Genomic DNA, 288,358 nt, shown 5'->3' with positions numbered 1-288,358 from the left:
ATGGATTAAATCTACACTGGCAACAAAATACAGCAAGCAATATCGCCCAACTTCAGAGAGGAAAAGCATAGACAAACGCATATGGTGCCAGAACACGGAAGTAACATAAAGGGTGTATGTTGCTAAGCACGCCTGTGGTAACGAACCGAGCGACGGGGTATGGGGAGACGCCATTTGCTACAGGGAAGGAGGGAACATTTTACTGCCCAGGAAGATACCGTTAGCAGACATAGGGGGTGAAGAAGCTCCAGGATGGAGTCCAGGCAAGTTGGGGGGATGCTTTGCCAAATCACCTGGGCCTTGGTCAGGACTTTGGCAAGAGGCAGAAATGATCCAGTTGGGCTAGAGCAGTCCACCTGCTGAGAGACCTTGGTCAAGTCACTTCAGGATGTTTGGACGTTTCACCTCCCTCCCCCCCCCCCATTTCAGCAGACAACATAGCACTCTCGGACCTATTTGCATGGTATTTTGATGCGAATGACCTCTTTGTTTTTAAGGGTCTTTGTGAAACACTAGGTGCCAGGCACTGTACTCAGCTCTGGGGTAGCTACGATCCCTGTCTAGCTTTGCTCCCAGTCTTAATCCCCATTTCATAGATGAGATGACTGAAGCACAGAGAAGCGGAGTGACTTGCCCAAGGTCAGGCAGCAGATCAGCGGCGGAGTCAGGATTAGCACCCAGATCCTTCTGACTGCCGGGGCCGTGCCCTATCCACTATGCCATGCTGCTTATTTGGAGAACTAGCGGCTGAGCGGCTTGAATAGTACATGTAGCATTAGGGAATTCCTCCGTGTCAAATGTCTAGAGGAAGCCACGTGGAGGTCCAGATGAGGGAGAGAAGACTCAGCAGACGAAGATCTGTAGTTCTAGTTTGGGAATAATTAAACTATAAAATGTTGAATAAAGCATTCTGGGAAGAAGCACGGCCTAGCTAAAAGAACACGGGCCTGGGAAGTTGCACAGCTAAATCAAAAAACAGCTCAACAGAGGCCTTGGGTTCTAATCCCACCTCCACCGCTGGCAGTTGTGTGACATCGAGCAGATCATTAACTTCTCTGAGCCGCAGTTCCCTTATGTGCAAAATGGGGATTCGAACCCATTCTCCCTCCTGCTTTGACTGTGAGCCCCCTGAGAACCTGATTATCTTGCATTTATCCCGGTGCTTAGTGTAGTATTTGGCACATAGTAAGCGCTTAAGAAATATCGTTATTATTTCTTTTCTCCTCCCACAGTGGTACTCTCCCAAGGCCATAAGGCAGGACCGTGAACTAGTAGTTGGCCGTTGGCAAGACATGAGTGAGGGTGTGTCTACAGGAGTCAAGCTGAGAGTTGGTCAAGTACCCAATGGAAGAAGAGATAGGGGATGTCAATGAGTAAATAAAACATCCAGTTCGTTCTGAATTATCCTGATGATTTCTTCAACTTTCCCCATGCCGCACTCATAGAAACCTCATCCAATTCCCCCTCTTCCCTTCTTGGAGCCAGTGGTAATTAGTTCAGTTGGGTAATTATACTCTACACAGTAGATTTTGCACTGTGTCAGTCATCGTGAAAGACAGCTTCTCCTGTCTTGGACGTTCTTAGCCTCATGAGGAGGTTCCTGTGATTAAGCACCTTATTTTTGCTTTTTAATTCATTTGTGGTTTTTGTTAAGTAATTTCCATGACTTAGTACAGTGCTTAGTACAGTGTCTGGCAGATAGTAAATACCTAACAAATACCATGAAAAAAAAAATATAGCAATGGGGGCCCTCGGAGGCCAAGTCTTTGACCCTTAACTTGGGCGTGGATTTCTTAGCCGTGTGGACCGGTGGCCTTGGATTTTAGTGGGGCTTTGAGAGGGGGGAACCGAGACAGCGGGTTGCCTGTTGGTTAAACTCAGATTTATTTTTAGTAGTTTAGGCCGAAAAGTTCTTCCATCGCCCATCAGCCACTCAGGAGAGGAGGGGTCTGTGTGGCCGATAGAATTGGCGAAATTTAAGACACACGTCTTAAGCTCAGTTCATAAAGGCCCTCATTTCCAATAACCAAAGTAGCTGTGACAGTGATGTATGGTTTTTTTTATGAGACCTGAAAACTGATGGATATGTGATCTTATAAATGCTTAGACAAACTAATGCACATAATTATATTTTCCATTTGAAGTCTATTGCTAGGCATTCTAATACAATATCATTAGTCGAAATGGCCACAATGATACAGCTTGGGCAGTTTGTCACGGTAATTACAGAGTGATTATTTTTGACTGGAATAAAGATTTCAGTTTTAGTACGGTGGAAAGCATCATCACAAATTAGAAACCATCTGAGAAAACAATGATAAAAAAAAACTTTAGAACGTTACATAGGGATTGTAGTATACTCCTAAAATCATTTCTTATTAAAAAATAAAGTGCACACATATTTGGCTAAATACATTATTTTTTCTTCTCCAAGATTTAAAATATGGCCTTGCCTAAAGAGTAACACTTATCTCATTAACAGTTTCCTCTGCATAAAAATTTTAATGTTCGATAAAATTCGAGCATGCTAAGTGAGGCTTGTGTCAAAATTAACATAGCCACTAAAGAAGCCTCTCTTTTTTTCTTCTTTGCTTTTTCAGCCAACGCGAAAACAAAGCGTTTGTCTCCGCTATTTTCAGAATGGCTGATTAAAGTAGACAGTGTCCTAACATCCGTATTGAAAACGATATTAATCAATTGATTAATCGTGAGGCATTAATCAAAATCTTCCTTAAGTGTTTTAGTTTTGGAGTTGCTCTAGGATTTCCTATCAGATTCCTTTTAAGGTGTCCATTATAAAGATTAAATTTGGGTGGGAAATATCGAGAGGTTGAAGTCCATGTAGCTTTCGAATGAGAGGTCACGGACTCTGCTCATTAGTGCTACTTTTAATGGGATAAGAAGTAAAAGTTTTTAATATGTGACCGCGTCGATTCATCAGACCTGCCGTTGACTCTTTCCGGTAAGATAGTGAGTATTTAGAGTCTGCCACAAAGTCAATAGGTTGTGTATAGTCTACAGTGGTTTATGCTAAACCAAGGCTAATACTTTCTACTCAAGGAATTTAAGTCTGGCACCCTCTAATCGGACGTAAGGACTCTGCAACTGGCCTTCGAAATACGAGGCCGTCGTCACCAGTTAGCAGAACAACTTCTGTTAGGGAGATATTTAAGGACTCCTTGCGGCCCTAAAACCACCCATTATAAGGGCGAACCATTTGGCAAGTGGGCAAATTATTGCCGTGCTGAGTGAGATTCAATTGGACAATTCAGAGCAGTTTCAAGCCACCGATCAACGGAGAAGTTCAAGATTTGTGCTTTGTTTTTCGCTGCTTCTTACTCTTCTGAACACTCCATTGTCTAGTGTTCGTCGAGTAAAAAATACGTTGCTAAGTCGAAGACATCAGTAACGACGCAAATGGAAGTGGGTGAATATACTTTGAGACATGATTCTTCATTTTAGCAACTTGACTGCCTGAGATATCTACCCGTTCTTCAGTGCACTTTTCTCTCGTTAAGAATTTCCTTAACGCGGATGTTTTCCCACCTAGAGACGACTGAATTTCTTACCTTGCGGTAACGATTCTTAGCGCCGATTAAGACAGTGATGTTGTGTGCTTGAAGAGGGTCTCCACTGTAGGTTTTTATTTTGTGGCATTTGTTAAAGGAAGCACTGATTAAGAGAGTGCTGTTGTGTGCGTAAAGATGGTCTAGACTGTAGGTGGTGGTGGTTACTATTATTGGAGAAGTAAAATCACCAGCCCAAGGTCTCACGGCAGGCAAGTGGAAGAACCGTGATCGGACCCAGGCCGGCTGACTCCCAGGCCTGTGCTCACTTAGTGTAAGCACCTGGGGGCAGGGAACTTTTCTACCACCTTGGCTGCACTGTACCCTCCCAAGCGCTTAGTACGGTGCTCTGCCCACAGAAAGCGCTCAATAAATACCATCGACTGATCCAAGATAGGAAAAATCAGGAAAGACATGGAGGTCCGGCCAAAGATTTGGTTTTTTCTGAGAACGTTCTTTCATTAAATCGTATGTATTGAGTGCTTACATTGTGTGGAACGCTTAAGAGAAGTGGCCCATATGAGGATCGAACCCCTGACCTTTGCGTTACGAGCACTGCGCTCTAACCAACTGAACTAACTGGCCTGTTCTCAACAGGATGATTGGATTAAGCCAATTGGTGCCTCGGAGTGCTAAGTAATCGCGGGGACGATTATGATGACTGAAGTTTGGATAATTCCTGCCAATAGCGTACTACTAGTTTGTTCTAAAGTGTGAGAGAGAGGGGTTCAAACAGGGATCGGTGAATTGAAATTCGGTGCGGGGTAGCAAACTCCTTCAGCTGCTCTAGAAGGAGCCAACCCGATGCTAGTCTTTCCTGGGTTGATGTCCTTCACCAGTGACACCACCAAGAAGGAAAAAGCATAGGATGGTAGCCCTCCACTCATCCTTTCTCTCTCAACCTTAGAAGACCCTGCGCCTAAGGGCAAATCACAATGGGAAATAATGCATTTCTTTATTCCTAATTTAAATTGCCAGATTCTAAAGAAAACCAGCTCTCTCACTGTCCGTGAAAGTCTAATTTTTTTGCGTTTCACCGATCTGTATTTGGGCCTTTTTTTTCCCTTTTCCCATGGGGACCCCCTATTCTTCCGGGCTAAAGACGTTTGGTAAGAGTGTATGATTTATTCGATGGAGCAAAATCAATGACCAAATGAATAAATTCTAAGCCACTCCTTCGTTCTCTGTTACCCTCCGAACCTTGGTGGAAGAAACATCATAGCATAAATCTGACTGTGTGACAGGATCCTATTATCACGGGCCAGCCCGTGTGTTGAATTTGGGACTGTCGTCATTGCGAGAAGATATTCAGCTACGAATGTTCGAATCCTCTACCGAATTGATTAATACTCAAAGTTATTCAGGTACACAGGGAATGCTATAAACCTTTATTTGGGTAATTTGTTGCCAATAATTACATGAAAAAGAAAGAGGCCTTAAAATAATCAGCAATAGATTTTATTGCAGCTCCCGCTATAAATCGTTTCCTATCTGAGTTATATTTTCATTTTCCCGGTTGATGTGAAGCTCGGTTGCCTTCAGGAGGGAAGACAATTCAATCTGCATAATTTCCATTAGTTCTTCATTGGACAAATGCAGCTGATATTCTCTACTAGGTTAGTTTGTGGCTAATCATCTTTATACTTAGCAGCAGGTGTTGCTGCTCTAGTGAGGAAAAAAAAAAATAGAGTGTGTTGGAGAAATTATGGATACAATTTAGCGAGAAAAACTCCCAAGTCGTTTCCTTAGCTCCCGGTTTGGCTCCGGGAGAGGACAGAGGGAGGAACTGGATGTTAACGAGTTTCCTTTTCTATTATCTGGGTCACCTGGCCAAAGCTACTGACACCTAATCCTGTCCAAAAAAAGCTCCTTACGTTTTGATAACTAGGTGGCTTAATGTCAGGGAACGTGGCTGTTTAAAAACTAAGAAAAGCTCCTCGAGTCTGTATTGCTTTGGAAAGGAATAAGAAAGGGCAGGGTTATAAGCAGGGGAACTATAGGATAGCAATACTTTTCTGGTAGGCTGGGATCTAGATTTATCAACTGGAACCTTCTTTCTTCTTCTTAATAGTATTTGGGAAGCACTTACTACGTGCCAGACACTACTGAGCGCTGGGGTAGACGCAAACTAATCAGGCTGGAGACAGGCCATGGCCCACATGGGGCTCACACTCCCGATCCCCATTTTACCGATGAGGCAACGTAGGCGCGGAGAAGTTAAGACTTGCCCTGACGAGTGGCGGAGTTGAGATTAGAACCCTGGTCCTTTTGACTCCCAGCTTTATGTGGGGGATGATGAAATGGGGTGTGGAAGAGCCATTTCTCCATTCCTGCTTCAGATTTGAGGGGCAAAGGGAAGCCATGTAGATACTGAGAACGGGAGCGAACGTGGAGGTTGCCGGTTGTGATGTCGAGCCATGGGGCCTAGTGACATGAGCACGGGCCTGGGAGTCAGAAGGACCGAGTTCTAATGCCAAATCTATCACTTTTCTGCTGTGGACTTTGGGGAAGTCGCTTCGCTTTCACTCATTTGGATTTATGGACTGCTTACTCTGTGCAAAGCCCTGTACTGAGGAGAGTACAAAGAGAAGTAGTGTGGCTTAGTGCAAAGAGCCCGGGCTTGGGAGTCACAGGTCGTGGGTTCTAACCCCGGCTTGGCCACTCATCAGCTGTGCGCGGTGCTAATAACACGAAGGTCGGGGGTTATCGGGTCGTCCCACGTGAGGCTCACAGTCCTAATCCCCATTTTACAGATGAGGTAACTGAGTCGCAGAGAAGTTGAGTGACTTGCCCAAAGTCTCACCCCCTGACAAGTGGCGGAGCGGGAATTAGAACCCGTGACATCATTGTTTGCTTTCCGAAACCTGTTTTGGGGGGGTATTTATTAAGAGCTTAAAATGTGTCGGGTATTGTACTGAGTACAGTCCAACCTGAGAGATGCCCAAGTTAATAATAATAATAATAATGTTGGTATTTGTTAAGCGCTTACTATGTGCCGAGCACTGTTCTTCCACAGTCAACCCTAACTCAGTAGTCATTCAATCGTATTTATCGAGCACTGACTATGTGGAGGCCTTCCCAGACGGAGCCCCACTTTTCCTCTGCTCCTCCTCTCCCCCCATCGCCCCTACTCCCTCTCTCTGCTCTACCCCCTTCCCCGCCCCACAGCACTTGTGTGTATAGTTACATATTTATTATTCTATTTATTTTATTAATGACATGTCTATAATTGTATTCATCTATTTTGATGCCACTGATGCCTGTCTACTTGTTTTCTTTTGCTGTCTGTCTCCCCCCTTTCAGACTATGAGCCCACTGGGTAGAGATTGTCTCTATCTGTTGTTGAATTGTACTTTCCAAGTGCTTAGTACAGTGCTCTGCACACGGTAAGTGCTCTGTAAATATGATTGAATGAATGAATGAATATTCAGTGCTTGGGAGAGTACAATCCAGTAATAAACATACACATTCCCTGCCCAGGAGCATTATCGACAACTGCCCTTCAAATGAATTTAAACGTTTTTGATATTCACGTACGACAATTAAAACCATTTCCTCCTAAAATATAATAGGTTTCAGTAAGGATTGGATTTTAATGATCCATCTTAAGAATGAGGAGTCCTGTCTAATTCTCATCTGTGTATTTTTTTCCCCAGGGGGTTAATATAATAACAATATTGGTATTTGTTAAGCGCTTACTATGTGCAGAGCACTGTTCTAAGCGCTGGGGGAGATGCAGGGTCATCGGGTTGCCCCACGTGAGGCTCACAGTCGTCATCCCCATTTTCCAGATGAGGCAACTGAGGCAGAGAGAAGTGAAGTGACTTGCCCACATTCACAGAGCTGACAAGTGGCAGAGCCCGGTTTCGAACCCATGACCTCTGACTCCCAAGCCCGGGCTCTTTCCACTGAGCCACGCTGCTTCTCGTGCTTTGCAAACAGTTGGTGCTTAATAAATATTATTCCTCCTCATACTACCACTCTGAAGGCAGTATGGCCTAGCGGAAGAGACCATAGTTCTACCCCCAGCTCTGACACTGACCTAATAATGTTGGTATTTGTTCAGCGCTTACTATGTGCCGAGCACTGTTCTAAGCGCTGGGGTAGACATAGGGGAATCAGGTGGTCCCACGTGGGGCTCACAGTCTTAATCCCCATTTTACAGATGAGGGAACTGAGGCACAGAGAAGTGAAGTGACTCGCCCACAGTCACACAGCCGACAAGTGGCAGAGCTGGGATTCGAACTCATGAGCCCTGACTTCAAAGCCCGTGCTCTTTCCACTGAGCCACGCTGCTTCTCATAAGCACCTGCTGTGGGACCTTGGACAAGTCATTTAACTGGGTCCCAATTTCTGCATCCGTCAAACCGGTGCTTTCCCTATCAAATTGGAAACCTTGTGTGGGAAGGGGACTGTGACTAATTAGATGGGGTTTTTTTATAGTTCTCCGCAAATTGTTTTCTTTTTTGCTCTCTGAACTGTTTTTTGTACAGTGCTTGTCATAAAGTACTTAATCGCTACAATAATAATAATAGTAATAATGATAATATTCACCTCTCTACCTCAACTTACTCTCTCCCACGAACAATTTAGGGGAGAACTTTTGTGTCGGTTAGCTTTTCTTTGCCTGGTGCTTATTATTGACACCTCAATAAACCAATCAATCAGTGAATGTTACTTATTGATCACATATTGTGTGCAGAACACTCTACTATGAGCTTGGGAGAATATGATACGATGAAGTTATAATAATCCCACTGCTATTACTAATAATAATGATTATTTATTAGACCCTCTTGAATTAAGCTCCGGAGAAAGCACACGATAACCAGATCGGACACAGTCCTCGTCCCACATGAGGCTCACGGTCCAAGAACAGGTAGCGGATCCCCGTTTTACAGAGGAGACACAGATATGTTAAATGACCTTTCCCAGGTCACGTAGCAGGAAAGTGTCAGAGGGAGGATTAGAACCCAGGTCCTTCAACACCCACCAGGCCTGTGCTCTTTCCACTAGGCCACACCGCTTCTCTGTAATAAAGAATGAGCCTCTTGAGAGGCCGTGAAAGTTTCTTGGGATTCATTCAGCCCCTTGCGCATGTGTTCTTCTCACTCTTGCAGGTAGACGTTATCCCTGCCCCAAAAGATCTTACGTGCACAAAACTGTGAGCCCGTCACTGGGCAGGGATTGTCTCTATCCGTTGCCGAATTGTACATTCCAAGCGCTTAGGACTGTGCTCTGCACATAGTAAGCGCTCAATAAATACTATTGAATGACTGAACGAATGGGGAGAAAATCAGAGTGCTTTAAGGGTTAGAGACCCAAGCGCATAGGCAACGCAGAAGAAAGGGCAAATAGGGGAAGTACAAACAATTATAATATCATACAATAATTATAGTGATAATAATTCTTAAGGGTTACTATGTGCCAAGCACTTTACTAAGTCCTGGACTGTACACAAGGCAGTCAGATCGGACACAGTCCCTGTCCTACCTGAGGTTCGTATTCTAAGACGGAGGCGGCACGAGCACTCGATTCCCAGTTTACAGATAAGGAAACCGAGGCACTGAGAAGTTAAGTGACCTGCGCCCAAGTCATACACCGGGCAGGTGGTGGAGTCGGGATTTAGAACCCAGGTTCCCCGACACCCAGGCTGGGGCTCTTTCCATCGGAGCACGCTGCTTTTCAATCGAAGAGAAATTCTCTCATTTCCCTCCTTCCCGGAGTTCACAGGTGACCTTTGGTCATGTGTCAGTCGGTGAATCTTCCTCAGTTCCAGTTGTCTACGATTCCTGAATCCTTTGAGACTTCACTAGTTAATTACGGCCAAATGAATTTTTAATTTTCTCCAAGATTACATGGAGAAAATCCTCGTTCTTGAGCAGTTTGTATGAGAATTTGGCACTAGAGGGAGCTAAGTAATTGCATCATTTATAGATTTAGGAGGGGGAAAAAAAAGAACATTCCTTTCAAAACTTGCATTTTTTTTCAGAACCTGCTGATTTTACAAATATGGCAGCTATGCCTCAGCAAATTATAAGCAATAATGAATTAGTTAATTTTCTTTAGTGTAAACTGCTATGCTAAGATTATTAAATTACTGTATTTCTACTTAGGGAAAGTAGCTACCAGTCAGTAAATTAGGGTTTCTAGCACTCTTTGGGGATAGAGATTATTACTATTATCATTGTTTATCATTATTTTGGTCTTAACAGAATTAAAATGTTCCAAGATACCATCTTAAAATACAAGTGTTGGCTCCCAAATTTATAATTTGATAAGAAAATGGTCCCCCGGTATAGGATCTCTGAACAAGCCAAATGAAAGATTTTTTTTGCCAGAATGGAATATTTTCGGTTACTTGCTAGGTTTGATTACTTTGAAGGAGTGATTCGGTTTAGGGGTAAAACTCGTCTCTGGAAGCACAAAGTTACAGTATCCTCTCTTACCCGTGAGGTTGTAAACTCCTGGAGGACAGGAGTCTATTAACTCTGAGGGGTGCTTAGTTCAGTCTCGATACATAGTAAATACCCAAGAAATACAACCGCCTCTACTCTATAAGCTCGTTGCGGGCAGGGAATGTGTCTACCAACTCTGTCACGTCGGACTCTCCCAAGTACCCAGTACGGTGCTCTGAACGCAGTAACGTCCAGACGGTAAGTATGATCGATCGAGTGATCGATCATCTCTAAATTTGAGCGATGCCTGATTCACCCATATGCCTCGTCCCAGGTTTTGAAAATGGGAATTTTGCGGAGGAGTTTTTCACAGCCCACGCAGCACACCCTCCGAAGACAGCTTGCCAAAATTCAATTTAGGGAAGCCGGATTTAGAAAAATGCAAGTCCCTCACTAAGGTTGCCATGACAGGCTTATGTATCCACGAGTATATCTGGCTTCAGTAAGGGCCACGTGAAAAAGTTGGGTCTCTTGGCCAGTCTGCTGACTTTGGGGAAAAAAAGATATTTTGGGCTTTGGTGTCAGATAAAATCCCGTTCCCATAGATTTCATCCCAGTTAGAAGAATTGCCCTGACATAGTAAAACAGAAAACATATCTCCGAGGGTGAATAAACTCAAATGGAAACCCATTTTAGTTTGTTGTTAGTTATTTATTGGGTTTGAACTAATGTGCCCTCAGCAGAGTTTCTGGGCTTAAGATCCATGTTGAGAAGAATTCAAATCTGAACTCTCCAGCTACCGCCCCGAGCCTAACAGTTCCAAAATTTGGTGGGAATGGCTTTCGGAAACTGGCGGGACAGTCGCCTACTGAAGAGGGGGGGATTTAGATGAAGAGCGTGGTGACATGTCAGTAATTTGGGGTCTGAAAGGCTCTGCTCTCTTCCTTGGATCTTGCAGGCTGGATGTTTCAACTTAATCGGATTCTTCCATGTCTGTTCCTTCTGTTTGCCTGTGGTAAAACTCCCTCCAGGAATCTGGGAACTGGGTGCTGCCTGAGGACCATATCTGGAGTGGGGGCAAAGTGGCAAAGGGAACAGGACCTCGAGAGGAAGGGCCTGAGAAGACAGGGAAGCAAGATGGAGAGAAGGTGGGGGGGGGGCGGGGAGAGAGAGAGAGAAAAACATAAGGAAAGAGAAAACCAGAGTGAAAGAGGGGAGGAAAGACCCAGAAGGAGGGACAGGGAAAGAGAGGGAGAGAGAAAGGAGTAGAAGAGAGAAACAGAAATAGAAGAAAGAAAAGAGAAATACACAGAAAGAGAAATAGAAAAAGAGAGGGAGTGAAAGGGAGAGGAAGAAGTGGGAGAAAGGGAGAAAGGACGGAAGGGAGAAAGAGGGAAATTGAAAGAAAAATAGGAGGGAAGGGGAAAATGGGAAGGGAGAAAGGGGGGGGGAAGAGGGTAGGAGAAGGAAAGGGAGAAAGAGAGGAGGAGTGTGAAAGGGAGAAAGAGAAAAGGGAAAGAGGGAAGGGAGAAAGAGCAAAAGAAAAATAGAAAGGGGAACGAGACTGACAGAAAAAAGACAGAATGGAAAAATGGGGAAAGAAACAGACAAAAAGGAATGGAAAGAGAAGGAAATAGAAATAGTAGAAAAGAAAGAGAGAGAGAGAGAAAGAGAGGGAACAGAGGGAAAAAAAGAAATAGAGACAGAGAGAGTGGGAAAGGGAGAAAGCAAAAGAAAAGGGGGAGAAAAAGAAAGAAGCAGAGAATTTGGGAAAAGGGAAAAAGGGGGAGAGAGAAACAGAGGAAAAAGAAAGAGAAACAGAGAGGGAGAAAGAAAAACACAAATAGAGAGGGGGTAAAATAAAAACAGAGAGAGGGAAAGATAGTGAGAAACAGAGAAGGGGGGAAGAGACAGAGAGAAAGAGAGAGGGGGAAAAGAGAAAGAGAGCAAGAGGGAAAGGGAAAACAGTGAAAAACTTTTTTTGTACTTCCCAAGTGCTTATTATAGTGCATTTCACCCAGCTGGCATTCAATACATGGTGCAAACAAAACCGGTTCTGACAAACAAACGGAAACCCGAGAAGGCCAGGGAATGTGGGAGGCTGGAGATGGTCCTCTCTGGAAGGTTCTTGGGGGGGCAGAGCTTAGCACCCTCACACTCACTAAACAATCCCTTCAGCAGGGCGTACATCAGTTTTGTCCAATTTTCTTGAAGTTTGCTCTTAGTTGCAGGGTATTTACGCATTCTGCAAAAGTTTCCATAGCAACAGTAGCCTTTTCTGTATACGAACCGCTGTCCTGAGGGGTTGAAGGACATTAGGATAAAGCAGAAAAGCCCTCGAGAAGCATACTCCCAAATGAGGACAGCCAGCCCAAATGGCCGAGTACCCAACAGCCCGCTCTGAGTCAGGGACTGCGTCCAAACTCGTTGTCTCGGATCTACTCTAATTCTCGGTACGGTGCCGGGTGCGTGATAAGCAGCATGGCCTAGTAGAAGAGCATGGGCTTGGAAGCCGAAGGACGAGGGTTCTGATCCCGGCTCTGTCGTACGTCTGCTGTGAGACCTTGGACGAGTCACTTCACTTCCCTTTGCCTCAGTTACCTCGTTGGCAAAATGGGGTTTAAGACTCTGAGCCCCATTTGAGGCCGGGACCGTGTCCAACCTGATTACCTTGTATCTAGCCCAGCACTTAGAACAGTGCTTGACACATAGTACGTGCTTAACAAATACCGTAATAATAACTATTATTATTATTATAATCACTTAGCAAATACTATCCTCTCCAAGAGGTCTTCCTCCACTAAGTCCTCATTTTCTCTTCTCCCACTCCCTTCTGAGTCCCTCTGGTACTTGGATTTTCACACTTTATTCACCCCTCCCTCAGCCTCACAGCACTTAAATACTTATCTGTAATTTATTTTGTTAATATTGATGTTTGCTTCCCTGCTAGACTGTAAGCAAATTCACTGTGGACAGGAAACATGTCTTGCAACGTGTTATATTCTGCTCTTCCAAGCATTTAGTACACTGCTCTGCAGACAGTAAGTTCTGAATAAATATTATTGAATAATTGCCTCTGCTATAATATAAATCCCAGGTGGCTAGAAAACCCAGGCTTATTCTCCTCTTTTTATACTATCGTCTGTCCAGAACTCTACATTTACATCAACATCTGGGATGTGATTTAGGCCCTGGGGTTTTGGGCCCCTCAAGTTCAATCCGTGCTCATCCCCTAACCGGCTGTGTGACCTTTGGAAAACAGATCAATTCCACTAGGTTTAGCTCCCTTATAATAACAATAATAATGTTGGTATTTGTTAAGCGCTTACTATGTACAGAGCACTCTTCTAAGCACTGGGGTAGATACAGGGTCATCAGGTCGTCCCACGTGAGGCTCACAGTCTTCATCCCCCTTTGACAGATGAGAGAACTGAGGCCCAGAGAAGTGAAGTGACTTGCCCAGAGTCACACACACAGCTGACATGTGGCAGAGCCGGGATTTGAACCCATGACTTCCGACTCCCAAGCCCGGGCTCTTTCCACTGAGCCCTGCTGCTTCTCTCTCTGAGAAGAGGATGATCAAATCCGCGATGAGATGCTTATGCGAGAAACATGAGATTTGTGTGTTACGGAATTCATGGCCCGTCTCAAGGACCGCTTTCAAAATTTCTTATTAACCAAGGAGAGGTCTGACTTGCCGGGTACAGAAATAGTATTGCCTTAGTGGAAAGAGCCTGGGAGTCAGATGACTGGTTCTGCTACCCGTGGACTGGGTGATCTTGGGTAAATCATTTAATTTCTCTGGGCCTCAGTTCCCTCAACTGCAAAATGGGAATTCACTATCTATTCTCCTTCTTACTCGGACTGTGAATCCCGTGTGGGACCTGATTATCTTGTATCGACATTAGCTCCGAGTACAGTGCTTGGCCCATAGTAAGGGCTTAACATAATAATAATCATTATTATTGTACTTCTTAAGCCCCCACTATGGGCCAAGCACCGTTCTAAGCACTGAGGTAGATCCAAGTTAATCAGGTTGTACGCAGTCCCTGTCCCACATGGGGCTCACAGTCTCGATCCTCACATTACAGATGAGCTAACTGAGGGCCAGAGAAGTTAAGTGACTTGCCCAAGATCACACAGCCGACGTGGCATTTCCGGAATTAGAACCCTGGTCCTAAAGGCTCCCAGATCAGTGCTCTATCCATGCTGCTTCTCCTAACCACGCTGCTTCTACTTAACAAATACCACGGTTGTTTTTTAAAATTAGAATTATTAAATACCTTACTAGACTTGATTGAGAAACGTTTCTGTGTAAGCCCAGCAATGGGCAGGGATCGTCTCTATCTGTTGCCGAATTGTACATTCCAAGCGCTTAGTACAGAGCTCTGCACATAGTAAGCGCTCAATAAATACTAGTGAATGAATAATATTCTGAGCTCTGCCATTCGGACCAATGGTCCCCTTAGCTTAGGATTTGGCCTCTCCAAGGGACAACAGGGCTTGGAGGAAGAGTGAGAAAATAAAATAAATGGTGGTATTTGTTAAGCGCTTACTACGTGCAAAACACTGTTCTAAGCACTGGGGGATACAAGGTGATCAGGTTGTCCCTCGTGGGGCTCGCAGTTTTAATCCCCATTTTGCAGATGAGGTCACTGAGGCACAGATAAGTTAAGTGACTTGCCCAAAGTCACACCGCTGGCAAGCGGCAGAGCTGGGATTCGAACCCATGAACTCTGGCTCCCAAGCCCGGACTCTTTCCGCTGTGCCACGCTGCTTCTCGTAGAGTAGAGAAGAGTAGAGAAGTAGAGTAGCCTAGTGGGTAGAGCACGGGCCTGGCAATCAGAAGGACCTGACGTTCCCTGCCCACGGTGAGCTTACGGTCTAGCGGAGGAGACAAGCCTTAAAATGAATTGCAGATATGTACCGAAGTGCCGTGGAGCTGAGGGTGAAATGAATAAAGGGTACAAATTCGAGTACAAGGGCGATGCAGAAGGTAGAGGGAGTAGGCAAAATGAGGGCTTATTAGAGAAGAACTCTTGGAGGGGGCTTCAAAAATGAGGAGGGTGGTGGTCTGTTGGTCAGGAAGGAGGAGGAGGAGGGAGGTCCAGGCTACGGGCAGGATACGGACAAGGGGTTGGCGTTGAGAGACAAGATCAACATACAGTGAGGAGCACTGTTAAAGGAGCAAAGCGAGCATACCGGGTCGTAGTAGGAAATCAGGGAGGTAAGATAGGAGGAGTCAAGCTGATTGAATGCTTTTAGGTCCACGGTGGGAGTTTCTGTTTGAATCGTAAGGAGGTTCGTAAGGAGTGCTTAAAAATGGCCTGACGCGTTTGTTTTTTTAGAAAAGAGATCTGGACGGCAGAGTGAAGTGTGGACTAGAGTTGGGAGAGACAGGAGGCAGGGAGGTCAGCAAGGAGGCGGATGCAATGATCAAGGCAGCGGGGGATAAGTGCTCGGCTCAGAGCAGTAGCGATTTGGATGGAGAGGGAAGGATGGATTTTAGCGGTGTGAAAGTGGAACTGAGAGGATCTGGTGACATATCGAATCCGTCGGTGGAATGAGCGATGTGAGTTAAGGATCACGCCGAGGGTACGGGAGGGTGAGACAGGGAGGATGGTGGTGCTCTCTCAGGTTGGAAACTCAGGAGGCGGACAGGGTTTGGGTGGGAAGATGAGGAGTTCTGTTTTGGAGATGTTCAATTTGAGGTATCGGTGGAACATCCCAGGAGAGATGACCCGAAGGCAGGAGGAAATAGGAGACTGCAGGGAAGGGGGAAGATCAATGCCGGAGATGTGAATTTGGGAATCATCCCCATAGAGGCGATAGTAGAAGTCAGAGAATTGGATGAGTTCTCCACGGAAGTGGGTATAAATGGAAAATAGATGGAGACCCAATACCGGGCTCTGAGGGTCTCCCACAGCTAGAGGCCGGGAGGCAGAGGAGGAGCCGGCAAGAGAGCCTGAAATGGAGTGACCAGAGTGACGGGAAGAGAACCAAGTAGAGGACAGTGTCAATGAAGCCAAGGCTAGCCGACATTTCCATGAAGCCAAGGCTAGACAATATTTCCAGAAGAGAGTGGTCCACAGTGTTGAAGTCAGCTGAGAGACCAAGGAGAATGAACATTCCCTCCTTGACTACCGCGTGAGCCTTCCTCCTCACCTCTCTGCCTCCCGTCTCTCCCCATTCCAGTCCGTACTTGACACTATTTTCCCGATCATTTTCTGAAAAAAAGTTTGGTTTATGTCTCCCCATTCCTCACCCTCCAGGGGTGACCCATCCTCCTCCACATCAAACAGAAACTCCTTATTGCTGGCTTGAAAGCCCTCAATCGGCTTCGTCCCTCACCTGGACGATTCTCTACGACACTCAGCAGGCGTGTTTTTCTCCTCTACAGCCAACCTACTTTCTGTATCTCAATCTCATCAATCCCTTTACCTGAGCCTTACACCCAACCACCCTCTGATCTGAACCTCCTTCCCTCTTCATAGCTGACAGACCACTACTCTCCCCACCTTAAAAGCCTTATTAAAATCACAGTTCCTCCAAGAGATCTTCCCAATTAAGGCCTTACTCCCCCATCCGCTCTACACCTATATCTCTGTATCTCTAATAATAATAATAACAATCGTAATTTTTAAAAACAACAAAGAAGGTATCTGTTACGTGCTTATTACGGAACAAGCACTACACTAAGCGTAGATACAAGATATTAAGGTCGATCATATCTCCTGTGCTAAAAGGGGATCGCAGTCTAAATAGGAAGGAGTAGGATTTAATTCCCATTTTTACAGATGAGGAACCTGAGATAGAAGTTAAGTGACTTGTTTGAGGTCACACAGCAGATATGTGACAAAGCCAGGACTAGAACCCAAGTTCAATGACTTCCAGGCCCGTTTTCTGCACGATTTAAGCACTCGATATCCATCCTACCCTCAGCCCCACAGAAAGTAATTACATTCCTGTAATTTATGTTATTGTCTGACTCTGTCTAGACTGTAAGGTCCTTGTGGGTTAAGGAATGTGCCTGCCAACTGTTAACTGTCCTCTCCCAGACACTCTGCACATAGTAAGGGCTCAATAAATACCAATTATTGATCGATTGGCACATAATAAGCATCAAACACTATTCTAAGCCCTAAGAGAGTGAGAGGAATACATCCAGAACATATCCAGTGTCTCCAAGAATTCATTCACGTTGTCAAGCAGCAGTAGTTCTTAACTATTTTCATCTCAATAATGATAATAATAATAATAATAATGATGATACTGGTGTTAAGTGCTTACTGTAAGCCAAGCATCCTACTAGGCTCTGGGGTAATAATAATAATAATAATGACGTTGGTATTTGTTAAGCGCCTTACTATGTGCCGAGCACTGTTCTAAGCGCTGGGGTAGACACAGGGGAATCAGGTTGTCCCACGTGGGGCTCACAGTCTTCATCCCCATTTGACAGATGAGGGAACTGAGGCACAGAGAAGTTAAGTGACTCGCCCACAGTCACACAGCCGACAAGTGGCAGAGCTGGGATTCGAACTCATGAGCCCTGACTCCAAAGCCCGGGCTCTTTCCACTGAGCCACGCTGCTTCTCAGGTACATGTTAATCAGGTTGGATCCACTCCGTTGTACCTGTAGCTCAAGTCTGAGGAGGGAGATTGAATATCCAGTCCCAGTTTTCCTCATGTGCAACAACGCATCCCTAGGCAGATGAGGAAACTAAGGCCCAGAGAAGTTAGGTGACTTGCCCAAGGTCACTCAGCAGGCAAGCGGCAGAGCGGGGATTAGAGTCCAGGTGCTCTCACACCCAGACCCATGCTCTTTCCACTAGGCCACGCTGGGATTGTAGTCTTCCCATGGCTTTACCCAGGAGAGGGAAGGCTGGAAGGGAAGAAGTGATAATGGAATGGGAAGTGATAAAAGTGGGACTGGACCCTCTGAGCAAATGACAGATCAAACAGCTTGTCAGAGTGGCCTATTTCCAGTCTTCTAACCCCTTCCTCGGTCCCGCGGGGTGCCCCAGACCTCACTTGAGCACCCCCGATTTAAGAGAGGGTTCAGTGGGTTTCTATCTTTCCCGTTGGGAAGCGTCCTTCGTAAATGGGGCTTCTCAGGTTTGATATACCTAATCGGCATCGTGGCTGTTAAGAAGAGAGAGAGATTTCCTGAAGGTCAGCAAACTCTCTGAAACACTTGGGGGCAGGAAACGTAGAGCGGGGTCAAACATCACTGTTCCCTAAAGCTCAGACTCCAAACCTGGTTCCTGATAAAGGCAGTGTGGCCCGATGGAAAGAGCACACACCTGGGAATCAGAGGATCCGAGTTCCAATTCCGCCTCTTGTCTGCTGTGTGACCTTGGGTAAGTCACTCAGCTTCTTCGTGCCTCAGTTCCTTCATCTGCAAAATGGGGATTCAGTGCACGTTCTTTCTCCCACTTGGGCCGTGAGTCCCTTGTGGAACTTGATTGTCTCGTATCTACCCCAGAGTTCAGTACAGTGCCTGGCACATAATAAGTGCTTAATATATACCACAAATATTGTTATGCTATTATATAATTGGCCCTCGGTCTGTCTCACCCTTCATATGAGACAGACCACCCTCCCCACACCTTCAGCCCCTTATGAACATCATATCTCCTACAAGACGCCTTCCCCGATGAAGTCCTCTCTTCCCCTGCTCCCTCCCCTTTCTACCTCGCCTCTACACTTGCCGAATTGTACTTTCCAAATGCTGAGTATAGTGTTCTGCACACAGTGAGAGCTCAATAAATCCTACTGAAGGAATGAACGTACCCTTCAGACAATTGATATTCACCCCGCCGTCAACTCCACACCACTTATGTACATATTGGTAATTGATTTCTTTATTTGAATGTCTGCCTACCCCTCTGGCCTGAGGTACGTATAGGCACGGAACATATCTACTAAGTCTATCGCGCTGTACTCTCCCAAGTGTTTTGCAGCACTAAGTAAATACCATCGATTGATTTCCTAAGTAAAACAAATGTGACCGAGGGCAGTGGGGATTGGCAAATTTTAGCTCTCCTCTAGCTTTACCCTGAATAAAAATAGTTACTGTGGCTACCGGTGAGTGGTTACTAGGTACCCGGCTCTGTACTGAGCACTGGGGTAGATGCACGTTAATTGATTCAGACACAGTCCCTGTCCACGCATGGCTCACAGCCTGAGGAAACAAGGAAACAGATGAGGAAACGAGGGGTAGAGAGACAGTTGCCGAGTTTAGTTCAGCATGACACACTCCTGTGAAGAAAGGAGTGGTTCTCTTCGAGTAAAAGCTTCGCAGGGGATGACAGACAAGGAGGCAAAATAGAAAACAGCATAGTGGCTAGAAAACGGGTCTGTGAGTCAGAAGGTTATGGGTTCTAGTCCCCGCTCCACTACTTGTCTGCTGTGTTGACCCTGGGCAAGTCACTTCAATTTCTGGACTTCAGTTACCCCATCTGTAAAATGGCGATTGAGACTGTGAACCCCACATGGGACAGGGACTGTGTCCACCCCAATTTGCTTGTATCCACCCCAGCGCTTAGTTACAGTGCCTGGCACGTAGTAAGCGCTTAACAAAGACCTCAATTATTATTAGAAAACAACATCAGGCATTGCAAGCATTGAACCATCTCACAAAACAAGGGATAATTGTTTTGTGCGCCGAGTTCGGCTGAGACTGTGTGGCCATCGCTGTCTTTTCCAGCCACACATCCCACACAGCCACACCCGCACTTCTTGGCACGATCCTCCACTCTTCTCTCCCATTCAACCCTCGTATTCATTTTATCACTAAATCCTGTCGGCTCCACCTTCACATCGTCGCTAAAACGCGCCCTTTCCCCTCCATCCAGACTGTTGCCACGTGAATGCAAACACTTATCCTACCCCGCTTCGATGACCGAATCAGCCTCCTAGCTGATCTCCCTGCCTCCCGTCTCTCCCCGTTCCGGTCCAAAGCGCACTCCGCTGCCTGGATCATTTTTCTCAAAAAACGTTCAGTCCCTGTCTCCCCGCCCTCCTCAGGAATTTCCAGTGGGTGCCCATCCACCTCCGCATCAAGCAGAAACTCCTTGGCAACGACTTTAAAGCATTCAGTCACTTTGCCCCGGCCTACGTCATCTCACTACTATCCTACTACAGCCCAGCCCGCACACTTCTCTCCTCTAATGCCCACCTATTCACTGTATCTCGATCCTGCCTCCGACCCTTCAGCCACAGCCCGTCTCTGGAGCGGAACCACCCCCTCCACCCCACGTCTGACGGACAATTACTGTTACCCCCACTTCGAAGCCTTAATGAAGGCCCATCTCTTCCAAGTGGCCTTCCCTAATTCCACTTTTCATTCATTCAATAGTATTTATTGAGCGCTTACTATGTGCAGAGCACTGGACTAAGCGCTTGGAATGGACAGTTCGGCAACAGATAGAGACAATCCCTGCCCATCGACGACCTCACAGTCTAATGGGGGGAGACAGATAAAAAACAAGACAACTTAATCACCATAAAAATGATCAAGGGGATGTCTTCTCCCACTCCCTTCTGCGTCGCCCTGAAGTGCTCTCTTTATTCACCCCCCTCCCATCCCCACAGCACTTAATGTACACATCTATAGTTGATTTATATTAATCTCAGTCTCCCCTCTAGACTCTAAGCTCGTCATGGGCAGGGAATGCATCTGTTATATGGTTCTATTTATTGTACGTCCCCAAGTGGTCTCCACACAGTGAGCACTCGGTACGTAAGATTGATTGAAATTCATTGTCATTTGTGTCTTCCTCAAATGTGCAGGGCAGCTATTCATTTCGCACCCCCAAGCGAGTAAGCGACGGCCCCTCCCATCTCTGTCTCGACTGTATCCACTTCCTTAATGAGACCTGCTTATTTTATGATGTTCATCTCTCTTCTCGTGTAGCTCAGAAGCCTCCCAAGTCAGGAGGACAAGGACCTTATTGGGGAATCGGGCGGTAAAGAGAAATAACAGCATTCCCCTGAGCTATACGCTTTCTAGGCAAGCTGTTCCCGGCTCTGAAAAGTTTTGCAGGAAGTGAATTAATGTAATAGTTTTTACAGTCTGTAAAGTATAAAATAGACTCAGATTAAGCTAGCAGACTTGTTATTTGACAGTTTATAAAATATTTTAGTATCTTTTTGGCAGTAGCAGTTTGAATGTTGGCAAATGTACACATTGCTTGCCGTTTCAAAACCTTGTAATGAGTATTTTCCACTGTAATAGCAGAGAGTTGAAATTTGGATAAACCACTTAGACTTGTGAACTCTGACATGCATGGTAACTATGTCTTTGTAAAAGAATTTTGTCAAGTATTGGAGCTCTTACTAATAGCACATCCATCTTTCTGTACACCATAAATCTTAAGAAAATTTCTATTACTTTGCAATTTGTCTGGCTTATGCTATTTATTAGCCATTTTATTCTGCTGCTTTAAGAAGTAATGTGATGTTCATTTTATTGCTGGTTCAATAAATTGTTAATTATAATGCAGTGATTGCTGCTGACGTGATTTAAAAGGCACATTAGCGCTATAGCATTAAGTTTTAACTATTTTACCCTCCAAGTCCCTGTTTATACAACAGTAAAAGGAAAATAGCTTTAGACTAATTTAAAAAATTAAGGTACTTGTAGCTATTGATCACGTGACACACACTAGTAACTTTTTTTTTTTTTTTCCCAGAGAAAAGGTTACACTTCAGACTGAGAACAGAGAAAGAATGGGTCAGCAATATGCACCGTGACCCTAGAGAGGAGAGTCCTTGAGCCGAGAGCGGGTTCAATTCCGAAGCAAAAAGTAACTCAATTAGTGCGTCTTCCTTGCCCGGTTTGGAGGTCAGCGTGAAGAGGAGGCTGGCTGTTGGATCGGGTTACAGTGCCAACATCCAGGCCCCGTGACTTCTCCAAACCGACCTTCAGAAGAGGGAACAGCGACGAGTTTTGTGGTGGGATACTCTCAGCAAGGTTCTTCGGGATCGAGGATAGGGAAAAAATTGATGTAGACCGGGGGGTGGGGGGGGGTGGGTGTTTTTTGGCTGGAATCCGGCAGCCCCATACAAGATGGACACCCTCAAACGACACCCTCACAAAGTTAAGAGACCGCGAGAAGACGCTTAAGACGGTTTAGAGGAATGTAGGCCGAGAAACTAAAAATATTCCTCAGAAACTAGGCCCCCACCCACAGCCAGGCCTGGATTTCTGGAGTTGGCCAGTGTCCACCTCCAGGCGACGTCTCTCCACAATATGGTGGTCAGCATGGAGGGGTTGGGGCAGGTGAGACGGGAGGCAACACCGGCCAAATAATACTTCATTTCATTCGCGCTATCACTGACCAAAGGGCAAGATTATTGCACCACTGGCTTTAAGAGGGAGATTGTAAGCTCACTGTGGACAGGAAGGTGTCGACCAACTCTGTTACACTGTACTCTCCCAAGAATTTAGTACACTGGTCTGGGCCCAGTATTTAGTGCTCAATAAATTCAATCGATTTTTGGGTTAGCGCAGTCGAACTCTAGATCAGATGTCCAGATGGCATATGGAATATGGAGGGTCGACAGATCAGTCAGGCAAAGGTCCTCACATCACAGGCGGGCCGTGAGAGGAAACGGGACGGCAGCCATAGTGGTAGAAAAAATATGCTATGTATTGAGTGCCTTCTGAACGCAATGCCCTTTACCAAAATTATAACCGAAGCAGAGGAGCCACAGTGGGATAGAACATGTTCAGTCATATATATCTCCAAGTGCTAAGGATGGGTGAAAATAAATGAATACGTGAGTGCAAGAAGAGGCTGAAGGGTTGATAAGATTCAGGCTACTAGATACTCTAGGCTGAGCTGAAATGGAGAAATCTTAAAAATACTCAGCTATAGGTACCTCCAAATATCTTGGTGCCACGATGGAGACAGAGTCTGGAGGAGAAATATGGTCTGAAAGGAAGGGCAGAGGAATGAGAACCAGGAGACTTGGGTTCTGTCCTGGTTCCACCACTTGCCTGTTTTGTGATCTTGGGAAGGCACTTCATCATATTTATTGAGTGCTTATTGGGGGCAGGGCACCGTATTAAGCATCATTATCATTGCCATCAATCATTTATTGAGCTCTGATGGTGTGCAGAGCACTGTACTAAGCACTTACGAGAGTACAGGCGTATTAGTAGACAAGTTTCCTGCCCACAAAGAGCTTACAATCTAGATCGGGTAGCATCGTACTGATATAAGTAAATTTCAGATACGTACTTTAGTGCTGCGGGACTGAGGGTGGAGTGGATATCAAGCGCTTAAAGGGTACAGAGTCAGGTAAATAGGTGACGCAGAAGGGAGGAGGAGGAGGAAAATGAGAGCTTAATAGGGAAAGGCCTCTTGGAAGAGATGTGATTTTAGGAAGGCTACTCGAAGGTCACAAGACTAACTCATCGTCCGGGGAAGAAGGGATTCTCCTTCCTGATTTTGGGTTACGACGAAGCTTTTGTAATTGTGACAAGACAGATTCTTCTGAGTGGTAAGAGTGAGCAAGAGAGAAGGACTCTCTTTTTCTCGATGTTTACGATTTTGAGACAGGTCTTTTCTTGCCCAGTGAATTGTGCGATTCTGCGTCTCACTAATAAAAACGAATAGGTTCTGTTAGGATAGACATCTATATGTTTAGAAGCTTAGTGGAACCTCTGAAATATATAAAACAGCTCTGGAAATCCCTCAAGAAAGGGCTCTCTTGTGAAATTCCTGACCCGCCCATTTCCTATCCCCTTCCGTGCGCAAAGCACTTGGGAAGGGGACAATAGACATGTCTGCTCCACTAAAACAATTCAGATAAAGAGGAAAAAAAGGGTGTGTGCCCCGTGTGGGACCTGGACCGTGTCCGATCTGACGATCCCCTTTCTACTCTAGTGCTTAGTACGGTGGCTGGCGCATAGAAGACTCCCCGGGAGAGGTGGGATTATGTGTCAGAATAGAATACCCTGCTTCTCACGGGGGATCAGCAGCTGAGCCTCCCATAGGGTCAGTGTTTTTGAGGGGGTGGCATTCTGGGTCTGGTCCCTTGGAGGACAAACGTACCTTCTCAAAACGAGTAATAAAAAAAAGTAATGATAACGATGGCATTTTTAAGCAGCTACTATGTACAAGGCACTGCGTTAAGCACCTTGGGTTGGACAGAGTCCCCGTCCCACGTGGGGCTCACAGTCTCCACCTCCATTTTATAAGGGAAGTAACCGAGGCCCAGAGAAGTGAAGTGACTTGCCCAAGATCACCCAGCAGGCAAGTGGCACAGCAGGAATTAGAACCCATGACCTTCTGACTCCCGAGCCCATGGTTTATCAGCGTGGCTCAGTGGAAAGCAGCTCAGTGGAAGCAGCGTGGCTCAGTGGAAAGAGCCCGGGCTTTGGAGTCAGAGGTCATGAGTTCGAACCCCGGCTCGGCCACTGGTCAGCTGTGTGACTTTGGGCAAATCACTTCACTTCTCGGTGTCTCAGTTCCCTCATCTGTAAAATGAGGATTAAGACTGTGAGCCCCACGTGGGACAACCTGATTCCCCTGTGTCTACCCCAGCGCTTAGAACAGTGCTCGGCACATAGTAAGCGCTTAACAGATACCAACATTATTATTATTATTATTATTATCCGCTATGCCATGCTGTTTCTCAAGGATTAAGGTGGACGTGAAACTGTTGAGTTTGTAAGCAATCCTCTCTCAGCTCCTGCATCCCTAGAGGGCCGGGAGGGGACCCAGATGCTCAGATGCTTCTCTCCCCGCTGTCTCATCTCCATATCCTCTCCCTGGTCCTTCTGGATCTGCGGGTTGTGAGGTCACTGCCATGATATACCGGTCCTCAGTTTCCCCACGGATCCATGGACATCTCACTCAAGCAGTGCCTCCCTCTGCCCCAGGGAGGTGATGTAGATAGAAGGGAAGATTCTCCCAAAGAGACTCATCCTACAATTCCAGATCCGGGACAGGCAAGTGGCAAACATGGAGATGACAATGATAATAATAGTGAGGACGGTATTTGTTAAGTGCTTACTATGTGTCAAGCACTGTTAATAATGTTGGTATTTGTTAAGCGCTTACTAGGTGCCAAGCACTGTTCTAAGCACCGGGGTAGACACAGGGGAATCAGGATGTCCCACGTGGGGCTCACAGTCTTAATCCCCATTTTACAGATGAGGGAACTGAGGCACAGAGAAGTTAAGTGACTTGCCCACAGTCACACAGCTGACAAGTGGCAGAGCTGGGATTCAAACTCATGACCTCTGACTCCAAAGCCCGTGCTCTTTCCACTGAGCCACGCTGCTTCTCTAAGCACTGTTCTAAGTGCTGGGGTCGATCTAATCCCCAGATCCCCATAGATCTAATCTAAGCCCTGGTGTAAAGCTAATCAGGTTGGAGCCAGTCCCTGTTCCAAGGGGGGCCCACAGTCTTAATCCCCATTTTACAGATGAGGTAACTGAGGCACAGAGAAGTCACGTGACTTTCCCGCGGTCACCCAGCAGACCAGCGGCAGAGCCGGGATTAGAACCCAGGTCTTTTTGACTCCCAGGTCTGTGCTCTATCCATTAGGCCGTGGAGACCTAACCAGAGAGGTCCGGGAAATGGATAGAAGAGCCCAGACAGCACTAGAAATGAAAAAATACCTTATGCCTTAGAAGCTTATTCAATACTCATTCTGGATGAAGCGGAGGCAGAAATAGTTTATTGAAATGTATATGAATATAAATTGTATATTAGTTAGAAGGCGACTCCAAGTGATTTATGTGGGGGACACCAAGGGAGCCTTTGATTTTCGGGTCCAAATTTGGTTATTTACCTTCTTGAGAGAGAAGCCAACATCCCCTCCTTGGTGTCCCCAGGATGACATATGCCTCTGTCTGGTCCTAAATCTGAAAATTGATTTCATCTGTTTTCGTTTTTTTCCCCTTTATTAAAACAGCTTAGAAGAGAACTTTTGATTTTTGACCCATCTTCAGAGCCAATAACTAATTATGTTTTTTCCTGAAATTACTATGCAAGGAAGCAGACGGCCCCCAAGAACAGAAATACCGATCTCGATGGTAAAAATTGACACTAGAAATTCTCGGAAACAAGATTTATTTGGAAATGAGTCTCCCAGCCTCTGGGGTTCGAAGCCCCATTGAGGAAAAGAAATTTACCCTTTCTTCATTTGCATGATAAAGAACGGCAGGTGATTATCCTATCAGCTATCGATGGGTAACCTTTGGATATTTGATATTCACCCCCTCTGAACCCTACAACACTTATGTATATATCTTCGAATTATATATTATAAATTACTTATTAATTCATATTATTGTCTGTCTCCCCCTCTAGATTGTCAGCTCGTTATAGGCAGTTATAGGTTATAGAAAGCGTCTGCTAATTCTGTTGTATTCTCCCAAGTCTTTAGGACAGTGCTCTGCACATAGTAAGGGCTCAACAAATACTATTGATTGATTGATTAATTGAGATATGGCTCTAATTGCACCATATATATATGTATATATATATATATATATGTATACGTATACATATAGGGAAGCAGCCTGGCCTAGTGGATAAGCACGAGCCTGGGAGTCAGAGGACGTGGTGTTCTAATCCCAGGTCCACCAGTTGTTTGCTGGGTGACCTTGAGTAATAATAATAATAATAATGTTGGTATTTGTTAAGCGCTTACTATGTGCAGAGCACTGTTCTAAGCGCTGGGGCAGATACAGGATAATCAGGTTGTCCCACGTGAGGCTCACAGTTAATCCCCATTTTACAGGTGAGGTCACTGAGGCACAGAGAAGTTAAGTGACTTGCCCACAGTCACACAGCTGACAAGTGGCAGATCCAGGAGTCGAACCCATGACCTCTGACTCCCAAGCCAGGGCTCTTTCCACTGAGCCCGCTTTGCCTCGGTTTCCTCACCTGTAAAATGCGGAAAAGAATATCGGATCACCCTCCTACTTAGACTGTGAGCTCTCTGCAAGGCAGGGATTGTGTCCAACCCGATTAACTCGTGTCTATCTCAGCACCTAGAACAGTACTTGATATATAGTAAACTCCGAACAAATCCCTTCAAGACCAAATACCATGTTTATTTACAGAAATATATGCAGAACGTGGAATCTTCCATCCTGATGAGAACAGTTGACTGAAACTGTAAGCTCACTGTGGGCGGGGAACCTGTCTACCAACTCTTTTACACTGCACTCTCTCAAGCACTTAGAACAGTGCTCTGCACACAGTAAGCACTCAATAAATTCGATTGAATGAATGAATGATAGATAATAATAATAATTGTTAGTATATTAAAGCGGAGCAGATTTCAGATGGAAAGAAGGGAGGCGTTCCTCACTACAGGAACGCGCAACAGCAGAATAGGCCACGGGGAGGGTTGAGGATTCTCTCTCCTTGGGGACTCTCAAACACCAGAATCGTCCCGGATGCCTAATCATCCACCTGTCCGGAGGCAGGGGGTTGGACGAGATGACCTCCCGAGGCTTCTTCCAGCATCGGGTTCCGCGACTCTACAAATGATTCACTTCGCATGGATCCAGGAAACTACACAAAACTAGACTAAACTTAAAAGGAGAAAATTGCTTTGGAAAAAAATGGAAAGACATTCACGCTCCTTTTCAAAAACAGACAAAGTATTTATTTTTTCCACAGCGCAAATAGGTCAGATCACAATTCACAGTGAGTTAATTGTTTACTGTTTACAGCTGTCCACTCGTTAAAAAATCCCAAACAACTGAAACGATACGAAAAAACAATCCACCAGAGTTTATATTGAGGTAATCTGTTTTTCATTTTCAGGCAATGTTAATCCTTATTCTCTGGTGGGTTGAGGTTTCTGGTCTGTGCATAGAAATGGCAAAAACAGAGGGAGCAAAACACTTTTCACTTCGGTGACCACCCGAATTTAACAAGTCTAATTGCCTCTTATGACAGAAATAGTTTGGGAGAAATGGCACTTTCTGTTCTCGTGGAACATCTTGAAAATTCACAAGTTGGTAAAAACAAGTTATTTCTGAGAAATCACCTCCTCACTCCTCTTTCCTTCTCCCTCTCTCCCTGTCCCTTTCTCTTCTCCTCTAGCTGGACCTTTCCCTCTCCTTCCCCACTCCCAGACCCCATTTTTTACAGTATTAATCAATCCATCAGCGCTATTTACTGAGCTCTTACTATGTTCCGAGCGCTGTACGAAGTGGTTGGGAGAGTACAATGCGGTGGAATTAGCGGATGTGTTCCCTGCCTATAACGAGCTTACAGTTAAATGTTCCTCTGGGTCAGGCACTGTTCAAAGTCTTGGAAGAGATACAAGTGAATCAGGTTGATACAGTCGCTCTCCCACACGGGACTCACAGTCTAAATAGGAGGGAGAACAGGTATTGATTAGTTTTCGCCTTGGTTCACAAGGAGTTTAAGTACGCCATCTCCCCTCACTGGGGTGCTTTCTTCTTGATGTAGGGATGGCTTCATATGGCAAATTGTCGCCATATGGGGAGCCTACAAAGGACCCACCAAAGATAATAATACTAATGTTGGTATTTGTTAAGCGCTTACTATGTGCGGAGCACTGTTCTAAGCGCTGGGGGAGATACAGGGTCATCGGGTTGTCCCAAAGATGGTAACCCTGGGGGTCCCTCTCCAAGATGGCCCCCACAGACCTTCTCTCACAAGGGTTGAGCCACTGCCCTTCCCCAAGATGGTAGGGAGGAGGTCAGCCAGCTGAATCCCCTCTTCGCTCTTCCATAAACGGTCGGTGGACTTGGTCAGTCTCGGTCTGCGCTCCTGCTGCTTGACGCAGATCAGTCGGTGGTATTTTTTGAGTGCCCACTGTGTGTGAAGCACTGTATTAAACGCCGGGATGGTAGAGAAGCAGCGTGGCTCAGTGGAAAGAGCACGGGTTTAGGAGTCAGAGGTCACGGGTTCTAATCCCGGCTCTGCCACCTGTCAGCTGTGTGACTTTGGGTGAGTCACTTGACTTCTCGGTGCCTCAGTTACCTCATCTGTAAAATGAGGATGAAGACTGTGAGCCTCAAGTGGGACAACCTGATTACCCTGTATCTCCCCCGGCGCTTAGAACAGTGCTTGGCACATAGCAAGTGCTTAACAAATACCAACATTATTATTATTATTATTACAAAAGAAGTATAAGACAGATTCCCTGCCTTCAAGGAGTTTACAGTCCAGTAGGGGAGACGGACAACAGTGATTTACAAATAGCGCGCAAAGGAGGTTGTGACAAGACGGGGTTCAAATGCATCAAGAGAAAAGAACAGAAGAAGTAACGGAAGGTGCTCATGACAGTCCGAATACAGATATACACAGGCAGAAAAGTACGGAGGTTACGAACTAAATAAAATAGATACAGTTGCAAGGGGAGAGAGTACTGAATCCCCTTCCTCTCTTCAAGAGCCCAGCTCAATGAGATACGCGTCTTGTACAGACTTTTCGGTCATGAGGAGAGACACGTATTTCTCACCGACAATTCCTTAAATTTATATGACTCATTTTTGTTTGGAAACCTCAAGATCGATAGAATGTTTCACACTTTATGGGTGGAGAGATGGAGGGGTAGGGAAGTTAAGAACAAGATAAGAGAGCGTGAAGAATAAAATGCAGTATTCAACTTGTAACCCTGGGCACGTCAACCGCACATTTCAAAAAAAAAAAAAAAGAAAGAAATCACCCAGTTTCACCCAGTTCACCCAGTTATGCATGAGGAGAAGGAAAAAACAGATTAGGACAATAGAGTCCCCAAACCTATCTCTACTCTCTCCGTGTAATCTAATATTAAAATTCTATATATTCTCAAGAAATATTGAAGCAACTGTAGAAATTTCTACAGCCACCTATTAGTGAAAAATGAAGAGAAGAATACAATGTAATGTGCTTAATAATTTACACATTTCAAATTAGGGTCTGCTGACAGAAAATCCTAATGGAATCATATAAATGATGGTTTCATTTATTTTAAATTAAAGTATTTGTAGATATGCCCACATATGTTTTGACTTTTTATTGACAGTGCGTTTTGGTCTAATTCATTTACATGAGAAATATTTACCATTCCTTATGATAAATTAGCCCTGGATGGGGGTTTGGCAGAGGTGTACATTTTAAAGGACCGTGACCCTTCAAGAAAAATTAGACCTTATTGAAGTTTTGAGAACGGGATTTTCAGTGGCATTAGGAATCACTGATCCGGAAAGGGAGTTTCAGCTTTATTTAGTTCCTCTGACCACTGCAGGTCAAAGAGTTTTGACCCTAGTTCAGGATGATTCACAGTTACCTTTTCTCCAAATGAAGTGTACTCTTATTCTTCTGACAGAAGCGAAACAGCACGTTCTAGTAGAGAGAGCACAGATGGAGAGTCAGAGGATCGGATTCGAATTCTAGCCTGCTGTGTGACCTTGGTCAAGTCACTTAATTTCGTCAATCCTCAGGTGTAAAATGGGGATTCAATACCTGTTTTCCCTTCCACTTAGATTTTGAGTTCCAGGTAGGACAGGGACTGTGTTTAATCATCTTTTACCTACCCCAGGACTTAAGACAGTGCTTGGCACACAGTAAGCACCTGTACCGTTTACTGTATCGTCTTGTCCCAAATGTTTAGTACGGTGCTTTGCACACAGTAGGTGTTCAATAAATACGGTTGAATGAAAGAATGAAAGAAAGCACTTAGATAATGCTACAGTTATTTATGGCACCAGGATTGCAGGGAAGATGAGGTGGAAATGGGGAGAGGGCGGAGAGAATAAAGAAAAATAAATAAAAAATGCTTACCTGGGCACTGGATCTTGATGCATATTTGGTATAAGTGTGAGAGGGTGTGGGATGTCTCAGTTTCCCCGAATTCTTCGTTCTTCAAAATTCAGGTTGGCTCAGGACAGAAAACAGCCTTGAGAACCCATTAAGTTCTAAATGGAAATGGAACGCTAAGATCACATCCAAGCATTTCCAGATGACTCCATCTCCCTCAGTACATGGAGCAATCCACCGGTCAATCAATCGGTGATTTTTGTTTTGTTTTGTTCTGTTTTGCTCTGTCGTCTGTCTCCCCCGATTAGACTGTGAGCCCATCACTGGGCAGGGATGGTCTCTATCTGTTGCTGTATTATATATTCCAGGCGCTTAGTACAGTGCTCTGCACATAGTAAGTGCTCAATAAATGCTATTGAATATTTACTGAGCACTTAGTATGTGCAGAGTATCCTACTGAGTATTTGGGAGAGTACAATACTACAGAATTAGCAGACACCTTCCCTGCCCATAATGTTCTTGCAACTTTTACATCCCTCCTCAAAACTGTAATAGGTGAAGGACTCAAGAACATGGACATAAACCAGATGGAGACAGAAAAATGAGATGGAACAACATACGTACAAAAAAGTCATTTTTTCCGGTGCATTTTTTGCACGGTTGAAAAGGGGGGAGTTCAGGGGACTAGGACACCTTAGGCTTAGATTTGATTTCGCTCAATGCCTACGTTCAAGTGGCTTCCATTTTGTGAATCGCATAATAATCCATGAAACCCAAGCTAATTAGTTAATCAGTATACATTACGGAGATCAGTCGGGTCACGTTTCAGTGGCATTTGAATCCTCCCTTCTAACCCTTGCTTCTCTTCCCTACTCTTAGGACAGCGCTCTGCAGAGAGTAAGAACTCAATAAATAACACTGATTGACTACTCAAACAGTTGACCACTAGTATTTGCTGAACACCTATTAAAGTGCAAAGGATTGGACTAAGTACTTGAGAGAATGCATTAGAAATAAAAGACACAGTCCCTACTCCTCAAGGAGTATACAGTCTAGCAGTGGGAAAGGGACACAAATAATCACCGACAGGAGACAGAGAATAGAAAGATGGTTAGGTGGATAAGTGTTTAAGGTACGCAAGTCTACATGTCCAGAAGTCACGTAATTGCTAGAGCATAAGTTCCTCCAAGGGAGAACTCATGTCTGTGGATTCTATTGTACTCTCCCACGCACTGAGAAGCAGGGTGGCTCAGTGGAAAGAGCCCGGGCTTGGGAGTCAGAGGTCTTGGGTTCGAATCCAGGCTCTGCCACTTAGCTGTGGGACTGTGGGCAAGTCACTTCACTTCTCTGGGCCTCAGTGACCTCATCTGTCAAATGGGGAGGAAGACTGTGAGTCTCACGTGGGACAACCTGATTACCCTGTATCTACCCCGGTGCTTAGAACGGGGCTCGGCACGTAGTAAGCGCTTAACAAATACCAACATTGTTATTATTATTATTACTTAGTACAGTGTTCTGGACCCAACTGTGCTCATTACAACTAGATAGAGATTGATGGATTGGATGCATTAGGGTTGGTTGTGAGTGGAGGTGGAGGATAAGTTCTGAGTTGACAGGACATGATTCAGGGAGAAGAAAAATTAATCAGGGATGATTCCTGGCTTTTCCTTGCCCCCTCTGAACCTTCTAGCAATCACAGAAGAAAACCCAGCACCATCTCTGGGGGGGATTTCCAATAATCAGTGGTATTTTTACTGGAAAGTTTCACCCCGCCATGAAGCGCTCCAAACAAATAACTGGAATAAGTTCCCTCTGGTTGAACGAAAAGACAATGATAGTTCACTGGATGAGGTTTTCAACGGAGCACGGGGACGTTTTTATCTCACGCATGGTTGCAATCATGCCAATATCATCATCATCTTAATGTCTGATCTCCAGCGCCTTAGTGCTTCATCAATATATATCATTGCCATTAGCACTTAGCTGCCAGGGAAGTACAAATCATTTCAGGAGAGAGGTTGGTGGAGAGGGGACAGAGCGATGCAGATATTGAAGAAGCCAAGATGTTAGGAAGAAATACAGTAAGAGAAATGTACGGGATGTGGGGAGAGAGATGTGCTATCATGGCAACCCAAGAGAGAGACAAACCAGAAGCAATCGTCTGCTGCAGATTTTAGGAAATCATGCATGTTTATTGAGAACCCACTGTGTGCAGAGCATTGTACTGAGCAGTAAGTATTCATTCATTCATTCATTCAACAGCATTTATTGAGCGCTTACTATGTGCAGAGCACTGTACTAAGAGCTTGGAATGTACAATTCGGTAAGTACGACAATAAACAGTGCCATTCCCTGATGATGGTAGGATCTTAGACTTGTTTAAGCCTTTTTGTTCTTCTAAAATGTTTTCACGTCAGTTATTTCGTCCTCACAACGTCCTTGCGATGGAGGGGCAGATTACTCCCCACTGTACAGGAGAAGAGTCTGAGGCCCAGAGAGGTTAAGTAACTGACCCCAGGTCACCAAGCAATCCAGTGGCAGAGCTGGGGTGAGAGAGAACTGGGTCTTCCGCCTTCATGTCCCACGTACTTTCCTTGAGGCACATTGCCCCTAATTGGAGATGAGTCAGTCCGAAGAATAAATGAAATCATTCCTAATAAAAACCTAGAATCCATCTGCCGCTGTATCTGCAGGGGCACAGAAATGGTTTTGCGCGAAAGGTTTCAAAAATGAATAGTACAAGAACGGATTGCTCTACGTTTGCTAGGCCGGAAGATCCTTGAGGGCAGAGATCGTGCCTTCTGATTCTACCGGACTCTGCTAAGCTTTTTGTGTGGTGTTTTGCAAACAGTAGGCGCTCAAAAACATTCAATTTTATAGCGGACACATCTCCTGCCCACGAGGAGCTTTCAGTCTCGAGATTGCAACTGCTCAAAGAAAAATATTGTTTGATCCGTTGACTGAATGAATACATTGTGTTTTTGACCCACAGTCATGTGGGATGGACGAGACTGGACAGACCCCGTATTTTGGGGTTTTTTAATGGTATTTATTAAGCACCCACTATGTTCTAGGCACTGTAATAAATGCTGGGATAGATCCAAGCTCATCAGTTTGGACACGGTCCATGTCCAACATGAGGCTCACAGTCTTAATTCCCATTTTACAGATGAGATAACTGAGGCACGGAGAAGTCAAATGGCTTGCCAAGGTCACACAACAGACAAGCGACAACTGAATTAGAATCCAGTTCCTTTTTTCTGCCAGGCCTGTGTTCTATCCACTATGCCTTGCTACTTCTCTGCCATGTTAGGCAGAGGTCTTCTTTCCAAAGTGTCCCCAGGTCTGGACAATAAAACCTGAAAATCTAAGATCGATTCAAACATCTCAGAGTCCAGTGTTGTGCGCAGAGATTGTGAGACTGAAATTGCACTGAAAGGCCTATTTAACATTATCAGGGATTACCTCGTTCCGAAAAAAAAAGTCCACGTTAATGGAGCCACACTTGGGGAATCGCGAGCTTGATGTTTATCTTCGTTTTTAGCCTTGACTGCCTCCTTGACTACTCTATTCCAGGCCAGCGCTGGAGAAATACGGATGATAGTGATGATGACGACGATGATGATAAAGGTGATAATAGAGATGAAGTTGAAATCGATAGGCCTGCGGATGAAAAGGGCCGTGAAGATGACTGTGGGGTTGGTATTGAGGAGGACGACGGCGGCGGGCGGCGAAGTGGATGTCCTAGGGGAAAGGGTGTGGGCCTAGGAGTCAGAGGACCTGGGTTCTAATGCTCGCTCTACCAATCGCTTGCTGGGTACCATTGGGTAAGCCACTTCACTTCTCTGAGCCTCAGTTTCCTCATCTGTAAAATGGGGATTAAATACCGGTTCTCCCTCCTACTTAGACGGTGAGCCCCATATAGGACGGGGACTGTTTTCATCCTGATTAACTCGTGTCTATGCTTAGACTGGTACCTGACACGTAGTAAGTACTTAAATTATTATTATATATAATATTAATGTAATATATATATAATATTATATATAATATTATTATTACTCCGTGACAGTAATCAGGATGAGGATGAGCAGGACATTGCCATCGGGAATGATGTGGTTGATGGTGACGGTGACAAGATCGCTGGAGTTGGCTCATGAGCTGTGCTTAGTGGTAATGATAACAACTGTGGTATTTGTTAAGCACTGACTCCGTGCCAGACACTGTGCTAAGTGTTGGCGTAAATACAAGATTATCGGATCGGACACGGTACCTGTCCCCCACAGGGCTCCCACTTTCAATCCCCATTTTCCAGATGAGGTAACTAAGGCCCAGAGGAGTTAAGTGACTCGCCTGAGGTCGCACAGCAAAGTGGTGGAGCAAGGATGAGAACTCAGGTCCTTCTGACTCCCAGGCCTGGACTCTTTCCGCTGGGCCACACGGCTTAGTACCACGTTCTGCACGGAGTAGGTGCTCCCTGTTACCATTGATTGGTCTCCCACCCCAGCACTCTGCAATCCCCCAACCGCTCTCCCCCTCGCCGGTCCCCATCCTATGGCCACGCATTTATTGCCTTATACCTTCCCCTCCCGCCCTCCCCTCTGCCACCCCTCACGTACCTATTCGACTCTGCAGGGTCACTTTCGCCTCCTCCTCCTCCTCCTCCTCCATCTTCTTTGTCTTCCTCCTCCTCCTCTTAATGCTCTCTTTTATGGCATCTGTTAAGCGCTTACTATGTCTGCGCTGTACTAAGCACTAGGACAGATACAAGCTTAGCGGGCTGGACCCAGTCCCTGTCCCACAGGGAGCTCACAGTCGTGATCCCCATTTAACAGAGGTAGCTGAGGCGCAGAGAAGTTCAGTGACTCACCCAAGGTCACGCAGCAGACAAGCGGCAGAGCCAGAATTAAAATCTAGATTCTTCCAACTCCCGGGCCCCTGCTCTATCCATCAAGCCATGCTACTCTTCCTTTTTCTCCTTCCCCTTTGTCCTCCTCCTCTTTCATCATCTTTATCTCTCCTCCTCCTCATTTCCTTTTCCTTCTCCTCTTCCTCCTTCATCTTCTTCATCTTCCTTCTCTTCACCCTCCTTTCCTTTTAGTTCCCCTCTCCATCCTCCTTCATCTTCTGCTTCTCTCTTCTTCCGCTTCTCCTCTTCCTCGCCTTTGTCCTCGTTTTCCTTCATTTCCTCCTCTTCCTACGTCACGTGATTCTTCGCTTCAGGCAGCGTTGAGTCAGTTCGTCGCTGCTTGAATCCCCACTTCCACTTCTCCTCAAGAGTTCCCCGGCAAGTGGGGGCATGAGGAAGGGAATGAGGGAGGGAGGAAGCGGAAGGAGGGAAGATAAAGGAAGGAAAGGAGGAAAGGGAGGGGAAAAGGGGTGTTTTGTTGTTTTTTCGGTTTCGTTCTTGGTATCTCTTAAGTGCTTCCTTTGTGCCAGACACTGTACTAAGCGCTGGAATAAGTAGAAGCTAACTGTGGGCAGGGAACGTGTCTGTTTATGGTTCTGTTGTGCTCTCCCAAGTGTACACTGCTCTATGCAAAGTAAGTGCTCAATAAATACGATTTACTGACTGTCCGGTCGGACCCAATCCGCGTCCCACATGGGACTCGGGGTCTTCCTTCCCATTTTGCAGATGAGGTAACTGAGGCCCAGAGAAGTGATGTGACTTGCCCTAGGTCACACAGCGGACAAGTGGCAGAGCTGGGGTTAGAACATAGTTCGCTCTGATTCCCGGGCCCGTGTTCTTTCCACGAGGCCTCGCTGGGGTCGGTCCTCTCCGTTCGTAAGCCCCTCCCCAGTGGAGCGGGTTAACCACGCTAATTTGGCCCCGTGAGTGTCTTTTGAGGCTGCATAACGTCGACGGGGCCGAACCGCCCTAAGTGGTTCCGCTATCCCCCGAAAGAGCTCGCTCGGCTCCCGGGGGGCCCAGACCCCTTCCAGAGGGCGATGTGCTGCGTGAGAGAATCGAGCCGCGTGTGATATGCCGTTTCCTTTCCCGCCTCTCCCAACAGGATGAGACCGTGTAAATCAATAGTGGTGGACAAAGAGACTCAAGGAAATGAGATGGATTGAGCTGGCATCAACTCAAAGTACCTAATCATTTACTTGTGAGTCCCCTTAGAATGCTAAAGGATCCGCAGCGTTGAGGAAAATGTCCCTTAGAAATTAACCGTAAATCAGCCGTAGGCTGGGGCTCCCGCTCTGCCCTCAGATGGGAGCTGTGATTAGCCAGGAGAGGGAATTCTCCAAGAGAGTTCAGAGACGGAGCACGGCCTCATGGAAAGAGAACTGGCCTGGGGGTCAGAGGACCTGAGTTCTAATTCCCGCTCTGCCAGTTCTTTGCCGGGGGACCTCGGGCACGTCGCTTAATAATAGCGTTGGTATTTGTTGAGCGTTTACTATGTGCAGAGCACTGTTCCAAGCGCTGGGGGAGATGCAGGGTCATCAGGTCGTCCCACATGAAGCTCACCGTCTTCATCCCCCTTTTACAGATGAGGGAACTGAGGCCCGGAGAAGTGACGTGACTAGCCCGCGCTCACAGCTGCCAAGTGGCAGAGCTGGGATTCGAACCCGCGACCTCTGACCCCCGAGCCCGGGCTCCTCCCGCTAAGCCACGCTGCTTCCAACTTGACTTCTCCGTGCCTCAGTCACCTCATCCGGAAAATCGGGATTCAGACCGTGAATCCCGTGTGGGACGGCGACCGTGTCCGATCCGATCGCCCTGCATCCCAGCCTTCGATACGGCGCTTGGCGTCCGGGTCAGCGGTTAGCAGATATTTAGCAGCGCGATTAATCATTACGGCGAAACGCGATCGGCTTCTTTTCCTAACTCTCTACTGCGGGAATCCACAGAGTCATCACCACCTTAAATAACCATCGGTGCAGCTCGGAGGATTATGTCAGGTGATGGGTAATTGTCAGGAAGGATGAAGTCTTCCCCGATAAAGAGATGTTTTCATGTAAATCATCCTTCCAGGAGGTGGTGGATATTTCTAAAGTTAACAAATGGCCCTGAAATAAGACTGTCAATAAGAGACAGGAAAAACAAACACAGAAAATCCCACGCGGTCCTAGGAGAATCGTCGGCGAATTAAATGCTTTTCAAGCTCCTCCTGAAGTTGTCAGCAGCTCTTTTGAAAAGTCGCTGCCTGTGTCTCATTGTCGCGGAGACGTCGCTGGTGGTAAACGATTCATAAACTCCAAGCAGCTGTCAGTTTCACGTAGCGATTCGGGGGGTCTGCCCCCCTCCTGGAACCGGGGCGATGCATCCTCACCGATGGGCTCTCGCCGCTCGGGGACGGCCTGCCGCTTTCCGGAAGAGAGGTGATGATGATGCGTAGTGGACAGAGCCCCTGCCCGGGGGTCGGAGGGTCCTGGGTTCCGACCCCGGCTCCGCCACCTGTCTGCCGTGTGACCTCGGGCAAGTCGCTTCAATTCTCTGGGCCTCCGTTTCCTCATCTGCAAAATGAGGATCGAGGCTGGGAGCCCCACGTGGGACGGGGACCGTGTCTAACTCCATTTGGTTGGATCCACCCCAGCGCTTAGTACAGCGCCTGGCACAAAGTGAGCGCTTGACAGACACCATAATTATTATCACTGTAGCGCCTGGCGCACAGCGAGCACCGAAGAAATACCACAATTATAATTGTACGTGGCACCTAGTTTAATGTAAGATGAGAGAATCGCATGAATGGGTTCGTCTTGGATGAGAGCAGATTGGCACAAACCAGGTAGGTGAATCCCAGAAAAGCAGTCACCCGGGAGTTAGGGGCCCTGGATTCCAATCATGGCTCCACCACTTGTCTGCTGTGTGACTTTGGGCAAGTCACTTAACATCTCTGGGCCTTTATCTTTAAAACAGGGATTAAGACCGTGAGCTCAATGTGGGACATAGACGGCGTCCAACCTGATGATCCTGTATCTATCCCAGTGTTTAGTAGAGAAGCAGCGTGGCTCAGTGGTAAGAGCCCGGACTTGGGAGTCAGGGGTCATGGGTTCGAATCCTGGCTCTGCCACGTGTCGGCTGTGTGACTGTGGGCAGGTCACTTAGCTTCTCTGTGCCTCAGTTACCTCATCTGGAAAACGGGGATGAAGACCGTGAGCCTCACGTGGGACAACTTGATTACCCTGTATCTCCCCCAGCGCTTAGAACAGTGGTCTGCACATGGTAAGCGCTTAACAAATAACAACATTATCATTATTATTATTATTATTATAGTGTTTGGCACATAGTAAGTGCTTAACAAATACTATATATATAATTTGGGAAAATTTTTCAACACTATAGAGTATGCTCCTGATCTCTTTACATATACATATATGGAATATATGGAATATATATATATATGGAATATGGAATATATATATATATATGGAGAGAGAGAGAGAGAGAGAGAGAGATCAGGAGCATAATCTATAGTGTTGAAAATTTTTCCCAAATCAAGAGACTTTAGACAAAAGATTCAGGAAAATTTAGCCAATGGGTTCTGCTGTATGCATTTAAGATTTCAGACGGACCCTGTATTTGGGATAAACTTGACAATCAGTTCTGGTCTGCCGTTTTCCTTATCACCCCGCCGATAGCCGTCTTAATGGAAGGAGGTGCTTTAATATCGGAGTCGCGAGACAACATGAGAGAACAATAGGAGTTACTCTCAAATTAGGAAGAAATCAAATGTTCGCTTAAATTTCCCAATGGTCGTTACAAAATTCTCCCGTTCTGTTCTTACTCACTCTGTGGTTAAATGAAAAAGCGGTAATGGATATAATTTGTCATTCTGCCTCAGAAAAAAAAAAAAACCACTGAGTCTTTTGTTCCTCCTCGAGAATGAAAGGGAGTGTTTTGGGGTGTCCCAGCGTCAAACAAGAGACCTGCATCAACCTGCTGTTTATCATCTTCACCCTCCATTAATCAATAGTCTTTAGTGAGCCCCTACTTTGTGCAGAGCACTGTACTCAGTGGTTGGGAGAATATAATAGCGCAGAAACCTTCTGTCCAAATATGGAGATGTTTCCCTTTGCAAACCACAGATGAACAAGAGGACTGAAATATGCCCCAATAGAGTGTACCCTTTCCCGATCGAAGGAGAGACTTTTTCTCCGTCTGATTCCCGATACCTTTTCCGTTCCCTCTGTATAGCCTCAGTTCGGAAAGTTTGATCATTCAGTCGTTCACTCATTCAGTCGTATTTGTGGAGTGCTTACTCTGTGCAAATCACCGTGCTAAGCGCTCGGGAGAGTAAAATACGGCAACAAACAGACACGTTCCCCGACCATTAACTACGTATGAATGAATAGTAGATAAACTCACTCGATGTGCCGCTCTACATTTGTTTTCCATTATATGATTCTTTTCTATTTAGACAAAAAGAATCCCTTAGTCTAACTTGATGCCGTGAGCTTCGCCCACATTACTCACATGGAATTTACTATTGGTATTAATAATGTCGGTATTTGTTAAGCGCTTACTATGTGCAGAGCACTATTCTAAGCGCTGGGGTAGATACGGGGTAATCAGGTCATCCCAGGTGAGGCTCACAGTCTTCATCCCCATTTTCCAGATGAGGGAAGTGAGGCACAGAGAAGTGAAGTGACTCGCCCACAGTCGCAAAGCTGACAAGTGGCAGAGCCGGGATTCGAACCAGTGACCTCTGACTCCCGCGCCCGGGCTCCTTCCACTGAGCCACGCTGCTTCTCTATTAAAAGAAGGGTGCTGTCAAGCAGAGTACCCCAGTGGAAACAGCCCGAGCCCGGGAATCAGAAGACCTGGGTTCTAATCCCAGCTCCGCCAGCTGCCTGCTGTGTGACCTCGGGCGAGTCACTTGTCTGTGCCTCACTTATCATCTCCGGAAAATGGGGATTAAGACTGTGAGCCCCACCTGGGATATAAACTGTGTCCAACCTGATCAGCTTGTGCTTACTACAGTGCCGGGCATATAGCGCTTAACAAATATCACTGGAAAAGCATGTTTCCCCATACTGACCTATGATTTAATTTAGCGTCTCTCCTGGTGGGCCGTAAGCCTCTTGAGGTGCTCTCCCATGAGCTTAGTACCGTGTTCTTCGGAGAAGAAGCTTTCTATAAATATGGAGGCCGATTTCCTTGGCCTTTTCCTTCATCTAGTCAGTCCCCTGACCTGTGTGGCCTTGGTTTTGGCTGCCTTTATGCTGGGGAGTCTAACTGGCAGCATCCAACCTCCCTCTGACCCAGATGCCACTACCTGGTTTTTGTCGACTGATTGACTTTAATGGCATAGGTTAAGCGCTTTCTCCGTGCCGGGGCTAGATCCGAACTCTTCAAGTTGGACACGGTCCGTGCCATACACGGGGCTCACAGCGTCGCTCCCCATTTTACAGATGAGGTAACCGAGGCCCAGAGAAGTGAGATGACCTGCCCAGGATCGCACAGCAGACGGGTGGTGGAGCGGGGGTTAGAATCCAGGTCCTTCTGACTCCCTGTTGCGTGGTTCGGAAGTGGTGTCCGCGATCGCAGTGATGTAGGCTCTGGAAGCTAGTGGGGGTTGGAGGAGATGTGGCGTCTCCTTGTAGGAACGCTCTGGTTGGGGTGGGCTCGGACAGATTTCCTCAGTATAATAATAATAACGACGTTGGGATTTGTCAAACGCTTAATATGGTGGGTGGAGCGTCAGTGCGTTCTGTGGCCCGCTCAGCGCAATGCAGGCGACCTCACCTGGGTTAGAGGGTCCGGTATCTGCGAGGACTCTCGGTGTTCTTCGTGTTGTGCCTCTCCCAAATCGATAGAATTTCTCTGATACTGAAGCTAAAGACGAGCCCGTCTTCTGCAGAGGACATTCACTCATTCATTCAATAGTATTTATCGAGCGCTTACTGTGTGCAGAGCACTGAACTGAGCGCTTGGAATGGACAGTTCGGCAACAGACAGAGACAATCCCTGCCCACTGTCGGGCTCACAGTCTAAACGGTGGAGACGGACAAAAACAATAGCAATAGATAGAATCGAGGGTACGTATATCTCATTAACAAAATAAATAGGGTAATGAAAAATATATACAGATGAGAGGACGAGCACAGTGCCGAGGGGAGGGGAAGGGAGAGGGGGAGGGGCAGAGGGAAAGGGGGGGAGAAGGGGGCTCAGCTGAGGGGAGGTGAAGGGGGGCAGAGGGGGAGCAGAGGGACAAGGGAAGCTCAGTCTGGGAAGGCCTCTTGGAGGAGGTGAGTTCAGCAGCTTGGCTCAGTGGAAAGAGCCCGGGCTTGGGAGTCAGAGGTCATGGGTTCGAATGCCGGCTCTGCCCCTTGTCAGCGGTGTGACTGTGGGCAAGTCACTTCACTTCTCTGGGCCTCAGTGACCTCATCTGGTAAATGGGGTTGAAGATTGTGAGCCTCACGTGGACCGACCTGATTCCCCCGTATCTCCCCCAGCGCCTCGAACAGAGCTCGGCACATAGTGAGCGCTTAACAGATACCAGCGTTATTATTATTGTTATGTCGCTCGCCCAAGGCCACACAGCAGACGCGTGGCAGAATTGGGATTAGCACTCAAGGCCGTGTCACCTTGGGCGAGTCAGTTCCCTCATCTGGGAAATAGTATTAAGACTACGAGACGGGGACCGTCTCCAGCTCGATTATCTCATACCTTATCCCGGAGCTTAGGACGGGGCCCTGGCACACAGTGAATACTTAACACGTACTGTAATTATCATTATTATTTTGGACAAAGGGTTCCATTTTATGCAAAATTTTCAATACCTAGAGGCAGCGGATTGAAAAAAAAATGAATTCAGAGCATTCCTTCTTTGTACAGCAAAAGCCTTGATCACTTTTCAAAGGCCACTTCCTCCCACGAAACTTTCTCCACACGTATCATTTAGCCGTTGAATTCAGGAAGATCCGTTCTTCGAATCTTTGAAAGAAAATCTCATCTCGCCGGCAAATCATTTCCAGCTGCAGTCTGCGTTTCCTGAAGATCTCAAAAGGAAATCATCGGGCCGATTCTTCTGTGAGTCCTAGTTTTCTCCCTGACGGCTCAGAAGAGACTCCAAGGAAAACGTTTGAAATCCATGTGCAGGTTGTTGGACATTGTTCAGGCTACCAGGGGAGGTGGAGTGGTAGCCAAGAGGGACTAAGGGAGGAACGGGATACTTTCTGTGGCATTCTATCCTGAAAACTCAATGTGGCCTAGTGGAAAGAGCGTAGCCCTGGGAGTCGGGGGAACTGGGTTCTAATCCTGCCCCCGTCACCTGTCTGCTGTGTGACTTTGGGCAGGTCACTTGACTTCTCGGTGCCTCAGTGACCTCATCTGTAAAATGGGGGGTGAAGACTGTGAGCCTCAAGTGGGACAACCTGATGACCCTGTATCTCCCTCAGCGCTTAGAACAGTGCTTGTTACATAGTAAGCGCTTAATAATAATGATAATGATAATGATGATAATAATGTGGGTATTTGTTAAGCGCTCACTAGGTGCCGAGCATAAGCGCTTAATAATAATGATAATAATAATGTGGGTATCTGTTAAGCGCTCACTATGTGCCGAGCACTGTTCTAAGCGCTGGGGTAGACACAGGGGAGTCAGATTGTCCCACGTGGGGCTCGCAGTCTTCATCCCCATTTTACAGATGAGGTAACTGAGGCACCGAGAAGTGAAGTGACTTGCCCGAAGTCACCCAGCAGACAAGTGGCCGAGCCGGGATTCGAACCCATGACCTCTGACTCCAAAGCCCGTGCTCTCTCCACTGAGCCACGCTGCTTAACGAATGCCAACGTTATTATTATCATTGTCCGCTGCGTTTCCTTGGGCCGGTCACTTAATTTCTCTATGCCTCAGTTACTTCATCTGTAAAATGGAGATTAAGACTGGGAACCCCAAGTGGGCCATGGACCGTGTCCAACTTTATCATCCTGTGTCTACTCCAGGATTTAGTAAAGTGGCTGGCACGTAGTGAGTGCTTAAGAAATTCCGTTAAGAAAACAAAAAAACAGCAGCAAAAAACCAAACAAAAAATGCTCCAGCTCCCAAGATTCAGGATAGACTATATTGTTCCCCTCTGGGAATTGGAATCCTGGAGAAGGAAGGGGAGCAGAGCGTCCGAGTTAGCGGTAGGCTCTGACTCCTCCCTACGTGGCTGGAGATCGCTCAGGCTTCCACTGACCGAACCCGATTCTTCTCGGAAGGTGAAATTCTTTAGAATAAATGAATACTATCGAAGCTATGAACGTCAACCGTGACGAATCCCCGAAAACAAAGCAAATCACCTGTCTGGCATCCCTGATTTTGGAAAAGATCGTTTTTTCTTTCCCTCTGGCGTTTCTTAAGCACTTACTATGTGACCAGTGCCGTTTTAAGTGCTGGGGTAGATACGAGTCAATCAGATCTGACGCATTCCCTGACCCGAACTGGGTTCATAGTCTACAGTTGAGGACACGGTTCCCCATTTTACAGTTGAGGAAACTGAGGCACAGTGAAGTCAAGTGACCTGCTAAGGTCACACTGCAAGAAATCTGGCAGAGTCGATATATAAGATTAAAGACAACTCCGACCTCGTTCTCCCTGTCTTGGACGGTGAGCCCCGTGTGGGACGTGGACTGTATTTTCTTTCCTGTGTCTGCCCCAACGCTTAGTTCCGTGCCTCGGAACAACAATGAAACAACACCGACACAACAGCAATAACATCAGCAACCGAAGCAGCAGCTCTTGGCTGGGCCTGGTTCCAACCTGGACCGTTTCCAAGGAAATGGGGTTTTAGATGACTTGAACAGAAAGCCCTAAAGCCATCTCCTAGACTGGAAACTCGTTATAGGTGGGGAACACGGCTACCAACTCTGGCGTACTTTCCCAGACGCGTGGTACGCTGCGCTGCGCACAACGAGCATTCAATAAATGTGACTGATTGATCGATAAGCAGCGTGGCTCAGCGGAAGGAGCCCGGCCTTGGGAGTCAGAGGTCGTGGGTTCTTCGGGCAAGTCACTTAACTTCTCGGTGCCTCAGTTACTCATCTGGGGAATGGGGATTCGGACTGTGAGCCTCACGTGAGACAACCTGATGACCCTGTATCTACCCCAGCCCTTAGAACAGTGCTCGGCACATAGTAAGCGCTTAACAAATCCCAACGTTATTATTATTATTGGGTGGGATGGAAACTGTGTCCAACCTGATGAGCTCCTGTCTTCCCGAGGGCTTAGAACAGCGCTTGACGCATAGTAAGTGCTTAACAGATACCATGAAAGGGAAGAACGAACCCAATTTTAATTTGTGAGAATTGCTTCAGACGTGGCTGCATCACAGCAAAACATGGAATAATAAATAGTACTGGGGATTCCATGTCAGAAATCTCCTGCTTTTCAGCTGCCTGGTTTTATCACTTTTTAATGATTCGTCACGTGCTGTAGAAGACCATGCAATTAATCTTATGTGGGCTCACTAAATTAGCCTGTAAATAATGTAACAAATCATTAAATAGAAAAGCAAACTCAAAGCATTTAAAAATAAATCTATCATATTGCATTAAAAACCCTAAAGTGTGAATGACAGCAAAATAACTAGAAGATGACAGGGGGGCGATCTGAACCTTTCCGAGTCCCAGGCTCGATGAGAACAGATACTAGCATCAGCCCAAGAGGGCTCTGGACAAAATGGCAGCAGTGAGGATTCGCCCAACGCTTTCGACTGCGCAGAGCTCGGCCCCTCTTGGGAATGGAGGATAAAGAGGGGAAAGGGGGGAGAGGGATGAGCTGCCTTGTGGGTGCAGCGCAAAGAAAATCATCCCACGAACGTTGCCATTACCGGGTAGGGTTGCGTTTCCGGTGGGGACAACGGGAATCTTGGAGGAAATACAGGTTGGTCGAGCCCGTGAATATCCATCCTCAAGGTTAGCGACGGACCAGCTTTGACAGGTTGAAGGCCGGGACTCCGTCTTGTTGAACCATCTGCTCGAGGCGGGCGCATCCCGAAAACCTCAGTCCTTTCCCGTTATCAGACCGCTGGGACACTCCCGGTCGCAACTGCTGACAAGCGGAGAGATACCCTAGGCGGGCAGGTACCATCGGGTTATTCGCGGCCACAGTCGCCGTCTTTGGGGGTCCAGATAAGGAAGTGGCATTGGCCCGCCTGCTGAGGTAATGAGGAGAACCAGGCGGGGCCGGGCGACGACCCCGAGTGGAAGATGGCACCACCGTCCTTCCCGCCTCACAACACCCTGACGTCAACCCTGACTCCTTTCTCTCATTCAACCCTCGTGTTCAATCGCTCACTCGATCCTGTCGGTTCAACCCGCACCACGTTGCTAAAATCCACCCTTCCGTCTCCATCCAAACGTTAATCCAGGTACTTAGCTTACCCTGCCTTGATTACTGGATCGGCCTCCTCGTCGACCACCTTGTATCCTGTCTCTCCCCTCTCCAATCCATACTTCATTCTGCAGTCTGGATTAGTTTTCGACAAAAACGTTCGAGTCACGTTTCCCCTCTCCTCAAGAACCTCCTGCGGCGGTCCATTCACTTCTGCGCTAAACAGAAACTCCTGGCCGTCAGCTTAAAAGCACTCAATCGCCATTCCCCCTCCTGCCTCACTTTGCTTCTCTTCTACTTCAACCCGGCCCAGGCGCTCCGCTCTTCTAATGCCAACCTTCTCACTTTACGTCCATCTCATCTATGTCGCTGCCGACCTCTCACCTCTGGCCTGGAACGGCCTCCCTCTTCGTATCTGACAATTATTCTCCCCCCATTCAAAACCTTATTGAAGACCCATCTCCTCCAAGAGGCCTCCCCCGATTAAGCCTTCCTTTCCTCTTTTCCCACTCCCTTCTGCGCTGACTCGACTTGCTCCCTTTATTCATCCCCCCTCCCAGCCCGCAGCGCTCATCGGTACCTTTATTTTAATATCCGTCTCCCCCTCTAGACTGTAATCCCGTTGTGGGCAGGGAATGCGTCTATTATATTGTTCTACTGCGCTCTCCCTTGGTACAAGTGCTCTGCACTCAGCAGGCGCTCAATAAATACGATGGACTGAGTTGGGTTCAAATCCCGACTTTGCAACCGACATGCTGTATGCCCTTAAATTGCTCACTTGGATGCTTTGAGCTTCAGTTTCCGAATCTGGAAATAATAATCACCTCTCCCTAGCTCTTAGACTGGAGTCCTCTATGGACCGGACACGAGATCTGATCTGATAATATCGTATTTTTCCTCAGATTTGGCACCTAGTAAGGTAATGTCGTTATTATCAGTATGACGATTGTTTGCTCCCATCGTTCTGAATTTGGGGGTTCAGAAAGGTGCTAATTGACCTACTACGGCAATTCTGTCTTTATCAGAGGCACCTCCTTTGGGATAGGGACTGTGTCCGATTGGACTGTTTTATCTCGGCTCCGGATTTAAGAGGGAGTTTGGCCCAAAAGAAACGCTTAATAAATACTGTCATTATTACATCGATTCCCATTTGGTTGGCGAGAATCTGATGCATTGAAGCTGGACAGACTACCTAAATCTGAATGAGCCAAGGTTTAGAAATCTGCGCACATAATGTATGAAAACGATTTAATCTTTTCACTCTAACAATTTCGGTTGTTAATGTAAATGCGTGTAAATTTGACATTAGCACTAATTAACACAACTTTATTTGCTGAGAAAGCAGCCGTTCACTTGGTTGAACTAATCACTAGTGTGCTTAAACTGTGCTTTGGAGATATTTCCGTATCCGTGATGTGGTCTCAATCCTTCAATCTCTCTGAAATAAAAAAAAAAAAAAATCAAATCAAATCAAACATTCCTCCGGATTTCAGTGGGGATTCCACTCTACCAACAGTTGACGTGGGCATTAAAAATCCATTCTCCACGCGGAAGAGCCGGCACTTTATGAATTTCAAGTAGTTTCTTTTCCACTGAGAGTTAACGATGGGATGGCGTAGTGGGTAGAGCACGGGCCTGCCTGGGAGTCAGAAGGCCATTGGTTCTAATCCCAGCTCCACCACTTGTCTGCTGCGTGACCTCGGGCAGGTCACTTCACGTCTCTGTGCCTCGGTTCCCTCATCCGTAAAATGGGGATCGAGACTGTGAGCCCCATGTGGGACGGGGACTGGGTCCAACCCCATTTGCTTGTATCCACCCCAGCGCTTAGTGTACCGCCTGGCACATAGTAAGTGCTTCAAAATACCGTTATTATTATCATTATTACTATCATTTATTAAGCGTTAACAGCTCGTCAGGTGCTGGGCCTTGCACTAGGGTAGGGACAAGGATGTTCCGACGCAGTGCTTGGCCCCCAGGAAGCTCAGGAGATAAGAGGAGGGGAGAGCAGGGATTTTTATATTCATTAAACAGAAGAGAGGTTCAGTGACCTGTCTAAGGTCTCACAGCAGCTCCCAGGCCGAGCTGGGCCTGGCACTCGACTCTCCTATCCCTCGCCCCGTGCCCTTTCCACTAGATTAAAAGCTTCTTGTCCTTCACAGCTTCCAACCTTGAGGAGAGTTTGATGATTTGGGAGTGTGTCTTTTACCAGTCCACCCATAGAACCTCAAGATGAATTTACTCCAGGTTTCCTCAGAGAGAGCTTTTCGGTCCCTCTCTGAAACCTTGCAAGAAACAGTTAAACTCTCCAATCCCAAGAGGTTGAGCACTCCTACAAACAACACTCAAAGGAGGGGGAAAAGAGGAAAATTAACGGTTTTCGGCTAATGACTCATATTAGGCCTCTTTGGTGGTCTAAAGCAATGGATTGCATCTTTTTTTATTCCTTCCATCTGCCTGTCACAGGACCTCCTGGGTGATTGCTAGTTTTGTTGTTAAAAATGTCACCCCTTTTTTTTTTTCAAAATCTTTAAAAGTAAACACAGGAAAAGTGGTATATACCTGTCATTTAGATCAAATAAAACAAAGGTCGATGGAAATACATTTCTAGTTTGGAGAGGCTCCCTGCTGATTTTGTTTATCAGAAAATGGCAAGTTTTTGTTCCTAATGGACTGAAATTTAAATAAAATCTGACCCTGGAAATAAAAGCAGCCATTATGACAAAATAAAATTACACACTTTGGAGGAGAAATTGAATTAGAATGCTGGTTTTCTTTGGTTAAATTCTTTTACATAAGGAAATGAGCAAGTGAGAGAGGGGAGCTGATGGACAAAGTCAGTTTTTTTTTAAAAAAAAAAAATCAATGGTTTGTTCTCATTTATTATAAAACAAAAGTCTGCATCAGGCTCGGCCGAGTACCGCCTGTTGGATGGGAGTCGGTGAGATTCTTTTGGGCTCAAGTTTTCCCTTGGTTTGGGGAACTCCAAGGCGTCCCGCTTTCCATCTCGGTTCCGTATTAACCTCCCGGTTGGCTCCGTCCTATCCTCCGACCTCTTCGGTCTCTTCTCTTTTGCCTCTGTAATCGACTTCTAAAATTTCATCCTTCTTGCCTCTCCTCAAAATCCCCAGTGGGTACCCGTATCTGCCCACGTCAAGCAAAAATTCTTGATGGCCGTTGGCCTGATGGTGTTTTTAAGGATTTCCACTTCCTCTACCGTCTAAACGTAGCCACCCTCCTCACCCTCCGTTCCTCACTCTCCGCTCCTCCGAAATGAACCTTCGTGTTGCCTCTGCTCTCACCCTTTGCCCCTTGTTCGTGACTTCTTCCTCGAATGGAATTCCTTCCCCTTCATATCCACCGGACTGCAGTTTTCCTAATCTTCCAAATCCACTTGAAATCCTTCCACCACCGGGAGACTTTCTCTGATTCATTCTCTCCTCCCCCGGTCTTATCTTTACACTTAGATTTACTGCCTTTCTTCACCCCTCCCTCAGCCCCGCGGCACTTACGTCTATATCCGTAATTCATTTATTTATATGAATATCTGTCTCTCCTTAGACAGTAAGCTTGTTACGGGCAGGGGATGTGTCTCCCGACTCTGTTACGTTGTACTCTCCCAAGCTTCTGGTACAGTGCTTTGCACATATAAAGCGCTCAATATTTATGTGCATTTCTGATATTTACATATATATGCGGTACTACATGCAAATGCTGCTCATATATATATATATATCTCAATATTATTTACATTTATCCGTCTTTCCAATTTCTTTTCCCTCCCAGTCGGAGCTACGCCGAGTCTCCCGTTCTCCCCCGTTAGGAAGCAAGCTTCTATAATACGGGGACCTTGTCTTTAATATCTAATTAACTCTCCCAAGCACAGAACAGAATGTCCTGCATTCAGTATATGCTCACTCCGGCGTAATTGCGATTCACCTCAGAAGGGGTCCTGGACAAAAGTGGTGTCTAGCGCGGTGCTTGACACCCAGTTGGTGCCCAGTACAGCGTTCTGGGGAATCATAGGTGGCCGGTCCAGTTCTCTGCCCGCAGCTGATGCTCAATAATCCTGGTCAGTGAATGTGCTCATTCGGGCGCCTAGAAGCCCGGGCTTCGGAGTCAGAGGGCAAGGGTTCGAATCCCGGCTCTGCCGCTTGTCAGCTGTGTGACTGTGGGCGAGTCACTTCGCTTCTCTGTGCCTCAGTTACCTCATCTGTCAAATGGGGATTAACTATGAGCCTCGCGTGGGACAACCTGATGACCCCGCCTCTCCCCCGGCGCTCGGAACGGTGCTCTGCACATAGTAAGCGCTTAACAAATACCAACACTGTCATTAAGATATGAGTTGGTCGTGCCTCCGTCTCCAGAGAGAGTCGGGAAAATTGTTCTTCGCTTGTGTGCACAAAAGAGCCATCACAACCAAGGTGTCTAGTGCTCGATCCACACTGGAAGTGATGATGACGATTGTGCTATTTGTTAAGCGCTCCCTACGTGCTACACACCCCGCTGAGCATCGGCATCGAGAGAAGATAATCAGGTCGGCCAGCGGGTAGGAGATCGGCGAACCGGACTTTCCGCCACCCCGCCGGACTGACGAGCGCCCCGGGCTCTGCAAAATTTGGAGCCGCGCAGAATCATTTCTGAGCCTTCCCCCTGCTGGAGCCGGACCCACGGCGTTGGAGCCCACCCCAGCCGAGCCTCCCCCGCCTCCCCGGCCTGTCGTTCTGCCCTGCCGTGCGGGGAACTGGGTGATTTAGGACAGAGGGAACCGGGGCGGGGGACGGCCGTCTCCCAGGCCTCGCCGTGGCCTGGCAGAGGGAGGACGAGGCTGACCGAGGTGGCCCCGAGCTGCGGAAGTGGGCGGAAAATCCAGGAAACCTATTACACTCCATTGTTTCCTGCTGGAAGGAAACCGCGCAATTGTGGGAGAGCGGGGAACACTGACCGGAAGCATTCCGAGGGTCACGGGGGGCAGAGAGGGGGAGAGATGTGCTCCCCGAGCGGGCAGAGAGGGTGATCCTGGAACTAGGGGAATGTAAGACAGCATTCCTGGAATTGCTTCAATTTTCCAAGTTGACGGATGCTCACAGGAGCAAGAAGGGCCGATGGGGAGCAGCGCGGCTCGGTGGAAAGAGCGCGGGCTTGGGAGTCAGAGGTCATGGGTTCTAATCCCAACTCCGCCACTTGTCAGCTGGGTGACTTGGGGCAAGTACTTCACTGCTCTGTGCCTCAGTTCCCTCATCTGGAAGATGGGGATTAAGACTGTGAGCTCCACGTGGGACAACCTGCTTACCTTGCATCCACCCCAGCGCTTAATACAGTGCCTGACACAAAGTCAGTGCTTAACCAATACCACAGTTATTATTATTATTATTATTATTATTGACATGGGTGAGGTGTCCCTCAAGGGGATTTCACACTTACTCTTCAGCTCCGGCCACTAGAATCCAGCTCCTCTTTTGGGTTTTTCCTTTCCTATTTCCGACGATTCCATCAGTCAATTAATCTGTCGCATTTACTGAGCGCTTCCTGTGTGCCGAGCACCGTACTAAGTCCTTGGGAGAGTTCAGTATACAGAGTTGGCACACGTGTTCCCTGCCCACAGAGAGCTTAGAGTCTGGAGGGAGCAGGGAATCGTCCCCTAATCCAGTGCCCCGAACACAGCCAGCATTCAAGAAATGAAATGAATCCATCGATCGATTCTGTGTGGGGGCCAAATCCTCACCCATTTTCTTGCTGAGGAATGGAGGAAGAATCGTTCGGCTGGAATTCCGTTCCCTGATTTGGTGAGTGACTCTTCATCGTGGGTTCGAATCCCGGCTCCGCCGCTTGGCGGCTGGGTGACTGTGGGCAAGTCCTTCACTTCTCGGTGCCTCAGTTACCTCCTCTGGAAAATGGGGATGAAGACTGGGAGCCTCACGTGGGACAACCCGATGACCCTGTATCTCCCCCAGCGCTTAGAACGGTGCTCTGCACATAGTAAGCGCTTAACAGATACCAACATTATTACCCTCAGGTCAATCTACCTGGCCTCTCGTAGGTCTATTTTAAATTCTGTATTCGTAGTCTCTACTGGAATATCTTTGCCGGGCAATCAATCGATGATATTTAGCGAATGCTTTCCACGTGCGGAGTGCACTGTTCTAAGCACTGGGGTAGATACCCGGTAATCAGGTTGTCCCACGTGAGGCTCACGGTCTTCATCCCCATTTTCCAGATGAGGTAACTGAGGCCCAGAGAAATTCAGTGACTCGCCCACAGTCCCACAGCTGACGAGCGGCAGAGCCGGGATTCAAACCCATGACACCTGACTCCCAAGGCCGGGCTCTTTCCACTGCGCCACGCTGCTACTCTTAGTATCCTCATGACAGCAGTGACTTGGGGTTTTTCTGGACCGACTTTACGGTACAATTAGAAAGGAATTTCATTCTACGTCCCAGATGGAGTATTGTACCACTCCAGGTCAAAAAGTACCATTTGAGATCCTGGCTGCGTTAGCTAGATTCTGTGTGGCTTTTTCATTTTCCGGGTTTTTCATTTTCCCAACACGCAAGTAGCTCTCATGCCCTCCGGCTTCACCGGACACGCAGAATGGTCGAGGGGAAGGGATACGGGTCCGGGTTTCAGAAAACTCAACCTCTCCGGCTGTCGTACCCGCCTCTCCCGATGTCGGGACGTAGGAGAGATAAATAAGATGACGGATGTGAAGAAAAGTGCTTTGGAAAAATAACAAGCTCTCAACAGACTGAGGGAATTATTATTGTTATTATTATCATTACTATCATTACAAGGCAACCGCTCGCTGCAAGACCCCGGGATTCGTCGGCGAACGCGTGAGGGTCGCCTTTCATCGCGCTAATTCTTTCCTCCATCTCTTTGCCCCTGATTGCGGAGGAAACTTCCTGGAACGAAGCCGTCGTCGCAGAAACGAGACCTCGACTCGCCTCGAGTGCTTTGGCAAAAATAATCCCGAGCTCGCCGTTTGAGCGAACTGTGCCAAACCCACACGGCTTTAATTACATCGTTCCACTGGCCTGGTGTTCACTCCTCCTCCCTCCTCCTCCCTCTGCCCCTTCCCCCTCACCCCCACCCACCATCCTTTGTGTGCGCCGCGAAACTACGTTGTTATAATGAGCCTTGTATGTTTACTTTGCGTGGCATGGATTTGGTTGCCAAGAAGATGTACATTTTTATGAGCGGTAGCCTTCCGACGGAGATAATATTTATAGAAAGGTCCGGCGTGTTTGCCTTTGGAAAGATAAATAGAATGAATAATATCCAAACACGATAATCAACATGTCATCTTGCAAGTACCTTGGTATTTAATCTGAATGCTTTCGCTGTACTCGTTCTTTAAAGGGCAAAGGACAGGCATCGCTACCAACGACCCAGGGGACGGCGTTTTCACGGTCCTTTCGATACGAACGCTCTTCTTTTGTAGGAGACGGAGGTTGGGAGGGAGCCTGGGGGGGGGGGGGCACGTCACCCCACGATGAAATACGGCGAATGTCGTGCGCCGTGTTTCTCGACCTCTGGTGAGGAGGTGCCGTAGGTCCAGAAAGCCCGTCTTAACGCCCGTCCTGAGGAAGAGGGGCGGGATGCGTTGGGGGACTGACCTCAGTTTCATAAGGTCCACCACCCTCCGATTAAGGGCCGCGTCCCGTTCTTCCCGTTGGAGAAGCAGCGGGGCCCAGTGGATAGAGCGCGGACCTGGGAGTCGGAAGGTCTATGGGTTCTGATCCCGACTCTGCCACTTGTCTGCTGTGTGACTTTGGGTGAGTCACTTCACTTTTCTACGCCTCAGTTACCTCGTCCCTAAAATGGGGATCGAGGCTGGGAGCTCCACGAGGGGCAGGGACTGTGACACAAACTGATTTACTCGTATCCACACCGGGGCTTGGCGCGGTGTCCGGCACACAGTAAGTGCTTAACAAATACCACGGTTATTATTGTTCTATTTGGAAAGTGAATTTCGATGGCTACTTCCTTCTTTAATGTGGGACGTTATTATTATTGTTATTTTTGTTAGTAGTAGTTGTGTGGTATTTGTAAGTGTTTACTATGTGCAGGGCACCGTACTGAGCACTGGGGTTGATACAAACTGCTTCAGCTTGGAGCCAGTCCACGTCCCACGTGGGGTTTACAGTCTTAATCCCCATTTTACAGATGAGGTCACTGAGCCCCAGCGAAGAGAAACGATTTGTCCGAAGTCACTCACGTCGAAAAGTGCTGGAGTTGGGATAAAAGTCCAGATCCTTCCGACTCCCGGGACCACGCTCTATCCAGTAGGCCCTGTGACTTCTTAGGCATTTATTAGGCATTTACTACTTGCTCAGCATTGTACTGAGCGATGGGGAAGATAGCAGATAATCACATCGGACACAGGGCGTCCTCTACAACGCAGGGCCCACGGACCGAATAGCGTAGGGAGAACAGTGGCATTATTCCCCACTCACAGATGGGGAGGCCGGGATCCAGAGAGGTCAAGTACCAAGGGCGCATAGCAGACCGGAAGCAGGGCTGGGATGGAAAGATCCTCACCCTGCCACATCCTGGTTCTCTGTTCTTTCGGTCAGGTCACGCCGACCCACCGAACAGAAAACGAGGAGCCAAATGGGTAGTGTCCACTCTGAATCGTTTGTGTCTACGAATGGGGCCTTCATTTCATTCTGGTGGACGTAGGCTTTTTTTTTAACGGTATTTGTTAAGCACTTACACCGTGCACCGGTCTAAGCGTTGGGGTAGATGCAAAGCAGTCAGGTCGGACACACTCCCTGTCCCACACGGGGCTCACCGTCTTCCTCCCCATTTTACAGATGAGGTGATTGAGGCACAGAGAAGCCTCCTCCTCAATGGTCCTACGCTCCTCAAACCTGACCCACCCTAAGGGTGACTTAAAATGGTAACCAAGTGTCTATTTTCTTGACCGGTAAACTGAGGTCCGAAGGACGCCGGCTCAGGGGAAGCATCGTAGAAGCAGCGTGGCCTAGTGGATAGAGCACGGGCCTGGGAGGCAGAAGGTCACGGGTTCTAGTGCTGGCTCGGCCACCTGTCGGGGACGTGACCTTGGGGAAGTCGCTTACCTTCTCGGTGCCTCAGTTACCTCATCTGTAAAAGGGGGATTAAGATTGGAAGCCCCACGTTGGGCAGGGGCCGTGCCTGACCCGGTTAGCTTGTATCTATCCTAGTGCTTAATACCATGCCTGGCACATAGTAAGTGTTTAACAAATATTGTAAAAACAAAGCAAAGCGAACAAAAAAAAGAATCGGGGGGCAGTCAGTCTTTGGTCCCCTGCCCCGGGATCTGAGTCGAACCATCTCCCCATCAACTTTGAAGGTCGTTTTCAGAATCTATCCCGGCTGCAGGTGTAAACCCCGAATCCGTAGAAGGGGAGAGAGAGACAGACACAGAGAGAGGGAGGCGTGGAAGAGGGGAGGAAGCAAGAAGAAGGAGACGGAGAGGGAAGGAAAGGAGGGAAATAACGAAGGACGTGAAGAGAAAGCGATACCTCCTCAGAGAAGAAAAGACCTTTCCCATCTGAAGGAATTGAGCCATCGCAGCCTGGGTCTTTGCGAGGACTGTGGCCTAGCGGGAAGGACCCGGGGCTGGGAATCGAGCGACTTGTATTCCGGTCCCCGTTCTGCCACTTGCCTACTGTGTGATCTTGGAAATTCCTTCTTTCGATCGTATTTACTGAGCGTTTGCCGTGGGCAGAGCACTGTACTAGGCGCCTGAAGAGTACAATTCGTCAACAGATAGAGACAATCCCTACCCAACAGCGGGCTCCCGGTCCAGAAGGCACTTCCGTGTGCCTCCTTATCCGTATGTGTAAATCGGGGATAAAATATGTTTCCCTCCTGCTTCTGAGCTCCTTGAGGGTGATGCTCAGTCTACTTACTCTATTATCCTCTCCCAAGCGTTTAGAACAGTGATCCGCATTCAGGAAGCGCTCAGGGAATGCCACTGTTTCATTAGACGGGGAGACACGTTGGAAAGGGACAGTGCCCCGTCTGATTACACTGGATCTACCCCAGCACGTAACATGGTGGCCAGAAAATAGTAAGCACTTGAATATTTCAATTATTATTATTTATAGCAAAGAGTGTTCAATCCACTCTCTGCCACAAAGCAGCAAGCCCTGCCCTTTGGCGGCGTGAGGAGTTGTTAACCGGGCTGCTTCTTCCGTAGCTCTACGAAACCTAGGGATCTTAAATAGATTTATCGACTCACTCCATCCTGCTCCGAACGCGCCTCTCCCGTACGGTGGTCACTGTGTGCCACAACGATAAAAATCAGTAAAAGGCGAATGGGAGGAAAATCACAGAGGATGCCATACTAAAATATCAGCGGCCTGCTGGGAAAAGCTTTCTATAATATTTTTTTTAACATCAATACGCTTTCGGACGGGATTGTTATAATTAGCAGAAACAGTCGTGCGAGGATTTCTGTCTATTCAAAAAGCCCTCTGTGGTTTTTCCATACCGGTTTTTGACATTCGGCGTCTAAGTGGGTGATGATATTTCTTTTAAGCGAGGGGGGATGGTGACTTGGGAATTAGGGGAGTTGGTGCGGGCCAAGGAAACGGGGCAGGTAGAATGGTTTTATTTCTGAAATGGATAATTGCTCTGTTGCCCCTCCCGGCTCACCCTGATGCTCTTTATTTATGATCTTTATTTAATAATAATGTCGGTATTTACTAATGTCCAGCTTCCTGGTTCTTGAAGATTAAAAGTACTTTCCTTAGAAAAGGGATGAGACATGATTCTCTTCCTTCCTCTCTATTCGCTGTCCTCACAGTTCTCTTTCCCTCTCTCCTTCATTCTTTCTCTCTTCTTCCTCATCCCTCTCTCCTCCCCTCTCTCGCCACTTATCTCCCCCTTTCTCCTTCCCTTCCTTTCACCAGTCAGTGAATCAGTGGTACCTATTCCTCCCTCTTCTCTTTCCACCCTTTCTCCTTCTCATCTGTCTCTCTCCCTCCTTCTTTCCCTCTGTCTACTTCTATCTCCCTCACCCTTCTTTCCTACCTTCTCTCTCCTACAACAACTCCATCCCGCCCTCCCCAAATCCTCCCCCCACCCATCTCTTTCTCGCCTTTTCTTTCTCCTTCTATTTTCTACTCACTTGCTTTCCTCTCGTTTCTCTCTCCCCCCTTCTCTCACCTTACCTCACTCGATTGTCCTCTCTTCCTCTCTCTCCCTCTCTCTCTCTCTCTTTTTCCTTTTTCTCCCTCATCTCTATTCTTTCTCTAGTTCCCTCTCCTCCTTTCTTGGTCTTTCTTTCTCCCACCTTATGTCTCTTCCTTTCTTTCTCTCTCTTCTCTCTCATTTCCTCTTATCTCCATCTCTCTCTCTCTCTCTCCCTCTTATCTCTATTCTTTCTCTAGTTCCCTCTCCTCCTTTCTTGGTCTTTCTTTCTCCCACCTTATGTCTCTTCCTTTCTCTGTCTTCTCTCTCATTTCCTCTCTTATCTCCATCTCTCTCTCTCTCCCTCCTATCTCTATTCTTTCTCTAGTTCCCTCTCCTCCTCTCTTGGTCTTTCTCCCTCCATAGGTCTCTTGCTTTCTTTCTCTCTCTTCTCTCTCATTTCCTCTCATCTCCATCTCTCTCTCCCTCTTATCTCTATTCTTTCTCTATTTCCCTCTCCTCGTCTCTTGGTCTTTCTCCCTCCTTATGACTTTTCCTTTCTTTCTCTCTCATTTCCTCTCTTATCTCCATCTCTCTCTCCCTCATCTCTCTTCTTTCTCCATTTCCCTCTCCTCCTTCCTTGGTCTTTCTCTCTCCTTATGCCTCTTCCTTTCTCTCTCTCTCTTCTCTCTCATTTCCTCTCTTAGCTCCATCTCTCTCTCTCTCCCTCCTTTCCCCTCCCCCCTTCCCTCCCCTCCCTCCTGCGCTAAAATGAACCCCATTTGAAGCTATTTGCATCCCGGAGAAACCTACAACTGAGTGTTCTGCTCAGAGGTGTAATGACTAGCTGTCACAACACGCTGGAGGAGGCCCCATAACAGAATGATGTCCTTGTCAATCCCTTCCCAGGAAATGCGGTGGCAACCTGTAATTCCGCCCCAGTATTAACATCCTGCCTGGGTTTTGTTAAATGGCACTTTCTAGGAAGTAGATCTGGTGAACTTGTGTTTAATAATGTTTTTAAGAGGAATATTTGATGGAAGTTTCAGAAAGCATCGCATGGGGTTAACAGCGATTTGTCATTTGTTTCTAATTAAAGGACCTAATCTCTTATCACTGGAGCAGTCAATTTATTTTTTTTTTTTTGCTTCGAAAGGCACAGATGTGAATGGAAACATATTAATGAGATGTCATACTACATAGTCATTTAGTGTTTTGTTTAACTTAAACATAGCAGAAAATGTTCATCTAAGTAGACACACGTAATGACATCCTGGTAGAATGATAATTTCCTACATTTGCATAATCTTCAACCACGTTTTTTGCCCCAGGAAACTCCCAGGAGCTAATTTCATCTTCCAAATCCTCCCTGCGTTCGTCGCTAGGTAAATGGGTACGAGGTGAGCTGAGCTACTGGCCTGGTTGTTTGTCTCCTTTGTTCCCGAGAAAAGATCGCGTCTTCTCCTTGACGGTTGGGTGCTTGAGGGAGGGAAGGGGGGATAGAGTATCTTCCCCTCTTCTCCGGGAAGGGGCTAAACTTTGGAAAATGAAAGTGCACCGGCAACGCTTGACCTCAAGTATCTGGGTATTGCAGTGAAAATTTTGGTAGGTTGGTGGTGGAAAGCAGAAGATATGCACTTAATCAGGCCAGATGCTTGGATCATTGAAGTGGGTGGTCCCATGATTAGAAGAAGCAGTGCGGCCTAGTGGATAAAGCACGGGCCTCGGGTTCTAATCCCGGACCTACCACTTGTCTGCCGCGTCATCTTGGGCAAGTCACTTCACTTGTCTGTGCTTCGGTCACCTCATCTGAAAATTGAGGATTAAGACAGTGAGTGGGGATTAAGACTGTGAGCCCCGTAAGGAACGCGGATTGTGTCTAATCGGATTCATCTGCATCTACTTCGGTGCTTAGAAGAGTGTCTGGCACATGCTCTGTGACCTTGGGCAAACCACTTAACTTCTCTGTGCCTCAGTTACCTCATCTATAAAACGGGGATTAAGATGGTGAGCCCCATGTGGTACAGCCTGATTACCTTGTATCTACCTAGCGCTTAGAGCAGTGCTTGGCACATAGTAAGCGCTTAACAGATACCATAATCATTATTATAGTAAGCACTTAACACATACTTTTCTTTTAAAAAAAAGAAACAATTCTGTGGAAAAGGGTGAGGGCTTTGACACCTGAGGCCTGGTTTTTAATCCCCGTTCTGCCCCCGGTCTAATCGATTAATGATATTTATTGAGCACTTACTACGTGCAGGGTGCCATATTAAGTGTTTGGCCAAGTACAGTACCACGGGGCAAGTGAGCGATGCTCACCGTCAGCATCATTTGGGGGGAGTCCAACGAATACATCTATCAGTGTTTACTGCAAACCCACCTTGGCCGGTCTGTGAGTCGGAAGGATCTGGGTTCCAGCACCGCCCCCGCCACTTGTCCGCTGGGTGACCTTGGGCAAGTCACTTAACTTCTGGGAGCCTCAGTTCCTTCACCTGTGGAACGGAGATTGAGCACGGGAACCCCGTGAGGGACAGGAACTGTGCCCAACCCGATTACCCAGTATCTACCCCGGCGCTGAGTGCAGTTCCAGGCGCATAGTAGTCGTTTAACAAATGCCAATATTATTCTCGTTAGCAGTATTATTTGTTAAATAATGACCGCTGATAATGAGAGAAGCGGAGTAGCCTAGAGAAGCGGCACGGCCCAGTGGGAAGAGCACAAGCCCGGAACTCAGCGCGCCTAGATTCTAATCTCTGCTCCACCGCTGTTTGCCGTATGACCATGGGCAAGTCACTTCACTTCCCTGCGCCTCGGTCTGGGTGAAGGGCAGGGTCGTGTCGACCAACCCTAATGTATGCCCCTGACCACTTACCATAGTTCTCTACAGGCAATAAGTAGGGAAGCAACGTGGCTCAGCGGAAAGAGCCCGGGCTTGGGAGTCAGAGGTCATGGGTTCGAATGCCGGCTCCGCCGCTTGTCAGCTGGGTGACTGTGGGCAACTTCTCTGTGCCTCAGTTACCTCATCTGGAAAATGGGGACGAAGACTGTGAGCCTCATGTGGGACAACCTGATTACCCTCTAGCTACCCCGGTGCTTAGAACAGCGCTCTGCACACGGTAAGCGCTTAACAAATACCGACATAAATATCATTACGAATAAGTACTCGGGAACGCCATCAATCAATTAAAATGGGATTCAAATACCTTTCTCCCTCCCTCTCAGATTGTGAAAGCCAAGATCTGCTTATCCTGTACCTACGGTGTAAGCCCTCTGTGGCCAGGGACTCTTTATGGCTGAATTGTACTTTCCAAGCGATTAGTACAGCGCTCTGCACACAGAAAGCTCTCAATAAATACCGTTGAACGAATGGATTCTCACCATTTCTACACAGTTGGTGTCTGCTTGTCTTTCCCATTAGCTTAGGATCCCCCGAGGGCAGGTACGTCGTGTTTTACGTCGACTTTACTCTCCTGAGTATGTAGTGTGCTCAGTTCTACTTTAACCTAGGCTGATGGGCCCCCGACATCAATCGACCAGTCAGTCGGTGGAATTTATTGAGCACCGTCTTTGGGCCCAGCCCCGTACTGGGCACTGGGGAGAAAGCCACACCGTGGGTTTCGATCGCGCCTCCGGTCCGCGCGGTAAGCGAGATCGGAGGCGAAATCGGGGAGAGGGGCGAATAAGGCAACGAGAACAGATCTCCTTCAGTAGTCCCGTCCTTCTCACCCACCGGGGGATCCCTCTCCCGTCACATCCGGAGAAACCCCGCTAGAACGGAGTAAGGCCCACTAGACACCCCACAGGAAACAGCCCATCATCCGTTCCCCAGGAGGCTGGCTCCGGAACCTGCAAAATGGCAGCAATAAAGTGGGGTGGGGGTGGGGGGGGGAGTCAGGATAAGGACTCCGGGATGAAGTCCTTCCAGAAGAGCCCGCTGGAGGCTAATATAAGCAGTCACGAGGCAGCCCCCCCAGGGAAAGGCCTGTATGGAGAATGCCATAATAACGGCAGGGTGTCCACAGAGGTTATGTGGCCGTTAGCTACATTGGAGAAATCAATTACAGAGGCCACGGGGACGTCGTAGGCTGGAATGAAAGCCCCGGTCGCTTGATATTTCGAGAGACGCGGGCCCGGGGAGATTTCAAGTCGGGCAGTCGGGGACAGTTCCCCGAGAAGGAAAACCAGTTTAACGGAGAGATAGATGATCTCCCCTCCCGATTTCCGGGGGCTCTGGCGGAGGGTTAAAAGCCCCCCGCTGAAGCCGAATGGGGCTAGAAACCAAAGGCTGGTTTAATAATAATAAAAAAAAAACCACTCTCATCAGAATTTGAAGAGATTTCTCCAGATTGAATGGGGGGGAGGGGGGGAAGAAAGGGAGGGTCTGACCAGGAGTTGAGGGGGAAGGGGGCCAGGCAACAAAATATCCCGGACGGCCGCGTTTTCGACTGGTCCCTACCGGTTCCGTACCGAGCAGGGAGTCCTAGTGGAAAGAGCTCCGATCTGGGGGTCAGGGGATGTGGGTTCCTATCCCGGGTCTGCCACCTGTCTGCGGTGTGACCTCGGGCCAGTCACTTAACTTCTCTGTGCCTCAGTTACCTCACCTGGAAAATGGGGATCAAGACTGTGAGCCCCATGTGGGACAGGGACTGTGTCCAATCTGATTAACTTTTATCCACCCCGGGGCTTAGAACAGTGCCTGGCACGTAGTACTTAACAATTACCACAATTATTATCATTATTTTTATTATCATTATTATTTCCAGTGCCCGGGCTCCCTCGGCCATAGCTTCAGACATCTACAGTCGGACCTGTGCTCCGGGAGCCCCGGACCGGAAATACAGCAATCGATCAATGATATTTATCGAGCACTTACTTTGGGCAGAGCACTGCACTAAAGCTTTCGGGAGAGTACAATAGTGTTGAGAGATATATCCCCTACCCTCAAGGAACTTACAATCTAGCGGGGCACCGTACTGACAGAATACGCCAGTCTCGAGCTTCGGGTTTGTTGAGTGACTTATGTTCAGTAAGAATAAAAATGATGGTATTTGTTAAGCGCTTACTATGTGCAGAGCACTGTTCTAAATGTTAGGGTGGATACCAACAAGCAAATAAGGTTAGACACAGTCCCTGTCTCACGTGGAGCGCACAGTCTCAATCCCCATTTTACAGATGAGGTAACTGAGGCACCGAGAATCGTCATCATCATAATAATGTTGGTATCTGTTAAGCGCTTACTAAGTGCAGAGCACTGTTCTAAGCACTGGGGGAGATACAGGGTCATCAGGTTGTCCCATGTGAGGCTCACCGTCTTCAACCCCATTTTACAGATGAGGTAACTGAGGCACAGAGAAGTTCGGGGACTCGCCCACAGTCCCACAGCTGACAAGCGGCAGAGCGGGGAGTCGAACCCATGACCTCTGACTTCCAAGCCCGGGCTCTTTCCACTGAGCCACGCTGTTTCTAAGACATAGTTCCCTGACTGGAAAAGGGAAGTGACTTACCTAAGGTCACACAGCAGACAAATGGCAGAGCCTGGATTAGAACTTAGAACCCGGGTCCTTGCGACTTCCAGGCCCACGCCCTATCCACTAGGCCGCACCGCCTCTGCTCGTTACCGATTCGAACCTCACCAGATCCCTGTCAGAGATAGGGAGGTGTGACGGGCCCCATGTTACGGAGGAGCAAACCGAGGCCCAGACTGAAAAAGTGACTTGTCCTGGGTCCCACAGCAGGCCGATGGCGGAGCCAGAACTAGAATCCGGGTTTCCTGACGGTCAGTTCCCTCAGTCAGACAATCAATAACTGGCATTTCTTGAGCACTTACTGTGTGCGGAGCACGGTACCCTGAGCTTGGGAGAGTTTGTTGGTATAAGAGTAGGTAGACGCGTTTCCTACCCACGAGAGTTTATAGTTTAGAGAGATAATAATAATAATAATGTTGGTATTTATTAAGCGCTTACTATGTGCCGAGCACTGTTCTAAGCGCTGGGGTAGACACAGGGGAATCAGGTTGTCCCACGTGGGGCTCACGGTCTTAATCCCCATTTTACAGATGAGGGAACTGAGGCACAGGGAAGTGAAGTGACTCGCCCACAGTCACACAGCCGACAAGTGGCAGAGCTGGGATTCGAACTCATGAGCCCTGACTCCAAAGCCCGTGCTCTTTCCGTAGAGAGGGAGACAGACATTCATAACTAAATGAGGCCTACGTTTCCCCCAGTTACACCGTATACAGCGTGGTCGACTGTGTCGCCGCTGTTGAATTCAGACCGTTCCATTTGCTCTCTGAATAAGAACAGAACTGAAACGGAGAGAGGGGGTAATCTTTGCCCCTTCAAGCTGAAATACTGAGCTGGGATGCAGTCTTCTGACATCCGTCGTTCTTTCCAAGCGAAATAATCTTTTTCGCTTGCCCCCACCCACCGAACCATCTCTTCTCAACGGAAGAGTTTTCGTTTTGGTGTCCTGTTCGACTTCTTCCCTTCTACCTCCTCTTTCCTCCCTGTTCCCTCCTCTGCTCTCTCTTCTCCTCCTTATCACTTCCCTCCTCCCCTTCCTTCTCTTCAGAACGAAAAATAAAAATGGCCAGTGACTGGAAATCAGGCGCAGATATACAGGAAATGTAATTTGGCAATAAATGCTGTTTTGAAGTACACTGCATGGTTTGTGGATAAATATTTCTTTAATGCATGTAATTACTGGATCAGCAGAATAAATGTGGTCATGTCCTTGTAATTAATATATTGTCAAAAGTTCATTTAAGAATAATAATTTTACTGGGAAAATGCTGTCTATGTAGTTCCTGCAATAATTTGTTAAATTAAGTGCAATAAATATAAAATTACTGTTAGGGATATATTTATTTTAAAGTTCTTCACAGCACCAGGGTGTCAACTACGGCTCTGAAGAAACCGTGTGAAATTAAAAATGCTAAAGAAGGTGAATGAACGCTTAAGGACTCTTCTCTTTTAAAGAGTCCTTTCAGGGGCTTTTCTTCTCCGAGTTACCGCCGTGAGCTTTGGATAGCAGATGGAGAGTAGGGGCTCAGACAAGCCATCCTACATTCTTGTGTCTGCCGTGGATCCCTCTTCGACTCGTGAGACATCTCTCTCGGGCTCGAAGCTGAATCTCTCATCTCTGAGACCGTAGTTGGGTAGGGATTGTCTCTATCTGTGGCCGAATGTACTTTCCAAGTGCTTAAAGCCGTGTTCTGCACACTGTGAGCGCTCAAAAAATACAGTAGAATGAATGAATAAATGAAAGAGGGATGAGATGTGGTGCTAATGGCTTCTATTTGTTGAGCACTTTGATTTCCCAAAGCTCTATGGCCTCGATCTCCTTTGGTCCTTAGAACATCCCTGGGAACTAGGGAGAGCAAGTACCTTCTCCCGTTTGGACAAATGGGGAAACTGAGGCCCAGAGAGCTGCAGTGACTTACCCAGGGTCGTACAAGAGGTCACCGGTAAAGTAACGTGGTCTCCTGAATTTCAGTCCTACTCTCTTTCCCCGAGGCCACACTGCCTTAGGGGCGAAACTCGAAGACAATCGGAGCTCTGTCCAAGCTCTGTTAAAAGACGCGGATCGTCTGACTTCCCCACAGGCTTGTTTCTCAAATACCTGGGAACTCACACAGAAAAGAATGATTAATAATAATGATAATAATGATGATGTTGATATTTGTTAAGCGCTTACTATGTGCCGAGCACTGTTCTATGCGCTGGGGGAGATACAGGTAGATACATCAGCTTGCAGCACGTGAAGCGCACCGTCTTAATCCCCATTTTCCAGATGAGGTCCCTGAAGCACCGAGAAGTGAAGTGACTTGCCCAAAGTCACACAGCTGACAGGGGGCGGAGCCGGGATTAGAACCCACGACCTCTGACTCCCGAGCCCGGGCTCTGTCCACCGAGCCACGCTGCTTCTCTGAGAAATTGGCACCTGAAAGGCCAATCAAACAGTGGTATCTATTGAGCACTTACTGTGTGCAGAGCACTGTGTCGAGTTCTTGGGAGAGTCCAATAAGACAGAGTTGGTATTAATAACGTTGGTATTTGTTAAGCGCTTACTAGGTGCAGAGCACTGTTCTAAGCGCTGGGGTAGACACAGGGGAATCAGGTTGTCCCACGTGGGGCTCACAGTCTTAATCCCCATTTTACAGATGAGGTCACTGAGGCGCAGAGAAGTGAGGTGACTCGCCCACCGTCACACAGCTGACGAGAGGCCGAGCGGGGATTCGAACCCATGACCTCTGACTCCAAAGCCCATGCTCTTTCCACCGAGTTCCCTGCCCGATAGGAACTATGGACTAACGGCCTTTGCCCTCAGTTGGAATGTGAGCTCCTTAAGGGCAGAGGATATAATCTTTTCCATACTACTTTTCCCAGCGGTTCATACGGTCACACAGTAAATACCATTTCCGTTGTTTACGTGGGACCAGTGGAGGGATGGACACCTGGAGAATTCCCTTTCCGACTTAATCTCGGAGGCTTGGGAACGAACCAGGCCACAGAGCGGCGTGGCCTAGCGGATGGAGCACGGGCCCGGGAGTAGGAAGCACCCGGGTTCTATCAGGACTCTGCCACTTGTCTGCTGTGTGACCGTGGCAAGTCACTACGCTTGTCTGTGCTTCATTTTCCTCATCCGTAAAATAATAACGTCGGTATTTGTTAAGCGCTCACTATGTGCAGAGCGCTGTTCTGAGCGCTGGGGTCGATACGGGGTGATCGGGTCGTCCCACGGGAGGCTCACGGTTAATCCCCATTTTACAGATGAGGTAACTGAGGCCCAGAGAAGTGAAGTGACTCGCCCACAGTCACACAGCTGACAAGCGGCAGAGCCGGGAATCGAACCCGTGACCTCTGACTCCAAAGCCCAGGCTCTTTCCGCTGAGCCAAGCTGCTTCCCCCAGTGGGAATTAGGGATTACGAGTGGGAGCCCCACGTGGGGCGGGGACTGTGTCCAAGCCGACCATCTTGCGTCTACCCCAGTGCTCAGTTCAGTGACTGGCACATAGTAGGAGCTTAACAAAACCGAAACTGAAACGGCTTAGCCGCGTGGCAAGAGCCCGGGCCCGGGAGTCAGAAGGACCTGTGTTCTAATCCTGGCTCTGCCACTCGTCCGCTGCGTGACCTTGGCCAAGTCACTTCACTTCTCCGTGCCTCAGTTCCCTCATCTGTGAAATGGATATCAAGACCGTGAATCCCATGTGGGACAGGGACTACGTCCAACCTGATCTGCTTGTCTTCACCCCAGCGCTTAGTAGGGACACTGGAACGTAGTAAGCGCACAACAGATACCATAATTATTATTAGAAACAAAAAAACCTCTAAGGATTTAGTTTTCCAAATCTGCCAAGGCAGAGATTCATGGGATTTTCTTGCCATCCGCCCATCCCAGTTCCACCCCTTTCCGGGATCCCACTCCCACGGGAAGAGCCGTTGTTCTCCGCGGCCGTTACGTCGGACCGGCCGACTGCCCGGTCCTGAGCTGTCCCGCCCTTCCGTCGGCCGTTTCCACCTCGGCCCTCCGGAGCTGGGCTGCGGCGACGGCGAGCCGTCAGGTTATTTAATGATCTACTCCCATCTCCACAATGACGAGGCGATATGGGCCAGATAATTAGAGATGAATTGAACACCATTAATCAAGGGGCTTTTTGTCCTCCCGTGTGCCGTCAAGAGACAAAAATGTTCTTTCACCGGCAGTCCCAGCCCAGCCTTTCGCCGTCCGACAACCACACGGCCGAGGGGGCGAAAAATCAGTTCTTCCCCGTCATCCCCCAATAACTAGGAGAGAGAACTTGCTTTTAGACAAGGTGGAGGACTAGGGGAGCTGAGAGGAGAGATCAGTGGGAGATAGGGGCAATTGTGTGTGGGAAATTTTTCCAGGGTGGCTACTCATTCAGTTTTATACTGGCCCGCAAGTCTGGTGTTCAGCTGCTTGTTCTATGGCATTTTCTACGTTTCCAGCGCTGTTCTAAGCGCTGGGGTAGATAGAGGTTGATCGGGCTGGACACAGTCGCCATACCACAAGGGGCTCACGGTCTCCGTAAGAGGGAGAATAGGTATTTAATTTCCATTTTACAATTGAGGAAACTGAGGCACAGAGAAGTGAAGTGACTAGCCCAAAGTCACACGGCAACGATTGGCAAAGCTGGGATTAGGACCCGGATCCTCGGACCCCCCGGCAGGTTGTCTTTCTACTAGGCCACGCCGCTTCTCCTTGCTGGTCAGTGCCCCGTCTGGTGCGGATAAGATGGCAGATGTTAAGAGAAGCAGCGTGGCTCAGTGGAAAGGGCCCGGGCTTGGGAGTCCGAGGTCACGGGTTCGAATCCCGGCTCTGCCGCTCGTCAGCTGTGTGACTGTGGGCGAGTCACTTCGCTTCTCTGGGCCTCAGTTACCTCATCTGTCAAATGGGGATTCACTGTGAGCCTCATGTGGGACGACCTGATTACCCCCTATGTCCCCCAGCGCTTGGAACAGTGCTCGGCACATAGTGAGCACTTAAATACCAACATTGTTATTATTAGGTTAGAAGGACCAGAAAAGGAAAGGCAGAGGTGAGTGTTTGGGGGGCTGGTCTCCCCTGGAGAGGCACTGTAAATTCGGGTGACCTTAGATGTTTATGATGTCATTAGATGACTCGGCCCGCCCCGTGTGACATCAGGAGCCAGACTGCTTCTTTCCCCATCGTGTACTGGGTGATCTCCCCGTCGACCACAGGGAGAACGGTGAGCATCGGGACTCCAGGAACAGGCCTTCGAATTGCTACCCCAGAGCAAAATGTGGTAACCAGTAGCATCTGCTTTGCGTGGAGCACGGTACCATATGCTTGGATGAGTGCAGTCGAGTCAATAGACAAAATTCCTGCCCTCGAGGAACCTACCTTCTAGTAGGGAAGACCGACAAAAATAAATCACAGATAGGGGAACCAACAGATTATAGATGTGGACATAAACGCCGCGGGGCCGAGGGTGAGCGTATCCGAACGCTTAAGTTGGTTCAGAGATACCAGAGTTGAATTACGGGTGGGGGAGAGGGTAATGATGATGATAATAATTGCGGTATTTATTAAGCGCTTTCGATACGTCAGGCTAAACTGGGGTGGGGTGGATACCGGCGAATCGGGTTGGACACAGTCCCTTTGCCGTTCACGGTCTCAATCCCCATTGAGGTGACCGAGGTAACTGAGGCCCAGAGGTAACTGAGGCCCAGAGAAGTGAAGCGACTTGCCCGAGGTCACAGAGCAGACAGGCGGCAGAGTCGGGATTAGAACCCATGACCTGCTGACTCCTAGGCCCGGGCTCCGCCTACTACACCGTGCTGTTTCTTAAATGAGAGATTAATTGAGTTCAATCCGTCATATTTACCGAGTACTTACTTGTGTGTAGAGCACTTGGGAGAGTAAGAGAAAACAATAAACAGTCACATTCCCTCCCCATAACAAACTTACAGTCTAGGGAGGGAGACAGACATTAATATCGGTAAATAAATTTCAGATACGCGCATAAGTGCATTCATTCATTCAGTCGCATTCATTGAGCAGTTACGGTGCGCGGCGCGTGTATTGAGAGCTTGGGAGAGTACAATATAACAGTAATGTGGGGGCGTGATAGGGAATGAATAAAAGGAGCAAAGCAGGGTGACGCAGAAGGGAGTGGGAAAAGAGGAAAGGAGGGTTTAGTCAGAGAAGGCCTCTTGGTGGAAATGTGATTTCAAGAAGGATTTGAAATGATCGGTGGGCTGTGAAGCAGGAGAGAATTCCAGGCAGGAGGGAGGGGGTGAGTAAGAGATCGGAAGCAAGAATCTGTCTTTGTCTTCACAGAGGTTGTCCTCACAGTAAAGGCAAACCCACTGGCATTTCTTGAGCCAGGACTCTCGCTTCTCTGGCAAAGCTTCAGAATAATAATAGTTATAATGACAACATGATAATATTGATAACAAAGGATACTACTACTACTAATATTCGTGGTATTTGTGAAGCTCTTGCTAGGAGTCAAGGACTGAACTAAACACTGGGGTAGATACGAGCTAATCAAGGTCCACCTGGGGCTCGCAGTCTAAGCAGGAGGGAGAACAGCTAAAAATTTCCGTTTTACGGATGAGGGAACTGAGTCACAGAGTAGTTAAGAGACTTCTGCAAGGTCACTGAGCAGCAAGCGGCAGAGTGGGATTAGGACCCAGGTCCTCCGACTCCCACGTCTATGCTCTTTCCACGAGGCTACGCTGCTTCTCGTGTGTTTTCTTTCCTGCAACCTACCTGTCAGAACTAACCATTAAAAGGGACTTAAAAGTGAATACACATGGGGAAAATGTTTAGAGGGCATTTTTTCTTTCCCCTAAACTTAGAAAACTGTGATTTTCCTGTGGTCCTTTCTTCTCGGGATAAGTCACCATCCATAACTCCTTAAAGTTGCGATACTGCTCCAGCTCCTGGGAGAATGCACTCCCGGGGCAGAGAGGCAGGAGCGACGGTAAGGAGAGGGACGCACTGTCCTGGAGACAGATGTTCTCGACGCCCTGCCAGATGTTTTCGAATCTACCCCCCGCTTGTGCCATTTGGGTTTCCCCCCTTGTGTCCCCGGGGGACAGAAATGCTTCCGTGGGAGCATTTTTCAAACGGAAAAGCTTGTGTTTTGCCTGACAACTAGGAGGGGGAAACTCCAGTTCCCATTTGGCGGGTGACAACAGAAAGGAAGGAAGACATTCACTCATTCAAGCGGAGGAGATGTGTCGTGGCTGTGGGAGGGCAGAGTCGAGACCTTCTGGAGCAGCGAGAGGGATGAATAAAGGAACCAGGAGAGCCAAGTTGTGGGAATGCAGCTTTTCTAGCCCCACTGGCATCAACTCTAAACAATAAGCTTGGTGAGGGCAAGGGATGTGGCGGTTTGTTATATTATACGCTCCTAAACGCCTAGTACGGTGCGCTGCACACAGTAAGCGCTCAATCGTTCGGATTAAATGAACTCTCAGCCTGGCAGGTCCGCTGCTCCTAACTTCAAAATCCCTGGGTCGACTCTCTCTTTCTCTCTCGCCCTTCTGCTGCTTTGGGGTGGTCTGGGAGCAACTGGATGGCTGTGAATTGATCAGTAATTTCAGAAACACGGGAAGGAGTTTTTGCTTCTCTCCGTAGCTTCAGTACCCTAGATGCCTTGGTTGACTTATTCATTCGTTCATTCGAGGTTGTTTCCGAGCACCTCCGGATGCAGACCGCTTCCTACCTGAAAATGAGGAAGGGTCCATGTCCTCGGAGTTGCTTAAATCTAATGGGTGTGAGAGGATTAACATGACTTTACAAAACATGAGGAAATCAAATGTGTAAGTGAAGGAGGTAGAGAATCGAAGAGCAGGTTGGCCTCGTGGAAAGAGCACGGGCCTGGAAGTCAGAAGACGTGGGTTCTTATTCTGGCTCCGCTACATGTCTGCCGTGTGAATCACTTACGTGGCTCAGTGGGAAGAGCCTGGGCTTCGGAGTCAGAGGTCATGGGTTCGACTCCCGGCTCTGCCACTTGTCAGCTGTGCGACTGGGCAAGTCACTTCACTTCCCTGGGCCTCAGTGACCTCATCTGTAAAATGGGGATTAACTGTGAACCTCATGTGGGACAACCTGACTACCCTGTATCTCCCCCAGCGCTTAGAACAGTGCTCTGCACCTAGTAAGTGCTTGACAAATACCAACATTATTATTATTCTCTGACCCTCAGTAACCTCATCTGTAAAATGGGATTAAGACTACGAGCCCCATGTGGGCCAGGTACTGTGACCTGTTGCCTTTGCATCTACCCCAGCACTTAAAACAGCGCTTGGCACATAGTAAGCGCTTAACAAATAACACGATTATCGTCATTTTTATTATTGCTATATGCAGAGCACTGTACTAAGCACTTGGGAGAGTACAATAGAACAGAATTAGCAGGCAGGACAAAACATTTTTCAACGTTCAGGTATCTCGAACATCTCCCCAGAATTTACAAAGGATGAACCCATGCCAGGGTGAAAGTGCAGTGGCCTGAATACTCAAAGGATTTAGCAGAGTGTTGAAGGAAGAAAAGGATGCGGTTTGAAGAAGAGGAGAAGTGATAGCATTCGAGGCAGGGGAATTAAAAGAGAAATAGATTGTAGGGTGAGAGACAAGACCAAGGGGCGGGGACCACATCAGACTGCATTATCACCTAAACTACTCTCCAACACAAAAGGAGACAATTTACCCCCTGGCTTTACAGGAGACTACACTGTTTTTGATCCTGTCTAGCAACTGAAAAGCCAAAAGGCGCGTTTGTCGTAGGTCTTGGTGTTCCTAGAAGCCGGGACACCCTTTCTGAATCTTGTTGCCACCTTCTCTCCGTCTCCCGAAGCCCCCCGAATCCATTTTCCATCAACTTGTCTGCCTCACCGGACCGTTTGCTGCCCAGGCAGCAGAGTCTGGGGACAGGATTCGCCTCACTTTAGCTCACGAGCTCCGGTAGCTAAAGGAAGGAAAGCCCTCCAATTTTCCTTGGGAGTTTTTGCCACTTGAAACCGCAAGGAAGGGCTTCGGACGAGAAGCAGTTGTGTTCTTGCTCACGTTGTCTCTTTCTCCCCTCTCGAAATACAAAATCGAAGCCCCCTCAAACCAACCAGACCGTGAACACGGATGGCGTGAAGAAAAATCGTACACACTCCGTGGCGCGGTCTGTCCCCGCGGGGCCACGTCAAAGACCCAGATGAAACACCGGGACATATGAACGGCGAGAAATAAATGATCAGAATTAGGCTTTAAATCACTTTTATTTCTAGTGTTCAAACATCATAAAGTGTTGTTGGTAGTAAACCAATTGTTATGCAACTTAATGAACTAATTAGGAAAATCAGTGCAATAATAGTATTGATGCGAACTGATCTGAATATAAAAAAGTAGAATACCAAAAGCTTGCCAGTCCTTTTCCCTTTGGGAAAGATCATCTCATAGTTTCTTTCACACCCCTTATTTGGAAGATTTATCTTGGGTATGTACCCCCTAAGTGTATCGAACCACATCAACCGGTCCCTTGGGCCAGGAGTTATAAGTTAGATATTTGCCAGGGCTCCACGTGTCTATTTATCTAGGGATCGCCCATGTCCTTCCTAGTTGATCCCCTGCGGAACTCAGCCCGATTCTGAGCGGGTCCGATTTCCCAATCCGGTTCCGTACTTCATTTGACAGATGTCTGGCTCAGAGCCGACGGTGTAAAATATCAAATCCACTTGGATCGGGAACGGTGGTATGGCTGAACCGATCGTTTCCAGACGTGGCGGAAGACGTTCGAGAATCGAGTCGGCCTCGGTAAGGGAAAAAACGGCTCGTGGGTGCCTCGCTTCCGACCGGTCCAAGCACGGAATCGTCTGAAGACGAAACCGGAAACTCGGTCGGATCCCGCGGTGACCGTCGGTCCTCGTTCGAGGCTATTTCTGAAAAAAGGTTGGGCACGTCGACCGTGGCTACAACCTCCCCTATGTTGACGGCCGGTAATCGTTTTGTTTTTTCCACAATCTCGCATCTCGGTGATGAGATATTTATCCATTTGATTCCTTCTATTTATTGTAAAGAACTACGGAGGGCTAACTGTATGGGGGGAAACGGGTGTCAAAAGGAAATTTATTAGATCTTCAAGGCGCTGCTTTGCACGCTAAAATACAATTTGGATGATTGTGAAGCAGCCTTGTTTATTTTTCCAGTCAAAAAGTCACTGTCAGAAGTATGTTTGGAAAGAAAAAAAATGGCCTTAAAACAAATGTACCCCATAGAATATCTAAGTTGTTAAAAAAACCAAGAGCAGCATGTTAAAAATGAACATTTCCAATACAATTTGTCACCCATGCATAAATCTTGCTGACATTTTCAGTCACTTTAATAGCCTGCCCATTTTATAAATCAGTATGAACTTGCACAGTTGCAAAAAGTGTGTATTTTGAACATCTCATTTGCATACTTTCCCAAAAGCCAATGAGGCAAAAGAAACAGTACTGGTGATCATAATAAGTGTTTGGGAAAAGGCAGAAAGATCACTAATGGTTTGCCTTTAGGGATTTCTGTACTCCATAGGGGACGAAAATGAGAAATATTTTTCAAACAGCAGGGGTAAAGGTTTTAAAACTAGAAACACATGGAGTGATAAAGATGTTAGTGCCACAGGGCGCCTAGCAGGAAAAATTTACAATGTAAAAACTGTAATTTCAGCATTAAGAAGTAATAATCGTGTTTCATCATTGTTATTAAAGCATGACCCTTAAAGTCACATAAATTAGATATAAGTTTCAAGAGAAGTTTATTAATCTTCAGTGGAAAATATTAGGAAAGTTTATTATCAGATAAGATTTTCAGCGAGAGACACATTCCTCAGACCCTTTTATTCCACAGAAGTCGGCATCTTGAAAGGGTAAATAAAACTTTTAGTCTCTTCTGGCCCGCGTTTGGAGGTCTTTCCCGAAGAGATGGCTCTCGCTCTTGTAGCCTGAGTAATTACTTTAAACGTTTGAGATGGAGACGGGACCATCCCACCGGAAGAATTAGGAGACGGAAACTGCCACTTGATTTCACGAACGATACGTCCGTGGAAACCTTCGTCGTAACGTAACCTAACAGGTCAAGAAGCAGAAGCTTCACGGCACGCTTTACTGAGTAGTCAGAGGTCAACGATGGGTGTCTTGTACAGTGTCTTACTACACGGGGTGGACGCCCGCTCCAAATCAACAGGAAGTAAAGATGGCCACGGACGAACTGATCGGAGCGAAACCATCGAGCTTGCCGTATCGCGAGGAATACCGCCTACGCCACGGTGAAAGTCTCTCGGGTGTCCCATTGGAGCTTCTGATCTCATCGGTAAATGGCTTTCATCCAATCTCAAGTAGAGGCGATGAGAAAGTAAAAAAAAATAAATATCGGCCAGAGGTAAGGTAGGTCGACTTCCCTGAAATTGGATCACTTGACTGCAATTGGAAAGAAAAGCATCTCTGAGATGTAGGGAGAGGTAGGCAATAGTCCCGCTTTGGCAGTGAGGAAACTGAGGCCCAGAGAGATGGCACAGCAGACCAGTGGCAGCCTTCTACCTGCATCAACTGACTTCCAGGCCCCTACGCTTCCAGGCTCCACCACTTTCTTGGATTTGGAGGTGTCTTTTTCTTATGCTCAAAGTTCCCTTTGAAGTTACTCGGAATATTAGGCTGTGGGATGATTCTCTCACTAGGACAATTGGAGAGAGAGCTGGGTGTTGGACGTGAACACCTCCTTAATCCCTAGTGCTTAGCACAGTGCTCTATTCACAGTAAGTACCACAGATAGATTGATTCAAATCACTGTATTTAAAAGCTCAGTTTTTCCAAGGCCATCTTCCCTTTCAAAGCAAGTGATTTCCTTCCACAGCATCAGGTTTTCAGGATTTCATTCATTCAGTAGTATTTATTGAGCGCTTACTATGTGCAGAGCACTGGACTAAGCGCTTGGAAAAGGGATCTGAGAATAGCCACCACCACTCCAGGGAAAAATCAGGCGTTCGTCTGGTGGCCATTGTGTGTCCTTCAAGGTGATTCACTTTGGTTATTTTGGTTTCTTTCCACTCATTTAACACATGGGTCGCCGTGGGCAGGGAATGTCGGCCAACTCCGTTGTATCGTACTCTCTCAAGAGCTCAGTACAGTGATCTTCACTTAGTAAGCGCTCAGTAAATACCTTTGACGCCGCCGACGTTGAACGGGATAAATTTCAGCTTCCACTGGCTTCCCCACAGGATTAGACCATTCTTATTGGAAACTAGGACACTGGGACACTTCCCCCAAACTTGCACCCCAACTTCTGCCTTTCGGAATCCAAAGGTCAAGGAGGGAGAGGGATCTTGTGGAGTTAAAGTCATCCCCCATTTTGGTTTAGGGTTAGGGGGTGGATGCCTTGGACGATTAAACTACAAGTCCCAGAATGTGGTGGGTTTTATTCTGAGCCTGCTTTTTAAAATGACATTTTTTAAGTGCTTACTATATATCAGATACTGTACTAAGCGCTGCTGTAGATACAAGCTAATCAAGTTGGCCACAGTTCCTGTCCCACATCGGACTCAATGTCTTAACCCCCATTTTACCGACGAGGGAACTGAGGCACAGAGAATGAATGAATGATGGTATTTGTTAAGCACTTAGCATGTGTCAAGCGCTGTTCTAAGTTCTGGTGTGGATACAAGCTAATCAGGGCGGACACAGTCCCAAGCCACACAATCCTAATCCCCATTGTGCGGATGAGCGTCCTTCTCTGAGGTACAGAGAAGTGAAGTGATTTGCCCAAGGTCACACAGCAGACAGGTGGTAGACTCAAGGATTAGAAGCAGCGTGGCTCTGGGGAAAGAGCCCCGGCTTGGGAGTCAGAGGTCGAGGGTTTGAATCCCGGCTCTGCCGCGTGCCAGCTTTGTGAGTTTGGGCAAGTCACTTCACTTCTCTGTGCCTCAGTTACCTCATCCGGAAAATGAGGATTAAAACTGTGAGTCCCACGTGGGACAACCTGATCACCCTGTATCCCCCAGCGCTTAGAACAGTGCTTGGCACCTAGTAAGCGCTTAACAAATACCGTCATTATTATTATTATTATTAACTCAGGTCCTCTGACCCTGTTTCAGCTTGGCCAGGGATACCCAATCCCAGTGAGGGCGAATGGGCGGGACCAGTACCCCCTCGGGATGAGCCAGGACGTAACCCACTCTGGGAGCATCTGTCGAATTCTCTAAAATTGTCCTGGACACCTGCAAGGACCTTGGACTGTCTCCCGATACAGGACACCCCTGCTCAGCCTCCCCGAACAGCTTTTCCGAGGAGGAATTTCCCCGGCGAGCTGTTGGCTGAGATCTAGAATGTCCTTTTGAGTAAAGCAAGGCAAAAGGCAGCCACAGAAGACTTAAATCCCACAGGAAAAGTCGCAGCGCTCTTAGCAGAAGCATTTCTCCTTTCCACGATCCTATTCAAGATCGCAATCACATTTGTTAGCTCACCACCGTCTCGCGGTTAAGAAAGTTGTACAATCTTCTCCAGGACATTAGGATAACCAACAAAACGTGTAATGACTTTGTTGCTTTGAGAGAATAACAAAGCTAGAACCTGTCCATTTCTAATTAGCTGGTGGTATGGGATTTTGGATATTTAAGAAGGTGCATCCGGGCAGGAAGGTTTGCGTGGGATTGATATACGTTTCGGGGGCCCCTGAAGAACAGAGAGAGAAATCCCTGGGACTCGAAGAGCAACAGAGGAGGAGAAGTCACAATTTCCTGGTATGACCCTGTCTTCCTTTGCCTCGTTATCCCAGTTCTGCCGTAATAACACGTGCCTCATCTTTGAATTACGGGCGATCACGTAGGTCCAGTGTTCATAGACGAGGCATTCATTCATTCAGCCGTATTTCTTGAGCGCTTGCTGTGTGCAGAGCGCTGTACTAAACGCTTGGGAGAGTATGATAGAGCAGACTCGGCATAGACGCTCCCTTCCTGGGGAACTGATCTCTGACCTCCCCCGACCTAACCAGTTACACTGGGCTTCCCTTGCCTTCAGGTCAAACATGCAGCATAAGGGAATGATATAAATTCATGTTTTTATAGAAGCCTGTCTGAGTTTGCCCACGTCTAAAATGCTCCTCCGCTGGGAGTCCTGGCTCCCTATTTGCTCTCCCCGGCTTCAAAGCCTTATTCATAAAACCAAAGGTATTTGTTAAGCACTTACTGTGTGCCAAGCACTGTACTAAGCGCTAGGGTAGCACGGCTCAGTGGAAAGAGCCCGGGCTTGGGAGTCAGAGGTCATGGGCTCTGATCCCGGCCCCGCCACTCGTCAGCTGTGTCACTTCGGGCAAGTCGCTTCACTTCTCTGTGCCTCGGTGCCCGCATCTCTAAAATGGGGATCAAGACTGTGAGCCCCACGTGGGACAAGCTGATCGCCTTGTATCCCCCTCCCAGCACTTAGAACAGCGCTTCGCACATAGTAAGTGCTTAACAGATGCCATTATGATTATTATTATTTCGAGGTAATCAGGTTGTCCCAGGTGGGCCTCACAGCCTTGATCCCCATTTTACGGACGAGGCAGCTGAGGCACATAGAAGTGAAGCGACTTGCCCAAGGTCACACAGCAGACAAGCGGCAGAGGCGGCATTAGAACCCACGCCCTCTGACTCCCAAGCCTGAGCTCTCGCTGCTAGGCCATGCTGTTTCTCGCACAGTGCTCGATACATACCAAGCGATTAACAGATACCATAATTATTATTAACATTACCTACCGCAGGACTTAGTACAGTGACCGGTACGGAGCAAGTGCTCAACAAATGCCGTCTAAACAAAACAAACTTAAGCCTTTCTGAGCCCTTATTTCTAACGTGGCTTTGGGACTGAGCATTCTACGGCTCTCTCTGAAGGCAGGCTTTCCCAAGCACTTAGCACGGTGCTCTGCACACGGTAAGTGCTTAGTAATAAAAATGATGGCATTTGTTAAGCGCTTACTCTGTGCCAAGCACTGTTCTAAACACCGGGGTAGATACAAGGTAATCGGGTTATCCCAAGTGGGGCTCACAGTCTTAATCCCCCTTTTACAGATGAGGGAACTGAGGCACAGAGAAGTGAAGTGACCTGCCCAGGGTCACACGGTAGACAAGCGGCAGAGGCAGGATTAGAACCCACAACTTCTGAGTCCCAAGACCGTGTAGGGGAAGCAGCGTGGCTCAGTGGAAAGAGCCTGGGCTTTGGAGTCCGAGGTCGTGGGTTCGACTCCCGGCTCTGCCACTCGTCAGCTGTGTGACTGTGGGCGAGTCGCTTCACTGCTCTGTGCCTCAGTTACCGCATCAGGAAAAGGGGGATTAACTGTGAGCCTCACGTGGGACCACCTGACGACCCCGTATCCACCCCGGCGCTTAGAACCGTGCTCGGCCCATAGTAAGCGCTTAACAAATACCAACGTTATTGTTGCTCTTTGAACGGATGAATACTCTGCAGATGACCCAGGGCCAGAAAGTTAGCTCGACTAGGTGACTCCACAGGAGAAAAGAGGTTGGGAGGGAAGGAGTTAAGATAGAGTGAGGGTGAGTCACAGGACACAGGGGTTGTAAAGCTTCTAGAGCCTGGAGGTCTTGCAAACACCTGAGACGGCGGGGAGGCAAAGACCATGAAAGCGGCTGCATCCGAGCCCCCTGGCAGGTAAGAGCTTCAGCTGATGTTTCTTTCCTCCATTCTGCCATCCTCTTTCCCTAAAATTCCCTAAAACTTGAGTAGTTCGCCCAGGGTTCTTCAGGCTTAAGTCAGCCTCTCAGTCAATTTAAAAAAATTCTGTCCAGAGCACTGTACTGAGCACTTGGGAGAGTCCAGTAGAGTCGGCGGGTGTGATCTCTGCCCACAAGGCGCTTATAGGCTACCGTAAGCAGTGTGGCCTAATAGGGGGTGCTGTGTGACCTTGGGCAAGTCGATTAACATCTCTGTGCCTCATCTGTAAAACGGGGATTAAGACTGTGAACTCCACGTGAGACAAGAGAAGCAGCCTGGCTCAGTGGAAAGTGGCTTCGGAGTCAGAGGTCATGAGTTCGAATCCCTGCTCTGCCCCTTGTCGGCTGTGTGACGGTGGGCCAGTCACTTCACTTCTCGGTGCCTCAGTTCCCTCATCTGTAAAATGGGGATTAAGACTGTGAGCCCCGCGTGGGACAACCTCATTCCCCTGTGTCTACCCCAGCGCTTAGAACGGTGCCCTGCACATAGCAAGCACTTAACAACTACCAACACTGTTATTATTTTTACAATCTGATTACTTTCTAACTACCCTAAGGCTAGTACAGTGCTTGGCATACAGTGAGTGCTTAATAAACGCCTTTATTAATAAGGTTTTGAAGCCCGCGGGGGCAAGTCCCAGCAGAGGAGCTTTTTAGATGTGGGAAGACTCAGGCTTCTACAAAAGCGTGAATTTATGTCATTCTCTTATGCCACGTGCCTGAGTTTAAGCCCCCTGCAACTGCTTAGGTTGAGGGAAGTCAGAGGTCTGGAAGTCAGAAGGACCTGGGTTTTAATCCCAGCTCCTCCACTTATTTGCTGTGGGACCTGGGGCAAGTCACTAAACTTCCCTGTGCCTCAGTGACCTCATTTATAAAATGGGGGCCACAGTCTGTGACCAACCTGATTCTCTTATAACTCCTGCAGGGCACAGTAAGCGCCTAAATACCCTAAAAGGGGGGTGGGGAGGGAAGAAAAGCCCTAATGAGTACTTGGGAAAGTATAATAAAGTAGTCAGGATCCCTGCCTGCAAGGAATTTACAGTCTAGCAGGGGAGACGTGCTTAAATAAACTGCAGATAGAGGGAGAAATAGGGTGTCTTAGATATGTACATAAACCTTACAGGGTTTGCAAAGGAAGTTCAAGTGCTTAATTGATGCGGAAGGGGTGGCTGTTGATGGATGTCAGGTGAGGAGGTGAGAAATTAATTGGGAAATGCTTCTTGGAAGAGGTGTGATTTCAGAAAGGTCTTTGCTCCTTGATTTTCTAACTGCCTTTTTTTTCTGGAAGGGGATTCTACAGACTAGACGCTTTGCGGCGGGGTTGTCTGAAAAGGTCTATATCCGGGCAACACCATTCCACATTGGGCACAGGAAAATAATGCTGAAGAATTAGGTTGTTCAGATCTGTCTTCAGAAGACTATTCTCTGTTCATGTCACAGGGCTCTCAGAGATTAGAAGCAACAATCCCCCATAGCCCTTTGAGAGCCTATGTGTTAGAGAATCAAGAAAATTGAAGGATTGTTAGATTTGGCTCCTCCTCTCTGCTTTCATTTGACCGGTGGGAAAACAAGGTGCCGCAATTAAGAATATCAGGGCGATAGTAGGGTCGGGGAGAAGAAAGTGGAGTCTAGGAACTGGAGATCTGGGTTCTGATCTCAGCTCCCCTGCTTCACCGTGTAATTTAAGGAAAGCCACACAAGCCTCTCCGGGCCCACTTCCAAATCTGTGAAATAGGGAAGATTTTCCTGCACTTCCTACTTAGAAGGAAGGTGTGAGAATCAAAATGACTGTTGATGGGTCAGCACTTTAAAATCATTATTCCTGGTTTTCTCCGTATTTTCCCTCCCTACTGCCTCACTCATTCTAAAGGTTCCACCCTCCAAAAAACGTAATAGCAGTAATAATAATTCCGGTATTTGTTAAGCTCCTACTATGCACCAAGCACTGATATAAATGCTGGGGTAGATACAGGATAATCGGGGTGGACAGAGTCCCCGTCCCATATAGGACTCACAGTCTTAATCCCCATTTTGCAGATGTGGCAACTGAGGCCCAGGGAAGTTAAGTGACTTGTCCAAGGTCACACAGCAGATGAGTGGAGGAGCTGGGATAGAATCCATGACCTTCTGAGTCTCAGGCCAGTGCTCTAGACACTAGGCCATGCTGCTTCTCAGGTCCTTAGTCCTTGGGTACTCAGATACTCTCCCCATCTCCATAGCACATACATATATACATATACATATATATATACATGCATATGTATCCATATACATACGTATATATGTATATCCTTAAAATCTGTTGCTTCCTTTACCTGCAATTCATTTTAATCTCCGTCTCCCCTGCTAGACAGTGAGCACCTTGAGATCAAGGATTGTAGTCTCCCAAGCACTTAGGACAGTTCTCTGCACAAACTAAGAGCTCAGTAAGTACCGGCGACCGATAGGAATGAAAATGCTCTCTTCACATTCAGGATATTTTCTCATTTTCACGCACAATCACACTAAAAAGAACGCAAGTGAAAATATCTTAAGCTTCGAAGGAGTAAATTGTGGCAAGAGCTGCCTGGATAGGTTTATTTATTTTATATTTGAAAGGAGTGTTTTTGTTTTTCTTTTTCTCTTCTGCCAATAGACTCATTCTGCCTGCTGCTCTGATTTGCCTGAACAATTTAAAGAAAGACTTGTGAAGCTGAGGGGGCAGCGTGGCTTAGTGGAAAGAGCAGGGGCTCGGGAGTCGGAGGACGCGTGTTCTAATCCTGGCTTCGCCACTGGTCTGCCGTGTGACCTTGGGCCAGCCACTTAACTTCCCTGTGGCTCGGTCACCTCATCTTTAAAATGGGGATTAAGATGGCGAGCTCCACGTAGAAATCTGATTATCTTGGAACTTCCCCAGGGCTCAGAACAGTGCTTGGCACTTATTAAGGGCTTAACAAATACCATTCTTATTATTATTACGAATCGCTCCTCAAGTCAACTTTCCATGGGTGTTTCCTTGATTTTCTCCAGCCAATCTGGAAGCTTTCTTTCGGGTATTTCAGCCAGGTTTTCTAGGCTACCACCCCATGGGCTCCTTGATTCTCCAGTCCGTGAGACAGAGTGAGGGCAGATGAGAGGAAGATTTAGGTAGTCCAACGAAAACAGCACAGGGCTGGGAATCAGGGGACCAGGATTCCAGTCCTTGCTCTGCCACTGGCCTGCTGGGTGATATTGGCCTAGAAACTTAACCTCTCTGGTCCTCAGTTCCCTCATCTATAGAATGGGGTAGGATAAATTCTCTTCTGTCGTGAGCCTTGAGTGGGACAGGGACAGTGTCCGGCCTGCTAATCCTGTATCCAGAGCCAAGTTGAAAGCTTGGCTATTTTTAATTATCATTATTACTATTAGAAGGGAGAAAAAAAGGGCAGAGGGAACTGTGTTTCTCTGAAAATAAACTGAGGTATTTTTTAAAAAAATTCTCTTCCAATTTCACCAGAAATATCAAATCGAATCTTTGAATTTGTTTTTCCTGGTGCTAAATAATAATATTAAGAGCTGTGGTGTACTATTGTTATCAGCCAAGCACTGTGCTAAGTTCAGAAATAGAAACAAAATAGTCAGGTCAAATATAGTCCCTTTCCCATATAGGGCTCAGAGTTTAAGGAGGAGGGAGAAACTGTATTTAACCCCCATTTTACAGATGAGCTGAGGTAACTAAAGCACAGGACGCTTAAATGACTTGTCCAAGGTCATTCAGCAGGCAAATGGCAGATCCCGGATTAGAACTCGGGTCCTCTGACTCCTAGACCCGTGTCCTTTCCACTATTCCCCACTGTGATTATGAGACCAAGCTACAAGGAAAGTTTTTATTTTATTTTTATACCCTCTTGTTTTAATGAAATGAAGTACACCCTCGGTTAAAGGAGAAAGACTGTCACACAGACATTTAGCTCTTGTAATTCAGTGTAAATAATCCCCGAGCATCAGCCCCTCTTAGGCCGGGACCCAGACGCGATTCTAGATCGGACCAGGAATTGTAGATGGGGGAGAAATTTGTCAGTTTTGTCTCCTATCATATAATGTGATGGCTTTTTTGGAGAACGCTTTCTATCCACCATTCCCTCGCTTTCCTGGCCTTCCACCACTTTCTCTCAACCCCCCCAAACACACACTCATCCAGTTTAGACACAGAGAACAACTATGCAGAGCTGAAGTCATGCCATCTCTTCCAATTTGACTGAATAAATCAGTAAAGATGGTATTTCATAACGAGATATATTTTAAAAGCCACAAATCCCAAGTACACCCAAGTCCTCAACTTCTGAAGGCAGTTGGTATGTAAACAGTGAAAGTCTGAGGAGAAAAGGATATTGGTTGAAATGTTCTCTTTAGCTCAAAATGTGGCTCATTAGTACTGCTTTTTGTCAGGCAGACATTTTCTTAAACGGATTTTTCAGGGGTACGTGGATTTTTGTCTGAATTTCTACCAGGTGATCATTTCATTTAAGTACTGAATTGATTTTAGTAATAATAATAATAATGTTGGTATTTGTTAAGTGCTTACTACGTGCCGAGCACTGTTCTAAGCGCTGGGGGAGATACAACGTGATCAGGTTGTCCCAGGTGGGGCTCACGGTCTTAATCCCCATTTTACAGATGAGATAATAATAGTAATAATGTTGGTATTTGTTAAGCGCTTACTATGTGCAGAGCACTGTTCTAAGCGCTGCGGTAGATACAGGGTAATCAGGTCGTCCCACGTGAGGCTCACAGTTAATCCCCATTTTACAGATGAGGTAATTGAGGCACAGAGAAGTTCAGTGACTTGCCCACAGTCACACAGCTGGCAAATGGCAGAGCCGGGATTTGAACCCTTGTCCTCTGACTCCCAAGCCCACGCTCTTTCCACTGGGCCACACTAACTGAGGCACCGAGAAGTTAAGTGACTTGCCCACACAGTTACACAGCTGACAAGTAGGAGTATCCTACTAAACTAGTGAACTAGTGGAAAGAGCACGGGGCTGGGAATCAGAGGACCTGGGTTCTAATCCAGCCTATTCTACTTGCCTGCTCTGCGACATTGGGAAAGGCACTTTAGCTTCTCTGTGCCTCAGTTGCCTTATCTGTAAAATGGGGTTTCAATACCTGTTCCCCCTCTCCCCTCTGACTGTGAACAAGAACTGTGGCCCAAACCAGGCCAGAATTAGCCCTGAACAGGTACCAAAATGATCATTATTAGAATTGTTAGAAAAATAGTATTACAGAAAGCTCGTTAGTAGAAGTAGAGGGAGAAGAGCTGTGGCAGTCGAAGTTATAATAGCTAGTTGTATTAATAGATGTTGTTATATTAAAGTAGTGATAGTAGTCAGAGAAGCAGTGTGGCCTAGTGGAAAGAGCAGGGGCCTAGGAGTCAGAGGACCTGGGTTCTAATCCTATCTCCGTCACTTGCCTGTTAGGCGAACGTACACAGGTAACTTCACTTCTCTGTGCCTCAGTTTCCTCATCTGCCAAATGGGGATTCAGTATCTCCCCTCTTAGATTATGAGCCCCATAATGGGCCCTGATCATCTTCTATCTGCCCCAGTGATTAGCACTGTTGTTATTATTATTATCATCACTATTACACAGTAGCGTGGATCTTTGAGAGAGAATCGCCTGCTCACTTTGTCCATGAAAATAGAGAACTCCTTTCCATCCTCCTATTTGGGTGAGCACTGGACAGGCACCGATGATTAACAATTGAAACGGTCTCTTAACTTCAGCATCTACATCCTGAATTTAATGGGCTGTTGGAGTCCTATTTGGTGGTGCTTGTGGTCTGGGTTGATTCTGTGGATTGAAAAAAACCGATAAGGTGTTTCATCGTGCTCAAATTATCCACGGGGAAGACAGACAGCTCAAAATTATGTACAAATAGGGGCAGCAGGAGGAAGCACAAGAAAAAACCAGGAAGAGAGAGCAGAATGTAGAACTGAATATAGAAGTGTGCTGAGGGAGCGTATCCTTACAAAACTGTTCAGGCTGCCCGTTGGAGAGTTGGGAAATCATCATCTTGGAAGAGGTGGGATTTCAGGAAGGTTTTGAAGATGTGCGGAGCTGGGTCGGTGAGATTTGAAAGGGGAAGAGGTTCCGGGCAGGGGGAAGGTGTGAACGGAGTCTTGGGGGTGGGAGGGTGGAGAGAGAGGCCCGATTAGTTGGTGAGACTAGGAGAAATTCATGGCCAATCATGGAAATCAAGGGAATTTATTGAGCGCTTACTGTGTGCAGGACACGGTCCTGGGCACTTTGGAAAGCGTGAGATGAAAAAGCTGTTAGATGCAATCCCTGTCCACAAGGAGCTTATAGTTCTCAAACTCATATAGAATCACTGCCAACTCCAGGGGGTAGCTCAAAACAACTGACACAAATTGCGTTGGACACCATCCCTGACCCATGTGGGGCTCACAGTCTCAATCCCCATTTAATGGATGAGGTAACTGAGGCCCAGAGAGGTGAAGTGACTGGCCCAAGGTCACACAACAGACAAGTGTGGAGACGGGATGAGAAACTATGACCTTCTGATTCCCGGGCCCATACCGGAACCATTATGCCATGTACCTACTTAACCCCACTTGACAGAGAAAGACCTGAGGCTCGAAGGGAAGACACGAATTGCCCAGGTTCACACAGCAGGCCGGTAGAAGAAGCCAGATCTCCTCTAGGGTGGATTTCAGCATGATTTGCAGAAGAATTTTCCAGGGTGTTCAAGTAAAAGCAGTTTAAGAGCACAGGGCCGGGAGTTGCCCGGGGAAAGACATGCAGCTATTCTTCCGTAGCAAAGTAGGACCTTCTCCATGGGTCTTTCCAGTCAGTCGGTCAATCGTATTTATTGAGCGCTTACTGCATGTAGAGCGCTGTACTAGACGTTTGGGAGAGTACGATAGAACAGAAAAGTTCCTGCCCGCAATGAGCTTACGGTCTAAAGAGAGCTACTGGGTTGTCTTCGGTTTCGTGGGAAAGCCCAGGTGATTTCACCCCTTTACTGAGTCCCGTACCATCCAGTCGCTCACAGGAACGAGTGTCGGCTTCCCTCGGAAACGTTCTCCTAGAGCTGAGAGAATGAGGAGAGAGACGTAAGGCTATTATCACCGACTTAGAAAAACGTTCCGGGAGACTTGGGCCACCGTCTGGGAAATTTGCCCATTTTGTAGAGGTTTCAAAGTTGTCTTCCTAAGTCGGGTCTAGTTAGACTTCCCGAGTCCCACTTGCCATTTCTGCTACCCTTTGAAGGACCCCAACAAGGGGACCACTGGGGGAAAGAGCAAGAAGACTGAGACGATCAGAGAATGCCCTGCAATGCCAGGATAAAGAGACAGTTGAGCTGAGGTTATATCAGTCCTGAGACTTTCTCCAGCAGCCACTCTATCCAGTAAGACCAGACCGTTAAACATGAGTGCTTGAATTATTCCACAAGGTGCATTTCAGAAAGAGTTTTTGAAAAATACTGAAGATGCATTAAGATAATTGCAAAGGTCTAATTAGTCTTTCTCCTAAAAATGGCATGTCTACTAGGGTTTTAATAGATGAAGGATTTTAAAGGGGTGAGAGAGAAACCGTTATAGTAATCATAGAAGGAAAAAGTGCTGAAGGTATCATGAAGCCTCATAATTAAACTGAAGCTTACAGCTCAATTAAATTTGAGCATCGTTATGCATAAAACATCAGTGAACACCAAGAGTCCAATAAAAAGAAGCACTCTCAATGTTAACAGCCAAAAGGTAGGAGACGATGAAGATTGAGCCAAGTGGTTCAGATACAGTTAAGGGAGATTTGAATAATGTTGAAAGTTGAAGTACGATTCTGACGCTCTCGACGGAGCAGACGGATGCGGGCTTAACGCCGTGCTACTGTCCATCACCTGAAATGACACCAGATGCGTAGATAGTATAGGATTGTGAAGCTGTCATTTCATGTCTGAGCTCGGGAAAAACAGGCTAAACTGTAGCTTTGAGAAGATGATTTGTTTTGGCGGGGGGGCGTTATCTGGCAAATGAGCAATGGATAGCCCGGAAATGTGAAAATCACCCCGATCCATGGAATTTTGCCTTTTCCATTATCGTTTCGGGAGTGGCTTTTCATATGGAAACTAAATTCTCCGAGGATTTTTCCTCCGCACGGATATCCTACGTGCGTCCATCCCCAGAGAAAGGGTCACCGAATATGATACACGGCCGCCAACTGTGGTCGTTTTTGGATGTGTATTTATGGCTATCTCCTTTACCAGGTTAAGGCCTATCTTCTCCCTGTCTTTTAAGATGTTCTTATCAATCAATGAAATGAATTTATCGAGTGCCTGCCCTGTACGGACAACAATCCGAAGGGTGGGGAAGACTGCCCTAGTATTTCTGTTCACAGTTAATGATGTTGGTATTTGTTAAGTGCTTACTATGTGCAGAGCACTGTTCTAAGCGCTGGGGTAGATACAGGGTAATCAGGTTGTCCCACGTGAGGCTCACAGTCTTCATCCCCATTTTACAGATGAGGTAAATGAGGCACAGAGAAGTTCAGTGACTTGCCCACAGTCACGCAGCTGACAAGTGTTGGCATTGAATGCTCAAGTTTCCACATGCATCTCCTCTAGACTTTAAGGTCTTTCTGGGCAGGGAGCGTGTCTACCAACTCTGTTGTATTATACCCCCCAAGGGCTTAGTACAGAGCTCTGCGTGCAGCCGGTGCTCACTAAATGCCATCGATCGATCGGTGGACCTCAGCTCCTGTCCCAGTAGACTCCGTCCTTATCGATCAATCAGTGGTATCTGTTGAGCCCTTACTGTGTACAGTACTAAATCCTTCAAGTGCGTGTGACCCTCTAGGCTGTGAGCTCGTTGCGGGCAGGGAATGTCTATTTATGTTATATTCTCCCAAGTGCTCAATACAGTCCTCTGTACCCAGTAAGCGCTCGATAAATACTGCTGAATGAATGAATACGGCTTACATGACCTATATATAGGACGGTAGGCATCACATCTGTGGCTCCAAAGTCTGGGGGCATCTGCATATTTTTGCAAGAGAATTTTGCTTATGTTTGTGGGCTTCTGGAAGAATCTGACCGAAATCAAAAGGTTTCTCCAAGGAAATCCAATCGCGGCATATTCGATGAATGCGGTCCCCGGTGAAATCGGGAGGCGGGTGGGTATGAAACTGAAGCTGTGGTACCAAATTCGGGCTTTCTCTCTGAAGAAGCCCCCGACTCTCCGCGCTTGCCCGACCCCTGAATAGAACGGCTGAAGAAAAAATGAATTCTACCATTCCCTTCAGTGAGTGTCTTCTGGGTCTTCTCTCCCCAGCTTACCCCATTCATCTTGCGTCAGTTTCTCTCCTCCCCACACAGCCTGGCTTCCACTGGTGCTATTCATCCGCCTGCATTTGGGATCATTCTTCTTGATTCTCTTCCCCTTGTGGGCTTCCCACACCACTTCAGAAAGACAGATGTCTCTCCTGTTATGCCTCAGCTCCTTCTGTTCCGAGCTTCTGTGCTAATTTCATCCCAAAAAGGACGCCGGGAAGAGTTCGATAGCAGAGACACTTCTGTTTTATATTGGGTTTGGTTAGAGGTCGATTGGTGGAGCAAAGGACAGGGGAAAGTTCGCTATCCCCTGGACAGAACTGTCCTGTGGGCGATTGGCCATTTCATGTTCTGTGCAGCACTAATCTGTGGTAGACGGCACCCGGCACCCCGAGTGCTTAGTACAATCCTCTGCACCCAGTAAGCACTCAGTAGATATGATCGATTGACCTGACTAAATCATCCAATTTCCCCCTCCCTGCATTGAACTGGTCGTTCTCGATCAGAATCCTTTCCATCTGGATCTGGGATTAAAGATTTGAAGCCTCTAATAATATCCCAAACTCAATGCAGAGGAGAAGGAATTGAACAACCCAGAAAACGTAAACTTCCTGCCGTCGGATTTGACCATCAGTTTAAGTTCAGAAGACGGTGTCAGGAAACGGCTTTGGGATTCACTTCGATGACCAGAGAAGGCCTGTCGGAATAACCATGTAAAAGCTTCCTCTAGAATTTTACATTTGTCGTCACACCGGTTTTGACATTGCCCTGCCTGTGAAGATACTTCTGGGGACATAGCTGTTCTATTTTGATCACTTCATAGTGTCTGTGCAAACACCCAGACAACACCCTCTCCTCGTTTTCGTAGAAAATCTTCCTGCTAGGTAGGCGTGGCTAAGGAGAGCATTGCAGGATTGACAGTCCCTTCTTCATCAGGTAGGCACCGAGATTCCATCCTGCTGCACTGTTAAGGAGAAGACGGCTTATGACAAGGCCTTGGATTGCCATTCGGCTCTGTGACGATACTCGGAGGGACCCGGTTTTGCTGGGTGGGCCGTGGAAGGAGAAGGGATGTCAGCCGGAGAGCTAAAGCGGCTCCTACAAGGGGGCACGGGGGAATCTGGGACGGGCAAGCCAGAGCGGGAGAATCGATTACTTGTAAGACCCGATACAGGTCAGTCTCAAACAATGCAATATAGCGGGGGGCTGCTGGAAGACACCTGCAGCAGGAAGACTTGCGTGGCACGCAGCAGTCAGGAGAGAGACCGCTCTCCTTAAACAAAAAGGTTTTGCAAAGATAAGATTGCCAAACTCAAAAACAGGGTTGGAGCCACGAACAGTGTGGCCTACTGGAAAAAGTATGGGCCTGGAGGTCAGGCAACCTGGATTCTAATCTCAGCCCTGTCGTTCACCTCCTGTTTGACCTTGGGTAAGTCACTTCTCTGTGCCTCAGTTCCCCCATTTGTAAAATGAGGATTAGATGCCTGTCCTCCCTCCTGCTTAGGCTGTGAGGCCCATGTGGGATGGACTGTTGGACCTGATTAATTTATATTTACCCCATGCATAGAATAGTGTTCAGTACATAAGAAGTGCTTAACAAATGCCATAATAATAAGAATGGGACAAACCAAGTACCTCAGCGAGGACCTCTGCTTGGTCGTCCACGGAGAGGGTCTTTTCAGACACAACTGCACACATAACAACAATAATAATGTGGTATTTGACACTTAGTCTGTACTAAGCATTGAGCACGTACAAGATAATCAGGCCAGACACAGTCCCTGTCCACAAGGAGCTCACAGATTAAGGAGGCATAATAATAATAATAGTTGTGGTGTTTTTTAAGCGTTTAAGCTTAAGCCAGGCACTGTATTAAGCAATGGGGTAGAAATTGGGTAGGGAACAGTGCCTGTTCCATATAAGGTCCCCAATGTCAATTCCCATTTTTACAGATGAGGAAACTGAGGACCGGGGAAGTTAAGTGACTTGTCCAAGGTCCCACAGCAGACAAGTGGCAGAGCTGGGATTAAAATCCAGGTTTTTCTGACTCGCAGGCCTATACTCTAGCCACTAGACCACACTGTTTCTTTGAAGGACCACAGCTATTTAGTCTCCATTTTAGAGTTGGAAAACTGAGGCACGGGGAAGTGACTTGTCCGAGGTCACAGAGCAGACAAGTGACGATGGGATTGGAACTCGGGTCCTCCGACTCCCAGGCCCATGTTCTTTCCTTTAGGCCATGTTGCTCTTCAGTGTTTGGCTCTCATAGTTGGTTGCTTTTTCTCATAAAATGAATAACTCTGTCTGAGGCTTTGCATCATTGAATCAAAAGGGAGAAAACATCAACAAGGTGGACAGAAGTAAAGATTGATGGTGGACATTGTTTTTAAAGCATATTCCTTATCTCGATCATTTTAGCACTTCACTCCTATCTGCTTTCTGACCATGGCATATATGTGTTTGGAATCAAATGTCTAAATCTCTGCTTTCCCATGGCTGGGGCTTGAGTTCAAGATCATTAAAGTTCCAAGTTTGCACTGGGATCCTATGGTTTACTTCTTCATATCCAAAAGTGGCGTGGGAAGCCCAAGAGACGGCAGGTCAACCGACATCCTGGAAAAGAGAGATATTTCGCTACTCTGAAACTCCTTTGTTTTCGTCCTTAAGAACCGTAAAACGCAGTTTTCGGGAGAACAGAAATGATGGAATATACCCAAGTAAAGCACAGTCATGAAAAATCTTCAAATTATTCTTTGTGGCTAAGGGGCAGAGTGCAAGGAGTCTGTTAATGTAGGAAACAGCGTGAAATAGTGCTTATTTGATTAAAGTGGGAGTCGAGTTAAAATATATGTAGGATGCTGTTTTCATTGCTTTGCAACTAAAAGCAATATTGTTCTACACTCAGGTATTTCATGCTCCATCTATTTCCAGTGCTGAAACTTCTGACAGGCCTAAATAAGATTTGCTTCTTGGATCAATGTTTTTCTTAAGTTTACCTATGTTTTTCCAAGCTTACCTTTCTGAGTCTACTCTCAACAGCCTGTCGTAGTCTCATTTCCCCCATATTCTCAGAGTCAAACCGTCCTCCTCTCCGCTCAAAATGCACAGGATTCAGAAAGAATTCTTTAAGTAGGCACGCTAGTGCCGGTACAGATAATTGACTGGGTTAATTGTAACTGAAAATCAAGTGGAAACGTAGGGGAGGTGTGTTTAACATTTATGTTGTTCCCAGTTGCATAGGTCAGCTGGATTTTTCCCTTGGCTGTACAGCTCCTGACATTATTCCCAAATGATTTGGTTCAAAGTAAGGAGATCATAATTGTAGACTTAAAAGCTAGGAATTATTCTGTGAGTGGCCTGGCAATTTTCTGTGCTCCTGGCAAGGCTTCTTTACCTCCATAGAAATGTGAGGCATGCTACTAAAATATCCAACACTGAATATTCAACCGAAGTACTAGTGAAAATAAGATTGTGTCCTCTTCAAATCTAGGCCCGGGGTTTCATATAGAGAACGCGATGTTGCCCTCCCCCTCCCCCCCCCCCCCAAGATCATACCGTGGAAACTGGGCCCAGGGTGGTTTGCGTGGCTTTTCTGACCGACTCCCCGGACCCATCGTCCTCTTAGATTTTTTCCTGCCCAGAAAATAGTCCCTCGCCCTTCCCTCTCTAACGAGCATCGTAGTAACGATGCATCTCATTGCTCCGACTGTCATTAGCTGAGGAAACAAATGTCCCAGTGCCAAGGGACAGATTTTCCATTTTTATTAGATTCTCCCTCTTCTATAACTTGAAATTTCTCAGGCCCGGTCTAATTTTCTCCTTGGCTCTCTCGGAGCGGTTTGTGCGTCTCATTTTCGTACTGGGCTAGAGGCACGCAGAGCTAGCACAGAGGGCAGAGACGGTGTTGAGCTTGAAAAAGTGTGCATCGCTGCTTAACGAATGGTTCGGCATGATAGTAATGATGACATATGTTCATTTGAACCTAATGGAAATAGCATTAGGGTATTCCATTAAGGAGAAAACACCAAACTGTTGCCAAAGTCTCACTGGATTTATTAATTCAAGAGAACTGAGAGACTTTATTTCACTCAAAACATCACGCAAACTGTTTTCTTCCGTTGGCCTGTGTTATTAACACCCAATGGTATCTAAACGCATTTGAATAATTGAAAATGTGCGAGCGGAGGGCTGCGCCTGGTATTAAATCCTTACGTCTCCTTTACGTTGTTTATAATAGCGAAAAATTGGGACTTCCCTTGCCTCGAAGTCATTGACCATCATTTCCGAACGTGGAGTGGGAAAGATGTCGGAGGAAATATTGAAATATTTAAAAGCCCCATGGGATTATGAGAAGCCGGAATGAAGCCTCTAAATCTTTGATACAACTGTTCTCCGGCTAATTCTCCAATAGATCCCTGCAATCTTCCTAGAAGTCCATCTCTCACGGCGGTTGATCCAAGTGGCGTTCCCGAGACAGGGTCCAGAGAACATACTGGAACACCGGAATCGGGAAAGATTGGCCAAATTCATCATCGGCTTTTAATTTTGCATTTTCTTCCAATTAATTCCCCTCCCTTGTCTAGCGAGACTGAGCTCATCGCAGAGCTCTTAATTCCTTTCGGCTCAATATAAATGATGTTGCCTAGCCATCTTTCACGGGAATGTGAATAATAAGCGCGGCGTTTTGGGTTTTTCTCTAGTTGGGCATTTTGGGAAAACAAACCCATTCTGCCTCCTTCAAAGGCTGGATGTGGTTCTCGAAAGGGAGCGACGGTTCGTCTCTCGTTCTCTCCTAATGACAATCTCAGCCGTTGTCACGGAATCGCCGCGGCTTCCCGAAGTCCTCATCCTGTCAACTGAAAATCCTGACTGTAGCGAAAACTGTCTGGCCTTGGACATAGCCGTGCTGACCCTGAACTCACGGTGTTGTCCCTGGTGGTGGCAGGGGAAAAACAGAGAAATATGTAAACTGCTCAAGTGACAGAAAAATTCCCTCTCAGGAATGTCATTCTTTTTTTTTTTCTTTTGCCACCGTTTGTGACTGCCAGAGGTAACCGTTCTTTGAACTAGCTTAGCTTTTGTTTAACGAGAGACAGAATAGAAGCTCCAAGTTTCTTTGAAAGTAAATCCAGCTCCAAGATGGTGTCAGTTGGTCGAATAGACCCGCGGCTTCTTAGAGGCCCGGAGGACTTTGTAGCGGTTGTCCGAGCCAAGTCGAGATCTTCACAATTCGGGGCCCTCTTCACGGGACTCAGCTGTGGAGGTAAGGGAAATGGGGAGCACAGCTGAGAAGGAGAATGTCCCCAATACATATTAGGGTCCACTTTCTTCTCTCCCCACATCTCACCCCGGTTTTTCCACCGAGTCAATCGATGGTTTTTATTGAGCGCTTACTGAGTGCAGAGCCCTGTACTAAGTGCTTGGGAAAGTTCATGATCTCGACCCTCAAGGAGCTTAGAATTGGAAAAATTCCAAGGCTAGGTGACAGCCTGTGGGTTTGTTTCCTTTGGTTGCTGTCGTTCAGATGACAACAACAAAAAAAGAACATTCTTGTACCTGTAACTCCCAATACATAATGTAAAATGGCCTCTTAAGGGGGAAAAAACATGCAAAATTAGGAACCAAATCGATCGATCGAGCGCTTACTAAGCACGGGACCCTGTACCAAGCGCTTGAGAGAGTACGATCCAACAGAATTAGCAGACACGTTGCCTGCCCGTATGTGGAATGCTAAAACCTGTCCTTTGTTTCCTCTCGATTTGCATCTCCCTGCTAGGTGACTTGGATGAGATATTCAGTCAGTAGCCCTGACTGAATATCTACACTGTACTTAGCTGAAGCCTAATGGATAGAGCTTGGGCCTGGGAGTCCGAAGGACCTGGGTTCTAGTCCTGGCTCCGTCACTTGTCCGCTGCGTGACCTTGGGCAAATCACTTAACTTCTGTGGGTCTCAGTGACTTCATCTGTGAAATGGGGATTATGGCTGTGAGCCCCATGTGCAGCGTGGCTCGGCGGAAAGAGCACGGGCTTTGGAGTCGGAGGTCATGAGTTCGAATCCCCGCTCTGCCACTTGTAAGCTGTGTGACGGTGGGCAAGTCACTTCACTTCTCGGTGCCTCAGTTACCTCATCTGTAAAACGGGGATTAAGACTGTGAGCCCCACGTGGGACATCCTGATTCCCCTGTGTCTACCCCGGCGCTTAGAACAGTGCTCGGCACGTAGTAAGCGCTTAACAGATACCAACATTATTATTACTATGTGGGACATGGACTGTGTCCAACCCGATTCCCTTTATCTACCCCAGCATATAGGATGGTGCCCGGCACGTAGTAAGCACTTAACAAATACCATTGCAAAAAAATAAAAAAGACCTGGATTCTAATCCCATCTCCACCACTTGCCTGGTGGATGACCTTGAGTAAGTCACTTAATTTAGTGCCTCAGCTTCCTCATCTGTAAAATGGGGATTAAATCCTATTCCCTCCCACTTAGACTGTGAGCCCCAGGTGAGACAGAGACTGTGATCAACCTCATTATCCTTTATCTACCTCAGAGCTTAGTACAGCGTGGCTCAGTGGAAAGAGCACGGGCTTGGGAGTTAAAGGTCATGGGTTCGAATGTTGGCTCTGCTACTTGTCAGCTCTGTGACCGTGGGCCGGTCACTTAACTTCTGTGTGCCTCGGTTACCTCATCTATAAAATGGGGATGAAGACTGTGAGCCTCATGTGGGACAACCTGATTACCCTGTATTCCCTAGCGCTTAGAACAGTGCACTGCACGTAGTAAGCGCTTAACGAATACCAACATTATTATTATCATTATTACAGTTCTTGGCCCATCGGTCATTTTGGAAGATTTTCTATGGCCTCATCCATACTCTAAAGTGTCGGTAACTTGCGTGTATCCAGGCAAGTTTGTTGTTTTGAGTTGTTGTTTTTTCCAAAACGCAAGCACACACCAAATAAAACGGTAATCTATCTAGTTTATTTCTTTCAAAATGGCGTACTTGAAGTATATCTTGCAGATAGATTATCTATCCCTCACAGCAAACCTTCTCGACGGGAGTCTAATAATTGCTCCTTTTCTAATTTCACTAAATGAGTTATAATTATTTTATGTCTGTTTTATGGTTACTGACTAGTATTAACCTAAACTCTAATTATAATATAGCTTTCAAAGGAATGTATGGACACCAAATTGATGGACTGCCAACTTATGTAGGGGTGGCCCATAAAGCAGATATACAACTAGTAGTTTTAGGGAGAAGTGCGTTAAAATTCAGGGGCACCGTTCACTCTCGAATGAGTGACTGACTATGTATCCACTGAAGACCGGATAGTTAGGTTATCGAGGCCGTAGTTTTCACCGGGCCGAAGTGAAGGTCCCCGTCAAAATGGAATGCCCAAAGAGCCACAAAATATCTGCCGATGTGGCCGTGACTTCTGAAGGCCATTTGATGTTGACTTCAGTCGGGATTATAAGAACAACAGATGTAGTATCTCAGGTTTTCAGGATTTTCATCACACTCCATGGAGAGAGACGAGAGTGTCCGTAGCACACTCGACTTATTCGGTGACTTTCTTGCAGTCCGTGATTTATCTTCATTATATGTGGAACTCTGCAATTATCTGAAGGTAAGCTCCTTGAGGTCTCTCATTTCCCTTGTATGTTTCCAAGCATTCAGTGCGGGGCTTTTCTCCCCGTAGACATCCTGCCATAAATATGACCTAACGAAAGAAGAGAATTTAGAACGGAGTCACTATCAAAACTTTAGTTTCCTAAGGTGCAAATGGTTGGTAATTCAAAGCAAATAACTGTGATTTCCCAGGTGACTGCCATTTGATTAAATCCAGGAACAAGTACCTAATTCACTCCAAGTTTCTTTTGTAATCTCTCCCAATTAAGATCTTAACATCTTAGATAAGAGAGGACATGATGCCATCAGATCAATGGCCCATCCACCCAGGATTCTCTTTCCGATGTTGGCGTTTGGTCAGCAGGAAAAACTACTTAATGCCTGCCCTCCTGGGGATCCGTCCTAATGTTTAGGGATGGACGACTCAGCACCCCAGTCTTTTCCATCTAACTCATCATGGGCATAATGCTCATGAATCTACCTAAACCCATCTTGAGCCTTCTAACATCTCGAACTATTCCCTAGAATAAATCAAAGATCGCTTTCAAGTGATTTAGTGTATTTTTTTTTAGGTTTGGTATAGTACAGAGAGCGAAGAAATGTCTCTGAACAACCTGGAAGACTTATAAGTAAAGTATGTATTTAGGGGATTCATTGTTAGTGCACTCTCTCTCTCTGTGTATATATATATGTATACAAACACATACACACATATATAAATACATGTACTTATTTATATAGTGTTTAATGGACTGTAGAAAGGATTGTACTTCAGGATTCCTAGCTGCTAACAGGGTCCTATCCATGAGCAATGCGGCTGGGGAAAAGTCAGCTCTGAAGCGCTAAGCTTCACCTGTCATGGCTTTGAACTGATGTGGTGAGAGGTTAGAAGAACTCTGTGGATACAGAGTATCCTTTGCCCATTATCTCACTTCTGTAGCACCGACAGAATAGATTGCCGGGATGTTAACACAATGCCTTTTTCTAGAATTCTCCTCCACCCACTGCTTCATTTCTTTTAAACCTGACTCAATTTCCTTCAGGTCTACGGGCCTAGAATAATTTGCAAGACTTGCCTGATAACGTTTAGGACGATGAGAGAAACCTGGTGCTGAATAAACATCCCTCGATAGCTTTTTGACCTTTCTTAAGTCCACTCTGCCTGACGGTAAAGCATTTGTTGTGCGGAAAATCCTTCCGTCTCCTCGGGAGGCTCTCAAGTCTACCTCCAGTCATTGTAAGCACTAGAGAAACAATATGATGAAGAGTCCCTAACATTCCTACTTCACCCTGCCACCTTTTTTTCCAGTTACATAATAATCTAGGCTATTTCCTCTCAGAAGATTAGTCATAAAAACAACATCTGGATCTCTTGAATTTATCATTTTTGCTCTCCTAATGCCAGTTGGGCACCCTTGTAAATTCAACATGGGGTTCCATCTGCTAGAAACCAGAAAAGCTCCTCCCTTGTTTACTTCCCTCAGGTTGGGTCTAAGTAGAAGCATTTGAGTGCCTGAGTGCTGTAGTAAGTTCTTGGATGAGCATCAGAGTGATAAAAGACAAGATCCCTGCCAACTGGGACTTACTCAAGAAACATCTCCTCCAAAAGGCCTTCCCCAACCAAGCCCACCATTCCTCTTCTCCCACTCCCAGGAAGCATTGGGTCCTAAAAGAGTAGGCTGTAGAAGCAGCGTGGTCTAGCGGAAAGACCCCGGGCCTGGGAAGCTGAGGCCCCGGGTTCAAATCCCAGCTCTGCCACTTAGCTGCTGTGTGACCTTGGGCTATTCACTTCTCCGTACCTCAGTTCCCTCTCCTGCAAAATGGGATTTTGATACCTGTTCTTCCCTCTCCTTAAACTCTGTGCCCCAGGTGGGACCTGATTATCTTGTATTTTCCCCAGCCTTTAGTACAGTGCTTGGCCCATAGCAGGTACCTAACCAATACGATCGTTATTATTTTCATTGCTATCATTATTATCACTACAACTTGCTGTCGAGTCGACCTGCCCATCCTGCAAGACAAAAATACGAAACACTGAACCCGCTCTTAAAAACACACATTCAGCCTCGAGTCTGTAGCCTTCTTGATGGCAGAGACAAGTCCTTTCCTTCTACAGCATGTTCTCAAGGACCCAACGCTTTACTCCACGACGAAAGGCCACTTCTTCAATGCTATTGATGGCGTTACTTCAGTATTGTTACTAGAAACGAGAGGTACGTGGCTCCTCCATCCAATGATAATACTTAGGGAGCACCTACTTTGTGCAGAGCACTCCACTCAGCACCTGGGAGCCTACAACAGACTCCACAGTCGCTATCTTCATGGAGTTTGTAACCTAGTGTGGGTGTCAATAAATCAATCCATGGTATTCACTGAGCACTTCCCGTGTACTGTAATACTAATAATTACGGTATTTGTTAAGCGCTTACTATGTGCCAAGCACTGTTCTAAGGGCTGGGATGAATGCGAGGCGATCAGGTCATCCCACGTGGGGCTCCCAGTCTCAATCCCCATTTTACAGATGAGGTCACTGGGGCACAGAAAAGTTAAGTGACTCGCCCAGGATCACGCAGCAGACAAGTGGCGGAGCCGGGAGAAGTAAGCACTTGGGGGAGGACGATTCAGCCGAGCGGTAGAAGCATTCCCTGTCCACAACCAACGCAGGGCCAAGCGCTAAAATGCGTTACAGATAGAAAAAAGGAAAAAGAGATAGACACGTGAGTTCGGGTTTAAGTCATCGAGTATTTCCGTGCTTTGAATATGGTTCACATTCATTAGTTTGCCTTCTGATTTTCTGCTGTTTTTACTAAGTTTAAAGGCTTGGATTTTCATCGTCTGGAGCATGGTCAATCCCACAGACTTCTCGGACTTGTAGTACTGTGGCCCGGAAGGCCAGGGGGACCTTTCGCTTCCCTCCCCCCACACCAACGTTGCATTCCTCTCGGCCTCCGGGCTTGAAGTGGAATCCTGATGGAGAAGCAGCAGAGCTTAATGGATAGAGCATGGGCCTGGGAGGGAGTCAGAAGGACCCGGATTCTAATCCCGGCTCCTCCGCTTCTCTGCTGGGTGATCTCGGGTAAATCACTTCACTTCTCTGTGCCTCAGTTACCTCATCTGTAAAATGGAGATTGAGACTGTGAGCCCTGTGTGGGATAGGGAGTGTGTCTAACCCCATTAGCTTGCATCTACCCCAGTGCCTGGAAACTAGTAGGTGCTTAGCAAATACCATAATTATTATGATTTTTGTTGTTATTATGTACCTGATTTTTGAGAAGCCTTATTTGTATACATAAGAACTCCTGCTCTTGTCTGCATCCTCCATTTCTCCTGTTCTTTCCTTTCTGCCTTTTCTAAGCCGCTTAGCTATGTCTGAACCGTGCCGTCTATCACGTAAGGGTAGGGTAAAGAGAAAACCTGACCCTTCTGAGGAGAATTTGGCACTTCCAGCCCGGGCAGCTCTCATCCTTTTATCGTTCGCAATCTGGATCTTTCACTTGGGAGGAAGCGAGATGCTAGGAAGGTCAGCCGTGTGCTCTTTTCTTCGGCACCTTTGCCAGTCTCCGTGGAACGCGGTCTTATTTCCTCAGTCTGACAAGCGTTTTACTCCTCTCCAGTGCTTCGGCTCTGCTGTTGCGTTTTCCCGATACTCTCCTCATCTCTGTCAGGTCTCTGAATCTAGTGGCTGGGTCCTCATTATATTCTCTCGGAGTCATTGACACCTGGGGAGTTCCTGTCTGAGGTTTTTGAGTCACTCTTGGTTTTCTTTACCAAGTGTCTGTCCTCCCCACACTCAGATGGAACTTACCTTAATAATAATAATAATAATGTTGGTATCTGTTAAGCGCTTACTATGTACAGAGCACTGTTCTAAGCGCTGGGGTAGATACAGGGTAATCAGGCTGTCCCACGTGAGGCTCACAGTCTTCATCCCCCTTTTACAGATGAGGTAACTGAGACACAGAGAAGTGAAGTGACCTGCCCACAGTCACACAGCTGTCAAGTGGCAGAGTCGGAATTCGAACCCATGAGCTCTGACTCCCAAGCCCGGGCTCTTTCCTCTGAGCCACGCTGCTTCTCTAGCCACGCTGCTTCTCGGAGGAAAGGGCCCACGACCTCGACATTCTTACCTTGTCTCTACCGCTAACTTTTCCTACCCTCCAGAGCTGGAGATGGGATGAGAATCGGCGCGGCCTAAAGGAAAGAGCACGTTCCTGGAAGTCGGGACACCCGGGTTCTTATCCCGGCTCTGCCGTTTTCCGGCTTGTGTGACCTTGGGAGAGTCACCTACGTTGTAGGTCTCGGTTAGGTCATCTGCAAAGTGGGGATTATGTACCTGTTCTCCCTTCCTCGTAGTCTGGAAGCCCCATGGGGATCAGGGACTGTGTCTGACTGCACTATAATAATAATAATAATGTTGGTATTTAAGTGCTTACTATGTGCAGAGCACTGTTCTAAGCGCTGGGGTAGATACAGGGTAATCAGGTTGTCCCACATGGGGCTCCCAGTTATCCCAGTCTTTAGTACAGACCTCGGAACATAGTAAGCGCCTAACACATAGCGTTATTGTTATAGGTTGATCTCTAGAGTCTAGGTCTCAATAGTATTTACCGAGCACCGTACTATGATTTTGGAGAGCATAAAGAGGAGCTGGTAGACAAGGTCTCTGCCCCACAAGGAGCTTCCGGGCCAGGAGGGGAAGCTGACATTAAAATAAATTAAAGGTACATGAAATGGCAGAGTGTAAGGATCTGTGCGTTCGAGCTTTAGATGTGAAGATGGGGGGAATATCAAGTGGCTAATGGCAATCCTGTGCTCTTTCCACTGGGCCACACTGCTTCTCCTAGGAGTAATTAATAATGATATCTGTGGCATTTCTTAGTTGCTTACTATTTGACAGGCACCGTACTAAATGCTAGGATAGATAAAATCTAATCAGGTCGGATACAGTCGCCGTCCCACATGGGGGCCCGCGGTCTTAATTCCCTATTTTCCAGGTGAGGGAACTGAGGCCCGGAGAAGTGAAGTGACCTGCCCAAGGTCACAAGCGGACAAGTGGCAGAGTCAGGATTAGAACCCTGGTCCTTTGACTGCCAGGCCCATACTCTTTCCACTAGACCTTATTTCTCCGGACCATTGAAAACAGGATGGAGGTGAAGTGTTGACCCTTCCCGCTCGGGAAGGATTTTACTTTCCGCTTTTTCAGTCGATTCCCACCTCCGGCGGCTATGGAAAACATACTAGTCCAGGGACCAATTCCACGACGCACGCTGACGGCCACAGGATCTGCTCTCCTTCTGACCCCGGTCACGATAGGGTCCGGTGCCTGGGCAATGTAGGCCCGGTGATTCTGATCTGACACAAATAATACTGCAAATAATTGCACTGACCTTCCGCTCACCTCAAATTTAAACAAAGGTTAATCTGCCCTTTGGTAAAATAAATATTTTCTGTAGTCAAATAAATGCAGACACCTTTTGAGAGGAGGGTGTAGAGCGCCAAGCTAAACGAAACTGAAAATGTTTCCAGCGGAATCATTTCCCACCATAAAGAATGCAGGAACTCCTCAGCGTAAACAACACCCAGACATCCTGGCATCTGCCATTATTAATTTACCTTCCAGTGTACTTCTGCATGTGTTTTCCCGAAGGCCGCTGCTCGGAATGTCAAGCCACCGGGACGGATTTGAGGGGGACATGTTGAAAATAATAATAAAAAGGGACTGGCTCTTTTTCCCCCTCCACCCAAACCTGATAAGCGATTGGCATCCGGATTCCAAAGATCCGAAGGAAACCCTCGACGGTCCAAGCGATTACGATCCCGTCTCCGCGTCCTTTTAAAAATAAACCCACCAGACAGTGTACAGAGAGCGTCGTCGGGGGCCGCTCGGTTGTACTTAGAGCTCATACTGAGGATTGACTGTCTGACCGATAAGGACCAGGTGTACTGGGCCTGTTTTAATTTGTTTAGTCTGTGGCTAATTCAGAGGGCCCTTTCCAGCATCAAAGCTCAAGGTGGTTGATGTAGCCCTTGTCTTCCACTCCAGTGGTTTAACGTTAAAATATACAAAACACACAACCTGAAGCTCTGGCTCTGGTGGTGGTTACAGGAAGAGAACGAGAAGATCCCGAGGCAACTTCCTCTTTGATCGTGGCATCCGTTAAGCACTTTCTATGGGTCCAGCACCAGCCTAAGGCCTGGGGTAGATACAGGTTAATTGGGTCAGTCGCAGTTCCTGTCCCACAGGGGTTGACATTCTAAGTAGGAGGGAGAACGGGTATCGAATCCCCATTTCACAGATGAGGAAACTGAGGCAGTGAGAAGTTGAGTGATTTGCACAGGAAGCGGGTTGCGGAGCCAGGATTAGAACCCAGTTCTCCTGCCTCTCAGTCCTGGGATCCTTCCACTAGGCCAAGCTGCATCTCTGGAAGAGAAGCTGATTTAAGGCCACATCTCTGGAACAATTTTGGTGACACTGTAGATTGCACATTTCAGATGAGGATTGGATTTTCCTTTCCCAGGCTGAGAATTGTACCTTAAAGGGGATCCTAATTTAGTTAGTTTTTCTCCCAATCTTACTCTGTTATTAGCTGGCGGCCCCAGACTTCTTTTAGGAAGACTGGGCTTCTTTGTAAGTGATTTTTTTTTTTCCTCGTTGTTCTGGTCCTCTCTCCTAAGGAGAGTCTCCGGTCGATGGAACCTCTCTGCCCCTTCTCTCCAGAGTTCAGCTATTTCCAATTTTCGCATGCTGTTTGTGCTCTTAACTGTCTCTCTTAAGAGAGTGTTAAGTGAAAGCAAAGTATTGTTTCCCATAGGGGCTTATGTAAAATGCCTGGATATGTGTTCCCAAGATCCCAAATATTGACCTAAAAAATATAAATGTTAGGAACAGTGATCAAACTTCAATATGATCAAATAATAATAATAATGTTGGCATTTGTTAAGCACTTCCTATGTGCAGAGCACTGTTCTAAGCGCTGGGGTAGATACAGGGTCATCAGGTTGTCCTACGTGAGGCTCACAGTTAATCCCCGTTTTACAGATAGGGTAACTGAGGCACAGATAAGTGAAGTGAGTTGCCCACAGTCACACAGCTGCCAAGCGGCAGAGCCGGGATTCGAACCCATGACCTCTGACTCCCAAGCCTGGGCTCTTTCCACTGAGCCATGCTGCTTCTCCAGCAATGTGACTATACAACCATGAACTACTTCGAATGACCTCTCTCTTTTCACGGTATTTAAGGGGTTACTCTGTGTCAAGAAGTGTTCTAAGCACCGGAGCGATGATGATGATAATAATTGGGGTATCTGAGTGCCTACTATGTGATAAGCCCAATTCTAAGCGCTGGGGGGGATTCAAGATAATCAGGTTGGAAGCAGTCCCTGTCCCACGTGGGGCTCACCGTCTTAATCCCCATTTTCCAGGTGAGGTAACTGAGGCACAGTGAAGTTAAGTGACTTGCCCAGAGTCACCCAGACACGTGGCAGAGCCGGGATTAGAACTCACATCCTCTGACTCCCGAGCCAGCGCTGCAAGTTAATCAGGACGCAGTCTTGTCCCACATGGGGCTCACAGTCTAAGTAGGAGGGAGAGCAGGTATTGAATCCCCACTTTATACTTGAGAACACTGAGGTCCAGAGAAAGTAAGTGACTCGCCCAAGACCACACAGCAGGAAAGTGGCAGAGCTGAGTCTAGAAGCCAGGTCCTCAGACTCCCATTTCTGTGATTTTTCCACCAGATTATGCTGCCTTGTGTACGTATTGAAATTCAGCACTGATTTTTCACACCCTGTTGATCAACAAAGCTCCTTGTGCTTATAAAGTATCTACTTGCCTTTATGTTAAATAGATCGCTGGCCATTATCCGATGTTAAATTGATAGGAGTTGTATTTATTCGAGTTAGTCGGAGTACTCCAAAAGGAAGGGAAGGGAAATACTTAAGCCTAGGTAAATTTTTCATAGTTACCTTTCAGGGAGAGAGTTTATTACCTTCAACTCTTTAGAAGTCTGCCTTCCTAAAGTACTTGAGGGTAGGGATTATGTTTACCAACTCTATCGTTTGGTTTTCTCAAGTGTTTAGGTGAAGTGCTCAAATATCAATGATTGGGAGTGCTATAAGCAATATCAACTATGGTAAAAGTATACTAAGATAGGGCATTATAATGGAGACTCAACCAATGCCTAGTATTTCCTGAGCCCCCACTGTGAGCCCAGCAATATACTAAAGGCTTGGAAGAGTATAATAAAGCTAGAAGACACAATCCCTTCTCTCAAAAAGCTCAGAATCTCCTGATAGAGAAAGGCACTAAAAAAAAATTCAAAGATGAGGAAGCGGGGAAAGAATAGCTTGGCTATCCACAGGGCATAGACATCTGGCTCTTGATCTGATTTTTCCCAAAACCATGTTTTTCTGCTTGTTTGGTACTTGTTAAGCCCTTACTATAGATCAAAGGCTGTTCTAAGCCCTGGAGGAGGTACAGTAGGCACAATAGGTGGGGCACGGTCCCTGTCCGGGGGTTCGAGGTCTTAAGTAGGAGGGAGAACGGGTACTGAATCCCCATTTTACAAATCGGGAAACCGGAGCCTCGGGGAAATGAAGTGACCTGTCCAAGGTCACGCAGCAGGCAAATGGGAGAGTTGGAATTAGAACCCGGGTCCTCCGACTCCCAGGCCCTTTGCTGTAGGCCGCACCGCTTCTCCTTAAATGACAAGTAGGTCTGGAACGTTCCATGGTTTCCCATACTTTTTTTTTCCTTTGCTCTGTTGCGAAAGTGTGGGTCCTTCCTCTGGGGATGGTTCCATGCCTGGAAGGAGGGAAGACTATTTCATGACTACATCTCCTCCGAGAGGCCTTCTCTGACTCGGCCCTCCTTTCCTCTTCTCCCCATCCCTTCTGTGTCCCCCTCACTTGTTTCCTCTGTTGGTCCCCTTACGAACCTATCTGTAATTTATTAATATTAATGTCCGTCTCCCCCTTCAGACTGTAAGTGCCCTGTGGGCAGGGAATGTGTCTCTTGTACTCTCCCAAGCGCTTAGTACAGTGTTCTGCACACAGTAATGGATTAAAAAATAGTCAATCGCCACATATTTCTGAGGATGGCCCATCGGGGCCGGGGGAAGCCTCGTCGTTTTCGGGTGGTGTCGGTCGATCGCCGTTAGACTGCCGAGTTCCCGGGATAGGCGCGGAGGCCCCTGTCACAGATGGAATCCTTGGGATCCAGGTCAAAGAGAGGACGAGTTTTCTAATCCCGCCTCCGCCACTTGTCTGCTGTGTGGCCTCGGGCAAGCCGCTTAACTTCTCTGTGCCTACCTCATCTGTAAAATGTGGATTAAGACTGTGAGCCCCAAGTGGGACAACCCGAGTACCTGGTATCAACCCCAGCACTTGAAAACACTGCTTGGCACATAGTAAGCGCTTAACAAATACCGTAATGACAATTATTATTGTTATTAAAAGACTCTAGATAAAGGAATAGCTCCCCAAACCAGGCGGCCCTCTCTAGTCTGCTGGAGAACGTTCCGGTTGGGTCTGGAACCGGAACAAGGTAAACTGGAGATGGGGAAAGGGATTATCTGCCGAGAGAGAGGGCTCATTTCTGGAAACCGCAGGATGCTTTCCCGAGCCCTTCGATAACAAAAATATTATCCACCTTGTTTACAGTGGAGTTTGTCCGTTTATTCGTTGGAGGGCTCCATTATATATAAAAGATGCCTGCGATCCTCTAGTCAAAATAAACAGATGAGAAGCTTCCACATATACACTTTGTGGGGAATGGTTACTTTGCTATTTATTTAATAATTGACCATAAATGGAGTCAAAGTGTAAAAGGGAAAATCTAAAAAAGCAGCACACTAAGGGCTTTTTGAAAGATTGATAAATAATGTGGAATCTCAATTAGGCTTTAGAAGGAATGCAGATATTAAAAATTTGGTCAAGAATCTAATTAGCTGGAGGTAATTAAACAGTCTCACACGGGGTCATTAATCTTTTCCACAGACCTTTGATGTTTTGCACACTGTCTTCTAGTCATTAATAAAATTCATAACACTCCTCTTTGTGGTGTTTTATCATCGTGTTTTTCTCTGTAAGAGCACAGAGCAAGCGTCATTGAATCACAAGGGCTGTACTTTAGTTAATTTCTTTTTTTTCCCCCCGTGCTTGTTAGGATTAACCCTTTCCTGAGTGACACGGAAATCCACAGAGGCGTGTTCGGAACTCGGTTGAACTTTATTCTCCCGCACCGCTTCGAGCGTGGCCCGTCGCTAGTTCACTAGCAGGGGTTTCGGGTCCTGTTTCCGCACGTATGTTTCGAAAGGGAGAAGCCCCCTACAAATTCAATTGGTAATTTTCTGTTAATTTCCAAATGGATTTGGAAGCCGTAACTGAGAAGAGGCAAAGAGTAATTGAATTAGAAAACTTAGCTCGGCGGAAATGTGTTGACTGGGAACCGTATAGAGCGATATCCTGATAGGTCTGAGAGAAAGATGGCATTCGAGGCCGGCTGAACATTAAAGCCGGGGAAAGGGACGAGATGACTGCAGAAGAGATGATCTCGGTAATGGGCAAAGCTTTCTCCTCATTTTCAGGATGCCACGTTTGAACATGTGGAATTGAATTTCACCTTTTAAAAGCAAATGCATTCGGAGAAAGGGAATCCTGTTGTTTTACAAAATTGATTGTCTGTGCAACAGTGCTTGTTACTGTAGAAACCATCCACCTGTCCCCTGGTAGAATAGATTGAATTACCGGACACCGTACAAAGATATTGAGGCGTTAGATATATCTGAGTCGGAGGCTAATTCTCTTACAGTTGGAAGCGTTACTGTGCGTGCGGTAAATGAGTTCTTCGGCCCAAACACCTGAAGATTCCAAGCAATCTTTAAATAAGCCCGGAGGTAACCTGCCCGGGGAACAGGAAATAGATAAGAAGGTTATTTTGACTTCGGCCATCCCATTATTTTTTGCCATTTAATTGGCAAAATAAAAATATCGTCAACTCGTGGGGATCGATCCTTGCGGGAACAAAATTACCTGCCCACGGCCCGGTAGAGTAAATTAGGCAGGAGCCAAAGGTCTCGAGCTGTTAGTGATGTTTTCCGATGTCTGACTCTCTCTCTCTGCATTTTTACACGTGCTCTTTGCTTTATAATTTCCTCGTTGATTTCTAGACCCCCTTGAAGTTACGGCTGTTCCAACACAAGCAGCAGCCGACGCAATCTAGCTGTAGCATCAATAAAATCGTTTGTGGAGAATTTAATCTCAGCAGCTTCTCCAAAAGGCAGCCCTATTTTTCTAACACCCAGAGTGGATGTAAAAAATAAATAAATAAATAAATAATCGTCTCTCGATTTGCGAGCCTCCTTCTTGGGGAAGGAAGAGGAAAGCCGTTAACATCTGAAAAGGGAAGGAGAAATTAAAGGGGCATCTTTTCGACTTTCCGTGAGAAAGCATTATTTCAGGAATCTACTGCCCATTAGGCACCATCTGAATTGAGGAGGCTCCACAACCGCATCTATAAAAGGGGGTTGACGGGGAAATCAATCTAGAACTCCTTTTCCAAGGAGGAAACACCCACCCTAATTGATTAAACTTTAATAGAGATCGTAACCACCCTGATGTTTATTCCCTTCAATTATGGAAGAAAACCGTTGTGTTCTGAAGACCATGATGATGTTTGGTTCATCCGGGGACTTACATTTTAAGCAGGTTGGTGTTAATCACTGCGTAAACATCACCTTAACTTTGGTCGGACAACCGGACTGGGATTTATGGCGTGGAAGGTGGTGTGATTAACACAGTATGCAAAACTAATGATAAACTAATGATAAAAGGTGTATTCCTGTGGAGGCGATTAAACGCTTTTCGTGGCAAAAAATCCCTGCGATCATTTGACAGGCCACTGTCTTTCCTGAGAGTTCACATCCATGCTCAAAGGACAGTTGAGCTTTTGAATTAATGTAGATCTAGCTTTCCTTCCTTTTCAAAATCTTATCTATGTGGTCTAATGAGGGTGAGAAGATTAAGGTATGACCGAAACTCCCTACTACACAGTTAGCACTTAAGCGTGGATATTTGATTTTTTTTTTAAATAAATGTAACTACATTTTATTAGCAACCTATTGGTAACTTTTAGCTTTGAAATGAGAATTCTGGCTTGCATTTGGTTAAGAATTCACCCACTAGTAAAATGTAAGTCTTTAAATTTTAAATATGCCACTTCTATCATATGGTTTCCACAACACTTAATCAAAATTGGGTATCTTCTGAATAAAAAATGACTAAAATATTAATGCAATTCATCATTTTTGTGGAAGAAAAAAAAAACATATTTGGAAAGCAGTTTTTAAATCAGGAAAATTTAATTATATATAAATAAATCTCCAGCGGATAATTGCACACAGCTTAAATGCCATTTTGCTCTGTAAATAAGGGAACTACATAATGCACATTTTTATAAAGTGTTTGAGGTTTAAATTTCTTCTTACAGTAGAGCTGGCTTTTAAAAAAATATCGGTCATTAAATATCTCCTACGTTAATTGACTCGATCCTTAAACGCTCTCTGAAGCGGTCTCCTGGATGAGAGTGTGGCTGCAAATATTTCGTTTGACTCAATTTAGCCTTTTCACGTTTGAGTCTGTGAAGTTTTCTGCATTCCTTTAAGGGCAAGGAATCCAGGCTGAAAACTGAGAGTTCAAATGTTTAAATCTTTTGAGGTTCAGTACCATCTCACAATTTCCTGGTTAACTGTAAGGCCATTCCACAAACAGCTGGGCAGAAGGGAAATATACAATTCTGGAATCATTATATCATTTCCTGTTCTGTTTCCTGTCCACTGCTTCTGCCAGAAATGGCTAATAATGGTCTTATTTCCACAGGGCATTTGGAGAATCTGAAGTCTGAGGTCTGATCTAGTGTTAGATTTCCTTTGTCAATGCAGTTGTAAAATCCAGACTAAAGAGGGCAGGAGAGACTCTATTAAAGAAGAATAAGTCTCCGTGGAAATACTAATATGCGTTGGGGTAGATGATAAAGCGATTTATTTTCAATATAATCCGTATAACTGCTTTAGTTACTTTGACACCTGGATTAACTAGAGTTTCAATGATATCGGTGTGCGTGAGAATGTCCCCCACATTTACAGTTCAACCTACTTTATTGTGTTTGGGTTTGAATTCGTAGGTCGGAGAACATTTGCTTTCACGCAGGTTTTGCAGGCTGTGCGGACGGAGTGGATTAATGCTAAGCATTATCTAGGAAACGGTTCTTGGACACGACGGGAAATTATGAGAGATCTTTTTCGCTTTTGTTTCCCTCTGAATCTGGGGGCAAAACTGGAGATAGTATTTTACTGGATTACAATGGCTTGGAGCCAAACCCCCTCATAGAATCCCGCAACGGTCATCAGTTGGTTCCCCTAAACCGTATTCGATCATCAGATGGGAGAAAGGTGAGGCGCTGGGCGTCGTGTGAACTGGCTTGGGAAGTCGGTGGGAGGTCTCCTTCTGGGGCTGTTGGGGAGAGAGATCTCGTCTGCGTTCTGTCTCCGGGTCACAGCCGGTGATAGCCCATCGGTGACTGAATCCGTTTTGATCTCGGAAAATCAGAGGGCCTGCTGTGTGAGCTTGGGCAAGTCTCATAACTTCTCTGGGACTCACTTTCCACGTCTATAAAATGAGTAAAAGATTCCTGCTTTCTCTCCCTCTCAGTCTATGGGACTCATGTGGGACAGACACTTTTCTAGTATAGAGCACACTGCTTTCGTAAAGAAACACTTAATATAAACCGTCATTATTGTCATTCAAGGGGGGCCATCGCTTCTTAATTCACCTTTCCTTTCTGATACCTACTAGAGAAAGTATACAACCGGGAGACAGGATATCTGGGTACAAGTCTCCACTCTTTCACTGGCCAACTGTGTGACCCTGGGCAAATCACTTGACTTTTCTGGACCCCGATTTCCTCATCTGTTAAATGAGGATAAAAAAAAAGACAGTGAGTCCTGAGCGGGAGAGGGCTAATTCTCCTGTATTGAACTCTCCCAAGCGTTTGAGTCACTAGACCTGATTCCTACCCTTGAGGAGCTTACAGTCTGTGAGAGATGTAATAATTAGTATGATACTTAAGTGCTTATTATGTGCCAAACACTGTTCCGAGCACTGGGGTAGATACAAGTTGATCAGGTCGGACACAGTCTCTGCCCCACATGGGGCTCACATTCTTAATCCCCGTTTTACAGATGAGTTAAGTGAGGCCTAGTGAAGCCACTTGCCCAAGGTCACACAGCAGACATGGGTTGGGGCTGGGATTAGAACCCAGGTCCTTCTGACTCCTAGGCCCATGCTCTATCCACTAAGCCTCAGTGCTAGATATAGCTAGATTCCCCAATTCGTGGTCCTCATGACCTGCAAACTCCTCCAGTCGTCCTCAAAATTCTCTCTCTTGTCCAACATCCAACATGGACGTTTCAGTTCTCGAGGACTTTTCTGAGAGCGGCAGAAGGGAGAGGGCTGTGGAAGGAGGTCTGCCAGGAGGTGTCCTGAGGAGACGGAAGCGATGTTGAAGACATACTGTTGCCACTCAAGCACTTTCAGAATGGACAGTGAGCTTTTCAGCTGCCTGTGTCCCAAAAGATATGGCAAAGGGGACCTTTAGGACTAGTAGTTTGGTTTTCCACGTCCACTATCGCCCAGCCTTGGCTCCTTTCCCCGAGGTTTACGGCTAAGAAGAGGCACCCGTGTTTACGGACACCTGGGAACCCAACGGTTCCGGCACAGGCGGTTGCCGAAGGTCACCCCTGCCCCCTGAGGAAAGATTCAGCGATGACGTAGGTTCTGCCAGTTTCCCCAAACAACCTTTTGTTGCGTGTCCTTAAGATGACTTTAGAGATGTAGCGTGAAGGGAGTCACACGAGGGGGTCAGTCTGCAAAAGGGTGTCTGGAATTCTTGAGTGTCGTCAGTGGCCTCTCTGGACAGACCCGGAAAACCAGACACCAGCTCTTTGGCCTTGGGCCATGCATTACCCCGACCCCTATCCTTCGATGAACGACTCTTGTCGTTGGATGGATGAGGGGGTGTGTTAACGACCGCTTTGGGGTTTGCACGCACGCACGCACTCTGTCTCACATACTAAGTGTTGGGGGGGGGGGGGGAGGAGAACATTAAGAACAGGAGGTCATTGAAAACCCCTCTCCTGCTGAGCAGTGTTGACACCAAGATACCTTATGCTCTCGGTGCCCGAGGGCCACCATCCGAACGTGGAAAAGAGCAAAAAACCCATTTTGTGACTCCGGCGCGCAATCATTTTTCTCCCCCGTCCTTGCGCGTCGGAGGGGTCAAGAAGCCAGAGTGGCCGCTCGTTGCCGGAAGGTAGCAGATGTGTCTTCTTGAAGACCCTGTTCCCGTGTAGTTAGACGTGGCCGGCTGACCTTCCCATTGCTCACGTCTACTTCCTGTGATGTCGAGAGCCTCAGGTTGAACTCTGCGACCGGGTTCGGAGTTTTCACGATAATCCCGCCACCCCCTCCACCTGACATTCCACTCTCCCAGACTCCCCGTTCTCTCCCGTCCACCCCCTTTTCTCCTTTCGCTCCATGTCCCTCCCTCAACTCAACACCGACAGGGCAGGTCCTCCCCTCGGTGTCTGGGTTATTCCCGTGGAGGCAGAAGTTGAAACTCCGTTTGAAATCCCATCCGCGGTCCGAATGTTATCTTTGCGGCAAAAATAGAATCCAAACCAGTCGTGACGGTGGGCGCATTGTTTGCTTTTGGGTCGGAGCATGAGCTCATGTTTCTCCCGATGCTATCTCCTTGGGAAATCTGCTGCGTGTCCCGATTCTTGGGTTGGAGGAAATGAAAACAATTCTCCCGGTACACCTCTAGAGACCCTGGCTCGCTATTAAAAAGGGTGTGTTTCCAACTGCCCTCTTGCAAAACAGTCGTCTGCCCACTTCCAGGTCCTGGGCTCGATGGCGTCCTTCTGGGAACAGAGATCGGTCTCTAGATGGGATCCCGAAAGAATCGTGCTATGTCAAAACGGAGTCACGATCGGCGACTTATTCCAATAGTTCTTCCAAAGCGAAACTCCTTACCGTCGACTTTAAAGCACTCGATCATCTCGCCCCCTCCTATCTCGCCTCGTCATTCTCCCACTATAAATCCAGTCCTCACGCTTCACTCCGCTGGTGCCAGATTACTCACTGTACCTCCATCTTGTCTATCTCCCACCGACCTCTCGCTCCCGTCCTGCATTTTCTCTGGAACGCCCTCCCTCTTCGTATCTGATGGATGATCACCCTTCCCGCCTTCAAAGCCTTATTGAACTCCTTCCTTGACTAAGCCCTCATTTCCTCCTTTCTCACTCCTTTCTACCTCACCCTGATCTGCTCCCTTTATTCAACTCTCCCTCAGCACTTCTGCATAGATTAGGAATTTATTTATCTATATCAATGCCTGCTGTCTCCCCCTTTAGATTGCATGCTCCTTACGGGCAGGGAACATGTCTGACAACTCTGTTATACTGTACGAGCGCTCAGTACGGTGCTCTGCACACAGTAAGCACCGAATAAATACGCTCGATTGATTGAATAGTTGATCCCGACATGGTCGCACTGCTATCTAATTTCATCCTCGTTTTTCATCATACACCCGGTCTATGCAAGTAATCTGTGCTGTTCTCCCTGGTTAGAGAGAGGAAAACACGTATTTTGGTTGTGTTGTGGTCTTTCAAGAGTTTATCTTCAGAGAAGCAGTGTAGCCTAGTGGAAAGAGCCCAGGCCAAGTTTCTGATACCAATTCTACCGCTTACCTGCCCCGTTACCTGGGGTCTAACAACTTAACTTCTCTGAGCCTCCGTTTCCTCGTCTACAAATGGAGATGAGAGAACTTCTTTCCCTCCCCCTTAGGCTGTGCGTCCTTTGTGAAACGGGGACTGTGTCTAATCTGCTTATATTAGATTTATGTTCATTCAGTCGTACTTATTGAGCGTTTACTATGTGCAGACCACTGTGCTAAGCACTCGGGAGAGTGCAGTACAACAGTGAACAGACACGTTCCCTGCCCACAACGTACTTAGTCTAGAGGTCGGTTCTTAGTACCGTGTTTGATACGTAGTAGGTGTCTAACAGATACCGCAGTAAAACTTCGAGTTGGCCAGTGCTGGGCTAAGAGTAGATGCTCAGTGCATTCCACCGCTCATCTGATTGGATGGAAGTGTTCTTTCATTCGATCAATCGTATCTATTGAGCATTTACTGTGTGCAGAGCGCTGTACCGTGTGCTTGAGCGAATATAGGGCAATAGCAAAGAGAGAGACATTCCCGCGTGGCTCAGTGGAAAAGAGCCCGAGCTTGGGAGGCAGAGGTCATGGGTTCGAATCCCGGCTCTGTCACTTGTCAGCTGTGTGACTGTGGGCAAGTCACCTAACCTCCCTGTGCCTCAGTTACCTCATCTGTAAAATGGGGATGAAGATTTCGAGCCCGATGTGGGACAAGCCGATTACCCTGTATCTACCCCAGGGCTTAGAACGGTGCTCCTGCACGTAGTAAGCGCTTAACAAATACCAACATTATTATTCCCTTCCCACGTCATGGCCTTGTGGATAGAGCACGGGCCTGAGAAGGCCTTGGGTTCTAATGCCGCCTCCACCGCTCGTCTGTGCGACCTTGGGCAAGTCACTTAATTGATCTGAGCCTCAGTTGCCTCATCTGTAAAATGGAGATTACGTCAGTGAGCCCTGGGTGGGACAGGGTCTGAGTCCAACCTAATTACCTTGTATCTACCCCAGAGCTTAGTACAGTGCCTGGCACAAAGTAGGCGCTTAACCAATGCCACAATTACTATTATTATTTTTAAAAGCGTGAAGCGGGGATGGACTATTACTGGAAAAAAAAATTTCATTGAAGTCTAAAGTTCAGTTGAGCGGTTGGTTGAGGGTTTGGAAACCAAGTTGCCCGTTGGCCTGTAAAGATGTCTCTGGCTCCTCAGAATGAGATCTTGGCAGGTCCATCCATGAGTCTTGTTTACTTCTCATTCTCGGTGGCTAGAAACCCTCTGAAGAGTCTGCCCTATAGGAACTTCCTCTGAGTCACAAAGATGAGAAAATCAGAAAACTGGGGATTGGGAAGGCCAGGGGCTTTTGAATGTTTTTTTTCTTTGTTGATTTTCACTCCATTCACTTTCGTATGTGACGGAAGTGAGTAATGACGATAATGTGTGGTACTATTTAAGTGCTGGGGTTACATAGAAGATAATCAGGTCAGACTCGATCCTCGTCCCACCTGCGTTGGATCTAAGTAAGAGCGAGCGCAGGTGTTGAATCCCCATTTTACAGATGAGGAAACTGAGGCACAGAGAAAAGGCCACCCAGCGGTCAAGTGGCCGAGCCACCGAGACATCTGCATCGTCGACCAAAGATGTGTCTGCCGTTCGGGACGCTGACTGCTTTTTTAAGTTCGGTTTCCATTTTTGCATAGCCGCGGATCTCCGGGCGGAGGTTGGTGCTCATTTCTCCGGCTCATTCCCACGTGACCAGTTCACGCTCCTTTGGGTTTCCTTCGCTCCGGAAGCAATTGGCTTCGTACCCTCTTCCGGTCTGGTTTGTTTCCTTCTCCATCTTGCCGCTGCCGACCCAGAAGCTCTCTCAACGATCCGTGGACCTCCGGGAGAATTCACGGGGCCCCTTTCAACGTCGGATAATCGGGTTCCAAGCTTAGAGTGACCCCGTCGCCTCTGTTCCTCGGCAGCATTTAGGTTGGAGAATGGTGTTATAACTTCTTTTTTCTTTTTCTTCCCTCCCCTTTCTCTCCCTCCCACTCTACCTCCCGTTCTATGGGCCGACATAGCCGGTATAAACTTAAGCTGGGTGTTCCGTGTGGAACTGTCTCTGATCTGCACATAATATATCCATCCCCCTACTCAGTATAGTGCTTTGGTCATTAGTAAGTAGTTGCCGGATACCACAATTTTTTCGAGCTTTGACCCCCCCCCCCCGCCTTGAGAGAAGCAGCGTGGCTCAGTGGAAAGAGCCCGGGCTTGGGAGTCGGAGGTCATGGGTTCGAATTCCGGCCCTGCCACTTGTCAGCTGTGTGACTGTGGGCAAGTCACTTCACTTCTCTGTGCTTCAGTTACCTCATCTGTAAAATGGGGATGAAGACTGTGAGCCTCACGGGGGACAACCTGAATTCCCTGTATCTACCCCAGCGCTTAGAACGGTGCTCGGCACGTAGCAGGCGCTTAATAAATACCAACATCATTTATTTATTATTTGACTTCCAAAGAGCGGTCCTTCGGGTCGAAGTCCCGCTTCTGAAACATTCAGGATCTTGTGAATCGTGTCTCCTAAGTTGTCTGTCTCAGATCCTTACGGGTGCTAGGCACAAAAAGTTTGACTTTGGGTGGTGTTTCTTTTTCTTTTCTTCTTCTTCTTTTTTTTTTTTTTTTTTGGATTTGTTAAGCACTTACTATATGTCAATCAGCTGCTAGTCGCTGGGGTAGGTACAAGTTAATTTAGGTCAGACATAGTCCCTGTCCCACATGGGACTCACAGTCTTAATCCCCATTTTCCAGATGGGGTAATTGAGGCCCAGAGAAGATGAGTGACTCGCGCGGTGTCACGCAGCAGATAACTGACATAGCTGGGATCTTGAAAATACACACACACCCGTCCAGGCCCCCACAGACAAATCCACAATACTTGGGAACACCGTGAATAGCGTCATCTTTAACATAGCCTTGATTTTAAGAACTCTATTGGCCACAAATTGATTTATTGTCCTCATTTGTGGGCAGTTTTAGAACAGACAGGAAATGCACCGACTTCAGTTATTTTTCTTCCTTCCCAGAAAATCTAGTCATCCCCAAGATAGACTGGAAGGATGTGGTTGATGGGAGGGTTTTTACCGGATCAGAGATCATCGGGGAAGCAGCAGGGCCTAGTGGAAAGAGCACAGGCCCAGGAGTCAGGGGACCTGGGTTCTAATCCCTTCATTCCCCCTTGTCAACTCTGTGACCTTGGGCAGGTCCCTTCACTTCTGTATACCTCAGTTCCCCTGCAAAATGGGGGATTCGATACCTGTTCTCCCTCCTACTCAGACTGTAAACCTCACGTGGGACCTGATTATCTCGAATCTACCCCGTGCTAAGTATGATATTTGGCATCTAGCAAGGGCTGAACATATACCATAATTATTAAGTCCTAGCCCGGGCTCAGTTCCTTTATGAGTTTGCCGGCCTTTGGACGGAGTACAACCCTTGACGTTGGGAATCCCCTTTGGGTGCGCGAGAGGGAGAGCGAAGCGTGAGCAAAGTCTGAGTTCATTTAGCCCGGGCCGGGCCCCGCTCGGCGAGTCTGTCCACAATGACCCCGGTGAATTATTATTATTATTATGGTATTTAAGCGTTACTTTGTACCAGCACTGTTCTAAAAGCCTGGGTAGATACAAGCTAATCAGGTTGAACACAGTCCCAGTCCCACATGGGTCTCCCAGTCTTAATCCTCATTTTACAGATGAGGTAACCGAAGCCCGGAGAAGTGAAGTGACTCGCTCGAGGTCACAAGCAGACGGTGACAGAGCCAAGATTAGAACCCACGTCCTCTGCCTCCCAAGTCCGTGCTCTTACCACTTGACCATGCTGCTTCCCAGGGGAAGGAAGAGACGTGAAGAAAATGGAAAACCAGGAGTCCAGAAGGACTACGTAAATGGGGAGACGAAGCTTGGATCTGACTTCTGGCAGTCGGGTCGACCTCCTGGCGGGACACGGCAGCCGTCCGCTTTTAAACTGGACCGTCTGGTTTCCACCTGGCCTGTCCCCTCTACTGCACGCAGTCGCCTTTATGGCTGGGATTTTTACTGTCGGCTCCCAGTTTCCCCCCACCACATCTCCTGCTGGCTAGCCCTCGTATTCACAAGGACCTGGGGATGGGGGAGGACGCAGTGGCGGGAAGGTCACTTCAGACGCAGGATGATTGTCTGCTTTATCGTCTCTGATATTAATAATAACAATGGTGGTATTTGTTAAGCGCTTACTTTGTGTCAGGCACCGTACTGAGCAAGTAAATCGGTTTGGGCACAGTCTCTGTCCCACATGGGGCTCACAGCCTTACTCTCCATTTGACAGATGAGGTAACTGAGGCACAGAGAAGTGAAGTGAGTTGTCCAAGGTCACTCAGCAGACAGGCGATGGAGCCGGACTCAGAATCCACGTCCTTTTGACTCCCAGTGCGGTGCTCTGACCATTAGGCCGTGCTACGCCCTATCACCGAGATTACTGAGCTCTCCCTCTGTATCTTCCCCCTTCCTTTTGCCCTGCTCTCTCCCACTGGATCGCTCTTTCCCACACTGAGCTGAAGCTGTTACTTTTATAAATAATAACAAGCATTATGACTGTGGCATTTAAGCCACTGTTATGTGCAAAACACTGTTCTAGAAGCCGGGCTAGATAAAGGATAATCAGGTTGAATACAGTCCCTGTTGCACCCTGGGCTCGCATTTTAAGTAGGAGGGAGACCAGATCATAATAATAAAAATGTTGGTATTTGTTAAGCGCTTACTAGGTGCAGAGCACTGTCCTAAGCGCTGGGGTAGATACAGGCTCATCGGGTTGTCCCACGTGGGGCTCACAGTCTTCATCCCCATTTTACAGATGAGGTAACTGAGGCACAGAGAATCACACGGCTGACAAGTGGCAGAGCTGGGATTCAAACCCATGACCTCTGACTCCTAAGCCCGGGCTCTTTCCACTGAACCGTGCTGCTTCTTTTACAGATGAGGAGACTAAGATGCAGAAGGGATTTACCCAAGGCCACACAGCAGAAAAGTGGCCGGGAGGAGATTAGAACTCAGATCCTCTGACTCTCAGCCCTTCCCACTGGGCCACGTCCTTCTCAGAAAAGGGTATCCTCCTCATCTCTCTCGACCCTCGCGCAGTGCTTACGTACAGAGGTCACCACAGGGGTGCTCACATCGTATCCAGTTCTGAATAAACTGGACAGCCCGTCCTGGCTAGTGTGAGTATCCACCGATTTCTCCCTCCCTCCCTCCTTCCCTCCACCAAATTGAACCTCCGTCAGAGTAGGAACCCGGCAGCTACTTAACGCGCAGACAGAAGCCAGCAGTGTGAGACAGGAAATGAATAAGAATCTCTAATCAAGCTGTGCTGTCATGTTAGCCCATAAAACAAAGCTGACAGGTGGAAGTTTTTGCCAATTTTAGCACAAGGTGGGAAAACAGCTCACTTATCATCGGGGCTGCTTGCCCATTTCGCACTGAGAAGGGAAAAGGTGCTCTGAAAATTATGTTCCCTCATCTGCTCTCGGGCAAGGGTGTGTGGGAGGGACACGGCAACTCCCCTACCAGTGCATGTGGGAAATAGTATGTAAAGTCTGATTTTTCTTCCTCCGAAAGATCTTTCCCGGCAGCATCTTGTGTTCGTAATCTAGTAATGTGCCCTCGTCTCTCCCTTCCTCCAGCCTGCAACCCCCTTCCCTGCCAAATCCCACTTCTCTTCCCTTCTTCAGAGCTCTTCTGAAATCCCCTTTCCTCCAGGAGGCCTTCCCGAGTTGCTTTTTCTTCTCTGGGCCACACCCTTCCGACTGACCCTTCGCCAGACGGGATGATATCGCGGTCATGGGTTTCAAGGGTCTTCATTTTCACTGGGTGGTTTTGGGAATATTGTTGGGAGCTACCGATTGTTCTAAGAACAGGATTATGCAGTTCTGCCATAGTGCGTTTGTGTGTGTGCGTATGTTGGTTTTCAAATACAGTGTTCAAATTCAGTCTAGACCCTAAGCTCGTCACGGGCGGGAGAACGCGTCTACCATTTCTGTAGTGTGGCAGTCTCCCAAACATTTCCCCTTCACCTCTCCGCAGCTAAACCCTCTTCTCCCCGCTTTCCCGCTCCTCCTCCCCCTCTCCCGTCCCACCCCCTCAGCACCGTACTCGTCCGCTCGACTGTATATATCTTCATCACCCTATTTATTTTGTTTATTTTGCTTAATGAGCTGTACATCACCCCGATTCTATTTAGTCGCCATTGTTTTTATGAGATGTTCTTCCCCTCGACTCTATTTATCGCCATCGTTCTCGTCTGCCCGTCTCCCCCGATTAGACCGTAAGCCCGTCAGAGGGCAGGGGCCGTCTCTATCTGTTGCCGACTCATACATTCCGCGCGCTTAGTACATTGCTCTGCACTTAGTAAGCGCTCAATAAATACTATTGAATGAATGAATTTAGTACAGCGCTCTGCACAGTAAGTGCTTCTAGACCGTGAGCCCGATGTGGGCAGGATTGTCTCTCTTTGTTGTTGAATTGTACTTTCCAAGCTCTTAGTACAGTGCTCCTCTGCACACAGTAAGCGCTCAATAAATACGATTGAATGAGTGAATAAATACGATTGGCAGAATAAGGGAATATTACTCGAGCAACAGGAGCCTGGCTGCACTATGACGTGTCAGATAAGGAGCTCGTTCCCGTCCTACTCCAACCCGGTCCGCACACTTCCTTCCTCTAATGCCAAGCTTCTCGCTGTCCCTCCGTCTCGTCTAGCTCGCTGCCGACCTCTCGCCCACGTCCTGCCTCGGGCCTGGAGCGCCCTCCCTCTTCACACCTGACAGATGATGACTGTCCCCTCCTTCAAAACCATATTGGAGGCACATCCCCTCCAGGAAGCCTTCCCCGACTAAGCCCTCCTTTCCTCTTCTCCCGCTCCCCTTTACGTCCTTCCGACTCGCTCCCTTTATTCATCCCCCTCTCCCAGCCCCTCGGCACCTATGTATCTGTCATTTCATGTATTTATCTTACTCCCTGTCTTCCCTGCTAGACACTATAAGCTCACTGTGGGCGGGGAATGTCCGTTTATTGCTATATCGTACTCTCCCAAGTGCTTAGTACAGTGTTTTGCACAGAGTAAGTGCTCAGTAAATACGATGGGCTGAGTGCCTTGCACAGATATATGTGTTGTAGCTCACCGTTGATATGAAGTGCTAGTTTTCCTCACCACGCGCTGCTGCTAGAATGCATACCCCCGGAAAACTGTCGGCACTGAAAACTCCCGGTTAGCGCTCTTAATTTTGTGAAGATAGAGTGTTAAGCAAAAGAGGGTCCCAAAATGTTCAGTTCCCCCAGGGAGATGAAGTGTATTCCTGCATTCCCACTATCCCAGATATTGACCCAAGTAATAGGAATTCACTAAAAAGAATGCTAAAAATGAAATAATTGTATGTGATTAAATACCAAATGCAAACTCAATGTAAATATGTTTTTTTATGGTATTTGTAAAGCGTTTGCTTTGGTGAGAGGCATTGAACTGAACAACACCGAGGTAGATAAAAGCTAGTAAGGTTGGCCACATTCCCTGTACCTCAACACTCCCGGTCTTAATCTCCATTTTATAGATGAGGTAACTGAGGCCCCGAAAAGTTAAGTGACTTGCCCCAGGTCACGCAGAAGACAAGTGGCAGAGCTGGGATACGAACCCAGGTCTTTCTGACTGCCCGGCTCGTGCTCTATTGACCAGGCCACGCTGCTTCTGAATATGTTCTGTTATTATAAGGATTTAAATTCGATGTAGTTATTTGCACCTGTAAATGCATAATTTTCAGTAGCATCTTCCACATCTCATTCCTCCTGGCACAATACACCCAAGCGATCCCTCGTTATCTGTGCTCAGTGGATCGGCCATTATCTCATGCTAAACTCATGTGGCTCTATTCAAGGGATTCCCCCTCAGTGATAGTGGAGAAGTGGAAGGGAGGATAATAATGATAATAATGATGTTGGTATTTGTTAAGCGCTTACTATGTGCAGAGCACTGTTCTAAGCGCTGGGGTAGACACAGGGGAATCAGGTTGTTCATTCGTTCATTCATTCAATAGTATTTATTGAGCGCTTACTATGTGCAGAGCGCTGTACCAAGCGCTTGGGATGAACAAGTCGGCGACAGATAGAGACGGTCCCTGCCGTCTGACGGGCTCACGGTCTAATCGGGGGAGACGGGCAGACGAGAACGATGGCGATAAATAGAGTCGAGGGGAAGAACATCTCGTAAGAACAATGGCGACTAAATAGAATCAAGGCGATGTACAATTCATTAACAAAATAAATAGGGTAAAGGAACTATCCCACGTGGGGCTCAAAGTCTTAATCCCCATTTTACAGATGAGGGAACTGAGGCCCAGAGAAATTAAGTGACTTGCCCACAGTCACACAGCTGCCAAGTGGCAGAGCTGGATGTTAAACGTAACACTGCAGCATCCTCTTAAAATCAGAGTTATGTAAAAAAAAGAGGGCATTAAAATTCAATAATGCTTTCATGAAACTTTGTGCAAGGAAGAGTGTTATAATGGGGCGGGCGGATTTGGCAGGTAATCCTAGATGACCTCGGGCAAATCACTTCATTTAACTGTACCTCGATCCCCTCATCTGCAAAATGAGGATCCAGTACCTGATGGCCCTCCTACTTAGTCCGTGAGCTCAGGGTGGGACCTGATTATCTTGTGTCTATTCTAGTACTCAGTCCAGTACTTAACACATAGTAGGCACCTGAGAAAAGCCACAGTTACTATTATAATTACTATTATTGTTAGTAATTATTATTGTTAACATTATCACGATCGGTGAGATTGAAAGTGAGCCAGTGAGATTGAGTCGGTGAAATGTGTGGACTCACTAAAGTTGAATTGCTTCCACACAGAGTGAACTGTTGTGCTTTAAAATGTTAATCCGAGCTGTAGAGATGAACCACGGTTCAAGACGGGGAATATTAAACAAGCAGCTTCTCTTGGTAGCGGTGCTGGGTCTGCGTCTAATTCCTCTCACCTACCGTGTTCCAAATGAACCCCATAAAGAACCAGGGACTTTCCCTTATGTGTCTGTAATCATTTTCCGATATTTAAAATTTGAACACTTGCGACGTCAACTTGTTGTTTCCTAGTTCGTGTTCTCTCTCATTCCTCCAGCTCTCTCTTTCCCTTTTTCTCTCTCTATTATTTAGAACGTGTGGGGTGGTGAGCACATTTGGAGCTCTGGTATTTACATGAAATAATAAAATGACTCAGAGCGCTAATTACACAAAAGGGATTCGTCGAACCTAGGCAGGTAATAGTCACAGGTATGCTACTTACTGAGCATCTGCCGGATACAGTGCATTGTACCGAGCATTTATGAAAGCACAAAGAGGCGGAAACCATTTTACCTACCCACAAGGGGTTTGCAATCTAATAGAGACTGACATCAAAATATTTAGTGGAATCAAAATACGTACGTGAATATACAATTGAATAAACACATCAAATGCAGATACTGGTTATCGATGAAGACAAAAGTGCTGACTCTATACAATTGATGGAATTTATTGAACTCTTACTGTATTGTGTGCTGAACACTTTACTAAATGCTTGGGTGAGTATCGAAGAGTAAATTGAAATGATTTTGCCCTCAAGAAGCTTACACTCTAACAGGGTAGGCAGAGATTAAAAGAGATTAATCAATAGCCTTATTAAATCACATCTCCTGCAAGAGGCCCCTTCTGACTAAGCGCTCACTTTCTCTTCTTCTCCTGCCTTCTGCATCGCTCTTCAGCTTGGATTTACGCCCTTCATTCACCCCTCCCTCAGCCCCACGGTACTTCTGTACACGGACACAATTTATATTAATGTCCGTGACCCCTCCTACACTATAAGCTCATTGTGGGCAGTACAACTCTGTTACACTGTACTCTCCCAAACACGTTGTACAGCGCCCTCCACATGGTAAGCACTCAGTAAATGTGATCGATAGGACAGAACTGGAGGATGGGGAAGGAGTACCCAAGTGCTTAGGGTCATTTTCTGGTCATTTTCATTTTAAATTAGTCATTTTCTGGTCTCAAAAGGCATGGTTGATGCAGTCTTGCCTGTCTTATGCCGTCAAGTGGTCTCCGACCCATAGCGATGCCATGGACACATCTCGCCCAGGACTCCCCACCTCCAGCCGCGATCGTTCTGGAAGTGGATCCGTAGAGTTTTCTTGGTAAAAATGTGGAAGCGGTTTGCCGTGAAGGGAAACGGGATGGGGAGACGAGAGATTTGTCAGGGTACGAGGCCCGCTTTTTGCGATGGACCTGCTACCCGCAGACGAAATTAGCTCATCTCACTCCTGTGATACCCTATAGTTGCATCAAACCTCCAGTGGACCCAGAGGAACTGGCCCTGAGAAAGGGTCTCCTCCGATCTCCGGCCTGCTCGATCCACACCCCACTGGGCGGTTTCACAATTTCATTTTAATAGTTAAGCAGTTCGGACATCATTAAAGGAGACTTGACTGGAGGCAGTGATACAGCTGCTGAAATGTTTGTCATGTAACTGCTTAGTCTGTCCTACCCTGGGAGCATAGGAGAACGACAGTCTCATTAAAAGCAACTTTTTTAGTGCTAAGTAACTTTTCCCGTTTCCGTACACGTCGAAAACAATTTTCGATAAGAGCTCTACCCTACTATGTCTTCAGAAAATACCCTCTCGGATAGATACCTTTCCTTTCTCTACTGGATCTGATCTTTCTGTCCTATGCAGGAAATTACTCCTCGCTCTTGTCACGGCTCTTTCTCTAACTCTATTTAATTTCCTCACGGTCGCAAACTTGTGTTTCTCTCTCTAAAAGCCAGGCAAACCGTCTTGCGATCACGATTTAAACTTTCTTTGTTTCGGCGCGTACTTATTCATTCACATCACCTCATTGAGAAATGATCATCTGAAGGCAGACGTGAGCTTCCGGCCTGCTCTGAGATTTTCCGTGTTGGATTTTATTCTTCCTAGGCAGGTGGTTTTCTGGAGAGACTTTCCTCTCATTATCTCTCTGTCTTCAATCAATCAACCTATCAGTGGTACTTCTTGAGCGCTTATTGTGTCCAGAGCATTGTACTAAGTGTTGGGAAAGTACAGTATGACAGAGTTGGTAGGTAAGTCCCCTGAGCTTACAGCCTAGAGGAAGAGACAGTCACAAAGATCAATTTCAGATATGGCCGCAAGGGCTGTGGGGATGAGAGTGGGGTGAATAAGGGGTACAGATCCATGGGCAGAGGTGACGCAGAAGGGAGAGGAAATTGGGGAAATAGGGGCTTAATCAGGGAAGGCCTTCTGAAGGAGATGTGGCTGAAATAAGGCCTTGAAGTCGGGGAAGATGATCGTCTTTTGGCTATGAAGGGGGAGGGCGATCCGGCCTCATAGTAGGACAAGGACAGTGGGGTCGTCGGGGAGATAGAGATCAAGGAAGAGTGAGTAGATAGGTGCTAAAAGAGTGAAGCCACGCGCTGTGTTGTAGTAGGAGATCAGCCTTGTTTCCCCTTTCTGAATCCTGCCCCTGTGCTTTGGATTTGCTAATCGCTTTAGCCGTCCCTTAATGCCATTTGAAATCTGGCTGGAGAAGTAAATTGCTGGAATCTTCCAAATGGACATGCCCACTCGTCATTCCTATTGAAGAGGGAGAGAGAATTATTGAATTTACTCGCTGGGAATTCAGAGATTCACTGTATACTAACTGTGCCATTTAGCGTTTTTGGTTATTTGATAGTTTTATCTGCTGTAGAGCTGCCCTGATAATCTTGATAAAGAATGCTGTGATGACCTCATCCTCTGTGGTCAATCAGTGGCATCTACTGAGCACTTACTGTGGTCAGAGCACTGTACTAAGCACTTGGGACAGTACAATCCAACAGAGGTGGGTTAGAAACATTTCCTTACCCACAGCAAGCCAACAGACTAGAGGAGGATGATTGGTCCTTCCCATCACTGTGGCCCCTGACCTCCCATTCTCTTACCGGGGAATGCGAGGAGCCCCCCAAACAGAACATTGGCCTCGGTTAGTGGTTAGATGGGCATTTCGAATTCGTGATCTGAATTGGAAACAAATGCTGGTGGTATTTGGTAAGCACTTTACCTATTTACCAGCCACTCTACTAAGCTCTGTGGAGGATACAATCAAATTGGGTCGGACCCAGTCCCTGTCCCATTTGAGGTTCACGGTTCTAACCCCCATTTTGCAGTGGAGGGAAATGAGGCCCAGAGAAGTGAAGTGACTCGGCCAAGGTCACACAGCAGACAAGTGGTAGAGCCGGGATTGGGACCCAGGTACCTCTGTGACTCTCAGGGCCCGCACTCTATTCACGAGCTGCTTCTCTCTGACCCTACGACCCTCTTTAGGTCTGAACACAAATAGCCTGGGGAGCTCCTGGGAAAGGTTTTTTTTGGGAATTCCCACAGTTCCTGGTTCTTTTCCTGTCAGTGTTCCATCCAGCCACTTAAAATAATGAAGGTTTTGACTAAGTGTTCTCACTCCCTTCTGCATCACCCTGACTTGCTCCCTTTATTCATCCCCCCACCCAGCCCCACAGCACTCATGCATATATCTGTAATTTATGTATATTGAAGTCCATCTCCCCCTCTAGACTATAAACTCGTTGTGGGCAGAGAACGCGTCCGTTTATTGTTCTAATTTTATTGCCATTGTTCTTGTCTGTCCGTCTCCCCCATTTAGACCGTAAGCCCGTCAAAGGGCAGGGACCGTCTCTATCTGTTGCCGACTTGTTCATTCCAAGCGCTTAGTACAGTGCTCTGCACATAGTAAGCGCTCAATAAATACTATTGAATGAATGAATGTACTCTCCCAAGTGCTCGGTACAGTGCTCTGCACATGGTAAGCCCTCAGTAGATACAACTGAATGAAAGGGTTTACCGTGACCTCGGCACTGGGCTAGATACGAGGTAATCAGACTGGACGTGGTCTGTCCCACCTAAGACTCAAAGACAGAGTGGGAACTTTTACAGATGGGAGAAATGAGGCACAGAGACCTGACCTGACTCAAGGTCAAAGTCGGGGTTAAAATCTAGGAGTCCTGACTCCCAGACCTCTTCTCTTTCCTCCGGATTTCAAAGTAACAAGCACATGACCACCCTCTAACAACCGGCCTTCATACTTGTCGCTCCCATCTGGGGTAGCGTGGATCTGGTCTAGACCATGAGCTCACTGTGGGCAGGGAATGCGTCGGTTATACTGCTCTATTTTACTCTCCCAAACGCTTAGTACAGTGCTCTGCACACAGTAAGTGCTCAATAAGTCCGATGGACTGACTGACATTTTCTTCACTGTCATTTTCCTTGCCTGAGGCAAGGGGTTGAGACATCAGTGATTTCCTAAGTGGAGAGCAGCAGTAATTGACACAGGAGATGAGAGGTAACGGCCTCTGTGTAATGATGATAATCAGTGAGGCGGTTGTTAAGTGTTTACTAGGCACTACAGTAGGTGTAAGATGATCAGAGACGATTACTCTCTCCACTTTCAGAGCCCTTTTGAAGGCCCCTCTCCTCCAAGAGGCCCTCCCTGACTAAGCTCTCCTTTACCTCCTCTCCCACTCCCTTGCCGCATCACCCCGATCTATTCCCTTTATTCATCGCGCCTCAAGCCCCACGACACTTCTGTACATAGCTGTGATTCATCTGTAATTTATTCAGATTAATATCTCCCTCCCTGGACTGTAAGCGCGTCGTAGGCCGGGAATGTGTCCGTTTAGCGTCGTACCGTACTCTCCCAAGCGGACGCGGTAAGCGCTCAATAAACACGATCGAACGAATGAATCCTTGATCGGGTCGGATGCTGTCCTACCTGGAGTTCGCTTTCTGAAAGGAAGAACGGGTGTTACCTCTCCGTGTTACGGCTGAGGAAACTGCGTAAGCAGCTGGGGAGGGGTGGTCCTTTACATCACGCTCCATCGGCCTGGATACGGGGTCCAATCCGAGACCAGAGGAGCCCTGCACCCCTGACCCAGACGGATCCTAGTGACGTAATATGATGGATGGCAACCAACAGTTTAATCCTCTGGGCGTGGGGCAGTGAGGCTGGCTCACTTTGGGCTTTCTCTTATCCAACTGCGTTTGCCCCCCCTGGGCTGTTTGACCTTGAAGAGTTGGAGGGATGGGCTTGGGACTCAAACTTTTGAGTTGAGCCCTGGGATCGGCCCTCTTGTCAATGAGATTAACTTCTTCCTCCTTATACTGCAGATTCTTTATATGCAATAGGATTTGTTAGGCAGATACTAGGGAATTAGCGCTAAACTAACTAGTTGCTGAGGAAGATGCAAACTAATCAGGTTGGATATATAGTCCGGGTGCCACTTGGGGTTGAAAGTCTTAATCCCCATTTTACGTGGAGGGAATGGAAGCACAGAGAAGTGAAATGACTTGCCCTAGGCCGAAAGCGAGCAAGGGATGGAGCCAGGATTAGAAGCCAGAGCCTTCTGATTCTCAGGCCAACCCTCTAACCACTAAGCAACGCAGTTTATATTAACGTCTGCCTCCCCTTCTAGACTCTAAGCTTGTTTTGGTCAGGGAACATGTTTACCCACTCTGTATTGAACTCTCCCAAGCACTTAGCCCAGTGCTCTGCACAGACTAAGCGCTCAATACATGCCACTGATAAGGATGATGAGGCACAGAAAAGTTATGACTTAAGGTCATACAGCAGGCAAATGGCGGAGTTGGGATTAGATCTGCTGATTTTGTTTTGTCTGTCTCTCCCTTCTAGACTGTGAGCCTGTTGTTGGGTAGGGATTGTCTCTCTCTGTTGCCGAATTGGATTTTCCAAGCGCTCAGTACAGTGCTCTGCACACGGAAAGCGCTCAATCGATACTGTTGAATGAATGAATGAACCCTGGTCATCTAAGTCCTAGGCCGGTGTGCTTTCCACTAGGCCACACTGCTTCTCATGGGCTTTAGAGCCTGGGCTAGTGGTTTCACAATGGACTGATATTAGGTCCAGAACGTGAAGACACTCGGCTGCTTCAGGGACTTTCAGTGACACCATTTCAGCTGCTGCTCTGCGGGTGCGTGTGTTTGTATGTTGTATGTTTCTGGAAGGTAAAGTTGGGAGACATTAGGAGGCTGGGCGAGAGATGAACCGAGTTGGGAAAATCACAACTCTGGTATTAACTGCCAAAGCCCGTAATCAGATCGGACACATTCCCTGCCCCACACAGCCATCAAATAGCTTATTCTATTTCCCCGATGAGGGAATGGAGACTCAGAGAGATTAAATGACTTTCTGCAGGTCACACAGCAAGTCAGTGGCAGAGTAAGAATTGGAACCCGGCTCTTCTGAATCCCAGGCCTGGGGTCTTTTCTTCAGGCCACGTACACGATAGTGGGTGGGAGTCCTTCAGATGGAACTTCAAGCTGCTGTGAGCATGCCTAAAATGGGCTGCAAATATCTGACCCGGTACGTAGTCAGTTTCTTAAAAATATATTGTCTCTCCCTCTTTCGTCTCTGTCGATTCCTCAAATTTTCTGGTGCGCTTGGGCATTATTTGCGATCTCCTCACCCCTCCAGAGAATAATGCCCAGTAGGTGCCTAGAACAGTGCTCCATCATAGTAGGCCCCCAGAACGGTGCTGTGACAGTGATTTCATTCCTAAATTTGTTGGCGTTGTACATGTTTCCTCCCAGATAATTTTGCTGCTGACCATCTCTTTGGCAAAAGTGAGATTGGGTAATGGAATAATGTTAAAGAACCTATCCTGAATATTTTGCTTTCCAATGTATTCTTAAATATTTTGACTCTGCTAGATTGAGATGAACAGAGACTGAAAGTGACATATAGGAAGTTATATCCCATTACAACTTTCTTAGTAATAATGCCTCTAAATCATTGTCCGTTATTTGTCATAATCTTAGAATACATTTTTTTCGGCCAAAAAGTGATGGCGGATAGTCTAATCGTGTAAATAAAAATTGACACACATTAATAAATTAATATTAATAAAAGGATGTAAATAATAGCACTGATGGATTGACAAGCCTAACGCCACGAGCCAAGTAGCCGAAATCAGTGTCATTAATGTATCCTTTTCTACCTTTCCCCATCTTTCGATATCCGTCGAAGACTTTCATGGATCGAACACCGACCGCTAACAGTCTTGGAAAAAACCTTGCTTCTGAAATAAGGTATTGAATGTACACATCAACTCGCTAAGTTTTTCCAGTGGTGTCTGTCAAGATTCCAAAGATCATCTAGACTGAGATTGACTCCTGCTGTCACAGAGACGTTTCTTCTCTTTTAGGAAAGGGGAAATTCTTTCTCTTAAATAGTCTCTTTTCAGTTCAACACACATTTACTTGAAGCAATTGCCAAATATGTGAGTAACCTGAAAATTACCCCACTATTCGAATAAATAATAGATTGAGTGATTTCATTCTGAGCTTAAATTGCACTTGAATATTACAGTAACCCACAATAGTAGAATTCCAAGTTTCTGATCTGAGTATTACTTCTGGACATGGGTGACATTTCAGTTTGTTTTTACTCTAGTGTAAATCTATTGAGGAAATGGTCTACTTTAGTTTTAGTGTCAGCTCTGTGCTCCATTGTGGATCATTTCCATTCGGTTTCACATTTCTTATTACCCTTTCTGTCTCTCTAATTCTATCATTGACTTCTTCCTTGTCCACTTTAAGTTGCTCAAATGTGGGCTGTCACTTTTAATCGAATGTCTATTGCTTTTGGGTTCTTAGGTTCCTTTTTCTCCAAGAAGCGATGGAACTGATTTTTCTAAATTCAAGGCATCTTTGGGGAGGATGACTCCTGACACATTTGTTGGAAGTTTAATGTCGTTTTCGTTCACCCCGCATTGCCATTTTGTAAAATGATATTTGTTAAGTGTTCACTAGGCGCCAGGCACTGTACTCAGTGCTGGGGTAGGTAAAAGGTAATCAGGTTGGACACAGTCCATGACCCACATGGGGCTCACAGTCTTAATCCCCATTTGCCAGGTGAGGTAGCCGAAGCACAGTTAAGTGACTTAATAATGATAACAATAATTGCGGTATTTAAGCTCTTACTATGTTCCGGGCACTGTACTAAGCAATGGAGTAGATTCAAGTTGATCAGGCTGGTCACAGTGTCTGTCCCACAGGGGAGGTTCCCAGTCTTAATCCCCTTTTTACAGAGGAGGGAAGTGAGACACAGAGAAGTGTGAAGTGACATGCCCAAGGTCCCGCAGCAGACAAGAGGCGTAGGCGGGATTAGAACCCAGGTCTTTCTGATTTCCAGGTCTGTGCTCTATCCACTAGGCCACGCTGCTTCTCTCGAGATCACGCAGCAGAGAAGTGACGGAGCCAGGTTTTCCGCCAGAAGAACTCTCCACCCCCTCACCGACACCAAATCACATCTCTCCCCACCATTTAACGTTCGAACACTAAAATCAAGGAAATAAAAGGTAGACGGGTCAGTTTTAGGGGCCGTCTTAAAAGGCAGAGAGATGACCCCCAGATCTATAAATTCTAAACTTTACAACCACGTGTAATGGTCTACCATGTCTTACTCTGCAATTTCAGATCTCATTTGCTTTAGAGTTGTCAATTTTAATGTGAGGCCATTAACTGGCAGTAGAACTTTTTTTTTTCCCCTTCGAGCCGTTGGATCGGCAGTCGGCTTTCCCCAGGCCGTCTCTCACTTTGCGCCCGTGGCCCATCCGAACTCGAGATCGGACCGGCCGAAGTTCCGGGAGGGCGGTCACGGACAACGTACGATATCTCCGGGCGTTCCGGAGCAGACATCATTCTGGAAGGGAACAGAGATGAAGAATGTTCGGGGATAATTATGCTAGTTTTTCAACCTAAATACCTTCGAATTTGCCAAGACAGCTCGCAGACTGAAGGGACACCGGCGAAATTCACTGCGATAGATTTCTCCGTTCACAGTGACAGGACTATCTCTCTCAATATTACTTAGCTAATGAAGGAATAGATCTGTTGGAAAGTTCCTAAGAGGCTCATTTTCTCGAGTACAGTAGTAAAAGTTAGCTGATGAATGACCTAAAACGCTTAATGTTTCTACTTATAACTTCTGAGCAGCAAGGCGTATCCGGGAAAGTAGTGAAGAAGTTATCTCGGGAGAATCCAGTGTCCTTGTAGGTTGTCAGATTCAATGAGCCAGGTTTATTTCAAATGGCTCCTTAAATGAACATTTATTTTGTGCCAGTAACACGTTTTTGATTAACAACTCCTTTTGACTAATTTGCTTCCCAAAACAGCCCAATAAAGGACTCGTTTAAAACATAATTAAAAGCATGTTATTGCTAGTAGTTAATACTGATTAAAACAGGCATTAAGACAATTATCGTAGAAGGGAAGTAAGCACCCTGGAGTTCCTATAGAATCCATTCTTCCGGTTTGTATGCGATGCATACCGAAATGGATGCTGGCCAGATCACACTGCGGACTTCTTCCCTATAAAATCCCATCAACGCGTGCTCCTGATTTCATTTTACGGGAGGTTACAGGTTTTTAATGAATGGCCTATTGATTTTTATTTTTTTTTGGCGGGGTTAGAGGTTTAGGGGAGCGTCCGTGTCGTCAGCCTGGCGGAATTCATCGGGTTTCCAGGGTCGTTGTTGACTGTGGTTACACCTCGCCATTCTCAGACCGTGTGTACGTGTGTACGCGGCGGGGCCGGGGGGATTTGTCTTTCTCATTGGGTAAGGATGAAAGACCGCTGGGTGACCACCCGCTGCGCCCCACTGTCCTACCTGCGATCGGTCTTCAGTTTGTTTCCTCTGTCCTCCTGGCTTGCGTGTGCCCCCTTTCAGTTCACTTTCGAGTAGCTGCTTGGGTACTCTGCTAAGCTTGGTCTTATCCTTGTCTCAGCTGCCTCATTCAATCCTGTTCAACCTTCACAACATCGCTAAAATCTGCCCTTTCCTCTCCATCCCAACTCCTCCTACTCCCCCTAATCCAAGCACTTTTTCTCTGTCCCACCCTGATTACTCTATCAGCTTCCTTGCCGACCTCCCTTCCTCCTGTCTCTCCCCATTCCAGTCCAAACTTCACTGGGCTGCCCCGATCATTTTTCCACAGAAGTGTTCAGTCCCACGTTTCTCCCCTCCTCAAGAACCTCCAGTTGCCCATCCACCTCTTCATCGAACAGAAAGTCCTTACCGTTGGCTTTAAAGCCCCTCAATCACCTTGTTCCCTCCTACCTTACCTAAGCCGCTGTCCTACCACAAACCGGCCCGTTGGCTTTGCTCCTCTAATGCCGACCCACTCAGTGTACCTCCATCTTGTCTATCTCGCCGCTGACCTCTCGCCCACGTCCTGCCTCTGACCTGAAACGTCTTCCCTCTTCGTATCTGACGTAAAATCACTCTCCCCACCTTGGAAGCCTTATCGCAGCGCATCTCCAAGGGGCCTTCCCTATTTCCTCTTCTCTCGCTCACTTGCTTTGTCCTTGCATCTGGATTTGACCCCTGCATTCACCCTTCCCTCCCAACCCCACAGCGCCTATGAACACATCTACAATGTCTTTAGATATACCTACATGAATATAAATGTATATTTGTATATGTATGTATACATATACATGCATTTGTATGTATTTAATGCACGTGTTAAATACCATTGCATATATAGAGAAGCAGCATGGCTCAGTGGAAAGAGCGCGGGCTTTGGAGTCAGAGGTCATGAGTTCGAATCCCAGCTCTGCCACTGATCAGCTGTGTGACTGTGGGCAAGTCACTTCACTTCTCTGGGCCTCAGTTACCCCATCTGTAAAATGGGGATGAAGACTGTGAGCCCCATGAGGGACAGCCTGATCACCTTGTACCCCCCCCCCAGCGCTTAGAACAGTGCTCTGCACGTAGTAAGCGCTTAACAAATACCAACATTATATATGTATGTTTGTACATATATATATATATATATATATATATATATCTGCAGTGCTATTTAATTGCTTACTATGTGCCAGGAAATGTACTGAGTGCTGTGGTAATTACAAGATAGACATGTTGGATACGGTCCCTATCCAACATGGGGTTCACAGTCTTAGTCGCCATTTATTTTTAAAGATGAGGTGACCTAAGTGCAGAGAAGTTAAGTGACTTACCCAAGGTCGCACAGCAGACAAGTGGGGGAGGCGGAATTAGAGCCCAGGTCCTTCTGACAACCGGGCCCGTGCTCCTTCCACTAGGCCACACTACTCTAATATCTGTGTCTCCCTCTAGACTGTAAACCTGTTGTGGGCAGGGAATGTGTCTACCAGCTCTGTTATTCCGTACTCTCCCAAGTGCTCAGTACAGCATTCTGCACATTGTAAGCGCTCAGTAGATATGATTGATTCATATCCCAGCCAGTACACAGAGTGGTGGTAAGGGGCAGTGCCTCAGTAGACTATAAGAATGTTCCCTGTTCCCAGTGAAGGCCGTGAACATCTTCCTTCTGACCTTCACCCAGTGAGGGCACAACCTGTGTGAAGAGCATCTGAGAGAATACGACAGAGTCAGTAGTCAAGATTCCCACCCTCAAGAAGCTTACCATCGAATGGAGAGACATGATTTAGGACTCTGCAATTCCTCCCCGGCTTTCTCTTGCCATAAGTTGCTAAGTTGTTCTCCAAAAGAAGAAAGACAACCTTAAACAACATGTGGTATTGCGCTGATCGGTCGTGTCTGAAAACAGAAAAAATGAAGCCGAAAATTGACTGGCTACATAGATTCTCATTTATGCTTATTTAGCAAATGCTTGGTACTTCCCAGTAGAAAGAAAATCAAAACTGATTATTTAAAATGAGGGGAAAAAGAAGGCCATTTCAAAATGAGGGTTTTGTTTGCTTTATTGAGTTTCTTCTCATCTGAATATTGAAAAGAAAGTTATCGGGCTAGACTAGCGGCCTAGAAGACCAAGGTCAGGCTGGCCACTCGGTTCCAGCTGGAGGTCTTCTAGACCGTAAGCTCGTCGTGGGCAGGGAACGTGTTCGTACTCTCCTAAGTGCTTCGTACAGTGCCCTGCAGACAGAAGTGCTCAATAAATTATGATTGAATGAAAAAATGATAGAATCTCAGAGTGGCACAAAATAAGCGTTCAGTAAATATGATTGAATGAATGAACCCTAGGGGTCATCTGATCCAGCCCCCTGCCATCTGGCAGGTGGGATGCGAAATCACCTGGGACCAATGATGCCTAAAATTTCCTTTTATGATCTCCACAGATGGAGACTTCTCAACTCCCTGGTAGCCTCTTCCAGTGCTTGTTCATCCTGACCTTTGGACAGTTCTTCTCTTTGTCTGACTGAAGCATCCCTAACTTTAGTGTAAGCCCACTCCCTTTTGATTCGGCCCTAAAGAAGGTAAAGAACTACGGTCAAGCCACTGACCCACCCCCCCCCCCCCCACCTTCCCTTCCCCTCTCTCTGCCTCCAAGAATAGTCCTGTACTAAGTCACTTTAAAAGGACGAGACATAAAGAACGTAGCATGGAAGCCACCCCGACTCGATGATTTATTTTAGATTTTCAGCCGGTTGCGTTTGCCCCTCCGTAGTGCAAGAAATGAATATTGTCTCCCCTACTCAGCTGTGACTGATATCGACAATCCTGGTGGGGAACATTTGCCCTTCTCTGGCTGGGATTTGGAAAAGGTCAGCGATCACTTTCTCCCTCCTGTCGCGGACTCCTTGTCTCACAGTTTATAATGGCTCCCACCGCATAATAATTACGATAGTAATAATTATTGTTGTTTTTCTTAAGTTCTTGCTAGGTACCAAGCCCCGTGCTAAGTGCTGAGCCAGTTACTCAGGTCCCCCGTGGGGCTCACTGCTTAATTTGGAGGGAGTACGGGTATCGAATCCCCATTTTGCAGTCGAGGGGACAGAGGCCCAGAAAAGTGAACTGACTTACCCAAGGTCACGGAGCTGACGAGCGGCGGGGCTGGGATTAGAACTCAGATCCTCCTGCTCCAAGGCCTGGGATCTTCCCACGAGGCCACACTGCTCCCCTAGAGTGGGGAGAAAGGGATGAGAGGGTCCGACTGAGGGTGTGTTGACAGGGAAATGCCAGATCCACACTGGTGGATCTCTCCGTGGAGTTGGAGGTGCCCCATTCCCCGGAGGCCCGACTTTGGTTTTGGATTTCCTCTCCCCCGCCTCGGGCGCGGGGCGGATGCTCGCAAACCAGCCTTCCCGAATGCCTCAAGAGGGAATTGAGGAGCATTTTTCCAAAGTGCTTGCACAGCACAGAGTGTTCAAATCCTGGCCCCGGGACAGCCCCGTGTGGTGCGGTAACATTTTTCGATTCGAAGCTCTGGTACCCCGCCCGCCGTCCGTGTCAGACGCTTAAGTGGAAATGACTGCTCATCCCGCTTGGTTTGGAGCAGGGAGGCCCTTCCAGGTTGAAAACTCCCTCTCCTCTCTGCTTCCCATCAGGCCTTCCCGACTCCTGGCATGTGGGGCCAATTTATTCCCGCTGCGGCACGGGGAGGAGAGGTTTGGATTTAATTTTCAGCCTTGACACGAGGTTGAATTTGCTAAGAAGCGGAGCGGTGCCCTGGCAGATCTTGGAGGAGACGCCGAGGTTGGGGCAGTCGCCAGCCTAATCGCTGGAAGCGCCATTGAGCGAGGCCGTTAAAGAGACAGTGCCGAGTTCCCCCTTTCAACCGAGTCACAGAATCACGCTGGCTAAGCTTCAAGTGATCAGATTTCTCCTACACTCTCTATTAGTGTGGATTGCTTTGGAGCTAGCCAAACATTCCCATCGATTCAGAAGCTTATTCTTGCTCCCTTCCTCTGCCTTTCCTCTCCCTCTTCCTCCCCCCATTTTTTATCCCTACCCCTTCCCTTTTTCTCCCCCAAGTTTTCTAACTGTCCTTTCTCCCTATTTCGCTCTTTCCCCCTCTTTTCTCTCTTTGCCCTCCCCTTTCCTCATCGCATTTCTCTCCTTTCTTTTCTCTTCGTTGTCTTCTACCTTTCCCTTCTCCTTTTCTCTACCTTTTCCCTTCCCTTCTCATTTCCCTTCTTCTCTCTGCTTCTCTTCCAGTAATGATGTGTGTCTAGTGGTATTTGTTTAGACGTGTGCCAAGAACTGTACCAAGTGCTTCGGGTGGACACGGTCGTCCATTCATTCTGTCGGATTTATTGAGCGCTTACTGTGTGCAGAGCACTGTACTCAGCGCTTGGAAAGTACAATTCAGCAACAAAGGCAGACAATCCCTGCCCAAAATGGGCGTACAGTGCGGAAGGGGAGAGTCGGACATCAAAACAAGTGAAGAGGCACATGCCCACACGGGTCTCACAGGCTAAGGGAAAAGGAGAATGGCCATTTTACAGATGAATGATGGGTATTGAATGCCCATTTTACAGATGAGGCGACCGGAGACCTAAAGAAGTCAAATGACTTGCCCAAGGTCACACAGCAGGCGGGTGGTGGCGTCCGAATTAAAAGCCAAATCCCCGAGTCTCAGGGCCGTGCTCTTTCCTCAAAGCCACATTGGTTCTCCTCTGCCCCTCTGTTTCCCTTACACCTCCACTGAGTCTTCAGGGTAATCGGATCAGGTGATTAATCTCGCTGGTTCCATTCCTCTACTCCACCCCAACAAAATCCACGTACCGATTCCAGTAGAAGACTTGGAATTCGTCTCTCCCTCCCGTAGTGGAGAGCACCTTTGAGAACGCCCATGCCCATGGTCCAAACCACCCCTCCTCTTCAGACTTTTCTGTGTATCGTGAAGATAGCATCAGCTCTGAATTTGAAGTTGAGCTAATGTCTCGTTAGTCTCTTCTGATGAATGCTCCCCATCTGAACAATTTACAGGTGGTGTTCTTGCAAAACCACAAAATATGCGTACTGTCGGCATTAATGCAGCACTTATAGGCATTTCTTTAAATTATTTATTCGCATTAATGTCTATCTCTCCCTCTAGACCGTGAGCTCGTTATGGGCGGGGAATGGGTCTACTAATAATATTGTATTGGGCCCTCCCAAGTGCTTAGTACAGCGCACTGCACAAAATAAGTGCTCGATGCATACGACTAATCAATTGAGGAGCGCATATTGTCATCTCCGTAGCTGGGAAACGGACAAGGTTGTGGTCCTTTGTGTGTCTAGGTCTCTCAGCAGCAGAAGAGATCAAACCCAGACATCATCTATGTGCGCTGAGGATTTACAATTGAAGATACCCTCTCTGTGCAGGCTGAAGCCGATCCCTGATACGTCATCTGTCAATCAGTGAATACTATTCATCTGGCATCTCTTGGGTGCTAGGCATTGTAGTAAGCACTTGGGAGAGTTCAAAAATAGCAAGAGATACATTCCTTGCCCTCGAGGAGAATATAATTGCCTGCCAATTAGAACTTTATGTTGTAAGCTCCTTGAGGGCAACCAACGTGTCCGGGGGTTCTTTTCAAGGGTTTAGGGGGTTGCTTCATAAAGCACCATTATCGACCTGGGGTCACATTTGGTTGCTCTTCAAGCGACTGTAAATTTCTTGAAGGCAGTGATCTTGCCTATTAACTCTAACGGTGCTCCGCACGTAATAACTCTTCACTGAATACCACTGACCGACTGATCGACCGGGTAGCAGAGATGCCCGTTCGAATTCTCTTTTGGTCCCGACCCTCCTGGGCTCAGAGCCTGATGCCACTTGGATATCTGTTGGAGGTTGAGATTCCCCCAGACTCAATTTATTGTTGGATTTTAGCTCCTCAAGGGCCGGGATTATGTTTACTATCTCGGTTAAACTCTCCAGGGCATTAGTACAGTCCTCTGTTCTCACTAATCATTCGATCATTTTTACTGAGCACTAACTGTGCAGAGCACTGTCCTAAATACCCGGGAGAAAGTATAACAGAATGATACACATATCACCGTATACATTTTCATGCTTCATCCATACTACTAATTTATTGGTTTCTTGTCTTTAGATCCCTGAAATTGCGGTCTTGGATTTATATCCTCATCCTTTCGCCAGGGTCCACCCTGAAATCTTCTCCTCCTTTCCTTCTTTCCTTCTTTCCTGCTGTGAAATCCTCCTAAAACTAACACGGCCTATCCAAAAGCAAAAAAACAAAAAAACCCCAAACGTCGGCTCAGCCTCCATTCCCTGTCAAATGTAGCCCCCAAACCAACGCGCTTTCCTCATCGGAAACCACGATCCTTATTTGAAAATTTGTTTTGCCCTCGAAGACTATAAGTCCCTTTGGCAGGCTCCGTTAGAAAATGCTTTTTATTTACACGAAGAAAAAGCGCGGTGGACCCATCCCGCCACTGGGCCTTATCCATCTCGTTAATCCTTTCTGATTTCTGGAACATCAAAGCCATAAATCATAACGGCTCTCCCGATGCCGGGTCGGCCCCCGCCGGCCGGTCCGCGGTGATTGCGTGCCGCAGAGGTCGTCCGCGATGAAAGGTTTCATTTGGTTCCGCCGGAGGCGTAGTGCGGCAGTGAGGCTCCGCAACTGGACTCGTGGCTTTCTTCTTCCAAAGAGCGAGAGGCGGGCCCGGGTTTAGACCTTTGACAGCCGGGAAGAGAGAGACCGTTTTTTGCTCCGTCCCTAAAGGGGCTGGCCCCCCACCCAGTTCTTTCGTTCACTTCATGGCATTTATTGAACCCTTCCCATGTGCAGAACGCTGTACTAAGCACTTGGGAGAGGACACTCCAACAAGAATTGATAAGAGTATAAGCAAATGATCGAGTCGTTCTACTTAATGTTTTAATCTTGAAATTAAAGATTGAAGATTGACTGCCACGAGAAGCAAGCGTCGCCTAGTCGATAGACCACGTGCCTGGGAGTCCGAGGGACGTGGGTTCTAATCCCGGCTCTGCCATCGTCTGCTGGGTGATCTTGGGCAGGTTGATTCGCTTTTCTCTGCCTCAGTCACCTCATCTGGGAAATGGACACTAAAGGTTTGAGCCCCATATGGAAGAGGGACAGTAAGTGCTCAGTAAATACGATCGAATGATCGAACAGGACTTTGTCCAACCTGATAAGCTTGTATCTAACCCAGTGCTTAGTAGAGTGCCCGGCACATTCTGAGCACTCAACTAGTAACATTAGAGAGAAAAAAATAAAATAACGGTGACAGATTTGCCATGCTTTGAAAGTTCCAATTAGCAGATCTCGGCAGAATCACATGACCTCCCCGTTTCCCGCCGTGGGGCGATGGGGAGAGAGGTGGGGGGGTTGATGTCTTCTTTGAGGCGAAGCAACGGTCTCCCTCACTCACCACCCGGAGCGGGTCTTGGAAAGAGAAACTGACCGAACTAGTGGTGCCGACGGTTCCATTAAACCCCCACTGTGTGGAAAATACCGGGAAAAATACGCACGAGAGGGAAGTAGACCACACAGTCCCTGGCCCTCAAAGGAGCTCACAGCCTAAGAAACTAAAGGTCAACCGTATTCATCATTAACTTTCAATTCCACAGCCGAAGAATATTTTCCTTTGTCAGAGGCATCACTTCAGTGGGATAACTCATTCTGCCTTCAGGTGTCATGGTTACAATGGCTGACACTTCTTCGTTCCGGAAAGCTGTGCGCTTCGGCTTCGGGTTGGATTCGGAGATCGGGACGTTAGGACTGGCATTTGGAACTCTTAGAGTTGATCGGGATGGTTCCGTGAGGGATTAGCACCAGATCGGGCGATGGCTTTTTATCGGGCAGAGTCTTTCAAGATGACCCCTTAAGCCACCACTTATCAGCTGGGTGACTTTGGGCAATTCACTTAACTTCTCTGTGCCTCAGTTACCTCATCTGGAAAATGGGGATGAAGACTGTGAGGTCCACGTGGGACTACCTGATTACCTTGTATCTACCCCAGCGCTTAGAACGGGGCTTGGCACATGGTAAGCGCTTAGCAAATACCATCATCACCATTATTATTATGTCCACGTCTCCTCTGACTGGCAGATGACTTAAGCTAATCGAATCCCATGCTGAGGAACCCATCAGGAGACACATCTAATCAGCAGGTCGTAAATCAGCGTGGCTCAGTGGAAAGAGCATGGGCTTTGGAGTCAGAGGTCATGAGTTCGAATCCCAGCTCTGCCATTTGTCAACTGTGTGACTGTGGGCGAGTCACTTAACTTCTCTGTGCCTCAGTTACCTCATCTGCAAAATGGGGACTAAGACTGTGAGCCCCACGGGGGACGGCCTGATTCCCCTTTGTCTACCCCGGCGCTTAGAACAGTGCTCTGCCCATAGTAAGCGCTTAACGAATACCAACATTAAATCAATCCCCTCGACTAACCAGAGGAAGATCAGCTAGGAGTGTCCCGGTATATCCGAGATCTATTCAAACACCCTTGTGTAAAGAGTTAGCTCAGAAAAGAGAAGCAGCGTGGTCTAGAGGCGGGAGCACTGGCCTGGGAGTCAGAGGCGCTGAGTTCTAATCCTGCCTCTGCCACGTGTCTACTGTGTGACCTTGTGCAAGTCACCTAACTTCTCTGTGCTTCGATTATCTCATCTGTAAAATGGGGATAAAGACTGTGAGCCCCCTATGGCGCATGATCTGCGTCCAACCTGATTAGCCTGGGTCTACCCCGGTGCTTAGTACAGTGCCTGGCACGTATTAAGGGTTTAACTAACATTATTAAAAAACTAAAGAAGAGCACAGCTCACATGTGAACGGGAAGGATTCGTCTTTCGGAGAAATGTGCGACTCATCCTGACTCTTCAGTACATTCAGAACGAAATCCCTAATTTAATCCATTTGGAAAAATGGTAGAAGGAGTAATAATAATAATGGTGGTATTTGTTACGCGCTTACTAGGTACCAAGCGCTGTTCTGTGCACTGGGGAAGATACATGGTAATGAGGTAACGGGACTCACCGTCTTAATCCCCGTGTTACGGGTGAGGTGACTGAGGCCCAGAGGAGTGAAGCGACTTGCCCAAAGTCACACAGCAGACAAGTGGCGGAGCTGGAATTTGAACCCACGACCCCTGACACCCGAGCTCGGGCTTTTTCCGCTAAGCTGCACTCCCCCACCCCCTTTGAAAGCTTTTAGTAACCCCTCAGTAAATACGACTGACCAACGGATTAGAAAATCTTCGTTATCTGGGGGTCGACAGGTGTCCATAAGCCCCCATAGATGCGGGTGAACTTTGATGTCCGGAGCCTGTGTCAGGTCTCCGAATCTCTCGGTAATATTTCTTGAGCGCATCCCGTATGGGGAGCACTGGACTAAAGGCTCGGGAGAATACGGCATAGGGCGATACAGCGGACACGACGTTCCCTGCTCCCGACGAGCTCCGAGTTAAGATCTGAAAGGACGGCGATGCCCTGCACCCCCCTCCCCCCCCCCCCCCCGCCCCGACGTCTCTCGGAGAGCCGGCGGGCCCGCCGGTGGTGTTCTCCATCGGTCTAGCAAGGATTATGGGATTTCTGAAAGAGAGGCCTTCATTGTTTCACAGGAAGTCTTTCAGTCAGCTTATCGCTTCAGAGCTCGTTACTTATCAGTTCTGTCTGTGTGAGATCTGTTTCGTTCAGTATTTATAATCTGAAAGCTATTCTTCCTAAAGGGATATGAAACGTGTAGCTAAATGAAATCCCCCCGCAGTCTGCGCTCCAGCGTGCCATTTTAAGGGAAACCATAACCGCCCCCTTCCTTTGAACTAAACCCTGACTTTTCCCACATTTTCTTTACAGAAGGATTGCTCCACTATGTTTTCATACCTTGTGGTTTAATCACACGTAATCTTAGCACTTTCGGGCTACCGTACCGCCTCCTCGATTTAATCTGAATTTATTAAATTCCGTTCAAGTCGATCGTAACTCGGTCGCTTCGACGCCGCTCCGATGGGTAACGTAACCAGGACGCCTGTTAGTTTAATCCGGCCACTCTATTGATGAGCGCGGTTCGTCTGAAAACCCCACGCCGTGTTTCTCTGACGAGGAGCCTAAGTGAATGTGACACGACTTTGTAGATTTGGATAGATGGGCCTACTCCTAGCAAGCTGAAATCGATGCTAACGTTCTCTGTGACATCCCCACAAGTCCTGTTCTGAGGTCCCAATCGGGTGGAAAAATTATTCTTTCCCTCTAATGTTTATTTTCTCCTCTCTGGGTTAACCTCGGAACTACCACCTCGGCACTTAAACGCTCTCATCCGTCCGTAGCGTTTTTCTACTCATTTAACCACCTATCCGTCTTGTCGCCGTCTCTCCCCTCCCGTCGGCAAATCGTTTTGTTTCTGTCTCCCCGCCGGATTGTATTTCAACCGTCGCTTGTCTCTTCTTCGGCTCCAGAGAACGGCTGCAAAGATCGGACGCTCAGTGAAGGCAGGGGTCATCTCTACCCGCTTTTGGACTTTCCCGAGGGCCCGGTACGAGGGTCTGCCCGCAGTAGACACTCGGTAAACACTATTGATTGGTCAATTGACAATTTTTCTTTTCTCTTGCCAGTACTACTGGCAATCATTATGATCATCCAGGATAATAAGTACTTGCAATCTTTTCGATGGCTTTCGGGTTGAAGAGCAGCATTCTCACATTTCAGAGAGTGGAAATTCATTTTTTTCTTCCCCCCGGCTCGTCTTTTAACCCTATACGAGGTGGACGTCGGGCTGTTTTCTCCAGCCTGAACGTTTTCATTGTGTTTTTGCAGTTAGGTTCAATTTCGGAGAATTTACAACAGAAGCCAAAGGTTATTATTCTGGCTCATAACCTTCCTCCTCTGGAAAAACAATCCAACTTTGTTTAACCGTGGAGGCCTCTTCGAACTGTTGATTGTTCCGTACCGAGGCTTAGGACGTTTCGGTTTACGTAACGCATCTCTCTGTTTAAATTTCAATGACGGATCTTTTCATTTTGTTTACAGCCAAATAACAGTGTAAACATGTCATCGCACAGGCGAAGATACTCACTGTGCGGTCCTTGGAAAGGATATTCGCCGCATTGATTTCTTGCCCTTCACCTCTTAAAACTTATTGAAAGTATCTGATTGCTTCGGTGGCTGCCAAGAAGCGATATTAAGCTGTTTTTAAATTTACATAAGGGTGATAGCCCATCACGGCATCTTCTCACTTGTTGGCTACTCGGTTCATCAGAATGCTGGGAGATTGCAGAATTTTCATAGACAAGTCATTAAGGAAGAAAATACGCGAAATACCCGTAAAGAACCGCGAAATGATCGACTGGAAACGTAACTGCCGATCTCGCGGCCATACGGACTTTCCATAAGCGATTACTGTGGTAGAATAATTGAGTTGTTCGGAGGAGAGTGTGAACCTTTCATCTAAAATATTCTCCGATTAAGTTTTTGGATCCAAATCGTTGTGAGGCAACTAACTGCATGTGTTTTTTTCATCATTAACAGTAAATGACAATTTAAAAATGAAATCATCTCCAGCTTGTGACTCTCAACTGATTTTCCCATCTGGTGTTTGTCATGGAAAGATGTCCAGTCAGCAGTGAGGAGCTGGATGAAAAAATTGCCTCCCACTTGTCCTTTTCCAAAAAGATTCCCACTCATTTCCGGCCTTTCCCTTGGGAATGTTGGGATTTCAAGGACGCAGAGATTCTACCTCTGTGACTTTCAGAATGAGTGAGATTCCTCTCTTTAGCCTGTGAAGAATGGAATATCCCAGTAAACTGGGCCAAACCGATTACTGAGGAGAAGAAGAAGAAGATTTGCTGTATCTGTTCACCCCTTATCATGTGTCAGAGCACCGTACTAAGCGCTGGGGTGGATAATAGATAATCAGGTCCCACATGGAGCCAGCAGTCTAAGTAGGAGGGAGAACAGGTATCGAATCCCTCCCCCCGTTTTGCTGATGAGGGAAATGAGGCCCTCAAAGTTAAGTGACTTGCCCAAGGTCACGAAGCAGGTACACGGAGGAGCTGAATTTAGAACCCAGGTCCTCTAACTCCCAGGCCTGTGGTCTTTCCACTGGGCCACGCTGCTTCCAATTCTCCCATGCGTACAGTGTTCACGTAACAGTTAGCAGTTAGTCCCTCTAGAGTTTAAGCTCCCTGTGGGCAGGGAATGTGTCTGTTTATTGTTGTACTGTACTCTCCCGAGCGCTAAGTACAGTGCTCTGCACACAGTAAGTGCTCAATAAGTGCGAATGAATGAATGAAGGAAGGAATGAAATGGCTTTTCTTGAGCGTTGGGTAATTGTTAAGTGCTTACTATGCGCCGAGCACCGTTCTAAGCGCTGGGGTAGACACAGGGGAATCAGGTTGTCCCACGTGGGGCTCACAGTCTTCATCCCCATTTTACAGATGAGGTAACTGAGGCACAGGGAAGTTAAGCGACTTGCCCAAAGTCACACAGCTGACAAGTGGCCGAGCCGGGATTCGAACCCGTGAACTCTGACTCCAAAGCCCGTGCTCTTTCCACTGAGCCTCGCTGCTTCTCTACTGCTAAGCACCTGGGAAGGAACAGGGAACAGCAGGAAGAAGAGACATTCCCTGCCCTCGTGGAATTGACTTTCTGATAGGAGAAGCCGACGTAAACGTAGTTACAAGGGAGGAATCTGCCCGTCTACGAGATGAGCAAAACAAAGCTTAAATAACCTATTCTGGGGATCGGTGATTTGACGGGAGGTGGCTGTGGGGATGTCCCTAGACCGCCCTACTATCCTGTTTCAGGACCCCTGTCGTTAGCGTGGCTTCCTTTCGTATTTCAGCTCTGTCTCCCCCTCTCAATCCTACTCTTTTCCACAGTATTTGTTAAGCACTCCCAATGTGCCGGACACTGTGTTAAACACTGGGGTAGATACAAGCCCATTAAGTTGGACACAGTCCATGCCCCTTAGGGGTCTCACATTCTTAATCCCAGTTTTACAGATGAGACAACCGAGGCAGAGAAAAGTGACTTACCCAAGGTCACACGGCAGACAAGGGGCAGAGCCAGGATTAGAACCCAAGTCCTTCTGACTCCCAGATAACTCTGATAAATCAGATAACTCTGATTTCGCCCACCCAGGTCCAAGAGGATGGATTTGAAACCAGTAGATTCGGCTTCGGGGAAAGTGGTGTACCCCACTACAGAGCTCCTCAGAGAGTGATAAACCAAATTTTCCATTTCTTCTCAAGCAACAGGGATAGTTCCGGTTCCACCCCAGTGTTTTGAAATCCACTCAGCATCTTTGGAAAAATAATTGCCACTTGAGAAGGCAGGGAACGATAATAGTCCTTGTTAAGCACTAAATATTTGCCAAGCACTGTTCTAAGCACTGAGGTAGATTCATTCCTTCATTCATTCATTCAATAGTATTTGTTGAGCACTTACTATGTGCAGAGCACTGTACTAAGCGCTTGGAATGTACAGTTCGGCAACAGATGGAGACACTCCCTGCCCATTGACGAGCTTATGCTCTGATCGGGTTTACAGTCTAATCGGGATTCAAGGTAATCAGGTCGGACACAGTTCCTGTCCCACATGGAGCTCACGCTCACGATCCCCATTTTGCAGATGAGGTAACTGAGGCCAAGAGAAATGAAGCGACTTGCCCAAGGTCACACAGCAGACAAGTGGCTGAGAGAGGATTAGAACCCAAGTCCTTCTGACCCCCAGGCCTGAGCTCTATCCACTAAGCCTCACTGAGGAGAGGTAAGAGTGGTCGTTATGAGATAAAAGCAGCTTATTGAGCACCCCGTTATTGAGCACCCTGTTAGCAGCAGTCAGCCGACTCATCAGTCTCTTAATCCACCTATCAGCGGCATTTCTGGAGCACTTTCTGAGCGGAAAGTATCACGCTAAGCCACTCTACCCAGCCCCAGGGAGAATGAAGACACTAGGAGCTCACGGTCTGGTGGAAGGGGTTAGAGATCCTGTGTCTAGCAACGGGGTCTGTGCAGAATGAATACATTGGGATGATGTAAGACTCAGCGCATCATAAATTACGGCAATTATGCAACAGTTTCACAGATGATATAATTTCACACCACTCCGTGTGAGCACCAAAAGCAAAAGTCGGGCTGAATCCAAACTCAGAGAAGAGGGTTACTCAGGGAAACGGGGGGGGGGGGGGGGGAGGAAAATCGATGTGGAAAATATTTTTAAAACGACACCCAAAAAACCCAAACCTTTCAGTTTCCAAGAAACGCCATAAAAGTTAGTCCAGCAATCAGAGGCACACCCCAGAGCTCTGGACTCACAAATACGAGGTGTTAATGACGTGGAAGCTGCACCCCACCCTCTCCCGCCTTCAAGATATATTTCTAGAGGGACTCAAATGCTCCTTTGTACCAGAGATGTGAAAAATGGGTGTCTCTAGGAAAACAGGTCCGAGGGGAGACACCTCAGAATCTTCTGAAGGAAAAACTGTCTCCCAACTGTCGCGAACAAATTCCATTTTCCTTCTATTTTACAATTGGAAGAAAAGTCGCTTTCGTTTCGGGAAAGAGAGGAGCCGAGCCCCCTTCCTAGCTGCTGTTGAGGGGCCGACAGAAAGTATTTCATTTTTGGATATTGGAGGGTTTGCATTTGATTTCCAACCGAATGGGACGCTTTTAGAAAATGTGGATGAGAATCCATTCATTCTTAGAGTTTCTCAGAAACTTAAAGAGTGATTAGTTTAGCAACCTCTCTCCCTCCAGAGGAAGCTATCTCTTTCGCTCTATGTCTCATTCACTATTGGTGAATATATATATATATATATATATATATTTTTGTCTGTTGAGGGCACAGGACAAATGCCCTGTTTCTATTTTAGTCCCTCAAGAGTTTAGTTCAGTGCCTAGCATTCAGTAAGGGAGTCGGTATAGAACATGAGAATAGTGTGGCCTAATGAAAAGAGCATGGGCCTGAGAGTCGGAGGACCTGGGTTCAAATTCTGACTCCGCCACGTATCCCCGGGGGAGTCACAACTTCTCTTTGCCTCAGTCACCTCACCTATAAATTGGGGATTAAGACGGTGAGCCCTAGGCAAAAGGTGGACTGTGTCCAACCTGATCATTTTAAATCTTCCCCAGAGCTGAATTCAGTGCCTAGTACAGAATAAGCGCCTAACAAATACCATTTAAAGAAAAGAAAAAGCAAATGGATTGGGTAGCTTTAAAAGAGCTGAATTCGGATAATTCCAATGTGGTGTCCCGCAGTCGGGTGTTGCTTCTTGCAATAGTCCACAACAGAGGAAATCATAAAAAGCTGTTTGTTTTCTCTGATGAGAATGTGTTGATGGATAAATGACTCCTGGACTGAAACGTGCAGTACAAAGTTGGGGGTAAAAGTCACATTAATGATAATTGGGGGAAAGAAACTGGGTCTTGAATCACGAAACAGCAGGGATTCCCCTTTCTCTTCGGGCAGACATGTGGTGAGTGGAATGAATTTTGTTCTGAGCCGGCTCGGGGACAGATGACAAAGCCTCCGCTGAGGGTGCCCCTTTCCTGCTTCACGGAAAAGCTGCAGCTGGTATTGGTAAAGTCACTTCTCCTCCAAGACGCCTTCCCTGATTAAACCCTCTTTTCCCCGGCTCCCTCTCCCTTCTGAGACACCCGCGTACTTGGATCTGTGGCCTGTGGACATTTGATTCCTTCGTTCTATCAGTCGTATTTCATTCAGTCGTATTTATTGAGCGCTTTCTGTGGGCAGAGCATTTGAACTTCTCCCCACCCTGCACCTCACACCACTTATGTAAAGATCTTTAATTCCTATATTATAAATTACTCGTTTAGAGAAGCAGCGCGGCTCGGTGGAAAGAGCCCACGCTTGGGAGTCAGAGGTCATGGGTTCGAATGTCGACTCCGCCACTTGTCAGCTGTGTGACTGTGGGCGAGTCACTTCACTTCTCTGGGCCTCAGTTCCCTCATCTGGAAAATGGGGATTAACCGTGAACCTCACGTGGGACAGCCCGATGACCCCGTATCTCCCCCAGCGCTTAGCACAGTGCTCTGCACATAGTAAGTGCTTAAAAACCAACACTATTATTATTACGATTGTTTATATTCATATCTGTCTCCCTTTCTGACTGTAAGCTCCTTGCGGACACGGAAAGGATCTGCCAACTCTGTGGTAATAATGACAGTGACAATGATGGTATTTGTTAAGCGCTCACTATGTGCCTAGCACTGTTCTAAACGCTGGGGTAGTTCCAAGTTAAGGGGGTTGTCCCACATGGGGCTCACAGTCTTAATCCCCCTTTTACAGATGAGGCAACTGAGGCACAGAGAAGTGAAGTGACTTACCCACGGTCGCACAGCAGGCAAGTGGCAGAACAGAATTAGAATCCAGGGCCTTCTGACTCCCAGGCCCGTGCTCTACGCATTAGGCCATGCGGTTTCCACAGCCCTTCCAGAGAGGGTGAGATTTCGGTTTGGCCCAGGTAGCAACTGGCTATACTTCTCCACATCCTCCCTCAACCTGCTTCCGTGCTAGGTGATTTTCCCAGAAGGGTCTGGGGGCCAGTGGGAGCAGTTAGGGTTAGAACAGAACCCTTCGGACGGGCATCCCGGTGTCCCTCCGGAGCGGGAGACGAACAATCCTCCATTTTCCTAAACACGCCTCCCGATGATGTTGATTTTCGTGCGCTTCCCGGAATTTCTCATTGTTTACGGCATTCTCGACCCAGTGATCTCATCTGCGTTTCAAGGGCGACCGGAGGGAACCTAATTATCGTCCAATAACCCCGTTGCAAGAAACAGGGTGGGAGGCGGGAAGCGCTCGCGGGGGGGGGGGGGGGGGGTGCATGCTGACATGTGAGCCGGAGGCAACGCAGGGAAAGCAACTTGCTTGAAAAGGAGCCAGCTTCTCTCACAGAGCCATCCTCTTGGAATATGCTCTAACTGGGCCCAACTTAATTCATTTATAATCATACTACCGCTAATTATGATATTAAGCGCTCACCCTGCGTGAGGCACCGTACTAAACGTTGGGGTGGGTGGGTGCAAGCAAAGCGGGGTGGACGCAATCCCTGACCGACGCGGGACTCACGGTCTCAATCCCCATTTTACAGATGCGGTAACCGAGGCATGGAGACGTGAAGTGACACGTCCGAGGCCACCCAGCAGACAAGTGGCGGGGCCGGGATTAGAACCCGTGACCTCCTGACTCACAGGCCCGTGTTCTATCCACTCCGCCAGCACTTACTCCAGAGCTTACAACCATGTTAGACGCACAATAAGAGCTTAACAGATGCCGTAAAAAAAAGTCAAATGGGAGCCCAGGCTTTTTGGATACACCGAAAAGACAGAGTAAAGACAGAGATGATAGGCGATCGACCTTCTGCATCAGTCGACCTAGACGTCGCTATTTACTGAATGCCTAAAGAGCACTGTACTGAGTAAATATATAATTATGATAGATTGAAGATAGAGGATCAAAATGAACCAGTGCTGGGGCTTCTGATGGTTTTCTCTAGACTGTCAGCTCGCTGTGGGCAGGGAACGTGCCTACCAACTCTTGCGTTGGACTCAAGCAGCGGCAAGGCGTAGTGATAGAGCACGGGCCTGGATGGCAGGGGGTCGTGGGTTCTAATCTCTGCTCCATCACTTGTCTGCTGTGTGACTTGGGGCAAGTCGCTTCACTTTTCTGGGCCTCAGCGACCTCATCTGTGAAATGGGGATGGAGACTGTGAGCCCCATGTGGGACAGGGGCTGTCTCTAACCCGATTTGCCGGTATCCTCCCCAGTACTCAGTACGATGCCTGGCACATAATAAGCACTTACCAAATACCACAGTTATTGTTATTACTCTCCCAAGTGCTTAGTAGCCTTGCTCAGTGGAAAGATCCCGGGCTTGGAGTCCGAGGTCGTGGGTTCTAATCCTGCCTGCACCACTTGTCGGCTGGGTGACTTTGGGCAAGTCACTTCACTTCTCGGTGCTTCGGTGACCTCATCTGGAAAATGGGGATTAAGACTGTGAGCCCCACGTGGGGCAACCTGAAGGCCTTCTATCTCCCCCAGTGCTTAGAACAAGTGCTAATGACACTTAACAAATATCATTATTATTATTATTATTATTATTATTATCCGCACCCAGTACAGTGCCACCGACTGATCGATTTTCATTATACAGTGAGGTTAATAGACACATCCACATCCACAAAAAAATTCCGTATATACTCACATCATGTCCATAATGCCTAGATTCATGCCATAATGCCTGGGCTTTCCACTTATTTGTGAACAACTTAGCCCCGCTGCCCTATGAATAATGTAGCTAGTGGCAATCTTTTAACATCAGCAACCATTTGAGACTTACGTAACACTATGGAAGAGGCTGGGAAACTGGAATTAGCCACCATAAAGTGCAGAATAAAATGATCAAGACTTTCTTGTAATACAAAATTCATGGAGACAAAACTCTAATTTCCTGATGGATATATGATATTAATGTAACGGATACCTCGGTGTCGTTAAATTGCATTAAATGGTTATTAATGCTTGAATAAACTTCAAGGAAGTGGGTACTGGTTGAAATGGGATAATATTTTGTTCTGCTAAATTATACTTTAATTGGTATTTCCTCTCTCGTAAAAGGACCGCAAGGGCTTAATAAATACGGGGGAGAAACATTATTTTTTCTCCTTCTTCTAGAGATGTTAAGTCAAGAGTTTAACTGGCAACATTTCAAACCTTTCCCATAAAATTCATCAGTTTTTCCAGAGACAAGGTTTGTCGGCTTGCCCCGGTGATTAAAGCTTTCAGGAGAACGAGTGACGATAGACTGTTTGATTGGGAAATGGAGGGGAGTTCCGATGGTTTGTTCTGGGGGCTTGTTCTTAAAGTTTAAAGGCAAGAGGCTGCACTCCTCAAGTGTCTCTTGGCCATCTTGAAGGTGTCCAAGTCACGGTACTAAGTTCAAGTAAGTACTAAGTACGAGTACCGAGTCCAGGGTACTAAGGCCGATTAGGGCGGATTCGTTCCGATGCATCCCACCGAGTAATGATAATGGTCCAAGTTCCACGGTAGCTGGAAATCCCTTGGGCCATCACCACGCGCGAGCTGAAATTCCACCAACGGGTCCTGGATATAATTTCTGCCAGGAGGAGGGTGGTCACCGATGTCACACCCAGACACGGGACGTCCCCCTGTCGACCCGGAAGCGATAGATCTTTTTAACGGTATTTTTGATACTATGCGCTAAGCGGTATAGTAAATTCTGGGGTAGACACAAGATAATCCAGTTGGACGTAGTCCCGGGCCCTTACTGGGCTCACGTTGTAAGTAAGAGAGATGAGGACACTGAGGTACAGAGAAGCCGAGTGGCTCGCCCCAAGGTGACTTAGCAGACGGATGTCAGGGCCGGGATAAGAATCCAAGTCCTCCGCCTCTCAGGCCCAAGATGGAAGCCGCCGTATTCTGTTTGTTGCACGGGTTCCGGAACGTAATGTGACGACGTTATGCCGAGGCCATTACCGAAAACCTCAGAATCTTGAGTGCGTCCCCAGGGTAGTTCCTGACCTCCCCCCGGCTCCAAATCCATTGAGTTCTACTTTCAGATCCCTGTGAACACGGGCGCCACTTCTGAGTCCCAGAACTTGGCAGGAGGAGGTGGAGGGAACTGGGTAGCGGTAAGAAAAATACCGGACGTAACAGCTGTTGAGTGATCCATCCCTAACCGTGAAGACAGAATTCCAGGAAACATTTCGAGTTTCCTCAAAGACCAAGTACTTGACTGAAAGGGCCACTCACAGGGCCACTGTGACTCGGCTTACCAATCTGTCGAACGATCAGTGCTATTTGTTGAGCCCTTACCGTGTAGAACACTGTAATGAGCACTGTACGGCAATATAACAGGGTTGGTAGACACATTCCCTGCCCACGAGCAGCTTGCCGTCTAAAGGGGGAGAAGGGCATTAGTATAAATACGTAAATCATGGATTTCTACCTAAGTGCTGTGGGGCTGGGGGGAGGTGTGTGAATAAAGGGGGCGAATCAGGCGACGCAGAAGAGAGTGGGGGAAGAGGAAAAGAGGGCTTAGTCAGGGAGGGTCTCTTGGAGGAGATGGGCCTTCAGTAAGGATTTGAAGATAGAGTACCGTCTTCTGTTTCACACTCCTTCCCAGAATCTCTTCAACAGTCCCATCGCGACCCGTTGCCTTTCCATAGTGCAGACTCCGAAAGACCCAGGTAAACTCCCACCCTGGTAGCCTTTGGTGATGGAGAAGGATTCTGGGAAGGAAGTGATGAATTTCACTCATTTAAGCAGACAGAGGAAACGCAGAACAGACCAGGCTTCTGGGAAACTCACCAACTTACTGGATATTCTCCCAGGTCAACCAGCCATCCAAAAGCATTTAGGAATTTCCACACAACCAGATTAGAGCTCCCTCTCTCCACACCACCTCCCCACCTCCCACCCCCAAACAGCGATCGCTATCCCGTGGCTTTAATTAATTACCCGAGTTAAAAATGAGTCGAACGAGGGCACCAGTTGATAATCCTCCTCGGCTGGCTTTCATCCATGAAAATGGGTAATACATCCCCGGTAAGATTTAATTTTAACTATAATTATAAAAGTTTGAAATTAAATCTTACTAGAGATGTTCTCCCATTAATGTGGGGAAAAAAAAAAAAACTGATCAGGGAGGATTAATGCGGGGAACACAAGTAAGATTTAATTTTTAACTTTTATAATTAATTCAGAAAACGCGATAAAGAATTCTGTGTCAGAAGAGGAGAGGTCACTCTCGCAGACTTTTCTGCAGCTCGTCTCCATCCTCTTCGTCATCTGGGGGGAACAGACTGATGAAAGGCAGTGGGCCGGGTCTATGTGGACGGCGGAAATGTAAACGAGCGAGTGCTTAAATGATAGAGGTAGGTAAAACATTGGCAGGAGCGCTGATTTTGAGGTACGGAAGCACAGCGGCGTAGCGGAGGTAGTTTGGGAGGGAAAAAGGAGGTAAACGAGAACTTGGTGGGGAAGAGTTCCTCTAAGAGATGTAATTTCAGAAGGGAGTCGAGGTTCTTTCCATTATGTCAACTAGCAGCCCCCAGACTCAGTTTACAGAACAGATGTACTTTTCTTCCCAGAGAGGAGGAAAACGTTAAGAAGCTCGGGTGGGAAGCCCATCTCGGCTGGGTCAGCGGGTTTCCCGGTAATCACTCCGTCGACGGCATTTATTGAAATGCATTGTCAATGGCGTTGACGTAATGCGATGGAGAGCTGGCATCCGATCGCCGTCCTCCACTTGTGAACTGTCACTTCACCCTCAGGCCTGTCAGGAAAGAACGGGACAAGCTGTTGCAAAGAATACGCAGGACTTGCTCGAGAGGAATGTCACCCATTTAATCTCTCTCTCTGCTTCTGGGACGCTTAAAAGAATGGGTGAGATGCATTCCCCACACTCAGCGACGGTGAGAATTCTCGTGATCGGATATGCCCGCTCCAAAAAGGAGCGTCAGGGTGTTTGCAAACGGGCAAGAAAATCAGAACATTTGGCTTCTGGTTCCTATTCCTCCCTACTCTCTGCCTTTTTGACATGTGTGGCTCGTGGTAGACAACAGATCCTTCTGGGGTGCCAGAAAAGTCATCTTGTCAGACTATAAATAGCCTCATTAATAGGGAGAATATGGATGAACAGAATTGCTTCCACCCAAAGAGACGGGAAAGCGCTTCTAAGTTTCGATAGTTGAGAAGCAGCGTCCCTTAGTGGGTAGAGCGTGGGCCTGGGAGTCAGAAGGACTTGGGTTCTAATCCTGACTCCGCTACCTGTCTGCTGGGTCACCTTGGGCAAGTCACGTGACTTCTCTGTGCCTCCATCACCTCATCTGTAAAATGGGGATTAAGACTGTGAGCCCCTCGTGGGACGGGGACTGTTTCCGACCCCTTTAGCTTCTATCTACCCCAACGCTCAGTACAGTGCCTGGCACAGAGTAAGCATTTAACGCATACCTAAAAAGTACATATGTTTGAAGAACGCCCCAGTACTAAAAACCACTCGAGAACAGCGGTGTAGGGGACGGGTACGGTCCTAAAGGGGGAGAATCAACCGATGGTATTTACTGAGTGCTTACTGTGCGCAGAGCACGGTATTCAGTCCTTGGGAGGGTAGAAAACAACAGGGTTTGGAGACACGTTCATTCAGTAGTATTTATTGAGCGCTTACTGTGCAGAGCACCGTTCTAAGCGCTTGGAATGTACAATTCGGCCACAGATGGAGACCATCCCTGCCCATCGACGGGCTTACAGTCTAACGGGGGGGAGACGGACGGACAAAAACGAGACAACCTAATCGCAATAAATTGAATCGGGGGACGTACACCTCATTAACCAAAAAAAAAAAAATAGGGGAATAAAAATATATACCAATGAGCAGAGTGCTGAGGGGAAGGGAGAGGGGGAGAAGCACAGGGAAAGGGGGCTTAGCTGAGGGGAGGTGAAGGCGCGATGGGAGAGAGAGCAGAGGGAGCATAAGGAAAAGGGGAAGCTCAGTCTGGGAAGGCCTGAAAGGACATCTCCTCCAAGGGGCCTTCCCTGATTGAATCTTCATTTCCCCTACTCCCTCTCCCTCCTGAGGGAATTTGACCCCTTTATTCACCCCTCTCTCAGCACCACAACACTTATGTATTTATCTGCAATATGTATTTATAGTAATGTCTGTCTTCTCTGGTAAGCTTCTTGTGGGCAGGGAATGGGTTTATCAAATGTTATACTGTACTGTCCTAAGTGCTTAGTGCAGCATTCCGCACATATAATGCCCAGTGGACCGTGAGCCCGTTCCTAGACCGTGAGCCCATCGTTGGGTAGGGATCGTCTCAATCCATTGCTAAATTGTACTTTTGAAGCGCTTAGAACAGTGCCCTGCGCACAGTAAGCGCTCAATAGATACGACCGAATGAATAACTGCGACTGATCTGTTGACCGATTGAGTGACTAGGGAACGTACGTAACCAGAGACGGCGTTATGGCAGAACTGAGTTTTTTGCTTAGAGAATTCAGCGCTGAGTAAATCTCCTTCAAACGTTACTAACTTTAAAGTGCAGCTCTGTCCGTTTCACCCTCCGGAAGACGTCGCCTGTTATTTCACGTAATCCTTTTTTGCTGAAGAAAGTGATGGATCCGTCAGCCTTTAGGATCTCTGTAAGATGCGTAAAGAGAATGAGTCACAGGATTTTACTATCGTGCTCAGATTTCCCAGTCCCTGCTCAGATTTTGCTATCTTAATCGCCTTAAACCTACAGTGACCTGTTCCGTTCACCTGAAGGGTCGTTTGTCTTCTCCTTCCCGGCCTTCGGTCACGATCGGATTTCTCTCCCAATGTGAGCAAATCCCCTTGGTCAAAATGGATGTCCTGGGAGTTTACGCACGTGCCTTGGGGCTCAACTTCATGGATTTTGAAGAGCCAGGAAGTATTTCTGCCGGGGTGGGATTGTCACAGAGCATCTTGCCATCGCTTCTCGGGCTGTCATCGGTTATTTGAGACCGAGGCGTCACCGGTTGCCCAGTGGAAAGAGCACAGGACCAGAAGTTGGGCGATCCTGTAATAGTCTCAGCTCTGCTGCCGGCCCGCTGGGCGACCTCGGCTGAGTCATTTAACCCCCGTTCCCCGGGCCTCCGTTTTCTCACCTGTAAAATAGTGGATAAGATACCGGCTTCTCCCTCCCTCTTAGACTGTGAACCTTGTGAGTGACCCGACACCGTGTGTGTTCAGATTGAATTAAAGTGACCCAAGTGCTGAGTACAATGTTTAGTGCATATTCAGCACTTACCAAACACCATCGTTACGAACTCTTGTTCAGTTATTTCAGTGGGATGGCTGCAAAAATGTGATCGGAGCTGCTTGGTTGTGTTATCACACCTAAATCGTCCCAGGTTCTGGCCCGGTGGTCATTCGAGCAGAGTTCCGTCACAGCGTTGATCGGGATCTCTTCCCCTCTGGAGTCGATTCGTTGTCTTCCTGTCACAAGTCCTGATAAAGTCCCCTCTGAGTTTTGTGGAATCTGGCTTTTTTTTTCCTCCTCTCTTGAATTTCCTCCCCTCTCCTAAATCTTCTTGAGGGTTCTTTTCAGCCAACAGGTATCCATGAGTTTTATCAATTGGGCTAATAACTCTGAAGGGAACCATTATCTGGACGACATTGTTCGGGCGTTGTTTTTATCAGTCATTTGTTTTAAATCAGGTCGTCATTCACGACATCTTTTCGGAGCTGGCTGATTATACGATCTTTGTCTTCTCCTTGCTGTCTTCTCCACATCATCCTGCTTGTCTACTGTTGCAAGAGAACTGATCTAATCAGTTACACTATAGCGCCGAAAATTAAATCAGGGACATACCCTCGTTTCCCATGAATAATTTGTATTCCGTAGTAGATTGCTCAATGAGTGTACCCTAATTTTCCATATATCAGCCCGTCTCGACTGGAATTTATTATTGCTAATCAAGAGGAAATGTTTCAGGTTTACCATTTACTCCATATGGGAATTCCAATCCCTTAAAATAAAAATGAAGTGAACAAGGTAATTCAAATTTAACCTCAGAAGTACTGGGAGATTTGGGAGGTTCCAGCTCAGAAAAAAAAGCACGTATCGATCTGTTCAGTCTGTGCCCTTGTTGCTGGTTTGTCAGGAGTTAAGGTACTGAGGTATAGGTGGAGTTGCGGTGAGCTCTGTCTGGACCAACGCTTAGAACAGTGCTTGACACATAGTAAGCGTTTAACAAATAACATTTTTTTTAAAAAAAAAAACAAAACAAAACCCAACAGTTCGTGAACAGAAGAAATCAGAGAGTTAAACAAAGGAACGCTAGTTCAAATGTGCTCAGCTCCCAAGTCTTCGGATCATGAAAAATGGAATGATTTATTCAAACGTATTTTATTTCAGGGAATCCCTGCTTGCCTCTGGCCCTTGGCCAGTGCACATCATGAAGTAACGGTTGGAAAATCACCTCCACTCCTTCCAGTGACTTGTTTCTTCAGTTTGGCTCCAAATCAATCACTCATTTGGAAAAACAAAATACCGCAGACTTCTTCCTTGGTAAGTCCTAACTTTCCGGCTCATTATGGCTTCCCGCCAGGATTCCTGATGACATCAGAGTGATGTTCCGTCAATTATGTACTCTGTAGTGGGGCGGTAATACATTGCTACGATGATCTATTAACCATCGACTTGGAACCTGAATATATAATTGGCAATGACAGGCGGAAGCATGATTTAATATCTTCCATGCCACCCTCCTCCTCTACAATTGCTCGGGGTCATGGCTTCTCAGTGCTTTCCCATTATTTCAGATAGGATATCCTGATGGGTAACATTGCATCTGGAACTTTCTACAAAAGCCCTTTTGTTGAACGGCTTTCGAGCAGCATACGCTTCTCCGAGGACTTTCTCGGTAACTTTGTTTGACAGAGCTGACTTTAAAATGGATGTTTTTTCCCCCTCTTCCCACCCAAGAAAATAGTACAGCGGCCAGTTAGACTTTAATCCCTCGATTGTTCATAGATCAGAAACGCCAGAAACCTTTTTCTCCCGAAGCCTCACCCGGAAAACGTTCCATCCTGTTTGTTTTCGATCTGTCGAAGAATCATATTTATAAACACTCGCCTGGCCCTTTGGAGATAAAATATCCCTCGTGCTTTTACCAGGCTAGCAGAATGTGCCTCTCCCATATTGTCTCATTGACATTTATTTCTTATACTAATCAGCAAAAAAGAGCGCTCTCAAATGGAGGCAGAAGGCTATCCGTCCAGCGAGACCTTGAGTCGCGACTTTTACGCTTGGCCTTCGTGGCCTCCTCGGCGGTATTTCTCATTCAGGTGTCATCCTGCCTGTCGAGGACAGTCCCGTAATCCTCCTCGTATCTCTCGAGCTCCAGAAATATCTGGTTGAGGCCGTCATCCCGGAGAGGATGGGCTGACATCCGCTCCTCTGTGCCTCTTTAGGACCTAAATATCTCCTAGTTCTAGGCTCACCCACTTGAACTCACAGGTCTGCTGCGTCGACACCCTTTCCTCCCCCCGTCATCTGTCTTTCTTCGACATTAGGAATTTCGCAGTCCAGAAGGGACAAGAGAAAGAACTGCAGGTAGTCCAAATCTTAGGGGAATTAGATTAATTAACCACTGGCCTTTGCTGAGCAGCCGCTACGTTCAGGAGATTGTAATACGCCCTTGGGAAACTACAAGATGGAAAAGTGGATACGTACGGACTAACTCTTGTATACATCCTTTATCTCCTTCTGCGTGTCTGGAGGTTATTCTCTTTAGCGTTCTTCTTTCATTCCAGGAAAGACGCGTTGAAGTGATGCTGTCCTGGCATGGATGGTTCTGGGAATTTTGGGCTCAACGACCTTGGTTATGGGAGTAGCTAACAGCTCGACGCATCGATCAATTTTATTCGCCGGGTCCTTGCTGTGTACGAAAGGACTGTACTGAGCGTTTGGGAAAGTACAGTAGAGTTAGGAGACCCGGTATCTGCCTTCAGGGATCTTACAGTCTAGCAGACTAGTCAGGTATTGAAATTACAGGCAGGGGGACGAAATAGAGCGTGAGGTTAGATACATTTGGGCCGGAGGGTGGGGGAGGGAGGATGAGAATTTAGGAAGACAAATCCGCTCCTTGGGCAGTTCCACCAGCATTAAAAACGAGTCATCAGATGGCTGCCCAGTGACATCCTAGAATGCAATTCACCAGGATTGAGATCATACTTCACCAGGATTGAGATCATACTCCCGGAAGCATAGATCGATCCCCCCGAAGGAACATGTGAGGAGAATGGATGACGGTAGGATCCCCACGCACGGGTGGGATGGTGAATGTAAGAATTCACCCACCAACCCGTGAGATCAGAACGGGTGCTCTGGTTTGTTTAAACGCACCATTCTAGAAAATATATAGTAGTACCGTGTCGTCAAGGGCTTAGAGGAAGAAAGGAGCTACTGACACATTTCTAGCGTTTCGAATCAGCTTTTATAATGTGTTTTGAAATAATCAAGAGTCCTTGTTACGAAAATAGATTGAACTATCCTCTCCAAACCCCATTTCCTAACTGGTTGGGCTCTTTACATCTTAACCGTTACAGCACTTTACCGAGGGAACCTTATGAAATATTAGCAATGTCTCCTAAGGAATTTGGATTCTAACTGGCCAATGGAAATCTGTATATCCATTAACCCTGTGTCCTGACGTTTCTGAGATTTATATTGCCAGAACTTCACATTTGATTTATAATCTGGTTATCCTTTTATCCTCCATTTCCAAGTAAGTGCGAGGGTGCTTCCACTAATAGAATCTGAGCATCGTGGAGGAAGAAAATTTTACTTGGAGAGGTCCTTTGAAAAGAGGGGAAAAAAAAGACAAAGACAGCAAACCAGTCATAACCGGATTGGGACTTAGACACTAGCCGAGGAAACGAAATTTGGTTGGAAAGTATCTGGATTAAAAGCGTTTATCTAGTAAAAGAGATTCTGGGTTCGAATCCTAGTGAAGAATATCTGTAATATGTTATATTAACATCTGTTTCCCACCCTCTAAAGCATAAGATTGTTGTGGGCGGGGGATGTGTCTGTTGATTGTCATATCGCACTCTCCCAAGCACCTAGTAGAGTCCTCTGCACGGAGTGATCACTCAATAAATGCTATAAATCACTCAATAAATAAATCACTCAATAAATAAATAAGTAAATCACTATATATATATATCACAATAATAATAAATAAATCACTATATATCACAATAAACAAATCACTCGATAAATCACTCAATAAATACATCTCAGTCAGTGAACTGAGATGTAGGATATGCTATATTAATTTGCTAAGTGGTAAACTCCTTGAGAGTAGAGATTGTATCTACTAACTCTATTGTACTCTCCCAAGTGCTTAGTGCAGTGTTCTGCAAATAGTAGATGCTCAATAAATAGCATTGGTAGTTTGATAATGTGCCTCTGTGAAGTTCTCGTGTTGAGGGTTGTGCTCTAGGCCGCCCAAATCGATCAATCAATCACATTTATCGAGCGCTTACTGTGTGCAGAGCACAGAGCTGGGGCGAGTACAATATAGCAGACTTGGTAGACGCGTTCCCTGCCCACAGGGAGCTAAATGTTTGTTTGAATCCACACATTGAACAGAAAGAGAGTAAATGCCAAACCCAAGCTGTAAGTAAGCTTACTGTCAATTTGAATCCAACAGGGCAGTCGGTCTGTAGACACTCGTCTTGGTCTCGAAAAGTTTCTCCCGAGTGGCCCGGAGGATTCTATAACATTTCTGCCCTTCACTCTAAAAATATTAAAGATGAACAAAGGAAAGCCTCGTTTCCGCCTTTATCCTCTTGCCTTCACTGCAGGACTCTACGGAATATGATAAACACGGTATGGCTGTAAAAGATGTCCTTGTAAAAGGAAACACTCGTGAAATGCCCAGCTCACCTAAACGGCTAAATATGACAAGGGTAGTGATCCTCTGGACTTTATTGCTGCTGTTAAATGGTTCAAGGGAAATAAATCCCACAATGCTTTCTGAAAATAGCCAGTTTCGCTTAAAACCACTTTTATCCCATCTCTGTCTCTGGAATTATCAGCTTATCTGGGATATGAGAAGTATCCACTTGGGATCTGGGCAGGTTCCTTTCCCGGGAGCCGATGGAAAGTTGGGTTTTCGCTGATGGAGGAGAGGGGTGAGGTCGATGTGTGTGTTTCCATGGAGATCATTGCGGGGGTTCAGATTTGGGAGAGCATTTGGGGGATTCAGGACTGAAATGGGCCGAGCTGAAGGTGAACTAGTATAGCAAGAAAGCATTAACTCAGATTTGGTAGAGTGTTCTGATACAGTGAGTCAGTGGCACCTCTGTGACTTGTTTCGATGCCTGATGGCAATTTAGCGTTTCCTCCGAGAACGCGATCGTCTCTGAGTGTGCGGGTGTTTGAGGCTGACCTGTGGTTTCCACTGGCTTCGCAAGCAGTGTGGTTTAGTGGCTAGACCCCGCCTGGGAGTCAGGAGGACCTGGGTTCTAATCCCGGCTCTGCCACTTATCTAGTGTGACCTTGGGCAAGTCATGTCACTTCTCTGAGCCTCAGTTCCCTCATCTGTAAAATGGAGAATAATACTGTGAGCCCCATGTGGTCCAGGGACTGTATCCAATGCATTTTGCTTCTATCTACCCCAGCATTTAGCACAGTGCCTGGCACATAGTAAGTGCTTGATAAATACCACAATTATCATTATTATCAGTCTGCAAACATTACATCGGAGATGTGTTAATGACTGGCCCCCGTCCCTCATCAGCGAAAAACTCTCAAGTGGGTAAAGCTCCCCGAGGGCAGGGATTGTGCCTGATATTTCACTTTGTGCCCCGAAATGCCGGAACCGGTTAGTTCCCCGATTATGCGGATTGTGGAGTTATAAAAATAAGGGCCAAGGGAAGGGGTGTAATTAGAGGCCAAAGGATGCTGTAAGGTTGACACCACCGAGTAGATAGAAGATTAATCAGGGAAAGGCTCTCGGCGGAGGTTGACCTTCAGAAGGAATTTAAGGGCCGGCGACGGCCGGGGTCTGGCCGTCCGGAAGGGGAAGAAACCTCCGGGCAGGGGAAAGAGATGAGAAATGGGGCTGGAGGTGGGAGAGATGTGAGAGAGACACTATGAGTAGTTGAGATTGAGTCGACCGTGTCCCACATGGGACACACAGTCTTAATCCCCATTGTACAGATTGTGGTAAGCGAGGCCCGGAGAATTAAGTGACTCGTCCCAGGTCACACGGCAGACAAGTGGCGGAACCTGGGTTAGAACCCCGGTCCTTATGACTCCCAGGCCTGTCCTCTATCACACCTCCTCCGAGAGTTTCCCTGATCAAGCCCTCATTGTCCCTCTGCAGCTCGGAAGTTTGCTCTCTGCCCCTTAAGAACTGGAGGTTCACCCCGCTCCCATCTCCGTAACACTTCGGTACGTATCCGTTTCCCCTAGCCGCGCTCTAACCTGATGTCTCTCTCCCTCTCTAGACCGAAAACTCCTTGTGGGCAGGGATCATCCCTACCGATTCAACTGCACTTTATTCCCCCAAGTAGCTAGCGATGTGCGCAGCACACAGTATGCCCCTCAGTGAACACCACCGATCGAGCGACCGTATCTACCTCAGAGTTTAGTCCGCTGCCCGGCACGTAGTAAGCGCCTAACGGATACCGCGGTTTTTATTATTTCTGTTATTCTGTAGAGGCCGGGGTCAGACGGGCCCCTCAATTCCGTTTGCCGATCCTGACAGGGTCCCGAGAAAGAGCAGCTTAAACTACAACGGGAACCCGTTTTAGATCGTCAGATATTTGCAGTGTACAATAATTGGATGGCGAATGAGAAACTGTCCTGTCATGTTTTGCTATTAAAATAATATATTTTTGTACATAACTTGACCTGTTCTGACTAGCTGTTGCAGCCTCTGCTCTTCTGGGAAGAATTTCCAGGGGGGTTTTAATAATACTCTTATGTTTGCCATCTCAAGCTGTGTAGGCTGTTAGATTCAATTGGAAAGAAAAATATTCAGGTATAAAAGCAGATAATCTGTACCCCTTTGGAATCGGGAGTGACTTTGCCAAAATATTTGAACACACGAAATTGCTTCTTGAGAGATGTTTGCTCTGATAAAATGACAGAAAACTACATTTCCATTATAATTATAAGTGACTAGTGATGCTAAGTTTTTATAATTTAAAGGTATTCTCAAATCTGACAGCCCCTTCCTTGTTGAATTATACATCTTTGGGTCTTAAATAGTGGTGCTGGCATGAGACAGCTGAGATGAAGTTGTCTTTCTAAAATAATTGCTCCATAGAGCATCCATTATACCTTCAGAAAAAATGTATTACTTGACTTCTACAAATTATAGACTAGCCTATAATGGGTATTTTTGACAGCTATTAGCTTTTAAAAAAAATCCGAACAGTAAAATGAGTATTGATATCGTGAGGCCGTGCTCTGCATGCTAATACCAGTCTTTTCTGTCCTTTTCTCCTAATGAATGACGTAATCATTAATTACAATAATATTGATGGAATTGTGCTCATCTTAAAAATACAGTATTGGGCAAAGTGTGAATTCGCTCTGCTCTGAGATTAAAAGCCTTAATTCGATACGTGTAGGAAGCTTGGCCATCCTGTTGGGGCTCAAGAACCAAAATATGAATCTTTTCATTTTCCTGAGGTTTTATTACTGTATTTGGAGCACGGAAATGATTAGATATATTTGCCGCGTTAGGCCCACGACGGTGGAAAAGAAGTTATCCCAGTCACAACACATTTTAAACATCCATCCCCAGATAACTATGCTTGAAAATCAGGCAGTTCCCTAAAATGGGATTTGTAGAAAATTACCTGGAATATACAATTATAATACTCAGCAATTTTCACCTTCAAAGTTCCTTACATTTATCATCACCCTGGGGGATAAGGACATTAGCTGAGGACAAATAGATCATTTTTGAAAGGCCTTTAAGAACACTGGCTCAATTTTACAGATGTTCTCTGCAACGCGGAGAGATGATATGTCGTCTGAGGATAAGGGAGGGTGGACCACAGCTTGGGATGGTCTGCTTAACCTCTCAAGCGCCTTTCCCAATTTGAGATTTGATGAACCTGAGGCCCCTGGGATCTCCGGGGCTCGGAACCAAACGGATGAAACCGAGTGCTGTCCTTTAAAGCCCGGATCTTCCCCAGTTGAAAAAAGAAATGTGGTTTTATTATGAAAATTGCTATAAATACTTGAAGATAGCTGGGGCTTTGGTGAAAGTTGTAAAGCCCTGAAATGAACCACCAAGGGAGAAAGCCGTGGAGTTTAGAAATTCCTCTCTCTCTCTCCCCCCCCCTCTTTCTCCGTTTCCATGTCTGTCTTAGTCGCTCTCTGAATCTCTTTCTACTGCCCTCTCTCTCTTTCTCTCCATCCGACTCTCACTGACTGTCTCTGTTTCTCTCTATTTTGGTTTCTCTATTTCTTCCTCTCTCACGGTTCCTCTTTATTCCTTTCTCTGGTTCTCGGTATCTGTCTGTAGTAATTTCAGTATTTTCATTTCTCTCTCCAGTCTCCATTTCTTTCCCTATCTCTGTCTCTAACTCTGCCCGCATCTCGCTCTGATTTCCTCACTTTTGCTTTCTCTCTCTGTTTCCTTTTTTCTACCTTTCTTTTTCTTTAAACCCTAGCATGTTCCTCTCTTTTTACCTTAGCCTTTTTCTGTCTCTGCCTCTTTTGTGGCTTTCTGCTTCTCTTCCTCTCACTCTTTTTCTTTGTCTCCGTCTCTTCCGCTCTTCCTTTTTCTGGCAGCCCGTTCACGTGTCCTTCTTATCTCTATCGTCTGTGGTCTACCTCGCTCTTCACTGTGTGTCTGCGTGTTTTAAAACGTTCCTACCTTGTGGTGGATATGGGTTTCATTTCTCACCCAATTCACCCTTCTCCCTCCCTGTCTCACTTCAGGCAAATCATTTCGCCTCTCTTCCGTCAGTTTCCCTCTAGGTAAAAAGAAGGACATGTAACCACCTAACTCAGCTGGGGGTTGTAAAAAGTAATCAAATAATCTCGGGGAAATTATCTGGCGAGCGGGACGCTCCAGAGCCCAAGGAAGATACTCTTTGGTCCGACTTCCTAAAGCCAGGGCGGCGTGCTTTCATTTCAGCCATTTTAGACTCGCTTTTTCGGAACGCACGGTTGGGTACGGTTGTATCAGAAGGAACCAGCCAGAAGCAGCTAGTAGAAGGACCTCTCCCTGCATTGCTCAAGGATTTATAGTAGAGTTATTCAAACTAATTGCAAGCAGAATCTTGCCATAAAAATCCGAACCCCAGAGGGCAGTAACTTTTGAAAGGATGTTTCGGAAATATTCCCTTGTACCGGTCTGGGAGGTTCCCTGAGAGGGGTCCTCTGGGTGCGTTATCGTTAGCATTTGGAAGACCGGCTTTGGCTGGCTCCTGGCGCTGGGAAGGAGAGATGATCATGATCCCTCGATGTGGGACAAGGACGCTTCCCACCGATTCTGGAAGGTCACCCAAATCAAGGCCCGGCCTTGGGAGGTCGGCCTTTGGGGGCTTGTCGGCGAAGACACGAGAGAGCCTGGGCTGGGTGATTTTGTTTGATGGCTCTAGTGGCATCAAATTAATGATAATTATAATCGTGATATTTGTGAAGCACTCATTGTTCTAAGCACTGGGGTAGATACAAGGTGATCAGGTTGGACACAGACCCTGTCCCACATAGGACTCACAGTCTTAATCCCCATTTTTCGGATAAGGTAACTGAGGCCTAATGGAAAGAACCCGGGCCTGGGATGCTGGGATCCTAGCAGAGGAGCTAGGTTTTAATTCTGGCTCTGCCACTTACCTACTCTGTGATCTTGGAACAGTCATTTAGCTTCTCTGTGCCTCGGTTCCCTCGTTTGTAAAACAGGGTTCCCGGTCAGTGGGCAGAGATTGTCTCTATCTGTTGCTGAATTGTACATTCCAAGTGCTTAGTACAGTGCTCTGCACTTAGTAAGCGCTCGATAAATATTATTGAATGAATGAATGAATATCTGTTCTACCCGTCACTCAGCCTGTGAACCCCATGTGGGACCCGATTGTCTCACATCTACCCCAACGCTTAATATAATGCCTGATACTTAGTACGAGCTTGTCAAAACTCACCATCACTATCATTTTATCTTTAGTTAGGATATTTGTTAGGCATTTCCCACCTGCCAGGAACTGGGTTAAGAACCGGGGTAGATACCGGGTGAAAAGATTAGACACGGACGCTGACCCGTGTAGGGCTTACTCTAGGTGGGCAAGAGCAGACGTATAGCCAAAGATAAATAGATTATGGACAACGGGGACATTCGTAATTCAAGAATAAGAGTTAAGAGGCAAAACGGGTAGATGAAATATGCTAGGTGGGAGTTAATAATGGGAACTGTTGTATTGATTAATATTCATTCATTCAATCAATCAATCGTATTAAACGCTTTACGGTGTGCAAAGCGCTGTATTAAGGGCTTGAGAGAGTGCAATGGAATGCTAAACGGGCACATTCCCTGCCCACAACCAGCTCACAGTCTGGAGGGGAAGATGTGCCAAGCACTGTGCTAAGTGTTGGAATAGATACGAGATAATCGGATCAGAGCTTCACTAACGTTCCCATATCCTCGCTCACAAACGGAACAGCTTCCCAGACGACTAAGAGTCGGGAAAGCCGGCGAGTTCTCGCTTCTGATAAGTGTGAGCACGATGGGGATTGATGAGGGGTGGGAGGTGGGAAAGGGCTGGTTTTCCACGATGCCGGGTGGGAGGCGGAAGATTAATCTCAGCAGGAGCAGACCCCAACGGACCCCTGCGGCAAGAAGGTTCTTCGGGCCTCCGTCCCCGTGTTTATCGTATATTCTTCTCGACAAATCAGTCGTTCACTTATTTATGCTAATATGTGAACTGTAATCTTGTTGTGGGCAGGGAATGTGTCAGGCAACTCTCTTATTTTGAACTCTCCCAGGTGCTCAGTGCAGTGCCCTGCACACATTGATTGATCGATGGGTATTGAAACCAATACCTCCAAACACACGCTTACATGGTTAGCGTACATTTTCGGCGTCGTTCCTTGCCAATTTATAGAAGCAAAGAGAGCCGCTAGAATAAGTAGCCTGTATCAGAGTGTATTACCAGCATTTTAACTGAGCAAAATAAATACACCATCTTTTCTGAATAATGCATGCATATTAGCGTGTTAATCTTTTATAACAAACTCTTATCAAGTAACAAATCTTATTAAGTCAGAGAAAAGTTATTGCATTTATTAAAATGGGTGAATCCATTTAGACTTTCCTATGGTTTGTCAAGTTTGTAAAATATGATATTTCTGCTCAGATAGAGTTACATACTGTGTAGCTCAAAGATAATCCCCATAGCCCTGGCATATGTTACTTAATTGTCTCAGGAGGAAATGCCATAAATACCAGCCTGTCATTTCCCTTTTGGCTTTTGCTCATCTGTCTCAGTGGGGGCTCCAGACTGGATGAGGGGCTGCTCTTCTGAAACCATGTAAATCACAGTCATTATTTGCTCCCCCTTCCCAACTGGTCAATTATGGATAAACATGTGCTAATAAAACATTTCTTCTTTGCCTCTGAGGTACAGAGTCATAAAGTAATGGGGAGAGGAGGCTAGGTAAACAGCAGCCATGATGCTCCATTTGAATCTCTGACATAAATTACCATCCTGAAGGGCTTCAGAGGTGCAGCCCTCCTCCCAGATCGAAAGAACGCCAAGTTAAAGGGCTGGGTTCTCTGGAGGAAGACAAGCTAGGGAGTTTATAGTCCTCCCGAACCCTGGTGAAGGGGTGATTGCCAACTCGCTGAGGGCAGGGATCGAATTCGTTGACTCCACCGTGCTCTCCCAAATTCATTCATTCAGTAGTATTTATTGAGCGCTTACTATGTGCAGAGCACTGCACTAAGCGCTCACACTCCCGTACCCTGTAAGCCCTGTAAGTAGACCGAGATTATGTCCACTTACTCTTTTTAACCTCCCAAGCGCTGTGCTTTGCGAACAGTGGACCGTAAACCCCTTGAGGTCGGGTATCCCGTTGACTTACTCTGTTGAACTTTCCCAAGTGCTCAGTACAGTGCTCTACAGAATCCTGTCAGCCCCTTGAGGGCAGAGATTGTGTCCATCGTATTCTCCCGGGTGCTCTGCGCAGCGTAAGGGTTCAAGCCATACCACTGATTGAATCACGGATTGATGACGTGAAGAAAGAAGAGGGGAGAAGAGAGAGAAGATCCTGTTAATCGAAGAAGTCGTGCTGTTCCCAGGCTCTGACGGTCTGGGACAATGAGGTTTAGAGTGAGGAGAGACATAACCACAATTGGTAATAACTGTCAGATAGGGTGGATTGATTGGTAATTCTCAGGGAGGAAACATAAACAATTTTTCAAAACGATTTTAAAATGCCGATGGCCTCACGAGATACCTATCACGATCTGCTAGAGCTTTTAAAGAGAAAATGGTCGCACGCTATTCTTCTCTCTCAGCCCGGTGCAGTAAAAACAGTACATACAGTAGCAAAAACTCAATCTAAAGTAATAGAAAGAGCTGTAACTGTCAGGGACCTCATTTTTTTTTTATCTCGACCGGGCTTCTTGAGATAAATAATAATAGGTCGTTCGGGGGGAATGTCTCGAGGAAGCAGATATCAAACGTCCTTTCGGAGGAATAGATAGGACACTCTAAGGCGACCGAATCCGGCGCGGCCGAATGGAAACCTGGTGGATGATCCCCGGCGGAAATGTGGGTCTGGAGTACGGAACTCCCTTGCCGAGCCACGGGAGTCTTGGTCGTGGCAGTCGGTCGTACGTATCGAGCGCTTATTGCGTGTGACGCTCCGTAGTGAACAACTGGGTTTTTTACGGTGCAGTTGAGAGGGGGAGGCAGACGTCGATATCAACGTCCGTTGATGTTAGTATTAACAGACGGACACTCCCCGCCTGAGTTCCTGGGTTCATTCACTTCGATAGTATTTATTGAGCGCTTACTATGTGCAGAGCGCTGTACTAAGCGCTTAGAATGTACACTTCAGCCACAGATAGAGACAATCCTGCCCATCCACGGGCTCCCGGTCTAATCGGGGGAGGCCGACGGACAAAAACAGGACAACTTAATCGTAATAAATAGATTCAAGGGGACGGACACCTCACTAACAAAATAAAAAGGGGAATGAAAATCTATCCAAACGAGCAGAGTGCCGAGGGGAGGGAAAGGGGGCTTAGCTGAGGGGAGGTGAAGGGGAAGGTGAAAGGGTTGCCTTCGTCCCATCCGTGAGCAGCAGTGGGTAGATCCAAGGGTGCCGTGGGGTAGTGGGAAGGACACAAGGTCTGCTGCTCTTTTTGGTCAGCAGCTGGGTGTTACACAGACGGGGGAATCTGGCCTGCACGGAGCCAGGTGAAATCCTGTGAGTTAAACCTGACCTAAGCTTTAATCCCTCCCTCGTCGATCGGAGACCTTAGGACTTGATAGTAGTTCGCCCTTCGGTCTGTGGGGGAACAGGGCCGATCTTGTCGGTGCTTTTAGAGTTTAGAGGGCATTTATGCAGTTGTTTTGCTAACGGCCACCTGTTTCCATCGGTACGGTGACGTTTAAAAGCTAACCCAAAGCCCACAAGCGTCAATTAAGTGCCCAGACACAGAGCACTGTTAGCCGGAGATTTGTCTAAGCAGGTTGGGAGTAATCGGTGCTATTCACTGAGCTCCTACGGGGTGTTCAGCAGCGCACGCGGGGCTTGGATGTGTCACCGGCGGGAAGGCACAGATTCCCCGCCAATCAAGGAGACCAGAATTCCAGGGGAAGACCTAAGAGCCAATTGTTTTGTACGCTCCCAAGTAGTTGGTCCAGTGCTCTGCACGTGGTAAGCGGTCAAATACCCCCGATGGATGGATGGATTGAAATGGAGAAAGCAGGACCCCGACGGGTGAGTAAAATGGCCCATGTTGACAGTACTTGAGAAAACAGAGGAATACGTCATCGCTAACATCCTACTCGACGACTTTTAGGCGTAGACAGTGAAACCGCCGGACCCGGAGGTGGAGAGCCTCGCCGGGCAGCCCGTAATCAATCGGGGTCGATCCATCAGTGGAATTTATTGAAGGCGTACTGTGTGCAGAGCACTGGACCGAAGGCTCAGGAGAGGACGATAGAGTAAGTAGCTCAGATCTCTTAACTTGTTTAATGTCCGTCTCCCCCTCGAGACTGTGAGCTCCGCTTAGTACGGTGCTCTGCACACAGTAAGCGCTCCGTAAATACGATTGAATGACTGGGCAGGGAACCTATCTACCTGCTCGTTTGCGTTGCGTTCCCCCGAGCGCTTAGTACAGCGAGCACTCGATGAATAGCACTGACTAATGGACTGTTCCCTGTCCTCAAGGAGCTTCCGATCAAGTGTCTAGAGCCGGAGGCCATTTCAGGAAAGCAGGTCAGACTGCCGTGTTCTAACTTAATAATAATAATGTTGGTATTTGTTAAGCGCTTACTATGTGCAGAGCACTGTTCTAAGCGCTGGGGGAGATACGGGGTCATGAGGTTGCGGGGCTCACGGTCTTCATCGCCATTTTACAGATGAGGTCCCTGCGGCCCGGAGAAGTGACGTGACTTGCCCACAGTCACGCAGCTAAGTGGCAGAGCGGGGATTCGAACCCATGACCTCCGACTCCCAAGCCCGGGCTCTTTCCACCGAGCCACGCTGCTTCTCTGCCTCCATCTGTGAGAGCGAGGAATGGTTGCGATTGCTCTCCGGGGGGACTCTGGCATGCTGGCGTGGAGGGGGAGGCCTCCGGGCACGTAAAGCGGGGATGCTTTGGTCTTCGCTTGTGACTCCACACTCGCCGGCTCACACAGGAAAAAAGGTTTCCCAGTTAGGCTCCCTCGGATTGGAACAAGCACGAGGAGAGGAAGGTGGCATACTTGGATGGGGTCCATCTTTTGATGCCACGAGGATTTGGCTCAAATCTCTCAATGTCAGACGTGTACTGTAATTTATTAAGAATTTTCTTTTGTTCTATCCCCTCACCCCTCTCACCAAAGACTCCAGGGCATTTGAATTTATTACCATTCATCAAAGAGCGCTTTTGGCTGAATTTTATCACAAAGACCGACATTGGCATATATAAAACAATACATGTGTGAGGCTGCAAAGAAAGGAAATTTGAAGGGAAGGTCCGTTATATAACCCAGGCTGGGGTTTTGGGGATCAAATAAAATTATAAAGGCGCCATGCTCGCCGATGTTGCTACGGGCCATCATAAACCCTGGTTTTCATGGGTTATAGACCGGTTTGTCAGCCATGAAAGAAAAACACTCTGCGTTTCAAGTTGCCAAACTATTGTGTCAGCCTGGGAAAAGGCGATCTTTAAAAAAAAGAAAAAAAAATAGATCTTTCTGCGTGTGTGGAATTGGGGATTGAAAGTAGATGGTCTCAAGTATCAGGAAGGCCGGCGTTGGACCCATTGAGTTAACGTTTTTCGACGGGGGCATTCCGAGTTACCCTGTTCCTGAAGATGATGTCTTTTGCTCGACGCTATTTGCGATAAACAGTGACCAACTGAGATTCGTCGACTCTCTTTATTATTCGAAGGGTGCGGATAACAATAATCGTAATAACGATGATAGCAGTGACAAGAGCGGTTTCTTGTGAAGTGTTTACTGGAGCCCGGGCTTGGGAGTCAGAGGACGTGGGTTCTAATCCTGGCTCTGCCACTAGTCTGCTGTGTGCCCTTGGGCAAGCCACTCAACTTCTCCGTACCTCCGTCATCCCATCTGTAAAATGGGGATTAAGACTGTGAGCCCTACGTGGGACAACCTGGCTACCTTGTGTCTACCCCACTGCTTCGAACAGTGCTTGGCACATAGTAAGCGCTTAACAAATACCAGAGTTATTAAATAATGCACTAAGCACTGAGGAAGATATAACAGGACCCGCATGGGGCTTACAGTGTAGGTAGGAGGGAAAAACCGGGATTGAATACCCAATTTGCCGATTAGGGAACCGAGGCACAGAGAAGTCAAGTGAGCTGCCCGTGGTCACACGGCAGGGACATGGCAGAGCCAAGATTAGAACCCAGATCCTCTGACTCCAAATCCCAGATTCTTTCCACTAGGACACAAACAGCTGGCACTCGCCAGACCGTATGCCCCTTGTAGGGAGGGAACGTCTACCGCCTCTGTTATAATACACTCTCCCAAGTGTTTAGTGCAATGCTCTGCACACAGTTAGCCCTCAGTAAATATGACTTATTGATCGATTAGTCCTTCTGCTCCTATTAGATCCAGGATATAGGTCGGGAGCCTTAAGGTCAGCCCCACAGGAACAGCGTGCATGTAATATTAACGTTGGTATCTGTTAAGCGCTTACTGTGTGCCGAGCACCGTTCTGAGCCCCGGGGGAGGTACAGGATCATCAGGTCGTCCCACGTGAGACTCACGGTCTTCATCCCCACTTTACAGACGAGGGAACCTAGGCCCAGAGAAGTGAAGTGACTCGCCCGCGGTCCCACGGCTAAGTGGCGGAGGCGGGATTCGAACCCATGACCTCTGACTCCCAAGCCCGGGCTCCTTCCACTGAGCCACGCTGCTAGACCATAAGCTCCCTCTGAGGAGGGAACACGTCAACCAACTCTGCTGCGATACTCTCCCAAACACTTAGTACAGTGCTCTGCACGCAGTAAGTGCTCAATCAATGCCATGGAGCACATTATATCTTTGAAAATCTTTTTTTTTTTTTTTTTTAACCAAAGACAGTTGCTCCGCCGAGCAACAACGTGCTTCGTCTCGGAGACTTCCAACGCCCGCATCCCGTCTCCTCGGCCTTCCGGTGCCGAGGGCTGCGAACTGTGACCTCAGACTGGTTTTAGTGAAATAAATTGGGGTGCTTGTCGAGGGGAAAAAAAGAAACGGTCTCTCTAGTAGTGGGAGTTTTGCCAGTTGTTTCTACACGAGTTATACCCTCCCCCACCAGCTGCTAGTAAGTATTTAGGAAATGGAGAAATGGATAGGGACATGCCAGAACGATTCTTTTCCCCACCCGACAGCAGCCCGGATGCTGCTTTTTGTTTCTCAGAACGGCTGACGGGCACCCGACTGTTCTTGCCCGTGTCCGTTCCGCAAACAGTAGGAGCGAATTCTCCGCCGAGAAGAACGGTTCAGCTGCGACCATTTGTCTCTACCGTCTGCCCCAGCGGACGCTGGGAAAGAGCCACCTCTGGCTTCCCAGTTTAATGACTGGGAAGGAGTTGCTATTTATTCTGTCATTAGTAGGCCGTCTCCTCCTTCCCGTTACCCAGTCAAGTACAGACCTGACCAGGTGAGGATCGCGTCAGTGAGAGTAAAGGCAGAAAGAAGCAGCCAAGACGAACGGAAAGAGTGTGGGTCGAAGAGTCGAGGACACCGTGGCTCAGAAGGTGGCTGTGCTCTCCATCCCGCCTCTTTCCGCGGTGCCGGTCGAAGCATCTCTCCGTGTCTCAGTTTCCTCAACCGTAAAATAATTCATTCAGTGGTATTGATGGAGCGCTTACTATGTGCAGAGCACTGTACTAAGCGCTTGGAACGTACAAATCGGTAACAGGGACGGTCCCTGCCCTTTGACGGGCTTCCAGTCTAGCACGACGATTGGAGGCCTGGTGGAAAGAGAACGGGGCTGGGAGCCAGGATATCTGGGTTCCAATCTGGCTCTGCCGCTCGTCTGCTGTGGATCCTTGGGCGAGGCACTCAACCTCTCTGGGCTGCAAAATGGGGATTCGGTACGCACTCTCCCCATCCCGTGAGTCCCGTGTGCGACAGGGACCGTATCTCGCCCGATCATCCTGTACTTCTCCCGGTCCATCGAAAAGTGCTTGTCGTATAGAAAGTGCTTAACAAGTACCCATAATTGTACGTATCTGTATGCACAAACGCACACACGTATATGTACACATATGTATACGCAAGTGTGTGGAAGTGTATACGCTCTCCCCCCCCCCCCCCCCCCCCCCCCCCCCCATATATTATACACATGATTCTGCTCCTCGATTCAAAAGAAATGTTGATCAAATGAGATTGATGCTGTCGGGGAGAAACAAAACTCCATAAACAATGCAGTGAGTCAGATGAGGACCTAAGTCTTGATTTTACATCAGGAGACCCGGCTCACCTCACTGGGAAGGACCGTTTCTTCTGGTTTCCAACCTATCCGCTTGAATTCGAGGTAAATTCCTAGAGAGCAGCCATCAGTACCGCTTAACCCTATTGGACTCTCCCAAAGTACAGAGTAGGCGTCCGGTGATAACTGTCGATCGGGCGACTGAGTGAATTCCGAAGAGGCCGATGAGCCGAGGGTGAAGGCCGGGAGGAGTCTTTCCACGTGATGACGGCTGGGTCGGTGATTCGTTATTAGTTCAGATCTGGCTAAGGATTCTGGGCAACGGGCTCTAGGAGCTGAGCATTTCCGTTTAAGAGGCGTAAGAGTCGTCTTCGGTACGATCGTAGAGTGGATAAGGGCAACTTATGACCATAACGATAGAATATAACAGTAACAACAGAACAGTATAACAACAGAACCTTCCTCGCTGGCTCTGGAGTGTCCCTTTTCTAGACATCTCTTTAGGGAAACAGCTTGACGGCCGAAGCCCCTAAGGTATTCCTCTTCCTCCTCCTCCTTTTCCTCCTCCCTTTCTGCCTCTGCAGAGAAGCAGCATGGCCTAGTGGATGGAGCAGGGAGCTGGGAGTCAGAAGGAGGTGGGTTCCAATCCCGGCCCCGTCACTCGCCTGCTGCGGGACGCCGGGCGGGTCGCTCGGCTTCTCTGCGCCTCAGTTACCTCATCTGTGAAGTGGGGATCGAAACCGTGAGCCCTACGCAGGACAGGCTCGGTGTCCAACCCAGCTTGCTTGTATCCCACCGGCGTTAAGTACGGTTCCTATAGTAAGGACTCAACAAATATCACGATTATCGTCATTATTCACCCTTCTGCAGCTCCTCCTCCCCATTCTCCTCCTTTTCCTTTCCGTCTTCTATCCGGTCCACGTCCTCCTCCTGCTTCTCCTTCTCCTCCTCTTCCTGGGTCTTCCCCTCCCCTCCCTTTCCACCCCTTAACCGTGAGTTTACCACGGCGGGCGCCGAGCGCTGTACTGAACGCTGGGAGTCGACACCGGACGATCGAGATCGTTAAACCTTTAGCCTGGAGCCTCCCTATTGCTTTCCCATGGCCCGAGGCAGTCTGAAAACCCTCAAATGGAATGAATAATTCTAAGTGATGTGCTCCCAGAAGCTGTTCGGTGACCTTACAGTCTGAAAGCAGGTATAATGCACTTTAATTGCCTGGCTGGCGTGAGCACTTAGCCCAAAATGAAATGGAAACATGACCGTTTCCTTTTTAGGCGATTTTTATTCCCGTTCTCCGGATACCGGCACGTTCCGAAGTCCCGCGAAGATCGGGCTGGGCTGCGCGCGTGATACAAATGAGAAAATATGTATATCCTCTTGCCTTTTAATACCATATTTGTTTTCACGTAAATAGACTGACCCTTGGAGACCTTTCTCGGCTATTATTCAAGTGGAGGTTCGGCACGGGAGAGAGAAATACCCAAACGTAATGCACTGAGAAGCCTTTTAACATAATAATAATGAACTTTATGGAGCACAGAATAAATAAAAAAAGACACTAGGAAAACTTCATTGATACCGGAAGAAGCCATATGGAAAATGAAATGACCAAAACCATTTATGTCAGCCCGGAGGCCCGGTTCCAAATTGATATACTGAAAACTAGACTCACCGAGATTACGAGAGATGATTTAAAGAATCGTAAAGCTCAACGCCAATCCCCTCCTATTCTTTCCGTTAACGATACGCACTTATACGGCACCTTTGCTACAGAGGGGCCCAAGAGTTAACGGTTCATGTTAATAATTAACACATTATTAATAATAATCGCTAGTCGACTTCATATTTTCCGGAGGGTTCCGGTCACCAGCCCTAGCCCCGGCCTTGTGAATTGAATTGGTTTTCTAACTTCCAAGCGTATCGACGACGGGTCCCGGCGTGGCCTAGTGGATAGACCCCGGGCCCGGCAGTCAGAGGGGACCTGGCTTCTAATTCCTTCGCCGCCACTCTGCTCCGTGACCCGAGGTGAGCCGCTTCCCTTCTCTGTGCCTCAGTTGCCTCATCTGTAAAATGGGGATGAAGGCGGCGAGCCCCACGTGGGACGGGGACTCTGTCCAACCTGATCATCTCGAATCGACACCGGCACTTGGTACGGTGACTGGCACATAGTGAGCGATCGACAGATATCGTTGAAAGAAAAGGGGGGGAGGGGGAATGCAGGTGCAAAGAGATTGAATGCTTGACTTGGAGATCCAGATTTACACCCGAGAGAAGGGGAAAACAATCTCGCTTCTCGACTAATCCTGCCATCTCCAGTGAAGCCGGAATCCCCCAAAGCAGATGGGGTGCTCATCCGAGGTGGGAAATCACGGGCTTTGTGGGGGCCCCTGAGCAGAGTTGGGTAAACGGGGCTCGATTCGCTCTGTTTCTGCGATTCTGCCTTTCATTTCCCGCGCGGCTCTTCGCCGAGTCGTCGGAGAAGAGAGACGATTATACCGGGGCAACCCGGTCCGTTAGCAACGACCCAGGAGTCCGGGCCATCGCGATATCCTTCGCGATCACGGGGTCGGAGAGGCGGACGGATGGTTTGGCGGGCAGCGGTGGGAAACCGGAGCGATGGGAAGGGAACAGAGACTGTCAATGATCGGGTTTCCCCGGAGAGAGGGGGCGAAGGGGTCAGATGCCGCACCGGCCTCGGTGGGACCGGTGTTTTTCCCGAGTAATTTCTCCTGATCTGGAGAAGGCCACGAAACGGAGAGAGGGGAGATTTTCTGACAGGAGAAAACTATTTTGGTTAGTTAAAAACTCATCAGGTCTGGGAGCCGCTCCAGATGGCGCTAATCATACCGGAGGCTCGGGCGGCCCCAGTGGCAGCTGAAATCAAATTTGGATCGACGTGCGGGAATGAGCACTGAGGAAAATCATCGAAGGTGCCCTCGTCGGCCGAGAGGTCAGGAACTGGAGGATGCTCCGAGGACGGAGCGGAAAATACGTGTCCCCCCGCCGGTTCGGACCTGGCGTCCGCCCGTTCGGTGAGGCCGGGGACCGGTCCGCGTCAGCTGAACGTCTAACCCCTCGCGGGCGAAATCTCCGCTAATTAGGAGCTAATTTGCGTGACCTTGATTTAGACCACGTCCCCGTAGCGACCCCCAACTTTTACGACGCACCCTCTCAAATCAAGGCGCTGCGATTCTGCCGTCACCGCCGTCGGACCGCTGCCGGACCCGCAGGAAACGTCGATCGGGACGTGTCTCCCTGTCCGTTCCCAGCTGATTCAATTGGGGATTTGGGAGGCCGTTCAATCACCCTCCCGAGATTCAGGAGGGGAGGCTTCCGGCTCCTCCGGCCCAGGGAGGGCTAAAAGCGGGAACTGGGGAGGCAAGAGACGGTCTGCGGGAAGCCGGCGGGTCCGAGCCGGTTACGGTGACATCTCACGGTACCCCAAGATGATGCACAGACGGCAGGCACGGGGTCTCCCGCGCCATCGGCAGCCGGTGGAGAAAGGCACCTGAAGACGTGAAATGACACTTCTGTCTGCAGCTGTGCAAGCCTCTGGCTCTCCGTGTTCCCGAAACTCCACAATCTGGAGCCATAAATCTCTTCCCGCGCGCGGAACTGAGGGTCCACAGCTCCATCCCAGCCTCGTGTTGGCCAAGCGAGGATCGCCGTCCTCAGGGTGGGAATGCAAAAGGAAGCTCGGCTCGGAGATGGTATAAAATGGAGCCGGAGTTTCTCTGGGTGCCTTCCGCGTCTGGGGCTAACAAAGGCAGAGGATTAGAAATCACTGCCATCCTCATCTCTCACCCCCCTACTTCCGACCCCCTCCCCAACAGTTGCCACTAGATGACTGATGTGCTGGCAGGTCATTTTTAAAAATGGTATTTATTAAACGCTTATTACCTGAGAAGCAGCGCGGCTTAGTGGAAAGAGCACGGGCTTGGGAGTCAGAGGTCTCGGGTTCTAATCCCGGCTCTGCCACTTATCAGCTGTGTGACTTTTGGCAAGTCACTTTGCTTCTCTGTGCCCCAGTTACCTCATCTGTAAAATGGGGATTAAGACTGTGAGCCCCAGGTGGGACAACCTCATTACCTTGTATCTACCCCAGCGCTTAGAACGGTGCTCGGCACGCAGTAAGCGCTTAAATGCCATCATCGTTATTATTATTACTCAGTGCCGGGCACTGTACTAAGCACTAGATCCAAGCTAATCAGGTCGGACACAATCCGTATCCCGCTTGGGGCTCGCAGTCTTAATCCCCATTTTACGGATGAGATAACTGAGCCATAAAGAAATAAGGTCAGGTGCGCAGAGTCGCACAGCCGACAAGTGGCGGAGCCAGGATTAGAACCCAGGTCCTTCCCACTCTCAGGCCCGTGCCCTACCCACTAGGGGCCACGGCTGCTTCTCAAGGACAGTCGGTGTTTTGACTTCTGACGGCTCGTCATGTGGCCACCCGCTTGGGATCTAGGAGGGCACGGGAGAGCCGGTGGGGTCACTTGATATTGACCCCGAAATGTCGTCTGAGATCCCGGTCTCCCTCGGCGTGCCTCTCTCGACGTCAGGAAGTGTCGGAGCCTGGGTGACGATAGTCATGGGCGAGCTGGATCCTAGGGTGCCGTCTCCCCTCTTATCCTCCCGGGCTTCTTCTCTGCCCCTTGACCCTGCCTCAGCAAACTGGCCGGAGTTGTGAGGGAATCAGGAGGAAGCCACGAGGGCGGCCGGCATCCTCGGGCCCGTGGAGAAAGGCGGAAAGAACAGAGCAGATTTTCGGGGAGTGGAGGAGGGAAGGCTGAAGTCGAGCACACGTGACCTTCCTCCGGTGGCTTTGAGGACGATCCGTATTCCCATCAAGGATGTGACACAGTCTGGACGGGTCACCGTTGGGGAACGAGGGAGCTCTCTTCCGCTCACACGGGTCTCCTCGGCGTCGCGTGCCGATGTCAGAGGGAACGTGTGCGTGATGTGGGGTGGGGGGGGGGGGGTTAGAGTTCTTTTGCTATAATGGGAGGTTCCTCAGAGCGGCCCTCATCAGGAATAGGGATCCCACTGAGAGGAGAGCCGAGTGGAGTGGACACAAGCCAGGGGCCATTTCCACCACGCAGAGTGAGAGCGATCTTAGACGTGGCCGAACTTTAGACTGATCCGAGGAAAAGTGTCCTCACTGAGTGTTCCTTGTCAGCCCGGCCAGTCAGTTGTATTTATTGAGCGTTCCCTGTGGGCAGAGCCCTGTACTAAACGCTCCGGAGAGTCCTACCGTAGAGTTGGCAGCCTCGGTGTCCACTTCCGGCTGAAGGTAATTGACGAGGAAGGCTCTTTCTGCTCGAATTTGATGGCTAAATGGCCTCGCCATCCGTATCTGCTTCGTGACAAAGAGCCCCCACGTTTGACTGCGTTGTCAGAGCGGCAGATTTCAGTCCCGGAGGGTGGGAGAGTGGACGTCGGCGAGCCCCGTCGGGCGATCCGGCACCTTGGAAAATGGTCGGTCGTTATTCCGCGTTGGTTTCGCCACGGATTCGATTCGCCATAGATTAGCGCGATGGCTTCATCCCGGGGATTCAGAGTAGATCAGTGAATTCGTCTGTGCTGATCGAGTCCACCTAGATTGGTGACGGTCAGGACCCCAGCTTCTACGTCTGCTAGGTGTCCGAGTTGTAAAAGTAAACCCAGTGTCGGAGCTGTCTGCCTGCTGTAATTGTCTGGGCTCCCTTCGATGGGCTGTGTGTACATTATTGCAATTGAACTAAAATGGGCCTGTTTTTCACCCAGTGCAATTTAGTCATGCATCAATGGGTTTTTAATTAAAAGTGTATGACCGGTACAATAGTAGAATATTCCGCATAATTTTCTAAAGCAGTCCATTTTGTCAGAGACAGGTAATCAGACTCTGTCTCGGGCAGCGAGTGTATAATTTTTTATTAAGATGTATGGCGAGATCTAAAAACTTTCTGCTAAATCGTCACATTTGGGCTGGAAGTATCACACATGAATATTTTAAGTTTTCTAATGGCGAAGCGGCGGAGTTCTTGATTGAACCGATGGCGGTCACGGGATGGTTGGATTAGCTCGTGCGTGAAAAACGTCTCTGGCAGGAAATGGATGATCACCTCGCCCAAAGCTTTGGCGGAGGCCCGGACGCGCTCTTAGGCGAGAAGCAGCGTGGTCTAGTGGGTTAGAGCCCGGGCCTGGGAGTCAGAAGGACCTGGATTCTAATCCCACCTCCGCCACACTGTCTGCCGTGTGACCTCGGGCAAGTCACTTCACCTCTCTGTGCCTCGGTTACCTCCTCGGTAAATGTGGATTAAGACCGTGAGCCCCATGTGGAAGAGGGACCGTGTCCGGCCTTTTCAACCGGTATCTACCCCGGCTCTTAAAATTGAGCCTGCCACAAAATAAGTGCTGAACGAATGCCGTGAGACAAAACCAACCCCAGAAGCAGAGTGCTCTGCCGATCGTTTAGCCCGTCTACTGCCGAGGTGAGCAGAGGAGCAGCGTGGCTCGGGAGTCAGAGGTCGTGGGTTCTAATCCCGGCTCTGCCGTGTGCCAGCTGTGTGACTTTGGACAAGTCACTTCACTTCTCTGAGCCTCAGTTGCCTCATCCGGAAAACGGGGATGAAGCTCGGGAGCCCCACGTGGGACAGCCTGATCACCTTGTCTCCCCCCAGCGCTTAGAACGGTGCTTTGCCCATAGTAAGCGCTTAACAAATGCCATCGTCATCATCAGAGAGCGTTCACCACTGTGAGCTCTCTGAGGGCGGGGACCATGTCTCTCAGTTCTCTTTAATAATAACCATAATAAAGGTGGTATTTCAATCATATTCATTGAGCGCTTACTGGGTGCAGAGCACTGTGCTAAGCGTTTGTTAAGAGCTTACTTATTGTGTGCCTCACAAGGCATTCGGCACTGGGCTGGATCCAAGATTATCAGGATAGCCATAGTCCCCGTCCGCTTGGAGCTCACCGTCTAAGTGGACTGTCAGCTTGTTGTGGGCGGGGAACGGGTCTAAACCACTCTGTTGTGTTGTACTCTCCCAAGTAGTGATGATGATAATGGTGTTTGTTAAGCGCTTACTATGTGCCAAGCGCTGGGGGAGAATCAAGGTAATCAGGTCGGCCCACAGGGTGCTCACGGTCTTCATCCCCATTTTACGGACGAGGTAACTGAGGCGCGGAGAAGCGAAGTGGCTTCCCCATTTTACAGACGAGATGAGCGGTTCACAGAGAAGTGAAGTGGCTTGCCCAGGGTCACTCAGCGGACAGGTGGAGGGGCCGGGATCAGAACCCATATCCTCTGGCTCCCGAGCCCACGCTCTTTCCGCTAAACCCTGCTGCTGCACAGGGTAAAAACTCAATCGATACAGTTGATTAATGGAGTGGGATTTAACCCCCATTTTCTAGGTGAGAAATCTGAGGCAGAGAAATGAAGTGCCTTGCCCAAGGTAACCCAGGAGGCAAGTCACAGAGCTGGGATTAGAACCCAGGTCCTCTGATTCTCAGGACCATGATCTTCCCACTGAGGCCCACTGCTTCTCCCTGAGCGCTCAGTACGGTGTTCTGCACTCACCTGTCAGGATGCTTCAATTATTCATTCATTCAGTAGTATTTATTGAGCGCTTACTATGTGCAGAGCACTGTACTAAGCGCTCGGGATGAACAAGTCGGCAACAGATAGAGGCGGTCCCCGCCGTTTGACGGGCTCACGGTCTGATCGGGGGAGACGGACAGACGAGAACGATGGCACTAAACAGCGTCGAGGGGAAGAACATCTCGTAAAAACCGATGGCAAATAAATAGAATCGAGGCGATGTACAATTCATTAACAAAATAAATAGGGTAACGAAAATATATACAGTCGAGCGGACGAGTACGGTGCCGTGGGGATGGGAAGGGAGAGGTGGAGGAGCAGAGGGAAAAGGGGAAAATGAGGCTTTAGCTGCGGAGAGGTGAAGGGGGGATGGCAGAGGGAGTAGAGGGGGAAGAGGAGCTCGGTCTGGGAACGCCTCTAGGAGGAGGTGATTTTTAAGTAAGGTTTTGAAGAGGGAAAGAGAATCAGTTTGGCGGAGGTGAGGAGGGAGGGCGTTCCGGGACCGCGGGAGGACGCGACCCGGGGGTCGACGGCGGGACGGGCGAGACCGAGGGACGGCGAGGAGGTGGGCGGCGGAGGAGCGGAGCGTGCGGGGTGGGCGGTAGAAAGAGAGAAGGGAGGAGAGGTAGGAAGGGGCAAGGTGACGGAGAGCCTTGAAGATGAACCGATGGAGCTTCTTATACTAAAAATGAAGTAGACGGTGGCCATGATTTTCATATGGAGATTCGTTATAAATTCACATTCCTGAGCAAAAGCACGGTACCTTTTTTTTCTGGCTCTAATGATAGAAAATTCCTTCCCTTTCCCTCCGTCCTTTATTTTCCCAAGTTCTGAAGTACTCACGCACCTGCCCGAAATGCATTTCGATGCCTGTCTTGCCGTCTAGACTGTAGGCTCCTGGAAGGGCTGAGATGACATATTCTTAGCCTACGACGTTCTCCCAAGCGTCCAATACGGTGCTCTGTGTACGGTGAATGCCCGATAGATCTGAAATACGTCAAAGCCTTCCGGAAGGCACATCTCCTCCAAGAGGCCGTCCCTAAGGCCTCATTTCCTCTTCTGCTACTCCCTCCTGTGTTTCCCTTGAAGTTGCATTTGCTGTCTTTATTCACCCCTCCCTCAGCCCCACAGCACTTATATTCAGATCCACGGTTGTATAATTTATATTAATATCTGTCTCCTCTAGACCGTAAGCTTGTTGTGGGCAGGGGACGTGTCTTCCCACACTGTCACACCGACATTCAGTACTCTCCCGAGCACTCAGTACGGTGTTCTGCGCTCAGTAAGCGCTCAGGAAATACGATTGATTACTACTGTTTGATTGCTTGCTAAACAGCGTGCTCCATGTGTCCAACCTGATTAGCTCGAATCTACCACAGCACTCAGCACAGTGCTTGACACGTAATCAGTGCTTAACAAGCATCCTTATTATTATCTCTGTGAGTTATCGGACCATTCTATCCTAGCGTGGGAGGAAGGAGGGGATCCGATCCGTGAGATGAGATGTGTACATAAGTAGAATGGAAAGTTGTGATGTTTAAGTGCCTAGGTGGGGTGGAAAGATCTGAGGAATTTAGGAGCCGGGGGGGGGGGCGGGATGCGTGGCGGGAAGAAAGATTGATCAGGGATGCGACCTCAAGCGGATGAGCTTGCAGACGGGTTTTGAAGAAGAAGAAGGGTTCTTCCGCCCCGTCACCGCCTGGTTGTGGTGCAGAGGTTTATGAGGTGACTGCGGGGCTCGGTGAATCCCACTCTCCGGGTGCAGGGCACCGCGCTGAGCATTTGGGAAGAGTAGAATCCATCCCAGCTGTCGTTTCCTTGCAAGAACACCGCCCTGGGAGTTAGGAAACCCGGGTTCTAGGCCTGGCTCTGCCTGGTAAAGTGGTTGGTTGCGACTGGGCCTCCGGCGGGAACGTGATGGGGAGGGATAAGAGAGTGAGTGGCTCAGTGCAAGCCACTAGCACTAGAATCAACTCCTCCAAACGGGTCCTTCGACTTGAAGTTTCAGACTGAGGCTCGTCGGTTGTTTCTGGCCGGGGAAATCCGTCCCTGGAAATAAGACGAGCCGGTGTCACCGAGGAGGGCAGGAGGGGACATTAAGGGGGAAGGAGAAGATGCCGGCAGAGGACAGGCGCTGCTTGCATATACTGTAACCAGCCTAGTACTTGGTACAGCGTTGGGCACAAAGCAAGCACTTCAATGCCACAGTTATTAAAACACGAATGGTGAACCCGGTTATCCGTACGGTCATAAACGCTCGATTTTATGGGTTTTGACGGCTTAATGTGCTGAGAAATGATTACTGATAGCCCCAACTGAGATAATTCAAAAATTGTTTTTGCCGGCCCCTCAAATTTTGAATGAATTAGGTCTCTCGGTAACGGGAGCTTTGCGGAGAACAGAGACGATCGAATCGCCTAAACTTGCAAGCTTGATATCTATTTCTCCAGGCTACCGGTTAAAGAGGCCCCATTTATTTAACCGAGACAGTCCCGTCTCCGAAGTGTGCCGTGCTCGGTTTACGATTTACAAACAGCCTTCAAGTTATTCTTTTAATTCGGTGACCTTCCCGTCTGTTTACCTAGAAGGGGAGGCGGCGCGTCTTTTCTCTGCGTTCCCATCACCGCAAATGAGGGCAACCGCGTGAGACGGAAAGCGGGGGAATCCTCCCGAGCTGACGGAAAATCCCTTTCCGTGTTTGAAGGTTCGGAGGTGGCGATCCGAAGAAACGGAGAGAGCCTGGGCGTGTGTAATCATCCTCAGGCTCTTCTTCTAGCGGTGGGGATAGTTGAAGTGGTAATGTAATAATAGTTACAATTATGGTATCTGTTAAGCGCCTGTTTTGTGTCAAACACCATACTGAGCGCTGCCGCATATATTGAGTGTTTACTGATCGCACCGCACTCTCCTAAGGAGTTAGACCGTCCAAAAGAATCAATCCAGGGTATCTGTTGAACGCCTGCTGTGGTCAGAACACTGCACTGATTGCCTGGGGAAGTTAATCGATGAATCAGTGGTATTTACTGAGCACTTACTCTGCACAGAGCATAAGTGCCCCGGGCGATTACGGTACAGTAGAGTTGGTAGACGAAATCCGTACCCTCCAGGAGGCTGGCAAACGGGGAAGCAATGCGGGCGAACGGAAAGAGCGTGGCCCTGGGAGTCGAAAGCCCTGGGTTCTAATTCCATCTCTGTGTGACCCTGGACGAGTCGCTGAACCTCTCCGTGCCTCAGTTACTTCACCTGTAAAAGGGGGATTAAGACTACGAACCCTACGCGGGACGTGGACGGTGTCCAAACTGATGATCCGGGATCTATCACAGCTCCTGGTGCGGTTCAGAGCGCACGATAAGCACTTGAGAGATACCATTAAAACAAACAAACAAGAAACCGGTTGGGGTTGACAGACATTCAAATAAGATTATGTGCGTAAGTGGTACGGAGCTGGGAGTGGAATGACTCCCAGAGGAGCGGCGTGGCTCAGTGGAAAGAGCCCGGGCTTGGGAGTCAGAGGTCATGAGTTCGAATGCCGGCTCTGCCACTTGTCAGCTGTGTGACTGTGGGGAAGTCACTTCACTTCTCTGGGCCTCAGTGACCTCATCTGTAAAATGGGGATGAAGACCGTGAGCCTCACGTGGGACAACCCGATGACCCCGTATCTCCCCCAGCGCTTAGAACGGTGCTCTGCACATAGTGAGCGCTTAACAGATACCAACATTATCATTATTATCACTGTCAGCGTGCTTCAGGATAGTTCAATATTCTCGATATACATGATCTCTGCCCCTAAGGAGTTCACATTCTGTCGGGGCCACGAACAGAAATATTCTTAAGCAAAGCCAGCAGAAAAAATATGAAGGAAAGTGCAGATCGAATATGCGGATTATGGTGGCGTGCGGAAATGAACACGTGAGTGAAGGAGCGGCTGAAGACGGAAGACCCCGGATGCCGGCGATAGCCGAAGAATCGACGAGACGCAGGGTGCCGCCAATGAGGCGGGGAAGGCTTTTCGGAGGAGGTGGGATTTTAGGAGGGTTTTGAAGGTGGGGAGGCGGACCCTTTTGGAGAAGAAAGGGAGATGCGTTCCCGGGGTTAAAACCCCGGGGGAGGTGGATTTGGTTAGCACGTCGGAACCCGAAACGGGACAGAGAATAATGAGTCAACCCTGTTCTTCTACATTGAATTTCTATCGTAGGAACTGCCGGGGAGCGGCAGTTACCACCGTTCCCTCATTTTAAGCTCCGACGTCGAGCGGGCAGGGAAAGTGATTTATCGTCGGGGACCGGGGATGGATCAAAGTGTTGTTAATGGTTCAAATGTGCTGAGTGTGTGTTCGCTGCATCGGAGCTATTACTTATGGAACTTTTCCGTGTGGGAAGCCAAGGGAAACATTACACCGACCTCATATCAACTAGAGCCGCCGAGTGGTCCGCTCTGATCTTCGGGCGGGGGGGGCGGGGGGAGACCGTTCGGCACCGCAACGCGGTCCGGACCCGTGTCCGTTTTCAGGGGGAAGTCACTCACCACGCCAAAGTCCGGGGCCGGTTCCAACTAGGGCTGGCCGAGACAAGGGGTGCTTATTTCAGCCGTCGGCGAATGCGCGTCGGGAACGGGCAGATGGTGGGGGAGAATGATCTAGTTGGTTAAAAAGGAGGTCGCGGTCGGGGTGAGGTCTCTTCTAACCCCTTCGATCCCACGGGGGAGAGTTGGCTGGGCGGGACGAGGAGGGGTCGAAAGGAGAGGGAAACGCCCGGCGTGTCGACGGACGTAAAATCTTGCCCTGAAGATTTCCCCGCTCACAACCACCTTGTCCTCTTACCCACCCAGGGGCCCTCTCGTGGACCTGATCTGAGCAAACTGACAGCCATCTCTCTTTCCGTTTCCAGGTACCAGGATCGGAAGATCCCGTTGCCGGGGATGTGGAGTGGTTCCTTCACGGGTGGTCTTGGGTTCTGATCCCGGCTCCGCCACTTGTCTGTGCGTGGCAAGTCACTTCACTTCCTTGTGCCTCAGTTCCCTCATCTGTAAAATGAGGATTAAGACCGTGAGCCCTACGCGGGACGGGGACTGTGTCCAACTCGATTTGCTTGTATCCACCCCAGCGCTTAGTACGGTGCCTGACTCAGAGTAAGCGCCTGTGAAATATGGTCAGAACACACAAAAAAATAAGCAGAGCTCTCTGCCCCAATGCTAGCGCCAAGCTGGGGGTGTGTATGTGAGAGTGGGCGCGCCTGTGCTCAGTGGTGTTTGTTAAGTCCACGTGGCTTAGTGGAAAGGGCCCGGGCTCGGGAGTCAGAGGTCGTGGGTTCTAATCCCGGCCCCGCCACTTATCCGCTGTGTGGCTTTGAGCACGTCACTTGGCTTCTCTCTGCCTCCGTTCCCTCGTCTGTAAAATGGGGATGAAGACCGTGAGCCCCACGCGGGACGGCCCGATGACCCCGTATCTAGACCAGCGCTTAGGACCGTGCTTAGGACCTAGCCAGCGCTTAACGAATCTCATCATCATTATCATTAGTTATTGGGAGCGTAAGGTGGAGACAAAAGCTACCGCTCCCGCCCTCCGGAGCGTCCGATCCAGTGGACCTTGGGACAGACAGACTCAGAGGATTCATCTGTACGAAGCGGAGGCAAAGAAATAGGTGTGCGACAGGTAAAACAGAGCGTAAATCCAAGCGGCGAAGCGGCCAGAATGAGCCGGGATGCTGATGAGCACGAGAGTTGACAGGGCAGTGGAGGAGCGCAGGGACTCCCCGGATCCTTTGGAAATCTAGCCCCGTTCACGGCCTGTCTCCCGCAGAAACCCGCTGCTGCAATTAGTATTCCGTGAGACGATCCCCGCCCGCCACTCCCACCAGAAGCTAAGTCTGAGGTCTCGGAGCTCGTGTCTGCCACACTTTACGGACGGCAGAGAGCTGCCATCACGGTAACCTTCAGACGCCGTTTGTTTATTTATTCCTCTCGGCAGGCCGAGAGGAAAATCCTTATTCCCCGTAGTCCCGCCGGCTAGCGGCAGCTGACATCTGGTTCCCGATTTCCCCGGCTCCGGCCGGTCAGAGCGGGCCGAGGCCCGTAGTCGTAGAGACCCGGCGGCCGAGAGTCGGCGCACGAAGCCGAAGGGAAATTCCTCCCGGTCCCCCCACGCCTCCTGTCCCTCCCTCGTCACCCCCTGACTTGGGGTCATTTGGAAGCACCTGGGAATGGAAAGAGAAATCGACCGATCGGGTCCGTGAGGTGGCCTCGGGATGGGTCAGAGGACAAGGTGGTTGGGAGCGGAGGAATTTTCAGGGGAAAATGCTGCGTTTCTTTTTCTCCAAATCCAGCAGGTTTAATCTTTCCTCTAAGCGACCTCCCGCCTTATCACCTGACAGACAGAGAGACGGCTGTCTTTGGCGCTCTCTCTCTGATGGCGAGAGTCTGGCTTTCAAATCGGAAGATGAGGCTCATGGCCGTAAATGCAGATGCGACGGGAACGTCATAAGAGAATGCACACTCACCCCCCCCCCCCCCCTTAAAAGACGGCAAGATAAAATGATGAAGGGGTCAAGGGATAGTGCCTAGGAAATGGATGCCACTCTGCACGCCTCCATTTTCCTACGCACTGGGATTGCAGTTGGTCGAATACTCAGACGTACAACGGTCCTCCCTAACTCTGCTCTGCTCGTTCCCCCGGGCTCTTGATGATATTCCTCCTGGCCACGGAGAGCTGGAAAGAGGAGACGTGACAGAAGATTCCTCAGCCTTTGTCGCTGCTCTCCGGTTCTCTGGAATCTGAGCGAAAGGCAAAAAAAAGGCTTAGAGTACGCAAATGTCTTAGGATTTTGAAATCGATAACCTCGGGCAAAATCGGGTAGAATTCCCTCTCCCACATCTAATGGAGCCAGAAGGCAAGTTCTCTTTCATCTCCACGATTTGAGGCTCCCACGAGCTGGACATGAACATATATAACCTTGAACTCCTGGCTTGTTCCCAGAGTGGGAAATCAATTGAAACCACCTGCCCGTGTGGCTTTTTGGCCGGGACGTGAAATCAAATTTCATCCAGTGAAGGTTCTGTCACTTTGTCCAAACTGGGGTAAAATTCCTTCCCCGACATCACTCTTCGTGACAGAAGTGGGCCCGGTGGATCCATCTGTCACTTTCTGGCCTCAGCGAGCTACTTCAGGTGGGGAAGATACCTGGCTTACAGAAATATTCCTACAGTAGCTGAAAACTGGACCGTTGATGGCGGGGGGGGGGGGGGGGTCGTCAAGACTCGGACATGCTTACTTTGTCCCGTGAACATTCAGTCGTGACGATGCGCGTGCCGATCGTGAATTCCGTTCTCAACGAGTGGCTCGTAGCTCTCCCTGGGCTTATTCTCTCCTGGCCCACTTACCCTAATGAAGCCGTGATCACCCTCACCACCCTCCACGGTTAAGCAGGCAGAAGCAAACCTAGCAGATTGAAATGCTCAGCTGTCTGAAAGCAGTCGGCCTGGTTAGGTAATGTGCTTTCCCAAGTGCTTAGGTCAGTGCTCTGTACATAATGAGCCCTCAGAAAATACCGTTTATTGATCGGTCGATCCGATTCGTCGCCGATATCCTGAAGTACCGTGACAGAGGACGCAACCGTAAACCGACGGGTCTAGTGATGAAAGGAACCTTTCCTCCCTTTTTTTTTTTTTTGTTTAATGGTATTTGGTAAGCACTTACTATGTGCCAAGCACTGTACTCAACTCTGTGGTAGATTCAAGCTAATTAGTTTGGACACAGTTCCCGCCCCACGTGGGATTCACCGTCTTAAATTCCCGTTTTACAGACGAGGCGTCCGAGGCACAGACAACTGAAGTGACTTGCCCGTGGTCCGGCGGACAAGTGGCCGAGCCGGGCTTAGAACCCGGGTCCTTCTGCCTCCCGGGCCCGTGCTCTGTCCGCTGGGCCACGCTGCCTCTCCCCGTGATATCTCTGTAGGATCTCAATCCTACGCGTGCCTTCCGATTCATTCGGAAGGCCTCCTGAATGACGCTTGTTGCTGAAAGGGGATCGGGGTGCTAATTTTACCGTGCTGCCAGTCGATCGACTATATTCACTGAGCGCTTGCTGCGTACAGACCAGTGTTCTAGGTGCTTAGGAAAATGCAAAATAACAGAATCGGTAGAACCTGACTCTGACGACGTCAAAAAGGAAAGAGAGACAGATGGTGACGTGTCGGGGGAGGGAAGAGACAGAGAGAGGAAGAGGGAGGGAGAAATAGAGGTGGGAAGATATCAGTACCGACAGAATGGGAGAAGCATCTACTTTTTGCAGAATGCAATTTGGCGAATTAAGCCATGAGAGCCCTACCTTCTTTGACTGGAAGCAGCGTGGCTCAGTGGAAGGAGCCCGGGCTTCGGAGTCAGAGGTCATGGGTTCGAATCCCGGCCGCGCCTCTTGTCAGCTGTGTGACTGTGGGCGAGTCGCTTCACATCTCTGTGCCTCAGTTACCTCATCTGTAAAATGGGGATTAACCGTGAGCCTCACTTGGGACGACCCCGATGACCCTGTACGTCCCCCAGCGCTTAGCACAGTGCTCTGCACATAGTAAGCGCTTAACAAATACCGACATTAATTAATTACCTTCAAGGAGCTTATCAGCTAAAACGAAGCAGCACGGTGTAGAGCCCGGGCCTAGGATGCGGAAGGTCATGGGTTCTGATCCCGGCTCCGCCACTGGTCTGCTGTGTGACAGAAGTCTCTGTGCCTCGGTTACCTCATCTCTAAAATGGGGATCGAAACTGCGAGCCCCACGTGAGACGGGGACTGTCCCCCACCCAGTTTGTTCGTATCCACCCCGGTGCCCGGCGTATAGTAAGTGCTTTACAAATACCACAATTATTAATATTGCTATTATTATCGATGAAGGAAAAGTGGGTCGTAGGGAGAACCCAATCAATTATTTATAGCCCAAATCTCTCAGCAGTTTTCTCTTTGGAGCTCCTACCCCTGTGATGAGGTGTTTAGAGGGATGATGCTAAAGTAAGAGCTTGGAGTTTCATTCTGAGCGGGTGCTCGACATACGTTTCCTCAAGCCAGCGAGTTTACTTAAACATCTCGGAGGCTGGGCTTTGTATGCGGAACCGGTCTCGCTTTTCAAAGGGTAGCGGATCAGTGGCATTTCGCACCAGCGTAAATATTTTAACCTGTAATAAGCTACACGATGGCGGGGTCTAGAGGCCCCGACTGCCCGTTTTAACTTCTTCTTCACTTTGCTTTTCGTCCTCGCCACGCGGTAGCCCCGGCCGAAACCCCGTTCCCGTGGAAGGGTGAGCGGAACCGATCCCAGAACCCCTCTAACTATGGTAATCTCCCGGATCCGTTTGTGGAAGGACTTGTTCCCTCGTTCGAAAAAGGGTGTCCGAGGGCACGGCTTTGTTTTCGACTGCATCTCGCCACCCTTTGTTTTCGAGACATCTTCGACAGCCTCGGCATCCCCTTCCGAGACGACGCTGGAAAGCCAAGCGTTTCCGTGTTTAAAACCCCTCCCTTCAAGGCCGTGCTCGGGCGGAGCGACCCCAGCTTTTGACAAACCTTAGCGGAATGCGATATAACAAGCCTCCAACGGTCCGCGCGGCGTTTTGCTATTCTGACAGAGGCAGCCGTGGCGCATCTGAGGTCTGCTCGCCGGTCCCAGTTAATGGTCTATCTTGGGATCGTTGTCATTCTTGTCAATAAAAAGGCGCGGGGGGTGACAGGCTGCCAGAGCTACCTTTTGATTCACCGTTTCCCCTTCCTTCCCTAGATAGTTGTAAGCCCGTGGTCAAGGAGGTCACTGCTTTTTATCCTCGTATGCCTCGGTAACAGCATCGTGTCGGACAAAAAGAAAAATCCTTCCAGGCCCTCGACGTGTGCTTCTTTGGCTCCAGTCCGGTTTTTACGGATCCGTCCGTGTCACACAGGCTTCGAAAGCCCTTGATGGCGTTTGACTGGTCTGCACTGGACAGGATTCCTCTCAGGCGTTTTCAAAGCCGCAGGCCTTAGAGGAATGAACACAGGACCGAGGCAGGAGGCCCGGGTTCTAATCCTGGGCCTGTGGCTTGCTGCGTGGCCTTGGGAATGTCACCTCGATCTCCGGGCCTCGATTTCCTCATCCGTAAAATGGAGTCGAAATCCCGTTCTCCCCCTTTCTAAGGCATTTGTTTAGCGATTTCCCCGGGAGAAACACTGTTCTAAGAACTCGGGTAGGTACATATTAAGTAGTTTGCATACAGTCCCTATCCCGCAGAGGACTCATGATCTAAACAGAGGGGAGAACGGGTATTAAATCCCCATTTCACAGTTGAGGAATCCGAGGCAAAGAGAATTGAGGTGATCTGCCCAAGGTCAAACAGCAAACGTTTGGTAGAGCTGGGATTAGAACCCAGGTCCTCTGATTCCCAGGTCCTGCTCTTTCCACTAGGGTGGGAACCTCAGTTGGGACAGGGATTGCGCCTGATCTACCCCAGCACTTGACGCAATACTTGGCCAACAGTGAGCACTTAACAAATGCTATTATGATTATTATTATTATTATTCAAACTCTTCAGAGTTGGGGACCCGGGAGAAAGATCAGGCCTGTGATCCCACCAACCCTGGCCAGGGAACGTCGAGGGGTTGGATGAAGATGAGGAACTGTCCAGGATAAAAGAGGAAGTGAGGCTCTGTCAGCAGCATCTGTTTTAATATCTCAAAATCAGCATCCAGGAGGGCACACTACACCAGGGATCCGCAGAGTTGCCTTTTGTTAGTGATGGAGACAGAATCTTGTGCTGGAAAGACTTTTTTTTTTATGGCATTTGTGAAGTGCTTACTTAATATGTGCCAGGCACCGTACGAAACCCTGGGGTAGATACAAGCTAATCGAGTTGGATACAATCCATGTTCCACATGGGGCTCACAGTCAACCCCTTTTTAACAGATGCGGTAACTGAGGCACAGAGAAGTGAAGTGAGTTGACCGGAGTCATACAACAGACAAGTGGTGGAGCCGCAATAAGACTTTGAAGGCAGGGTTAAATTTCTCTAATTCTATTAAACTCTCTCAAGCACTTATACAGTACCCTTTCCTCTCCTCTCCTCTCCTCTCCTCTTCTCTCCTCTCCTTCTTTCTCTCCTCTTCTTCTTCCTCTCCTTCTTCCTCTCCTTCTTCCTCTCCTCTCCTTCCTCTCCTCTCCTTCTTCCTCTCCTTCTTCCTCTCCTTCTTCCTCTCCTCTCCTTCTTCCTCTCCTTCTCCCTCTCCTCTCCTTCTCCCTCTCCTCTCCTTCTTCCTCTCCCTCTTCCTCTCCTCTCCTCGCTCTCCTCTCCTTCTCGCTCTCCTCTCCTTCTCGCTCTCCTTCTCCCTCTCCTTCTCCCTCTCCTTCTCCCTCTCCTTCTCCCTCTCCTTCTTCCTCTCCTCTCCGCTCCTCTCCTCTCCTCTTTCCTTTCCCGCTCCCTCTCTCTCGACAACTATGTGTACAGCCGTTTGATTTTGAAGATTAGAACTCAGGTTTTCGAAGTTGTAGGTCTGTGCTCTTTCCGCTAGGCCACACTGCTTCTCAGGATGGGTTGCTCTCTACTTTGTCTTCTGGGTTACTTTCTCTCAACCACACAGCTACCATCAACTCGCTTAGGGTACCCTCCCCCTCTCCACTACTGAGAATATTCTGTTTCACTAACTGATGTCATTGACCGCCTCCAGCACAGAATTCCTATTCTGAAAACGGCCACAATGGATTCCAGGTTTCTGAAGCAAATGTTTCCCTTAAAAGTTACCGTCGTCTCCGTAGAGGACATCCAAGAATATATTTGTGGAAAGGCTCCGAGGAGAGGTTTTTATAATTCCCCCGGGAATGATGAATTGTGGAGTCGGGAATGGGGAAAGGCACGTGGAATGATTCGATCTGGAATTCTTCTGGATCTTTTCCTCCTATTGTATGTTCCTCAGACGCCTGGTACGGAGTTCTGCACCCCGTAACTACTCAGCCGTGCCGGGGATGACGGTAGCGGAAGGTCAATTTTGATAGCTGGGAGTGTGTCTGAGAAGACTTTTCTTCAGTCAAGTAAACCGTCTAGCCTGAACACCGTTTGCGGAGTTGATTTTTGGATGAATACATTTCTCTGAACCTCGGGGGTCACTCACTAGCCTCACGCCTTCATAGCGACCTCGTCGACGGTATCTTTTGAGCGCTTCCTGTGGGCAGAGCACCGTACTAAGCGTCCGAGAAAGTATAGTACAGCAGAGATGGCAGACACAGTCCCCGTCTACAACGAGATTACAGCCTAGAGGGGAAGACTGACTTCTCTTGGCACTCTGGGCATTTGATATCTCCCCACCCTCAATCGCACATGTACGTACCTATCTTTAAATTATAAAGCATAAATTGCTTCTTTATTTATATTAATGTCTCTCTCCCCTTCTAGGCTGTAAGCTTATTATTGGCAGGGAACGTGTCTGCTCATTCTGTTGTACTGTACTCTCCCGAGTGCTCAGTACGATGCTCTGCAGATAGTAAATACTCGATTAATATCGCCGATTGACACTGATATAAATGCATAATTTATAAGAAATAATTCAAAGATACGTACATAAGCAACTTAGCCAAGATGTTGTTTAGGCACCACCGTACTTTGAGGAACAGCTCGGCCTCCTGGACAGAGCGCGGGCCTGGGAGGCAGAAGGTCTAATCCCGGCTCCGCCGCTTGTCGGCAGCGTGACCTTGGGCAAGTCACTTCACTTCTCCGTTACCTCGACTGAAGAATGGGGATTAAGACTGTGAGCCCCACGTGGGACAACCTGATTACCTTCTATCTATCCCGGTGCTTAGAACGGTGCCTGGCACGTGGGAAGCGATTAACAGATACCGTTCTTATTATATGGTTTACGCACCAGCGTATTTTGAGGGGCAGCTAGATTTACTGGATAGCGTGCGGGCCTGGGAGGCAGAAGGTCGTGGATTCTAATCCCGGCTCCGCCACCTGTCGGCGGCGTGACCTTGGGCAAGTGACTTCGCTTCTCTGGGCCTCGGTTCCCTCATCTTTAAAATCGGGATTGAGACCGTGAGCCCTGTGTGGGACGGGGACTGGGTAACCTGAGGAACTTGAAACTACGCCAATGCTTAGAACGGTGCTTGGCACACAGCGCTTAACAAGTACCATGATATCATTATTATTGTTATCATTATTTTGGCGGCATATCCACAACCCGTGCCGGCGTCCTTCCGCGCCTCTCCGGGCTTGGAACTAATGGCAGATTCCTCCTCGGTGTGTCCCGCCCATCTCGTCCAGAACCCCAAATGCTGGCTTCCAAGAACTTGAAATTCTACTGCCTTTATCCCGCCAACCCTAAAACGGGGACATTTTCTCTCCCACGATTCTGAAAAGGCCCCCAGTTCCCGATCCAATCAACGGAAATCCAAGAGGCCAGATCTTGCAGGGAGACCTTCGTGAAGAAAGGGTTCTCGGGGATTGGAGAAACAAGCTCCTTTTAATCAAAATCTCCTGAATCTTCTCGCCGACGGAGGGCTGTGAACGGTAGCTTTCACTCAGTCGTCTCCTGAATGGGGTTTTTTTTTTTTTTTTTCCGCAGAGCTCAGAATTCTCCCTCTGTTTATTCCGAAATACGAAAATCATAATTTGCTTGCCACTTTCCAAAATGTCGACCAGGTTTCTCGTTTGTCTGTTTAGGATTATTTTCTTCACTTCTCCGGTCTCCACCGGGCTTTGCTCTTTTAATGTAAGTTTCTAATTAGTTGGCGAAGTTGCCGGAGGACAAGGCCGTTGCTTGATTCTTCACACATGGCACCATTAACCACAAAGCGCTGGCTGAAAATGCAGCATTTTGGCATGTGTTTTCAACAATGCAAAAGCTTTACAGTGCTCTCATCTTTGAAAATAATATATACTCCGGAGTTTACTTTGAACTGGCAGTGTTTATCCTCTGTGTTTGCAGAAATAAACAGGAAAACCTTTAAACACTAACAATTGTATTTGATTCTTGATACTTCTTGGCAACTAATCACAACAACTCCTTTGTGAGGCCTTAAGTATGACATGTAAATATTTGACATGAAGGTAAAATATAGATATCTGAGCCTCTTACGCATTTAATGATCCTCGACTGCGGAGTCAGACAATAGGCTCGCGGTCAAAATGTCAACGCAGGAGGACGGGAGATTCCGTGGGGCGGCCGAGGCGGAGGAAGGGTCTCTTCGGTCATCTTGGAGCCCCTGCAGGGGGTGGGATTTGTCGGGGCGGCATTCTTTACGGGGGAGATTGGCGATGCGTGATCGTCGCGACCCCAGTCCGACCCGGGTGTGAGGAAGACATCGGCGGGGCCGATCCGGTTCACCGCCCTCCCTTTCTGCTCCGCCGTTTCTCCCGTTGGGCCCCGGGTCATCTGGATTGCATTTCCCAGATCGGGGGCAGCCGGGTCCAGAGAGTGGGCGAGGATGGGCTTCCTGGAATGAGGAAGGAGTGTCAGAGAGGAGGTCCGGAGAGCTGCAGCCCGGAGAGGCTTCCGGGGAGAGGATCTCGTGGGCCGCACTCCGAGGCCAACGCCGGGCGCCGGGCTCGACACGGAAGCGGCACGGCAGCATCCGCTGGGAACTCTGAAGCACCCGGTGCTCGAGGTGCCGCCTTTTTTGATGTCCTTGGAGGCTTTGGGTGTGCCCATTTCCTCCTCATAATCGAAAAACAACATGGCAATCAAAAAACAACACGGCCCCTCCTGGCCTGCCGCGTCGCCTGTGGCAACAAACCTGACCTCTCGGGGCCTTGGGCTGTTCATATGTGCAATGGGGATGAGACACTTGCTCGTTAGTTGATCAACTCTCCCTGCCTTGGAGTACTCCAGTAAGACAACTTTGTTAATTTTTTTCCAGTTGAATAATAACGATGATAATAATAATAATGTTGATATCTGTTAAGCGTTTACTCCGTGCCAGGCACTGTTCTAAGGGCTGGGGTAGATACAAGGTGATCAGGTTGTCTCACGTGGGGCTCACGGCCCTAATCCCCATTTTGCAGAAGAGGTAACTGAGGCGCAGAGAAGTTAAGTGACCTGTCCAAAGTCACACAGCTCCTAAGAGGCGGAGCGGGATTAGAACCCGCGACCTCTGACTCCCAAGCCCGGGCTCTTGCCACTGAGCCACGCCGCTTCTCTAAGTTGAACCACCTGACACTTCCTCCATAGCTGCTCCAGCCAGTTTTTGCTTCCCTCCTCCTTCCAGGTGACCCTCGGCTTCTCGAACCCGTCTCTACTCCCTAACCCTTCCTTCCTGTCACTCACGTCTCTAAATCTACCCCAGGCTCTTGAGGCCGGGGATCACGTCTACTGAAGCAACATGGCCTAGTGAATACCGGGAGTCAGAAGGACCTGGGTTCTAATCCCCGATCTGCCACCTATCTGCCGTGTGACCTCGGGCAACTCACTTCACTTCTCTGTGCCTCAACTCCCTCACCGTAAAACGCAGGTTCAATATCTGTTGTCGTTTTTTTCTTTTTAATGGTACTTAAGCGCTCACTCTGTGCTAGTCACTGTACTAAGTCCCCGGGGGAGTTAACAGCTTATCGGGTTGGACACAGTCAACGTCCCCTATGAGGTTCAGAGTAAATTCCCATTTTACGGATGAGGTGACTGAGTTACAGAGAAGTGAAATGACTTGCCCGGGGTCATATAACAGGCGGCGGAACCAGGATTAGAACCTAGGTCTTTCTGGTTCCCCAGACTGTCCTTTATCCATTAGACCATGTTATTTCTCTGGTCTCCCTCCCTCCTAAACTGCAAGCCCCAGATAAAGTCATCAGTCCCAGGAGCCTAAGAGTCGGAAACTAGCCGGTGGCCAGGGTTCTGGGAGGGCGTTTACGCAGGCCTCTGGGTAGAGATAGAGCAACCTCTGAAGAAGAAGTATCCTTTGGTCCGTTGTCCGGGGTGTCCAGCCTCGCCTTTGGGTCTCCCGCCCCAGGAGAATCCAGCTCTAGCGGGAATTGAAGGCAGCGTGGCAGAAGGGATCCCGCCGCTTCTCCCGGCATCCCGAAGAGGGTCTTGTTGGCAGACGTTTCCCTCCGGATTCAGAGGTACTCAGGGCCCCTGTCCAGGGACACCCAGAGAGTCAGGAGAAGAGGTTAGTGTCATTCATCCATCACTCATTCATTCATTCGTATTTATTGAGCGCTCACCGTATGTAAAACACTGTAGTGAGACCTTGGGAAAGTACAATACAGCTTTAAAGAGGCAATCCCTGCCCACAAAGAGCTCACAGTCTAAGGGTGGGGAGATAGACATCAATTCAGGTAAACGGACGTCGGCATAAATGAGTGAAATTACAGATATATACATAATAATAGTAATAACTGTGGCATTGGTTAAGTGTTTACTATGTGCCAAGCACTGTTCTAAGCGCTGGGGTAGATAGAGGGTAATCAGGTAGTCCCATATGGAGCTCACAGTCTTTTTAATCCCATTTTCCAGATGAGGTGACTGAGGCCCAGAGAAGTGAAGTGACTTACCCGAAGTCGCACAACTGACAAGTGTCAGACCCGGGATTAGAACCCACAACCTCTGACTCCCAAACCCACGCTCTTGCCACTAAGCCACGCCGCTTCTCTTAACCCTGTCTCCGACCCTGTCTCTTCCACTACAAGACACACCGCCAAGAGACCTTTACTACCCCAAAATGTAGTACGTCACGGTCGCCCTGACTACAGAGCCTCCCACTGTGCAGACGTAGGACTGAAATGCGGGACGACCTACTCCATTTGAACACCTTTGGGGAGTTGATCATGATAATCATAATGATAATTATGGTATCTGTTAAGCGCTTACCGTGTGCCAGGCATTGTACTAAGCCCTGGGGTGGATTCGTCTTCCAGACAATTCTGAAATCTGGGACCTGGAATTTAACTGTAGGAACATGCTGATATTCATTTCGGATACCGTCAAGCAAAGTGTCAGTGTATTTTTTTTTTTTTTTTTTTTTTGCATCGCAACAGATCGGTATCAGTAAGAACCAGAAAACCAGGAAGATCAAATTTGGTCACGGAAACTGAATGGGCACAGACAATGTCACTTCCATAACGGTTGCCCTTTTCTTGGGATATCTCTGTCAGTTTATAAGAATAGAGCCCTCCCTATCTTCACAGTCTTCTCAGAATCCCCCTTCGTCCAGGAAACCTTCCTTAATTCCCGATATCAGTCCTAGACACTTACGTATTTATCTCCCACTTAGGTACGTATCACTGTATAAATCTGTGGTTTATGTCATTCTGTAGGTGCTGGTTATTTATCACTCTTTTAATCATCGATTTAATCTTCACTGCTTCTGTTTTTACCGATTACAGACTTATTTTTGATATCATTCTGCCTCCTCCAGTATCCTGTGAACACCTAGAGGTCTACCTTCACTGTATTTTCCAAGCACTTTGAAAAGGACTTTGCCCACAGTAGGCCCTACATAAACACCATTGACCGATGAATTAATTGACTGATAAGTATTGAGCTTCACTGTTAATGGAACAGGCAACTTGATTCTCTATACGAAAGTCTTCGTAGCCTCTTGGCAGCGGTGACCTTTTTCTCTTTTATGGACTTGGGAAAATAGGCACCGAGTTTGGACTCAACCGTGGATAAACTCAACCGGGATTAAAAAAACAGACTCAACCAACAAATGTAAACTCCGCTATTTAATTGTGATCCACGCGATCGTGCGTAATAAATTCAAAGACCCAGGCCAGGATAATCCAGGTCTATCTTGTTAGATCTCCCTTTAATGAAATCTACCCAAAGAGTCATTTGGAGGGAAAAAAAAAAAAGGCATTGCCTTGTAATTCAACGAAGCATTTACATGTCCCATAAATAAAATGCAATTTAGCTAGGAGACCCGGGAATATCGTGCACACTCAGCATGGACCTATCTGTCTGGGCTGGAGCCAGCCTTGAGATCTTACAGAACGGTCTCACCCACAAAGAATGCGGTGAGGATCATGTGTCTCACTGAGAGGCTCGGAGGCTATTAACTTCTGAGCCTTTTCTTCCCCGACAAAAAGGTTCTGAGGCTGTTCACCTCTAGGTCTGAACAGCTGGAAGGCTCCTAAATAGTCCCGGCCCCGGAATTTGAATCGGCGGGCCACGGAGCCCAGTTTGGAAGTCGGCGATCGTAGTCCTGCGGGTGACCGTGGGGTGGGTCAGATCCCGTCCAGGACGGTGAGAGCGGCCGGAAAGATCGACAGGCTGACGCTCTCTCTCAGGCCTGCACGGAAAGATGGATCCTTAGCGTGTAGGTTTTTCCGTTGGAGTGGGAGTTAGTTGGAGGCAGGGTTTGGGTTTCCACTGTACATCCCAAGAAGTCGGTACAGCGCCCCGCATTCAGTAGACGCCCAGTGAGACACCATCTCTCTGACTCGGGCCGACTGCTGGCTTTGTCCCGCACGGACTCCATCTCTGCGTTCGGGCCCACGTTTTGGCATCGAGTCTCCGTGAAGCCTTTGCTCTCGGAGAGCAAGCCCTCTCTCGACTGCTGCCTGTCAGGCTGGTCCGTTCCATTTGGGCCGTCTCCCAGACTCCGTTCCGGTTTCCCAGAGTTTCAGACTACTTCACTGTGCCTTAAAACCACCGATTCCGCTCCTCTGATCTCTGGATACCTCTTCCAGTCCAGCAGGTAGCAGCTTTGGGGGGGGATTCTGTTTGTCATTCCGCTTCGGGTCTTGCTACCTAACGGAGCCGAGCGTCTCTAAGCATTTTTGCTCCAGTGCCAGGGAAGTAACTGAACTCCGGGACCTCTTTTGCGTGTGATCGTCTCCTGCCATTTGACTATGATTTGTAGGTGACGTTGAAACCGCCCAGTGCTTTAGGAATCCTCCCTGCTTCGTCTGTTTTCTATTGCCCTTCTTCTCTCCTGGTGTTTTGTAAGTGTACGTGCGCTTTTTCTTCCTTCAGAGGCAGAGGTGCCCCAGCTCCCTTTTGACGTTTTGTTCCCCCTAAACGAGGCCAGGTGGAGTTCAATCCCCCACATTCATTGCAGCCCAGGCTGGTCAGATCATTGAGTGTTTGGATAAAGGCGCCAAATGTGCTCCTTTTCTAGCTCATCTACTAACTCCGTTCTATTAGAATCTCCCAAGCGCTTAGTACAGTGCTCGGCCCAGCGGTGACACTCAATAAGCACGATTGATTGGTTGATAGGCCGGTTCCCCTCTGCTTGGGAAATCTAAATTTGGGTTTCCACACCAGCCTGTTCACTTCGGGCGGTTTACAGGCTGGGATTCAGTGAAGAAAGATACAAGGGAAATATCCGTGGATAACCATTACTGTGGTATTGGTTAAGCGTTTGCTTGGGCCAAAAAACTGGGTCCAAACTGACAATAATCATAATGGCGTTTGTTAAGCGCTTACTATGTGCGGAGCACCGTTCTAGCTTTATCTAGTCCAGTTCGTAGTTCAGAAGCAGCACGGTGGAGAGGATAGAGCATGAGCCTGGGAGTCAGAAGGTCATGGCTTCTAATCCCAGCTCCACTGCTTGTCTTTTTTGTCACCTTGGACACGTCACTTCACTTCTATGTATCTCACGTACCTCATCTGTAAAATGGGGATGACCACTGTGAGCCCCATGGGGACAGGGACTGTGTCCAACCTGACTACCTTGTATCTGTCCTAGTGCTTAGAACAGGGCTTGGCACTTGGTAAGCGATTAACAAATGCCATTATTATTCTTAATTAATGAGAGCATTTGTTAAGCACTTACTATGCGCCAAGCCCTGTTCTAAGCACTGGGATAGATACAAGGTGATCAGGTTGTCCCACTTGGGGCTCACAGTCTTAATCCCCATTTTACAGATGAGGTAACTGAGGCCCAGAGAAGTGACGTGACTTGGCCAAAGTCACACAGCTGACAAGTGGCGGAGCCAGGATTAAAACCCACGACCTCTGACTCCCAAGCCTGTGCTCTTCCCACTAAGCCACGAGCCGGGCACAGAGTAAGCACTTACCAAATGCCATATAAAATAAAAAAAAAGTTTCTTCCCCTTGCTTGTAAAATGTTTCTGTGATCGTCTCCCCCGCTGGACCGTAATTTCCTTGAGTGCAGGAATCAAGTTTTATATCCTGGAACATATTCTTTCAAGTGCTTACAACACATAGGTGCTCAATAAATTGAAAAGAAGAGATTCTAAAGATAAAGTACTGCATAATAATGGCACGAATAATGGGAATGACATTAGAAGCACCGTAGCCTAGAAGGAAAAAACAAAAACATGCAGCAAGTAGGTTGAGATCCAGGAGTCTAATCCCAGTTTTGCAACTTTTTTATGGTATTTGTGAAGTGCTTACTATGTGCCAGGCATTGTACTGAGCACTGGGGCAGATGCCAACTAGGCAGATTGGACACAGTCCGTGTCGCATGTGGGGCTCGCAGTCTTAATCCCCATTTTACAGATGAGGTCACTGAGGCACAGACAAGTGCTGTGACTCGCCCAAGGTCACACAGCAGACTAGTGGCAGAGCTGGGATTGGAACCCCAGTCCTTCTGACTCCCTGGCCCGGGCTCTAGCCACTAGGCGATAAAGCTTCTCTACTTAATGGGAAGACTTTTAACTGATACCCGAAAAAGTGTTAAGGGTGCCTAATTGCTGAGGCGACAATCGAAAAGATGTGACCTGCAGAGAGTTAAAAAAATAAATAAAAATCCGGAAAAGCCTCCTGGGAGGAGATGGGATTAAAAAGTCTTGACATCTGTTATCATGTTTGAATACCTCCTTTTCCCTTCAGCACCTTCCCTTTACAACTCTCAAGTTTCCCCTTTACCCTCATCCTTTAACTGACATTAAACTAATTGTGTTTACCAACTCTATCGCATTGGCCTCTACCAAGTGCGCGGTAAAATGCTCTGTACACGATAAGCCCCAGATGGATAGCGTTGATTGTCCTCTCCTTAGCACACAGTACAGCGCTCTGCGCGGCAAGCACTCACTAAAACCTGTCCCGAGTGCTCAGTACGGTCCTCTACATACAGTAAGTGCTCAAGAAGCAACCTCCAAGCGTTGGGTACAGCGTTGTGCGTACGATAAGCACTCAGTAAGCACAGACGTCGTCTTTGTTGCTGTATTGTACTTTCCCAAGAGTTCAGTCCAGTGCTCTGCCCACAGTAAGGGCTTCATAAATATGATTGAATGAATGAAATACCGTTGATTATACCCTCGCAAGTGTTCAGTACAGTGCTCTACACCCAGCAAGTACTCAAGAAATAGGGTTGATTGGACACTCCCAAGTGATGAGTACAGTGCTCTACACCCAGAAAGTACTCAAGAAATATCGTTGATTCCCAAGCGTTTAGTACAGTGTTTTACACACAATAAGCACTCAGTTAATACCCCTGATGGAACTGTTTTGGCCAGACGTGGCGGAGGGAGGGGAAACAGTTCAATACCTGTCTATGCTTATTTCGCGGCTCGTGGATGAGCTGTTGGCATCACCTATTCTCTTTGGCCTTTTCAAACCGGACATCCACCCCTCCCGCGGCCTGTTCATCCCAAATAACGCACCCGGAACACAATCATAGCCGCCTATCCTGGGTAGAATTACAGTTATCTGTTTTATGCTCCGGAGAGGCACGTGGTGGCAATTTTATCTGTGGGAACTTGGGAAAACTATATTAATCATCGTAACTGAGTCCCACTCCTTTCTCCGCATGACTCGTAAATATCTTGGAGTATTAAAGCTCTTTACAATAACGTTAATTTAATCTATAAGAGGACATTGCGAGCGATAAATTCCGTTGGAAAATCAGAATGAGCGGGAAGAGAAAGGGAGGCCGCAGCGGTCTCATTTTTAATGGAAAGCGGAAAAACAAAAGCCAAACTGGGAAAAAAAAAAACCACCCACGTTTCCTCGGGGACCCGAAAGCCCTTGAAATGTTAGACGGCTAATGGACCCAGAGTGATATTCGTTAAGTACTTGCTATACAACAAATATCGTTAGTGCTGGCGAAGATCTACTGTAATCAGGCCATTCAAGTCCCTTTCCCACTTGGGGTTCACAGTCTCAGGAGATGGAGAACGGGTATTAAATCTTCTTGTTGGAGACGAAGGAATCGAGGCACAAGGAAGTGAAATGACTCGTCCAAGGTCACGCAGCGGACCAGCGGCAGAGCCGGGATTAGCACCCGGCTTCTCTGACTCCCAGGGTTCTTTCCACTGAGCCGCACTGCTTCTCGTGCGCCGGCTGAGGTGTCGATGGCGGTCAGGGAGAGGGCTAAAAAAATCCCATCGATCCCTCGTTTTGATGTTTACGTATTGAAATTTTATTCAGGTTGAAGCGATGTGGAAGTTTGGGTTCCATATACTCGCTTGTCAGTGCCGTGGCTGACAGCGAAAACGTTAAAAGACAATCATCCTCGTGGAAGAAAATGGCCATCGGAGGACTAATTTCCATTCTGCGGTTTATGGCCTCTACTTAATATCCGATAAAGTCATCGGGCTTTGGTAAAAAATGAATCTTCCCTTGGTAAACTTAGCTGTGTCCGGACCGTCGATTAGGAATGAAATGAAAGCGTGGCTTGGAAAAGGCTGATGGGAGGGAATATTGAAATCTCCCCCGGCTCTGGGTTTTTCTCGCAATATTAGAGTCCTCGGAGTTGAGTCCCTTAGAATATCCTGAGCCGAGGAATGTATTACTTACTTTGGGCTTTGATTGATCCCGGTTATCCTTCCTGCCTGCTGCCCGGCCCGCGGCTTCTTAAAAAGCGAAAATGTGGGCTGTGAGTTATCTCTTGCAAGGAGAGGACGGCGTGCCCTAGAGGAAAGAGCACGGGCCTGGGAGCCAGAGGACCCGGCTCCGCCATTTGCCTGCTGTGTGATCGCCGGCAAGTCGCTTTAACGTCTCTGGGAAGCGGTTACCTCCCCTGTAAAATGAGGATTAATACCTGTTCTCCCTTCGAAGGACGTAAGTGCTTAACAAATACCATTCAATAATAATACTAATGTTGGTATTCGTTCAGCGCTTACTATGTGCCGAGCACTGTTCTAAGCGCTGGGGTCGATACGGGGTCATCGGCTTGTCCCCCGTGAGGCTCACGGTCTTCATCCTCATTTGCCAGATGAGGGAAACGAGGCGCAGAGAAGCGAAGTGACTTGCCCACAGTCACACAGCTGCCAAGGGGCAGAGGCGGGATTCGAACCCATGACCTCTGACCCCCCCCCAAGCCCGGGCTCCTTCCACTGAACCACGCTGCTTCTCTAACCTTCATTAATCTTCATTAATCTCACTTGATTAATGAGTGTGAATCCCACGTGGGAGAGGGACTGTGCCCGACCTGATTTTTGTGCATTCCTCCCGCTGCTTAGTCGAGTGCTTGGCACGTGGTAAATACCAAATAACAGCGCAGTTGTTAACAGTTATTACTACTGCTACCTATCCTAGGCCCCGACAGTGCTAGTCACCGGCATAAAGAGAACTGAATCTTTCTAAAGGAAGGAGATAACGCGCTCTCTGAGTCACTGGGAAAAAGAATCCTTCCTGATAAATAGGCATAAGCCCCCCCACCCCGGTGCTTAGCTCCAATTTAAATTTTTTTATGGTATTTGTTAATCACTTACTTTGTGCCAGGCACTCTCCTAAGCACTGGGGCAGATACAAGCTGATCAGGTTGGACACCGCCCACGGCTCATATGGGGTTCACGACTTTTAATCCCCACTGCGCGGAGGAAGTCGCCGAGGCCCAGAGAAATGAAGTGATTCGCCCGAGGTCACCCAGCTGACGAGGGGCCGAGCCGGGATTAGAACCCAGGTCCTCCTGACTCCCGGACCCGTGCTCCATCCGCTAGGCCTCGCCGCTTCTCTCAGCTCCACTGCTGCTAGATTTCCAAGTTGATGAGGCTGTTTGACACAGAGCTCCAGGAAGCGTCTTACCTTGTAGATTTCAGTTGTCAAGTCGTGTTATGCCGTTCCTGGTACGCTGAATTATATCCCATTCTCTCCCACTCTCTCCTAACGCAATGTAACAGAAAATCATACAGGGGAACACGCCGTGACAACTGAATTTAAGGGCTCTCTTATTATATTTGAGGATCAAATAACCGACATCCCGAGGTAAATGCGACAGATGATTAGCCGATAGATGACATCCTCACCTCTGAGACGTTATTACTTAAATGTGGCTTTTGAACGTTTTTATGCCTTTTATTATTGTGACAGCTTTTTCTCCCCCCTCCCCAGAAACATTTTCAGATGCTTTCGTAGAGCTGATGGAGGGAGACATCGCCTTGCTCGGGGGTCTGAGTGGTGTACCGAAAGGCCTCCTAGTGAGGGTTGTTTTAAAAACGTTACAATTTTAGCTTGATGAGACAAGATGTAACACTAAATTAGTCTGGTTCCTGTCCAGTTCATTCACTTCCAGATAAGTAGCTATGGAAAATGGTCTCTGAGCGATATTACGGTAATTGAATTGAAAACACAGAATAACACCTCGTGGATAGAAGGTGATATTATGGTACGGGGAAATGCATAAATAACCACGCTTATCAGTATTTGATTTCTGTAGGCCGTTTCTGGCCGGTTTAGACAGTCATACCCAATATCGTTCCGATTTAACTGGTCCGGGGGATCAGTCGACGCGAACTCTGGCCGGTCAGTTAACTTCTCCGTGCCACGGTCGCTCTGTCTGTGAAATGAGGATTAAGACTGTGAGCCCCATGTGGGACATGGACCGGGTCCAACCTGGTTATCCAAAGATCTACCCCAGCGCTTACAACGGGGCCGGCTACATCGTGAGCGCTTAGCAAATACCGTCAGAAAAGGATGACATTTAGTAAATGTTTACTGCGAGCAAAGCACCCACCGAAGCACGGCGGGGAGGGCAGTTCGTAGACACGATCTCTGCCCGCAGGGCGCTTGCAGACTAGAGGGGGAGACAGGCATTTAAATAAATTACAGATGGAAGTGTTCTTAAGAGCCGGGAGGATGGGGTTGAAAGTCAAAGTATTTAATGGATTGCGAATGGAGTATATAGGAAAGATAGAAGGGTGGGAAAATAGGGCGAGGGAGGGATTCATCAGGGAAGAGCGTCTCGGACCTGAAATATTTTGCCTCCCCCGCGACCCAACACCCCCCCCCCCCCGCCATCTGTCTGCTGTGATTTTTCCGTATCCTTTCGCTTGGGTGGCCGACATCCGGACTCGAAGGTTCTCGAAACACGCTCGGTGTGTAGCCCACAACATTCTGGCCCCTGAGAAACAGCATGGCTTACTGGAAAGAACACGGGCCTGTGAGTCAAAGGACCTGGGTTCGAATTCCGGCTCTGTCAATTGCCTGCTGTGTGACCTTGGGCAAGTCATTTCACTGCTCTGTGCTTCACTTCTCCCGTCTGTCCTCCTGTGTGGACTGTGAGCCCCATGGGGTGGGGAGCGGGTCCAACCGAATGAATTTACAGCTGGCAGAACAGTGTCTGACAAATAGTGCGTTCTTAACAGATACCATTAAAAAAGAAAGATCTACTTTGTGGACAGGGAATGTGTCTGTTTATTGTTATATCGCACTCTCCCAAGCCTTAGTAGAGTGCTTTGCAAGCAATAAGTGCCCCATAAATAGGATTGAATGAATGACCGAATGAGAGGGAAGGTGTTTGAACACCTCTGAACTATAAAAACCATTTGGTTTGTTTGGAGACAAGGGGTTGAAACCACTTCCAAGAGGTCTGGGTTGATTTCTTTTATTCAGAGTGCTGGTAGGCTGAACTGGGCCACCGAACTGGGTCTCTGAGGGGAGGATTCTTCATGAAGATCCATCGGGAACCAAGAGGGAGGTTCGGACAACTCGGCAGCGGGCAAGATCGGAGTGGGTTCCGTGCTTAGAAAAGTGGACTGGTCTCATTAAGGTGGAGCAGGAATGAATGTTCAGTGAATCTTGTGCTGATTCTCATCTCCCCTCACCCAATCCTACCCTCCGTCGAGCCTGCAGTTCCCAGAATGGGTGACGGTGTGGCCGAGGCACGTCAGATCACGGAGAGGAGTAGAGGCAGGTGGGAGATACATAGCGAAGGAAGATACCTATACCTATGGAAGATCCCTGCAGACCTATAGAAGGTCACCAGGTGTGGAGAAATCAGAAGCTGGATCGCTGATTTGGAACAGAGCTTTGGGAAGATGGGGGTACCACAAGAGGGAGAAATGAAAATGGTGCCAGGCACTGTGCCTGACAAAATAATAATGATAATATTTATGGTATTTGTTAAGCGCTTACTATGTGCCAAGGACTGTTTTAAGCAGCAGGGTACATACAGGGTAATCAGGTTGTCCCACGTCGGGGTCACAGTCCTAACCCCCACTTTATAGATGAGGTAACTGAGGCACAGAGAAGTGAAGTGACTTGCTTAAGGCCACACAGGAGACAAGCGGGGGCGGCCGGGATTAGAACCCACATCCTCTGACTCCCGAGCCCGTGCTCTTGCCACTAAGCCACGCTGCTTAGGATTTTGAGGCTCCTATTAATCAATCAAACAATCAATCGAAGTATTGGAGCGTGTACTGTCCTACGTGCCCCGGAGAATATTCATTCAATCGTATTTATCGAGCGCTTACTATGTGCAGAGCACTGTGCTAAGCACTGGGAATGGACAATCTGGCAAGGGATAGAGACAATCCCTGGCCAACAACGGGTATAATGTAATATAACGGAGTTGGTAGACACGTTCTTTGCCCACAACGAGCTTACAGTCTAGAGGGGGAGACAGGCATTGATACGGGTAAATAAACTACAGACGTACTTTCAACTGTGAGATTCCATGATTTGATTTAATAACGATGAAGATGATACTTGTTGAGTGCTTATTGGGTGTTAAGCACAGCTCTAAGCTTTGGGGTGTATGCAAGTTCATCAGGATGGACACAGTCCCTGACCCACATGGGGCTCACGGTCTAAGTAGGAGGGAGAACGGATATTTCATCCCTATTTACAGTTGAGGAAACTGAAGCACAGAGAAGGTAAGGGACTTATCCAAGGTCATTCAGCAGGCACGAGGCTGAGGCGGGATTAGAACCCAGGCCCTCTAACTCCCAGGTCTGGGCTCTTTCCCCTAGGCCATGCTGCTTCGGAAATAATTCTCATGTCTAAGAATAAGAATGATAATGACTATAACTAAGCACGTACTATATACCAAGTACTGCATCACGCTGCCGTAGATGCAAGGTAATAATTAATAATGGTATGTGTAAAGCCAAGAACTTTGTGCCAAGAACTCTTCTAAGCAGTGGGGATAATTAGACACAGTCTGACCCACCGGGGGCTTACGGTCTAAGAGGGAGGGAGAGCAGGTATTTTATCCCCATGTTCCAGAGGAGATAATTGAGGCCCGGAGAAGGCCGGCAACTTGCCCAGGGTGAAGGTGTAGAGCCGGGACTAGAACCCAGAGCTTCCTAGCCCCAGCCCGTCGCTCTTCCCACCAGAACGACAGGCAGGAAATGTGTCCGTTTATCGTTGTATCGTCCTCTCCCAAGCACTCGGTACAGTGCTCTGCACACGGTCAGCGCTCAGTAAATACAGTTGAATGAGCGGGTCTACCCTCTTGTGGATTTTTTCTTCCCTCTGACACGTTTTCTCCCGTTTGCTCCCACTTTTGCACCCGGAGCAGGGGATAAAAGTCACATCCATCGATCATCGCGTTTCCAGTTGCCGGGGAGTTGTGACCATCTGGGACAAGGGCTGAGTCAGGGAGGGGCCCGTAATCTTTTGGGAATTCCTGACCTCAGACCAATTACCCAGATGTGTCGGGGCGAGGGCACCATCACAGCGATCTCAACGGTCTCCAGTAACGACACTCCGGTTGGAGGGCCCCAGCTGGATCCCACGCCCCTTCCCGAAGGGAGCCGAACCAGGCTAGCCCTCGCGCTCCAACCCAGCCGTCGCTCTCCGCTCCTCAAACGCCAACCTTCTCACCGCATCTCCAGCTCATCCATCTCGCCGCCAAACTCTCGCCCACGTCCCGCCTCGGGCCTGGAACGCCCTCCCTCCTCATATCCGACAGCGGATGACTCTTCCCCCCCCTTCGGAGCTTTTATCGAAGGCCCCTCTCCTCCGAGAAGCCTTCCCTGACTAAGCCCTCCTTTCCTCTTCCACTCCCTTCTGCGTCCCCCTGACTTGCTCTCTTCATCCATCCCCCCTCCCAGCCCCACAGCACTTACGGACATATCCGTGATGTATTTATTTCTATTACTGTCTATTTCTCCCTCTAGACTGTCAGATTGTTGTGGGCGGGAAATGTGTCGGTCTATCGTTATAGCGTACTCTCTCCCAACCGCTTAGTACAGCGCTCGGCACCCAGCAAGAGCTCAGTAAATACAACCGAGTGACTGACTGACGCGGAGGCTGGGCGGAGGCTTCTCCTCGGCGTTGGATAGTGACCCAGGCCCACTTCCGCCCCGGCAGTTGACAGGACGCCAATGAGTCCACGGTATTTAGTGAGCACTTAATGTGCGCAGAGCACTCTACTGAATACTTGGAAGAGTACCACATAGCAATATAGCAGACATGTACCCTGCCCGCAGTGAGTTGACAGTCTAGAGCCGGAAATGGGCATCGATGTAAATAAAGACATTACGGATGTGGACGTAAATGCTGTGGGGCTGAAGGAGGCGGTGAATAAAAAGGGAAAAGCAGGATGATGCAGAAGGGGGTGGGAGAAGAGTAGAGGAGCGTTTAGGAAAGGCCTCTTGGAGGAGACGTGCACTGAACAGAAACTCCTAGCTTTGGCTTTAAAGCACTCGATCAGCCCTCCTACCTCACCTCGCTAATCTCCTACTTCAGCCCCCCGTCTTGTTTTGCCTTATGCTTTCGAGTCGTCTCCGACCCTTGGCGACGCCGCGGACTCATCTCTCCCAGAAAGCCCCACCTACATCCTCCGTCGTCCCGGTAGTGGATCGGTGGAGTTTTCTTGGTCAAAATCCCAAAGCGGTTTACCATCGCCTCCTTCCACGCTGCCAACTTGGCTCCGCCCCCGAGTCTCTCCCGTGCCGCTGCTGCCCGGCACAAGTGAGTTTTGACTCGTAGCCTGTCGCCTTCCGCTTGCTAGCCCCTGGCCAAGCTGGGAACGGAATGGCTAGGCCCCGGCCCGACTCTTTCTCCCCCGTAGCCGAGACTGGTAGAGGACCGCAAACTCTCCGGTTGCCATCCTGAGAGGGATCAGCCCTTGTAAGGGGGACGTAACTACCGCTTCTGTGGCACCCTCCCAAGCACTCTGCACAGTGCAAACATTCGATAGATGCCAGCGATTAATTGGGTGAACGGTAGATTGGCCCTGGGATTCAGGAGACCTGGATTCAAGCTCCAATTTTGCCACTTGCCAGCTGCGTGTCTTCTCTGGACCTCGGTTTCCTCCTCTTCAAATGCCGACAGACTACCTGTCCTCCCTAATTCTTAAAGGGAGAGCTTCGTGTAAAAGAAGATCTGGTTACCGAATGTTTAATCCAGCCCTGAGCCCGGTGCTTGGCATGTACAGTTCCTTAATGAATATAATCAGGAGTAGTCGGAGAGGTATTGATCCCAATCCTCAGTTCTGATCCCGGTTCCACCACTTGTCTGCTGTGTGAACTAAACTCACGGTGGTCAAGGAACGTGTCTCTTTATCGTGATATTGTACTCTCCCGAGAGCTTGGTACAAAGCTCGCCCCGTAGTAAACGCTCAATAAGTAAGAATGAATGAAGTCACAACTTCTTTTTGCCTAAGTTACCTCGTCTGTAAAATGGGGATTTAAGACCGTGAGCCCCACGTTGGACAGGTTCTGTGCCCAACTTTTCTCGTGTCTACCCCGGGGCTTAAAAAATACCATTAAAAGGAAAATTGAAGTAGCCTATCGGGTGGCATGGTCTGTATGCCCTCTGGGGTTGATTTTGTGGCCATTTAATCAACCCGGATTTGTTAGTCAACGCTTCCTTTTCCTCCACTGTTTGATCCCCCGCCTCCATCACAGCACACCTTCACCAGAGGGTCAGGGAAAGACAGCGGAGGACAGCAGGAGCCCAGAACAGTTGCTCTGCGTAGTGTCGTGCTGTGCGTGGGGAGACGGGAACGGGTTGGACCGAAGAAATGCTCCCGTGCTGCTTGGTAGTGGAAAGGGAGGTGGAAGACAACAGGAAACGGTATAGCAACCTGGGAGTAGCAGCTGGCAATGGGGGTGGGGGCGGATCGTGTTAGAGCGGCATGTTTGAGAACTCACCACTAGAAAGGATAATCATTCCTTCGGTCCTATCTATTGAGCGCTTACTGTGTGCAGACCACCGTACTAAGCAGTTGGAAAGTACAATTCAGCAATGAAGAGAGACAGTCCCTGCCCACACCGCATCTGCAGTCTAGAAGCCATAATAATTATGGTATTGGTTAAGTGCTTACTCTGTGCCAAGCACCGATCTAAGCGCTGGGGTAGTTACAAGGTAATCAGATTGTCCCACGTGGGGCTCACAGTGTGACTGTGGGCAAGTCACTTCACTTCTCGGTGCCTCAGTTCCCTCATCTGTAAAATGGGGATGAAGACCGTGAGCCCCACGTGGGACAACCTGATTCCCCTGTGCCTACCCCAGCGCTTAGAACGGTGCTTGGCACACAGTAAGCGCTTAACAAATACCAACATTATTAATCTCCATTTTAGAGAGGAGGTTCCCGAGGCCCAGGGAAGTGAAGTGGCTTGCCCAAGGTCATGCCGCAGACAAGTGGCGGAGCCAGGATTAGAACCCACGTCCTCTGACTCCCAAGCCCGGGCTCTTCCTAACGAGGGTTACGCCGCTTCTTATGGTCTGACTTTAGCCCCTCGTTGGAAAACACCGCCCCGCATCCTTCCGATTCTTCTCCTTCCGCTTCCACACCCCAAGGCTCCCTTCACCCCAAATCCGACTCCTGAGAGTCGCAGTTAAGAGCAGAATCTCTTAGCCTACAGTGGGGGCTTAATTCCGTCACCCCGGCCGAATTAGCTTTGGTGACGATTATGTGTCATTCTTCACGACTCGCCGTTGAGACTCGTGAAGGACAGAAAGTTTCTGATCCGGACCAAGTTAATTCACCGGGCTCCGAAATGGACCTTCGGCAAAAAACCTGACAGGGTCCTCGTTCGAAAAGGCTCTGAGGTTTAGGCCTCGATGATTTGTGCGAGTAAAATGGTCTAATCGGATTATTACGGCATTAGATAAGTGCAGTCGGATTTACGTTTGAAGTGGAAATCTCAAAACGGGCCGAGAAGGTGACTGGCGAGTGCCATACTGATGAGGAATCGGTTTCGGTCAGCAACGGCGGCGACGGGATTCTGAATCCGGATCCTTAGGTTTCTCCGAATAATTGGAACGTTATTCGTGACTGGAAATTCTGTTCATTTCCCCCGCCACGCTTCACCTCACCCCTCCCCCTACTCACCGGGCATCGAGGTAATCACGGTGCGTTTTGGCCAAATAATTTCCTGATCATTTTAAAGATGATGGAAAATAACAAAACCACTTGATGAGTCCATGGGTCTTTAATCATCGGCGCAAAAATTACGGGTCCATTCAGTGGGTGAAATTTAAGATCCTTCTGGGTTCAAGGGGCTGCGCGATCTGTAATTGACGGTGCCGAATTTGCACGGGGGCCCATGTTGGAAATTTCAGCGTCGCGTTTGCAAGCGTGAATCATCAGGGGCAGTGGGAAGGGGTATGAAGTTTGGAAGGGAGGAAAGGCTTGAGGCGGTCTTCTTACATTTTTCAGGATTCTAGTCCTTTTTATCACCTCACTTCTAATTCTCTCCTCAATCAACCGGTGCTATGTACTGAGCGTCTTCTGCGCTCTGCCCGCACCAGGAGCACAAGACATTTGCCCCGTCGACAGAGGGCCTCCACTTAAATGGGGAGAAAGCACGCGCCTAAGGGGCTTACAGTCTTCTTCTTGGTCAATCGGTCAGTCGATCGTATTCATTTAGTGCTTACTGTGTGCAGAGCGCTGTACCGAGCGCTTGGGAGAGTACAATGTAACAGATTGTGTCTTTAGTCCCCGCCACAGACCGTGAGCTCGTTACGGGCAGGTATTGTCACTGTTTATCGTTGCCTCGTACTTTTCCAAGTGCTTAGTTCAGTGCCCTGCGCATAGTGAGTGCTTAATGAATATGATTGAATGAATGAGTGAATGAATGAATGAACAGCTATATTCCCTCCCCAAAATGAGCCTTCAGGCTGGATTCTAATTTTAGCAGGAGAAGATGGAAAAATATTGAATAGAAGAGATTTAAAATGCTGGGCTATAGTAACTGCCTTTCGTGACTTAAAGCAGGACTGTACTAAGTGCTGGGATGAGACTCAAGCTAAGCAGGTTGGATGTGGTTCCCGTCCCACCTGGGGCTCACAGTCCTAGTCTCCATTTTAATAATGTCGGTATTTGTTAAGCGCTTACTCTGTGCGGATCACCGTGCTGAGCGCTGGGGTGGATACAGGGTCATCAGGTCGCCCCACGTGAGGCTCACGGTTAATCCCCATTTGACAGATGAGGGAACCGAGGCACAGAGGAAGTGAAGTGACTCGCCCACAGTCACACAGCTGACAAATGGCAGAGCCGGCAGTCGAACCCGTGACCCCTGACTCCGAAGCCCAGGCTCTTTCCGCTGAGCCACGCCGATGCGGTGAGTGAGGCACAGAGAAGTGAAACGACTTGCCCAAGGTCACACGACAGACAAACCGGGAGCCGGGAGTGGAATCCAGGTCCTTCTGCCTCTCGGGCCCGTGATTTAGCGTGGCCTGCGCGGCTTAGTGGAAAGAGCCCGGGCTAGGGAGTCAGAGGACGTGAGTTCTAATCCCGCTCCGCCACATATCTGCCGTGTGACCTTGGGCAAGTCACTACATTTCTCTGGACCTCAGTTACTGCACCCGTCAAATGGGGATTAAAAGTGTGAGCCCCACGTGGGAAAACCTGTTTACCCTGTATTTACCCCAGCGCTCAGAACAGTGGTCGGCACATTGTAAGCGCTTAACAAATACCGTAATTATCATTAATTCTTCTTATCCACCAGGCCACGCTGCTTCCACGGCCTGTTTTGAAAGTTTGTCCGGTGGTACAGAAAATTCCAGCGACTTGGGTGTGGATTTGGGTATTTATCCTTTTAGACAGCTGCCCCCTCCTCTGGTCCAAATATCCAATCCACGCTGGGCTGAAATATGCCGAGCCTGGTTTGACTGGCTGCGGTTTTTAGGAACGGGACAACTCCCGAGAACACTGGATTCGAAAGGAAACCCTGGCAGGGTTTTAAAGACAAAAAAAGTTGGCGGAGACCGGAAAGAGGATTTTAATGGCCATAGAAAATTCTATTTCCAATCAGGAAGCGTTGCCCGAGATGGTCTACTGATGTTTTAAACATTTAAATGCAATTAACCACAGACAAAGCCTCTCGTAGAGATAATAAAAGAGATGAAAAGGTATTGGGCCACTCTGATGTACCTGTTCTCATTTGAATAAATTCAACCCCACACGTGAAGGCACAGGATGCGGGAATTTCCGTACCTACCGATAGTACTTAAATTGGCTATTAAAAGATTAGAGGACTTTTTATAAAGATAGGCCCCGGGATTCGGCAGTACGCATCCGAGAAAATCAAAGCAAGATAGACTGGAAATAGGGGTTGGTTTATTAGAGATTCTAGGGCACGGAAAGCAGAGAGATGTAAATGTATTTAAAACAGATCCAGGAAGCCACTGCACACGTCTCGACGCTTAAGACAAGATGACTATCCGAAAAAAATGCATTTCAAGGGTCCAGAGACAACCAAAGTAAAAGCAAGCAAACCTAATTTTAGGTACAAACCCTCCATCTGACGAGGCGTAATAGAATATTTTCTTATGATCTCTGCCGGGATGAACAAGTGTCGGCACGGGGTAGCCTAGATTGAAAACACCCAGAAATTACTTGACAAGGTTAAACCTCTAAGAGGCTGATGCCCAGATGCAAAGGCTAGCAGATAAATGGAAAGTTAGTTTAATGGATTTTAAATTGGTTTTAACTGTGAAACAAAGAATCGCTCACCAGTATGCAAAGGATCCTTCAGGAAAAGGAAAGGTACCTGATACGGAACCGGGAAGGTTGGATTAGAAGCCCCGTTGCTTAGATAAATCCATCGATTTTTCCAGTGGTATTAAATGGGTCGCTATTGTGTGTCGAACACTGTACTAGGCTCTCGGGGGACGACAAAAGAAGTAAAAGCAGTTGAGGACAGGGGGACGTGTCTACTAACTCTGTTGGCCTTACCCAAGCGATCAGCACGGTGCTCTGCACACAGTAGGTGCTCAATAAATACCACTGATTGATTGATAGAAAGGATATTTTTTGAACACAGATATAATGCGCTGTCCTAAGCAGTTAGAAAGGTACGTCGGGAGGACAGGATACGTTCCCTTTTCTCAGAAAGCTTACGTCCTGCTCGGCGATAAAGGTACTTACAGATAGGATAACGAGAACGGATAATGATCAGAAAGACGAGATCTCCGACTTCAAGGAGCTTCCCCTTCACTGGAGGAGTTTCCGATCTTCCAGAATTAGTCGTGCATGAATAGAGGCCAGTTGTCAAATTTCTGGATCATAACTTGGAGAAACATTTGGAGAAAGGAAATGTGACTTTTCCAAAAGATCCCTGGCTTGGCCAGACCCCGGAGTCAGCAACGTACGCGACCTCATGATGTTCAGCTGAGAACAAAACCGTCAACGAAGCTCGAACCCCGAAGCAGTTTGGATTGTGAAGCCGAAGAGAGCTTTTTGACTGAAACGAGAATCGGTCTCCCCTTGTGATATAAGGCCACGGGTGGTGATGAAGTCAAGCAGATGCTGGTCGGATGTAAATTTCAATTTAGAGAAGCGGCACGGCCTAGTGGCGAGAGAGCCCGGGCTTGGGAGTCCGAGGACGTGGGTTCTAATCCCGGCTCTGCCGCTTGTCTGCCGTGTGACCTTGGACAAGTCGCTTAACTTCTCTGGGCCTCAGTTACTCCCTCTGTAAAATGGGGATTAAGACTCTGAGCCCCACGTGGGACAACCTGATCACCCTGTATCCGCCCCAGTGCTTAGAACAGTGCTGGGCATATAGCGAGCGCTTAAAAAATACCGTTATTATTAGAATTATTAATGAATCAAGAGTCCTAACAATCACCTTACATTTTGTGCCGTCGATTCCGAGCGACTGCAATGTTTTCCCTGATGACGGTTTTCCTTTCCATCATTATTGCCGTTGTTATCTTTGTTATGAGAGTCGCATTTATGAAGTCCTTTCTCTATGCTAGAGCCCGGGCTTGGGAGTCAGAGATCGTGGGTTCTAACGCCGCCTCCGCCACTTGCCTGCTGTGTGACCTTGGGCAAGCCACTTCACTTCTCTGGGCCTCAGATCCTTCGCCGGTAAAATGGGGTTGAAAAGCGTGAGCCCCACGTGGGACAACCCCATTACCCTGTGTCTACCCCAGCGCTTCGAGCAGTGCTTGGCACATTATCAGCGCTTAACAAATACCATCCTCATCATGAGTACAGGATGATCAGATCAGGCACCATCCCTCTCCCACACAGTTCTCAGCATCTGAGAGGCAGGGACACGACAGTTACTTTATCCCCATTTTAAAGGTGAGGCAAGTGAGGCTCAGAGATAAACGAGAAGCAGCGCGGCTCAGTGGAAAGAGCCCGGGCTTGGGAGTCAGAGGTCATGGGTTCGAATCCCAGGTCTTGCACTTGGCAGCTGTGTGACTGTGGGCAAGTCACTTCTCTGTGCCTCAGTTCCCTCATCCGTACAATGGAGATGAAGACTGTGAGCCTCACGTGGGACAGCCCGATGACCCTGTATCTACCGAAGCGCTTAGAACAGTGCTCTGCATATAATAAGCGCTTAACAAATCCCGACATTATATTATTATTATTATTAGGGCACTTTCCTCAGGTCACACAGCAGCGTGCTCTTTCCACTCAACCGTACCGGGCTTCCGTAACAGAAACCTTAGCGATCGATGCTGAGCCTTGAGATTTTTCAGGCGGGATAAGCGTCTGGATCACAAGAGGGGAGAGACACCGTTATTTCTGAGTTATCGTGTTAACAAAGGGGAGCGGGTTGGAGGCAACTTCAAGGATCATTAAACAATCGCTAGTTTGCGACAGGTTCACGGAGAGAGAACAGGTTGGAGTTTACAGGTTGCTCGGAATAATGTTTCCGGGCTCCTTAGCGGGACACGAAGAGGAAAAATGAAGAAGCCAGGTTTGCGGCAAACAGCATCATTTATTAACCGCAAAGCAGAGTTGAGGCTCATCAGAAATGACTATATCTGATCTTGATCCTTTCAAAGAGGCGTATTTTAGCTTTAATAGACTCTGAATATTAAATTCATAAAAGTTAATGAACTAGGATTTAAGTCATTATGAACTCCCTACCAATTGTCTGATGTTAATAGCGTCACAATAGAGATGCCGTTCTTAAACACTTTCATTCCTCAGACCTATTTTTAGCTACTTTTTCTTTCTTTTGGGGGGAGGGGAAAAAAAAACCCTCTTTTTTTTTCTTTTTGCTTTGTCTCCTACCCAGAGCTGAATATTTTATGGGTTTGCCTTAGAATAATTGTGAGTTTTCCGGTAGTTCCCAAAGGTTTTAGAAAAATTATGAATTTCTCTGCTGAGGAGAAAGCGTTTTAAGAGCATAGAAGATTAATGACAAAATTCTTGATTTTGGTCTGACATACAAAGCACGTTTTATATGTCAAAATATATATCATGTTGTTAGTTATACATTGTCAACTTTTCTTCTCCCTATTTCATATCCCTCAAACACAGGAGATTATAAATTCCTTAAAGGCATGGATTGGGTCATACTCATTTGCTAAGAGTATGTCCCCTTAGCAGCTAATAGATGTTGTACATCCAACAGGTGCTCTGCACCCAGCACCCAGCACAGTGCTCTGTTTATAGTAAGTGCTCCATAGAGTGCTTTGCATTCAGTAGGTACTCAGTACAGCGGGGCATATAATAATAATAATAATAATAATAATGCCGGTATTTGTTAAGCGCCTACTATGCGCCGAGCACCGTTCTAAGCTCTGGGGTAGATACAGGGTCATCAGGCCGTCCCACGCGAGGCTCACAGTTAATCCCCATTTTGCAGATGAGGTAACCGAGGCACAGAGAAGTTAAGTGACTCGCCCACAGTCACACAGCTGACGAGTGGCAGAGCCGGGATTCGAACCCATGACCTCTGACTCCAGGACGGTACTCTGCTTACAATAGGCATTCAGTCCAGTGTTCTGCATTCAGTAGGCATTCAGTACAGTATTCTGTATACAGTAGGCATTCAGTACAGTGCATTTTGCATAGAGTGCCCTAACCTCAGTAGGCCTTCAGCCCATACCGTTGATTTCACCCGAGCCTGTTCCCCTAAAGTGCTTGGACATTTGTCCCTTTCCCAGCTCCACAGAACGTTCTTGAAGGGGGCCATTTCCGGAGAGCCAAAGTCCAACCCGATCAAGAGCTAGGGGATCCCTCTCCCACCGTCGTCTCCCGGGCTGTTTATTGAGCGTTTACTATGTGCGGGACACTTGAGAGGGTACGGTACGACAGAGTTGGTCGGTCCCGTTCCCTGCCCCCCGGGAGCTGACGGGCCAGAGGATTCTTCCCATCCTCTCTTTGAAGATTCACCAGAAGTGATATTATCAGATGATGATTCGTATGAGGATGGTTATGCTTCGATCCATCAACTGATAATGAGACTTGTTAAGCGCTTATCATGTGCCGAGCACCGTTATAAATTCCGGAGTAGAAATAAGTTGATCGGGTTGGACACGGTCCCCGTCTCACCTGGGGCTCACGGTCTTAATCTCCATTTTACAGATGAGGCCCAGGAAAGGTAAGTAGCTTGCCCAAGGTCACACAGCAGGCAGATGGTGGATCTGAGGTTAGAACCCAGGTCCTTCTGACTCCCGGGCCTGTGTTCTATCCACTGAGCCACACTGCTTCCAATCAGAAGTTCACTGTTGGCAGTGTCAGTGGGTAAGGTCGCTCTACAAGAAAGGGTAACGGTCGCTATGGGATGTTGCAATTTCAATTTCTGTCTCCCTGAGTTCCTGGAGGATGGAGGATTTACAGGGTGTGATCTAGAGAATAGAGCCGGGGACTAGGAGTCAGAAGGTCCTGGGTTCTAATCCCAGCTCTGCCACTTGTCTGTAGTGCGATCCTGGGTGAATCACTTCACTTCTCTGAGCCTCAGTTACCCAATCTGTAAAATGGTGATTAAGACTCTGAGCCCCATGTGGGACAGGGACTGTTTCCCACCCGATTACCTTGTACCTACCCCGGTGTTTAGAAAAGTACTTGGCACGTAGTAAGCGCTTAACACGTTCAACAAGTACCGTAATCATTATTATTCATTAGAGGGTGGTAGGCTAGGGGGAGTTTGAGGCGACTTCAGGTAGGAATGGAAACTCCTTCAGCTCTCGTTGAAAAGGAAGCTCTGAGTTTGGTGACGCTTGCCTGGGAAATCCCCCAGTGAACCTGTATAACACTGTAGGACCTCGATTTAAAGTACTTTATTGACTTGGGCACACCCTTACTAACAGAAGTGCCCAAGAAAGCATTCCCGGGGGACCGAATCCCACCTTGACACCCGGGGAGGAACGCCAGCTTTGGGAATCCCTCATCACCGAACGCGGGCTGACTCGCCACTTGCGAAACGGCACCGCACTCCCTAATTTAGCTCATGATCTCGGCTGTGCGCACATCTCTGTGGAATCACGCAGGGCGGCACGGATCCCACTGGCTACTGTGAATTACGGAGGACGTCGCTTCCGGTCTAAGTGCCTCTTGATAAACGGGGTCTCCTTCGTCGGTGTTTCGTTTGGGCGCGGATGCCGTCACGCCGTCGTACGGAAAATGGGAGGAGGTGAGAATGTGTCGGTGCTGTAGGGCAGCGGTGCTAATTGCCTACGACGTATCTGATTGGATTACAGATGTACCCCGTGGTCCTTCACCCAATCGAAGGGATCGATTTATAATTCACAGATGAGCTGAAGCTCCTCTGAGTGGTTTCTGTGGACAATATCTCTTTCGTTTGAATCATCTGCCAGTCACTGGACCCGACCCGACAGGGGTAATTTCCAATTATTAACATAAGTCTGTCTGCTCATCGTGGCCTAGTGGATAGATTCCGGGTCTAAGAGTCTGAAGGTCCCGCGTTCTTATCCCGGCTCCGCCGCTTGTCCGCTGTGTGACCTTGCGCAAGTCACTTCGCTTCGGTGGGCCTCAGTTATCTCACCTGTAAGATGAGCCTTGTGACTGTGAGACCCTCATGGAACGGAGACTGTGTCCAACCCGATCTGCTTGTAATAATAATGATGATGGTATTTATTAAGCGCTTACTATGTGCCAAGCACTGTTCTAAGCAGCACCCCAACACTGAGAAGAGTGCCCGGTACATACTAAATGCTTAACAGATACCACGATTATCATTATTATTATCAAATGTGGGGTTTTCCCTGATGGCTAGGAAGAGATAAAAGTCCATGGAGGATCGGAGCCCACTGTCTTTGGACATAATGGTAATATTACTGACGACGGTATTTGTTAAGCGCTGACTGTGTGCCAAGCACTGTTCTAAGTGCTGGGATAGATAGAAGGTAATCAGGTTGGACACAGCTCCCACATGGAGCTCCCGGGCTTAATCCCTATTTTACAGATGAGGCAACCGAGGCACGCATCATTTAAATGGCTCGCCTAACGTCATACTGCAGGCAAGGAGCAGAGCCGGGATTAGAACCCTCGTCCTCTGACTCCCAAGCCCCTCCTACACTGTGAGCCCGATGTTGGGTAGGGATTGTCTCCATCTGTGGCCGAATTGTACTTTCCAAGCGCTTAGTACAGTGCTCTGCACACAGTGAGCGCTCAGTAAATACGATCGAATGAACGAATGAATGTTCTTGCCACTAGGCCATGCCGCTTCTCCCATTTCTAGAGGATTTCCGTCTGTGTTAAGTCTTTCGAGACCGGGGGGATGCAGTATGATTTACTGGAGTATTTTAAACCACTCAGACAGTGAAGGAGAGACCTTGATAAGGAGAACGATTTTCCGCCCATCTCGAAGAACATCACCCTCAGATTGGCGTTAATCCTCGCTCTCCGTAAGCTCTCACGTTAAATGGAATTTAGATCAGTTCTTCAGATGAAATGACTCCCAGAGATTCAACGGATCGGCGGTATTTATTGAGAATTTACCGTGCGCAGAGGATTGTATTAAGCACTCAGAGAGTACAGTCATTAACACTGTCAATCGACGACTGGCACCGTCTGAGCGTTTTCATGCGCAGAACGCTTGGAAGAGTACAGTACAATAGAGTTAGTAGACGTGATCGTGACCTCAAGACCTAGTAAGTCCTACAGAGCAGGTGTGTTTTAAGGTAGGTGTTTTTTTTAGCAACATTTCGGCCCCTTAGTGGGATTAGAACGCACGGTATCCGTCGATTACCTGCCCGCTCTGCGGGTAATTTGCCTTGAAATCTTCAAAAGTGGCACTCGTGATTCTTCCTCTCTCTCTGTGCTAAAGGAATCTCCTCTCTACTCCACCATCACTGTAATCCATCATTTCCTGCCACCTGGTTGGAATTCAAAAAAAGTATTAAAAAAAATTCCAAAGACAACTTCCAACTCCCACGAACCTGCACCTCTCCCTGTCTCCTTCCCCGCAACGGCCCTGCCGTCGCAGTATTGCAAAGTTGAAATAGAACGTTGCGGAATTACCAGAATTCTCTATTTTTTCCTCTTCCGCTCCTTAGCCAGTGAACCGTCACTGGATAAGCCAGTTGCCATCCTCTCCTCTTCCATTCTTTCGGGACACGGGAAAGGCCGGAATTTTGGGTCCTCCGGGAGCTAAGCAGGGAGCTAAGGAGCTGCTTCTTTATTGCCAGAGAACACTATACTTCTGGCACAGGCCTTATTAGCTCTCACACGGAGGCAACCGAACAAACGGAGACACCAGAGGACAGGGTGTCGGCGGACCTAGATTCTAAATTTAGCTCTGCCACCGGCCTTCTGAGCGACCCTGGGTAAATGACTCAACCTCTCGCTGCTTCCGTTTCCTTCTCTGTAAAATGAAACCGAGATACTTCCTCTCCCCGTCTTAAACTGTGATCCCCGAATGGGACCATTACCGCACCCCATCTGGTGGTCTGAGTGGAGCCCAGTACTTATCTTACGGCTGAATCGGTGCCGTCACTATCGCCATGCGGAAGTGAATTTCTCGGCTCTGGAATCCGACACCTTCGATCTGGGAGGAGGACCTCCTACCCTCCCGGCAAGGAGCGCAGCTATCACTCCCACGCTGCGCTTCGAGTTGGGAAGGAGTCGGCGCGGGTGGCCGGTCGCCTGGATGGTCGACTGACCAGCTGGCCGGTGCTCCTCCCCAGAAGAGGCCGCGGAGAAATTCGACTCTTCTGTCCCGACACAGAGAATCACCGGATGGCCAATCGGGGACCAGTGGTAACGGTTGTAATGTTCATTCCTAAAACAATCGAAACACCTTTCGTAATATAAATCTCCATACACTATACCTCATTTAACAACCATTAAAGCGGCTTCCAACTCAAATCAAGTGTACCTCCTAATAATGACTTAATTTTATGACTTGCCTGAGATCATTTTACACTATCAGTAATCCTCTCCCCGTCGTGTGCGGGGTACCACACGGAGCATTTGCAAATCAGATTTCCCCCGCGTTCCTTTTGGAGGAAAAATATGATTTCAAGACCTAGGACGTGTGTTTGCGCGTACATATATTTATGACTGTATTTCAGTCAGTGCTATTTATTGAGCACTTACTGAATGCAGACAACTGTACTCTGTGCCTGGGAGAGCACTAGATCACTACTCTACACCCGTATGGAGTCATTAGGCGCAATCCCTGCCCTCAGAATTTGTTTAGTTCATTTAATTTAAGATCACAAATGCTAAACTGCGGGCTGCTGCTGTCTTTCATGTTCCTATGGCACTGTTGTTGAACCAGAGATATTCTCTGCTCTTCGTTTTGGCAGGTGACACCCCTACTGAAAGAATCCATTCTTGTCTGTCGGGTGGCCGGGGAGACGGATGTGGGTTCGCCACAGGCAAGTGCATCGACCGATTAATCGGTCGGTTAATGGTATTTGCTGAGCACTTGCTGTGTACAGAGTTTGGTATCGTCGATCGATAAGTAGCCTTTATTAAGCATTCCTTATGTGCAGAGAAGTGTACTAGGCGCTCGGGAGAGTACCAACACGACAGAATTAGCAGACACGTTCCCTGTCCATAATGAGCTTACAGTCTAGACGGGGAGAAAGATATGACTATAAATAGGTGACTCCTTATATATGATTTAAAGATATCTATGTAATACTGTGGGGTGGGGGGGGTGGATATTTACTGTACTAAGCATTTGGAAGAGTACTATACAATAGAGTAGGTAAGAGTGCTCACAAAGCGCTTAGTACAGTGTTCTGCACACAGTAAGCGCTCAATAAATTCGATTGAATGGATGCTCCCTAATGCTATTATAAGAGTAAGCTTCTTTTGGGTTCTTCCTGTTTTAGGCTACGAGGGACAGGGATTGTGTTCAGCCCGGTTAACTTGTATCTACCCCAGCGATTAGCACAGTGAAAGTGCTTAACGGATACTATTAAAAATAAATATATGAATAAATAGAATTCCTTGCGGGTCTATCACCGGTTTCCTTTCCTCCTTTATATTTACAATGTGAGCCACTGAGGTATAGAGCCCAGGTTCAATTTTGATCCAGGGTATTCATCCCCAGCGCTTAGTACAGTGCTTTGCACACGGTAAGCATGTAGTGAACGCTATTACTAATAATACGTACAGCACTCGTTAAGCGCTCACTCCGTGCCGGGCCCTGTCCTAACCGCTGGGGTAGGTGCAAGGTGATCAGGTTGGACACGGTCTCTGCTCCACAAGGGGCTCACAGTCTCAATCCCCATTTTCCAGATGAGGTAACTGAGGCCCAGAGAAGTGAAGTGACAAGTGGCAGAGTCAGGATTAGAACCCAGGTCCCTCTGACTACCAGGGCCGTGCTCTATCCACTGAGTTGCCCCGCTTCTCTAGCACTACTACTACGGCACCATCCCGGCCCTGGAGGAGTCGGCAGTCAAAATCCACGCTGGCAAAATGTGCAGATATTTGAGTGCAAGGAGAGGGGCAGGAAAGTGATCCAGTAAAGGGTGTTTTTCCTGTGAATTTCAGCCTTATCGGGTTCATTTTGAGGCGAGGGCTGGTTCAGACGGCTTACGAACCGGCCGGCCGGCCCTGCTGCCGAGAGAAGGGAATGCGAAGATCATTTTCCTCCCTCTGATTTTTGAAACCTTAGCTGCCAATAAGCCGAAGCCAGCAGATACTATGAGGAAAATATTGAAATGGAAAGCAGAGAGCATGAAAAATGGGAGATTTTCAAAAAAATTCTCAATGCATCTAGGAAAGAGAGAGAGTTAGGTTTGAAGAGATGAGGTCACAGAGAAATGAAAAACGAGACTGTTCTGAAACGTTGGCATTCTGTACCTACCGTGGAGATCCAGTGATCTTGTTACATCCCCAGATTCTTCATGGCGGGATATGACTCTTGGGATGTGACAAGAGTGACTTGGAAAATGTAGGGATTTGTATTGGAATTCCTGCCTGGGCCTCCAAACCTTCACGGTAGACTTACTCTCGTGTTACATCCTGTTCGGTCCTTCTTCTCTCTCCCCTCCCTATCACTGTCCTCTTACTTCCCCCTACCTGTAATTTATTTCTGTGACTCTCTCCCCCATCTTAACCAGATGTTAAGCCCACAGATTCTCTCCGCTAATCAGGATGTCGTAGCGATCGAGCGCTCACCCTGCGGAGATTCCCCAGACTGAACAGTCGGTTGAGCACGCTGTAACGGAGTGGGGAGCGCTCGGTATAGTTCTCTGCCCAGCACAGGCGCTCACTAAATGCTAGGGATCGATGGATCGTTGGCCAGTGACATATGACGGTCGGTGTCTCCCACTGAGGGAGAGCCCGGGGGTTCGATATTCATCTCCTGACTCTGCCCGGTCCGCTGTCCGTTAAGAGCTGTAATAATAATAATGTTGGTATTTGTTAAGCGCTTACTATGTGCGGAGCACCGTTCTAAGCGCTGGGGGGAGATACAGGGCGATCGGGTCGTCCCACGTGAGGCTCACAATTAATCCCCATTTTACAGATGAGGTAACTGAGGCACAGAGAAGTGAAGTGACTTGCCCACGGTCACACAGCGGTTACGGTTACTCCCTCTGTTCTTCTCCGCCGCCGACATGGCTTCCCTCCTCGACCCTCGGCCCGGGACACCCGACCCCAACCCGACGGCTGCCGCGTCGACCAACGCAATCGAAACGACCGTGCCACCTGCAGTTGGCAACTTGCAAGCTTTGCACTTTAGCCTGTAATTGTTTCCATTTCCTTCGAGCGGGTGATTTTTGAACAAGCAGGCGGGAGGGAAAGCCTTTAAACGAGTCCCCGTTTACCCTCCCTCCCGAGTCCATTCCCTTTCCCTTCTCCCTCCCGGTTAAGTTGAGTCCGGTCCAGTTCCGGTCGGGCCCCGCTCTTTCGGGTCAGAGAGAGGGCGGACGGCACAGGCGGAAAGGTACGGGGGAGAAATCGCCACAGGAGCGAACCACCGAGAGAAGCTGAGGAAGAAAACAAGCCCAGGGTAATTGCCGCTTTGAAATTTGCCCATCTTCATTACGTTGAGTCCTGAAGTGTCTCATCTGCTTTCTAATTTTCTCCAAGATGCTTTTAATATTTGGAGATTGATATTGAACCACAGGGGTCTGAAAGGTTCCAGACACTCTCGCATATGTATCGGGACCAAAACAATCAATTAGATTAATAAAGAGGGATCGTAATTTATATCTTAGTGGTTACAAAAAAAACGGGCTGCCATTCCTTTAACTGCAGCTCATAGGATTCCAGCCCCTGCCTCGGAAATGACACCGAAACGCCGGAGTGAAAAGAGATGCCGCGCCTAAGCCTCCTCTCCGCGTCTAGTCCCGGTGCAACTTTTCGGTTTTCCCTTCCCGGCGGACTTGGTCGTTCGAAGAAGCAGCGTGACCTGGTGGAACACGAACGGGCCCGGGAGTCAGAGGACCTCGTTTTTAATGCCGGCTCCGCCACTTGCCCGCTGTGTGACCTTGGGAATGTCACTTCACTTCTCTGGGCCTCAGTTTCCCCATCCGTAAAATGGGGATAAAGAGCTGTTCCCCTCCCTCTCAGACTGGGAGTTTGGTGGGGGGAGATGGTCTGTTTCCTATCTATCTACATTAATGATAATGATAATAATTATAATTACGGTATCTGTTAAGCACTTACTCTGTACCTAACACTGTCCTAAGCTCTGGGGAAGGTACAGGCGAATCGGGTTGGACACAGTCCCCGTCCCACGTGGGGCTCAGAGTCTCAATCCCCATTTTACAAACGAAGTAACTGAGGCCCAGAGAAGTGAAATGACTTTCCCAAAGTCACGCAGCAGACAAGTGGCGGAGCCGGGATTAGAACCCACGACCTTTTGACTCCCAGGCACGGGCTCTATCCATTAGGCCAGATTGCCGGTTGCTCCTATACCTGGACTTAATGAAGTGCTTGGCAGATAATACGTGCTTAACAAATATCACAATTCTTCCCCTTAAGCACTGGTGAGAGACACAAGTACCCTGTCAATTTAGGTGTGGATTTTTTATCGTTAATGGTATTTGTTTAGCACTCTCTGTGTGACGAGCACTGTTCTAAATGCCAGGATAGAAACAAGTCAATCACCATGCTTGTCCACCGTGAGGCTAACAGTCTAATTAGGAGGGGGAACAAGTATTGAATCCCCATTTTGCGGTTGAGGAGACCGAGGCACAGAGAAGTGAAGTTATTTGCCCAAGGCAGGCAAGTGGAGGAGTCGGAATTAGTATCCAGGTCCTCTGGCGCTCAGGTCCCGTGTTTTATCCACTAGGTCACATTGCTTCCCTGACTTTATTTCTGTAAAATCAAGCTTGGTCTATCCCGGTTCTAAAACGACGCAGGCCTTTCCTTGCTCAAGATAAATTCAGACCTTCCCAAGCTGTAGAGCGATTTGGACCTTTCTCAGCTCTAGACCGATCGGGACCTTCTGAAGCCCTAGAACATTTTGGAAGCTTCCAAGAGCTAGGGCAATTAGGAAACTCAAAATCAGTCAATCAGTTGCATATGTTGAGTGTTTACCGTCTGCAGAGCACTGTCGTAAGCGCTGGGGAAAGTCCACTGTAACAGAGTTGGTAGACGTGTTCCCTGCCCACAGCAAGCTTACAGTCTAGAGGATATTATAGATATTATCGATGGACTTATTAAGCGTATCTCCGGGAAGGAACTTTCAGGAGCAAGATCCCTTTCCCTCATCTAAATCAACTTAATATTAAGCAACGATATTAATCCTAAACTCCGAAGTAAAGCAACTCTGAGCATTTCAGAATTTGGCGCGAGCCAATACGGAAGCAGAGCCGAGGGATTGAGAAGCAGCCTGGGCTACTGGAAAGAGCACAGGCCCGGGAGTCGGAGGACCCGGATCCTAATTCCGGCTCTGCCGATGGCTTGCTCTGTGACCTTGGGTAAGTCTGAGCCTTTGCCTCAGCTTCCTCAACTGTAAAATGAGACTTAAATACCTGTTCTCCTTCCTCTTTTGATTGTGAACCCCACGTGGGACAGGGACTGTGTCCAACGTAATGAACTGGAACCTGCCACGGCGCTTTACGTCGGTGTTTGACCCACAGCAGGGGCTGACCAAATACTATTTTTTTAAAAAAGCGTTTCCCGTGTTTTCAGCTTCTGTTGCATTAGGTGCTTGGATGACTGCTTGTTCCTTGACCTTCCGTGTGCTTGATTTTTGTCCGTCTGACTCTCCATTTGACTCTAATCCCCTTGGGAGCAGGGGACTCGCGTTTTGCATATGATCTCGAGCATTTACTACAGTGCTCTGCTCTCAGTAGTCACACAGTAAATACCACCGATGGATGGGCTATATCAGAATAGAAGCGAACGTAGTGTTAGCTGACTAACGAGGCATAACTCGTTAGGGTTGGGATGAAGCAGGTAGCCGCTGAAAAATATTTTTCACCACATGTTCCTTTGGTCTGGGCGGATTAGCGCAGCCACCGTTTAACCTTCTCCGAACGGGAACAGACCAACTGCAGAGCAACCACCTCCCATAATTTACGGAAGAAAAAAGGAGCAGTCGTGTTGCCTCCAGTTGGCGGGGATGCGATGGAAGCGTGCGGTTTGTAGCGAGGGGTGATCGATCCATCAACCCTTAGTATTTACGGAGCGCATTCTGCAGAGCACTGCAAGTGTTTGGGAGAGTACGGAAGTTAGTAGACACAATCGTTGCCTTGGAGGAGCTTATTATTGTATGAGAACTCTAGGACCCTCTGCCCGAGTGATTCCACTGGCCTAGAAAACGTCCAGAGGCCCATGGCTGAAAACATCCATCCATCCATCCATCAATTAATCAATCGTACTTATGGAGCCCTTGCTGAAGCACTCGGGAGAATACAATAAAACAGAGCTGGTAGACCCATTTACTGCTCGCAACAGGCTTACGTGCAGATTTTCTGTTAATAATAATAATGTTGGTATCTGTTAAGCGCTTACTATGTGCCGAGCACTGTTCTAAGCGCTGGGGTAGATACAAGGTAATCAGGTTGTCCCATGTGAGACTCGCAGACTTAATCCCCATTTTCCAGATGAGGTAACTGAGGCACCGAGAAGTGAAGTGACTTGCCCAAAGTCACACAGCTGACAGGTGGCGGAGCGGGGATTAGAACCCGTGACCTCTGACTCCTAAGCCCGTGCCCTTTCCACTGAGCCACCCTTCTTCTCATAAACACAGTCATCAGCACCTGAAGCTTAACGACCCAGGATGGCGACGGGTAGGCAGACATGGCTTCGGTATTTCTCCGTAGAAAAACATCAGGAAGCCGTGTGGCCTAGTAGATAGATCACAGGCCTGGGATTTAGGAGGAAGTTGGTTCTAATCCCAGCTCCGCCACTTGTCTGCCGTGTGACCTGGGGCACATCCCTTCTGTGGGCCTCAGTTCGCTCATTTATAAAGTGGGGATCTATGAGCCTGTTGTGGGACAGGGACTGTGTCTAGCCCATTTGTCGTGTACCTCCACTAGTGCCTTACGCACAGTAAGTGCTCAACAGGTACCATTAAAAAAAAAAATCCCAACCTCTCCACTTTCATTTTGGGTTACTTTGGGTTACAGCTTCAGCCTCAGTTTTCTCATCTGTAAAACGGGGATTAAATACCTGTTCTCCCTTCTGCTTAGATTATGCCATCCTTGTGGGCTCAATCAAGCTGGGGAGATGGACGACTGAAATGAATCATAGGTAGGGGGGGAAGAAGAAAATTGTAACGTGGACTTTAAGGTGGTCTCGGGACTGTAGGTCCTTGAGGGAGGACATGTACCTACCTCTTCTGTTGTATTGCACTCTCTCGGAGCGCTCAGTACCCTATTCTGCATTCAGTGAGCTCTCAATCGATGCCACCGATTCACTGATCGATGTGGGACTGGGATCGCATCCCATTTCGTTGTCCTGTATCTGTGGCAGTGCTCAGGGCAGGGCTTGACACAAAGTACGTGTTTAAATATGTGTATCATAATTATTATGAGTATCACCATTATTATCGTCATCCTAACGTCAAGGAGAACAAGGTCACAAAAGCGATCCTAGGTAAGGGACTGAGATGGGTCCACCCAGATCAACGGGCTTCAGAAATCAGGGCTGCCAGTTTCCCTCTGCCTGACTCCGATTCAGTGACGGTCTAGGGAAGTGAAAGCTCTCGCCGCCAAATGAACGTAATAAATCCCTCCGTGGACTAAATGCCAAGTGTCCTTTGCCTTCAGGATCCCCCCTTCCTCAGGATCCAATCCGCTCCGTGCTCTTTGCTCTTCGGCTGGAGCCAGCTGAACCTTGCGGGGCTACTTCCCGTCTTCTCAACCGTAGAAGAGGAGACTCCTTCCCAGGCCGGCCCAAGACGGGAATCTCCCCAGGTCCAAACCGGAGGCGGACGAGGCCTTCGCGCCTCGGCTTCCCGGCATGTCGAGCGGGAAAGGGAGCGGTTAAGTCGGCTCCCTGGGGCGTCCGTCGTGACCGACCGTCGAGCTCTTCAGTGCAGTCGTCAAGGCCTCGGGATCTCTCCGTTTACCGGAGGAACCGGGCGCTCTCCCCAAGTCGATCGGACACGACGGCCAAAGGTCCTCCTCTCTTTTCGTCTCTGAGACTGAACTCGATACGGCCGGTCCGTCCCTCCCGTCCCCCCGAAAGATAATATTTAAAACTTTGGGTGATTTTTGCAATATGGCAGTTTACAGTAGGTAACCGAGTGTGGCGACGGAAACAAAGCAACGGAATAACAAATCACAAGACACCCTCAGGACAGAAGGTAGAGAGAAATGTTAAATTAATGAGCCCATAAAAACTGCTGTAAATGAAACGTGTAAATACATTGATCTTTTTTTTTTTAACCTAATGGTTTCCTTATGATTTTTACATCACAGAAAAACCTGTTCTATTTTCACCAACACAGCTTCTTTGTAAACACTCTTCTTTCTTATCTGTTCAATGCCTTCTCCTCAAGGCAATGGCAGATTTTTCATTTAGCTAAAAGCTCGGTAAGAGGTCTATGAGAATGATAATCGTACTACAGACTGCAGCTGGTACGTTCGCGGGGTAGATGATTAGTAGAACGTTTTCTATTCGACCTGGAGAAATTCTCTCAGTGGGACATTAACATCCGCTTACTGTCTTCGCCACAACATACACATCAGTTGCCCATCTGACACCCTTGAACAGAAGAAGCTGCTTGAATAATGGATAGGACAGGGGAATATCTGACTTTTTTAATGGTATCGGTGGTGAGTTACAAGCCCATTCGCTGGCTTTATCTCCGGTTTTTAACGGCTCGCCCTTATGCTATCAAATTATTTAGACAACTGAGGGGTTGCGCTCTCCAAGGGATAAGGCAACTTTCGAGAATCCATTTTCCAAATGTGCGGTTTTTAGTGACACTCGTCTCTTCTGCGGGGAGGTGGGATGGAGGGGAGGGGAGGTAGAACGGGCTACGTCGTCGAGCGAAATGAGATCACCTGAACAGAAGAGTGGCCCTTCCACCTCGGCAAAACTAAGGAGTCTCCCGCCCGGCTCCCTCCGTCCCTGAAGTAGTTAAAACGGATCTGCCTGCAACATATAAATCCAGGAGAGCATTATTCAGGATTTTATAGCTCAGGGATTTTGTATGAGCTTAAAGGAAAATGTTTAAATCACCTAATTTAGTCTTAAATCTTTTTTTTTTTTTTAAGTTCAGTTCTATTTGATCCCCAGACTGGGGACTGGGCTATGACCTGATGGTTATATTGCATAATAAGACTCCGGTGGAAAGGACTGGGGACGGCTCTTGTCACGTGCAAAGCTGCTTAAGGAAGTTTTCTCATCCCCTGTATTGAGAAGCGTCACCTCATGTCAGGCGGGCTGACCCGGGAGTATGTTGTCCGAGAGCAACCCCATCCTTCCCCCGAAACTCGCCGTCGTTCGAGGACAACGGAGGGCTCGACGTCGGCGGCACACGCACCTCCAGTCATATCAAATTTTACTCCGTACACGTCACCCTCCTTGCCTAAGCCAAGCTTTTTGTATGCGGTAATGAGGTATGTGCGCTCTAAGGAAGATTCTTTAATAGGATTTAATGCACCTGTGAGCAGAAGTATTTGACTTCATCCCCAGTAGCTCTGTAACTGAAAGTCTCTAATACCGAGGGGATGGAAGGGCAATGTAGAAATCGGATAATAGCCAGAACTCCCCCCCGCCCCCCTCAGGTTTAAGGTCTTCCCGTGATATTACTCGACTGTGATCCGTAATGAAGCCTCGAGAGAGGAGGGGAGGAGAGCTTTTAAAAGCTGGGAACGACCCTCGGTTGATAGCGAAGGTGCTAACCTCGGGGCCGGGGCTGGGATCAGCCAGGCGCTGTCTGATTTGCGGGCAAGTGGCTTAACGGCTCCGATTTCAGACCGAGGGCTGAAATTTTTGCGTCCATTTTTCAGGTTTCAAACCGACTGACTCTCCGCAGCCTCCGCGAGCCAACTGGGCTTTGCGTATTTTTCTTTAACCAACCGTGTTACGTTGCACTCTCCCCGGCGTTTCGGGCACTGCTCTGCACACAGCGAGCGCTCGACGAATACCCGATCGATGGGTCGATTCGGCAAATGGTGACGTTCTCTATTTAGTGGGTCCGGGTGGCAAGCAGCAGACCAGTTGTCACCAGTTTCGGATTAAAGTTTTTAGGTTTTTTTTCAAAATGTGTTAAGCACTCACTAGGTGCCACGCATTGTGCTAAGCGCCGGGGTAGATACACACTAATTAGGTTAGATACACACTAATTAGGTTGGACGCCGTTCACGTCCCACATGGGGCTCGCGGTCTTATTTTACAGATGAGGTAACCGGGGCACGGAAAAGTGAAGTGACCGGCCCGAGGTCGCAAAGCAGTCAAGTGGCAGGGGCCGGATTAGAACCCAGATCTTCCCGACCCCCAGGCCAGTGCTCTGTCCAATATCCACTTTTCAGTTACTGAAGGAGGAAAACAAGAATAATAGCGGTGGTATTTAGTAAGCTAAGTGTTGTGCCGAGCACTGTGTTGAACGTCGAGGTGATGATGATGATGATAACAGTGATGGTATTTATAAAGTGCTTGCTATGTGCCAAACACGGTTCTAAGCGCTATAGAAACAAAAGAATCAGATCAGCTGCGGTCCCTCTCCCGAGCAGGATTCACAGTCTCGGAGGGAATTAATTCATTAATTTAATCATATTTATTCCGTCCTCACTCTACGCAGAGCGCTGTACTAAGCGACTGGGAGAGTACCACATAACAATAAAAAGACACATTCCCTGCCCACGCTCTAGAATGTCAGCTCCTTGTGGTCGTGTCTACCGACTCGGTTATATTGTACTTTCCCAGGCTAATATAGTGCTTCGCCCGCTAAGTGCTCGGTCAATATGATTGATCGACTGATTGATTTAGTCACCTTTTACAGGTGAGGAAACTGGGACACGAAGATCACGTGATGTACCTGAGATCCCACAGCAGGTTTTTCATAGACTGGAATGGGGGACAAGATCTCCTTTCTCATAATCTTTCCACTAGGCCACTGATGGGAGTAATACTATTTACTAAGCATTTTCCTCTGTGCCGGAAGAAAATATACAGCTGGGAATTAGCCATGGTCCTTGTCCCCCACAGGCTCACAATCCTCTTCATAAAAAGAGCCCGGGCTTGGGAGTCAGAGGTCATGGGTTCGTATCCCAGCTCTTCCCCTTGCCAGCTGTGTGACTGTGGGCAAGTCACTTAACTTCTCTGGGCCTCAGTTACCTCATCTGTAAAATGGGGATGAAGACTGTGAGCCTCACGTGGGACCACCTGATTACCCTGCATCTACCCGGCGCTTAGAACAGTGCTCCGCACGTAGTAAGCGCTTTAACAAATACCAACATTATTATCGATTAGACCGTAAGCCCGTCAAAGGGCAGGGACTGTCGCTATCTGTTACCGATTTATACATTCCAAGCGCTTAGTACAGTGCTCTGCGCATAGTAAGCGCTCGGTCAATACCGTTGAATGAATCGTGCTAATTGATAAGCGCTTACTATGTGTCAAGCACTGTTCTAAGTGCTGGGATAAATACAAGGTCGTCCCACGTGGGGCTCACAGTTTTAATCCCCATTTTGCAGTTGAGGTAACTGAGGCAGAGAGAAGTTAAATAGCTTGCCCAAGGTCGCACGGCAGACAAGTGGCGGAGGTGGGATTAGAATCCGCGTCCTCTGACTCCCGAGCCCGGGCTTTTTCAACTAGGCCACGCTGCTGGTTTCTCTGATGCTCACAGTTAGGTTTACTGTTCAATGTCTTCGTGGAGAATTCCCATTTCAAAGAGTGGGTTTGGAGTCAGATCATAGTAATTAAGCACAAACTAGGCACAGAACAGTGTTCTAACTCTGCCAAATAAGTAGCTTGGGGATAGTCTTTTTTCACAGGGATTCCGAGGTGGGAAGAAACAAAAGAGTCGTATAGTCCAACATTCAAACCCACAACAGTCGAAGCAAACTCAAGGTAGGACTTATGCATTCCAGACTGGTTTATGAGGGATTTTACGGTTTCTGCCATTTAAAGAAAAAGTGCCTTATGACCACAGTTCCTTTCCACGTCGGAGGCGATGTCCAATAGATTCTCAGATAGGGATCACCACTTAAAAAAGTGATATATCCTGATCTTGGGCTGTGCCTCCCTCTGTTTGGAGCTGTCGATGTGGGGGGAGTGGGGTAGACACTTGAGCTTCCTGCAGCTCTGCACGGGGTTAAGAGGAAGGAAACGTTTGGGGGCGGGAGATCGTGGGCTGTAAAACAGAAAGAATGTCTTGGAGAGGTGACACCAGTTCTGTTTCCGTTACGGGAAGAGGTGAGACGCCACTGGAAGTTATAGATTTCAGACAGCACCACGTAAATTCCAATTTTTCTGTAGGAGGTGGGAGAGATGCAGGCGTGCGGTTTCTTTCCAAGGACGTATCAAAGTCGCTTTTTACGCGTCACACCGGAGTTCACCTTGTCGGTTAAAAAACGTGACGCGAAATCCCCGAGAAGCAGAGGGTTTTGAAGAAATCTTTCGGTGTTCTTTTTTTTATTATTATTATTATTGTTTTCAAAGGCAATGGGAGTCATTGTGGAAGATTGCTTTTCGTTCCGAGCAATCTCAAGTCAGGGTTCAGAACGGTTCCAGTGAAGGGAAAGAAGAACTTTTCCAATGGTAAAATATAAAAATCAAATTAATGCCAAAGAGTTTCGTAATCAGCTGGGCAGAAAAATCTACTGACCCCAAGATTTTATTCTGTAGCTGATGCCTAATGATAAGAATAGTGATTTCTGTTAAGGGCTTACTATGTACCAACCGCTGGGCGGCAAGTTACGATAGATATGATACGATCAGGTGGGACACAGTCTCTAACCTGAATGGGAATCAAAGTCTAAAGGAGAAGAACACCTGTTTCATCCCCGTTTCACAGAAGAGGCAACTGAGGCCCAGAGGAGTTTAGTGAACTGCCCAAGGTGACACAGCTGGTGAATTGGAGAAACAGGGATTAGAACCTGGGACCTCTGATTGTCAGGCCTGTGGTCTTTCCACTGGGCCACATTGCTTACTCGGACTAATTTCTACGGACGGGGACGCAGGATGCTCGATTGAGGGTTGCAACGGCCCCTTTTCTGACCTTAATTTCTCTTCCTGCAAGGGAAACCGAGTTCATCGACTCCTTTCTTCCACGGACGTTAATAACTTCCAGGGCGGTCTCCGATTCAATCATAGCAAACCTCCTGTCGATCCAGGGTCTTTGGTGTCAAATCGAATCAGAGAGATAGCTGGGAGCTGTCTGAAACTGATTTCTTCTCTCTTTCAGGAGACAGGACTGTGCCTGAATAAACTATTCCATGTTTCCTCAGCTCTGAGCACAGCGTTCAGCTCACAGTAAGCACCTAAGGCATCAATTAATCAATCAGTAACCTGTATCGAGTGCCTATTATATGCAGAGCACTGTACTAAACAATTGGAAGAACACAATCCGACAGAGTCTACATTACACCTTCCCTGGCCACAGGGAGCTTACCATCTAAATAATGCTTAATACGTAGCCATACTGTAACCAATTAAAAGTCAAATCAAATCAAAGAGCGAGTAACTAATTATGATGATAATAATCGCAGTACGTGTTAATCAATCATATTTATTAAGCATTTACTGTGTGCAGAACACTGTACTAAGCACTGGGGAAAGTACAGTATAAGAGAGTCGGTAGACAGGTGGAGTGTTTATTAATGTGCCATGCACTGTACAAAATGCGGGGTTAGGTAGAAACGATTCAGGTTGATTACAGTCCCTCACCAGATGGGAATGATGGGAGGGGTCTTGTTTTGTCGTCTTATGCGGTGGGGTCGTCGCCGACCCATGGACACGTCTGTCCCAGAACGTCTCACCTCCCTCTGCGGTCGTTCTGGTAATGTATTTTCTTGGGAATTTTCTTGGGAAAAATCCAGAAGCCGTTTTACCACTGCCTTCTTCCAAGCGGTAAGCTTGAGTGTCCGCCCTGGACTCTCTCCCGTGCCGCCGCTGCCCAGCACAGATGAGTTTTCACCTGTAGCCGATGGCCCGCCACTCGCTGGTCACTGCCCAAGCCAGGAATGGGACGGACCGGCCTCGGCCTGACTCTCCCTCCCGTAGTCGAGACCGGAAGAGGATTGGAAACTCTCCAGGTCCGATACCGAGAAGATTCGTGGGAGTGTACTACTCTGAAATCAATGTCCGGGGCTTACCGGAGAAGATCTCTCAGTTCCCAACCGGGACCCCTGGCCATCTGAATGGGTCTTTTTTGGTTCTGCTGGAATGGATTACTCCAATGTTCCTCCCACCTTTAGGCCTCCGATTCCCCATACTTAATCTTTCGAGGTCCCTTATCGCTCCTCCGGAGATAATAGTGCCAATTTAATTCTTTAGCGAGAGGTAAGGAATCGCTCTTAAAAGACCGTCAGAGTACCGTGCCGACGTGAAGTGCCCGGTAATGCAATCTCTACATGTAGGTGGGACCGTTATCTCGAAAATAGGCCCTTTCAATTACGCTGTCTCCCGCTAAATGGTAAAGGAAAAGGTCAATCGAAAGCATCAGTCATTAAATGAAAAGAGTGATCAGCAATCCCATTTTAATTGACTTCAATTATGAGTATAAAAAGGAACCGCGAGCCATCCAACGGGAGGGGGGATTCTTCAACCCCAGACTCTGAAGCTCTAATGATCTTGACAGGAAGTGCCTCATCCCCGGATTGTTTGCCTTTATTCTGAATCAACAGAAGTGGATTTTCCTATCGTGTCGGAGGGAAAAAAAATGTTTCCCGGAGGCCAGCGGCCTGCTGAAGTTCAGTAGTTCATTCATTTCCTTTTCATTCATTCAGTAGTATTTATTGAGTGTTTACTATGTGCAGAACACTGTGCTAAGGGCTCGGAATGGACAGTTCGGCAACAGGGTATAAGAATGGCAGTAGTTGATTAGATGTGAGCCTGTCACTGGGCAGGGATTGTCTCCATCTGTTGCCGAATGGTACGTTCCAAGCGCTTAGTATAATGCTCTGCACGTAGTAAGCGCTCAATAAATACTATTGAATGAATGAGTGAATAATAGTAGGGGATGTAATATATCTAAGCAGCATGCAGTGAGTACATGACTGTAGTAAACATTTAGAAAGTGAAGCCCAAAAGGAGCTGAGAGCAATCAATCAGCCAATCGATCAATTAATAGCATTGTTTGAGTGCTTCTTATGCGTAGAGCACTGTATTAAACACTTGGGAGAGCACAGTAGAACGAAATTAGCCGACACAGCAGCGTGGCCAAGCGGAGAGAGCTCCGAAGTCAGAAGGACGTGGGTTCTAATCCCGGCTCCGCGCCTTGTCTGCTGTGGGACCTTGGACAGATGGCTTAACTTCTCTGGGCCGCAGTTACCTCATCTATGAAATAGCGATTAAGACGGCGATTCCCACTTGGGACAGGGACTGCGTCCAACCTCATCAGCTTGTGTCTACCACTGGGCTTAGAACAGTGGCTGGTGCAGAGTAAGGGCTTAGCAATATCATAAAAACCAAACCAAAAAAGCTGCAAATAGACATGAGATATTTACAGCTAGAGTAAGCGGGGTTAGTAATTGAAAGCACAGCTCAGTAGCATAAGCACAGTGCTCATCCACAGGGACCCTTGCAGGATCGAGGGGTTGGCGGAGGGCGGAATGGACAGAAAGAAGACCGTCCTTATCAGCTGGGAATTTGCGTGGAATTACAGTAAGCAGTGATCTCCTCTTTAATCCACCCTAATAGCCTAACGGTGATTCCAGATTATATCCGCTCCGGACTGCTGGAGGAGGGAGCCTCTTGAAGAGGCGAGTGGAAGGGAAATCCTTCTTCAGGTATCGAGTAACCAATCAATCAGTCAGTGGTATTTATCAATAACTGAGGTTTTCGTTAAGTGCTTATTCTGCGCCAGGCACTGTTCTAAGCGCTGAGGGGATCGGGTTGGACACAGTCCCTGACCCGCATGGGGCTGACAGTCTTAATCCCGTTTTACAGGTGAGATGACCGAGACGTGAAGTGACGTCTTAATCCCGTTTACAGATGAGATAACTGAGGCACGGAGTCGTGAAGTGACTTGCCCAAGGCCACACCGCAGACCAGGGGCAGAGCCGGGATTAGAACCCAGGACCTTCTGACTCCCGGGCCCGTGCTTTATCCACCACACCCAGCTGCTTATTTAGTGCTCATAGAGTGAGCGCTTTGGAAGGAATTGTAGAGTGAAGGGTGAACTGTGGGTCCTTAGTCCTCACACGTGCTCAGTGAAATGAGCACATGTGCTCCTTCTAGACCGTGAGTCCGCCGTTGGGTAGGGATTGCCTCTCTCGGTTGCTGAATTGTACTTTCCAACTGCTTAATACAGTGCTCCGCACACAGTAAGCGCTCAATAAATACGATTGAATGAATGAAAGCAAAGATGGCAGGTTGCCGGAATAGAGACTGAACTGAATAATAGTAACTGTGGTATTTATTAAGTTCTTACTATATGCCGACTACTCTATCACTACTGTCCCTGGGTAGATTCAAGATTATCAGTTTGGATGCAATCCCTTTCCCACACGGGGTTCACAGTCTATTGAACTATTGACTGAGAAACCCTGACCTACTTTCTTCTAAAGAATGACAGGGAGGGTATTTTCTCTTCTCCTCCTCCAACTGCTCCTCCTCCTCTCCTCCTCCTTCTCTTCCTCCTCCCCTCCTCTTTCTCTTCGTCTTCCTCCCCCCTTTTTCCCTCCTCTTTGTCCTCTTCCTCTGTCCAGGATGCTCACAGTCACCTTTCCTGATGCTTCAGTCATTCGGTCGTATTTATTGAGCGCTTACCGTGTGCGGAACACTGTACTAAGCATTTGGGAGAATACAATACGACAATAGACACACCGAGCTTACGGTGTAGAGGCTGCAGATCCTCAGTGGTGTATACGCCTCGCGAACAACCCTTGAAACCTTTCACTGTTCGGAAAGCCAAGTTCAGCTTCGCATAGCCCCTCCTGCCTTTGGGTGGGCTGGTTGGGTCCTTCAGGTCTTGTGAGCTTTGGGAACGATTCAGAGAACAGCTAGGAAAGGAGAATCGGTTAGTCACTGTGGGATCTGTGGAGCGCTCCCTGTGTGAAGCACTTGGCTGTATAGAAATCAGCACTGCGGTACTTTAGAATCTAAGGAAACGGTGGATTACTCAAAAATACTATCAACCAGAAGACCTGCAATTACAAATTTCCTCCGACTGGCATCGCTAACTAGAATGAGACAGTGGAAACCAAAAATACTTGACAAGAGTTTTGTAATGGCTAACCGGTAAGAATCACTCGTGATTGACTTTGAACTTCCGTAAGGAAAATGTTGGATTTCCAAGATTCGACTGACTCTTTTTATTTGACACTGTGGCTCTGTCAGGAGAATGGGCGGTTAAGTAACACTGTAAAAGTTTCTTTTCATCGTGTGTCTCTCAACATCCTCCAAAATTTTGAATTTTCCCCAAGTGTGAAAACTGTGGAATCATGAGAAAAGCGTGTGTGGGGGGGTGCATTTTCTAGTTCCACAGACACATTCCTGGTAATATGCAAACCATAATGTAGCTCAACCTAAATACGCTAAGTACAGACTGAATGGAAAATAAAGGATAAGGAATACAGATAAACTTCCCTTAGGATTTTCTCAGAGTAGCTTTAACCTCTTAAGAGGTTCAGCTCACTGGTATAAATTAATAAAAGACGCAGAAGGCAAACTGGGGGGGGAGGCAAATCTGGCACCCGACCCTGTAACGATCGGGTCAGACTTCTTGCGAATCTCTGCCGCTGCCTACTCGGCCCACACGGTTTGGAATATAATATTTCCCTTGTTAAAGGCCGACTGTTGTCCATCTCCACACCCAGGACCAAAGGCAGGTTGCAGCATAATGGGTTTAGGTTAGACTGAAAGAGAGAGTCGATCAGGAGAAATGTAAGAGGAAATCTGTGGCATCTCACTGCCGAAAGTCTGGAGAAAAGGTGTCGGTCCTCCCTCATTTGGAGAGGGATCTCCCTTCATCGCCTTTCTCCGTCTCTTCTCCTCCTCTCTCCTCCCTCGCCCCCACCTCACGGAGACCCCTCTCCGACCCCCCGGCCACCCTACAATTAGAGGACCATCGATTGACGGTGGTGATTTCCTCACGGAATTTCCGAGTGGCTTTAGTAGGGGACCAGGTTGACGGCTCCCGTATCGTCGTGAACCGGCGCAAATTGACGGTCGCCCTTAAGTACCTTAGATGTCGGTTCCGTTTCGATATCTTAGCTCTTGGGGCATAAAAGTTTGTACTTCATAAATATCTTCCCCGAGGTTGATCGTCTCCGTGCGTATTTTTCGAGAGAGAACACCTAAGATCCATTATGCACTTTTGAAACATCTGTAAGTTTTTTTTAAATCATGAAATTTTAAAAATATTTAATCACTCTTATGGTATATTATAGTAGAATAAAATTAAATATTCATTCTCCACACTTCTAATGCATCAAAATATGCTAATAGTTTGAGCAGAAAATACTTTTTCATGCATTTATATATAGCTTTGAAAGTGCACTGCCATAGTATGAGTCTATTTTATATATATATATTTTTTTATAAAGGGTTTGAACCTCGGCTAACCAGGCTCTCAAACACGTATAAATTATGGAAGAAAAATTCAGCATAGTTTTCTTTTCCTGGGAAGTAGAGCAGTTAATATTCAACATGAAATGTCTAATCTTTAAATACATTATAATCTAACTGCTTAGGATAATTTTTGCTTTAATACCTTAAGAGGCTGGAAGCCTGAAGGATGGGATTATTAAGATGGAATTTTAATGTCAAAATTATCAGAGGAGAGAACATATTGCTAGTGTTCATAAAAAAATGGATTCAATTTATGCCTGATTTGTTCAAATAAGAGATGAGAATATATTTGATTATAGCCAGTAAGTATCCCCAAATTTGATCAGATGACTGCAGGTCATTGCTATATAAATGTCGTCAATTTTCGGGATTAGATGATTCAGAACGACGCAGCAGCGAGAACGCCAATGCACCTGTATACGGATGCGTGATAAATGAGTCGTTGGGAAATCTTTAAAGAACGGTTTACGGAGGAAATGGGGGAAAATAAGCGTAAGGATGAAGCGGAGCCGTCCGGGGAAGAGCGGCGATTTTGGTGTCAAATACTAGAAATGGCGCCCGGGTCAAAAGGTTTCCCTCTCTGACAAAGCTTCCACGTGGGCAGTTGATTTGGGGGGTGTTTAGCTGACGTTTATTAATGTTAAGATTAATCTGTCATGTTTAAATGGCTACAGCAAGCCAGCTAATTCAAAAAGCAATAACGAGGTAGCATTTAAGCACACTATTTTTGGCAATTGTTTTAGAGAAAATACATACTTTGCCGCAATTCCTATAATTGTACTTGTCATTTCTTTAAGGAGGATTATCCCCCTGGCAGTACAAACTTTTCCTCCGACGTTAGCAAATACCTACAATGTTGGGCTCATGCATAAACATGGCCCTCTATTAATAGAAACTATAATAAGCAATCAATAGCCATTCAAACTTACAAGTAAAACATTTTTCCCTAACCGTTCCGGGACTGAAGCAAACCGTCCTACCATTCGATAGCAAGATACAAAAACACAGTAGGTATCATTCCCAGAACAATGCCCATTTGTAACTTATGAATATTCTTTTATATTCTGGTTGGAGCTAAATATACAGTTACGTTTTTTCCCTTTTTCCCCCCAGTGCTACATAATTATAACTTGCAATATGTAAATATTTATGAATTCACAGGATGTTCGCTGGGAGAGAAGAATGTTATACTTGCAGATTTGTCTAGCATCTGAAGCATCCGGATCGTATTATTAGACTTCGTATTGTATTGCGGAATGTAAAAATACAATGTTATAAATTGGACTTGTCTAGAAAAACACCATCTGCTGATAGCTTTGAGGGTTGGGGATTAACTCGACCGTCGCGCCATGTTAGAAGGAGACATGACTGAATTCGTGGAGAATTTTGCTCCTTCTACAGTAATATCTTATCGCAAGTGTTTCTGTAGTACCCTTCTTCCTGGTTGAGAGCGAAGAACTTCGAATACCCACGTAAGGGTTACAAAAGCTACTTGACGAGCCCGAGGACCTGTGTCGAGGCTAAGAACCGAGAATTCCAGCGCTTGGAACAGTGCTCGACACGTAGTAAGCACCTAAATTCCGTAAACGGTCAAACACATCCAGATTTAGGTAGATCTGGAGCGATTTTCAGGTTGAAGATCCAGTTAGATATTGATCATCCCATTTCTCTTCCAGAGGTTGTCCTCTCTCTCATTCATTCATTCAGTAGTATTTATTGAGCGCTTACTGTGTGCAGAGCACTGTACTAAGCGCTCGGAATGTACAAATCGGCAACAGATAGAGGCAGTCCCTGCCCATTGACGGGCTTACAGTCTCATCATCCTCTGATTGGACCCAAAGGAATGACGGTCAAACACACCTGATATTATCCCTCAGCGGGTGGGAATTATCTTTGATTCCGCTTTCAGGCTGGGAAGTCCTCCCGGAGGAAGCGGTTTCTAATAGGGATTTGGAACGGTAAGGTGGAGGCGGTTGGCTAAAGGGCATGCGGGACAGGGACTGTGTCCGACCTGGTTTGCTTCCGTCCATGCCAGCGTTCGGTCCGCTGCCTGGCACGTAGCAAGCGCTTAGTAAGTACCACAGTTATCATTATGACGCAGGTGGTTGGATAGAGGTCATGGAGGTGTCCGGGTGGAGGAGATCGAGGCACAGTGAGAAGGTTAGAGGAGCGACGTATACACCGTTACCAGACTCAGACACGATTCCTCTGGGCAACTAACATATTAAGTAGTGGGGTTTGGTGGTGGAAGCAAAGGCCGACTGAGTCCGGTGCACGTTCGATGAATCCAATTTTTCTAATGGGTTATGGGTAATATTGCCCTCTCCTTCGTTAGACCGTAAGCTTCTTATGGACAGGATGGATGTCGCATGTTTCTCTTGCGCTTTCCCAAATGCTTAGTGCAGTGCACGGCACCCAGAGGGTAGTAAATAAATATCGCGGCTACTATTAATAATTATAATAATGATATTCGCTAAGCGCTTACCAGGTGCCAAGCACCATTCTAAGTGCTGGGGTAGGTAGAATGTAATCAGGTTGTCCCACGTGGGGCTCACGCTCTTAATCCCCATTTTACAGATGAGGTCACTGAGGCCCAGAGAAGTGAAGTGACTTGCCCACAGTCACACAGCTGACAAGCTGCTGAGGCGGAATTAGAACCCACGACCTCTGACTCCCAAGCTCGTACCCTTTCCACTGAGCCACGCTGCTTCTCAGTGTATACTGATTGAGATAGCAAGTGAACACCTCAGTCGGCATTATTATTTAAGCACCTACCAAGTATTTTATTTATTATTATTTTGTTAATGAGGTGTCCATCCCCTTGATTCTATTTATTGCGATTAAGTTGTCTTTTGTTTTTCTCCGTCTGTCTCCCCCCATTAGACTGTAAGTCCGTCGATGGGCAGGGGTGGTCTCTACCTGTGGCCGAATTGTACATTCCAAGCGCTTAGTACAGTGCTCTGCACATAGTAAGCGCTCAATAAATACTATTGAATGAAGGAATGTACAGAGCTCTCTACTAAGGGGTTGGGAGAGTACAATGCGATGAATAGATGTGATCCCTGCCCTAAAGGGTTTATACTTGTCGGCTGTGGGACCTTGGGCAAGTCACCTCTCTGCCTCAGTGTAAAATGGGGATTGAGACTGGGAGCCTCATAGGGGGCCGGGCCTCGGCTTACCCCAGCGCTTAGTACAGAGAAGCAGCGTGGCTCAGTGGAACGGGCCCGGGCTTTGGAGTCAGAGGTCATGGGTTCAAATCCCGGCTCGGCCACTTCCCAGCTGTGTGACTTTGGGCAAGTCACTTAACTTCTCGGTGCCTCAGTGCCCTCATCTGTAAAATGGGGATTAAGACTGTGAGCCCCATGTGGGACAATCTGACTCCCTCGTGTCTACCCCAGCGCTTAGAACAGTGCTTGGCACATAGTAAGCGCTTAACAAATACCAACATTATTAGTACAGTGCCTGGCATATACTAAGCGCTCAACAAATGCCACAGTCCTTCTTCTTCTTCTTACGATATAGTGGAAGACTTTGCGATCTCTGAAGGTGCCTCACTTACCATAAATTGGAATAAGAGCCCTCCAACACATGTCGCTATGACACTATGCATTTGATCATTTTTTACTGGATTTTCAAGTTCCAGAAACTTGGCATTCCTTCATTTAACACATGTATTGGGGGGGGGGGGGGGGGGGGGGGAGGAGAGACAGCTTTGCTTCTGTAGTTCTTGAAAAGTTTCTGCCGGATGGGGTGCAGATTTGTTTTTGAGTTTCTGCCATGAAACATCTCCTAACCCTGTCACTCTTCTGAAAATACTGTGCTAATAAATTCTGACAACGTGCAAAACAGAGCGACGAGAGGCATTTTTGCTTCCCCGTTAGCTCTTCTTCGAATGAGAGCACAAAGGGAAAAGAAAGAACGATTTGGTCATCTCGGCCCCACCCAGTCAATCGGTAGTATCTACTGAGCGCTTTCTGTGTGCGGAGCACTGTACCAAGTACTTAGGAGAGTAGAATACAATGGAATCGACAGGCGGAATCTCTGCCCACAGTAATCCTGGCATCGGCGTGGCCTAACTCATCCAAACCAGTGCGATGTCTGCCATTTTCCTGGCAGCGACAAGACACCGCTCCACAGATTTTTCCCTTTAGAGATCCAGTACCAGTGGGCCAGGTTAGCTCTTTACCGCTAGTAAGATCCCTCCAATTAATCTTCCCATATGCCTTCCCCTCCTTTGATTTCCTACAAACACGTCCTAGATGGCAAGGTGAAAACTTTTTAGCCTCCACTCCCTACGCACGCATTCATCAAGCAGTCACGTTATGCATATTTCATTTTTTTCCACTTATTCAAACACTGACTCCATTGTTAGCTACAAGAGAAAGTGAAGGCGGAACCTTGAGGTTCAGTCCCCCACGTGTTTACCGTGGAAGCTTTGATGTTGAGCTGGCTCACTTAGAAGGTTTATAATCTTTACTACACCCAGAAAGTTCCCGGATCCACGTATACCTTCTTGCCAATGTTGCAAAATACAAAGAAAAGTCAAATTCCCCAGGAACACATTAACAATAAACAAATACCCGTTTACCGGGGGCCGTTCTGAAAATTCTCGGCTGCTAATAATCATAATATGCACACGAGTGGAAAATGTTTCCTTTTCATGTCTCTGCGTTAGGAGATTTATGTTGCCGTGCTTCTAAAAGCCATGACATCAGAGGCACCGCGGGAAGCTGGAATCACAGAGGTCTTGAAAGAAAGTGTGTCGCTGCTAGGTGCTGAGGAAAAATCTGGTTGCTCTAACCTCAAAGACTTGCTTTTGAAATTCAATTAACCGCAGGGTGAATTGTTCGAGTCAGGTTGGTATCATCTTCAAACGAGCCTACCGCACTCAGGATATCCTGGTTCAGTTAGGTCAATTTATCTTGGATCAGCCTCCTCCCTGATTTACTAAATCTGATGCCTGGGGTTTAACCCCAGCTCCACCAGGTGCCTGTTCTGGGAATTTGGGGAAGTCACTTCAATTCCCTAGGCCTCAGTTTCCTCATCGGTACTAGGGGGATCCGATACCTGCCCTCCCTCCTGTTTAGACTGTGAGTCCAATGTGGGACGGGGACCGTCTCTGATCCTAGTTATACTGAATCTACCCAGATGCTTAGCACAGTGCTCGGCAGAGTAATCACTTAACAAATAGCACATCTTTTTTATTACCATTATTACCAACTTGGGATATTCCCAGGAAGTCTCGCAGTCTCCGTCGAGGGAGTGCAGTGGGTTTAAGCTACGGATCCAATGGGCGCGATTACATTCCTCTGTCGTCGAGACCGAAGGAGCATCTCAAGATGGCGGATGTCTTGAGAGAGAAGATGAGCTGATCCCGCTTCCACTAGATCGATAGCTCCTTGAGGTCAGGGATCATATCAGGGGAAGCAGTGTGGATTCAGAGGACCTGGCTTCTCATCCTGGCTCTGCCGCTCGTCTGCCACGTGACCTTGGGGAAGTTGCTTCTCTACTCTGGGCCTCAGTTGCCTCATCTGTAAAATGGGGATTAATACCTAGTCTCCCCCGTACTTAGACTGCGAACCCCGGGTGGGACAAGAACCGAGTCCGACGATTCATTCGTATGTGCTCCAGCGCTCAGACCGGGGCTTGCCGCGTGGCGAGCCCTTAACAGATACCATAAACAAAGACAGTACTCTCCCGTGTGCTTAGTTTGATGCTCCGCAGCACCGTAAGTGCTCAGTAAATACTATCGATTGATCGATGAGTGTTCAGAACCATTTCCCCATCTACCGCCATCAATTTCCCGTCATTTGAACTATTCAGAAGTTACCATGATCATAAAATTATTTTCTCCCTGAGTCTTTTCATCGGGACGTGCTAATTGCCTGGGTTGGAACTAATAGAAAATTGCAATATATGCTCCGTTCAGACATGATCTGCTCCTGTTTCAGTCAATTGAAGCATCATAATGAGCTTCCTAAATGACGATGCTTCAGCAAGGAAACAGGCTCGTGGTACCTTCCCTAGTGTCCTTTCAAATTCTCCCCCAGTTTCCTCTATTTGGGAAAGCTCCACTTTTCCGTGAAGTTCCATCTTGCTGATGCCACTGCAGTGAGAGAGAAATCCCTAGCCAAAATGCCCAGTGTAATCAAAAGACCTATAAGCAGAGGAAGGTATAAAAGAAACGACCGCAGTGACAGTTTCTTCAAACTCGTAGTATTACCTTCCCTTGATGACCAAATCTACACTCTCAACATCACCCTCTCTACCGAACTTAACTCACTCGCTCCGCTATCCCTTCGTCGATCTCGTAGCACTAACCCACAGCCCGGGATCATCTCCCAACGTCTGTTCCCTTCACTCTTGTGTACGAATCACAGAGCCCTGCTGCGAGAAATCAAGATATGAGGCTGATCCCATCCACTTTACTTCAAGATTATCTGTCAAGCTTAAACTCTGCCCTCTCTTCTGCCCGGCCAAATTATCTCTCCATCCTTACTGCCTCCCGTGTCCATCGCCCTCGCCGGTCGTTCCGGGTGTTTAACTCCCTCCTCAAACCCCCTCTCCCTCCCCGCCTCCCCAGTTTCTTGCTCCTAATGACCCGGTCACCTAGTTTATTGAGAAAATTGAAACTATCAGGCCTGATCTCCCTAGAATTTCCCGTGCACCATCTTCAGCTTTCCCATCTTTTCCAGAAGTATCTCAGGAGGAGATCTGCCTTCTCTCGCAATCCACCCCTTCCACCTGTGATAGGAAAGTGATGGCGGTAGATGGGAAAATGGTTCTGAATACTCATCAATCAATCAATTTCACCTTCTCAAAGGACTTGCCCCTTCTTCTTCCCTCCCTAACTGCCATCTTCAACTGACCCCTCTCTGATGGGTTCTTTCCCACTGCTTACAATCACGCCCATGTCTTTCCTAGCCTAAAAAATTCCTTCCTTGACCCCACAGCTCCCTGCAGTCATCTCCCCTTCTCTCCCCTACCATTCTTCTCCACACTCTTTGAGCGAGTTGTCTAAACCCACTCTCTCAAGTTTCCCCCCTCCAATTCTCCCCCTCCGATCTGGCTCCCGTCCCTTTCCCTCCACAGAAACCGCCCTCTCAGAGGTCACAAATGATCTCCTCCTTGACAGATGCAACAGTCTCTGCCTCTGTGTCTTTCATATCTACTCTCCCAAGTGCTCTGCACACAGTAAGCACTCGATATATATTATTGATTGACTGATACAGTACCACGCATGTAATTGCTCAATAGCTGCCACTGATTGATTTATCGATGTTCAGTGGGGAAAGCGAGAGTCTTCACATCTCTACGAAATTTACAAATCTTCCCCTGAAACTAATTTTTAGAGCTCTTTTTATTGCCCTCTAACTGGGCTGTTCCTCCAGATATCTAACTTCTTGGTAACGTTTGTTAAGTGCTACTATGAGCTAAGTACGACGTTATGACCTGGGGTCAATATAAATAGATCAAACACAGTCTCTGTCTACAAGAGAAGCGGCGTGGCTCAGTGGAAAGAGCACGGGCTTTGGGGTCAGAGGTCATGGGTTCGAATCCTGGCTCGGCCACTTGTCAGCTGTGTGACTTTGGGCAAGTCACTTCACTTCTCGGTGCCTCAGTGACCTCATGTGTAAAATGGAGATTAAGACTGTGAGCCCCACATGGGACAACCTGGTTCCCCTGTGTCTACCCCAGCGCTTAGAACAGTGCTCGGCACATAGTAAGCGCTTAACAAATACCAACATCATCAAGAGGGGCTTTAAGAAGGAAGGAAAACAGGTAACATATCTCCACTGGGCACGAGCTTCTCCCCCTCTCTCTCTCTTTTTTTTTTAATGGTACTCATTGAGTGCTTGGTATGTTCCAGGCTAAGCTGTGGGGTAGATACAAGATAATCGGGTTGAACGCAGACCAAGCCCCACGTGCGGCTCACAGTCGATATCCCCCTTTTACAGATGAGGTAATTGAGGCCTAGAGAAATATAGTGACTTGCCCAAGGTCACACAGCAGACAGGTGGTAGAGCCGGGTTCAAGACCAAGTTCCTTCGGACTTCCAGGACCATGCTCAGTCCACTAGGCCATGCTATTTCTCTTCAGTTTGACAATCAATTAATCACTCGATGAATGGTATTTTTTTGTGTATCTACTGGGTATAGAGAACTGCAGTAAGTACGTGGGAGAGTACACTGGAGTTAGCTGTTATGATCCCTGCTCTCAGTGGGATTGCAAACCCTCTGGGAAGAAGCATTGAGAATGAAACAGAATTTTAATTTACATTTTAGTTTCTCATTTTAAGCTCCACTAGACTGTATGCTCCTCAAGGGCAGGAATCACTTCTACCAGAGCTGTTTTGCTGCCTTACACTGTGACCACTCAGTAAATGCCAGTGACTCAGTAAATTCAGTGATTGAATGATGGAAATAAATCCTGAGTGATTAGCGGGTTTAAGTTTGAATCCTTCACATTTCAGTAGCCGACCTTTGACCCGAAACCTCCAAAGGACATCGAGAGAGTGGATCGTTAATGGCATGGTGATTATCAGCATTCAATTGTCTCTAGACTGTAAGCTTATCCTCCAGTCTGTACATTTACTGAGGACTGGAGAGGCGTCTACAAACTACAGTAATAACAATAATAATAACAATGGCATTTGTTAAGCGCTTAACTACGTGCCAGGAACTGTACTAAGCTCTGGGGTGGAAACAAGCAGGTCGGAGCCCCATGTGGGGCTCCCAGTCTCAATCCCCGTTTTCCAGATGATGTCGCTGAGGCAGAGAGCAGTGAAGTGACTTGCTCAAGGTCACCCAGCAGACAAGTGGGGGAGCGGGGATTAGAACCCGTAGCCTTCTGAATCCAAGGCCCGTGCTCTATCCACTATGCCATTATTTAGTAAAGTGCTCTGTGCACAATAAGAACTCAAAAATATGATTGATTGAACTGTATTTACTGACCATCTACTGGGTGCTTAGAACAGTGCTCTGCACACAGTAGGTGTTCAGTAAATATGATTGATTGATCAGTAGATGGCAGAGTGTTTGATTACTCGGTAAATACGATTGATTGATCAGTAGGCTGCAGAGTGTTTGATTACTCAGCCAAGAGATTAGACTGTGAGACCGTCATTGGTCAGGGATTGTCTCTATCTGTCGCCGAATTGTCCATTCCAAGCGCTTAGTACAGTGCTCTGCACATAGTAAGTGCTCAATAAATACTATTGAATGAATGAAGAGAATTCAGTAGAGTCAGAAGAGAGGATTCCTGCTCTTAAGGATCTGACAGTTGCAAAATGTCATCCTCACTGGTAGCCGTTAAGCTCACTCTACCCTCCTCAAAATCCTCCGGTGGCTCCCTGTTGTCAGTCAATCATATTTATTGAGCCCTTACTGGATTCAGAGCACTGTATTAAGTGTGGGGGAGAATATGATAGAAAAATAAGCAGATTCCCCACCCACAGTGAGCTTACAGTCTAGGGATGGGGTAGCTTATTCCTCAAAATTTAGAGGTTGTCAATTAGCTCTCTGCAAAAGTTAGTTCCTCTTCTCCCTCTCCATCCCTTCGTTCCTCCGGAATCAACTCTGTCTCTTAGTTTCCCCTGTTTTTCCCCTATATACAGTATATGTGCAGTGCTCTGCACAAAGGAAGCTCTCGATAAATGCCATTATAATTACTTGCGTTACTCATAATGATGATCAAGGTAGTCGACAAGCACCTACTATGTATCAAAGCACTCTACTAAGCGCCGGGGTAGATTCGCCTGGCTCACTGGAAGTAGCCCGGGCTTGGGAGTCAGAAGTCATGGATTCTAATCCCGGCTCCTCCACTTCTCCGCTGTGCGACTTTGGGCAAGTTACTAACTTCTCTGTACCCTAGTTCCCTCATCTGGAAAATGGGGATTAAGACTTGAACCCCACGTGGGGCAACCTGATTACCTTGAATCTCCCCCTGCGCTTAGAACAGTGCTTAGCACGCAATCAGCGCTTAAGAATACCGTTAGTATTATGCAAGTTAAACAGGTCAGATGCGGTCTATGTCCCACCCGGGGTTCACGGTCTATAGGCAGGAGACTAGATGTTGTAGACATGAGGAAACCGAGGCAGAGAAAATGAATGACTTGAGCCATTCATCGAGCAAGTGGTAGAGCTCGTATTAATACTCAGGTTCACTGATTCCTAGTTTTCTTTGTTCTTCTCTTACTACATCTGCTGCGATTACGACTATAATTCCCACTATGCCCTCCAACCCATCATAACCACTCCAGCCTGCGAGATTTTATCTCACAGACTTCACTTGGAGTCTCAAAAGAATCTGGTGTAGAACTCACCGGTTGAATTCTATCACTCCTAATCCCCGCCCCCCACCCTTTAACTGAGCTTTTCCAGAACCAACGGGATGAGAGGAATAGCACGGAGCAATTAGGAGGCTATTTGTCAAGCTCTGACGTGAACATAACTCATCGAGTAAAAGAGGCATCGTTGGCTGCCAATGGGTTCTTGTCCGTGGTGGTTTAGGGCTGGAGAAGTTGAAGATATATCGGAGGTAGAAATAAAGCGTCGTCGTAATGTCCGTTCCCCGATAATTAACGATCCGGCGCTGTTTTACTCTGCTCTTCTCTGTGGCACCAATTTCAGGAGTCATGGGGCTCATCTGATCCCTAAAAGGCTCCAGATGAGTCCCGTCGATGGGGTGGCCGTGGGAGGTGATGGGGATTGATTTGCCCGTCGTGCGGAAAGCTGACTTGAGGGAAGAGATGTAGGCTGCCGAGAGTCCAGCCACTGACCAGTCCATCAGAACCCATGGTTTATCTGTCGTTCATGCCCTCATGGTAGCCAGAGTCTAAATAATGGGAGTAGGAATGGCCATTATTGACCATTAGCTAAATTCAGCAGGCTGTACTCGGTACTCGGGAGATATGGCAGGGGCGCCGGACAGATTCCCTGCCCACGAAGAGCTTTCACTTGGATGGAGAGTGGCTTTGTGTAGACAGCAGATCCATGGGGGGTGGGGTCCTCTCTGAATCAATTAATTCATCAGGCTTGGTTTGGTTGTCTCCCCCTTCCAGCCTATGAGCCCGTTGTTGGACAGGGATTGTCTCTGTCGCCGAATTGGACTGTCCAAGTGCTTACTACAGTGCTCCGCACACAATAAGCGCTCAATAAATATGACTGAATGAATGAATGGTTCTCTTTCCCTGCGCTTTTTCAGTTGCTTCTCCATGCTTATGCTCTCCTCTCATTCCCACTGGTCACTTTCTTCAGTGGTCCCTCTAGAGAAAACTCACTGGGTAGTGAGGAATAATAATAATAGTACTGATAATAATAATAACTGTAGTATTTGTTAAGTGCTTACTATGTGCCAGACACAGGACTAAGCACTGGGGTGGATACAGACAAGTCATTCATTCATTCACTCGCATTTTCGAGCGCTCATTCTGTGCTAAGCACTTGGGAGAGTTCACTATAACAACGGACAGACACGTTCCTGCCCACGGCGAGCGCGCAGTCGGAGGGGAAATCGGGTTGGACAGAGTCCCTGTCCCGCGTGGGGCTCACGGTCTCAATCTCCATTTTACGGATGAGGTGACTGAGCCCCAGAGAAGTGATTTGCCCAAGGTCACACAGCAGACAAGTGGAGGAGACAGGATTAGAACCCGTGACTTTGTGACTCTCAGGCCTGTACTGTACCCACTAAGCCAAGCCGCTGCCCTCAGGATAGCGAAGACCCCAATTTCACCCATGGAAGAGCATTCACTGGGTCTCCTGTAAAAACCGACCACCTCCAGCCATCCTAAAAGCCACCACAATTTATAGCTTCATTTACTCAAGCCTCACATATTTTTTAAAAAGCCAATGTATCGATTCTAAACAGAAGACATTATGAAACCAAACTGATTTGATGAACAGGATGGCTGACTTCATTATATACCTTTCAAAGTTAGAAACCAATTAAAAGGGCTGCCCCAGTAGCTTGAATAATTCAAAATACGTTTTTAAAAATTTTTCTTAAGGACCACCCTGAGCAAGATCAGAGAACGAAGAAATGGATTTCCCTTTGAATACTGGGAACATTCAGAAAAATCACAGGAATGTTTATATATTTGTGTGTGTGTATTTGAATTCCACCACAGATAATAGCTGTGGGAATCTGAAGCAGACACCTTGGGAGAAAAGATAAAGAACTAATAGAAGGCTACCCCTCAAAATGGTGAGAAAATCATTAGAAACTGTTACCATCGACAGACCAGCAGGACGAGAAAACAACTTGAATAGCAATGCTGCGGGATGTGAGGAAGGGAAACGGGAGAAGGTTTAATCAACATTTTCCTAAATTCAGATTTCTCTGAGGACTACCCAGAGCCAAGTTTCTCCCCCTCATTCTCTCACCTCACTTACTTGGTATTGAGATGTTCTTCTCCTTGACTCTATTTATTGCCATCGTTCTGGTCTGCCTGTCTCCCCCGATTAGACACGTAGACACATTAGGCTCTGCACATAGTAAGCGCTCAATAAATGCTATTGAATGAAAGAATGAAATAAAAGAGTACGCACATACCCAAAGGTGCACATGAATTAGTCCTTGAAAGGTATAGGTCAGGCCCCGTCTTGCAAACGACTGATAATATTTCAGCGGTTCTCGGCAGTCCAACACGTGAGCACACCTCCCAGGGTTGAAGCCGACTCCTCCTCGGGAGGCTTATAGGCAGGAGACGTACAGACGGCCCTGATATTCAGTCGGTGGTATTTATTGAGCACTTTCTGGGCAAAGAACCCCCTTCTAAGAACTTACCGGTGGATACGGGCAAGCCGAGATCTGTTCTGACTGACACTACGCTTAGATAATGGAAAAAAGCAGTGACGTTGTCCCTGATTCCAAGCTTCCAAAAGATCTGTGAACTGTGGCATATCGCGAAACCCGACGTTTGAAGGGAACGTAGCCGTGATGATCCTAATAGTTGCGGGATTAGAGAAGCAGCGTGGCTCGGCGGAAAGAGCCCGGGCTTGGGAGTCAGAGGTCATGGGTTCGAATCCCGGCTCGGCCGCTTGGCAGCTGTGTGACTGTGGGCACGTCACTTCACTTCTCTGTGCCTCAGTGACCTCATCTGGAAAATGGGGATGAAGATTGTGAGCCCCAAGTAGGACAACCTGCTGGCCACGTAGCTACCTTAGAGCTTACAACAGTGCTTGGCACGTAGTCAGCGCTTAACAGATACTATAATTATTACCTCTAACCTACTGCTCACTCTACAGCCCAGGCTCTAATACCTTTCCACTCTCATCTTCACCAAAGCGCATCCCTTCCCAACTCAAAGAATTACTAAAATTTCACATGCTCATCCCCCATCTATAACTTCCATCAATCAACTGTATTTCTTGAGTGCTTGCTGTGGGCCGAACAGCATAGTAAGCGCTTGGGAGAGTGGAACATAACAGAATTGGGAAACATTCTCTACCCGTAACTCGCTTTCACTCCCGAAAGCTCCCGTGCTTTCCCCTCTTTTTTTCTGATCCCACCACTTACTCAGCCATCTCTATATTATTAGGAATTTTCTATTTAGAAGTTGTTGATTTATTGTCTACCTGTGTTCCTTATTTATAATCGCGACTCTTCCACCCTTTTAATCATTTGTGATTTAACCCTTTGGTGTTCTCAATAATAATAGTGTTGTTGTTGATTTCCGGTATTTTGGGACTTTTAACAGAAAGTGCCTGAAGTGAAAGTTCAAACTGGGGAATAATACTGTGAAATTTGGGTTATCGGTAATGTAAGAACACAGAATTAATAGAACCATCAGAAAGCCCCCAAATCACATTCTTGTGAATTTCTCCTCACGTGAAAACTTCATGCCTTATTCATAAAATTCCCAACACTTTACTCAAAAACCAAATACTTAGAGGTAATGAGAAAGCCCTGAAAGAAGTTGGTTTCTGGGTTAAAATTACCAGTAGGATTATGCAAAGGCACCTTCTTTTTTTTTTCGGGGAGAGGAAAAAAAAGCACTTTAGAATCATTTAGTAGTTGTGGTTTGTGGTTCTGGAGAGTTTCCAGCGAGGCTTCAAACGACAGGCCCCTTCACCCTGTTTAGACAAAGTTTCTGTCCGAGGCTGTTAACAACTTGCCCTGAATGTAAGCACTACAAACCAGAGTGAATAGAGCGCAAATACATAAACCTGTTTGACTCAAATAATCTTAAGTGGTCCCCTCATGGCCTGAAAAATTGAACAGGCCACTCGAACATCTGACCGGCCTTTCCTGGGAGCTGTGTGTCTGCTGATTGTAACGGATGGTTCTGGGGGCAGAAAAAGGTAAAAAATGGATCCAGTAAAGGGCCCGGAGTAAGCACTTCACGAATACCATCTTTATCGTACAGAAGGAAGGTAGGACACAATCAAAAAAAAAAGGATTTTTCATCAGGAAATTGGCTTCCAGCTCTGCAAGTAGTAGACATCACTAAACATCATCGATTAATTGTAAACACTTTGAGGACAGATGTCTGTTCAAGTTTTGCCCTCTCAAAGCACTCAGTTCAGTTCACTGCACACAGTAGGGGCTCTATGAATAGCACGGAAAGGTTGAATGTTTTTGTCACGGGGCCTCGATTTCTCCTACCTCACCGCCTACTCCTTACCCCCGTCCTGCCTCTGGCCTGGAACTCCCTCCCCCTCGATCAATTAATCCGTAACATTTATGGTGTGCTTGCTGTGTGCAGAGCTCTGTCCTAAGCGCTCGGGAGAGTACAATGTAACAGTGCACACTGTGACAATGTAACGGGCACATTCCCTGCCCACAGTGAGCTAACAGTCTAGAGGGAGCTAAAAGTCACTTGTCACCTATCTGCTGTGTGACCTTGGGCAAGCCACTTTGCGTCTCCGCGCTCCAGTTACTTCGTTTGTAAAACGGGGATGAAGACTGTGAGTCCCACGTGGGACAACCCGACTACCTTTGTATCTACCCCAGGACTTAGAACAGTGCTTGGCACATAATAAGCGTTTAACGAATTCCATAATTATTTACAGTCTAGACTTCTAGTCTTCATGACTGACAGACCATCACACTCCCCACCTTCAAAGCCTTATTAAAATCCCATCTCCTCCAAGAGGCCTTCTCCGTTCTCATTTCCTCTATCCCCTCGCCCTTTTGCATCGCCCTGGCACTTCGATCTCTACCCTTCACCGATCCCGCCCTCGCCCCACAGCACTTCTGTCCGTACCCGTAATTTATTTTAACGTCCGTCTCCCCTTCTAGACTCTAAGCTCCCCGCGGGCAGGGCACATGTCTACCAAATCTGTTTTGTCGTACACTCCCCCAAGAGCTTCGTAGAGTGCTCTGCCCAGAGTAAGCTCTGAATACGTAGGATCGATTGATTGAAAGTACGTCCCGGTTGCGCTGTGCCTCCTCTCCACTCCGGGCAAGTGGTGGATTGGATAGGAAGAGAGAGGGAAGGCTGTTGTAAAAATAATACAAGAAGCCATCCCGGGGGGAGATCGGGAGGAAAGAAAGGGATAGAGAGGGAGCAAAATTGAGGGTGAGGTGATGGGGTCGGGGCTAAAAGGAGAAGCTCTTCTCCGACAGAAGAGATAGTCGAAAAGAGAATAGCGAACTCTAATTCCTTACAGAAGAGAGCAACATCCCCCGGAGAAGATTCGTCGGAATTTGACGGCGACTCCGGTGGAATGCTAGGGAGACTGAAATTGAGATTTATCCCAGTGAAATCTAAACAGTGAAAAAGAAAACAGAAAAAAATGTGGTTACATAGAGAATGAAAGGCAGAATGAGAGATACGCTGAGGGCTTTTAGAATATAAACTATTTGTTTAGAAAGTAAATTTGAAAATTTATAAAAATAAGCAGAAGAGGGCAGGGATAATCAGGGCAGGAAAATGAAATATTAAATGTCAAATCGTAGAGAACACGCACTACAGTTCTGAGTTCCTCAAATATACCAGATCGGCCCAACGTACAAATAGAGGGATGCTTTAATAAATACTGCTTCCAAAACTTTCCATATGAGCATCATTCTTCTCCTTGGAGAGTTGATATGTGGCCAGAGATGAGTCCATTGAGCTCTCGCTTGCCTCTCTGCAGGGCCGCCTCGGGGAACGTGTCTTTTTGTTGTTCTATGGTACTTTTCCAAGCGCTCAGTCCAGCGCTCTGCACGCAGTGCTTCAAATGCCATCGAGTCATTTCCTACCCTCAGCGATTCCACGGATACACCCTCTTCAGGACGTCCCATCTTCTGCCGTGAAGTCGTTCTGGTTCGTGTATCCGTCGAGTTTTCTCGGTAAAGATACGGAAGTGGCTTCCCGTTGGCGGCTTCCGCCCGGTAAAAGCTTGAGTCTCTGCCGTTGTCTTCGATCAACCTTTTGATCACTTGATCACCCGCTTCTGACTCTCTCCCGTGCTCTGCTGCCCAATAAATATGATTGACTGACTGATTCCTTGCATGGCTAGGGGACAGTGGCAGATTAAGTCTTCAGAGGTAGCAAATCTTCCATTTTCGAAGCTTCCAGCGAGCCGTGGGGCTGCAGGTGGGGAGAAGAGCAGGGGGTGGGAGGTGCTAGAAGGTCTGGGGCCAAGGGGGGCTTTAGGTCGGACCTAATGTGAATCCAGCTCCGGTTTACTTAGCGTACTAATGCGGAGAGCCATACTAACGGTTTGGGAGAGTACAGTAAAACCGTCGGCAGACGTGTTCCCTGCCCACGGCGAACATACAGTCTAGCAGGGGAGACTGACATTAATAAACTTGCGGTCTGAAGCGGGACAGAGACACGAATAGAAATAAATTCGATATAGAATTTATATATACAGTTCATAAGAACTGTGGTGCCGAGGACGGGGTGAATATCAAATGCCCAGAAGTCATTCGTTCGGTCGTATTTATTGAGCATTTACGATGCTCTGTAGGAAGATGACTGTAGGAAGTGCTTGGGAGAGCACAATATAATAATAAGCGGACACGTTCCCTACCCCCAGCGAGCTCCCTGGCCGGAGTGACTCCCGTCAGCAGTCTTTTATTCGTGAATTTTCATAGTGCCCTCATTTCAGGCATCTCACTGATGCTCCTCTATCTCACCGTCAACCTCTCGCCCGTGTCCCGTCTCTGGCCTGGAACGTCCTCCCTTTTCCTAGCCGACAGACGATGATTCTCCCCACCGTCAAAGCCTTATCGAAGGCCCATCTCCTCCAAGAGGCCTTTCCTGACTAAGCCCTCATTTCCTCTTTTCCCACTCCCTTCTGCGTCCCTCTGACTTAGTCCTTTCACTCACCGCCCCCGGCCCCACGGCGCTTATTACATATATGTCATTTATCTGTCTGTATTAAAGCCTGTCCCTCTAGCTCACTTGGGCAGGAAATCTGTCTGTTTTCTGATGTCTTGTACTTTCCCAAATGCTTGCAGCATGGCTCTGTGGAAAGAGCACGGGTGTGGGAGTCAGAGGTCATGGGTTCGACTCCCGGCTCTGCCACTTGTCAGTTGTGTGACTGTGGGCGAGTCACTTCACTTCTCTGGGCCTCAGTTCCTCATCTGTAAAATGGGGATGAAGAGTGTGAGCCTCACCTGGGACAACCTGATTACCCCGTATCTCCCCCAGCGCTTAAAACAGTGCTCGGCACATAGCAGCGCTTAACAGATACCAACATTATTATTAGAGTGCTCTGCCCACAGTAAGTGCTCAAAAAATACCATTGACTAATTCACTGAATCTTAATCTCTGTTGTCTCACTGCCAACCCCTTGCCCAAGAAGCAGCGTGGCTCAGTGGAAAGAGCCCGGGCCTGGAAGTCGGAGGCCATGGGTTCTAATCCCGACCCCACCTCTTTTCAGCTGTGTGACCTGGGGCTAGTCACTCACTTCTCTGTACCGCAGTTCCCTCATCTGTAAAATGGGGATTAAGACCGTGAGCCCCTCGTGGGACAACCTGATCACCCTGTATCTCCCCAGTGCTTAGAACAGTGCTTTGTACAGAGTAAGTGCTTAACAAATGCCATCGTTATTATTGGAACTCCCTCCCCCTTCATATCTGACAGACCACCCACTCTCCCCACTTTCAAAACCTCCTCCTCCGAGAGACCTTCCCTGATTAGAAAGGAGCAGCGTGGCCTAGTGGATAGAGCATAAGCCTGAATGTCAGAAGGACCCGGGTTCTGATCCCGACCCTGCCACCTGTCTGCCGGGTGATCTCAGGCAAGTTACTTCACTTCTCTGTGCCTCGGTTACCTCATCTGTAAAATGGGCATTAAGACTGTGAGCTCCACGTGGGACGGGAACTGTGTCCAATCTGATTTACTTGTATCTACCCCAGGGCTTAGTGTTATTATTACTGTCATTACTATTATTAGTAGTATTACTACTCCTTGTCCCTTCTGAGTCACCTCTGCACTTGAATCTATGACTTTTAAGCATTTGCTATCAGCCCCCCAGCATTCACGTGCAAATCCTCATACCTTGCCATTTCCCCTAGCTGTACTATTTTTAACGTCGGTCTCCCCCTCGTCACTTTAAGATCCCTGTGGACAAGGGATCGTGTCTCCCACCTCCGTTCTATTGTATTTTCCCAAGTGCTTAGTGCAGTGCTCTGCACAGGGTAAGCACTCAATAAATACGACTCATCGATTGATTTCGAGACAGCTCCAGGACGGCGGGGATGGTGTCTTTTGTACTCTCCGAAGTGTTTCGTACAGTGTTCTGCACACCACGGCGCTGAAAAAGCGCTATTGATTGATCGATTCTTTTTCAAAAAGCTGACACGCTGGCGACGAGATCCAGTGCATAGGAAATTTATTCCTGTGCAACATACGTTTTGAGTGGCATATGTTGAAAACGTATAACGCGACTAACATATTGGAATCCATTTCAAATATATGTTGTATTTACATATAATATTGAGCTCTTTTCCCATGAAATTAGAAAAAAAAGTCTGGCAATTAATATGTTATTTGTGCAGACCTAGACCCAAGCCAGATTTTCGCAGACGCATCTGCAGAGGGACCACTTCCAAACCGCGGCCCGCTTTTCCAAGCCGGCTCCGGTGGAGGGGGAAGCCGGAGCTCGTGCGAACAACGGGGCTCGTGATCGGCTCCCGTCGCGCCCCTCGGGTCAAAGGCGTAAGTGACCGAGAGGGTCTGGTTGGATTCACCAACTATGGTCAGAAGCCTTTGCGGTTCAGAAAGTGAAAGTAGAAGAAAGGGAGAGACGGGAGGCGGCTAGGAAAAGGAGCAAGGTTTTTCTTCTTTCTTCACTGCTGGATTTCATGTTTGGAGTGAGGATGGGGGAGAAGAGAGAGCAAGAGGAAATGGGAGGTAGTCAGTTAGGATGGACAGCCGTATGCCTCGATTAGCCTGGGAGCCCGTCACTGGGCAGAGATCGGCGTGGCTCAGTGGAAAGAGCACGGGCTTTGGAGTCAGGGCTCATGAGTTCGAATCCCAGCTCTGCCACTTGTCGGCTGTGTGACTGTGGGCGAGTCACTTAACTTCTCTGTGCCTCAGTTCCCTCATCTGTAAAATGGGGATTAAGACTGTGAGCCCCACGTGGGACAACCTGATTCCCCTATGTCTACCCCAGTGCTTAGAACAGTGCTCGGCACATAGTAAGCGCTTAACAAATACCAACATTATTATTATTATTATTAGATCGTCTCTCTCTGTTGCCGAATTGTACATTCCGAGCGCTTAGTACAGTGCTTTGCACATAGTAAGCGCTCGGTAAATACTATTGAATGAATGAATGGTTAGCCAATGGAGAGCGACAGTTTTCAGCTGAACTACGATAGTGGTGGCTTTTTTGGTCCTATTTATTGTTTCAATCTTCACCTTTAAATCCCCTGGCGCTGGGGCTCTGCCGCAGTGCCAGAGTTCTTATAGAATCGTGAGCCCTCCTTCCGGACCACGGGGGCCTTGAGGAAAGAGAACGTGCCTACCAACTCTCTTCTGTGGTACTGTCCCAAGCACTTCATACAGTGTTCTGCACACAGTAAGCGCTCAACTAAAAGCCATACATCGAGTGCGGTATCTGGGAGTCCCTTCTAAAGGAGAGATCTAGACTCTCACAGGAAATTGGTATTGTTAATAATAATAATAATAATTATGTTGGTATTTGTTAAGCACTTACCGTGTGCAGAGCACTGTTCTAAACGCTGGGGGAGATAACAGGGGTGATCAGGTTGTCCCACCTGAGGCGCCCAGTTTTCATCCCCATTTTACAGATGAGGTCACTGAGGCACAGAGAAGTGAAGTGACTTACCCACAGTCACACAGCTGACAAGAGGCAGAGCCGGGATTTGAACCCATGACCTCTGACTCCCAAGCCCGGGCTCTTGCCGCTGAGCCACGCTGCTTCCACAAATGGTTGTTAGGAGGTCATCATATTATGCCGGTATCAATCGATCAGCAGCATTTATCGATGACCTTCTGTTTGCAGAGGATTGTGCCCAGGGTTTGGCAGAGTATGGGAGAACTAGAAGGCAGAAATTCCTCCCTTCGGGGAGCTCCTTAGCGCTCGTAATAATAATCGTTATTATTATTATTACGGTACTTGTTAAATGCTTACTGTGTGCCAAGCACTGTTCTAAAGGCAGATCGAAGCTAATCAGGTTGGACAAAGTCCCTGTCCCACATGGGGCTCACAGTCTTCATCCCCATTTTACAGTTGAGGTGACTGAGGCACAGAGAAGTGTAGTGACTTGCTCAAGGTCACACAGCAGACAAGCGGTGAAGCTGGGATCAGTACTCTGCCCGAAGCGGCTGCTCAATAAATGCTCCTTCCCTGCCTCACACTTCTCTTCTTTTTAATATGATTCATTTGGCACTTACTAAATGCCAAGCACGGTAATAATAATGTTGGTATTTGTTAAGCGCTTATTATGTGCAGAGCACTGTTCTAAGCGCTGGGGGACTGAACACTGGAGTAGGTACAAGACGATCGGGTCGGAGAGAGTCCCCGTCCTACGTGGGGCTCGCTCTATCTCTTCCTCCTCCTCCTCCTCCTCCAAAATCTAAGCAGGGAAAACACACGGAAGGATTGCAAATATGAAGGAAAAGAGGATGGATTCGAAAGGGGGATCCTACACCCAGAAAAACCTGTGAATCTACGGTATATACGGTTTAACCCAGAGAGGCTCGAACTCCAGGCAGTTTTCCAAACACCAGGCCACTGGCTAAAAGATGCCAACTGGATCCGACGAGGCATCGAAAAGTTGTTCCATCCTCGGACGCATCGTCCCTAAAACACCCCACAGCGAGCCGTGCCGACCGGATTATCCCTTAAATCTCCTGCCAGATTATTCATCTCCACTGCGGGTGGATGTCAGAGGCCAAACTGTCTTTTAGGTCTCTTCTAATTAGTCACCACAACATCGGTAGTACAGGAACTCCTAACTTTTGGACAATGTGAAACGAAACACTTAGGTCGACACCGGAGAGCAAGGATTTTAAAGCTGTTGCGGTTCGATTAAGCAGAGAGGTTTGAGAGCGGTGACTTCGGTCCAACTTCTGCCTCGGTGGAGGCTCCACGGTTACCTCTCTCTGCCTCCCGAGTAGCCGCGGGAGCCTGGCTGATGGTGGAGGAATGATAAAAAGAACTAAATATGGAGAACTTGGCTGAGCGACATCTAAATAAACACGCACAAATATTTGCACAGAGCGAAGCCAAGGAGGGAAAGGAGAATTGAAAGTAACGTCGGGTGGGGTGAACGAGGAAATTGATGCCTAGGCGTAACGAGCGAAATAAAAATCCATCTCCGATGCGTCGGCTAATGGAGCATCTGCCCTTCGGGCCAGGAAGGGCCTGGGAGAACAAAAGCGACTTCGAACACGTGCTTAGTGTTAGCAGTGTAAAGCAATGGACCGGGCAACTCCTTTGGATTGTAAATCCTTCCCTAGCAGTGACTTGGACTGAACCCTCACTGGCACCCACTACAGTGCTCTGCACAGAGTAGGTGCTCAATATAAATACCGATGACACGACGGAAAGGAAGTTGATAATAATGAGGAAGATTAGGGTGATATTGGCGTTACCGACCATGAAGGGGAGCGCTCAATAAATACGATCGATCGAATGAATGAAGATAATGGTGAGGATGATATTGATGATGGAAGAATCACATGGCTGATTGAGCCAGTCATTGGAGTGGAGGGCAACGTGAAAATGTCCTGTTCCACGCCTTCGTCCTATTGTGTTATCAGTGGACCGTGGGAAGGTCGGGAAGGAGAAGTAAGAATGAATGAGGTGGGATAATTTGGAAAGAGCGGGGCAGATTGCTTTGAACATCCATAGCATTCTCACCGGAAAATACTCGTCCCCATCGGAAAACAGTGAACTATTCAAAGTCCATGGTCTAGGCTGGGCCCTTACAAAAGCAGGTGCCCTAACTTGTCCTATTTCAAATTCTCCCTGAGCCTTAAGGAAGCCTGCAGGAGACAAGGTGGACCTCAGATTGGATAAAGATAAGGCCCGACGGGTGATCTGCTGAAGATATCCCACGGCTGAGTGATTGGTAGATATCGCCGTGTACCCTCCTTGGAGCCTCCAAGTAGCGAAAGATCATATTTGCTGAGGGAATGGCACCTGTCCTATATAGTTAAATTGAATCTAGCCCAGTGCTTAGCCTAGTACTTTGGCCCATAGTGAACATTTAATTAACATCTTAATAATTATCTGTTTTCTTCCTCAAGCACAAGTGGATTTAGGATTCAGAGGAGGTGGGATGTTCTAGTGGAAAGAGCAGGACTGGAGATCTTGTCTCTCCCCTCTGTGTGATCTTGGGTGAGTCATTTAACCTCTCTGAGCCTCAGTTTTCTCATCGGCAAAATGGGAATGAGACAGACTGTGACCTCTGGTGTGGGTCAGGAACTGTGCAAGAACTGCATGGCCTAGTGGGTGAGGCAAGGGCCTGGGAGTCAGAAGGACTCGGGCTCAACTGCTGGCTCCACGCCTCGTCCGCTCTGTGGCCTTGGGCAGGTCACCTCACTTTTCTGTACCTCAGTTACCTCATCTGGAAAATGGAGGATTAAGAGTGTGAGTCCCTTGTGGCACAGAGACTTTGTCCAATCTGATTGCCTTATATGTAACCCAGCACTTAGATCAGTGCTTGGTATATAGTAAGCCCTTATCAAGCGCCATTATTATTATCATTATTATTGTTACCCAATCTTGTTTCCTTGTATCTATCGTAGTGTCTAGCACGGAATAAGTGCTGGACATAATAAATGTCAAAAATGCAGTGAATCCTTGTTGTCTGGAGTATTCCAGCACCTGCGAAAATGAAAGCCACTCAATGTTCCCACTAGATTATAAGCTTCCTGAGGGCAAGGATCATGCCTTCCGACTGTATTTCACTGTATTCTCCCTAATAGAACGGTGCACAGCACCCAGTAAGAACTCCATAAAAATAATCGAATGATAGTTCAGAAAGGATCTAAGAGAATTAGCTTAAACCAATACCCTAAAGACAGGGCTCTATTTCTACCCAAAGTTCCTGATCATTTTTAAAACAAGTTTGGTGAAAATACCAAACTTCATGTAGACCGAGATTCTGAAAACAAACAAACGTGTTTCAGTCTTGGGGGAATTAAAACCTTTCATAAACAAGGTCTGTAATGGAAATGTTGACAGATCCTTAACCACAGCAAAGGGAATGATACCCTATGTTATAAAAAACAACACAAAACCCCCCAAAAACAACATTACAATGCTGAGAATCAGGGTGAAGGCTAGCAGAGTTGACACTGAGCAAAGAAAGGTAAATGATTGGAACTTTAATTACTTTGATCCGTCATGCTTTGTAGAGAGATGTCAGCAAAGCCAACACAACTGACATAGAACAAAGGCCATGACTGTTTCAACATTTTAACGCATTTCTAATGGTTGATTAATAAGTCTATTGAACCAAACATGTGCTGAGAATTGAAAATACGTTTGCAGCAAAGTCCAAGGTATATATCCCTTTCTGGTACTTTGTGAAATCTAAACTCGAACGCCTGGACGTTATACTAAAGGATAGAGAATGGAAAATGTGCGTTTTCCCATCACTGCGCTGGTAATTCGTCCACAGTGATTGTAACTGGTGGATTCAAGGAATGGTAAAATTATTTTGCTCAACCTTTCCCACTTAAATCTTCAATTTGTGATAACTTTTACTAATTATATACAGAAAGACTATCATGATTCTCGTCCTACTGCAGGAGTGGAAATAAGATTGCAAAGCTCTGAAATATTAGAGATGCGTAATCTCGAGGAAAAAGCACATTGAATAATCCACTGTATAGTTTAGTAGATATATCCCCTTTCATGATGTATTTTAGATGATTCTCGGAGTAACAGGAATATTTTACTGTTAGAATATTGTCTTGCAAAGCCATTAACCAGTCCTTTAAAATGCTTTGTTTGTCATATCGAACAAAGCTCTTTACATTCAGTTTCAAAGCTCTCGACCTAAAGTCTTAAAGATTCTTAAATATCCGTTGATTTCGCCCGTTGTTACTCAGCTCACTCTTTCTTCATTCTCCCACTAACCTTCTGACAGGGCCTAGTGGATAGAGTACCGGCCTGGGAGTCAGAAGGTGGTGGGTTCTATTCCCAGCTCCGCCCCATGTCTGCCGTGTGACCTTGGGCAAGTCCTTTCACTTTTCTGCGCCTCAGTTCCCTCATCTTTAAAATGGGGATTGAGACTGTGGCCCCCACGTGGGACAGGGACTGTATCTAACCCCATTTGCTCTGTATCCCACTCTAGCACTTAGTACAGTGCTTGACACATAGTGAGCGCTTAACAAACGTCATCATCATTATTATTACTTCTCCTTCATTCTCCCTGCCCAAATCTCCTTCCGCAAATCTGACAGATGCTTCCTCTCCCCACATTCAATGCTCGAAAATCTCACCCGTTCCATTCGGTCTTCTCCTCTTTGTTCCCAGCACCCCAAGTTACACGATCAGTCGATTGTATTTATTGAGCACTTACTGTGTGCGAAGCACTATACTTGAGACACAACTTCAGTGTGGCACATAGTAAGCGACTGAATACAGCAATTATCAGCTGATCGACGGTTTCAACTAGTACTGCGATAAACTCTAATCTCTGAACCTTAGCGTAACCTGATTTGAAATCTAGGTATGAGGAATTACAGCTTAACATGTATGGCAGTGAGCAATTACTTTAAGCCCAGACTCACTGAAGACTGCAAGGAATTAAACTAATATAAAGAGGAAGGCAGAGAGCAGTTTTTGAAGAAATTTATGAGAGAGTCAGGGAGTCTGAAAGTTAATTCCATTCCATTGGACCATTGAGTTACGTCTTCGGCTGGTCTTTTATTCATCTCTTTGCAATCATCCTCTGATACGTTAATGAAATATCCTTCATTTGTTGTGGTTAGAAATGACTCTCTCGGTGCTTGGAGACGTCTGAGTTGAGACTATTTTTATTTTGCCCTCGTCAGCCCTCAGAAAGAATAAGACGTTTGTTTCATCGACCCCGTCCCTCTCTGAGAGAGTAGGCTAAAGGTCCTTGAGTAGAGAGCTGAGGGTAGGGTGGGGCTCTAAAGGTGGAATGTGCTTCCTCGTTTGGGGGAGAAAATGGCACTCAGCGTCCTTGGGTTGAGCTTCAAGGTGCCATTCTGGATTCTTGTTTTAACCGGGCCTTCTGTCTACAGTGGCTCCCTGGAGGCTCGAGATGTGACCAGTGAAAGTCCCTCTAGTTGGCACAGGGCAAGCCACTTCTCCGGGCCTCAGTTTCCTCATCTGTAAAATGAGGATTGAGACTGTGACACCCCCCCCTCCCCCGATGTGGGACAGGGACTGCATCCAACTCCATTTGCTTAGTATCCCACCCCAACGCCCAGCTTTGTGCCCAGCCGGGGTGGAGGGATGGGACATTTATCAGACGTGAGTGAGAGAAAGGATATCATCTCATGCTGAAAACCAGAAGGAATTCTAGGGTGCAGGGCAGGGATTGTCTATATCTGTTGCTGAATTGTACATTCCAAGCGCTTAGTACAGTGCTCTGCACATAGTAAGCGCTCAATAAATATTATTGAATGAATGAATAAGAGCAAATAAGAGAGAGAAGAGAGACCAGTACAAATCAGGCAAGATCAAAGAGGGGAGCGAGATGGGATAATGACAAAAAAGAAATGGAAAATAGAGACACGGGGATAGTACAGAATCTGCCGACGGCCAAAGCGACCAGATCACAGAACACGGAGACCAGGCCGGCAGTTACCTGAAAGACCTTTCTATGGTCAGTCAATCATCCGTCTTTCAGAAGTGCTGCTAGCTCAGTCTTCCCTGTAACTCATCCTGGAAGGTTCTTTCCTCGGAAATCTTCCCCATTGATGACACAGTCCCAAGAGGCAGAGCCGGGTTGTTAACCCAGGTCTCCTGATTCTCAGAGCTAAACTCTTCCCATTGGTCCACCGGACCAAAGACGGGTCAAAATGGGAGGAAAAGCATAGCTGGGAACACCGGGAGTTAGGTGTGTGCGAGCAGCTGTAGCTACGAACCGTTCAGGGAATAGCTAGAATACAGAATACGTTCACCAAGAGGAATAAATACGGAATGAAACTGGCCAACGCTGCCTCCTTGGGAAAGCGAAAAGCACAGTGGGAGGTCGGGAAAGTTAAAGGTGGGGAATAAGGTGGAGAAAAAGAGGGAATTTGGTGCCCTGCAAAGAGCTCAGCTCAGCAAGCTGAAGGATCCAGGTTCTACCACCAATTCCGCTCCTGGACCGCTGATTGATGTTGGGCAAATACTTCGGGCCTCGGTTTCCTCACTTAATAATAATAATAATGTTGGTATTTGTTAAGCGCTCACTATGTGCCGAGCACTGTTCTAAGCGCTGGGGTAGTCACAGCGGAATCAGGTTGTCCCACGTGGGGCTCACAGTCTTAATCCCCATTTTACAGATGAGGTAACTGAGGCACAGAGAAGTTAAGTGACTTGCCCAAAGTCACACAGCTGACAAGTGGCCGAGCCGGGATTCGAACCCCTGAACTCTGACTCCAAAGCCCGTGCTCTTTCCACTGAGCCACGCTGCTCTTCACTTGTAAAATAGGGATAAACTACCTGAGTTGGCCTACATCACAGACATCGTGTGAGGACAGAATGAGTTAGGCAGTGTAAAAGCGCTTGGGAAAATCAAAGTGCAATATACGATTCAAGGATTGTGCGCAGATATTCTCTTATGCTACTTAATTTAGAAAGGGGCCTGTCATGCAGTAGAACTGAGTGTGCTACGTGGACTGTTGAGACTGAAAACAATCAAGCCTTTTAATGGCTCTTCATTCCTTGTCTAGAATTCCTCTGGACTGCAAAGGTTTCGTGGCAGTAATGACTTAGAACTACATGATAAGGTAAAGTATAGCTATATCCTGGCTGCTCGCTGGCCACCTCCCACTGATTTCCCGTAGATTTCGGAAATACGGCCCATCTTTTTAACAAAGAGGAACGTTTCATTTGCTCTGTTCTGTAACAGCGAGGCACAAGCCTTTTTTTTTTTGGCGGGGGGGGGGCGGGGTATTTCTTTAATGACTTGCTATCATGTAACACTCACAGGCACACCATAACCATTACAAATGGGAATGAAAAGAGAAGTCACAGAAGGAGGGAAAGCACTAGTAATTGTAGCGGGGAGTTGACAGTGAACAGGTGGTAACACGGCTGATAGATTTCAACAGCACAGGCCTCAGTATAACATTTCCACAGTCACTGGAACCCGGCCAAGGTAAATGAAGAGAAAGTTCACAGGAGATAAAATATTCCCTCAACTCTGCCAGAAGATTTTGCCAACCATCTCTGATAAAGCCAAGCTTCCAACGGCAGAAGAAGGAAGCCCCCAGAGGAACGTGGGAAATAGGTTTGCTTGGGCAGAAGCTGTGTCGCTCTGTGGGGGCCCCCGGGGGAGTCACAAAACTTCAGGAATCCGGTTCGTGGTCCAGCTTTCGTGAGGATTACGAGTTGAAACCCTCTTTGTGTGTCGAATTCGGACCGCGGTCGCGTAGGCTGTGGCGGGTGTGGTTGTCTGGGTTCTCCTCTCTCTCGTCCCCTCCTCCACTTTCTCCTTTCCAGGGGAACCCTTACCGTAGTTGTAATCCCACCTGTATACTCTTTCCAGAGGAACCCTTAGAGTGATAGTAATCCCAAATATTCAGTGCTTGTACATTCCAAGCGCTTAGTACAGTGCTCTGCACATAGTAAGCGCTCAATAAATGCTAATGAATGAATGAATCCTACAGGGCTCGGCACACAATGGATACTTAATACTCTTAATACTACTAGTACCTACTACTTGCGTGGCCTAGTGGATAGAACATCAATCTGGGAGTCGGTAGGACTTGAGTTCTAATCCCAGCTCTGCCATTTGTCTGGTATGTGACACTGGGCAAGTCACTTAACTTCTCTGTGCCTCAGTTACCTCATCTGCAAAATGGGGATTAAGACTGTGAGCCCCATGTGGGGCAGGGTCTGCGTTTATATCTAGCCCAGCACTTAGAGCAGTGCTCTGCACATAGTAAGTGCTTAATAAATGCCATCATCATTATTATATTATTGTGTCAAGCATCCATTCATTCATTCAATCATATTTATTGAGCGCTTACTGTGTGCAGAGCACTCTACTAAGAGCTTATAGTAACAGGGGAATTTGTTAAGCGCTTCTTATGTGCCGGGCACTAAGTGCTAGGAATCAATCTATCAATCATATTTATTGAGGACTTACTATTTGCAGAGCACTGTGCTAAACACTTGGGAGAGTACCATACAACAAAATGAGCAGATATTTAGACTGTGAGCCCTATATAGGACAGGGACTGTGTCCAACCCGATCATCGTGTATTTACCCCAAAACTTAGAAAAGTGCTTGACACACAGTAAGCTCTTAAATAACATAAAAAAGACTGTCGCTGACCTTCCAGAGACTCAAACTCTATGGATATTTGTATTTTTTTTTTCATCCTCCAAATTTGTACGCCTATGTGAACTCACTAGTGTACATTTTTATTTGCTATTGCTCACATTGGGCATATCATATTTTTTATAGTCATCGGGAAAATACACACCCACCACAAGTGGCAAATTAATGTCATCTTTAAAAATATGTCATCCAGAAAGTTAAAGGATCATCGTTTGTTTTTTTTCCTACCAGACTTGGGATAAATTTAGAAATTTGATAGACATCATTTGTCCTATTTGTTGCCTTTCAAAAGCAAAGAAAATGGTGAGGAGAGCTGTGGTTTCTAAAGTCACAGGATGAAAGATGATAAAGATAAGTTCTTCGGCTGGAGGGTACGGACCGATGTTTTACCTGTAGTCACTACAGAGAAGCTCTCAAATCCTCATTCGCCTGATTCAGGCAATTCACTCCTCCATCACCTCCGAGGCCCACTTATCCAACGAAGGAACTGAAGTAAGGAAATGATCGTCTATTTAAATAACAATGTCACCACAGAGTAGCTCGATATTCAGGGGTGTTAGACAAATCGCAAAGCCTTCATCGCATCAACGGGCGATTTCAAATATTTCAGGAGAGACTGACTGGGATATGAGAAAATCAAGCAAGGGATGATGAAAGATATTTCCATTCTCTCTCACTGCACGCATCCTTTCTGTCCAGGACAGGATCAGTTTAGTACAGTGTTTTCACACAATATGTGCTCAATAAATACGAACGATTAAATGAAGGCCATGATAATTAATGCTATTCTTGCTGAGAGTATTTTATGCAGAGTGACCGGTGCTCTGTAATGAAATGTTGCATTAGAAAACCGATTCTCTCTTTGAGATCCCGACAGAGGGCAGGTTTACAAAACTTTTATACTTTCTGGGTCACTGAGGGTGATATAATTACCGTGACTCTGACCCAGAGGACTCCCCGGTTCGTAAGGAAGGAGAGCATTATATTAAGAGGATTTTGGAGACCATATTCGGTTATCATTTTCATATAGTCCACATTCAAAGAACATATTAGACCCGTTCTTCTTTTCCATATTTCCTTCATTTTGTTTTGCAGAATGGCATTTAGTTCTCTTTAAAACCTTCCCATATATTTTCATCTTTCAACATTTCAGAAGACCTTAATAACTTCTTTCATGCCGGTTAGCATCTTCTCTGAAATAAAACACTAAAGGCCCTGCTTTTTGGAGAACGCCCTATGTATATGTCCCGAGGAACCAGTACGTCTTCTGAAAAAGATGATTCGTCTCATGCGGCAGAATCAGAATCTACTGCATCCCACTGAGGTTGATAGGGCTTTTCTGGATATCCTTTGGGGTGTGCTGGGGGAACACAAACTCTATCCTGGATTTTTCCCACGGGACATTCTTGCCTTTCACAGGAAGAGGGAGTTTTACATTGGAAGGGAGTTTTACATTGGCTTTGGGGACAGGGGAAAGACGAGTCTAACATTTTCGACAAGATGGCAGGCGTGGAGGTAGGTAGCAGTGAGGGCGGAGCTTTGGAAGGGATCGTAGTTATTAATGGCTACTATCACCCACATCCCTCAACTGTGTCACTCCGTTAGTCACGTCAGTCAACAGCCACTCTTCATGGAGGAACCCAGAGGGTGTGGTATCGCAACCCCAGTCGACATCATTTTCGCGTCTCCTTTCATCACGAGGCATTGTTTCTTTACGGAGCCTTTCCACTGGAGGAGTCTAGGGCTTTGTAGATACAGCTTAGATTAATTATCTGGATGAATTACCTAGGGTTTGTTAAATTCATCATTTAATCATCACCCTTATTATCTCACTGTTTTGGACGTGAGGATTGCGGGGATCGAAAGGCTAGGGATCGGCGGCGGCGTTGAGAGTCAGTTGCCCCGCGATGGAGAAGGAGTTAGCACACAAGGGTGTGCTTGACCGGAGATATTTGCAGCCTTATTACCGGGTGGACCCTCTGGTCAGGTGGTTAATTAGCTGCCAGGGCTCAAATGCATCTGGCCCATCTTTAAACTTTCAGTTTACAGTACTGCAGGCGAAGCAAGAGATTAATCGCTTTAGGTGTATGCCCTACCACAGCTCATAAACCGCTAAAGACGGAATTGACAGGATCCAGAGAGAGCCTCAGATCGGTGATGTTTCGACAGGTAAAGAGACCCGGATAGATTCCTCGCCTCTGTCCAGGCCTGAGCGGTATCCCAAAACATCGCCAATGAGCTCACTGAATATTTTACTGATGCAAGACTTTTTCTACAGCCCTTCTCTCCCTGGCTGGAACTCCATCCCCAGTTTAAATATGCTAGGCCATAGCTCTACTGTTTAAACACCAGTTTATTTCTTTATCCATCCTTCTATTGTCTTTTTCCTCCTTTCTGTAAATAATTTTGTACCTGCCCCCCACATTAGATTGTAAGATCCTTGAGAGCAAGGATCGTGTATCTCTTTTGTCTACGCCTAAGAACTTAGGACGGTGTCTGTCGCACACTAGGGCTAAATGTACTCAGTTCTCCTATATTTGAGGGGGTGGAGTTATGCTTTAGACAGACCCCACTGTAGGGAGAGCGAACATATGTGTGTGATCATTTAATCAATCAGTCAATGGTATTTACTGAGCACCTACTCTGTGCAGAGCACTGTCCTGAGCACTTGGGAGAGTAGAAGTTCAATCTCCCCCTCTAGACTATAAGCTCATTATGGCCAGGGAATATGAGCACTAATTCTGTTGCATTGTTACCCTCCCAAGCACTTAGTACAGTGCTCTGCACATAGTAGGTGCTCGATAAGTACCATTGATTGATTGATGGATTGACTATTACAATGAGGGTTTATCTCTCCCCAGAAAAGGTCAAGAGAGAAAGGATTGCCTTCAATTATCTCTAAACATAGTCCACCTTCTGGCCGCTAGCCACTCAGTGACTTCTCTCAAACCAATGGCTTGGCCCTCAACCAACCAATACTTCAGGTTCATCTGCCTCCATTCACAGTTTATATTCCCCAGGGAGAGGAAACACAAAAAGCCATGAGAGAAATAGAGAGGAGGAGGAAGAAGAAGAGGAGAAGGAGGAGAAGAAGGGGGATGAGGAGAGGGGGGAATTGGCGGAGGAAGAGAAAAAGGTGAAGAGGAAGAACAAGAAGAGGAGGAGGAAAAGGAGGAATAGGAAGAGAAGTAGAAGAAGAGAGGGAGGAGAAGGAGGAAGGTGGGGAAAATACATCGGGGGAGGAAGAAGAGGAAGAGGAATGAGAAGAGGAGGAAGAAGAGGAAAAGGAAAGGGACAGAGGAAGCAGAGAGACATTCCAATTTCATGCTAATGGAAACCAGAGTTTTCCAAGACCTAGGCTGGGCCTGAGGTGAAAGGGAAGCTCTTTGAAATGGCAGATACAGTCTTTCTCCTAATACAAGGGAAAGGGAGGGAATCAAAGGGAAACTGTCCATCATTTAGACCTGTCTCGACAAAAAAGCCAAAGTTGAGTTTCTGGGGAGAAAAACCTGGGGAAATGATGTTACCACAGGGACCTGGGCTGATTCTACAAACCAGAAACGCCCCTTGTGAATCCACCAGTACTGATTTCCACACCTCACCCACCTCACTCAAGCTCACATGCTTGGTTCCTCTCAAGACAACTTACTCTCCTTTGTTCTCATGTCTCCCACTGCCAACCTCTTGCACACTTCCTCCCTCCAGGCTTCAATACCCGGTAGATCACAGATTGCTGTCCTCCCTCCTTCTGAGGACCTGCTGAATCAGTCGTTTTCACTGAGTGTTCAACGTGTGCAGAGCACCGTACCAGCTTCTTGGAAGAGTACAGTAGAACGGAGTCGGTAGGCGTGTTCTCTGCCCACTAGGAGATTACAGTCAAGAGGAGGATCTTACAGTCTGCAGATTAAATCGCCTTAGCCCTTGGGTAGCCGTGTCCCCTATAGAGCACCTATACACATATCTTTATATTCTTTCATTTCTCTATGCAATAGGTAACCGATGTTAATGCCCGTCTTCCCCTCTAGATTGCAAGCTCCTTGAGGGAGGGATCGTGTCTATTACACCTTCCCAAGTGTTTAGTACAGTGCTCTGAACACAGAGGATATTCCATAGGAATTATAATAATTATTAGTGTGGTATTCATTAAGTGCTTATTACGTTCCAAGCATTCTACTGAGCACTGGGGTGGTGATGGTATCTGTTAAGCACTTACTATGTGCCAAGCGCTGGGATACAAGGTAATCCGGTTGGCCCACATGGGGCTCACAGTCTTAATCCCCATTTTACAGATGAGGTAGCTGAGGCAGAGAGACATTAAGTGACTTGCCCAAAGTCACACAGCTGACAAGCGGTGCAGTCGGGTTTAGAACCCACGACCTCCGCCTCCCATGCCCGGGAACTTTCCGCTAAGCCACGCTGCTGATCGGTGGACCCAGTCCCTGTCCCATACGGGGTTCGCAGCCTCAATCCCCATTTTACGGATGAGGTGACAGAGGCCCAGAAAAGTAAAGTGACTTTCCCGAGGTCACACAGCAGAAGAGTGGCGGAGCCGGAATTAGAATCCATGACCTTCCGATTCCCAGGCCTACACGCTATCCACTAGGCCGTACTGCTAATATTTATGCATTGACCGAGTGTAAATTGTATCTGCTGTCATCAAGCTTGCTCAGCCTCCACTTAAACCATGTACCTTTCATCTTCACCCTCTCAGCCTCCATCATCCTGATATCAATTCTCTTCATCTCTTGTCCAAGTGCTGTCTAAGAAACCTGTCTGCGGTCTCTGCTCTCTTAAGCAGCTGTACGTGCTCTAATGGAAAGAATTTAGGCCCAGGAGTCAAGAACCTGCTGGAGACCTGGGGCAAGCCAGTTAACCCCTAATCAGTCAGTCAGTCATATTTATTGAGTGCTCACTGTGTGCAGAGCTCTGTGCTGACTTCTTGGGAGAGTACACGGTGCTGTGGAGCTGGGAGGGGATGTGAATAAAGGGAGCGGGTCAGGGGGATGCAGAGGGGAATGGGAGAAGAGAGGAGGGCTTATTGCTATTGTTCTTGTCTGTCCTCTCCCCCGATTAGACCGTAAGCCCGTCAAAGGGCAGGGACTGTCTCTATCTGTTACCGATTTGTACATTCCAAGCGCTTAGTACAGTGCTCTGCACATAGTAAGCGCTCAATAAATACTATTGAATGAATGAATGAATGAATGAATGAATGAATGAAAGCATCTCAGAGGCTTCAGTAAGGCTTTGGAGGTGGACAGGCGGGTAGAAAGAGAGAGGGCGTTCCAGGCCAGAGACAAGACGTGGGAGGGGGGTCGATGGAGAGATGGATGAGATCGAGGTACATCTGTAAAATGGGGATAAGATATGTCTTCTCTCTCCCCCTCCCAGATTGTTAGCTGCCTGGGAGGTAGACACTCTTTCCGACGTGATTCTTTTATTTTTGTGCCAGTGACTAACCCAGGACGTGGCATAGGAAAGACGCTTAAAATGAATGCCATGGTCAAGTAATAGCCTCCTGTATCATATGCCTAAAACTCATCTCCCCATCTCATTTATTTAGTAAGTCCTGACTACTTGCCAAGTGCTATGCTAAGCACTGGGTTAGATATAAGATTATCAGATCATATACCGTCTTCCCCTGTGTGCCGGATATGTTTTATGGAGCCTCCTATTCGAGTTGAGAATGGTTTTTAGTATAGTACACTAGCATTTCATCACTGAGCGGGGTGACTTTATCAGCCCTGAAAGCTCATTTCATTGCATCAAGTAGAATTATTATTTTTCTCTTTTAAAAATATTGCCATTTTACGTATTCCACAACACTCCTCTTTGGCAGCTTGTATGTTCATGGTTTAATTAAATCTGATTCAATGTAGAGGGACTAATATGTCCCTATAATATGTTAGGCCAGAACAATTATATACAAATAAAAGAGGATTTTCAACATTAATAGTTGGGGAGAGACTGCTGAGCCCTTCCAGGAAAGATATTCAGATTTGTACCCCGAGCCTTGGTTTCTTTAGGTGATAATGATAATAGTACTCATTGCAGTATTTCATAAGCACTTACTGTGTGCCAAGCATTGAGCACTTGGGTAGATACAAGATAATCAGATTGGGCACAATTCCTATCCCAAATGGGGCTCCCAATCTAAGAGGGAGGGAGAACATTCTCCAAATGTGCCAACTAAGGCCCAGAGCAGTTAAGTGACTCACCCAACGTCACCCAGCAGCAAGTGGTATTAACCCAGACCTCTGACTTCCAGACCTGGGCTCTTTCCATTAGGCCGCACTGCCTCTCAGGTCTCAGTCCAAAAGCGTCTGAAAAAACTAATAGCTATTTGGGAAAATGTCAATCCACCTGCTATTTAACGGTCCCGACGACATTCAATTAGTCCACGCATCACTCTCGCCGGTTTTATCAAAGTCCGCGGAGGCAGAGTGAGCAACTTTTACATTTACAGCTTTGCACAGGGCACTCGGGGACCAGGTCAAAAGAGTGAAATGCTTATCAACCCACTGGGATCTGTGTGGTCAGCTGAACTACGGGGAGTGGAAACTAGAAGAACCAAGCTTACAGGCCCGCTAAAGGGGATCTTAATCTTCCTGAAGGCTTTAAAGCAGTCCATCACCTTGTCCCCCCCACCTCACCTCGCTACTCTCCTACTACAACCCAGCCCGCACTCTCTAAATGCCAACCTTCTCACTTTGCCTCCGTCTCATTTATCTCACCGCCGATCCATCGCCCGTGTCATGCCTCTGGCCTGGAACGCCCTCTCTCCTCAAATCTGACGGACAGTTACTCTTCCTGCCTTCAAAGACTTATTGAAAGCGCATCTCCTCCAAGAGGCCTTCCCTGACTAAACCCCCCTTTCCTCTTCTCCCGCTCCCTTCTGCGTCACCCTGACTTGCTCCTTCTCTTATTCCCCCTTCCCAGCCCCATAGCCCTCTGTAATTTATTTTATCCCTATATATCCATATATATATATATATATATATATATATATACATATGTATATATGTCTGTCTCCCCCCTCTAGACTCTAAGCTCACAGTGGGAGGGGAATGTGAAGAAGAAGATGATAATCACAGTGCTATTTGTTGAGTACTTAAAATGTGTCAAGCAGTATACTAAGCACCGAGGTAGATGCAAGAAGCAAAATTCTAGTCCCTCGTCGGGCTCACCGTCTGAGCAGGATGTGGAAACTGAGGCACAGAGGAGTTAAGTGACTTCCACAAGGGCACACAGCAGGCCAGCGGCAGAGTCGAGAGGAGAACCAGTTCCTCTGACTCCCTGGCCCGGGTCCTTTCCGATGGGTCATGCTGCTTCTCATTTGTTTAAAATATTCCCATTTTCCCTAAAGAGAAAAAAATTACAGCATTATCAAGAGGAAAGGGGAGATCCTGCAGTCGAGAAGCCTACTGAAGTGAGCAAAATATGAATTTGCCTTTTCTTACAGTCAGGTGAGAAAATTAGCACGTGAATTAATTTTGACTAATGCCTTCAGCCTCGCCGTGGCTTCGGACTGGACACCGACAGGTCCGGAGTCCAGAAATGGATTCGTTCATCCGTTCAGTTGCGTTTCCCGAGCACCTTCTGTGTGCAAAGCACTGTACAGAGTGCTGGGGAGAGCCCAGTAGAACAGTAAACCGGACACGCTCCCCGCCCACAGTGAATTTAGGGTCTAGAGCCGAGATTGCAATCCGGGCTTCGATATTGTCCCGGTTTTTTGACTGAAGACTATAGTTCTAACTCGGAGGCGGGCAGGGTGGGCTATAAGCCATCGCTGCCGCATCTCACGCAAGAAACATCAGCTCATTTAAGAAATGAAATCCGCCCGCTGATTGCTCGGGGAAGAGAGAAGACGGTTCGGTTGCATTCTGCCTCTTAAGCAGCCCTCCGTAATAGCACGACTTATTGCCTTGAAACAATCCACTAGAAGGCAGTTTTCATCAAAAGCCTTCCTTCCATAATAGGAAAGTTTCTACAATTGAGAACTGCACAGTAGTAGTGGTTAGTGTTTTATTACTTAGTTCTAATTTGTATTGATGGTCTAAAAAAAGTAGCATGCCTTGCAGTTCTATGAAAGAAAAGATTATAAATGGAGATTAATTATAATTTTGCTAGCTCAGTACTTGTAAAACTAAAGCAATTTATATTCTTTCTCTTAATGATCTCCATTCCTGATTGCAGTAATGTAATCTAATTGTGATTATGATAGTATCTGAATCATGTGGGCCTCGATGTGATTGAAACTACTCTTTGCATTAAAAAGTAATTTTGGAGTAATGATGAAAAGTTACTGTGGAAAATTGGCAAGTAATATATTTTACTCTGTATCTTAAGTTTCGGGCTTTCATTTTTGATTATATCTTATAGCATGGATAAGTACGATATTATATCAAGGATTTATTACATCAAAGCCTTATCGATGATAAGTACGAATATGAGCGTCGAGGATAAGCGTGATGTTATTGGAACTGCACTGTGAGGTTTGATCCAGGGAAACGACTGAGAATTTAAAGCGCTCCGTGAAGATTTATGGAAACTCTGGCTAGGAGTTGGGGGAGAGGCAAATAGGGAAAAGAGACGATAGTCTTCCGAAAGAGACACTCTAAATATGGTGTTTGACACGGAAGCTGTGAAAGTCGTAGTTATTACAGACCACAGGGAGGGGCAGGTACATTCAGTTAGGAGCTGAACTCTCCCAGCAGAAAGTAAAAAATGATGAATTTAAAAAAAAAAAGTGCAAAGAGTGAGTAGAAACCTATTCAGGAAACGGCACAGTGGCATATTTCTCATTTTTTTCTTAGAACGAACCCTCAGAAGCTTTCCGGAGTCACATTCTAGTGTTCGAGTTCCAAGTGGAAGTAAGAAACAAACTTATTTGAGTCAAATTTTCGTCTAAAATTTTCATCCCTGGGGCGGGCTAAATATTAAGCATTTGTCATATTACAAAGGGAGAGCTCTCCTAGACCGCCTTGTGATACGCTGATGTTGAAGGAATGCAAAATCCGCCAAGGAACTTTATCGGGATTTTGATATAATGTATGGTAAATCTACTGGGGAAAATTGGAAGTTATTTAAGAAACAGTCAGGGTACATTTGCAATTCATCCTGGCTAAGTCTAAAGAAGGATAAAGGTAACAATAGTCTATCCGGTTAAGGGGGGAAGGCGCAGAAAGGGGAAAGATGAGCAAAATACATGCAAGGTGTTTAAAATACATACTGGCGGAGAGAGGAAGCTACAGGAATCGGTGCAGGAATACAGAGGGAGATGAGTTATAAGAGAATGATGTTCATGTTCACACGAGAAAACGGCCTTCCCGTGTCCCCTAAATCAATCGATATTTTTGCCTTTCTTCCCTTTTAGAGTGTATGCTCCTTGTGGACGGGGAATGGGTCACTTCTTTCTTTTGTACTTTCCAGCTGCTTACTACATTGAATTGCACTAAGTGGGTACTCAGTGAATGCTACATCTATCAATCAGTCGATCGATTGGTTTTATCCGAGCGGTCGTGTTAGCTTGTTGTGGACTGGGAATGTGTCTCTCTATTGTTATATTGGACTCTCCCAAGTGCTTAGTACACTGCTCTGCAGTAATCCCTCCATAAATATGATGGACTGCTTGGCACATAGTAAACGCTTAACAAACACCATCATTATTATTATTATTATTACCATTACTACTACTAATACTATGAGTGATAACATCTGTTTAGTACTTACGTGTGCCAAGCACTGTACTAAATGCTGAGTAGATTCGAGATCATCGTGTCCCACGAGGGGCTGATTGTCGGCTGTGTGACTGTGGGCAAGTCACTTAACTTCTCTGTGCCTCAGTTCCCTCATCTGTAAAATGGGGATTAAGACTGTGAGCCCCACATGGGACAACCTGATTCCTCTATGTCTACCCCAGCGCTTAGAACAGTGCTCGGCACATAGTAAGCGCTTAACAAATACCAACATTATTATTATTATTATTAAGTAGGAGGGAGAAAGAGGAATTGAATCCTCATTTTATAGATGAGGCCACTGAGGCCCAGAAAAGTGAAGTGAGTTGAACGATGTCACACAGCAGGTAGTAGCGGAGCCAGATTGGGAGCCAGGTCCTCTGCCTTCCAGGCCCGTTCTCTTTCCACTTAGGTCACGCTGCTTCCCCATTTTCCGCCAGTCTTCTCCTCCTCTTGCTCCTCCTCCTCTTTCTTCTCCTCATCCTCCTCATCTGCCTCCGTTTCCCTTCCTCTAAGGCTTGGTCCAAGGAGAGGAAGTCCACCTTGCGTCAACTCTCCATCACCGACGTCGCTTCGCCAGTTAACGCGTTCTTCCAGGGAACTCCAGGTGCGCGGAAGACACTTCAGCTCGCCGACGCCGTACGGGGCGATTTCGCTGACCGTCTGCCTTTTTCCTTTTGTCTTCGGAGGAGAGGTAGCTGGGGATCTTCCCCCCAAAAGAGGCAGAGTCACGGGAGATGGCCTCTTGGCCGTGACCAGTTTCTTAGCAACGGCCCCTTCAGTGTGTCACAAGCCTCGGGGCCTCTGGCCTTCTCCCAGGAAGGTGTCTTTTACACATTGTGTCTTAGGTGTCTTTTACACATTGAGCGCTTTGTGATAGGTTGAATCCTGCTGGCTGTCAGCTGCGTCCCTTAAGGGAACTTGACAGATCTTAAAAAAAATCAATTTTAAGCTCACATGCCCCAGTGGGTGCCCAAGCCACTTCAGAGAGCTTGAGAGATGGCTGAGTCGACAGAATTTGACTTCCAGAGGTAGAAAGGTGATAAACTCTATCATGAGAAAGGCGAAGCTTAAGGCCTCAGAGGCCTAACCTACTCCTAGGATCTGAGCCCTAGTGTTGTATTGAACCTATTTATCTCTTTCATGGGCCTAAGGTACCACAGGGAAAGAAAAAAGTTGTTCAAAAAATGCTGGCAGAATTCAAGGGTGTAAATGATGAATTGCTTTTCATCAGCTGAAAGGAAACATACTCTGGAACAATACTGAAAGGGAGCAGGCAATCTGACCCTTTGCTTCAGAGCAGCCAATATCTTCATTCAAGAAGACAACCATGAAATTACACAGAAAATGGGATTGTCATGAACGGCCCCTTGAAATCTCAGTATACAGTCATTACTGCATGGGAAAAAAGCCTTCATCCACACATCATAACTTGTAACAGACAAGGAGGGGAAATAAAGGGAAGCGGAGCCTTAGACTTGCCAGTCGGAATGGAGAAAATATGTGTTGATTCAAACTTCTCCTCCTTTTGTCTTCACCAATCGCCAGGCGCCGGATGGAACGAGGCACGGAGCTCGCAGTGAGAATTCGCTTTTCTCACCCCTGACCCGTTCTGGAAGGCAGGAATGAAGGGGGAGAGTCCAGCTGACCTCTGGGGGCTTTCCTCACTCTCTGCCTGCTCATTTCAGTCTTTTGGAGTGAAACGCCCCCCGTCTGGCAGTCGGTTCAGCCTTTTCAACACTCCCAGAATCAAATTTGGGGCAATAACTTTCTTCTTTTGAGGTTTCCCCGTCCTGTTTGGAAGAGTTTGGCTTTTCCCAGGAAACTGGCAATCAGGGGACACCAGATCAGATTGTTTTCTTCAGAGAGCAAACAGCAAACACGAGAGAGAGAGAGAGAGAGAGAGAGAGCTGGCTGAAAATATTCCACATTTTGCTGCGTCATTCAGGCTGATTTCTGCACCCAATTCAGTCCTGTTCGCCTCAACTCTGGAGCGAATCTTTTTCGATTTCCTTTCAAGAGTTTACTCATTTGACATCCTTCCCTCCCTTTTCACTTCTGCCTCCCATCCACCAGTGTTTCCATGGCTCAAAGGACTTACCCAAATTCAATAACAGTTGGTTTAAAAAACTACTAATTTTGCCAAAACCCAAATTGCAACTGCATGGGGATGATGAGGAGAGAGTAGAGAGGGCCAAAGTAGATGGTAGAATTCTGGCTGGCCGGCTGAGAAAGTAGGTGTGGGGGGAAAATCCCTTGATTTGCTCTAACTTGATAAGTTATCCTCTTTGCTTAGGAGAGAAACTCTCCTCCTGACTGCTAGCGTTCGGACTGGTTTATCCAGGGCAGGGGTCTCCCATCAGTTCACTGCTGTGTCCTAAGGTGAACTTTTCTACTGATCAAGGGCAGCCCGACTCATTCCTTCCCTTCCCGCGTTGGCCCGATTGGTCATGAGGCTCTCAAAGTGGGTTCCCTTCTGCTTGATACCTCTAGCTAAGGGAGGTTGGGCACACTGGCAGTTGTCCTTGGAGTTCACAGTGCAGCAGAAGAGTGGATCGCTGGGAAACTAAGGCAGCAAATGGACCAGTCCTACAGGCGGTGAATGGGAGAGAGGTTCTTCTCCTCGAGGCTTCTCGAAGGGTGGGTGGCTGAGAGGCGGTTGGAAAACGGATAGGCCCTGTGGAGCCCAAATCCAACGGTGAGATGCGGATCCGTCCTTACCCGTCCGCAGTGTAAAAAGCAGCGTTATTTTGTCCTTCTGAGGCCTTTAGAGTCTACCAACTCTATTATATTGTACTTCCCCAAACGCTTAGTACAGTAAGCGCTTGATAAATACCGTTGATTAATAGATCAATCGATTCAACCACTCCCACCTGACTGAATGAGGAGTAACGTGGCCTGATGGGAAAAACACCCACCTGGGAGTCAGAGGACCCGGGTTTTATTCTAGACCTCGCCGCTGTCTGCTGTGCGACCCTGGACGGATAACTTAATTTCTCGTGCCTCGGGTTCTGCATCAGTAAAATGGGGTTCAATGCATCTTCTCCCACCTATTTAGACGGAGAGTCCCATGTGGGACAGGGAATGTCTGTCGGTCAGTCACTTGTCTCCTGTGTGACCTCGGGCAAGTTACTTCACCGCTCCGTGCCTCAGTCACCTCAGCTATAAAATGGGGATTAAGACTGTGAGCCATTTGCGGCACAGGGACTGTGTCCAACCTGACAACCTTGTATCTACCCCGGTGCTTAGTACGGTGCCTGTCACATAGTAAGAGCTTAACGATTACCGTAAAAAAGTAGGAGCTTAAGTATATTAATAAGATTATTAATAATAATACTACTAATCATAAATTATGGGCCACCATTCTCCCAGTAAACCCTAGAAATTAGAAGATTTTGTGGTTCCTGGAACTATGGGGAGGGTGGAGAGAGGGTATCAAACTCGGATCCTTCCAGTCCCCCAGGCTCGGGAAGTCCAATGAAGCCTTCCTGGTACATCGGTGTCCCATGGGGATGTGAGGGGAATGAAGGGGAGGCGGCAGATAAGGAAATGTGACGGGGGTGAGCAATTTGGGAGTTGAATCCAAGAGCTGCAGCCTTCTGAGGAGTGGGCGGATTCCTGGTGGGAAGCAGGCTGGAAGGGAAGATTGAAAAAAGGTGGAATGGGGAATAAAAGGAAGAGAAGTGAACCGAGGTCGCCTTCAGCTTCTGTCCCACAAGCCTCGGGAACCCACGATCGGCTTTCTCTCCGCAGCGACCTGCTTCTTTTCTACAGGAGGCCCTCCTGTCCTTGGGAAGTCTGGTGGAGAGAACAGTGTGACAGATGCGGTGACTAGCTCTTGGGGACCAGATGAAAGAGGGGAAGTAAAGGCCTCTCCTGTGTTGGTTTCTCGGCGAGTCAGCTGCCCCTTCTCTGCCCTCACATACGCCCACCAGAAGTCTCCCTGAGCAATTATCAATGAGGCCTACACCCTTTCCGCCTCCTCCCCCCAACTAACTCACTTGGTTGACTGGCACACATTATTCATTCCCTCAGAGGAACAGACAAGCAGTTTCCCGGGAGACTGAATCAGGCCAAATATACGTAGCAATTTGCTCAAGATGTAATGAAGGGTGTGGGGAGAAATCTGTGGCCTCCACCACGCGCGGCAAACTACTCAGCTGATGTAATTCAATCAATCCGGCCTACGTATTGAGCCCTTACTACGGGCAGAGGGCTGCGCTAAGTGCTCGGGAAAGGACGCCATAAAGATTAGCCGACGCGTTCCCCGCCCATAACGAGCTCGCAGTCTGGAGGGGAGCTTACGTTCTACAGACCTTCGTAAGTTCATACGCCATATCGGTCATCATGAATCCTCCCCGGATTTCTCTGAAGAAATTAAAAGACTTGCCTTTATTTCCATAATTTATGTGGAAACCCCCTTGGCATAGTCACACAGCTAATCACTGGCAGAACCAGGAATACAAGGGGGCCGTTGAGTCTTTATCTAAAGCTCTACCAGTACCAGCATCTATTAGGTCAGCAGGGCATCTCCACTCTAGAAGACACTGCTGAAAAATGGTATTTATTGATTTATGTTTTAGCCGTATTAAGCATTTACCATGTGCCAGGCACTCTCCTAAGAGCTGAAGTAGATACAGACCGATCGGTCTGGACGCAATCCACGTCCTTCATGGGGCTCATAGTCTTAATCCCCATTTTACAGGGGAGGGAACTGAGGCACAGAGAAGGGAAGTGACTGGTCTAAGGTCGCACGGCAGACTCTGGACAGAGCTGGGATTGGAACCCGGGTCTTTCGGACTCCCAGGCCCGTTCTCTATCCGCTAGGCCAGACTACTGGATGCCAGGCACCGTGCAAAGGTCTCGGGAAAGTACAATAGAATAAATAAAGGCGATCCCCACCCTCCTAGTCACGATCTAGAGGGGGCATATACTAGGTATCACACAGGCTTTGCAACCTAAGAAGCAGCACGAGCTAGCGGTTAGAGCGCGGGTCTGAGTGTCAAAAGGACCTGAGTTCTCTTCCTGGCCTCGCCACTTGTCTCCTGTGTGACATTGGCCAAGTCTCTATGCCTCAGTTACCTCCTCTGTAAAATGGGGATTGAGACTGTGAGCCCCACGTGGGACCGGGTCCAACCCAATTTGCTTGGATCCACCCCAGCGCTTAGTACAGTGCCTCGCACGTATTTAAGTGCTTAACGAATATCATAATAATCAATACCATTATCATCCTCATTATCGTTATTACCCCAGCGCTTAGTACGGGGCCTGGCACATAGTAAGGGCTTAACAAATACGATTAAAAGAAGAAGATTGCGGGAGGATGAGTTCGAACCACATTTAAGGGGTGAGGAAAATGAGGCACAGAGAAGTTCCTTACCCGAGGTCGCACGGCGGGCAAGTGGCGAGCTGGGATTAGAACTCAGGTCGCCCGACTCCCAGGCCTGTGCTCTTTCAATTTGGCCACACTGCCTATTCTCCCGCACTGTGCTCTGCATGTGGAATTCAGACCGTTAGCCCTCGAGGCATAGGCTGTGTCTAATTTTCTGTTTTGTACAGAGCCTAGCACATTTTTCTGACTCCATAAATGGTCCATCGAAATAATCGGGAATAATAGGCCCATTCTTTCCAGGGTGGCTTTTGTGGCCGACCGGTTCTCTTCATAATGCACTCTTTGCCATTTAAGAAGACGTTTAAAATCTGTCGCCCGAGTCCTGTGACTTGTAACGAGTTCAGTCATTTCCTGCCGAGAAATCCGAGTGGAGAATTAGTGCGCAGATTAGGCTTTCACCGGCCTTCAAAGATACCACCAGATCTTCCCGGAGATAATCCAAGTTTCCTCGCCGAGTCCGGCGTAAGGCAGAGCGAATCACCCCTTGTGTTCGCAAGGCGACGTACGGCTATTGTTGGATCTGCGGAATGCCCCCGAAGTGGACACAGTCGCACCCCGATTCTCAGGCCTAATTGACATTTAGTTTGATTTTAACATTTGCATCTCCTCGGTCTTCTAATTGAATTAGAAGAGAAAAAAAAAATCTAAAGATAAGAGTAACCAAAATCCACTTCTTCCACTGAATGGATTCCAGCATCCTGGCCCCCTGAACTCAGCAGGTTAAGTAATTGGGTGGCAGGGAAGTTTCTGCAGTTCTGTTTCCAGCTGGCGGGACACAAAAGGCAGGAAGTTATCTCATTAATGGGGCACCAGCTTTATGCAAATTATAGTAACAAAAAGACTTCCCTTCATACTTTTTTCATAAATTACCTAATAAAGTGGGAATAAACGGGCGCGTTGAGGAGGCTTTGTGGTATTTTTAGCACAAGATTCTTTCTGTTTCTGCAAATATGACTAAATGCGCCTCGTTCAAAAGGGGTATTTATGAAATAAGGCCACTCAAAAGCTTTTATTCCTTAACAGCCTTCAGTTACTTTTATGGCACAAAATTAACATAATTAGTCACAGAGAATGGATGACATAAGCAGCATGCTCCGTACAAAAGGCAAAAGCAGTATCTGAGGAAGGTATTTTGAGAGATCAAAAATGTTCAAAGTGCCCAGCACTAGAAAGTCCTTTTTATTTGTGCACAGCCTTAAGATACTTTTCTTTTTTTTAAACTCCGTGAAATTCACATAATGAGATGCAGGAGGCAGATGACATTAGCGACGTGCTATTAGAAAGAGGTCAGTTTCCTCTGAAAGATAGGCACTGTTCCCGCTCGCCATTAATTTGCAGTTTCAAAGCGGTGAGCGTTTGATAGCGTGCCACGTTAGGGAAGTTACAGTTATCTTTAAATAACCATTTTTTTTCCCAGTTATTAGAAGCTAAAGTTTTTAAACTTCTGGACGGAAAGCCGAATGAAAGGACGCAGCGGTGTAAAGGACCGGGGGAAGATTAGGGAGGGGGAAGCGGATACGTTTTATAAATGAAGCCGGCCGAGGTTTTGGGGGACTGCCTTCTCGGCAGGGCTAGAATTCGGGGGCGACGCCGGAGCCCACCTGGAGGTTTCCTCTTAAATGAAAGACTCGGGGGTTTTGTTTCGAATGTCGAGCGTCTCTCCGCTCTCTGGGGCGGAGATGGGGCAGATACAAAAGGCCTTTCTAAAATCGCAAGTGGCGGAGGGGGATACGGATAAAGAGGGTTAAGAGCCCTCGGCTCCCTCATCCACGTGAGATGACCAAATGAAAGGGAATAGAGGGAATCACTCCGATTACTTTAGTCAAATAGAAGCGGAATGAGATTCGGCAGGATTAGTTCCTAGGTAAATTCCAGGAGACAGTTGAGAAATCTCAATAGAAAAGTCCTCGCATTTGTCTGAGGTCACAGCTGTTATTAAAAGGCTCTTACGTTTTAAATACCCTTTAGACTCCATTGTTCACTTCCAATTAAAGGGGACATTTTATGCAGCGGATCGCCACCTCAAAAGCACTCCGATTTAAATGCCCCTCCCACCCCCCAAAACGTACACTCGTTCTTTCAAGAATCAGTGCCCGGGTGCCCAACGTTGAAGGGATGGAGCTGATTTCTCTGGAACGGTGTAGCCGGCGGAATTGGGGGCAGAGCCACTGAAATCTCCCAGATGGAAAAGTAAGCCATCAAGCAGAATATCCAAGGCTTATCTTGGAAAGGGGAAAAAAAAAAAAAAGTCTTTTCATGGGGAAAGAGAAGCCGGAGGTAGAGATTCAGCCATCCGGGGATTAGAAGCTGTTGCTGCTGGCGGTGAGATGCGGTCCATGACATGTGGAACATCACGCTGGGTGAAAAGAGGAGTGGATTCCAACTCCGCTATATTGTACTCTCCCAAATGCTTAGGACGGTGCTCTGCACACAGCCGGTGCTCAATAAATACAGCTGATTGATTCAAGGGAGGTTGGGATAGGCCCTACAGGGCCTACAGGGTACAAGCTGACGTCTATCCCTAACCTCGCAAATGGGCATCCAAGAGGACAACCAGTAAAATGGTTTCTCCAAGTGAGCGGAGGCACAATTCCCGGCTGGATGAAGAGGCAGTTTGGCCCTGATATGGAGTTGCTCTCGCTCTGGCGCTGCTATTCTTCTTCTTCTGATCATCCCTCTAGACGCTAAGTCTGTTGAGGGCAGGGAACGTGTCCACCAACTCCGTTATATTGTTACACTGTGCTCTCCCAGAGAAGCGGTATGGCCCAGTGGATAGAGCACAGGCCTGGGAGTCTAAAGGGCCTGGGTTCTGCTCCTGGGTCCGCCACCTATCTCCTGGAATTTACCTAGGGACTAATCCTGCCGAATCTCATTCCGCTTCTATTTGACTACAGTGATCGGAGTGATTCCTCTATTCCCTTTCATTTGGTCATCTCACGTGGATGAGGGAGCCGAGAGCCCTTAACCCTCTTTATGCGTATACCTCTCTGCTACTTGCAATTTTAGAAAAACCTTTTGTCTCTGCCCCTTCTCTACCCTAAAGAGTCTCGTGACGATTAAGACTGTGAGCCCTATGTGGGACGAGGATTGTATCCCACCTGATTAACTTGCGTATTCTCCCTCCCATCCCCGCAGCACATTTGTATATGTCTGTAGATAGCTATTATTTATTTACTGATTGATTGATCTATTTATTCTTTTATATCCTCGATGATCTATTTATTCTTTTATATTAATGTCTGTCTCCCCCTCTAGACTGTGAGCTCGTTGTGGGCAGGAATGGGTCTGCTGTTATGTTGTACCCTCCCAAGTGTTCAGTACAGTCCTCTGCACATAGTAAGCATTCAGTAAATACGATTGAATGAATGCATGAATACCCCACAGTGCCTGGCACATAGTAAATGCTTAACAAATGTCACAAAACAAATTTTCAAGTCCTTAGTATAGTGTTCTCCACACAGTATGTACTCAATAAATTCAACTGATTGATCGCTAGGTATCATTTTTACATTTGTTGAGCACTTACTGTTTTTAGCATTGGGGTAGATACAAATTAATCAAATTGGACACGGTCCCTGATCCACAAGGCCTAAGCAGGAAGGAGAAATGTAAAATCCTCATTTTACAGTCGAAGACACGGAGGCACGGGGGAGTTGAATGACTCACCCAATGTAACACAGCGGGCAGACGGCAGAGCTGGGATTAGAACCCAGGTCCTCTGACTCCTAGGCCCATTCTCTTTCCGCTAGGCCACTCTGCTTCCCACAGATCAGCTCACCTGACAGCATTTATTGAGCGCTCAGTGTGGGTAGAGTGCTAAACTAGAGCACTGGCTGAGGGCAGTAGTAACTAGGTACGATCCTTTCGTAGCAAGAGGCGTTGTGGAGTACCCGAGAGAATAATAACAATAATAACTGTGGTATTTGTTAAGTGCTTACTATGTGTCAGGTATTTTCCTAAGTGCCGGGGTAAATACGAATTTGTCAGATTGGACACAGTTCCTGTCTCAGATGGGGCTCAGAGTCTCAATCCCCATTTTACAGATGAGGTAACAGACACGGAGAAGCGAAGTGATTTACGCAAGGTTACGCAGCAGACAGGTCGCAGAGCCGGGATTAGATGGGAACAAGCGCAGGGCCCATCAGGCATCTCTGGATGAAATGCTGATAAGTGCTTTGTACAGTGTTCTGCACATGATAAAGTGCACAATGAATACGCCTGAATGAAGGAAAGAAGCCAGGCACTGGGACAGTACTAGAAATGGTATTTAATGAGCCCCTTGTGGCATTCTCAGTGTCTGGGGAAGATGAGAGCCACAGATCCCAAAATACAGTCAGCCTCTTTGAGATCTCTGAAACCCGTGATCCTATTTGCACCCCGGATCTGCCCTCTAACACCTCCTGAAACGGTACGGTCTAGTGGGCAGACCCCAGGCCTAGGAGGCCGAGGGCCTGTCCACCACCTGGCTGCTGGGTGACTTTGCCGTGACACTCGACTTCT

The 288,358-nt window shown here is 47.6% G+C and overlaps 2 long non-coding RNA genes across 2 annotated transcripts; one reads left to right on the top strand and one right to left on the bottom strand.

Moving 5' to 3' along the window:
* The first annotated feature begins 127,341 nt into the window (after positions 1-127,341).
* LOC114814207 lies at positions 127,342-130,322 on the top strand. Its single transcript, XR_003761952.2, has 3 exons — positions 127,342-127,506; positions 128,170-128,231; positions 129,357-130,322. It is a non-coding gene; the product is annotated as an uncharacterized LOC114814207 (long non-coding RNA).
* An 89,872-nt stretch (positions 130,323-220,194) lies between these two features.
* LOC114814209 lies at positions 220,195-221,310 on the bottom strand. Its single transcript, XR_003761954.1, has 2 exons — positions 220,751-221,310; positions 220,195-220,605 (listed from the first exon to the last, which is right to left on the bottom strand). It is a non-coding gene; the product is annotated as an uncharacterized LOC114814209 (long non-coding RNA).
* Between the last annotated feature and the right edge of the window lie 67,048 nt (positions 221,311-288,358).

The sequence above is a fragment of the Ornithorhynchus anatinus genome, chromosome 9, assembly GCF_004115215.2.
Source record: "Ornithorhynchus anatinus isolate Pmale09 chromosome 9, mOrnAna1.pri.v4, whole genome shotgun sequence".
NCBI lineage: Eukaryota > Metazoa > Chordata > Mammalia > Monotremata > Ornithorhynchidae > Ornithorhynchus > Ornithorhynchus anatinus.
Note: the sequence above shows the minus strand (reverse complement) of the source record. Positions and strands in the feature narration are given on the sequence as shown.